This window comes from Drosophila biarmipes, chromosome 3R (genome assembly GCF_025231255.1).
Source record: "Drosophila biarmipes strain raj3 chromosome 3R, RU_DBia_V1.1, whole genome shotgun sequence".
Taxonomy (NCBI): Eukaryota; Metazoa; Arthropoda; class Insecta; order Diptera; family Drosophilidae; genus Drosophila; species Drosophila biarmipes.
Genome location: NC_066616.1, coordinates 1,260,038 through 1,548,395, shown reverse-complemented (window position 1 = coordinate 1,548,395; position 288,358 = coordinate 1,260,038). Strand labels below are relative to the sequence as shown.

At 37.2% G+C, this 288,358-nt stretch overlaps 2 protein-coding genes and 1 long non-coding RNA gene across 7 annotated transcripts; 2 read left to right on the top strand and 1 right to left on the bottom strand.

Annotated features, from left to right (window-relative positions):
• Window positions 1–68,524: 68,524 nt before the first annotated feature.
• Window positions 68,525–116,191, bottom strand: LOC108028868 (catenin alpha). The gene is made up of 12 exons (XM_044092748.2): window positions 115,935–116,191; window positions 96,484–96,860; window positions 86,988–87,305; window positions 83,969–84,172; window positions 83,231–83,915; window positions 79,810–79,961; window positions 71,034–71,106; window positions 70,204–70,271; window positions 69,965–70,146; window positions 69,121–69,361; window positions 68,937–69,053; window positions 68,525–68,883 (listed from the first exon to the last, which is right to left on the bottom strand). Exons 1-12 carry the CDS (start codon window positions 116,086–116,088, stop codon window positions 68,719–68,721), a joined length of 2,736 nt encoding a protein of 911 aa, XP_043948683.1. The 5' UTR covers window positions 116,089–116,191; the 3' UTR covers window positions 68,525–68,718.
• Window positions 116,192–120,894: 4,703 nt separating this feature from the next.
• LOC108025105 (cytochrome c oxidase subunit NDUFA4) lies at window positions 120,895–151,971 on the top strand. 2 transcript variants are annotated; one of them, XM_050888860.1, is made up of 4 exons: window positions 120,895–121,022; window positions 121,084–121,129; window positions 121,204–121,350; window positions 151,819–151,971. In XM_050888860.1, exons 2-4 carry the CDS (start codon window positions 121,088–121,090, stop codon window positions 151,879–151,881), a joined length of 252 nt encoding a protein of 83 aa, XP_050744817.1. In that variant the 5' UTR covers window positions 120,895–121,022; window positions 121,084–121,087; the 3' UTR covers window positions 151,882–151,971. The 2 variants fall into 2 exon arrangements, with proteins under 2 accessions (XP_050744817.1, XP_043948649.1); XM_044092714.2 differs by lacking the exon at window positions 151,819–151,971 and adding an exon at window positions 122,209–122,361 and having other exon boundaries at window positions 120,899–121,022.
• A 2,895-nt stretch (window positions 151,972–154,866) lies between these two features.
• LOC122818531 (uncharacterized) lies at window positions 154,867–195,638 on the top strand. Of its 4 annotated transcripts, none has more exons than XR_007764612.1 (5): window positions 154,867–154,898; window positions 177,486–177,666; window positions 183,163–183,343; window positions 189,310–189,490; window positions 195,480–195,638. It is a non-coding gene; the product is annotated as an uncharacterized LOC122818531 (long non-coding RNA). The 4 variants fall into 4 exon arrangements; XR_007764611.1 differs by lacking the exon at window positions 154,867–154,898 and adding an exon at window positions 160,157–160,188; XR_007764610.1 differs by lacking the exon at window positions 154,867–154,898 and adding an exon at window positions 165,732–165,805.
• The last annotated feature ends 92,720 nt before the right edge of the window (window positions 195,639–288,358 follow it).

Here is a 288,358-nt window from a genome sequence, read left to right as displayed (position 1 = left end):
TATAAAAAACTTCACCGAATATTCACGGCACATAACAAGATTATGTAAAAAGAATGTCCCATTTTTATGGACAGACGAATGCCAAAAAGCATTCGTTTATTTAAAAAGAACCAACCCTGCTGCAATACCCCGATGTTAGCAAAGAATTTTGCATAATCACTGACGCAAGTAAGCAAGCATGTGGAGCAGTTTTAACCCAAAACTATAACGAACTCCAACTTCCAATTGCATACGCATCGAGAGCGTTTAAAAAAGGTGAAAGCAATAAAAGTACTACATAACAGGAATTAGCAGCAATTCACTAGGCGATATTACATTTATATATGGCAAACATTTTATAATTAAAACGGATCACAGACCTTTAACATATTTATTTTCCATGGTCAAATCAACAGTTGACACGTATGCGGTTAGAATTAAGAGAATATGACTTAAAAGACATGCAAAATAAAACCCTGAAAGTCACTACCAGGTACCAAAGTAGACAGAATTTCTGCGCAGAAAATAAAAAGGTAGAATTGCCAAGGAAATCTACAGAAAAAGCTTCTCAGCCCAACGTATACAACGTCATTAATAATGACGAAGTACGTAAAGTAGTGACCTTGCATATAAAAGATATGCTATGTCTCTTTAGACATGGTAAGCCAATTATAGCAAGAATATATATTGGCGATATATATAGAAATGGAAATATTGATTTAGGTCAACTATTCCCAAGGCTTGAAAAAGAAGCCGGTATATTAAAAATAAATAAAATATACTATCTACACTACATGATGATCCAATACAGGAGGTCATACAGGCATTACAAAAACCTTGGCCAAGGTCAAAAGACATTATTACTGGAAAGGTATGACTCGTGATATAACACAGCATATACAGAAATGTCAAAAAATGCCAGAAATCAAAAATAATAAAACATAAAAAGACCCATTAACTATAACTGAAACACCAGTAAAAGCTTTTGACAGAGTTATAGTGGATACAATTGGTCCATTACCAAAGTCAGAGCAAGGAAATGAATATGCCGCCACACTTATATGTGACTTAATATTTAGCAGCTAAACCAGTCTCAAACAAAAGTGCAACAACAATAGCAAAAGCAATATTTAAATGCTTTATTCTCAGTACGGTCCATTGAAGAAGTTCATCTCGGACATGGGAACAGAATATAAGAATTCAATTATAAATGATTTGTGCAAATATTTAAAAATACAAAATACAATCGAACATTTAATGAATACATACGATCCTACATATCAGTTAATAAAACTGACTGGGACGTATGGCTTCAATATTTTGTTTATTGTTTCAACACAACCCCTTCTATGACACATAATTATCGTCCATAGGAGTTAGTATTTGGAGAGACAAGCAGTCTACCAGAATACCTTAATACCAAAAGTACTATAGAACCTATATACAACATAGATGATTATGCTAGAGAAAGTAAATATATATTAGAAGTAGCTTATAAAAGAGCAAGAAATATGCTTGACTTAAATAAACATAAAAATAAGAAATTTTATAATTCAAAAGCGAAGGGGATACTTTAATCCGTAGGAGATAAAGGTTTATTGAGAAATGAAGTAGGACTTAGCCCTATAGAATAGAAAAACACGAAGACAGAGATAATATAATTATATCCGGAAACAATAACAAGAAACAGACAGGTAATAAGGATAGAATAAAAATTTTTAATTCTTTAATTAAAAATTTACATAAAAATAAAAATAACAAAAAAATTTTTTTAAGTAAAAACACAAAGTTCTTATGAAAAAAAACATAAAGTATTTAAATTTTTATATTTTATAATAATCAAAAATATAACATAAAATAACTTCATTTAGTTACGTTATTTTTCATAAGGAGGGAGATGTACTAGGCGCACTTATCGAATTCCTACTGTACTTATATACAGCGCCAAGACATACATAATTTATATGTATGAATACACTGTGACACTTTGTTGCAGTGTTATTGTAAACATCCCAATTCAAGTGCATGTGGAACATGATCACATATATGCGCTATGAACTTAAAGTGCTGACCACACGTTTCTTCGCTGGCCGTCGCACTTTTATATACATAACAAAGAGCGCGCATAACACATTCCTTTCGCCAATATATAAAAACATATATATGTATACATACTTTAAGCATAGTCAGCATACTAGTAAGTATACTCATATTCCAAAACACCTAATACGTGATAATGCAAATATGATTATAATGTTTAAACAAGATGATTTAAATATGAGACGTATATATCGTAATCATATGTCCTATGATTCAGTTATGAAAAGTGTTGGATATGGAAAAAGAAAGATAAAAGAATGGTTTTAATAAATTTATAATTATTTCAGAATAAGTTTCGTACTGTAAGCTATATTTCCACAGTACATTATTAGATTCCAATAATAATTCCTCCACATTTGTATATATAAATATATACATGAGTCTATTTTACGCATTGAAGTCAATGCGTACATTTTAATTGCTCCATGCTTCCAATTGTTGTTTTTGTGAATCCAACTATCTGCTGCTTTTAAAAAAGTCCACACAGTGCGTAACTATACAATTGATTTCACGCATTGACGTCAATGCGTACATTTTACTTTTTCTATACCTTCACTTGTTTTTTATAGAATTTCTTTTTTGTGAATCCAACTATCTTCTGATTTTGAAGCGCTTAGCCAACGCACAAGCAGAAAATCATATTTTTGTTTGCGAATCTTTTCAACAAGATAAGTATTACGCAATTTTGTTTTTTTTTAATTTTTTGTTTATAGAAGCCACCTTGAACTGGATCACCCTTCAAGTTCTCAAGTAAATATGTGATGGGGGTGTATTTTGTATATTCCGAGTTCGAAAAATTTCCGTTGTCCAGTTTGGAGTATAACTTTTTTCAAAGACATGCTTATATTTACTTATTCGTACATGATCCCCCTCTTTAAAGTCCTTATTTGTGAATATTTTTAGATGATTGTATGATCTCATCAAAATCTGTTTTTCATTCTTAGCACTAACATTATTATAAATATTAATCAACTATTTGGATATTTAATGCCATGTATATTTTCCATTAAAACTAAACTCACGCCACATAAATTATTTTAGTGTTCTATTAAAACGTTTCACAATAGATGCTTTAAGAGTACTAAATGTTGAGTAATGTTTAATTTCATATCGTTTTATCAATTCTCAAAATTGTTTATTATAGAATTCATTTCAATTATCTGTTTGTAAAATATTTGGAACTCAACGACCAGATTTTAATATTGTTTCCATTGCTTTTGTAACTTCTTTTGAATTTTGATTTTATTGCTTCGTCCCATCCATATATAGAATAGGTATAGAATAGTGTATAGAATAGTGCCATAAATCATTAATACCCTTTACTAGAACTCTACGTCTTGGAAAATTCTTGAATGATGGCCGATGTTACTCATTTGCAATCTCTCGTTTACTCATATCTTTATTTTATTTGGTACAAATTAAAAATGAAAAATATATTTTTATATTTCATTTATATCCTATACTATCTTATTAATAGTTTTCAAGAGAAATTCAAATTTTTTAGAAATTTACCTCAATATGATTGATTTGACGTCTTAATCTAAAGATATCTTGTTTCTGTGGTTGTTTAGAAATTACATTAGATGTATGAACCTATTTTATCCATCAACATAAAATTTTGACGCAATATCATTTTCATGAATGGGGGTAGGGAATTTTTAAATCGCTTCCTCTGAGTATTTAAATGTCCATCATAATCATTGAGTATACTTTGGAATTGTCTATATATCAGAACGAATGATTGGTGGAGTTTTTTTTTAAGTTTTTGCTTTGGATTTGTTAAGATTTTCCAAATTATCGAGAAGCTTTTTTAATGTATTATAAATATACTCCGTTTGAGTTTCCACTTTTATTACTTTACTTTTTCACTCTAATACTCTTTTATTTCGTAGTTGAAATGATTTAGTTATAGTTTACTCATTTGATGTGATTTCGGTTCGTTAATTTTTTCATCTACATAAAATTTAAAAGCCAAATCATTTCCATTTATTGGTTTTGAAGAGTTTTTAATTCTTTTTTTTCTGTACATTTATGTGACCATCAGTGTCTAGATTTGTACCTGTAAGACTCTCAACTCTTGAAAAGTGAGGAAAAATCTCTATAATTTGAAAAAATTACCAAACATTTTACTATTAAACAAAATAAGTTAATGTTTTTATTTTATTTATATATTATTTTTGCTTCCCGCAATTCTTGTATTATTGAAATAAATTTAGTTCAGCTCTCGATGCCATTAAGAGTTCATTCATTACCATTATCCCATTTGCATTATCCCAATATCCCAAGTTCATTAACATTATCCTAATATGCATAATTTAAAGGTATTTTTTGTAGTCTCATATACCCACAACCAGTATATTCTTTATTTACTGAAGATGATATTCATGGTTTAATAATTGAAGAATATTTTTTAGAACAAATTCTTTTTATTTTACCATTTTGTTATTAGTTTCTTTTGTGAGCACTGTTATGAAAAATTAAAGAGTATAAGCCAGGTGATAGAGTCCATAAATCTCCACTTCCTAATTCCATTACATATTTTTTTAATTTTAAGTATACTATTACGAAACATTAAAATGTTATTCTTTTTCTTGGTCCATAACTATTATGTAAAATCTTTTCTTGTTTTAACTGATTAATGTTGATAATATACTTCACCCCGGTTTCTTTATATACACTTTCATTTAAATCTATATCTATAGGAATCTGTTGTGAAACATCGGATTTATCTATAAGAGACTGATTGAAAACATCAGATTCATCTATATGAGAGTGTTGTGAGTAAGCGTCAACATAAGCATCTCTTTCACTATCACTTTCAATTACTCCCTCCTGTACCCTTTTATTACTTTTAGGTACTCATATTATCTCTTTCTTAAACTTAGTCTTAACATTATGTGTATCATAAATATACTTTTTTTATTTAATTTTTTATTTTCAGTTTGTTCTGTAATAGGTTTAAAAGTTCCCTCCAAGTTTGATACGTTCTCACTTTTTATAACCTTCAATTCATCATATTTTTGTAGTTTTCTCTGATACTCATGTGCTACTGGGAAAAATGTAGTATAATCTAAATATTTATAGCAAAGTATTTTGATTTTAATGAAATTTTATTTTTATTTGACAAAATAAGTACCTTAATAATATTAGAAATGAATACATTTTAATCTTTATTTAATTCTAAATAGAGGTTGTTATCATTCCTTTCAATAATACAAAAAAGATAATTCTTTACATATTCAATAGTTGAATCATCTAAAGTCGAGTATCTTTCCCGCAAGTGCAGCATATACTCTTCAAGTTCAAGAGCGAGCGCGTATCCAAACCTGGTTTTCTTACGTTGAGCTCGTCGTATAGGGTAGTGCACGTAAATTCATGTAAATGTTGTTGTTGTTCTTGTAGTTGTTGTTGTTGATTTAGCTGTTTCTTCTTCTTGTTGTTGTTGCTTTAGTTGTTTGTAGCAGTTTTAATTGTTTTTCTTGTTGTTGTTTATTTTGTTTTGTTGTTAGCAGTTTGTTGTTGTTGTTTGTGAGATGATCTAGGTTGAAACTTTTAACTTGATACTTTTAGGTTGAGACTGTTTTCCGTGGTTCATAAATGTGAGTTAAAATAACTTTGGATCGAGTTTTTATACCTTTAAGTAAACTATCCCTTCCTTTTCTATCCTATTCTTGTTTTCTTTGTTATCATAATATTGGTAACTAACTATGCTGTTGTTTTCTCTTGAATCACGTTCCCACGCTTTATTTATTAATATTGCGTCAGCCTTATGTCGATCAGCTATATGCTGGTTTTGTATATCATGTACTCTACGAGCTTCATTCAATTGATTTTCCTCACGTTGTTTTAGCTTTGTTCCGGGTCCACAAAAATTTTAGCCAGGAATATACCTTTTAAATACTAAGCCTTTAAAGCCTCCACATTTGTATATATAAATATATACATGAGTCTATTTTACGCATTGAAGTCAATGCGTACATTTTAATTGATCCATGCTTCAAATTGTTGTTTTGTGAATCCAACTATCTGCTGCTTTTAAAAAAGTCTACACAGTGCGTAACTATACAGTCATCTTCTAGTTTTAGAATTTTTGGAGTTCATGTTCCGTACAAAATACTTATCTGTACATGCATGCTTTTTTAACCTAGTCAACGCACAAGCACATAATCAGTTACATTCGAATTTTAGTCTTTACATGTTTCTTCACTTTTTATATATATAAATTGTTCGTGTAAAAAAACATGATTTGATTTCACGCATTGACGTTTTACTTTTTCTTTACCTTCACTTGTTCTTTATAGAATTTCTTTTTTGTGAATCCAACTATCATCTGATTTTGAAAAGCTCAGCCGACGCACAATCATCTTTTTGTTTCAGAATCTAAGTATTAGGGAATTTTGTTTTTTTAATTTTGTTTATAGAAGCCAATATAGTAAATATGTGATGGGGGTGTATTTTGTATATTCCGAGTTCGAAAAATTTCCGTTGTCCAGTTTGGAGTATAACTTTTTTCAAAGACATGCTTATATTTACTTATTCGTACATGATCCCCCTCTTTAAAGTCCTTATTTGTGAATATTTTTAGATGATTGTATGATCTCATCAAAATCTGTTTTTCATTCTTAGCACTAACATTATTATAATTATTAATCAACTATTTGGATATTTAATGCCATGTATATTTTCCATTAAAACTAAACTCACGCCACATAAATTATTTTAGTGTTCTATTAAAACGTTTCACAATAGATGCTTTAAGAGTACTAAATGTTGAGTAATGTTTAATTTCATATCGTTTTATCAATTCTCAAAATTGTTTATTATAGAATTCATTTCAATTATCTGTTTGTAAATTATTTGGTACTCCACGACCAGATTTTAATATTGTTTCCATTGCTTTTGTAACTTCTTTTGAATTTTGATTTTATTGCTTCACCCCATCAATATTTAGAATAGGTATCTGTTACTGTTAAAAAATACCTATAAGCTTCATTCGATGAGGCATATGCCCCCATTGTAACCAAATCAGCCTGCCATAAATCATTGATACCCTTTACTAGAACTCTACGTCTTGGAAAATTCTTGAATGATGGCCGATGTTACTCATTTGCAATCTCTCGTTTACTCATATCTTTATTTTATTTGGTACAAATTGAAAATTAAAAATATATTATTATATTTCATTTATATCCTATACTATCTTATTAATAGTTTTTAAGAGAAATTCAAATTTTTTAGAAATTTACCTCAATATGATTGATTTGACGTCTTAATCTAAAGATATCTTGTTTCTGTGGTTGTTTAGAAATTACATTAGATGTATGAACCTATTTTATTCATCAACATAAAATTTTGACGCAATATCATTTTCATGAATGGGGGTAGGGAATTTTTAAATCGCTTCCTCTGAGTATTTAAATGTCCATCATAATCATTGAGTATACTTTGGAATTGTCTATATATCAAAACGAATGATTGGTGGAGTTTTTTTTTAAGTTTTTGCTTATGAATTTGTTAAGATTTTATCAAGAAGCTTTTTTAATGTATTATAAATATACTCCGTTTGAGTTTTCACTTTTATTACTTTACTTTTTAACTCCAATACTCTTTTATTTCGTAGTTGAAATGATTTAGTTATAGTTAGTTATACTCATTTGATGTGATTTCGGTTCGTTAATATTTTCATCTACATAAAATTTAAAAGCCAAATCATTTCCATTTATTGGTTTTGAAGAGTTTTTAATTCTTTTTTTTTCTGAACATTTATGTGACCATCAGTGTCTAGATTTGTACCTGTAAGACTCTCAACTCTTGAAAAGTGAGGAAAAATCTCTATAATTTGAAAAAATTACCAAACATTTTACTATTAAACAAAATAAGTTAATGTTTTTATTTTATTTATATATTATTTTTGCTTCCCGCAATTCTTGTATTATTGAAATAAATTTAGTTCAGCTCTCGATGCCATTAAGAGTTCATTCATTACCATTATCCCATTTGCATTATCCCAATATCCCAAGTTCATTAACATTATCCTAATATGCATAATTTAGAGGTATTTTTTGTAGTCTCATATACCCACAACCAGTATATTCTTTATTTACTGAAGATGATATTCATGGTTTAATAATTGAAGAATATTTTTTAGAACAAATTCTATTTATTTTACCATTTTGTTATTAGTTTCTTTTGTGAGCACTGTTATGAAAAATTAAAGAGTATAAGCCAGGTGATAGAGTCCATAAATCTCCACTTCCTAATTCCATTACATATTTTTTTAATTTTAAGTATACTATTACGAAACATTAAAATGTTATTCTTTTTCTTGGTCCATAACTATTATGTAAAATCTTTTCTTGTTTTAACTGATTAATGTTGATAATATACTTCACCCCGGTTTCTTTATATACACTTTCATTTAAATCTATATCTATAGGAATCCGATGTGAAACATCGGATTTATCTATAAGAGACTGATTGAAAACATCAGATTCATCTATATGAGAGTGATGTGAGTAAGCGTCAACATAAGCATCTCTTTCACTATCACTTTCAATTACTCCCTCCTGTACCCTTTTATTACTTTTAGGTACTCTTATTATCTCTTTCTTAAACTTAGTCTTAACATTATGTGTATCGTTAATATACTTTTTTTATTTAATTTTTTATTTTCAGTAGGTTCTGTAATATGTTTAAAAGTTCCCTACAAGTTTGATACGTTCTCACTTTTTATAACCTTCAATTCATCAAATTTTTGTAGTTTTCTCTGATACTCATGTGCTACTGGGAAAAATGTAGTATAATCTAAATATTTATAGCAAAGTATTTTGATTTTAATGAAATTTTATTTTTATTTGACAAAATAAGTACCTTAATAATATAAGAAATGAATACATTTTAATCTTTATTTAATTCTAAATAGAGGTTGTTATCATTCCTTTCAATAATACAAAAAAGATAATTCTTTACATATTCAATAGTTGAATCATCTAAAGTCGAGTATCTTTCCCGCAAGTACAGCATATACTCTTCAAGTTCAAGAGCGAGCGCGTATCCAAAGCTGGTTTTCTTACGTTGAGCTCGTCGTATAGGGTAGTGCACGTAAATTCATGTAAATGTTGTTGTTGTTCTTGTAGTTGTTGTTGTTGATTAAGCTGTTTCTTCTTCTTGTTGTTGTTGCTTTAGTTGTTTGTAGCAGTTTTAATTGTTTTTCTTGTTGTTGTTTATTTTGTTTTGTTGTTAGCAGTTTGTTGTTGTTGTTTGTGAGATGATCTAGGTTGAAACTTTTAACTTGATACTTTTAGGTTGAGACTGTTTTCCGTGGTTCATAAATGTGAGTTAAAAAAACTTTGGATCGAGTTTTTATACCTTTAAGTAAACTATCCCTTCCTTTTCTATCCTATTCTTGTTTTCTTTGTTTTCATAATATTGGTAACTAACTATGCTGTTGTTTTCTCTTGAACCACGTTCCCACGCTTTATTTATTAATATTGCGTCAGCCTTATGTCGATCAGCTATATGCTGGTTTTGTATATCATGTACTCTAGCTTCATTCAATTGATTCTCCCCACGCTGTTTTAGCTTTGTTCCGGGTCCACAAAAATTTTAGCCAGGAATATATCCTTCAAATGGAAGTGTGTTAATTATTTTGTTGATAATATCACTTCCCCATTTCAAGTTTGAACTGTGATTGCAACAACTATTATTATTTTATATATTTATTTTATATATAATGTTTAATCAAGGAACATTTCTCATCGAATGAACTACATTATAATTGTGAATATGGGTTTAGTACGTCAAAAACAAGAATTATCGAGGGTGGTGATCACTCATTTACAAATTTACTTCCACAACATAGTTCTTTATACAATAAGAGCATTGGTTGTAGGTCCCTCAAACTGTGGAAAAACAAATGTTATGCTCAGTCTTATTGAAAGTCCAAACGGGCTTAAATTTAAGAATATATATGTATTCTCAAAGAGTTTATATCAACCAAAGCTAAGAAAACTCTTCTATGATTTTTGATAATGTTGGTTGTAAAAAACAAACCAACATTCGTTCATATTTCTGTATGGGACGTCACAAAAATATAGATTCTTTTTAGCTATGTCAAACACATACTCATATTCCAAAACACCTAATACGTGATAATGCGAATATGAGACGTATATATCGTGATCATATGTCCTATGATTCAGTTATGAAAAGTGTTGGATATGGAAAAAGAAAGATAAAAGAATGGTTTTAATAAATTTATAATTATTTCAGAATAAGTTTCGTTCTGTAAGCTATATTTACACAGTTCATTCGTTAGAATCTGCTATCGTTTATCGACTTCCAGTAAAAATTGCATGACATTTTATCCATTTGTAGTGAGGTTATTGCGTTTTAAGTGTCAGTATGTTTTTGTAATCGGTGCGAAAATGAGCTTCGAACAAAGAGCCAACATTAAATTTTTTTTTAATTGGTAAAACTTTTACCGAAACGTTTCAATTGATGAAACATGTTTATAGCGATGATTGCCTATCCCGTGCACGAGGAGTTTCAATGTTTTCAAAGTGGTCGTGAGGTTGACGATGAACATGTGGGCAAATCAAAATCCGTGAAACCCGAAAATTCCATCGAAACTGTCCGTGAATTCATAAAAAACTAGCCGAAATCATCATTGAAATTAATGGAAATAGAATTGAACATCTCCAAAACATCGACTAATCGCACTTTGACCGAACATTTGGGCTTTGACTGACGTCCAAAAATTGCTCAGAATTCAACATTCGAAGGACATTATTAATGAGGAAAAAAAGACACGAACTTCCTTTACAAGATTGGGACTGGTGACGGAACGTGGTGTTTTCAATATGATCCCGAAACGAAACGCAAGAGTGCTGAATGGAAGGCGCCGGACGAGCCGAAATCCAAAATATCGCTTCTGGAGAAGCCAAACTGAAGACAATGCTGATTTATTTTTATGATTCCAAGGGTATTGTCCACAAGAATTTGTTTCCACCCGGCCAAAACGCTAATGCGGTATTCTACCTTGGAGTTTTGAAGCGTTTGGTGCGCCGTATTCGACGTGTTCGGCCCGAATATCGCGAAGATGGAAGTTGACGTTTGTTGCGATCGATCGAAGATTGTGTCCGACTATTTGACCAAAAATCACACCATCAACCACCTTCCCCTGATATGGCACCGCGCGACTTCTACCTTTTCGGAAAAATGCATTTGCCGATGAAAGAAAAGCGTTATGCAGACGTAGAAGCCAAACCGGGCAACGAGCTAAAACACTCGTTCGACATGCTTTTGCACCGTGCGAAAATTGATCTTGCAGAATAAACAATTTGTTCTGTATTTGTTTTATGTCCTGTTTAATTTTAAACTCACCTTGTACAATAAAAGAGGTGATACTTACTATCATCAGCACACTTTAAATCATAAGGTCATAGGAAGAGGATAAACACCAAAAAAGGCACACACTTACATTAAAAAATAAGTTAATTCTTAAATCACTAGGCTTCAAATTACGAGTTTAACTAAATTTATGGGGTTGAATGAATAGTTGGCAGTACGAGAAAAACCTTTTTCTGATGATAGTATATCAAAGAAAGAATATCACAGCTTTTCAACGTATCAACAATCATTTAAACCAAATGATGAGATAAGAATTACAATTCAACATCAAGTTTTATAACTACTCCCCCATAAGAGTCTCCTACATTTTCAAGGAGATATTACCCTAATTAAGGAAGGGGAAGTTGTAGAAACTCAAAATGTGGTTGGGAGGATGAGAAATAATTGCAGGGCAAACTTTTTAGATGAAATACGCTATGAAATAAATGGTGTTGAGATTGATAGAACAAGGTTTTGTTGTATTAGTTATACAATAAAAAACTTTGTTTAAATGAATAAATGTGTTATAGAATATTGTAATGTGTAATACAATCAAAATGGAAATGTATGATTTTCATTATAATTATATAAAACGTTAATACATTGAAAATGTGCAATTAAATGTTATGGATACAGATTCTTTTATATACACTATTAAAACTGAAGATTTTTATAAACATATTAAGAATGATATTGAGATGAAGATTATTCTCTTGAATTACCTAATCTCTATAATTTCCCCTAAGCCAATAAAAAAAGTTTCGAGTTTTTAAAGATGAACTCAGTGGAAGACCGATGACTGAATTTATTGGTTTAAGATAAAAAATGTATGCATCTAATATTAATGACATCCCATAAAAAACAGTGAAAAAATCTAAGGAAGATAAAAGAAGTGTAATAGTTTTAAAAAATGTAGGCTCTATGTCAATGATTAGATCTAAAAATAATCTTTTATCAATTGTTAAATGTAAAAAAGTAGTTCTCAGTCATAACGATACAAAGGTCGTTATACAAAACAATAAATTAATACATTACAATACGAACATTATAAAATAGAATAAAAATTGGAAAATAGACTTGATGAAATAAATACAAACATTTATGTTTACGAACAAAGAATAAAAGAAATATAGAATTGTCCTTATAGAAATAATTATCAAGAAATTGAAATAGAAAAATTTAGGAAAAAAAAGATGGTTGTACATTTGAAAGTTTTTATACAGACCAAGAATTCAATTTACTAAATTGGGAAAAAATTAAATGTAATCTGTAAATAAAACAATGAAATTTTTATGTTAAAAAACAAACATCGCTTTTTATTTAAAGGTTAATGATAAAATTTAAAGTAAGGTACAATTCAAACAATATTATAAAACTTAATTTTAAAGAACAAACATCGCTTTTATTTAGAGGTTAATGTTGAAATTTTTCAGATCAATATTATAACATTTTTATTTTAAAAAACAATTAAAATGTTTTCTTGGAATTATATTCAATTTGCTTACTTTCTTGTATATTTAGTGGTATAGTTTGCACATAACTATCTATACCACCCTCTAATCTATCGACTTTATTGTCATCATTACTTAAAGAAATTGATTTTATATATTCATCATTGTCCCTATCTAAATTAAAAGGTATAGTTTGCACATAGTTATTTATTCCACCTTCAACAAGAATAGTTTCCTCCTTAGTAGGTGATCTTGTGATGCATGGCTCTGGATTATCATCATCGTAAATTATCACATCGTGGTCATCAGCATCATCAACATCATGGTTATCATGCAAATCAAGAGTATCGTCTTTAACCCCTTTATTACTAAGGTTTTGAAATTCTAAAAATAAAAATATTATTTGTATATACAAATATTATTTTATATATGTATATATATTAGACTCACATTTTTGTGAATTTTCAGAAATAGTATTAACAACTTCTTTATTTATATTCTGCAAAAACAAAGATATTTCCCTACTCAATCAGATTATAATATAATATCACTGTTAGTTATTTTGAAGTCGTTAATATCGTTAATTTGTATTTGTTGTCTTTACTTATCTCAATTTCTTTTTTTTATAAATATTTTATTTAATTTCTCTTTCTCAAATATATACCATTAATTTTTTCTGCTGCTTCAGCAAATTCAAATCAAATTATTATTAATGTTGCTAGGGGGTGTTAATATTGCGTTTAGATTTTCTTTGGTGGTTGCGAGTAGTTAAATGTTTTTTATTCCTACATTTAGATTTCTTCACACTACGTTTAGCATATGATCTTATATATATCATTATAATGACATTAAACACCTACCGAAGCACTATTGTAAGTTACGGTGAAGAATCTATTTGATGTTGTTATTGCAGATGTAGTTGTTGTAGATGTTGCTGTAGTTATTTCTTCTTCCTCCTCCAGAATTTCGCTTCTCAAAATAGGTGGGTTTGCAGTTGTTGTTCTTGTTGTTATTGCTTCATCAACTGTGCTTGCAGTTGATAAGCTTTTTTCATTAATACTACTATTAATAGTATTAATTATTTCTCTAGTAGTATTAATTAGTTCCCTTTTTAAATTTTTGATCACTTTGTTCAATTTTTATATTTATGAGATCCTTAAAAATATAACTATCCTCTAGGATCTCAAATTTTAAATAAATTGTAATGATTTTTTTAATTTCGGCACACCAACGTATTATCAAATTATTTGAACTCGATAGGTTTTCAATTAAAGTCATTTCACTTGGGTGTGGTATCATTTTCACTACCGGATCAAAGTCAAAGTATAAAAAATATTATTAAATCTGACATTTCTTTTTTAGAACAACAAACGACTAAATGATCTCAAAATTGAATTAGGTGAACGAATAGATGAAAACTGAATACCTTTTAAATACTTAGCCTTTATAGCCTCCACATTTGTATATATAAATATATACATGAGTTTATTTTACGCATTGAAGTCAATGCGTACATTTTAATTGATCCATGCTTCAAATTGTTGATTTGTGAATCCAACTATCTGCTGCTCTTAAAAAAGTCTACACAGTGCGTAGTTTTAGAATTTTTGGAGTTCAAGTTCCGTACAAAATACTTATCTGTACATGCATGCTTTTTTAACCTAGTCAACGCACAAGCACATAATCAGTTACATTCGAATTTTAATCTTTACATGTTTCTTCACTTTTTATATATATAAATTGTTCGTGTAAAAAAACATGATTTGATTTCACGCATTGACGTTTTACTTTTTCTTTACCTTCACTTGTTCTTTATAGAATTTCTTTTTTGTGAATCCAACTATCATCTGATTTTGAAAAGCTCAGCCGACGCACAATCATCTTTTTGTTTCAGAATCTAAGTATTAGGGAATTTTGTTTTTTTAATTTTGTTTATAGAAGCCAATATAGTAAATATGTGATGGGGGTGTATTTTGTATATTCCGAGTTCGAAAAATTTCCGTTGTCCAGTTTGGAGTATAACTTTTTTCAAAGACATGCTTATATTTACATATTCGTACATGATCCCCCTCTTTAAAGTCCTTATTTGTGAATATTTTTAGATGATTGTATGATCTCATCAAAATCTGTTTTTCATTCTTAGTACTAACATTGTTATAAATATTAATCAACTATTTGGATATTTAAAGCCATGTATATTTTCCATTAAAACTAAACTCACGCCACATAAATTATTTTAGTGTTCTATTAAAACGTTTCACAATAGATGCCTTAACAACATTTCAACATTTAGTACTCAATGTTGAGTAATGTTTAATTTCATATCGTTTTATCAATTCTCAAAATTGTTTATTATAGAATTCATTTCAATTATCTGTTTGTAAATTATTTGGAACTCAACGACCAGATTTTAATATTGTTTCCATTGCTTTTGTAACTTCTTTTGAATTTTGATTTTATTGCTTCATCAATACCACACCATCAATATTTAGAATAGGTATCTGTTACTGTTAACAAATACCTATAAGCTTTATTCGATGAGGCATATGCCCCCATTCTAACCAAATCAGCCTGCCATAAATCATTAATACCCTTTACTATAACTCTAAGTCTTGGAAAATTCTTGAATGATGGCCGATGTTACTCATTTGCAATCTCTCGTTTACTCATATCTTTATTTTATTTGGTACAAATTGAAAATTAAAAATATATTTTTATATTTCATTTATATCCTATACTATCTTATTAATAGTTTTCAAGAGAAATTCAAATTTTTTAGAAATTTACCTCAATATGATTGATTTGACGTCTTAATCTAAAGATATCTTGTTTCTGTGGTTGTTTAGAAATTACATTAGATGTATGAACCTATTTTATCCATCAACATAAAATTTTGACGCAATATCATTTTCATGAATGGGGGTAGGGAATTTTTAAATCGCTTCCTCTGAGTATTTAAATGTCCATCATAATCATTGAGTATACTTTGGAATTGTCTATATATCAGAACGAATGATTGGTGGAGTTTTTTTTTAAGTTTTTGCTTTTGAATTTGTTAAGATTTTCCAAATTATCGAGAAGCTTTTTTAATGTATTATAAATATACTCCGTTTGAGTTTTCACTTTTATTACTTTACTTTTTAACTCTAATACTCTTTTATTTCGTAGTTGAAATGATTTAGTTATAGTTAGTTATACTCATTTGATGTGATTTCGGTTCGTTAATATTTTCATCTACATAAAATTTAAAAGCCAAATCATTTCCATTTATTGGTTTTGAAGAGCTTTTAATTCTTTTTTTTTCTGAACATTTATGTGACCATCAGTGTCTAGATTTGTACCTGTAAGACTCTCAACTCTTGAAAAGTGAGGAAAAATCTCTATAATTTGAAAAAATTACCAAACATTTTACTATTAAACAAAATAAGTTAATGTTTTTATTTTATTTATATATTATTCTTGCTTCCCGCAATTCTTGTATTATTGAAATAAATTTAGTTCAGCTCTCGATGCCATTAAGAGTTCATTCATTACCATTATCCCATTTGCATTATCCCAATATCCCAAGTTCAATAACATTATCCTAATATGCACAATTTAGAGGTATTTTTTGTAGTCTCATATACCCACAACCAGTATATTCTTTATTTACTGAAGATGATATTCATGGTTTAATAATTGAAGAATATTTTTTAGAACAAATTCTATTTATTTTACCATTTTGTTATTAGTTTCTTTTGTGAGCACTGTTATGAAAAATTAAAGAGTATAAGCCAGGTGATAGAGTCCATAAATCTCCACTTCCTAATTCCATTACATATTTTTTTAATTTTAAGTATACTATTACGAAACATTAAAATGTTATTCTTTTTCTTGGTCCATAACTATTATGTAAAATCTTTTCTTGTTTTAACTGATTAATGTTGATAATATACTTCACCCCGGTTTCTTTATATACACTTTCATTTAAATCTATATCTATAGGAATCCGATGTGAAACATCGGATTTATCTATAAGAGACTGATTGAAAACATCAGATTCATCTATATGAGAGTGTTGTGAGTAAGCGTCAACATAAGCATCTCTTTCACTATCACTTTCAATTACTCCCTCCTGTACCCTTTTATTACTTTTAGGTACTCTTATTATCTCTTTCTTAAACTTAGTCTTAACATTATGTGTATCATTAATATACTTTTTTTATTTAATTTTTTATTTTCAGTAGGTTCTGTAATAGGTTTAAAAGTTCCCTACAAGTTTGATACGTTCTCACTTTTTATAACCTTCAATTCATCAAATTTTTGTAGTTTTCTCTGATACTCATGTGCTACTGGGAAAAATTTAGTATAATCTAAATATTTATAGCAAAGTATTTTGATTTGATTGAAATTTTATTTTTATTTGACAAAATAATTACCTTAATAATATTAGAAATGAATACATTTTAATCTTTATTTAATTCTAAATAGAGGTTGTTATCATTCCTTTCAATAATACAAAAAAGATAATTCTTTACATATTCAATAGTTGAATCATCTAAAGTCGAGTATCTTTCCCGCAAGTACAGCATATACTCTTCAAGTTCAAGAGCGAGGGCGTATCCAAAGCTGGTTTTCTTACGTTGAGCTCGTCGTATAGGGTAGTGCACGTAAATTCATGTAAATGTTGTTGTTGTTCTTGTAGTTGTTGTTGTTGATTTAGCTGTTTCTTCTTCTTGTTGTTGTTGCTTTAATTGTTTGTAGCAGTTTTAATTGTTATTCTTGTTGTTGTTTTTTTGTTTTGTTGTTAGCAGTTTGTTGTTGTTGTTTGTGAGATGATCTAGGTTGAAACTTTTAACTTGATACTTTTAGGTTGAGACAGTTTTCCGTGGTTCATAAATGTGAGTTAAAATAACTTATAACTTATTTTATATATTTTTTTTATATTTAATGTTTAATCAAGGAACATTTCTCATCGATTGAACTACATTATAATTGTGAATATGCTTTTAGTACGTCAAAAACAAGAATTATCGAGGGTGGTGATCACTCATTTACAAATTTACTTCCACAACATAGTTCTTTATTGCCCAATACAATAAGAGCATTGGTTGTAGGTCCCTCAAACTGTGGAAAAACAAATGTTATGCTCAGTCTTATTGAAAGTCCAAACGGGCTTAAATTTAAGAATATATACGTTGATATAAAAAACAAACCAACATTCGTTCATATTTCTGTATGGGACGTCACAAAAATATAGATTCTTTTTAGCTATGTCAAACACATACTCATATTCCAAAACACCTAATACGTGATAATGCGAATATGAGACGTATATATCGTAATCATATGTCATATGATTCAGTTATGAAAAGTGTTGGATATGGAAAAAGAAAGATAAAAGAATAGTTTTAATAAATTTATAATTATTTCAGAATAAGTTTCGTTCTGTAAGCTATATTTCTACAGTTCATTCGTTAGAATCTGCTATCGTTTATCGACTTCCAGTAAAAATTGCATGACATTTTATCCATTTGTAGTGAGGTTATTGCGTTTTAAGTGTCAGTATGTTTTTGTAATCGGTGCGAAAATGAGCTTCGAACAAAGAGCCAACATTAAATTTTTTTTTAATTGGTAAAACTTTTACCGAAACGTTTCAATTGATGAAACATGTTTATAGCGATGATTGCCTATCCCGTGCACGAGGAGTTTCAATGTTTTCAAAGTGGTCGTGAGGTTGACGATGAACATGTGGGCAAATCAAAATCCGTGAAACCCGAAAATTCCATCGAAACTGTCCGTGAATTCATAAAAAACTAGCCGAAATCATCATTGAAATTAATGGAAATAGAATTGAACATCTCCAAAACATCGATTAATCGCACTTTGACCGAACATTTGGGCTTACAAATGGTGTGTGCACGGTTTGTTCCGCACAAATTGACTGACGTCCAAAAATTGCTCAGAATTCAACATTCGAAGGACATTATTAAAGAGGAAAAAAAGACCCGAACTTTTTTTACAAGATTGGGACTGGTGACGGAACGTGGTGTTTTCAATATGATCCCGAAACGAAACGCAAGATTGCTGAATGGAAGGCGCCGGACGAGCCGAAATCCAAAAAATCGCTCCTGGAGAAGTCAAACTGAAGACAATGCTGATTTATTTTTATAATTCCAAGGGTATTGTCCACAAGAATTTGTTTCCACCCGGCCAAAACGCTAATGCGGTATTCAACCTTGGAGTTTTGAAGCGTTTGGTGCGCCGTATTCGACGTGTTCGGCCCGAATATCGCGAAGATGGAAGTTGGCGTTTGTTGCGATCGATCGAAGATTGTGTCCGACTATTTGACCAAAAATCACACCATCAACCACTCCCCCTGATATGGCACCGCGCGACTTCTACCTTTTCGGAAAAATGCATTTGCCGATGAAAGAAAAGCGTTATGCAGACGTAGAAGCCAAACCGGGCAACGAGCTAAAACACTCGTTCGACATGCTTTTGCACCGTGCGAAAATTGATCTTGCAGAATAAACAATTTGTTCTGTATTTGTTTTATGTCCTGTTTAATTTTAAACTCACCTTGTACAATAAAAGGGTGATACTTACTATCATCAGCACACTTTAAATCATAAGGTCATAGGAAGAGGATAAACACCAAAAAAGGCACACACTTACATTAAAAAATAAGTTAATTCTTAAATCACTAGGCTTCAAATTACGAGTTTAACTAAATTTATGGGGTTGAATGAATAGTTGGCAGTACGAGAAAAACCTTTTTCTGATGATAGTATATCTAAGAAAGAATATCACAGCTTTTCAACGTATCAACAATCATTTAAACCAAATGATGAGATAAGAATTACAATTCAACATCAAGTTTTATAACTACTCCCCCATAAGAGTCTCCTACATTTTCAAGGAGATATTACCCTAATTAAGGAAGGGGAAGTGGTAGAAACTTAAAAATGGTTGGGAGGATGAGAAATAATTGCATGGCAAACTTTTTAGATGAAATACGCTATGAAATAAATGGTGTTGAGATTGATAGAACAAGGTTTTGTTGTATTAGTTATACAATAAAAAACTTTGTTTAAATGAAGAAATGTGTTATACAATATTGTAATGTGTAATACAATCAAAATTGAAATGGAAAACCTTAATACATTGAAAATGTGCAATTAAATGTTATGGATACAGATTCTTTTATATACACTATTAAAACTGAAGATTTTTATAAACATATTAAGAATGATATTGAGATGAAGATTATTCTCTTGAATTACCTAATCTCTATTATTTCCCCTAAGCCAATAAAAAAAGTTTCGATTTTTTAAAGATGAACTCAGTGGAAGACCGATGACTGAATTTATTGGTTTAAGATAAAAAATGTATGCATTTAAATCATCTAATATTAATGACATCCCATAAAAAACAGTAAAAAATCTAAGGAAGATAAAAGAAGTGTAATAGTTTTAAAAAATGTAGGCTTTATGTCAATGATTAGATCTAAAAATAATCTTTTATCAATTGTTAAATGTAAAAAAGTAGTTCTCAGTCATAACGATACAAAGGTCGTTATACAAAACAATAAATTAATACATTACAATACGAACATTATAAAATAGAAGAAAAAATTGGAAAATAGACTTGATGAAATAAATGCAAACATTTATGTTTACGAACAAAGAATAAAAGAAATAGAAAATTATCCTTATAGAAATAATTATCAAGAAATTGAAATAGAAAAATTTAGAAAAAAAAAGATGGTTGTATATTTGAAATGTTTATTTAAAGGTTAATGATAAAATTTAAAGTAAGGTACAATTCAAACAATAATATAAAACTTAATATTAAAGAACAAACATCGCTTTTATTTAGAGGTTAATGTTGAAATTTTTCAGATCAATATTATAACATTTTTATTTTAAAAAACAATTAAAATGTTTTCTTGGAATTATATTCAATTTGCTTACTTTCTTGTATATTTAGTGGTATAGTTTGCACATAACTATCTATACCACCCTCTAATCTATAGACTTTATTGTCATCATTACTTAAAGAAATTGATTTTATATATTCATCGTTGTCCCTATGTAAATTAAAAGGTATAGTTTGCACATAGTTATTTATTCCACCTTCAACAAGAATAGTTTCCTCCTTAGTAGGTGATCTTGTGATGCATTTCAGAAATAGTATTATCAACTTCTTTATTTATATTCTGCAAAAACAAAGATATTTCCCTACTCAATCAGATTATAATATAATATCACTGTTAGTTATTTTGAAGTCGTTAATATCGTTAATTTGTATTTTTTGTCTTTACTTATCTCAATTTCTTTTTTTATAAATATTTTATTTAATTTCTCTTTCTCAAATATATACCATTAATTTTTTCTGCTGCTTCAGCAAATTCAAATCAAATTATTATTAATGTTGCTAGGGGGTGTTTATATTGCGTTTAGATTTTCTTTGGTGGTTGCGAGTAGTTAAATGTTTTTTATTCCTACATTTAGATTTGTTCACACTACGTTTAGCATGTGATCTTATATATATCATAATAATGACATTTAACACCTACCCTCTTCCTAAATCCAGGTGTCCTCCTACTTTCCTTTCATTCTTAACTAATTTGTTTTTAAAATTCTTTATTATTCCTCTCTTTGTAAATTCTATTTGAGAGTTATGCATTTTTTCAGAGCTTTTTAATTTTTGAGTTGTGTTTCTTTTTATAGGAACTCGAGTAGCACTTTTAAAATCGGTATCACTATCATTGATTCCCAACAATAATTCTTGAGATGTGTTACTAATTTAAGGTGCTCGACTTACGTTTTAAAATTCTGACTCACTATTATTGATAAGCTTAAAAATTTTTTGAGATTTTTCAACTCCTATGTTATTATTATCCATTTTCTCATTTTTATAATCACTATAAAAATCAGAAAGATTGGTGGGGGGGGGGGGGGGGGTTTGGCTTGATGTTGTTATTGCAGATGTAGTTGTTGTAGATGTTGCTGTAGTTATTTCTTCTTCCTCCTCCAGAATTTCGCTTCTCAAAGTAGGTGGGTTTGCAGTTGTTGTTCTTGTTGTTATTGTTTCATCAACTGTGCTTGCAGTTGATAAGCTTTTTTCATTAATACTACTATTAATAGTATTAATTATTTCCCTAGTAGTATTAATTAGTTCCCTTTTTAAATTTTTGATCACTTTGTTCAATTTTTATATTTATGAGATCCTTAAAAATATAACTATCCTCTAGGATCTCAAATTTTAAATCAATTGTAATGATTTTTTTAATTTCGGCACACCAACGTATTATCAAATTATTTGAACTCGATAGGTTTTCAATTAAAGTCATTTCACTTGGGTGTGGTATCATTTTCACTACCGGATCAAAGTCAAAGTATAAAAAATATTATTAAATCTGGCATTTCTTTTTTAGAACAACAAACGACTAAATGATCTCAAAATTGAATTAGGTGAACGAATAGATGAAAACTGAATACCTTTTAAATACTTAGCCTTTATAGCCTCCACATTTGTATGTATAAATATATACATGAGTTTATTTTACGCATTGAAGTCAATGCGTACATTTTAATTGATCCATGCTTCAAATTGTTGATTTGTGAATCCAACTATCTGCTGCTTTTAAAAAAGTCTACACAGTGCGTAGTTTTAGAATTTTTGGAGTTCAAGTTCCGTACAAAATACTTATCTGTACATGCATGCTTTTTTAACCTAGTCAACGCACAAGCACATAATCAGTTACATTCGAATTTTAATCTTTACATGTTTCTTCACTTTTTATATATATAAATTGTTCGTGTAAACAAACATGATTTGATTTCACGCATTGACGTTTTACTTTTTCTTTACCTTCACTTGTTCTTTATAGAATTTCTTTTTTGTGAATCCAACTATCATCTGATTTTGAAAAGCTCAGCCGACGCACAATCATCTATTTGTTTCAGAATCTAAGTATTAGGGAATTTTGTTTTTTTAATTTTGTTTATAGAAGCCAATATAGTAAATATGTGATGGGGGTGTATTTTGTATATTCCGAGTTCGAAAAATTTCCGTTGTCCAGTTTGGAGTATAACTTTTTTCAAAGACATGCTTATATGTACTTATTCGTACATGATCCCCCTCTTTAAAGTCCTTATTTGTGAATATTTTTAGATGATTGTATGATCTCATCAAAATCTGTTTTTCATTCTTAGCATTAACATTGTTATAAATATTAATCAACTATTTGGATATTTAAAGCCATGTATATTTTCCATTAAAACTAAACTCACGCCACATAAATTATTTTAGTGTTCTATTAAAACGTTTCACAATAGATGCTTTAAGAGTACTAAATGTTGAGTAATATTTAATTTCATATCGTTTTATCAATTCTCAAAATTGTTTATTATAGAATTCATTTCAATTATCTGTTTGTAAATTATTTGGTACTCCACGACCAGATTTTAATATTGTTTCCATTGGTTTTGTTACTTCTTTTGAATTTTGATTTTATTGCTTCACCCCATCAATATTTAGAATAGGTATCTGTTACTGTTAACAAATACCTATAAGCTTTATTCGATGAGGCATATGCCCCCATTGTAACCAAATCAGCCTGCCATAAATCATTAATACCCTTTACTATAACTCTAAGTCTTGGAAAATTCTTGAATGATGGCCGATGTTACTCATTTGCAATCTCTCGTTTACTCATATCTTTATTTTATTTGGTACAAATTGAAAATTAAAAATATATTTTTATATTTCATTTATATCCTATACTATCTTATTAATAGTTTTCAAGAGAAATTCAAATTTTTTAGAAATTTACCTCAATATGATTGATTTGACGTCTTAATCTAAAGATATCTTGTTTCTGTGGTTGTTTAGAAATTACATTAGATGTATGAACCTATTTTATCCATCAACATAAAATTTTGACGCAATATCATTTTCATGAATGGGGGTAGGGAATTTTTAAATCGCTTCCTCTGAGTATTTAAATGTCCATCATAATCATTGAGTATACTTTGGAATTGTCTATATATCAGAACGAATGATTGGTGGAGTTTTTTTTTAAGTTTTTGCTTTTGAATTTGTTAAGATTTTCCAAATTATCGAGAAGCTTTTTTAATGTATTATAAATATACTCCGTTTGAGTTTTCACTTTTATTACTTTACTTTTTAACTCTAATACTTTTTTATTTCGTAGTTGAAATGATTTAGTTATAGTTAGTTATACTCATTTGATGTGATTTCGGTTCGTTAATATTTTCATCTACATAAAATTTAAAAGCCAAATCATTTCCATTTATTGGTTTTGAAGAGTTTTTAATTCTTTTTTTTTCTGAACATTTATGTGACCATCAGTGTCTAGATTTGTACCTGTAAGACTCTCAACTCTTGAAAAGTGAGGAAAAATCTCTATAAACTGAAAAAAATACCAAACATTTTACTATTAAACAAAATAAGTTAATGTTTTTATTTTATTTATATATTATTTTTGCTTCCCGCAATTCTTGTATTACTCTTTACTCTTTTATTTCGTAGTTGAAATGATTTAGTTATAGTTTACTCATTTGATGTGATTTCGGTTCGTTAATTTTTTCATCTACATAAAATGTAATAGCCAAATCATTTCCATTTATTGGTTTTGAAGAGTTTTTAATTCTTTTTTTGTCTAGATTTGTACCTGTAAAAATGTAATAGCCAAATCATTTCCATTTATTGGTTTTGAAGAGTTTTTAATTCTTTTTTTTCTGAACATTTATGTGACCATCAGTGTCTAGATTTGTACCTGTAAGAAAACTCTTGAAAAGTGAGGAAAAATATCTACAATTTGAAAGAATTACCAAACATTTAACTATTAAACATTTATGTGACCATCAGTGTCTAGATTTGTACCTGTAAAAATGTAATAGCCAAATCATTTCCATTTATTGGTTTTGAAGAGTTTTTAATTCTTTTTTTTCTGAACATTTATGTGACCATCAGTGTCTAGATTTGTACCTGTAAGAAAACTCTTGAAAAGTGAGGAAAAATATCTACAATTTGAAAGAATTACCAAACATTTAACTATTAAACAAAATAAGTTAATGTTTTTATTTTATTTATATATTATTTTTGCTTCCCGCAATTCTTGTATTATTGAAATAAATTTAGTTCAGCTCTCGATGCCATTAAGAGTTCATTCATTACCATTATCCCATTTGCATTATCCCATGTTACCATTTTTTATTAGTTTCCATTTTGTTATTAGTTTCTTTTGTGAGCACTGTTATGAAAAATTAAAGAGTATAAGCCAGGTGATAGAGTCCATAAATCTCCACTTCCTAATTCCATTACATATTTTTTTAATTTTAAGTATACTATTACGAAACATTAAAATGTTATTCTTTTTCTTGGTCCATAACTATTATGTAAAATCTTTTCTTGTTTTAACTGATTAATGTTGATAATATACTTCACCCCGGTTTCTTTATATACACTTTCATTTAAATCTATATCTATAGGAATCCGATGTGAAACATCGGATTTATCTATAAGAGACTGATGGAAAACATCAGATTCATCTATATGAGAGTGTTGTGAGTAAGCGTCAACATAAGCATCTCTTTCACTATCACTTTCAATTACTCCCTCCTGTACCCTTTTATTACTTTTAGGTACTCTTATTATCTCTTTCTTAAACTTAGTCTTAACATTATGTGTATCATTAATATACTTTTTTTATTTAATTTTTTATTTTCAGTAGGTTCTGTAATAGGTTTAAAAGTTCCCTACAAGTTTGATACGTTCTCACTTTTTATAACCTTCAATTCATCAAATTTTTGTAGTTTTCTCTGATACTCATGTGCTACTGGGAAAAATGTAGTATAATCTAAATATTTATAGCAAAGTATTTTGATTTTAATGAAATTTTATTTTTATTTGACAAAATAAGTACCTTAATAATATTAGAAATGAATACATTTTAATCTTTATTTAATTCTAAATAGAGGTTGTTATCATTCCTTTCAATAATACAAAAAAGATAATTCTTTACATATTCAATAGTTGAATCATCTAAAGTCGAGTATCTTTCCCGCAAGTACAGCATGTAGTCTTCAAGTTCAAGAGCGAGGGCGTATCCAAAGCTGGTTTTCTTACGTTGAGCTCGTCGTATAGGGTAGTGCACGTAAATTCATGTAAATGTAGTTGTTGTTCTTGTAGTTGTGGTTGTTGATTTAGCTGTTTCTTCTTCTTGTTGTTGTTGCTTTAGTTGTTTGTAGCAGTTTTAATTGTTTTTCTTGTTGTTTTTTTTTTTGTTTTGTTGTTAGCAGTTTGTTGTTGTTGTTTGTGAGATGATCTAGGTTGAAACTTTTAACTTGATACTTTTAGGTTGAGACTGTTTTCCGTGGTTCATAAATGTGAGTTAAAATAACTTTGGATCGAGTTTTTATACCTTTAAGTAAACTATCCCTTCCTTTTCTATCCTATTCTTGTTTTCTTTGTTTTCATAATATTGGTAACTAACTATGCTGTTGTTTTCTCTTGAACCACGTTCCCACGCTTTATTTATTAATATTGCGTCAGCCTTATGTCGATCAGCTATATGCTGGTTTTGTATATCATGTACTCTACGACCTTATTCAATTGATTTTCCCCACGCTGTTTTAGCTTTGTTCCGGGTCCATAAAAATTTTAGCCAGGAATATATGCTTCAAATGGAAGTGTGTTAATTATTTTGTTGATAATATCACTTCCCCATTTCAAGTTTGAACTGTGATTGCAACAACTATTATTATTTTATATATTTATTTTATATATAATGTTTTATCAAGGAACATTTCTCATCGAATGAACTACATTATAATTGTGAATATGCGTTTAGTACGTCAAAAACAAGAATTATCGAGGGTGGTGATCACTCATTTACAAATTTACTTCCACAACATAGTTCTTTATACAATAAGAGCATTGGTTGTAGGTCCCTCAAACTGTGGAAAAACAAATGTTATGCTCAGTCTTATTGAAAGTCCAAACGGGCTTAAATTTAAGAATATATATGTATTCTCAAAAAGTTTATATCAACCAAAGCTAAGAAAACTCTTCTATGATTTTTGATAATGTTGGTTGTATAAAAAAAACCAACATTCGTTCATATTTCTGTTTGGGACGTCACAAAAATATAGATTCTTTTTAGCTATGTCAAACACATACTCATATTCCAAAACACCTAATACGTGATAATGCGAATATGAGACGTATATATCGTAATCATATGTCCTATGATTCAGTTATGAAAAGTATTGGATATGGAAAAAGAAAGATAAAAGAATAGTTTTAATAAATTTATAATTATTTCAGAATAAGTTTCGTTCTGTAAGCTATATTTCTACAGATCATTCGTTAGAATCTGCTATCGTTTATCGACTTCCAGTAAAAATTGCATGACATTTTATCCATTGGTAGTGAGGTTATTGCGTTTTAAGTGTCAGTATGTTTTTGTAATCGGTGCGAAAATGAGCTTCGAACAAAGAGCCAACATTAAATTTTTTTTTAATTGGTAAAACTTTTACCGAAACGTTTGTTCCGCACAAATTGACTGACGTCCAACAATTGCTCAGAATTCAACATTCGAAGGACATTATTAAAGAGGAAAAAAAGACCCGAACTTCCTTTACAAGGTTGGGACTGGTGACGGAACGTGGTGTTTTCAATATGATCCCGAAACGAAACGCAAGGGTGCTGAATTGAAGGCGCCGGACGAGCCGAAATGCAAAAAATCGCTCCTGGAGAAGTCAAACTGAGGACAATGCTAATTTATTTGTATGATTCCAAGGGTATTGTCCACAAGAATTTGTTTCCACCCGGCCAAAACGTTAATGCGGTATTTTACCTTGGAGTTTTGAAGCGTTTGGTGCGCCGTATTCGACGTGTTCGGCCCGAATACCGCGAAGATGGAAGTCAGTCATAACGATACAAAACAATAAATTAATACATTACAATACAAACATTAAAAAATAGAAGAAAAAATTGGAAAATAGACTTGATGAAATAAATGCAAACATTTATGTTTACGAACAAAGAATAAAAGAAATAGAGAATTATCCTTATATAAATAATAATCCACCCGGCCAAAACGTTAATGCGGTATTCTACCTTGGAGTTTTGAAGCGTTTGGTGCGCCGTATTCGACGTGTTCGGCCCGAATACCGCGAAGATGGAAGTCAGTCATAACGATACAAAACAATAAATTAATACATTACAATACGAACATTATAAAATAGAAGAAAAAATTGGAAAATAGACTTGATGAAATAAATGCAAACATTTATGTTTACGAACAAAGAATAAAAGAAACAGAGAATTATCCTTATAGAAATAATTATCAAGAAATTGAAATATAAAAATTTAGGAAAAAAAAGATGGTTGTACATTTGAAATGTTTTATACAGAATAAGAATTTAATTTACTAAATTGGGAAAAAAATAAATGTAATCTGTAAATAAAACAATGAAATTTTTATGTTAAAAAACAAACATCGCTTTTTATTTAAAGGTTAATGATAAAATTTAAAGTAAGGTACAATTCAAACAATATTATAAAACTTAATTTTAAAGAACAAACTTCGCTTTTATTTAGAGGTTAATGTTGAAATTTTTGAGATCAATGTTATAACATTTTTATTTTAAAAAACAATTAAAATGTTTTCTTGGAATTATATTCAATTTGCTTACTTTCTTGTATATTTAGTGGTATAGTTTGCACATAACTATCTATACCACCCTCTAATCTATCGACTTTATTGTCATCATTACTTAAAGAAATTGATTTTATATATTCATCATCTATCATCATCTATCTAAATTAAAAGGTATAGTTTGCACATAGTTATTTATTCCACCTTCAACAAGAATAGTTTCCTCCTTAGTAGGTGATCTTGTGATGCATGGCTCTGGATTATCATCATCGTAAATTATCACATCGTGGTCATCAGCATCATCAACATCATGGTTATCATGCAAATCAAGAGTATCGTCTTTAACCCCTTTATTACTAAGGTTTTGAAATTCTAAAAATAAAAATATTATTTGTATATACAAATATTATTTTATATATGTATATATATTAGACTCACATTTTTGTGAATTTTCAGAAATAGTATTAACAACTTCTTTATTTATATTCTGCAAAAACAAAGATATTTCCCTACTCAATCAGATTATAATATAATATCACTGTTAGTTATTTTGAAGTCGTTAATATCGTTAATTTGTATTTGTTGTCTTTACTTATCTCAATTTCTTTTTTTTATAAATATTTTATTTAATTTCTCTTTCTCAAATATATACCATTAATTTTTTCTGCTGCTTCAGCAAATTCAAATCAAATTATTATTAATGTTGCTAGGGGGTGTTAATATTGCGTTTAGATTTTCTTTGGTGGTTGCGAGTAGTTAAATGTTTTTTATTCTACATTTAGATTTGTTCACACTACGTTTAGCATGTGATCTTATACATATCATTATATTGACATTAAACACCTACCGTAGCACTATTGTAAGTTACGGTGAAGAATCTTTTTAGCCTCCCTCTTCCTAAATCCAGGTGTCCTCCTACTTTCCTTTCATTCTTAACTAATTTGTTTTTAAAATTCTTTATTATTCCTCTCTTTGTAAATTCTATTTGAGAGTTATGCATTTTTTCAGAGCTTTTTAATTTTTGAGTTTTGTTTCTTTTTATAGGAACTCGAGTAGCACTTTTAAATTCGGTATCACCATCATTGATTCCAAACAATAATTCTTGAGATGTGTTACTAATTTAAGGTGCTCGACTTACGTTTTAAAATTCTGACTCACTATTATTGATAAGCTTAAAAAATTTTTGAGATTTTTCAACTCCTATGTTATTATTATCCATTTTCTCATTTTTATCATCACTATAAAAATCAGAAAGATTGGGGGGGGGGCTTGATGTTGTTGTTGCAGATGTAGTTGTTGTAGATGTTGCTGTAGTTATTTCTTCTTCCTCCTCCAGAATTTCGCTTCTCAAAGTAGGTGGGTTTGCAGTTGTTGTTCTTGTTGTTATTGTTTCATCAACTGTGCTTGCAGTTGATAAGCTTTTTTCATTAATACTACTATTAATAGTATTAATTATTTCCCTAGTAGTATTAATTAGTTCCCTTTTTAAATTTTTGATCACTTTGTTCAATTTTTATATTTATGAGATCCTTAAAAATATAACTATCCTCTAGGATCTCAAATTTTAAATCAATTGTAATGATTTTTTTAATTTCGGCACACCAACGTATTATCGAATTATTTGAACTCGATAGGTTTTCAATTAAAGTCATTTCACTTGGGTGTGGTATCATTTTCACTACCGGATCAAAGTCAAAGTATAAAAAATATTATTAAATCTGACATTTCTTTTTTAAATGATCTCAAAATTGAATTACGTAAACGAATAGATGAAAACTGAATACCTTTTAAATACTTAGCCGAGTCAATGCGTACATTTTAATTGATCCATGCTTCAAATTGTTGTTTTTGTGAATCCAACTATCTGCTGCTTTTAAAAAAGTCTACACAGTGCGTAACTATACAGTCATCTTTTAGTTATAGAATCTTTGGAATTCAAGTTCCGTACAAAATTCTTATCTGTACATGCAAGATATATGACACATTATTTAGGGGCTCTTACCCAATTTATAAACAACTTTGAGCCGAGAGCCAATTTCCAAATAACTCTGACAGACCCGAGATAAACCCGTGGTCAGCTATTTCTTTCAACCAGGCCTCCGAATCATTCCAACCCAGATCAATTTCACGCAGCCCAAATCAAACGGATGCTGTAAGCATCCAGTCCGCTAACGTAAACAAAAGATCCCCAAAGCGAGCACCGAGTCCGTTAACGTAAACGAAAAGGTCCCCAAAGCGGTCCCTAAAACTCCGCTTATGTAAACACCAATTTCCGGCCAAGATTGGACTTCAAATTTAATTGGCAAAAATCATCCTATTTTCCGACTCTCTTGAGACATTCTCTTTATCAATTTTTGGGGATAAATTCTCTAAACCCGAAAATTCCATCGAAACTGTCCGTGAATTCATAAAAAATCAGCCGAAATCATCATTGGCATTCATGGAAATAGAATTGAACATCTCCAAAACATCGGTTAATCGCACTTTGACCGAACATTTGGGCTTACAAATGGTGTGTGCACGATTTGTTCCGCACAAATTGACTGACGTCCAAAAATTGCTCAGAATTCAACATTCGAAGGACATTATTAAAGAGGAAAAAAAGACCCGAACTTCCTTTACAAGATTGGGACTGGTGACGGAACGTGGTGTTTTCAATATGATCCCGAAACGAAACGCAAGGGTGCTGAATTGAAGGCGCCGGACGAGCCGAAATGCAAAAAATCGCTCCTGGAGAAGTCAAACTGAGGACAATGCTAATTTATTTGTATGATTCCAAGGGTATTGTCCACAAGAATTTGTTTCCACCCGGCCAAAACGTTAATGCGGTATTTTACCTTGGAGTTTTGAAGCGTTTGGTGCGCCGTATTCGACGTGTTCGGCCCGAATACCGCGAAGATGGAAGTCAGTCATAACGATACAAAACAATAAATTAATACATTACAATACAAACATTAAAAAATAGAAGAAAAAATTGGAAAATAGACTTGATGAAATAAATGCAAACATTTATGTTTACGAACAAAGAATAAAAGAAATAGAGAATTATCCTTATATAAATAATAATCCACCCGGCCAAAACGTTAATGCGGTATTCTACCTTGGAGTTTTGAAGCGTTTGGTGCGCCGTATTCGACGTGTTCGGCCCGAATACCGCGAAGATGGAAGTCAGTCATAACGATACAAAACAATAAATTAATACATTACAATACGAACATTATAAAATAGAAGAAAAAATTGGAAAATAGACTTGATGAAATAAATGCAAACATTTATGTTTACGAACAAAGAATAAAAGAAACAGAGAATTATCCTTATAGAAATAATTATCAAGAAATTGAAATATAAAAATTTAGGAAAAAAAAGATGGTTGTACATTTGAAATGTTTTATACAGAATAAGAATTTAATTTACTAAATTGGGAAAAAAATAAATGTAATCTGTAAATAAAACAATGAAATTTTTATGTTAAAAAACAAACATCGCTTTTTATTTAAAGGTTAATGATAAAATTTCAAGTAAGGTACAATTCAAACAATATTATAAAACTTAATTTTAAAGAACAAACTTCGCTTTTATTTAGAGGTTAATGTTGAAATTTTTGAGATCAATGTTATAACATTTTTATTTTAAAAAACAATTAAAATGTTTTCTTGGAATTATATTCAATTTGCTTACTTTCTTGTATATTTAGTGGTATAGTTTGCACATAACTATCTATACCACCCTCTAATCTATCGACTTTATTGTCATCATTACTTAAAGAAATTGATTTTATATATTCATCATTGTCCCTATCTAAATTAAAAGGTATAGTTTGCACATAGTTATTTATTCCACCTTCAACAAGAATAGTTTCCTCCTTAGTAGGTGATCTTGTGATGCATGGCTCTGGATTATCATCATCGTAAATTATCACATCGTAGTCATCAGCATCATCAACATCATGGTTATCATACAAATCAAGAGTATCGTCTTTAACCCCTTTTTTACTAAGGTTTTGAAATTCTAAAAATAAAAATATTATTTGTATATACAAATATTATTTTATATATGTATATATATTAGACTCACATTTTTGTGAATTTTCAGAAATAGTATTATCAACTTCTTTATTTATATTCTGCAAAAACAAAGATATTTCCCTACTCAATCAGATTATAATATAATATCACTGTTAGTTATTTTGAAGTCGTTAATATCGGTAATTTGTATTTTATCTTTACTAATCTCAATTTCTTTTTTTTATAAATATTTTATTTAATTTCTCTTTCTCAAACATATACCATTAATTTTTTCTGCTGCTTCAGCAAATTCAAATCAAATTATTATTAATGTTGCTAGGGGGTGTTTATATTGCGTTTAGATTTTCTTTGGTGGTTGCGAGTAGTTAAATGTTTTTTATTCTACATTTAGATTTGTTCACACTACGTTTAGCATGTGATCTTATACATATCATTATAATGACATTAAACACCTACCGTAGCACTATTGTAAGTTACGGTGAAGAATCTTTTTAGCCTCCCTCTTCCTAAATCCAGGTGTCCTCCTATTTTCCTTTCATTCTTAACTAATTTGTTTTTAAAATTCTTTATTATTCCTCTCTTTGTAAATTCTATTTGAGAGTTATGCATTTTTTCAGAGCTTTTTAATTTTTGAGTTGTGTTTCTTTTTATAGGAACTCGAGTAGCACTTTTAAATTCGGTATCACTATCATTGATTCCAAACAATAATTCTTGAGATGTGTTACTAATTTTAGGTGCTCGACTTTCGTTTTAAAATTCTGACTCACTATTATTGATAAGCTTAAAAAATTTTTGAGATTTTTCAACTCCTATGTTATTATTATCCATTTTCTCATTTTTATCATCACTATAAAAATCAGAAAGATTGGGGGGGGGGCTTGATGTTGTTATGTAGTTGTTGTAGATGTTGCTGTAGTTATTTCTTCTTCCTCCTCCAGAATTTCGCTTCTCAAAGTAGGTGGGTTTGCAGTTGTTGTTCTTGTTGTTATTGTTTCATCAACTGTGCTTGCAGTTGATAAGCTTTTTTCATTAATACTACTATTAATAGTATTCCCTTTTCCCTTTTAAATTTTTGATCACTTTGTTCAATTTTTATATTTATGAGATCCTTAAAAATATAACTATCCTCTAGGATCTCAAATTTTAAATCAATTGTAATGATTTTTTTAATTTCGGCACACCAACGTATTATCGAATTATTTGAACTCGATAGGTTTTCAATTAAAGTCATTTCACTTGGGTGTGGTATCATTTTCACTACCGGATCAAAGTCAAAGTATAAAAAATATTATTAAATCTGACATTTCTTTTTTAAATGATCTCAAAATTGAATTACGTAAACGAATAGATGAAAACTGAATACCTTTTAAATACTTAGCCGAGTCAATGCGTACATTTTAATTGATCCATGCTTCAAATTGTTGTTTTTGTGAATCCAACTATCTGCTGCTTTTAAAAAAGTCTACACAGTGCGTAACTATACAGTCATCTTTTAGTTATAGAATCTTTGGAATTCAAGTTCCGTACAAAATTCTTATCTGTACATGCAAGATATATGACACATTATTTAGGGGCTCTTACCCAATTTATAAACAACTTTGAGCCGAGAGCCAATTTCCAAATAACTCTGACAGACCCGAGATAAACCCGTGGTCAGCTATTTCTTTCAACCAGGCCTCCGAATCATTCCAACCCAGATCAATTTCACGCAGCCCAAATCAAACGGATGCTGTAAGCATCCAGTCCGCTAACGTAAACAAAAGATCCCCAAAAGCGAGCACCGAGTCCGTTAACGTAAACGAAAAGGTCCCCAAAGCGGTCCCTAAAACTCCGCTTATGTAAACACCAATTTCCGGCCAAGATTGGACTTCAAATTTAATTGGCAAAAATCATCCTATTTTCCGACTCTCTTGAGACATTCTCTTTATCAATTTTTGGGGATAAATTCTCTAAACCCGAAAATTCCATCGAAACTGTCCGTGAATTCATAAAAAATCAGCCGAAATCATCATTGACATTCATGGAAATAGAATTGAACATCTCCAAAACATCGGTTAATCGCACTTTGACCGAACATTTGGGCTTACAAATGGTGTGTGCACGATTTGTTCCGCACAAATTGACTGACGTCCAAAAATTGCTCAGAATTCAACATTCGAAGGACATTATTAAAGAGGAAAAAAAGACCCGAACTTCCTTTACAAGATTGGGACTGGTGACGGAACGTGGTGTTTTCAATATGATCCCGAAACGAAACGCAAGAGTGCTGAATGGAAGGCGCCGGACGAGCCGAAATCCAAAAAATCGCTCCTGGAGAAGTCAAACTGAAGACAATGCTGATTTGTTTTTATGATTCCAAGGGTATTGTCCACAAGAATTTGATTCCACCCGGCCAAAACGTTAATGCGGTATTCTACCTTGAAGTTTTGAAGCGTTTGGTGCGCCGTATTCGACGTGTTCGGCCCGAATATCGCGAAGATGGAAGTTGGCGTTTGTTGCGATAATGCGCCGTCTCATCAATTGACGATTGTGTCCGACTATTTGACCAAAAATCACACCACAACCATTCCCCCTGATATGGCACCATGCGACTTCTACCTTTTCGGAAAAATGCATTTACCGATGAAAGAAAAGCGTTATGCAGACGTAGAAGCCATACCGGGCAACGAGCTAAAACACTAGTTCGACATGCTTTTGCACCGTGCGAAACGCTGTATTAAAGCAGAAGGAGACTGTTTTGAATAAAAAAAATTGATTTTGAAATTTGTTCTGTATTTTTTTTATGTCCCGTTAAATTTCGAATGAAAAGTTGGCAGTACGAGAAAAACCTTTCTCTGATGATAGTATATCGAAGAAAGAATATCACAGCTTTTCAACGTATCAACAATCATTTAAACCAAATGATGAGATAAGAATTACAATTCAACATCAAGTTTTATAACTACTCCCCCATAAGAGTCTCCTACATTTTCAAGGAGATATTACCCTAATTAAGGAAGGGGAAGTTGTAGAAACTCAAAATGTGGTTGGGAGGATGAGAAATAATTGCAGGGCAAACTTTTTAGATGAAATACGCTATGAAATAAATGGTGTTGAGATTGATAGAACAAGGTTTTGTTGTATTAGTTATACAATAAAAAACTTTGTTTAAATGAATAAATGTGTTATAGAATATTGTAATGTGTAATACAATCAAAATGGAAATGTATGATTTTCATTATAATTATATAAAACGTTAATACATTGAAAATGTGCAATTAAATGTTATGGATACAGATTCTTTTATATACACTATTAAAACTGAAGATTTTTATAAACATATTAAGAATGATATTGAGATGAAGATTATTCTCTTGAATTACCTAATCTCTATAATTTCCCCTAAGCCAATAAAAAAAGTATCGATTTTTTAAAGATGAACTCAGTGGAATACCGATGACTGAATTTATTGGTTTTAGATAAAAAATGTATGCATTTAAATCATCTAATATTAATGACATCTCTGAAAAAACAGTGAAAAAATCTAAGGAAGATAAAAGAAGTGTAATAGTTTTAAAAAATGTAGGCTCTATGTCAATGATTAGATCTAAAAATAATCTTTTATCAATTGTTAAATGTAAAAAAGTAGTTCTCAGTCATAACGATACAAAGGTCGTTATACAAAACAATAAATTAATACATTACAATACGAACATTATAAAATAGAAGAAAAAATTGGAAAATAGACTTGATGAAATAAATGCAAACATTTATGTTTACGAACAAAGAATAAAAGAAATAGAGAATTATCCTTATAGAAATAATTATCAAAAAATTGAAATAGAAAAATTAAGGAAAAAAAAGATGATTGTACATTTGACATGTTTTATACAGAATAAGAATTCAATTTACTAAATAAATGTAATCTTTAAATAAAACAAAGAAATTTTTATGTTAAAAAACAAACATCGCCTTTTATTTAAAGGTTAATGATAAAATTTAAAGTAAGGTACAATTCAAACAATATTATAAAACTTAATTTTAAAGAACAAACATCGCTTTTATTTAGAGGTTAATGTTGAAAATTATCAGATCAATATTATAACATTTTTATTTAAAAAAACAATTAAAATTCTTGGAATTATATTCAATTTGCTTACTTTCTTGTATATTTAGTGGTATAGTTTGCACATAACTATCTATACCACCCTCTAATCTATAGACTTTATTGTCATCATTACTTAAAGAAATTGATTTTATATATTCATCATTGCCCTTATCTAAATTAAAAGGTATAGCTTGCACATAGTTACTTATTCCACCTTCAACAAGAATAGTTTCCTCCTTAGTAGGTGATCTTGTGATGCATGGCTCTGGATTATCATCATCGCAAATGATCAAATCGTGGTCATCATCATCATGGTCGTTATACAAAACAAGAGCATCGTCTTTAACCTCTTTTTTACTAAGGTTTTTAAATTCTGAAAATAAAAATATTATGTGTATATATATTAAAATAATATTATTTTATAAATGTATTATATTCGACTCACATTTTTGTGAATTATCCGAAATAGTATTACCAACTTCCTTATTTATATGCTGCAAAAACAAACATAATTCCCTACTCAATCAGATTATAATATAATATCACCATTAGTTATTTTGGAGTCGTTAATATCGTTAATTTGTATTTTATCTTTACTAATCTCACTTTCTTTTTTTTATAAATATTGTACTTAATTTCTCTTTCTCAAATATATACCATTAATTATTTCTGCTGCTTTGATGCCAATTTCATTTATTTGCGGGGCATCGCTAAGATATCCTGGTTTTACATCTCCTATCTCTTCTCTTTTACTCACTTATATGGAAAGAAGATCAGCATATTTCGAAATTTAATATACTTTCCTTTATTTCCCTATCTCTCCATGTATTGAATGATATAAAACTTCAGCAAATTCAAATTAAATTATTCTTAATGTTGCTATGGGGGTGTTAATATTGCGTTTAGATTTTCTTGGTGGTGGCGAATAGTTAAATGTTTTTTATTGTTACATTTAGATTTGTTCACACTACGATAGCACGTGATCTTCTATATATTATTACAATGACATTAAATACCTACTATTTTATGTTACGGTGAAGAATCTATTTGGCCCCTTCCTTCCTAAATCCAGGTGTCCTCCTACTTTCCTTTTATTCTCAACTAATTTGTATTTAAAATTCTCTATTATTCCTCTCTTTGGAAATTCTATTTGAGAGTTATGCATGTTTTCAGTGCTTTTTAATTTTTGAGTTGTGTCTTTCTATACGGTCTCAAGTTGCACTTTCAAATTCGGTATCACTATCATTGATACCCAACACTAATTCTTGAGATGTGTTACTAATTTTAGGTGCTCGACTTACGTTTTAAAATTCTGCCTCACTAGCAAACCTATACCCATAAAAAATTTTTGTGATTTTTCAACTCCTATGTTATTTTAATCTATTTTATCAACATTTTTATCTTCACTATAAAAATCAGAAAGATTGGGAGGGCTTGATGTTGTTGTTACAGATCTAGTTGTTGTAGATGTAGCTGTAGTTGTTTCTTTTTCTCTTCCAAAATTTCGCTTCTCAAAGTAGATGGGTTTGCAGTTGTTGTTGTTATTGTTTCATCAACTGTGCTTGCAGTTGATAAGCGTTTTTCATTAATACTACTATTATTAGTTTTAATTATTTTCATAACGAGTTCCCCTTTTTAAATATTTGATCACTTTTCTTATTTACGAGATCCGCAAAAATATGACTATCCTCTAGGAAATTTCAAATTTTAAATCAATTTTATTGATTTTTTTTTAATTTTGGCACATTAACGTATTACCAAATTATTTGAACTCGATAGGTTTTCAATTAAAGTCATTTCACTTGGGTGTGGTATCATTTTCACTACCGGATTAAATAGTATAAGTATAAAAAATGTTATTAACGAATAGATGAACGAATAGATGAAATCTGAATACTTTTTTAAATACTTACCCATTATAACCTCCACATTTGTATATATAAATATATACATGAGTCTATTTTACGCATTGAAGGCAATGCGTACATTTTAATTAATTCATGCTTCAAATTATTGTTTTTGTGAATCCAACTATCTGCTGCTTTTAAAAAAGTCATCATCTAGAATCTTTGGAGTTCAAGTTCCGTACAAAATTCTTATCTGTTCATGCATGCTTTTTTAACCTAGTCAACGCACAAGCACATAATCAGTTACATGCAAATTTTTATCTTTACATGTTTCTTCGCAGTTTATAAATATAAATTGTGCATGTGAAAAAATATGATTGGATTTCACGCATTGGCGTCAATGCGTACATTTTACTTTTTCTATACCTTCACTTGTTTTTTATAGAATTTCTTTTTTGTGAATCCAACTATCTTCTGATTTTGAAAAGCTCAGGCAACGCACAAGCACATAATAATCTTTTTGTTTCAGAATCTTTTCAACAAGATAAGTGTTAGGGAATTTTTTTTTTCTTTTTTTATAGAAGCCACCTTGAACTGGATCACCCTTCAAGTCCTCAAATAAATATGTGGTGGGGGATGTATTTTGTATATTCCGAGTTCGAAAAATGTTCGTTTTCCAGTTTGGAGTATAACTTTTTTCAAAGACATGCTTATATTTACTCATTCGTACATGATCCCACTCTTCCCACAAAAGATGCTTTAAGAGTACTAAATGTTGAGTAATGTTTAGTTTCATATCGTTTTATCAATTCTGAAATTTGTTTATTATAGAATTCATTTCAATTATCTGTTTGTAAATTATTTGGTACTCCACGACCAGATTTTATTATTGTTTCCATTGCTTTAGTAACTTACCTTGAATTTTTGAATTTATTGTTTCACCCCATCAATATTTAGAAAAGGTATCTATTACTGTTAACAAATACCTATAAGCTTTATTCGATGAGGCATATGCCCCCATTGTAACCAAATCAGCCTGCCATAAATCATTGATACCCTTTATTATAACTCTATGTCTTGGATACTTCATGAATGATGGCCGATGTAACTCATTTATTTTATTTGGTACAAATGGTTTCTTCTCTACAGATTTAGTTTCACTTCCTAAAACTGGGGTTTGAAAATGTTATTTTCTATTTCATTTATATCCTCTACTATCTTATTAATAGTTTTGAAGAGAAATTCAAATTTTTTAGAAATTTCACTTCACTTTCACTTTTCCCTCAAAATGATTGATTCGAGGTCTTAATCTTGAATCTTGGTTGTTTGGAAATTACATTAGATGTATTCTGTACTTACTTTATCATCAACATAAATTTTGACGCGATATCATTTTCATGAATAGGGGGTAGGAAATTTTTAAATAGCTTCCTCTGCGTATTTAAATGTCTATCATATTCATTGAGTATACTTTTGAATTGTCTGTATATCAGATTGAATGGTTGGTGGGTTTTTTTTAAGTTTTGGCTTTTGAATTTGTAAAGATTTTCCAATTTATCATTATGTATATACTCCATTTAAGTTTTAATTTTTACTTTCCAACTCTAATACTCTTTTATTTCGTATTTGAAATGATTTATTTATAGTTTACTCATTTGATGTGATTTCGGTTCGTTAATTTTTTCATCTACATAAAATTTAATAGCCAAATCATTTCCATTTATTGGTTTTGAAGAGTTTTTAATTCTTTTTTTTCTGAACATTTATGTGACCATCAGTGTCTAGATTTGTACCTGTAAGACTCTCAACTCTTGAAAAGTGAGGAAAAATCTCTATAATTTGAAAAAATTACCAAACATTTTACTATTAAACAAAATAAGTTAATGTTTTTATTTTATTTATATATTATTTTTGCTTCCCGCAATTCTTGTATTATTGAAATAAATTTAGTTCAGCTCTCGATGCCATTAAGAGTTCATTCATTACCATTATCCCATTTGCATTATCCCAATATCCCAAGTTCATTAACATTATCCTAATATGCATAATTTAGAGGTATTTTTTGTAGTCTCATATACCCACAACCAGTATATTCTTTATTTACTGAAGATGATATTCATGGTTTAATAATTGAAGAATATTTTTTAGAACAAATTCTTTTTATTTTACCATTTTGTTATTAGTTTCTTTTGTGAGCACTGTTATGAAAAATTAAAGAGTATAAGCCAGGTGATAGAGTCCATAAGTCTCCACTTCCTAATTCCATTACATATTCTTTTAATTTTAAGTATACTATTACGAAACATTAAAATGTTATTCTTTTTCTTGGTCCATAACTATTATGTAAAATCTTTTCTTGTTTTAACTGATTAATGTTGATAATATACTTCACCCCGGTTTCTTTATATACACTTTCATTTAAATCTATATCTATAGGAATCTGTTGTGAAACATCGGATTTATCTATAAGAGACTGATTGAAAACATCAGATTCATCTATATGAGAGTGTTGTGAGTAAGCGTCAACATAAGCATCTCTTTCACTATCACTTTCAATTACTCCCTCCTGTACCCTTTTATTACTTTTAGGTACTCATATTATCTCTTTCTTAAACTTAGTCTTAACATTATGTGTATCATAAATATACTTTTTTTATTTAATTTTTTATTTTCAGTTTGTTCTGTAATAGGTTTAAAAGTTCCCTCCAAGTTTGATACGTTCTCACTTTTCATATTTTTGTAGTTTTCTCTGATACTCATGTGCTACTGGGAAAAATTTAGTATAATCTAAATATTTATAGCAAAGTATTTTGATTTTAATGAAATTTTATTTTTATTTGACAAAATAAGTACCTTAATAATATTAGAAATGAATACATTTTAATCTTTATTTAATTCTAAATAGAGGTTGTTATCATTCCTTTCAATAATACAAAAAAGGTAATTCTTTACATATTCAATAGTTGAATCATCTAAAGTCGAGTATCTTTCCCGCAAGTACAGCATATACTCTTCAAGTTCAAGAGCGAGCGCGTATCCAAAGCTGGTTTTCTTACGTTGAGCTCGTCGTATAGGGTAGTGCACGTAAATTCATGTAAATGTTGTTGTTGTTCTTGTAGTTTTTGTTGTTGATTTAGCTGTTTCTTCTTCTTGTTGTTGTTGCTTTAGTTGTTTGTAGCAGTTTTAATTGTTTTTCTTGTTGTTGTTTATTTTGTTTTGTTGTTAGCAGTTTGTTGTTGTTGTTTGTGAGATGATCTAGGTTGAAACTTTTAACTTGATACTTTTAGGTTGAGACTGTTTTCCGTGGTTCATAAATGTGAGTTAAAATAACTTTGGATCGAGTTTTTATACCTTTAAGTAAACTATCCCTTCCTTTTCTATCCTATTCTTGTTTTCTTTGTTTTCATAATATTGGTAACTAACTATGCCGTTGTTTTCTCTTGAACCACGTTCCCACGCTTTATTTATTAATATTGCGTCAGCCTTATGTCGATCAGCTGGTTTTGTATATCATGTACTCTACGAGCTTCATTCAATTGATTTTTCCCACGCTCACCGCGCTTCAACCTTTCTTTTAGCTTTGTTCCGGGTCCACAAAAATTTTAGCTAGGAATATATGCTTCAAATGGAAGTGTGTTAATTATTTTGTTTGAACTGTGATTGCAACAACTATTATTATTTTATATATTTATTTTATATATAATGTTTAATCAAGGAGCATTTCTCATCGAATGAACTACATTACAGTTGTGAATATGCGTTTAGTACGTCAAAAACAAGAATTATCGAGGGTGGTGATCACTCATTTACAAATTTACTTCCACAAAATAGTTCTTTATTGCCCAATACAATAAGAGCATTGGTTGTAGGTCCTTCAAACTGTGGAAAAACAAATGTTATGCTCAGTCTTATTGAAAGTCCAAACGGGCTTAAATTTAAGAATATATATGTATTCTCAAAGAGTTTATATGAACCAAAGTATGAGTATATAGAGAAACTAATTGAGCCGATAAAAGGTATGGGATATTATACATTCTCAAGTTTTACCACCCGCTATGGTTAAAGAAAACTCTACTATGATTTTTGATGATGTTGGTTGTAAAAAACAAAACAACATTCGTTTATATTTCTGTATGGACGTCACAAAAATATAGATTCTTTTTAGCTATGTCAAACACTTACTCATTACTCCAAAACACCTAATACGTGATAATGCGAATATGATTATAATGTTTAAACAAGATGATTTAAATATGAGACGTATATATCGTAATCATATGTCCTATGGTTCAGTTATGAAAATTTGTCAAAAGTGTTGGAGTAATAAATACGGATATGGAAAAAGAAAGATACAGGAAGAGTTTTAATAAATTTATAATTATTTCAGAATATAAGTTCGTTCTGTAAGCTTAATTTCCACAGTTCATTATTATATTCCAAAATGGGCAGATCATTCACTCTTACATTAAATGGTATTATTATTATTTCCCACCCATTGAACTAACGAATGGGGAATAGGAGTGTGCTAATGATGATGATCACACCACACAATCTTATTTACTTACCAGTCAACACTAGAGAAATAAGTGCACTCTCTATACACATGACTGATCAGAACGGCGAACTAATATATTTACGCGGTGAAAACTATACAATTCGTTTACATTTAAGACTAATACAATGATTATATACAAGGTGAGTTCCAAAGTAAACAGGCCCTTTTAATCAACTGGTGCGTTAGAATCTGCTATCGTTTATCGACTTTCAGTAAAAATTGCATGACATTTATATATATATTTATACATTTCTATTGGAAGTGAGATTATTGCGTTTTAAGTGTAAGTATGTTTTTGTCATCGGTGCGAAAATGAGCTTCAAGCAAAGAGCCAACATTAAATTTTTTTTTTAATTAGTAAAACTTTTACCGAAACGTTTTTTTTATGAAAAAAGTTTATGGCGATGATTGCCTATCCCGTAGCAGAGTGCACGAGTGGTCTCAAAGTTTTCAAAGTGGTCGTGAGGACATAAATGACGATGAACATGTGAGCCAATCAAAATCCGTAAAACCCGAAAATTCCATCGAAACTGTGCGTGAATTCATAAAAAATCAGCCGAAATCATCATTGAAATTCATGGAAATAGAATTGAACATCTCCAAAGCATCGATTTATCGTATTTTGACAACAGGAGTGTGTACGGATTGTTCCGCACAAATTGACTGACGTCCAAAAATTACTCAGAATTCATCATTAGAAGGACATTATTAAAGAGGAAAAAAGACCCGAACTTCCCTTACAAGATTGTGACTGGTGGCGAAACGTGGTGTTTGCAATATGATCCCGAAACGAAAGAGTGCTAAATGGAAGGCGCCGGACGAGCCGCGAAGATGGAAGTTGGCGTTTGTTGCGATAATGCGCCGTCTCATCGATCGACGATTGTGTCCGACTATTTGACCAAAAATCATAATTTAACCATCAAGCACTCCCCGGATTCACCTGATATGGCAACGTGCAACTTCACCTTTTTGGAAAAATGCATTTGCCCATGAAAGGAAAGCGTTATTCAGACGTAGAGGACAAACCGGGCACTCGTTCGACATGCTTTTGGACCGTGCGAAACGCTGTATTAAAGCAGAAGGAGACTATTTTGAATAAAATAAATTGATTTTGGGGAAAAAACAATCTGTTCAGTCTTTTTTTTTATAAGTCATATTTTACTTTGGAATTCAATTTGTACAATTTAAGAGGTGATACTTACCATCATCAGCACACTTTAAATCATAAAGTTGTAGGAAGAGGATCAACACCAAAAAAGGCACACACTTACATGATAAAATAAGTAATTTTTTAATTCACTGGGCTTTAAATTACGAGTTTGACTAAAGTTATGGGGTTGAATGAATAGTTGGCAGTTCGAGAAAAACCTTTCTTCGATGATAATATATCGAAGAAAGAATATCACAGGTATTCAACGTATCAACAATCATTTAAACCAAATGATGAGATAAGAATTACAATTCAAAATCAAGTTTTATAACTACTCCCCCATGAGAGTCTCCTAAATTTTCAAGGAGATATTACCCTAATTAAAGAAGGGGAAGTGGTAGAAACTCAAAATATGGTTGGGAGGATGTGAAAAGATTGCATGGCAAACTTTTTAGATGAAAAGCGCTATGAAATAAATGGTGTTGAGATTGATAGAACAAGGCTTTCTAGTATATATTCTACAATAAATAAAATTGAGAACGCACAAATAGTCGGAAAATATAATCTCAATATGGAAAATTCATCATGTAACACCCAGCGATACAACGAAAATGAAAATGTATGATATTATAAAAAGTGGATCCAATCTACCTGTTGCATTCCGTAATTGGGATATATATATTAATCCTAAACTAAGTAACGGAACACATCATGTTTGGAATGTTAAATTTGGAATTATATTCACGGTTAGCAGTGAACGTCCTGCGTATTATCGTAATAGACTTATCATATCAAAATGAAATGGTTAAATGGGGAACCATTGTTGTTAGGATTTCAATTGAACTTAGCAAGCCCGCTATCGAAAATGTTCAAGTATATTGCGTGCTGATACATGATCGTTTAGTTGAATATAACCCCTTAAATGGTCTATTTCAGCAGATTGTTTAACAATCAATCAATCAATCATGAGTGAAGACATTGTTCCAATTGATGCTCAAGGATTTCTTGGAAATAATAATAAATTTATTCTAAAAGAAATTGGAGTCGTATTTAAAAACGAAACAATCTTGAAATCTTATTTTATCATAAATTGAAAACAGCTACTTCATACATCATAAAATTTATTGGAACGATGGTTCACACACAACTCAAATTTTGGTATTTCACATTTTTAACAATTTCGATTTAGTCACAAAGTAACACGATTTTACTTAAATTATAAAGTGTTTTGATTTTTAACAATTCGATAAGCTTACACAAATCGATTTCAGTTGAATCACAAATTAACACGACTTTACTTTAACTTGAAATTACCGGAGGCCTACGCGACGATTTTAGATGGGTCGCTCAACGCGAATAGCTTTCTTAAACTGAACTATTTCCCACATTTCTCCTTAACACATATACTTTTTGAAAACTTTGCAAGTAACCGTTATTCTTTCAACATATAAACGTATGAGAAAAAATTTCCGAATATGATTAAATAAAAACGTATTGGACTAAATTAACCATCTAATTTTTTTTTTGTGTATATTCTGTTAGGAAACATTTAACTTAATACAAGTTGAAAGCAACATACTGTAGATATTCACGCTCACTTTCCCTTCTTATGGTCGCTAAAGAGCGGGATGTTCTCGAACTCAGAATGGTTTCACACCACAAAAGTATGCGGTCTAATATCCCTAAAAACAAAACCTTTTGACCTGAAGACAGGTTACACTAACAGATATCATATACAACCCTAAATAAATCAACAAAACGGACACGCATAAAAAAACAACTTTCCCCTCCTCCTCATCCTCCTCCTCAGCATAAGTATCGTTTTACAAATTCCTACGCATGACAAAACACCCCTCTCACACTCCTACACACTGTTTTCGGGTAAAGAAAAAACAACCACAAAATTCTACGCACTCCTACACACCCTATTCGGGTAAGCATCCACACATTTTTACGCCTGAGAAAACACCCCTCAAACATACACACCTTTTGGGGTGAGAAAAAGACAAGACAAGACATAAAAAAACACCCCACCCCACTTTCACCATTTCTATAGAGTGATCCTCACACCTTTTCTAACTTAATTAAGTGACCTTTTTATGCTAATTAGGTCATTATAGCACCTGTGCGCAACCATGAGTGACTAATTAGGGTCACCCCCACCCCCTTTTTTTACATGATTTATTACCTAGTGAGCCAGGATTCGTATTATCCTACTACTTAAACAGTTATATTATCACCGTTGAGTGCACTGGGACTGGGCACTTCTGACTTGCGTGTCGGCTCTTTCACCATGTGAGCATAAGACCTCTTCTCTGCAGCGGCGACTCTTTGACAGCCGCTACTAATACAGCTGTGACCGCTGCTCTGCAGGCGTCTCTGGCGGCGCAGCTACACTCTCACCAGCTGTACAAGACGTGTAATAGAGTTCAGATTCATTCAATAAAGAGAGCTCTAGAAGTAAACACTCTGCTGCCTGTGGTATTTTTCAAAAATACCAGGAAAACTGTAAATCTTTAGAAATATTACCTGGGTATTACGTAAGTTAAACAAATAAAAATTAAAGTAAACATCAGTTTCCCTTTGAAGCTCAATCAGTGGAGCCTTTTTCGTTTCAAATTCCCATCGAATTGCATCGGTAAGCTATTGTATTTCACAATGAAATGCGACAGTATCATCTTAAGCTTTTAATCTAAACATAAATTGAAGTTCTAAAGTTCAAGAAGAAAAGCTCCTCGTTGAGGTTCATTGGATTAGATTGAAAATAAAGGAGTGAGTCTTATTTTGTCAGAGACCGCGATCGGTTCACAAGTATTAAAAATTTCTTGTTTTAATTGTGTATTAAATATAATGGCTTAACACCCCAGTTTTAAAATAAAAAAATGCATTTTTTTAAATTATCTTCATACAACGAATTTAATTTGCACTTTTCACAACAGAGCAACAACAACGTCAGCTGGAGTTGTCCTTGTCTGTTTTGCGCGACATTCGTCAAACGCTCTCTGGAAAGCTGCTCTCATCATATTTCATCAAGATTCCAGATTTGTCAAACACTGACCGATGAGACGCTCTCATAATATTCCCGCGCGTTTAGGACCTAAAGAGTCTGGAATTAGGCTCAAAGTTTCTAAAGGCTTTTCTCAATTCTATCACTGACAATAGAAATGTCAGTCAGCATAAAAGTGGTGAAACCATTGGCTCCAGCCTTTCAAATTTTCGTCAAGGCAACCATGACCGCCAGGAACTATTCAAAAAAATCCCAAACACAAGAGGCAAATAATTGCTCAAGCTTTTGTTGTAAACAACTTTAAGCAATAAATGCCTACTTTTTGGTAGATTCAAAGCGCACGTAATGTCTGATTTTGTGTGTGATTATGTTGCAAATAAACAAGGTGTGGATACGGCCACCATAGTCTGCGATACTCTAGTCAAAAATTGTGTTGTTGTTTCAGAAGAATGCATTATTTTGAATTAGGAATACCTGAGCAACACTTTCAGACTATTTTTAGCGATGCGTTCTGACCCAATTCAATCAAAGTCAGTAGATTCATCGACAGGCCGATAGGCCGATTGTTGATGGGAATTATGCATTTGCACAATCATCATACATCGGACTGAAAAATATTCGTCTTTATGCTACTTGTTCGCAATGTAAACATCCACTGGTTTCCATATCGCTAGCTACTACCATTACTCACACATACTGGGCGCCCGCCACTCCCACATCAAAAACATCATCAGCTACATTCTTTGTTTTCTGTTTTGTCTGACGTTCATTGAACGCTCATTGGAGAGGCCGTGTCACCAGATTCTATCAAGATTACCGCTCTAAGTAAGCTTTTCATCACAATCAGAGCAACAACGACATCAGCGGAAATTGTCATTGCCTGTTTTGCATGACAATCGGCTCTAGGAGCCGCTCTCATCATATTTCATCAATATTCCCGCTCTAAGCGCGCTGTCATCGACTGCTTTGTGTGACTTTTTTCGATGGCTGCATCAACAACAACATTGCCCTTCTCTTCTCAACTTGGAGATTTAAGCTCTTTTGATGGCGACATTGGCTCCGATCTTAACAACTAGTTACTCTTTACTAAAAGTATCTAGGAAACTTCAGGAATGCGTCAATCCTAGTCTGCATGATAAATTCTATATTAGAATCACGACTTTACTGGAGGCAATTTGCGGGCCTAAAACATTGGGAACGCAAGAATAATTCGTTAAATGCGGACAAAGGCGGAGCAAGTGTATCTTGCCACTTCCCAATGCGACTTTGATCTAATAGTTTTAGTTTTAGTGATCTAAAACTGGTCTGCTCGGGTATACATTCGACATTACTAAACTGGAAAAAATCATATTTATACCATCGTCTTTATAGAATTAATATTAATGGAAAATTCTCCGATTCCTATTTGGCAACGTCTGGCCTTCCTGAGGGGACCTGGGACCTTGGCAGGAATCCTTGGATCTAGGTGTGTTTGACTTGAAATGTAGGTTCGCAGCACACTTAGATTATATCATGCCCAGGGCCTATGCCATGATCGGAATTGTGAAACGTAACGCATCACTATTCACGGATCCCTACACCAAACTTTGCATTTGTGCGATCTAAAACTAGAATATGCGGCTCTTACTTGGAATCCCTTCTCATCACCCATGGTTGTTAGACCCTGTCGCATGTACAAACAGCAATGTAGGCTTGTTCACCTACCATTTCTTGAGCTTCATAAAAGTATCCTAGCCATTTGATTCTCTCTCATTTGGTGAATGGTAATATTGACTGTCCAGAACTACTCTCGAAAGTTGGATTTCACACTCCATCTAGACAACTTCGTAATTTTTCTCGAGCTGCGGTGGACAAATTATTCCCAAAATAAGACCCTCTATAGGGATTTATATGAGTCCAACGCCCTTCCAGTTGATATGCAATTGGACTATTTCTCAAATAATTCAATTCTTAAGCATAGTTAATAAATAATAAAATAACATTTTCTTGTGGAATACGTTGTGATCTGACTTATGGTCTGTACTTTAAAATTTTCTTAGCAATAAAAATGTGTAACAACATTTTTTTTAGAGTAAAATGCAATACTTACAATAACGGATGTTAACTTCTATAAGAATAAACCTTTGAGCATAGACCTACAAATTCTGTCATGAGCTTACCGTTAAGTTCATTCTATAAAAAACGTCAACTCTTTTTAACTCTTCTGAAGTTGTTTGGATTAATTCTTTCGTCGTTTCATCAAGATCATTACGAATATCTTTTTTTTTTGGTTAATTCACTATGGTCAGTACAAACGTTACGATACCAAGCAATGCTTGTTCCGTTCGGAGCCCTAAACCGATTTGGGCAACTAAACAAAATCGCGGACTTGGAAAAGACGATATAACATTAGACAGTTTAAAGTACATGCTCACATAAAATGTTTAGAAACATTGAAATTTAGTAATTATTCACGGATAGAAACTAAATAGTTGCATAAGGGCAAATAAACCGTAAGACGCTACACAGTGCATTATAATCGTCACACAGAACATGAAAAGGATCACGGAGGGCATAATTGGATTTACAAATTGGCAGGGACAACGGACGAAAACGACGAACTGTTCTATAGGGTATATTCCAGTTGAGGGAACTAAGAAGTAAGGGAGAGTCGACATTACCATTTATAAATTTATGCAAAAACATAACTTCATGAAAATTTCTACGATGGTGATGGTTCAGGGTTAATAAGTCCATCAGGCGCATATGAATTAGGTAATACCATGGACCAACAAAGCTTGACATCATCTGCATACATTAAAGCAGTTGATAATTTTATGAAACATAGTAGATTATTAATCATCAAACCCAAAAGTAAGGGTCCCAGGTGGCTCCCCTGTGGCACTCGAAAAGTAAAATTAATTATTTTGGAAATTGTATTATTAAATCAGACCATTTGAGTTCTATCAAAAAGGTAGGAAAATATTCAGGTTGGAAGAAAAACCAAAGAGGGACATTTTATAAATAAGAAACCTATGGTTCACGGAATTAAAAGCTTAAGAGAATTTGGTATAAATCGCATGACATTGATGATGTATCAGAAAATCTCTAGCAATTAAAGATGTAAATTCAAGTAGGAAAGTAGAAGTAGAGTGACACCTAGTGAAGCCATGCCGGCAATGTGAAATAATAGACCGGCAATGATTATGCAACTGCCAGGCAATAATTTTTTCAAAAAGTTTAGAAATAACACTGAGACTAGCAATACCAAGATAATATGGGATATCGCACTTCCAAGAAGAAGAGCAAGATAGGATGAACAATTCCTGAGTATACAACTTGGTAGTCTGCAGGAACCGGTGGAAATAAGAGCTTCAGAATATTAAGACTATAAAGAACATCAGATATATAAATCAGTGCTTTTAAGAACTCTATTCAAATGAGGTAGTGGGTATGGATAATCTTTATTAATGACACTATTGCATTTCGTATATGTCGATTAAAAAATTCTGCGAATAAGTTGAAAATATCATTATCATCAGATGCTACACTATTATTGAGAAAATGAGAGGGAGGTAAGCAGTTAGATTTCCGTTGAGTATTAACGAAAAAAGAAAGCTTAGGATAACTTTTGATAAATGCAAGCATGCTCCTGGCTTTAATCAACATGGTAGTAAAGTGTTCAGAAAATTTAAGTTTAGGATCCATATGATCTCCAAGGTCATCAGCACGCGTAATCACAACCACTCAAAGTATAAGTTGAATAGTGAGGGCTGACACGAAAAAAGGGCATAAGTTTACACTTAGAACCATTTAAATTTATTTCATTATCCTTGCACTAAGTTTGAAAGGCAATGAGATCAGTTTGTAAAGCTAAACTTTGTGCAGGATCATTACATTGCAGACACAGCTTATTTTCATTTGCGTTATTAAGTACACGTGACTACGTTAAGACTAGAGGAAGATCATTTATAAATAATGTAAATAGAAGCGGGGCAAGATGACTTCCTTATGATACACCGAACGTAACTTAGAATATGGATGAAAAAGAGTTTTTAAAAAACATTTTTAGTCCTGCCATTAAAATAACTAAAGATCCACCTGTTAAAATCACCTGAAAACCCTAAAAGGTCCAATTTCCGGACTAGGATCAGGTGATTTAAAGAATCAAACGACTTACTGAAATCAGTGTAACTTACATCAGTCTGACGTTTTTTTCTAAAACCATGTATCAAATATGAAGTAAATTCCAAAAGGTTGTTTGTCGTTGATCTACGTTTTATAAGTCTGTTATGACATTATCCCCTCTTGAGAGATAATAATGTTCTCAAAGAGCTTTTGTATAACTGAAGCTTTGAATTACCTCTTACTCCCCTTTCTATAAATCGGGATAAAGAAGGATACCTTTAATCTGTAAGAAAAATCTGACGTTTTCGAAGACAAAGTAAAAAGTTTGTGATATGGTCTACACCAAGTCTTAGCGCAACATCTTAGCACACATCCAGGGAATCCGTCAGGACAAAGAGAGTAGACTGGTTTGAGCCTTTGCAATTCTAAGGGAAGTGAGCTTTCACTCATAACAGGACAAAAAATAAAGTTTAATTTAGGCGTGTCATATGGGTAAGACAGATTTGATGTTCAATGGGAGCTTGAAAAAACTGCGGAGTATAGACTTAACATTTTTAGGTTAGAAATTTTAGAATAATACCTAGAAACGCATGTATAAAAAACTGCGTTTAATACATTATAAAATATATTAAAAGCTTTAGTCATTTTAATACATAAGTACAGATTAGACCAACTCGAGCAAGCGATAAGGCTATTGATAAGTGCAAAGCTTGCTCTACGAAAACAGAGGATGCGTTCAGCTGACTTTTCAGATGTTTCATTTAATTTTGTACCCGTGTCAATAATCAGCTCCAGCGCTGAGTATTATGGGTCTTCTGGTAAAGCAATTGCAGAGGCTCTAACTATGCAGACACAATCTGGACAAACAAAGCTTAGCATACTTGAGACAGAGAATTATGAAGCAAACCATCAAGAAAACCATGCTGCCTTGAAGGTAACAATGTATTCGATGTTTCAACGGTGGGCCATGTCGCCCTGGGTATATTAAAGTCAACTAAAACTATTAACTGATCCATATTTGAAAATTTACTTGAAATAAACTGGATAGCAGACAGATGATTTGCATATATTGGGAATACGGATGAATATAGGAACATGTTATGTATATAAAAATACCCGGAAGTGATAGTATTACACAAAGAAATTTAATGTTGTTTAGTTCGTCGGACGTTATTACTTAAGGCGTTCATTCTGAATCAAGTCCAATTAAAACTCCGGCTCCACGTCAGGACAGACGATCAAGCCTGTAAGTTGTTAACTTATTTGGAAAGAACTAGGAATTTCCGGTTTCAACCATATTTCTGTTGGAGGACATACCTTTCGTTGTCCTCCAACGGATCATGGTTTTGTCAACTTACTTTGTAATCCACTTGTATTCTGATAGGAAAGCAGAAGAAAAGATTCTAGCTTTTTGAGACAGATAAAGATGAAGACTTGGATGGCTCTTCAAAGGAATTTCCAGCTTCCTTTGACTCTTTAACAAAAATGTCTGCAGACCAAAAACTGGCTGAGCACATCGTTGGAAAATGAGCACAGGGAAAATCACTTTTTTATACAAGTGTAACCAATAGGACACCATCAAATCGATAAGAGACAAAATCATAGAACAAATGAGAAGGTTGCTTAAAAAAGGTCGCACATACTTTCTTATACACCCCATCACACTCAGGAAGCCAAAAGGGGACAGTTTGAAAATATCGTGGTCAATTCTCCAACCTGTCAGTACAAAAGCGTATTCGAAAGGTAAAGGAATTGACGCTCTGTATTAATTGCTTAAACAGAGGGCATCAAATGCGCAATGGTAAGTCAAGGGGCTGTTGAATTTAAAGCATCACACCGTTTTGCAACTTGGCACTCACTTCAAAGTCGATCAGGTGCTTGGATCCCATGCCGTGCGTTGCTAGACTCGTGTTCTCAAGTTCACATTATTAGTTGCTAATCTTGGAGATGCTCGATTTGACTCTGAAGGAGTTTCCGTTTGCATTAAGTTAAAGTCGCATACTTCGGACTACTTCGCATTCCCATGCGCTCTTGTTGCTCCAGCGATTACTAACAATAAACCCAGTTTGATCGTTTAACCTGGTGGTTGGAAAATTCCCTCGAATATTCAGTTAGCCGATTCTAAATTCTATAGATCTCAGAGAATAGATCTTCTTATTGGCAGCATGTTTTTTGAGTTATTATCAGGTAGGGTCAAGCTGCGCAGCGGGAGTTGGTTGCTGCTGAAGTTCATATGAATGAATTAGTAGAAGTTGAGCGCTCTAATGAAGGCGTGGTCACAGCGACCAACAAAGAACTGGAATGCGGGGCTCATTTCAAGACCAACTCCCGTCGTTTAGACTCTGGTGAATATTCCGTACGATTACCTGCAAATATCACCTTAGATAACTGAAGTGTACCATCAAGCATATGCAGGGCTCATTTCAAGACCAACTCCCGACGTTTAGACTCTGGTGAATATTCCGTACGATTACCTGCAAATATCACCTTAGATAACTGAAGTGTACCATCAAGCATATGCAGGGTTCTCTTTTTAGAAAAGATAACGCTGACTTAAATAGTACGATATGCATTATTCACATTTGACTTGTTAACTTAGGTTTTACATAATATAGGTGTGCTATAGAACTGTCCTTTGCGAGATTCTGGCAGCGAGTGAGTACCGCGGTGCGTTGCCACTTTTCACTCACGTTGCAAGTGGGTATCGAATACAACTTAGGAATATCGAGTACAGAAAGGGAAAGATATTAGATCATGTCTCTCCAGTACCGCATCCAACACATATAGTCGGTTTCCCAATTTAAAGAACAGCGAGAGCGCAAACCAGAAGTCCAGGTCCAATATTCGGCACTATTTCGTGAATACTTGAATTTAAATGCAAATATTTTTTGACGCGTGGCTGAGACCGATAGCAATCTTCGATGTATTCTTTAGCGTGACTAACCGGACCACGAGGTGCAGCCTTTTATCCGTTTGAACGGTGGATCAATTTACGAGTGATAAGAAGAGCATTTTTCCAATCGGTTATAAGATCTGATTACAGGAGGCCAATCAACAGGCGTCTCTGCCGACATAGCTGAGCGATTGTTACCTATATTCGCCAATATAATATAATTAAAGAGGACCATTAAAAGAATCTTTGAGCGAACGATCGAGTCGCTCCTCTAGCGAACAAAACGAAAAGTGGTTGCTTAAATTAATAATCAATTCGAAACCACGAACCTGCAATCTTTATCAGGGACCAATAATACAATTTAAAAAATAAGAAGAAGACTTGTGCGAGTGACTTTACGCCCCTTACACCTCTGTGGGAAATCAAAAATAACCTGTGCAGACAGCACCGGTCCCGTCCGGCGCGCCAAGCTGGACTACGGAGAACTAAACCGACAGCGCTTCCAAGAGTGTACATGTATCTGCGATGAAAAAATGTATAATTAATTAATTGTACAGACCAGGCAGTTTTGTGAGCCATTTCCGTCTGTCTGTTCGACTGAGAACAGACAGACTTGGCATGCAGATTACTGGTCTTCCTGCGCAGCGTAGGATTGTTTTAGCGGCGTGCCAAGCCCACTCTAACGCCTACAATCCACGAAAATCTGTAGCGCCTTCGATTTTTGTGATAGAAAAAATAATTTAAACTGAATTGTATTTGTCTCATTAATACCTACCGATTGACATACAAAAAATTGTGCACGCCTACTCTAACTTTCAAAAGTGTGGGGGCCGCAGTTTCCATGCCAGAAATTATTTTTTGCTAAAATGTATTTGTCTAATCAATTCCACTCGGTTTACCAACAAAAAAATTGTTGTCACACCTATTCTAACGCTCAAAAACGGTTTAAACGCTCAAATCTGAATTACTGAAATAACCGGAAGGAATATATCTAAATCCAATAGTGATTATTCCGACGCAACGGCATTTAATATAGGTATTTCAATTTTGTTATTTGTGCGCGACAATATTCTAGTTTCTCTTACCCACAAGTTTACACTGAGAACAATTCCAGAGAGATACATAATATATTCCAGTTTTACTATTCAAACCATACATTCCTAAAATATATTTTCTAATTCCATTGTGTGTAAAATATAACCCAACTACCGTAAAAAATTTTCCATTTTTTTTTCTCAACAAGTGCATTCTTGTTTATTACGGTGTTGCAGCTGCATGTTTATATATACATAAAGTACTTCCAATACAGTCCACTTCTAAAGCCACTTCTAATACAGTCCACTCCAAGTGTTTCTCTCCTTCAATTATTCCTAAATATTTTCCTGCTTTTAAAATTAATCCTAATATTGGCAAACTTACTCCAACAAAAACGTATACAATTATTCAGGTGACAAACAAACGAGCCGATAAACACACATTACTTCACTTCACAATTACAACCACACACGCACATATTCGTTTTCTTCAGCGTTCAGAGGGGCAAGGGCTCACAATAAATGTTAGTAACAGACCAAAGAAATTACAGTCCGTAATTTCTTATAAAAAGTCTGATCACCCGAACTAATTAATATATATTGAATTTATCTGTTTATGCGCAAGCTTCCGTATTTTTACGTATTTCAATAGGTTCTTATATATTTCAATTTGTTTCTTGTTCGATTTCGTTTCCAAAGCAAAATTATAAATTATTTTCCGTCATGACACTATCAGCAAAGTCCGTCCTAACCCAATTTATAACCACAGCCACTGTGATTCCACGTTCTTTGGTTGTCGGCTCCCTCCTATCGACACAGAGAATTATTTTTGCTGGCCAACTTTTCGGGACCTTTTCACGGCGGTATACATAGGCAATGCTAGTCTAACACCAGTTGAACAATTATTCCACTTAAATTCGAAGACAAGTTACGAAGCTCACTCTCATCAATGTTGGCTTTCACTCAGCTTAAGAAAACATAACTGAGCGCTTCGAAAATAAGCGATTACATGTGAACAGTCACATGAAAACTCTGTTCAATGTGCAATCCATAGCACAGGAGGCAGAAGCTGCCTTAAAGGAACTTCAACGAACCTTTTAGGGTTGCTTAACTTCGTTACAATTTTCCGACAGTTATATTGAGAGTTGGGACCCTAGGTCCCAGGAGGTCTAGGACCAGGAGGTCTAAATGTACGACAGTGGAAGTAAGTTAGTAAGACAGTGGAAGAAAATCAGTAGTCGAGCAAAATGTAGAAAAAAAGAAGAAAACGTAGTAAAACAGAGATCAGCAGTAGAAGCGACAAGGGAGAACAGAAGCGGAGCGACCATAGAGATCAGTAGGAGGAGTCGAAGCAGATGCGACAAGGAAAAAGAAAAAAGCGCATCATTCGGAAAGTGACCGTCATCAGGGAGAGGATTTTCAGCAGCAGTTTGACAAGAAAGCCAAAAGATACATTTGGAAAATAATAATAAAATAATAATAATAATACTTAATATATATAATATATATATATATAATAAATATAATAATAACGTCAAGTGCGAATATTTTTCATCTTACATATATGACTTCACAAAACTTCCAAAGCTCACGCCCCCATTATGTGAGCAAGCCATCCAAAATAAAGTCAAATGGCTTGAGCTTGTTTTTTTTTCGAAGAAATTCCATTTCTTCCTCCAAGGCCGGTTTCCGCCTCAATTCCACTTCTTCATGCCAAAAGGGCGTCTAATCTCTGGAAGCAGTGTAGAGCAGCAGCTTATCTAGATGCCTCCATCTTGCTGGCTTGCGCTGAACTCTACTTTTCCTCTCCATCTCTTCCCTAAGTATCCGCTTTTTACAGCTTTTCTACAGCGATCAATCCACCTCCATACATTTTATATAAAGCCAATATGTACCACAATAAATGTGTATCAAAGAGGGCGATATACAGAAGTTAAATTAATAAAGTGAAAACAATTGTTATAAAAATATGTTTTAAAAGTGGAATAGACTTCAATGTTGTTCAAAAAAATGTTCTATTTGAAAAAGAAATAAAATTATTAAAAACTAAAAATGAATACCCAGAACTACTATCTAAAATCCACCAAACTTTAAGATTAGAGTATTAGCCAAATTTTGAAACAGAGCAGAGAATCTATTTATTTTAGATTTTAAATATCAGTATATGAGTAGGTACAACCTAGCTTTTTCCCGATTATTCATGGCAAAGGCACGCAAAAACAATAGCGCTGTCCACCGTAAAAAAATGATAAGTATTTACGGAAATAGACATACACCCAGTGTTAGGATACATAAATGTTCTAAAAATTATGCATACCTAATAATAAAAAAATTAAAAAACATTTTAATATGGAAAGGGAGATAGAGATATAAAAGACTCCCTTGATAAGTCTTACAAATGTATAAGCCAAAATGAGGCAATACATAAACACACAAATAATAAGCATGCAAAGATTCTTGTAGATTCTTCCAATACAGCAAGAACCCCAGTACATGAAAGTAGGGAAGCAATAAATAAAACGAATTGGTCAAAATTATCTTAATCAATGATCAAGTTGAGTACAAATCTTATAACTCTTAAGAATAGTTATAATTAAAATATATCGATACCGACAATTTTAAATACCCCTTTAACAAAAAGCTCAATAAAAAGACGTAAAAAAAAAAAAATTCCGATTCGAGCGAAGAAATTTAAATTAAAAAAAAGATCTACATGATCTTCCTCCATTTATAACAGTAACAAAAGCGGAAAAAGAAGTTATCGACTCGAATATAAGTGTGCCTGACATAAAAGTAAACACAATGGCAGTTCCAGCAGGGAATTTATAAAAGCTATATCGAATGCCATCCCGGAATTTAAGGGACAAAAGATTTGGAACAGCCTTGATGTTGGCTAATTTGACTAAAGGCAAAGAACGAGCTAACAATAAAGTGGGTGAAACATGGTCAAAATTACGAAAAAAAAGCTATAAAGAAAAAATAGCAACCCAAAAGGCATATACGAGTATAAAAGATATATCGAAAGGTACACCTTTAAAGATTTGTAACAGCTTTGAAGTTGGTTAACATGTCTAAAGGCATATTCGAAGATTTGGCTGTGAATTAAATCAAAATAAATTGCAAGACCCTATATTCGAAGCTCCTAAAAGCTTCGTACTTTGACGAAGGCCTACCAGCCGAACACGCTGACAAATTCAGTACAAAGGAAGCCATCACCACAATGGTTACAAATTGTCATCATGACCGCCTTAAAACAATTTTAGAGGCAAGCAACTTCTTAACTATGAATGAAGTACATACAATGTAGTAATGAAATGAGAGGCAACGCCAACTAAATTTTGTACACAATAAGAAGAAACAACTATCGCGGTAATAATTTAAGAAATAATTACCGCTGAAGAAGTAATAACCGATGTAATTATCAACATAATGGATGTCACCAATATAATGGTTATAACCAAAATAACGGTCGTGGCAATTATATAGAAAGCAAAAGAGGAAAAAACAATAATAAAATAAAAACAAACAGACAAAACAATATTAATGTCCGACAGGTACAAACCACGTAAAACCCTATGTTTCTGAATACAACAGCCCATTATTAATCTTCTGCGTTTAGTAATTTATCACCGCCAAATTAACCAAAAAAAGTTTATCACTACCATGAATATACGATATTCTTAACCAATTAGGTAGAGCTAAATACTTTTCATATCTAGTTCTGAAGTCAGGATTTCATTAAAAAATAAAACTCAAAAAAACGTCGAGAAATATAACGTCCTTTTCCACGAACAATGGCTCCTATCGCTTCCCAAGATTACCTTATGGTTTAAAAATAGCGCTAAATTCTTTCCAAAGAATGATGACAATTGCATTTACGGGTATCGAACATGATTAAAAATCTTTCAAACTTTTTTAATTTATACAGGAAACACAACTTTAAACTGCACCCAGAAAGGTGCACATTTTTCAGATACGAAGTGACACAAGTGTATTAACAAAGGTATTTCGCCAGACAGTAAGAGATACGATGTAATAGAAAAATACCCAACGGACGCAGACAGATCTAGAAGATTCGTTGCGTTTTGCAATTACTACAGCCGTTTTATTAAAAATTTTCCCGATTTCTCACGTCAAATTTGAATGGACAGATATGTGGCCCAGCGCATTTGAAAAAAAAATAGATTTGCCTAGACAAACTCTAAATAAAGCTTTTAAGTCCAACGTATACGAAGACATTGTAACTGATGAGGTACGAACAGAAGTAACCTTACGAATAAAAGATTGACCATGTTGACTAAAGCACGGAAAAAAGAAATATAGCAACAATTGATGTTAATGGTATGGGATTCTCAAAGGGTAATTGTGAATACTACCTAAATCCGAAAAAGGAAATGAATATGCAGTAACCCTAATCTGCGATTTAACATAATACCTTGTGGCAATACCAATTCAAAACAAAAGTGCAAAAACAGTACCAAAATACAAAATTACAATCCTTAAGTGTAGCGCTACTTTAATTGGTGACCTTATGATTAAATAATGATAAAGGCAAAGAAGCAATGAATGTGCAGTAATTCTAATCTGCGATTTAGCTAAATACCTTTTGAACCTTTGGTTCAGAGGCCTATAATTTTTTCTCAAGAATTGCAAATTCGTTAATATTTCGCAAAAGATGACACACAACAAACGTATACCAATTTTTTTCACGGCAAAAGACGACTAGGTCTCGACGTTGAAGATGTTAAGATGTTAAGCAACCTGGCTGATGACTACTAGAGGCTGCATTCCAAGCGGGTAAATATATCGTACAACCGTTGTCTTTACTTTCACTATTCGTCGATAGCTTTGGTCTGATGCAAGTTGGTGGCAGACTACAAAATTCGTCCTTGAATTACAATACGCAGCATTCTGTCAAACTGCCACGTTAGCATCCAGTTCACATGCTATTATACTGGACTTGCATCGAAAAAACTTGCATTCTGATCCCCGAGCCCTGCTGATTAACATGCGTATTCAATTTTTTCCGATAGTATCAGCTGCAATGTCAAAGTGCGTCATATGCTTCCGAGCCAAACCACAATTATTTGAACATTTAATGGCAGACCTAAGAATCGTGTAAATGCAACATCAACATACATGGTTACTGGTTTGGATTTCTGCGGGCCGTTTTGCTACAAAACCGGAGTTTAAAGCAAGGTGCGCTTTGAAAACGTTCGTCCGCGTTTTTATGTTTGGCGACGAAAGCGATTCACCTGAAACTTGTTCAGGATATTTCAATAGAAGCATTCTTGGGAGCATTGAAGCGGTTTATTATCACCAGAGGCAAACCTGTCGGGATATGATCAGATGGCTATGCTGAAGAAGTTATTCCTGCATGAAATATTCGATAGTGTGGCGTTTTATTTCCCTCGGAGGCTGCAGAAAAAAGGGCAACATTTTATTTCTATCATTCTGTTGGCCCATATTTAGTATCGTTCGATGAGTTGCGTTCACTCGCTTGCCAAATTGCTGCAATAATCAACTCATGACCTTTTTCCGGCAGATCTTAGGGTGATATTTCCCGTTTTACTCTGACGTCAAATAGCTGAACTTTAACGGTTTGGACCGCTGGCAGAGAATTGCTTATTTTTAACAGATCTTCTGCCATTTAGAATAAACTTAGTGCATAATTAATTTAAAAATTGTGCAGTTTTATTTTATATGGGCACCATCATAGGATAGCGTTAGTAAAAAATCTCACTGACCCAACAGGTAACTTTATCATATTCGGAGTTACCAGATCGATATAAATACATAAATACGTTGTACTTTTAACAATTTTTTTATTCATTCAGTAGCAATTGAAAATGAATAAATGCATGAATTCTGCCTGGGGGACCCTTTTGCATCAATTGTATACGCAGACGACACGGAGTCTCAACCTGCGTATCATCTCGTTGTCGAGTTTGTAAAAAAACTTTATCATAAAGCTCTTAATTGGAATACTTTTCACATCATCTAGCAATATATTGTCATCGCCTAATCAGCCTATAATACTTCAAAAATAGGACCATGTCTTACACGCAACGTTTCTCGAAGATGTTCGAAGTCAGTCAGGTGGCAAACTGTGTGCTAGAATTTTGATATATTCTGAGTCGCAGGGTATTATTATCCTCCGTATATTAATATAGAGGATTTGGTATGTATTTTGCATAAGGCTAAACTTTCTGGTATTAGGAATTTCGCTAAGATTTCAGTTCAGACGACTATAGGGTCTCGACTAAACTCCTTAATATAGAATGCATAATTAACCAACGACCTCAGGGTATCGTCCAAAGCATCTGCAACCAAGTATTACAATACCCCCTTTATTAAGGAGTATTTGGCTTTCGGTCATAAAAATGCTAAAGATAATAGGATACGAAAGAAAAGTCATTAATTTATATCATATAAGTGCATTCTTCGACCAGAAAGTTCTTCTAATAAATTAAGAGGTTCATTCGACGTGTCGTTTATATAATCGTTTAGAATCTCGTTAAAGTTATAATCACCATTTATCAGCAACAAAAAATTCAATAATCGCAAATTACCCTTGGTTCGAGTGGGCGATCGACTAGAGCACTTGGATCTAACACTCAGTACCAAATTCCCAATATTAATGCCTTCTTAAATGCAAGCGATGTTTGGTTATTTCATTAATTTTTTTATAATTCGGTGATTCATTACGATATTGACTATTGATTACTGCGAGCAGGAGCGTAGCATATCTGACATCGCTAATAATTTAGCCCCATCAAGTCGACAAGCAATTACAAGAATCAAGATACTGTAATGAACTGATTTTGTACGTTCTGCTCGCTACGAGATTCGTGCGGCTAGCTCAGTAGATTTATATAAACGGGACCACCCAGTAGCCCAGTGAGAAAGCACGGAATTCACGAGCTGGTAGTGGGTTTATTGAGGGTAAAATTACAGAAGGCTTGGTAATTCTGTTGGCCTTCATATCTCTTGTGGTCCTTGGTGTCTCCAACGGTTCTGATTGACTCGTTGTCCCCTTGCCTCGTTAATTTGGTGCTTCTGTACTGTAGCTCTCTGAAGATCCTTGCTCGCTGCCTGTCCCTGACGCGTTCCATTTTTCTTGTGCCCATCGATCGCACTATCGACCAGTGCCAATCGACCGCCTATCGAGGCGCCCCCTTCCCTGTTGCATGGTGATTTTGCAAATTGTTTATGCCCATGCACCTGTAGGCCGGAGTTTAGTTTTTTTTTACCCCTCAGACCGGCATTTTCACTTGTCCTTGGCACTTAGTTAGTACTCTGATCTCCCACCCGACTCCTTGTATGTGCTCATCAGCTTATTCTTTTTTGGCAGGTTGCCTTTGTTGACAATGAGTGCCCTTTCAGACTCCAGAATCTGTGTTTCCTGGTTTGGACCCCGATCCGGCCGGCGATCCCGTCTCCTCATCTCGGCATTATGCCCTTCCCCGGGATGCTTGGCCTCTTTCGGTAAAGCTCTCTTAGCTATGCCGACTTCCCCCTTCCTTCGGCAGACTGCTGCTGCCAGTCCCAATCAAATCTTTGGAGACCTTTGTTCGTTCCTTTCCGCTTTCGTTATCCTTTACGTGTTCCTTGTACTGTATATGATTGTATCGTAGTGCCTTGAAAAGAATCCTTCGAGTTTTATCTGTGTCCTTTGAGAGTCCTTGGAGCTATCCTTGGGTTCCATCCTCGGTCTCTTTTCCTCGTATCCTTTCGGCACCCTTCGAGCTATCCTTGGACCCTTTTCCTTGTGTCCTTTGGGCATCCTTGGAGTCCACCTCGGGTTATTTTCCGCCTTTGAATATCCTTGAAGTTATCCTAGGACTTCTTTCGTAGTATCCTTTGAGACTCTATGAAACTTTACTGTTGGCTTTTGTCTAACGTATCTGCTTGTAGCTGCTCGCTTGTGTTCTGTGTTTGTTGTTGTTTCAGCTCGCTCACATGGATGGACCTCTCTTTCTTAAGGCGGTAGATCCACTTCTTTCCCATTCTGCTTATGTTGCTTTCACCGCTGGGACAATCACGTTTTGGGCGCCAGATGTAACGAACTTATTTAGTTGCTTTCTGCTACGGTATTTGTGCGGCTAGCTCAGTAGATTGTGTGTGTTCGTCCCACCAAATTTATATTAACGTGACCGCCCAGTAGTTTAGTGAAAAAGCAAAGAATTCACGGGTTCGTAGTGGGTTCATTGCGGGTATAACTGCAATCGGCTTTATAATTTGCTTGTCTCGCTGTCTCCGACGGTATGGGTTGTTTCGATGCTCGCTCGCCTCGTTCACACGGTGCTCCAGTTTTGTCGCTCCCTGAAGATCCTTGACCGCTTCTTGCTCCTGACGCGCTTGGCTCGGTGACTGCTCGGCCACGATTCAGACTCGCTAGGGGTTCAGCCGTGCGGGCTTAGGGAAGCGACACCGTTCTCAGACTAGAGTGAGCAAAATGACGCGCTCTCCAGAATCACTCCTTTTGACACACGACCGCCTATCCTGTCTCATCGATCTGTCTTGCGTGGCTGTCGCGATGCTCCGCGAGCTGCTCTTGGCTGCGGGGCTCAGGGCTCGGACGAACCGTAGGCTCTTCTGGAAAACTCCATTCGAGTCCGTGCTGATCGACCGCTCTCCCTTCTGGCTCGTTGTACTCGGGCTTCAGACACGCCGCTCCGGGACTTCACTTGTCGAAACCGTAGGCTCTCCTGGACAAGTCCAACAGAAAACAGTACTAATCGACCGCTTACGCCGGGACACGTCAAAGTAGTGCTTGGGGTGAGGTATACTGGGGTTAGACAGGATTATTCCCAAGCTTACGAATTCTTGTCGCCGGCCTCCACTGCTTAAAATCTGACAGACTCTCCAAGCATAACTGCAGGACAGCGTTGACAGGAATAAGCTTTGACCTAGCCGTATGATGCCCTCTTGACCTAAGCTACCTATGTTTCAATTCAAAAATTGTTTGTCTCGACGTAGCGATCTTGCCTTTTCTAGGCTCCCACGGCGCTAATTCCGATTACTCAACTTGTTGTGGCTCCCTTGTAGTTTACTTAGTTTTATGACGGTTTACTTTGATATGTGATCTTGATAGTTTGACTCCTCGTGATCGACTGCCACCGCCCAGTGGCTTTATATAGGCCTCCGCGGACCGTTATTTCCATTTTGCCCACGGCCCTCTAAATCTCTCCGGGACCAAAGTCCATGGCTCTTGTTTGACCAACTTATCTTTCATACGCAGCTTTCAACCGATGTTCGTGCGTAATGCTGTCGTCCCGCTGGTTCCCGTAAGGGAACCGCTCTGCCGCTCTGCTGCTGAGGTATGGCACTTTCTCTCTTGGTCCAATATTCACGGCAGAGTCCAGGCGAAGTCCCGCTGTTCCCTTTTGCACACGACACTCCCGCTTTGCCCGCCAAGTCTCCACTTTCTCTTTCTCCATCCTTGGTCTCCAAACTCACTTGTTCTCCATAATTGGTCTCCAAACTCTCACGTTCTCCATCCGCTCTTCGCAGCGCCGTTCATACGCAAATCGGCCATCTGTTGCTACTACTGCTGGAATTTGTGTGGAGTTATTCAACTCCTCACTGTACAAAGAAGAAAGAACGCTATAGTCAAGGGTCTCGACTTCAGATTACTCAGCTTGAGGAAAAAAATAATAATGGATATACTCGTATAAGCAGCAAAGAACTATTCTAAAGCGCCACCTACCAGCTGTTTTGGTATATGTTATGTGGCCGCCCACATAACGGTTTTAATCGTTTTAGCCGTTTGGGGGGCGTTAGGGTGGGCGTGGCAAACATTTTTGAGGTTTTAATTAGACAAATACATTTTAGCAAAAAACATTTCTAGCTAGACAACTATGGCCACCACAGTTTTCGGCGGTTTGTGGGCGTTAGAGTGAGCGTGACAAACTTTTTTTTAAGTCAATCGATAGGTAATGATGAGACAAATACTTTTTTGCAAAAAAAAATTTCTAACATGACAATTGTGGCCAACACAGTTTTGGGCGTTTGGTGGGCATTTTTTGGGTACATTTTTTTTTTTGTACATCGATAGGTATTGATGAGACATATACATTTAAGTTAAAATTTGTTTTCTATCATAAAAACTGTGGGCGCTAATTATTTTTGCGGATTGTGAGCGTGGCCCACGCTGAAACAAACTTGCGCTGCACAGAAAGCCCAGGAATCTGCATGCCAAGTTTGGCTGTTCCAGCCTTTAAAGTTTCCAAGATCCCAGCGATCCTGATCAAAATATATATATACTATATATATACTTTATGGGGTCGGAAACTCTTCCTTTTACCTGTTACATACATTATAATTAATTTAATTACTGGGACGGACCACGTTACCGGCATCTCTGACGACATTTTAGGGTTAGGTTAGTAATTGTTGTACCCAAAAAACAAAGCTGGCGCTAGCACACCGATGTCGTCTGGATGGTCTATAATTGGAACCAAATGGCGAAAGCTTATGGTGGCAATAATCTGGCAAGCAAGAGTGCGTAAATCATCGAATCTAAGGACAAAGCTAGCGACACAATAGTACTTAACCGTCTCATGATGCTTACCGCTTTAAATGCACAGCCTTCGTTGCATAACAAATGAAAACGAATATATAGCAGTTGATTCTATTCGGGTTCGAACTTTGCTTTATTAGAAAAGGGGACGCAAAAATCTAATTCAAATTCATGAAAGTGTGTGATGAGTCATCCACCGAGAGGGTAGACTTCGGCAAGACATCCAGGATGTGTTGAAGCAGATGCGGACAAATGGACTTACTTAAATGAACGTCTAAACATCCAGGAATATCTGCTACTGCTACTACTTGTTTGAAGAAATATACAAAAGTTCGCTGCAATTTGTAGAAAGGGGCAGTTCAATGTTGCTTTTAATTTCTGTCGAAATTAATTGCGTGGCCTACAAGGGTGGTCATTGTTAGAAAATACAAAGTTACAAATTACAATTCGCTATACGTAAGCTACATTTTTATCAAGTAGTTATGATTAACATTTTTATTAATTAACTTGCATTTTCATTTAAGTGTGTTGGTGATGGATATTTACATTTTCAACTAAAAATTTGAGTTGATGGCTGCACGACTCCGTTTTAAATTTAGTCTGCTTTGATTTATTTATTTTTAAACAATTTTAAAGACGCCGCACCAAGTTGAGCCTCTCACTTCGTAATACATTTTTAACATTTCACTCGACTCGCCCAAAAGGTTATTTTTTTTCTTCCTCGCTTGACTTTTTTCGATAAAAGCTCCATACAATTTCTTTGTGTATGGCAGTTTATGAATTTGGGTGCAACCATGTTTCACAATATTTGTATGGCGATGAAGCACCGAACTGGTTCATACAATTTATTTGTGAAAATCGCCCGCTCAAAGACGAAGATCGTGGAGGCCAAAAAGTCTTGTGTCAGAGAACATTGAGGCCGTTCGAGAACTGATAATTAACGATACTGCACAATTTGACAAGCGCTAAAAAAAATGGGTCGAAAATTACAATCACGATGTTTCAAAAGAATTATACGAGGTGTGTTCAAAGTGTAAGGTGACTTTGTATTTTCAAGAAAAACTATTAATTTATTTATCAATATTAATGTTGTCCCCTTCAAAGTAATCCCCCTCAGATACAATACACTTATGCCAACGGTTTTTCCAATCCTCAAAGCACTTCCCATAAGCACTTTTCGGTATAGCCTTGAGCTCTTCCAGCGATGCAGTCTTAATCTCTTCGATCGTTGCAAATCTCCGTCTTTCATAGGTCTCTTTAGTTTTGGAAACAAGAAAAAGTCACATGGGGCCAAATCCGGTGAATATGGTGGCTGAGGCATTATTGTGGTGTTGTTTTTGGCCAAAAAATCTGTCACAAGCAAAGATGAGCCATGAATTGTTTTTCCACAATTCTGGACGTTTCTTTCGTATTGATTCTCGCAAACGTCGCATAACTTCCAGATAATACTGTTTATTGACCGTACGACCATATGGTAAGAACTCCTGATGCACCACGCCATGGTAATCGAAGAATACAGTGATCAAAACTTTGACATTTGATCGAACTTGGCGTGCTTTTTTCGGTCTCGGCTTGATTGGGCTTTGGTTTCGTCGTTGACGTCATCCAACAGCTCTTGAGAGATGCTCATGCGACGGTTCTTTTTGTCAAAAGTCAGCAATTTTGGAACAAACTTCGCTGACACACGACTCATGCCCAAAACATTTGAAAAAATTTCATGGCACGAGCCAAGCGATATACCGACATCTTCAGCAACTTCTCTGATAGTGATTCGACGATTTTCCAAAACAATTTTTTATCACTGCTTGAACGTTTTCATCAGTTGTTGACGTGCTTGGGCGTCCAGAGCGAGGCTCGTCATTGGCATATTCCCGGCCATATTTGAAGAGTTTGTAGCACTTGTAAACATTTTTTTTACTCAGAACAGTATCACCGTATGCCACTGTCAACATTTCAAGTGTTTCGGAGCACTTAATTTTATTTTTTACACAAAATTTGTTGCAAACCCTTATCCATATTTTTCGATAGCAAAAAATCGCAGAGCACGCAAAGCAACTTGTTACCTTTACGCCTCTCACAACTAAACAAAAAAGGGGATTCAATTGAAACTTGGTACAGATTTTAGGGAAGAGTGTACCAACATAACAAAACAAAAAAATCGATAATCGAAAATATGTTGCCCACGAAATTTGAAAAGTCACCTTACTTTTTGAACACACCTCGTATAGGAAAATCACATCACGAGTTAAAATCAACGAAACTTATTAATGGTAAAAGCACTTTAAATCAAATGGTCACCTGTTTTTTCGGTAAAACTGTTCCAATCAAGCACGGTAAATTAAAAACACCACACTTTGTTAGCCTTAAGACTTCGGAGAAATTCGGAAAACGAACAAGAGAAGCGGGATCATTGTCCAAAATGTCGAATTGATAGTCAACTGCCTTACAGCCCTTAGTTGCCTGCCTGGAACACAATGACCTATTTTTGTTCCAGCGCATTAAAAAAAATGAGTGGTGAACGATTTGTCGCCAGAAGACGCTGCTGAAGCGTTAAAGACCCATGATTTGATGGTGCTTCCACAATTGGTTTAAGCACACGCAATAGTGTATAAATATAGCTGAAGAATAATTTAAAAAAATCATAGGACCATTATTGATGATAATAGGCTAATAGTAAGCATAAAATGCATTATCAAAATTATGTTTTTGTATATTATTTATTTATTTATTTTTTACTGTAATTTTAGTTGTGTTTATATAAGAATGTATTTTTTGATAAAATTGGTTAAATAGCGGATACCAAACTGCTTTTGAATAAAGACAATTCCGTATAGTGAAATAAATTTCTATATTATTCCTTTCACTGTTTAAGGATATAGGAAAATATTTAAGTTAAACAGCATCAGCGGGACTTTGGAATTCAGATAATGCATGTATGGGGTTTTGAACCTTTTTTTGAGACCCCTTGCGAACTTTTGCTCTTACTTCTTCTGGTTTTTCCGGCCTGACCAAAGGTTTTTTTTCGGGAGCTTTCATTTTCCATACCACAATTGGAGACTAAAAAATTAATTTAAATTATTAAAGCTTCATGACATACGTTAAATACTTACAGACACAGTTCCTTGTCTAGTATATTTTGTGGAGGCCACATATGAGTATTTTACTGTTAATACAACCGCATTCATTAAATTTTTAGCAGCTTGAATTAACGATGTTGCGCTATCCAACTAAAATAATTATTGATGTTATTATATTTATTTTAATAGTAATATATATTTTTAAAATTATTCTTACCCCAGATACTATAAGTTCGCCACTTATATTTTGAACGTCAGCTTTTACTTTTGACGTTATTTGGATTTGATGACAATATAGGGCAATACGTTGCAAATAGGCTAATAAGTCTTTTTTTGTACTGCTTTCTGGGCATTGTTCTGCAATTTCCCTAGTAAGTTTATCTAGCTTTGTACCAGCTTCTGATATTTTTTTAGCTGCATTGATAACATCCATTGTAGTTTTTAACGGTCCTCGTCCTCTAAAATGTAGTATCAAAATAACAATACTTAGTTCACTGCATTAGCTGTGTAGATTTTGTTCTGTATACAATTAACTTAGCTTACTGTCATTATATCGAACCGAAAGCTTTATCAGATTTTGCTCATACATTGACGGTCGAGAAACCCACATTTTTCTAGCAGGGACTTTTTCTGTCCAATTAATATTCGTATATCTCCAAGTTATGGCTAGCCATTCTAAGTGATACGAATGAATAGCCTAAGTTGAGTATTAGTGAACTGGGAAAACTATAAAAACGACCTAATTTATTTTATTTACAATAAAAAAAATGCTATTTCCAAGCGCATTAGGTTTTATATATATGTTAAAACCCACCAAAGATATAATTAAAAAAAAAATTTTATTCATTCCAATGGATAGATATAGTTGTCCGATCCGGCTGGTTCCGACTTTTGGGAAAGTTTCAGCCCGCCAGCTTTAAAACTGAGAGACTAGTTTGCGTAGAAACGAATGGACAGACGGACGGACAGATAAAGGCTTTAAAGCTTAACTTATTTGGCTGAAAACTAGAGTAGGATAAAGATATTCAAAATACATGTTTTAATGCTTATAATGGTTTTACCTGGTAAAGTCGGTCATTTCCATCATAATCATGCACATATGTTTAGCCAAAAAAATAATGTCATTTCCAGTATCATCCCATTTAGCAACTTCAGAATCAAAAGTAAGTTTTTCTCTGCGAAATAACTCAACCTGCTGAGCAATTTTCTGTTTGTCCTCTTCTGTCATTTTCCTCATGGCTTCCTAAAATATAAATTTTATCTTAGAGATACCCTGGATTATTTTGGCAATATCACTTACTCGAGCAGTACATATACCGCTGATATCAGGATATTCGTCAACAGTTTGGTCCCCGGTCTGAGCACTTGCTAAAAAGAATAAAAATTACATTTTAAAATAAATGAGTATTCTTGCTTCGATAAGAGTTGGTTGGGCGGGACAATTATTTAAACAGTTAACATTCTTTAAACATGTAAGAATTTATAGCCTATAAATGATACATAAATGTAATACAAAATTTACTACGTTTTTTTTACACATTTAGGAAAAAAATTTGTAATTGTAAAAACTTGAATATATCCTAGTGAAATAAAGTTCGTAGGAATGTATGTAAGAGGTATAATAAATTATGTTCAAGTTGAACTAAACACGTCTATCTCTCTGTCCGTTCGTATGAACGCCAAGATCTTTGAAACTGTATAAGCTATCAAGTTGGGGCTTTGAATGCGGATTCTGAAGGTTGCGAGAAAGTGCAAATTTATGACACCTCAACTGATCGAGAATGAAAATTTTATTAAAAAAATTATTTTTGCAGTTATTTTTTTTTTTTTGTTTGAAAAACTTATTGCATCATAAAATGTAAGTTTTCAAGACGAGAAAAAAGTTCAAAAAAAGATTTTTACACATATTTATCCCTTTCAATAAGTACTAAATGGGCTAAGAAAAGTACTGCATCATTTAAATTAACTTTCCATTGATGCCAAGAGTTAAGAGATGTAAGTTCAAATTATGAGTATATTTAACTTTTGTTCCCTTAAAATACTTATACTGACCAGTATATAAAAACTCCAATTTTGACTTTTGTTCAAGAATTTTGTTTTTTTTTGCTCAGTAGCAAGCTTTTCACTTACATCGACTTCGAGTTTCCAACGTTAAGTCCTCAACTGGTTCAAATTCAGTATCAGTGTCAAGGTCTTCCGAGCTCTAAAATTTAAGAATTTTTTTTTTTTTTCATTATTATTATTTTAAGGAATAATAACACTTAAATAAAATGATAATTCGGGGTTGAAAGCCGTAAACTAGATTGTTAGCCAAAATGTATTCCGTGTCACTCTTTTACTAAAAGAGAGATATTTAGTTAGTGGCGTCGAGTGTAAGGCCCCTAAAAGCACTTTTAAAAGTTTGCCGATTTGTAGCGTAATCTTTTATTCGGCAAAATTGAAAAGTGTCAATATTGTAGTAAACTAAAACATATATTATCTTATTATCAACACGGAGAGGGGGACCAAATAACTTAAAAAAAAAATATTTAAAAACAAAAATTTGTTCAAAAAATATGTTTATTGACTTGAACCCTGGTGCAGAGGAAACAAGAAGTAGGAGAATAAGGATTAACGGTACCAGCGGACCAAGTGCTGGTAGCTGAACCAATCAGCGAGTATCAAATTGCAAAAGAACAACGTCAAATACTGTCAGCGACAAGGAAATATAGTCAGTCGTAAATGTCAGCAAGGAGCGCGATCGCTGCATGGAGACGTTCTGGAGGTCATTAAAGGTTACGAAGCAGTCGTATCAACGACATATCCTGCTGATATCAACGTGAAGTTAATTAATTAATTAATAATCTGCAAATCGCATAACTATAGTCCTTTATCGTTAGTGCAAAGTAAATGTATTCATAATCAGCATCACTAGACGAGTCAATCTAGCCATGTCCGTGCTTTTCTATGCAAACTAGTCTCTCAGTTTTAAAGCTATCGGGCTGAAACTTTCCAAAAAGTCGCAGGTAGTATATAAGTCAAAATCGGCAGGATCGGACAACTATATCTTATAAAAAATTTTATCTTTGGTGTTTTTTAACATATAACCTCCACCGCTTAGAAATAACATTATTTAATTATTTCTGAATTTCGAATATAATTTTATCGAAACCGGACGACTATATCATCGAGCTGTCATAGGAACGATCGGAAAATTGGTGGGAAAATAAAGAGAAATAAATTTAGCTTTGAGAATTTTTGACATATTATCTTATAATATTGGGAATATCATTTTTTATATTTTTTAGAATTTAGAATTAAAATTAATAAAAATCTAACGACTCTAACATATAACTGTCAAAGAAACGGTCAGCTAACGTTCATTATTTCTTATAACTGCAAGGGTATATTTCAGCTTGCCGAAGTTAACTTCCTTTCTTGTTTTTAACTGATTTTGATATAAATCCCCATTTTCATACATTGCTTTACAGTTTTAAAGTTTTAAATCAAATTCTATACAAATTTTATTGCAATTGGTTAATTTGTGTTTTTTAGGAGAGGAGTGCCCTTTTCGCCAAAAACATGTTAAACTGAAAAGGATGATAGACTATCTTCTTCGAATGGGCCAAGCGGCGTCCCTCACGTGCAGGCTTCACAAGCTTTGTATAATAACTCATTTTGTGGAGAAAACAACATGACCCAACTGTGCTACTGTTTGATCTAAATCGCGATCTCGCGCTCTTATTTTTTTTTTATGTTTTGTACCTTTGTGGTTTTAAATTTTTTCCCAGTGCCAAATTTACTTTGAGGTATTTTTCATATTTTATTATAATTGCTTTAAACTTATAATGGCTTTTGTCTGTTTTAAGATAAATTGTACTCATGCGTCTTCAGCCAAAGATCCATTTTTTTTTTGCTGTCTCTGCGATTCGATGATTCAAGTTTAAATGTGCAGGATTTACCGGCAGAGTTTTTATTGATCTTAATTCTGGTCTTATGTGATCATTCAAGGAAATGGTAGTTGAGATGAGCGGCTTTATGAAGCAGACTCGAGACAAACTTGAATATCTAAGAAGCTTTTAAACAACTCAATGAGGGGTTCAATACCGTCTACGCCCAGTTTAATAATAAAATATTATTAACCTAGTCTTCTAAGCCCAAAAAAGCCAGTTTAACCGGCGTTAATATGATTATGGAAACTACCTCAAATCCGAACTTGGTAGCAGCATTTTTTGTGCCGACCATACCTATAAGTACAGTATATACCGTTCCTGGTTCTCAGCCTCAGCTGTTGGGGGCGTAAGAAAATTTCAGTTGTTCCACAAAGGATGTAATTATTTGTTTCTAGATTCGCCCCAGATACGACATCTGAGGATGTTTTGGAATTTATACGTGAAAAATTCCAGTCCGAAGATATTGCAGATAACAATTTCGATATTCATACGCTCGTAGGATATCGTCTTTTAAAATATTTTCTCCGCGTAATGTTTTTAATGTTTTACTTTCTGAAAGCTTTTGGCTTAGTGATGATTTAGTAATTAAAGAATTTGTTATAAATAAATTGAGAACAAATAACAGGACCTCCACTAGGCCAATCAAAATCCGTGAAAACCGAAAATTCCATCGAAACTGTGCGTGAATTCACAAAAAATCAGCCAAAATCATCATGGAAATTCATGGAAATAGAATTGAACATCTCCAAAACATCGATTTATCGCATTTTGACCGAACATTTGGGCTTACAAAAGGTGTATGCACGGTTTGTTCCGAACAAATTGACTGACGTCCAAAAGTTGCTCAGAATTCAACATTCGAAGGACATCATGAGAGAGGCAAAAAAAAATACTTTAACCATCAACCACTTCCCGAATTTTCGTAAAATTGCATTTGCCGATGAAAGGAAAGGATTATACAGACGTAGAAGCCATTCAAAAGGCTTGAACCGGCATACTGGCGGCCATACTGGGCAATGAGCTAAAACACTAACACACTTTTGGTCCGGGCAAAACACTTTATTAAAGCAGAAGGAGACTAATTTTGATTGATTGCTGAAAAAAACTATTTAATGTCTTTTTTTTTTAAGTCCTGTTTACTTTGGAACTCACCTTGTATAATAAGCAAGCTGATAGAAAGAAGTTCGTCGATCGGATTGAACACAAGATCCCAAAGCCACTTACATTCACGTCCGGAAATGAAAATCCCGGGTACATCCACTATCTTATCCGAAATATGGCTAATTTTATTGGTCTAGATCAGTTCAACAGAATCTTCACCACCTTGACGGATAAATCGGTTAATTAATAGAGAAAAATGTCCAGAACTGCTTTCAACGTCTAAATATTGGCCCTGATACACAAGGATCAAACCAGTATCAGGATATGCAAGTGCATATTTGGCGCGATGATATTTCGCAAAGATGAAGAGAAGATTCGATGGGCAGAAGCGTTGGAAGTGGAGTTTCTGACTTATCACAAAAACCCGATAAGGTGGGTCATATTCTAAATGCTTGAAGTTTCCTTTTCCTTATACAGGTTTATCCATAGTTAATTTCATTTATCGGATAAAACCAGATGTTAGAGGGAAACATTGAGGTCATGTGCCGCAATATAAGCTCCTTAATCAAAGGGAAGGCCGATTAATTTTTTTGGAGAAACCACAAGTCAGTCAGAAACATAATCTGAAACTGTGCGCGTCTCAGGCGACAGAAGAACTCATAAAACAGAGAAAACAATTCACCCATGGGTACGGCAAAAGAATGCGGTTTACAAGAGACGCCGGACAGATACCTGATAGTGAAGTTGACGTTGAGGATCAACTAGGGATGGAACTGCCGTCAAGGAGGTCACCGATATCTACAGTGCAAGCAGCCGAGGAGTGTCTTTTAAAATGGATGCGGCTCAGCAAACGTAAATAAAATGAATTGCAGTAAATGTTTGAAAAAAAAAACTGCACGGGAGCACGCAGATGCAGCAACACAAAAAGAATGCTCTCTGTGCTCAGAACCCTGCTCACACAGAGTCGCAAGATTAGAAAATGGAGTTATACCCTCAGACTTTCTAGATTTTGTATGAAACGATGCAGATTCAGATCTAAAAGCTTACGATTCAGAGACGGAAACATGTGATATTTTAAAAACAGAAGATCGTCTGGTGATTCGTCTGGATTCTCGAAGCATAATAAAGATTAAAACATTCGATCAAAAATGAAGCAGATGTAGAGACACATAAAAGAAATTAATGCTCAAAAATCTGATCCACGTCTTTTTGTAGCTGTGCAGCTGATGGGACAACTAGTAAAGGGTCTGTTGGATTCAATTCCAAAAAGGCTTGTGAAAAAGAAATTTTATCACTCATGCCATGACGTAGGCAATGTCAAGCCTGTGAAGCAAAGGCATTATCCTGTTTCGCCCGCCATGGAGAAATTAATAACTGCTAAGGTAGATCGAATGTTGATGCTAGGAGTCAACGTGGAATTCGTAAGTGCCTGTTCATGACCTTTAGTGATTGTGCAAAAGCTAAGGAAATTTTTTTTGTGTCTGCGGTGACCGAAAAGAATACGTATCCGCTACCCCAGATTAGGGGAATTCTTAGCGGGCTGCCGAAGAGTGAATGTATAATAGTTTGGTTTTGTAGTTTTGACTTAAAAGACGCCTGCTTGCAGTTCCCACTAGATGATCAAGGGATACAACTGCACTCACTGCTCCTGGAAGACCCTGGAACCAATTCAAAGCGATGCCGTTTGGACTTTTCAATGCGACACAAATTGTTGCCACCACAGATGCGGCACGAAATTTTTGTTTTTTTGAATGATGTTTTTTTGAATGATTCACTTTTAGTTTATCTACTTTCGTACGCCATAAAAATTCTCAAAGAAGTAGCCTGCTATGTAAAACGAGCTGGTCTGCCTGCTATGGAAAATTCGGACCCAGTTTATAAGGCTAGAGCATGCGCAATAAGGCTACAACCCCCAGTTTGATTTTAGCGGGGGGAATTGTAATAGGCGCTTGTGGCTACCGCAAAGATATTTATAAAAGTGATTCGGGAAAAATGTCCCGAAAAAGTAGCTAGGCATCAGCCGTTAACCGCGGGAAATTGTATTTTTTAATGATCCTTTGAAAAGGCTAAAAGCCAGTATTTTTGAAAATCATTTTTCTTTTTGGTAACTTAAGAGACAGTCGTCCAGCTTAGGCAAATGCAAAAAGAATAAGTTGTCGAACTTTTTTGTGTTAAGGTTATAGTTTGTGCGGCATGGCAAAGTCGGTCCTTAGACCTTTAATTTTCTCCCCAAACAGATTTACAGCGAAACTCTACTGGGAGCGCTTTCATCGGGAATCGGTAGAAAGCATGTAAGTCTCTATGCCAAAACAAAAGCAAAAACACCTTAAAGTCGAAAACATAATGTTTGAGGGCCTGTTCGTCGGAAAGTATGTAACAGGTATAAGGAAGCGTTTCCGACCCCATAAAGTATATATATTCTTGATCAGGATGACTAGCCGAGTCGATCTAGCCATGTCCGTCTGTCAGTCCGTATGAACGCTGCGATCTCGGAAACTATAAGAGCTAGAACAGGCAGACTTGGCATGCGGGGGTGCCACGCCCATAATATTATTAAACTTTGACTGAATTGTGTTTGCCATTAGCAAATATACATATAAGTGTTGTTAGTCTATTTTATGTTTTAATCTCAAATTTTTGGCGTTAGCTGAAACAAAAGCAGAGCCTAAAAATGAGACCAACGGCGCTGCCAGCGCTAAGAGAGGACATATTACGCGGCTAACCTGTTATATTACTATTAAGTATGCTGTAGTAAGTAAAATAAGTAATATATATTTAAATTTATTTCGTAATGTAAATAATTATGCCTTCCGTAAGGAAACTTTTTTAAAGTTTGACAACTCAAGTCAACTTGTAGGTTTCCAAATTGTATTTTGGTTTGAAAGACCCCGATGCAAAGCAACGGCCTCCTCGTGGTGTTCCCTTAGTACTGATTTTAATATAATAATCGGGAGCTAATTCGAGCGGCGAAAAACATACATGAAGGCAGATTATTTAAAAGTTTGTTATTTGAGTAACGGGTATCTAATAGTTGAGACACTCGACTATAGAGTTCTCTCTTGTTTTAGTTTAGACTCGTCTGACGCCGCTCGGTTGCGGTGCGCTCGGTAGCTTCGGCACAGCTTTACAACAAAACTTTTTTCGTTTTCCAAAGCACAGCTGGCCGCTTAAAAGGCTTGCAATAGCTTTTCGTTTAGTCATTATTGCATTAGATGTTCCGCGTGTAGTCATAAATTAAATGTCACTTTTATTTATAGAAATTTTATGTTTCTTGTACCTCTTATATTTTAAGAAATAAATATTATAATGTACAGCAACTAAATTCGTCATATTGAACTCAGTGCTGTCCTAGGTTTTTAAGACATTTGTATAAGGGATCATAAAAAATAATAATGTTTTTTTTGAAAATGTGATCGCAGGCAGGGTGGCCCATGCAACAACAACAACAACGGTGTCTATAACATATAACTGAGGGAAGATATGTAATTTCTCCTTCCGGTTATGTGCGTGTTAATTTTACTAGAAAAGTCTGAACACATTTAATATTGTTTGGCCATTTTAAGATCCGACTATCGAAAGCACAGCTGATTTTTCCTAATAAATTACCGCCAAAAGGTCGGCAAGCAATGATCATTATAAAATTACTAAACAATACTAGACACTTAATAATACATAAATACCAATCTAACACTTAAAGAAGATCAGAAGAAGAAAGGTTGGTAACCTTGTTGAATAAAAAAGGTCTTGGAATAAAACGCGCAATTTACACATAATTACAAAAAAGTATGAAGGCGACTATTATATATACACGAAGAACTGTAACTCTACAAGTGATATATTAATAGAAATATCAATCTTGCATACCAAGACTTTAAGAAAATTAATTGGTCTGTGAGAAAGACCACGAATCGAATGGCACCTCAACTGTCAAAATCAGATGCTCTGTTCAAAAGTAATAAGCAAAACAAGGTTTTAGGATACTTCTCAACATTAAAATTGTACTTTTTTGTGAGTTTGTCCCAAAACGTTATTTTACAGACCTGAAACGAGTCCTAGACGACGTTAAACATATTAATAATATAAGAAACATTAGTTGGTGGTAACTTTTAACTTCTGACATACATAAAACTGTTGTTGCATGTTACGCTTTAGAGTTATTAATCAACAAAAAAGGCAACATCTAACACTGCCTGAGCATTGCATTTTTTTGTACTTATCCATACTATATTTTAGGGTCTTGGAATCATCCAAATTCTTATAAACAATTCCGCATAAGAAAGTTTATTTATTTAGTAGATTCTATAATATATTTTTATCACAAAATTTGATGTAACAAGAAAGAAAGTTAACTTCAACAAGCCGAAGTTTGTATACCCTTGCAGTTATAAGATATAATCAACTTTAGTAACACCATATGACATTTTTAGGGACTGTTGCTGACTTCAGTGATAAAAAAAATTATTTCATTCTTTTTTCAAGAAGCTAAAGGCAGAATTTTAGTGGATACACATTCCATTTAAGTTGAATCCTAAAAATATTCTGTTGGGAGCAGCCTTATCTTCGGGTCAGACTTTTTTTTGGAGGACAGTAGTGTATATGCATCTTACCCACGTATAGAGCTACACAAAACAGTTTATCTCGGTTCAAACAGTGCATTTTAAGTGTGCATTTAAAATCTGAAAGTGTACCTATGTACAGTTTTATATCCTCGCTTAATTCATTTTTCAATAAATTTGGAATTCTGCGCGTCGGGAAAACATCAGTAACTCAAACTTCAATACTGCCCTTACACGAGCAAAAAATTCAATACGGACGATTAGCAGAAGGAAAACGGTTACAAGTTCATTAGATGTTTCCGAAAAGTTTTTAAATCTTATATTTGCGTAGTTATTTGTTTTAAAACAAAGGCTGTGCAATTAGAATTTGTGCCCTTTAGCGTTTCATCTCTAATATATGTCGTTTAACATTCTTATTTGCCGCATTATTGCAGTCATTAACTAACGCCCGTTGCTTTCAATCATTGAGATGACATCGATGTGCTTGCTCTTGAAATCTGCTCTCGTTAAGTTGGCCAAAGTTGGCAAAAGGTTACCGTGATCCTTAGAGTAGATGGAATATCGAGAGTCGTCAAGTTGTCAAGTCAAGAGCTTTTGCCTAGCTGCTTACTGCCGAAAAGGGTCCTAAAGGCACGTATCCCCCAACACAGCAATTACTATCTAAGAGAGTCGTCGCGTATGAGAGGCAATTTTCTTATTTGTCGCTATGTTTTTGAAGCTTACACCGGCCGAGTTGTCACATTTATTCACATTTTTACTTTGATTTGCAAACAAGCGGCACGGATTTTGTCCGGTCGTCTTCGTTTGAAGTAAAAATATAAAATTAACCGTCGACTTTAAAATGGTTTAAGCTGAAGCAATTTTTATGTTCATTATGATTTTCGGTGGGTTCAATTATTTTATATTATTTATTTTTGACTATTTAAAACACGGTATTCGGTAAAATTGATATTTGAATAGTCTTTAAAAATAATACGAGTATTTTTAGGGAAGCTTAGAAACTAAATATAGAACAAAATTAAGATTTATTATTAAGCTTCTCAACAGTTAAAAATGAAAACCGATAATCTAAATTAAAATCCTTTATATTTTTGTTTTAATATACTTTAAAAGTTTAAGAACATACCAAACAGTAATCACACATTTTGTTATAAAAAAAAACGACTTATATAAAATATTGCATCTTGACGAGCTGAACTATTGTCGCACTCAAAATTAACATAAAAAATTTTTGATGTTAACTTTTACGACACAAATACGATTTTAATAATTTTAATTTTTTTGAATTCGGCACGGTTTTACAAAAATGTTACTTACTCGGTTCATTAAAACGGCTCGACGAATTTCTCGGACTCCATCGTACACCAAGCGGGAAGCATCAATAAAATCATTTTCATCGACATCTTTACTGGTGCTATTTCCAAGTGCTGCAACTGCTGCCCCCACCCGTTGATCAAATTTCATCATAACTTAAAAGAAACAAAATTAATAATGATTATTTTAAGTTTAATTAAATTTAAAATGTATCAATTGGGATGCCATCTTTGCAGAGCAACGTAGAAATTGTTTAAATAAGCGGTCGGCACAAAATACAATTACATTCAGTTTTTCACTTGCACAGCGTACTGCACATTATTAGTATGTTCTACACCCTATAAACAGAGAGGGGCATAAGGAATAGCAGCAAATTTAGTTTATAACGTTTTATCCTATTTAATTAGTACTATACAACTAAACAAATAAATAATAGGATTTTCAAGATATATTATTTCTCAAAGTATGACTTCGGTACCAAGTATATAAAGTATATAGAATTCCAGAAAAATATGTAGCATTTCGTTTCGTTTCCGACCCTATAAAGAAGGGTCCGTAAATGATTGTTTGTAAATTTTATTTTAAATATACTAATCTAAGACAACTTGGTATTTCTTTTTATATATTTAAGCTGGTTTTCAGGTGTTGATACATGCATGCTTTCGTAAATTACATGCTTTCGTAAATGTGACTATAAAAAACTCAACAACATGATTTACCAATATAATTGGGCACATTTTGAAAGAGCTGCGAAACTATTTTATTGTGTCCTAAACTTCTTTTTTGAAGGGGGTAACGTCAAACAATAAGACAAAAGACATGTATTTGTGAAAAAGGGAAATGGAGCAGCAAAGCTACACATCACGGAGCCAGCTACCGTCTATTTCAGTAGGTGTTATGTGGGCGGCAGAAAGATTTAAGCGTTTAAACTGTTTGTATGGCGTTAGAGTGGGCGTGGCACATTTTTATGAGCAGCAAAGCTATATTTTAGGGCGCCACCTACTGGCTATTTCATTAGATGTTATGTGGGCGGCAGACAGATTAAAGCGTTTAATCGTTTGTGGGCGTTAGAGTGAAACTGAAACAAACTTGCGCTGCGCAGGAAGCCCAGGAATCTGCATGCCAAGTTTGGCTGTTCTAGCTTTTAGATCGATCGGCTAGTGATCCTGATCACGCTTCCTTCACGGAAACGCTTTCTTCTGCCTGTTACATACTTTCCGACGAATCTAGTATACCCTATTACTCTAAAGGTAAAGGGTATAAAAATCCAAATTCATTTGTTAGATAATTATTTACCTCATTTAAGCGTTTCAGTTTTTTTTCTTGTGAAATTCCAATTTTATTTGAAGGTTTTAAAGTGAAACACACAATTTATTGGGAAAAAATCTGCTAATTTGTCATTGTCAGAGAAAGTTAACTTCGGCAAGCCGAAGTTTTTATACCCTTGCAGGTATAAGAAATAATCAAATTTAGTATCACCATGTGCAATTTTTAAGGATTGTTGCAAAATTATTTCATTATTTTCTTTCAGACCATTTTTAAGACATCTATGTGTTAGAGTAGTCCGATTTTTAATAAATTGAATTCGAAGAAGAAAGGAAATTAACTTCGTCAAGCCGAAGTTTGTATACCCTTGCAGTTGTAAAAAACAATCAATAATTTTATTAAATTTAATTCGGAATTCTTAAAAATATAATAATTTATATTCCCAATATTATAAGATAATAATATATATATATATATATATAATAATATATATATATATATAATAATATATATAATTTGTATCATTTTATTTCCCACCAATTATCCGATCGTTCCTCAACAGCTTTATGATACAGTCGTCCGATTTTAATAAAATTTTTTTCGAAATTCAGAAATAATTAAACAATGTTATTTCTAAGCGGCGGAGGTTATATGTTAAAAAACGCCAAAGAATGAGTTTTATTTCATGTTTTCCGACTAATTTTCCGATCGTTCCTATGGCAGCTATTTTAATAAAATTTAATTCGAAATTAAAAAAAAAAAAACGTTATTTCCAAGCGTAGGAGGATATATGTTAAAAAAACACCAATATATAGTTTTTCAATATTATTTTATCACTAATTTTCCGATTGTTCCTATGGGAGCTATAAGATATATAATAAATAGTTGTCTGTCTGTCCGTTTCTACGCAAACTAGTCTCTCAGTTTTAAAGCTATCGGGCTGAAACTTTCCCAAAAGTCTTCTTTCTATTGCAGGTAGTATATAAGTCGGAACCATCCGGATCGGACAACTATATCTTATTGCTCCCATAGGAACTATCGAGGAAAAAATTATATCTTCGGTGTTTTTTAAACATAATACCTTCTAAGCTTGGAAAAAAACATTTTTTATTTAGTTCTGATTTTCGAATTAAATTTTATCAAAATCGGACGACTATATCATATAGCTGCAATATTATAATATTCTTCAAATATGCATTCAATTAAAAAAAAAAGAAAAAAAAAGTAATACTTTACCCCCCTTAATGAATGCGTTCCTAATAATCTTTCTCCAAAGTTATACAGGCCTCCTTGGCATTCTTCTATAAAAAGTACCATACAATCCGAGGCAGTTTAATAACTTTTTAATGTCTGTACGATTAAGGCATCTACGGATCCGGAAATTCACGATTTATTTACTGAATCCAATCTACTTATAGCTCTTTTTCTTGGCCTAACCCAATCAGTTAAAGAGAGTGTTGTATGCGACTGCATTCTATCGCGCGGCGATCTCGTTAGACTCAAGTCAGTCTTCACTCAATCGTGAGCCCCTGCAGATCGAGCTGCAGTCACGGCAATTCATCAATTCCCCGTTATATTAACCCCCCCTGTTCTAATTGGTACTCCTATTCCTCGTTACTTGCTTACTTAAATAAATTTAATATATACATAAAAAAGAGCAAATTTTTTTTGTCCTGTAATTACCGAAATTTTTTTTAAAGTGATTTAGAAATATTAACGCCAACCCTATTCTGATTTTTGCTTGATTCCAGGAGTTGTGTCATTACAACATTTTAAATTTAAACTACGCAAACGTTTATGAGTTATTCTCATCAGTGCACATTGACAGTATAGAGTCCGTACAGAAACAAATTCTTCTTACTCGAGTAGATTGCTATTGATTAATTTATCTTTTTTGGTAAATTGTAGAATTATTCTTGGCCCTACTTTCATGGATAATCTTATAAAAGGCTAGATAAATTCCTGTTAAATTAACGTTATTCTAATCCTATTCTAATAAACTCTTTTGTACATTTGAGGTATTTCATGTTGTATTGATTATTTATATTTTGCAATGTTGCTATTTATAAAGGCGGTACACGTTCTTGCCATAATAATTTCTGTTCGCTTTCCGAGTTAAAATTAAGGTTGCTCTAATGAGCCCTTAGTTAATAAATACCTTGCTCTCGAAGAACTTTAACAGCTTCTAGCACTCGTCTCGTATAAATACATGGTTCATAATTATCCATTTCAGCTTCAACAACATTACAAACTCGCGAGGAACGACCTTGAATTGCCCCAGCTGTAGCGCGCAAATCCGTGGCATCACCAACTTGTAAAGCCATTACACATTTATTTACATCCTCAAGAATGTGGTTCTCAGAGACTGCCAAAAAGTCGTCGATTGTTGTTATATCATCCACTGCTTCGGTTAAAATACGAACTTGCACCTCCCAAGCCTGCCTATAAGTAGTCATATTTTCTTGAGCTACTTTTGAATTTGGCCGTACGGTCAATATAGAGGCAGCATTTATAACTTGAGGGCAAAGGCTTTCGATCTGTGCAGCAGCATATCGAACCATTTTAACACCATCTTCATTGCTTGACATGCTACATACTAGATTAGCTACTTCAACAAGTTTTTCAGCGTGCTTAGTAAATATCTCAGCCTTTTCACGAACTTTTTTTTCATTGCCCATCTTGGCAGCTTCAATTAAATCTAGCAGAGGAGTTGTAGTCTCTAAAAATGAGTCCGAAACATGATCAACAACAGCCTTTCGTAATTGCCTTCTTAGGTCCCGAGTTTTTCGACACATTTGATCAATTGCTCGAGAGAGTCCAGGGCTGTTATCTTTTTGGCTCATCTAAAAATAACCTATTTCAGTCATTTCATTATATAATACAAATTAATACTTACGTTTGACATATATTCAGAAAGCAGATCTTGTAAAGCTTGTCGAACAGCATTGCATTCAGCCACAATTCTTTCTCGTCGTTCGTCTCTAGTGCAGTCAGCATCGGCCATTAGTGCAGCTGCACTAATAATACTCTCCAAGCGTTCCTCGAGCAATTGACGTGAACGCTTCTCGCTATAAGTCGTAGGATCCATAATAATTCCCTCCTGCAGCGTAAAACAAAAAAAAATATTAAAATGAAATGACGAAATAATTTTGGCAAGCAAAAAGTCAAAATCTACACTATACATGAGTTGAATTGGTGTCAGTGTTGACTGCGGTGGTTCTTCACCTTCCAAAAACCCACTCTCCCCGTTTCGGCCACCTCTTGCTAACAATTAATAGCAGTAAAAAATTGTAAGCAAACACAAATTATCAAGCGCTCATTTAACAGCATCCCTATTTTGCGGATGCTGTTAAAGGCAATTTTAAACAAGCATACAGCCACTTTTATTATTTATTAGCCAATGAATACGAAACCAAGTTTCCAGACGCAGCACAAGTATCAGACACCCATTATTCAGCTACATGGAACCTTGTGGTAAAACAATATAACAACCCTTTACAGAAGTTCATGTACAATATGAAGGCTCTGCACGGAATCGAGCCACTGTCCAAGAAGATCACAATGGACCTCGGGATTTTGGAAAACTTGGCAAATGTATGTATCAGTAAATTCGACTACACATTGCCATTGATTTCTGTGATTGTTGGTTGGTACATCACTTACATACAAAGCTGCCTATCAGCACAGCACAGTCCCGGGAGCATTTCCTGGGCAAGAACGTGGAAATACCCACTTTCACAAAGCTGGAGGTGTTTCTTCACAATCGATTAGTCAGCATCGACCCAGTTGAGAGTAGGAAACCAGCCGTTCCAGTTAGATCTCTATCTAAACAATCGACCAACAACCGCCAGGAAACCAGACCATCAGGAAACTCTACCGTAAGTGGACACAGCTTCCACAGCACTCTGTTTGGATCCATCAGGTGCACGCTCTGCCAACAGAATCACGTTTTAAGACTGTGCCCGAACTTCCTTTCCAAGGATTGTTTCGCGCGAAAGGTTTTAGTCGACCACTCGACGGCATGCATCAATTGCCTTAGTTCGTCTCATTCCCTCAGTCAATGCAGCAGCAACCGAAACTGATCGTAATGTGGTCAAGGGAACCACACTTTGATACATTTTCCGAATGATCAACAAAGTTCCTCATTGACTCCAGGAGTATCACGACAGCATGCTTTAGGCTCTGTACAAAATGCACCATTGAAGCAACTCCTAAGCACAGTTGCCTCCCATCCAATAATACTTCCCATAATCAGTGTAGGCACAGCACCGACATCACTATTGACCTTCTTATCGGTGACCTACTTAGCGCAACTTATGCTTCCGGACATACGCAAAAGGTCGGTTGCAGAACGATTTGCACACAACACACAGCTGGGCTGGATAGTTATTGGACCAGCTGGAGCAGCCAAGACTCCTTCAATCTCCATTCGTTGTAAGATGGCAAGCCTAAACAAAATGGTACAGATATTTTTCGAATTGGATCAGGTTTCCATGGTGTAAACATTTTCAACAAACTCATATCCGTCAACCGAATGAGAAATATCTAATTCGCTTACCTATAAAGACATTGTTTGACCCCACACAGCGTTCAAGGAAAATAGCATCGCCCTGGAAAGGAACCAACAGTATGCCAGCACTATTCAAGAGTACTTTATTCTGAAGCAGAAAAAAACGGTAGGACGCAGAGAAGAGGAACACATTACGATAAACGCTTAAAGGCAACTCTCAATATCCGCGTACACCGTTCTGCATCATGATGTGATCAAATAAGACATTCTATGTCGAGCGATTCAGTTACTTGAATTACAACAGACTTCGTTTTCACTTGTGCAGATGGTTTAACGAGAAGTATATTCAAACTTGTCAACTTGTTCGGGGACAGCCAAGCGGCGATAATATCCATGCAGTCGTCAACGGTCACTTCCAAAAATTTAATTACGAACAAAGTCAGAGTGAATCTATTGGGTACCTAGCCACGAAAGCACCGATGTCGTTTTTGCAAAGAAGAGCGTAGAGTTTACGAGCGACAGAACGCAGGACGTGCCTATTTTCCTCTAAACACTACAAAGCGCCCTGGAGAAGCAATAAAAAGTACTCTGCGACAGTGCGTAACGTGTTTCAAGCACTGTCCGTCACCATCAAGACAACTGATGGGAGATTTACCAGCGCACCGTGTCAATCCGCTTAAACGGGCGTTCGAAGCAACTGGAGTTGATTACACTTCCTATAATGCGTACGTTGCAGATTTCATTTGCTTAGCGAGCAAAGCGATTCATTTGGAAGCGATCACGGGACTGTCGGCACAGCAACAAGATCAGGTTTTCTCGAGAAAAAGTGGTTGAACTAAAGTCAAAAATAAAATATTTCTTTTGCAAAGTAATTTTAAGTTAGAATCCAACCAGTCCATCTCCAACCGGACCGGCCTCAACAGATCACATGTTCTAAATATTTCCACTTTCAAGTCTTTGTATGGAATCCTTTTTGTTTTTGCTTTTACCTTTCGATTGATAAATCACTCATAACGTTGTGACTATCACAGTAGGTTTTTATTTTTTTGTGTTTTTGTTTTAGTATTCTTCGTCATTCACGATTGCCTATTGTCTCATTAACGGCATGTGGCACAATCATTTAAAAGGTGTCCTGATAGTTCAAGAAACTTTCTCAGTTTCCATTACCCTGGAAATTAGTCTCGAGTTGAGCATAGAACATAGGAATAATAACTGTATCTTTTTACCAAAGCTAAAATAAAAATATACACCGACAAAAAAGGTACTAAGGGATGGAATCGGAAAGCTCTGTATAAACATTGCTACGATAGGAACGATTTAAAGGGGAGTATAACATCGGATTGCCGATATTAGTTTCTATTGTCTGGAATACAAGTCTAAAAGTGTATCTTTTTTTTTTTCTTACGTCAAAGTCGTCCAAAGCTGCAGCCAGTTCTCCTGCTCCGCTGTAAATATCTGTCGGTTGGGATGACTTTCCTTGGGCAACGTCACTGATGGTATTCACAGCATCACAAACTTGTTTCAAAATAAAATCGCGATTTACTTTTGCTAAATCGAGTTCTGGATGGCGAACATATACTTTTGATGCGGTTAAAAGCATGGTAGAGTGTTTTTTAAGCATCGCACGAGCAGCTGCTAAATCATCCCGTAATTGGGGATCCTTAAGTTCTTGTTGACGTTTTGCTGCTTGTTTTATAAGTTCTCCAGCGTTGCGACCAAATTGCTGACAAAGAAAAAAAAGTACGTGTTTTAATAACCCATTTTAATTAATTAAATATTAAATTATTTTAATTATTTTATTATTTTAATTTAATATTAGACTACTAGACTAACTTACCTATTTTATTTTAAACAAAGGAAAACGGTATATTAGGGTGTCTCGACTATTATAAACCCGTTACTCTGCTAACGATTCAAATACACTTTCTGATAACGTATACGTAATGTATATACATACTTACTTCTGAACGTAGTTGCTGAATTAAAAAGTTTAAAGCTGAACTTGGTAATACAACATTTTTGTTGGGTTACTTAAACGCAAAAGGAAAGAGACGTTTTCAAATTTATACACGAAAAGTTCTTATCGCAAAACATTAAATTTGTATACTTAAAGTTTGTATGTGTTAGTAGGATATTTTTATACCCTTGCAGAGCGTATAATGATTTCAGTCAGAAGTTTGCAACGCAGTGAAAGAGACGTTTCTGACCCCATAAAGTATATATATTCTTGATCCGCGTCACTAGACGAGTAGATCTAGCCATGTCACGGACAGACGTCCGTCCGTTTCTACGCAAACTAGTCTTTCAGTTTTAAAGCTATCGTGCTAAAACTTTCCCAAAAGTCTTCTATCTATTGTAGGTAGTATATAAGTCGGAATCAGCCGGATCGGACAACTATATCTTATATATCTTATAGCTCCCATAGGAACAATCGGAAAATTAGTGGTAAAATAATATGAAAAACTATATCTTGGTGTTTTTTTAACATATATCCTCCTACGCTTGGAAATAACGTTTTTTTTTAGTCGGAAAACATGAAATAAAACTCATATCTTTGGCGTTTTTTAACATATAACTTTATAAGCTTAAAAATAACATTTTTTTATTAGTTCTGAATTTCGCCACCCAGGCCTATTGTGAAAAATGGCACCTTACGATCAACTGCAAGAGAACATATCGGCGACTGCCGATACAATCACATGCTATGCTTCGGTAGTGTGGGGATGGGAACCGCAAGCAGAAGCAAAAAAAGCCAGCGTCATTTAATAAACGGATCTTACCACATAGAACTCCAATTAAGCCATACACTTAGTAAACATTAACAATGCCTAAACTATAGGAAAATCCTAAAAAAAAAAAGCCACAGAAATATCATTATAAAACAACTCCTCTAGAATTGCTCCAAACGGGTCCTAAAGTGCAAGAAATCCGGCAGTACATATACCTTCGGCAGGACGGCGATGACTAGTAGCGCATTAATAAAACTAATAAATGGAAATAAGGCGCTTAAAAATATTGAAATAAAATTGTTCAGATTATTTATAAATGTTGTTAAGTTAAGGGGAGGTTCTTTTTCATTTAATCGAAAAAATCAAATATTTCTCCGAAAGAAGTTTTGAATCTGATTTATATTCACAGCATAAACGGGTCGGGAACTCATCCATATCGGGCGCACGTTTCAAAAACTTCAAACGATTTTTTCTTGAAACCATGTCTTGTCAAATTTTTTCAATTAAATATACTACTATGGGCAAAAAGTAAGGTGAATTTGTTGTAAAGCGAAAATTCTTTATTTATTCTCCTGAATCCATTTCATCCCCTTTAAAGTAATCCCCTCCCGATATCATCGAAACAGGCTAAATAGTCCATGAGCGCCCTCGTCAATGCTGCTTTTATCTCTTCAATCGACTCGAAACGCGTTCCCCAGAGTGATTTCTTGAGTTTTGGGAAATGTCAGAAGTCATACGGAGCCAAATCAGGAGAATAGGGTGGTTGCGGAACGATATTCGTCAAAATGGTCACGAAGAAAGAGTGCAGTGTGCGGCGGTGCATTATCGTGAAGCAAAACCAAAAGTTGTTGGCCCATAATTCTGGTCTTGTTGGCCAGGTGGAAAGAATTCATAGTGCACCACACCACGAAAACCGAAAACCACACCACGGAAAAAGAAAATTCTACCGCGACTTTGACGTGCTCTTTTCGGTCTGGCCTCGCCTTTAGAACGATATTTGCTTGATTGGACTGTTGTTTCAGGGTCGTAAGCATAAATCCAAGACTAATCGCCCGAGATTATGCATTTGAGCTTGTCCTGATAGTCAGAAAGCCTTGTTTCTCACACATTAACGTGATGTCTTTTTTGCATAAAATTGAGCGTTCTTTCATTTTTCTGGGACATGGTAGAATTACCAAAGGCCTTTCGCAACATCTTCAAAGTTTCTGCAGCTAAAATTCCATTCCGCAAACAAAATTTGATTGCACTTCTCTGCTCAACTAAATCAGACATTGTAAAAAACAACAAATGCACTCTTGATCCTTTGGTTAACACAAGCGTAAAAATGGTACTGATACTGACATTGACATGAAATTACCGCCAGATGTAATCATAAAAAAAAAAACTCGTCCGCCATCTTAAGACCGCGAATTTTTAATTGAAAATTAACCTTACTTTTTGGCCACAGTAGTACAGAAAAAAATACAATTAATAAACATAAAATGCACAGATGCGGTATACAGTCAGCGCCACAAAATAAGCAGCACTTTGAAGGTTTACAAATTTTTAACTGTGGTTTCCTTATATGATTGCGAATTCGGCTAAGTTTTTTGACTGATGGTATGTGAATAAAAGTGCATACCAATTTTTAGTTTAAATTTATTTTTAATATTAAAAAAATGTTTTTTGGTTTCACGACTTTTCACTATTATTAAGGAAAAATTCAAAAAAGTTATAATGAAAAAATTTAACAAAAACTATTCCCAATTGAACACCTTACTAACTATAACAAAAATTTAAATCTAGGCAATTTAACAATAGACATATTTTTTTTAATTTAGCCTTATACTTGGTAATGCCGCGTTTGGCCTTAATTACAGATTTTACCCTATTGGGCATAGAATGGTAAATGGAACACAAATATTCCTTCGTTAAATCGTGTATCAATACTTTTTCTATAATTTGTTTTAGATCCTCTATAGTTTTTAGCTTTCGCTTTTTTATTTTGGCACCCATATAGGCCAAAACATTCTCGATTGGATTAAGGTCGGGGCTGTTTCCTGGACAATCTAAGGACTTAATGACCAATTCTTCCTTCAAATTTGTTATCTTTAGATAGAAAAATGATAAATTTAACAGAATAAGTTGTTTTGATAACAATCGGACACTGAGTAACTCACAGATCGCGCTCGATGGCAAGGTGCAGAATCATCCTGAAAAATGGGTTCTTGTTTTTCTTCACTTATGGACTCAATGCTATTTTTCTGCATTGACCATCCCTAAACCATTAAAATTGATTCCGTTTTATATTTGGATATGTATCCCCATACCATAACATACTGCAAATGTTTTATTGTGGCTATGCAGCAATTTTCAGAATGGCGTTCCCGACGTCTACGGCGTACATTGAGGATTCCATCAGATCCGGTGGGATTAAATTTGGACTCATCTGAAAATAGCACTCTTGACCAATCAGAAGCAGTCTAATTTTCCTTGTCCTTGGCGATTTTTTTTCATTCGCGGATTTAAAAATGGCTTTTTTGCTCTGAAATATCTTTTGAAAACTGTTCCTGAATCTCAGATCTTATCTGCACTGCAGTTTTGAAATGATCCTGCAGGCTGGTCATCATAATAAGGCGATCTTCTCTTGACGTGGTGCATTTTTTACCTGTTCCTTCTATCCTTTTTACTTCACCTGTCTCACGATATATTTTAAAAAAGCGACGCACTGAGCTTTTATTGAAATGTGTTTCAGCCGCTATTTGCCGATTTGCCACAATTTGTTCAGCCAATAAAATAATTTTTACAGGAGTCTTTACGAAAAAATTCTACAAAAAGTAACTTACGGGAAACCCCGTAAAAAAATAATGCCCAAAGAATAAAATTTAGGGGAACCTCAGCATAGTGATGGCACACTTTCCAAATTTTTTCAAACGCGGCTTTTTTTTGAGGCGCTTACTGTATTTGGACGTTGGCCCTTTTATCAATTTGGGCAAAAAATGCGAGTTCGCGATGAAGGTACTATAACGAACTGATTTGTTTGCTTTCTGCTCGCTACGGTATTTATTCGGCTAGCTCAGTAGATTGTGTGTGTTCGTCCCACCAAATTTATATAAACGTGACCGCCCAGTAGTTCAGTGAGAAAGCACATTATTCACGGGCTCGTAGTGCGTTTTTTGCGGGTATAACTGCGGTCGGCTTTACAATATGCTTGTCTCGCTGTCTCCGACGGTATGGGTTGTCTCGATGCTCGCTCGCCTCGTTGACACGGTGCTCCAGTTTTGTCGCTCCCTGAAGATCCTCGTCCGCTGCTTGTTCCTGATGCGCTTGGCTCGGTGACTGCTCGGCCACGATTCAGACTCGCTATGGGGTCAGCCGTGTGGGCTTAGGGAAGCGACACCGTTCTCGGACTAGGGTGAACAGACTGACGAGCTCTCCAGGATCACTCCTCTCGATATCCGACCGCCTGTCCCTTGCTCTGTCCCGGATGGTCCCACGGGGGCTTCCGCTCAGATCGTGCGGACAGTCAGGAAGCTGCCTCGCTCTTCACTTCGCTTCGACGCCTTGTGTAAACCAACGTTCCACCCTAGCCTCACCCTTTCGCGTGCTGTCCGTGCCGTTCCCTGCGGGCTCGATTCTCCTTGCGTGGCTGTTGCGGTGTGGCGTCCTGCTTGCTGGTGGCGGTGTCCTGCGAACTGCTCCTGACAGGGTGGCTGTTCTGTCGCGCCCCTCCGTGACTTCTCTCCCTTCTGGCTCGTTACTGTCGGGGTTCCGTCGCGCCGCTCTAACACTTCTCTCCTTTCTGGCTCGTTACTGTCGGGGTTCTGTCGCGCCGCTCCGGCACTTCTCTCCCTTCTGGCTGATCGCTCCAGGACCTGCTCAACTCTACTTGGCGCACTGGGCTTACGCCGGGACACGCCAAAGTAGTGCTTGGGGCGAGGTACACTGGGGCTCGACAGGTTTACCCCCGAGCTCACGATTTCAAGTCGCCGGCCTTCACTTCCTTCCAAGTCTGGTAGACCCTCCAGGCGTAACGCCAGGACTTCGTTGGCAGAAATGAACGAACCGCCTTGACTTAGCCGTGTGGTGCCCCTTTAGACCTTAGCCACCTCAGTCAGTTCGGAGATTCCTTGTGATCCCAATCCCGAACATCTCGACGTGACAATCTTGCTTCTTGTAGGCTCCCACGGCGCTGCTTCCGACGACTCGCCTTGTTGTGGCTCCCTGGTAGTTTTCTTGGTTAGTATTCGTTCAAATGCTTGTTTTGACTGATTGTGCTCGACTGACCGTAATCGGCTGACTGATCTCGACTGATTGATCTCGCTGCCAGCGCCCTGCGGGTTTATATAGGACCTCTGGGAACCGTTATTCCCCTTTTGCGCACGGCCCGCCGAAACTCTCCACACCGGGTCCAAAGTCCGTGACTCGACCCTCTTGCCCTTCACGCACTACTTCCCGCCGACGTCCAGCCTGATGCTGCCGTCCCGCTGATTCCGGTGATGCATATAGCGTGCTTGTGTGCCGCTCCGCTGCCGAGATGCGGCACCTTCTCTCTCGGTCCACGTTCTTCAAACTCTCACTTTCTCCAAACTCTCACGTTCTCCGTCCTTGATCTCCAAACTCTCATGTTCTCCAAACGCTCTTCGCCGCGCCGCCACTACGCGAATTCGCCGTGTACCTGGTAGGCGGCCGGCCATCTGCTGCTGGGATCTGTGTGGAGTTATTGAACTCCTCACAATACATAAAACAAATAGATACTGGACACAAATAAAAATAAAAATCACAACTAAGAATGAAGCAAATGAGTTAAAATATTAGTTTTTAATACTGGGATAAAAGTTGAAATGCAAATTAAATGATAAAGCTTGTTATAGTTATTACATAGAACGCGAAAGGTCTCGTGCAGATAAAAATTTGATGTACATCGTGGCAAATTTAGAGGATAATCATTTCGTGTTAGTCTAACAGGAAAATTGAATGTTAGGCGGTTCAAAAGATCTGCAGAATCAATGTCACCTCTTATAAGATTTTGTATAAAAATAGTACCAAGCATTGTTCTACGATTTACAAATATAGGTAAATTAAGTTTAGGGTTCCTTCGATTAGGTCCTCATCAGAAAGAGAATCAGATTGCACATCCAAATCTTTTTCATTTGGGTTTTTGTTTTCGGCAGACGGCAACTCCAGAATACTTAATACTTCTTTGGGAAGAGATTTTTTTGTTTTTCCTCTCTCTTTCCTTTAAACAATTGCTAGATAGTAAAGGAGCCGAGGAATCTAGCGTAGTATTGATTCGACTATTTTTTGCGTGTGAGAGTCTGTCTTTTTCGTACTTTTTATAAATGTTAGATTTAAGTTTTTTTTTAGTTTTTGAAGCGCATTGGTAAACCAAAAACGCCTTTTTTGGTTTTAAAGAAACCTAGCATTCAATAAAAAAACGTATTTAACAGAGTATAGAAAAATTTAGTGGCACTTTCAATGTCTGTACAATTATAATGAGAAATCATATCGTTAAGTTAATTATAGTCACATTTACGAAAACATATCATTTTAGTTGGAGAAACTACAACGGCTCTGTAACAAACACAAGATCTAATTGAAAAAAACCTATCAGGTGCGCATTCATTAAAAAACTTATTTAACATTTTCACAGTTGGATGATATCGGTCTTCAGATACATACATACATACTGTGATTTCAGACGGGTCTAAATCAAACAAGATGTAATTGTCTACTTAAGGCATTATATATATTATATATATTATATAAAGCTTAATTGCTGTAACGATAATTCTAAAAGGCCATCCACAAAATCATGGGCGAATAAAGGCATAGCGACAAATGAGACAGTAGGAGGACACCAAGAAATATCAGGTAGATTAAAGTCGCCTAAAACAATCAAAAGGACTCTGTTAGAAAGAAGGGATAAAACAGATTTTATTGCAGACATTATAGGTGGACTATAAGAACATCTAACGAAAACAGATAAAGATTGCAAGAAAAATTTCACACTTATAAATTCAATTTCATTGGGAATATGAATGAGAGTTCTAGAGGTAACGGCAATCAGGACACCGCCCCCTACGTGAGTGGCGATCGGTCCTATAAGTATTAAAGTTATTAGACAGAACTTCAGAGTCGGATATCTCTGGTTTCAGCCAAGTTTCTATAGAAGCTAAAATATCTTCAATAGATGCAAAGGACTCAGCATAAAGCTTGGGTAGCTTCATATTTAGTCCTCTAACATTTTCATACTACAAAATTAAACCTTGTTATTTTTTGGCACAGTGGAGGTCCTGTTATTTGTTCTCAATTTATTTATAACAAATTCTTTAATTACTAAATCATCACTAAGCCAAAAGCTTTCAGAAAGTAAAACATTAAAAACATTACGCGGAGAAAATATTTTAAAAGACGATATCCTACGAGCGTATGAATATCGAAATTGTTATCTGCAATATCTTCGGACTGGAATTTTTCACGTATAAATTCCAAAACATCCTCAGATGTCGTATCTGGGGCGAATCTAGAAACAAATAATTACATCCTTTGTGGAACAACTGAAATTTTCTTACGCCCCCAGCAGCTTACTAGGCTGAGAACCAGGAACGGTATATACTGTACTTATAGGTATGGTCGGCACCAAGTTCAAGTTTTAAAAGTTGTACTCACACCATCCATGAAAACATCAGTATCCGACTGTAAGTTGAATCCGGACGCTATATCTTTATATAATAAACACAGCAAACCATCATAAGCATCAGTTCATTGAAAAACTTGCTAGATGGCCTCATGCACAAAATCAAAACGCACTTGCTTAATTACACTCACAAACTTCTAGAGTCGTATCTATACAACAGAACCTTTGCAGTAAGGTGCAACGCAACAGCATCCGACGAATACATTATCAAAGCTGGAGTCCCGCAAGGATGCGCGCTAGAGCCTACTCTGTTCCTCCTATACACAGAGGATATTCCCACGAACAAGCAGCTAACAATATCTATGTTTGCTCACGACACCGCAATTTTAAGTTGCTCTAGGTGCCCAGGCCGAGCCATAACATAGCTAGCAAACCACCTCTTAATATTAGATAGGTTGTTATCTGATTGGCGGATTAAAATAAATGAACAAAAAATAAAATAAATGAAAAAGAAACACACATAACGTTTACTCTCAACAGGCAAACATGCCCTCCACTATCATTTTATAATACGCAGATTCCCCAAGTCTACGACGAAACGTATCTCGGCGTCCACCTTGACAGACCAGCAGTCAGCCAGCAGCTTCCACTGGAATCTTAACGCTTGTTCGCCCCTGCGCCTAGTGTTGCTCCATTCTCAAGCCTATCTGGGCATATAGCTCTCAGCTATGGGGGAGCGACAGCAGCAGCAACATAGACATACAGCGCGTTTAATAGAAAATCCTGCGAACTATCACTGGGGCACCATGGTAAACTCGCAACCATAACATCCACAGGGACATAGACATTCTTACCGCAAAAGACAAAAAGAGTCCTACAATGAATGAATGCACCCCAAACGCCTCCCAAGAGGCTTGACTTGGGTTTCCAGCCGATCCCGCCTGCGACGCAACGACCTGCCAAGCCAGCAATAACTTTCGGGCGTCCTTTAGCACAATATCAGTCATATGACTGTTCGATAAATAAGTTTAAGATTTATACACATATTGTTAGTTTCCTTAGGGAGAAAATTCAATAAATAAATAACAAAGTAAAAAAAATATATATTATGCCTGGTACAAGCGTATTATAATACTGAAAAATGTGGTCGCTAAACGGTTTTTAGGGCTATGGTCCTATGTGGGCGTTGCAGTGGGCATGATACAAACTTTCGTTGCGCAGGAAGCCCAAGAATCTTCATGCCAAATTCCAAATCCCATTATAGCTCTTATATTTTCATACGGACAGACATAGCTAGATCGACTCGACTAGTGATCCAGATCAAGAAACGCTGTCTTCTACCGGTTACAAACTGTACGACAGCGAATTCTACGAGTAAGGAGTATGACAAGAAAGGACGCTATGGTCTAGTACGTAGTTATTTACTTTCCGACGAAACTGGTATACCCTCTAACTCTACGAGTAACGGATGGTCATATCTGTTAGAAAGCTATAGTCGACACTCGACTATTAGATACCGTATAATTTTATTGAAATTTTTGTCTGACTCATACCTTCATATTGTCCATAAGCTCGTCCTGACTCGATGCATTCTTTAGTTTATTTAAATCATCCTCGACAATGTGAAGCGATTTCAGTAGCAAATGAACATCCACCATGTCAGCTAAAATAAGTAAACGGGTAACAGCTGATAACAGATTTCTAGCTGCCCGCACCATATTGCCTCTCTTCAGCGAACTGCACGGATCTTCAGAAAATTCTCTGGCCGCAATGCTCATAGCATCTCCTGTTTTTTTTACTTCATCCACAGCGGTTAACATTTCTTGTGTGATATCTGGGTTCTCATACGCAATCTGTTCACCTTTTTGAATAAAATTTTCTGTTGCCTTTTCAACAGCTGCAACTAACGCACTGGCACGCTTTGATTTTCCTATAAAGAAATAATAATAACATTAAGAACATTTTATGTAATACCATTTTCCGTAACTTTGTACTCGTTTATGGAAATATTCTTAAAAGTGATAGATAAGATTCTAACACCATTTTCTGTCCATAAAATTATTAAACAATCCAAATAATTTAATAAGTTTACATTTATTTTAACTTCTTCGGACTTAACACTATTTGAACAAATATATTGTTGTTTTTTTTCGGTTATTTTTTCGCCCCTCTTCACGTGTAATATTTTTACCGCTTTGCGTTGTAGCCCCATTTTACCAATTGGCTTTACTTTTATTTTACCCATTTGTCCCCTTGCCCAAATTACAGTTCTAGTTTTGAACATTTTTGTGCTTGTTAACAACTGTCGTTATTAAAACGATTTAAATTATAATTTACAGGTAAGTAAAAGCCATAAATTACAAATTTAAGGATCACTATGAAGATATAAATAGATAATAATGTTCGTAAATATTTTCCTGTTTTTTAAAATTGGCTGTTTTCCATATTTAGATTCGTCGGAAAGTATGTAACAGGTAGAAGAAAGTTTTTCCGACCCCATAAAGTATATATATTCTTGATCAGGATCACATGCCGATTCCCTGCCTTCCTGCGCCAGGGGGGTTCAGGGGGGCGCCACACACACTCTAACGACCACAATTTGAGAAAATCGGTAGCGCCTTCAGTTATTATGATAGGATCAAAATTGTACCTGAATTGTGTTTGTGTGTGCCACGCCCACTCTAACGCCCACAAATCTACTAGGAGAAGGACACGATAATTGCCACTACCCTTATTTCTGAAAATTCCTCTCCCTTTTTACCTACGCTATTGTTTTTCATCCGAGCGTCAGTTTATTTCGCAATTTGCTTGTGGTAGATAAGTCCAGTTTTGTATAAAATTTGTGTGTTGCTTTGTTTTTTGGAATTTTTTAAATTGTTTAATACATTAAAATGTCCAACTCAACGAAGTGTGCGAATTTAGGTGAAGCTGTACGTGTATTCAAGATATTTTTACATTAACTGACGCGATTACACTGAAATAAGCATTTAAAGACTCTTCACCCAATTATAAATGGTAATTCCTTCAAATTTATTTTTATTTTAATTATAAAAAAAATTGTTTCTGTTTAGTTAAGAAATTGTTATTAAATTTCTCATTTAAACGGAGCTGGACATAAATAAAATTATTAAGCAGCATTTCCGACATGCGGTGTCTACAAGCGCTCAAAGACATTATAGATAAAATAAATGGAAAATATTGCCGAACATGTAAAAAAAAGTTTTTTATTCAAGATGACCTTGTGTTATCATCTGTTATGATAATGTTATCATCATGTTATGTCTTTGAAGGAACTTCCAGAAGTCACTTGGGCGATATCGCATTCGGATCGCGGAAGTGACTACCGTCGCGAAAATGTGTCACTTCGGCGGCACTTCTCGGAGTCACTTCGTCGACACTTTCGGAAGTATCGCCGAAGTCACTCCTGGAAGTGCCGCCGAAGACACTTCAAGAAGAGTCGCCGAAGTGACTTCCCGAAGTGTCGCCGAAGTGACTCTGAGAAGTTCCGCCGAAGTGGCACTTTTCTTCCCGACGGGAGGACGATAGTTTTCATCATCTAGAAAACACTTAGAAATGTCTTCCGCGATAGAAAATGCTTGCAGGGTCAGAAGAGCTAATGATATACAAGAAAAAATTCCAAACGTAAAGCTACAATCCATTTAACACGGTCTTACTGTCAAGCCGCTTAAAATTAAAGCCATTTAAAAAAACACGACTCTGCTGGGGCACAACGAAATAAAATAAAATGGAATGTGCAAAGAAATCCTATTTTTTATGTTTAATAAGTAGTTTAATCTTCTCCGCGCCATCTGCAGGGCAGTTCCGATTCCCAATATGCCAACATGGGCCTTGCAGGAGTTGGAGCCGGTATCGGAAAGGAGTTGTACCGCTGAAGGCGGACAGCATCCTGGCAAAGGCTGATAAAGGCTGTCCCCTAACGAACTTATTTTCTTCCCTTAAAGAAGCCAGCGCGTCCTCTAGCTCCACATTAGCTGCCAAGTGATGAAGTCGGTCTTCCACGACAAAAATAGAGGTCAGATTATACTACCGTCTTATAAAAACTGTGGCTGCCAGGTTAGAGCCACTTTTATTAGCGCAGGAGGAGAGCGCCTCTGTGTGACTATGACTTTTCCAATGTGTACTCCCCCTATCTCTTCTTAAAGCCATGGAGTCAGAATGATGTTTCACATTCAAATATTCCGGACCGTTGACCAGAAAAATGACTCTTATCTCCTAGCCAAAGACGGATTGGCATGCCTACCGGTACGGCTTGATCAGCAATGCTCGCCTTAAACTTAATAAATATCGTTACAAGCAAAGATGTTTTTAGGGTTTTTAATAATAATCATCCTGTCCCATTGCTAACGTTAATTGGGGCATCCAAATGTTACTACTTTATCTGCCACTCTCTTTCCTTGCAACCTTACACCTCATCAAATCTGCGAAAGACCAAAGCAAATCCGCCTTGTTTTGCACATAATTTTACAAAATAATATTTCGAAATTATCTCAAGAAGATTGGTGGTAGTTCCTGATACTGTTAGACTCGTCACAAAAAATAAATCAACAATTTTTTAAATATATATATATTTTTTTTTAAGTTTTTAAAGAAAATTGGTGTTCATATATGCTTTAGTTTACCTTTAATTTTTCCATATACAAAAATAGGCTGCAAAATTCTAATAAAACGTATGTGCTACATTGCCGAACATAACGTTTTTGGTTATTGGCTTAATCAAAAAAAAATTCTCTTACATGGCCAAAAGAGCTAGCCGTAAATTTTATAAATAACTTTGTACTGTATAAAATTGAAAAAAAAAATTGTTTCTCAATTTAAGGCGGTTTTAGTTTTTTAAAAAAAAGTCCGCGATTATAGTTTCTTTGCAATCTTTATCTGTTTTTGTTACATGTTCTTATATTCCACCTGGCTCTGACCGAGTAATTTATGAGCACCATCTGTCTGCAATAAAATCTGTTTTATCCCTTCTTTCTAACAGAGTCCTTTTGATTGTTTTAGGCGACTTTAATCTACCTGACACTTCTTGGTCTCCTCCTACTGTCTCATTTGTCGCTATGCCTTTATTCGCCCATGATTTTGTGGATGGCCTTTTAGAATTATCGTTACAGCAATTAAGCTTTATATAATATATATATAATGCCTTAAGTAGACAATTAGATCTTGTGTTTGATTTAGACCCGTCTGAAATCACAGTATGTATGTATATATCTGAAGACCGATATCATCCAACTATGAAAATGTTAAATACGTTTTTTAATGAATGCGCACCTGATAGGTTTTTTTCAATTGGATCTTGTGTTTGTTACAGAACCGTTGTAGGTTCTCCAACTAAAATGAGATGTTTTCGTAAATGTGACTATAATTAACTTAACGATATGATTTCTCATTATAATTGTACAGACATTGAAAGTGCCACTAAATTTTTCTATACTCTGTTAAATACGTTTTTTTATTGAATGCTAGGTTTCTTTAAAACCAAAAAAGGCGTTTTTGGTTTACCAATGCGCTTCAAAAACTAAAAAAAAACTTAAATCTAACATTTATAAAAAGTACGAAAAAGACAGACTCTCACACGCAAAAAATAGTCGAATCAATACTACGCTAGATTCCTCGGCTCCTTTACTATCTAGCAATTGTTTAAAGGAAAGAGAGAGGAAAAACAAAAAAATCTCTTCCCAAAGAAGTATTAAGTATTCTGGAGTTGCCGTCTGCCGAAAACAAAAACCCAAATGAAAATGATTTGGATGTGCAATCTGATTCTCTTTCTGATGAGGACCTAATCGAAGGAACCCTAAACTTAATTTACCTATATTTGTAAATCGTAGAACAATGCTTCGTACTACTTTTATGCAAAATCTTATAAGAGGTAACATTCATTCTGCAGAACTTTTAAACCGCCTAAGATTTAACGTTCCCGTTAGACTAACACAAAATTATTAACCTCTGAATTTGCCACGATGTACATCAAATTTTTGTCTGCACGAGCCCTTTCGCGTTATATGTAATAACAATAAGAACTTTTATAATTTAATTTGCATTTCAACTTATATCCCGATAATATTTTGACTTATTTGCTTCTTCCTTAGTCGTGCCTTTTATTTTCATTTGTCTGCCGTCTCTATTTGTTTTAGGTATCAAATTGGTAATAGGGACCGCGAGTAACAAGGACGTGCTTGGTGCCGTTTGGTCACTTGTTTTTACTGCTCGAAGTGCATCAATGTCCATCATATATACAAGGTGAGTTCCAAAGTAAACAGGATTTTTTAAATCTAGCGCCCTCTAGTGGCGCCATCTATATGCCAACTGGTGCGTTAGAATCTGCTATCGTTTATCGACTTCCAGTAAAAACTCATGACATTTCATCTATTGGAAGTGAGCTTATTGCATTTTAAGTGTCAGTATGTTTTTGTCATCGGTGCGAAAATTAGCTTCAAACAAAGAGCCAACATTAAATTTTGTTCTAAAATTGGTATAACTTTTACCGAAACCTTTCAATTAATGAAACAAGTTAATGCGATGATTGCCAATCCCGCAGCAAAGTGCATGAGTGGTTTCAAAGTTTTCAAAGTGGTCATGAGGACATAAATAACGATGAACATGTAGGCCAATCAAAATCCGTGAAACCCGAAAATTCCATCGAAACTGTGCGTGAATTCACAAAAAATCAGCCAAAATCATCATGGAAATTCATGGAAATAGAATTGAACATCTCCAAAACATCGATTTATCGCATTTTGACCGAACATTTGGGCTTACAAAAGGTGTATGCACGGTTTGTTCCGCACAAATTGACTGACGTCCAAAAGTTGCTCAGAATTCAACATTCGAAGGACACTATGAGAGAGGCAAAAAAAAATACTTTAACCATCAAGTGTGTTCCGTCTCTATTTGTTTTATGTATGTATCTTCCTCGCGAACTCACATTTATTGCCCAAATTAAAAAAAGGGCACCGCGCGTAACAAGCACGTACTAGGTGTCGTTGGGCCACTTGTTTGTACTGTTCGAAGTGGTATTTAAAATTATTTATTATGCGTATTAAATCTTTTTTTTTGCTGTTTGGCCCCCACTGAGAGGACAAATTAAAGCTTAGTGGAAATGTAATCAACCGGAAACCGTAGTGTCACAGAAATTAAAGAGAATCATATTTAAATGATTGGTTTTGTTTTCCTAATGTAATTATCTTTCATTCGTGAATTAGTTATAAAAATGTTATCAATGTTACGCAAAATGTTAGGTAAATGGTTTGTGATGAGAAATCCTTATTTATTCTTTTAAATCAATTTAAGTCCCTTTACAATTATCTTTTTTTTCTATAAAATTAAGTGCGGTCGGAGTCGAATCAGGCGAATACGGCGGATGCAGAACGATATGCGAAAAATTGTATTTTTTCGTCCTTTCGCCCTCCAAAGTGCGGCAATCTACCGTTATTCCTTCGCGAACGGTAGGCCGGCGCTTTCTAGTCTCTCCGTGTCGCTCTGTAGCCTCTGTCCGCTCTCCAAACTTTCTTGCTCCGTATTTAGCAACTGGCCGGCCTCCGTACAGTTAATCTTCAATTTTATTTGTGTAGAGTTATTAAATACTCACAATTGTATGACAATTTGAAGGCTAGTACCACAGCTGCAGCACGAACTTTTAGTACGGCAGGAAAGATAATTAAAACCGACAATGCGCGACTAATTAAAAAAAGTAAACCAATTGTGTTTATTAAAAAAAACTTCTATATGCACTTGGTCTTAGACAAAATGTACAAAATGTGCTTCCATTCCCCTTTTATTTCTTTATTTTTTTGCTGTCAGTTAACGCATTAATGCCTTTGTGCTTGTGTCATACGCATGGTTGTTGAAAACCCACATTTGATCTGTCAGATGTAACCGTACAACACGGTACAGGGGTGACCATCTAGCGTTTGCTTTTTGAACTATCGATAATTTTTACTTTAAAATTTCGAATGTCAGATATTTAGTAGAATGTTTGCGGTTTACAAAATGATTAAGTTGACGCCCGAAGAAAATTGGGAACTTTCTCTCAAAGTGGAAAAAATAAAGCGTCTTCCAGGCAATTTGTGAATAGTTTTGTTAAGCATGTGCGGAAGACTGGAACGTTGATGTATAGAAAAACACGTTTACGTGCTCGTCCAGTTCGGTTGGTCGAAAATATCGCTGCGGTGGCAGAAATTGACACTTTCCGTAGACGTCAACTTGGCACCGTGTTTAAGAGTTGGACATTTCGCGCAATTCCCTGCAACGGATTTTAACCAAAGACCTCCGTCTAAGGCCATATAAGATTCAGATGGTTCAGCAGCTTAGGCCGCATGACCATCCAATGCATATTCGGTTCGCGGAATGGGCTGCGGAGCTCTTTGTCGAAGATGACCATTTTTACCGAAAAATCGTGTCTTCTGATGAGACCCAAAAATTTTGAAAAATATATACTCGTCGTTTTTTTATAGCGATTTTAAAACGCAAATCTTTTGTAAGCCACCCGTTGGGTGCAAAAATCTTGAGCTTTTCTCAATAGAAATTCAATGATTTTGTGGTAATTAGTAAATAAAAAAATAAAAAGTAAATACATAACAGGGCAAATACATAATACCTTTAAATTCATTTTGAACAAATGTATGAAACATTAATAAAAACAGACCAATTTTGAAAAAAAAAATATTTTTCACTGCCAATTTAGAATCTTGAAAACGTAATCGATTTTTCGCTTAACACGACTTTGCTTTGCGCAAAAGTGCACGGACACTGGGGAGTTGCGGCAAGACGCGGAGCTGCCCGCCACCACTTGAGGATCGCGCACTCATGCGATGTCGTCGGGGAAAATGTACTGTAATCGATACATTCGATTTCATAATCGACATCATCCTTTTTTTTTTGAGTTTTCTAATTGTCAATTGGAATTCTATGAGAATTGTACACGCTCGCTCTGTTTTCGACACAAAATTGATCTCCCGACGATTGTCGATAACAGCCGAAAGATTCCAAGAATATATGCCCACAAGCCGCCCAAAACTGTGGTGGCCACAGTTCTCATGCTAGAAACAACTTTTTTGCTAAAATGTATGTCTGATCAATACTTATCGATTGACGTAAACAAAAAATTGGCCACGCTCACTCTACAGCCCACAAACCTTTTAATCTCTTAAAACTTTCTGCCGCCCAAATAACATATACCGAAATAGCCGGTAGACCGCGCTTTACAATATCACTTTGCTGCTTAGATATCTACATATCCTTTTTGCTCCTTAAAGCTGAGTAACGGGTATCTCATACTCGAGGCACTCGACTATAGCGATCTTCCTTGTTTACTTTGAAAAATTTCGATAGTACATGATTGTTTTTTTACAACCATTGATTGTCCCATAATTCCCTGTCTTTTTGCAACAACCAGTAAAAACTTCTTTCGAGGTACTTTAACCCCATTAAATATTGTCTTTTGGTATCCTTAAGAAGTAATATAAAAAAAAGTAAAAAAAAATATTTTTACTTTCTACATATTTGTCAGATGCCTTAGATTTCATTTTTAGCTTCTTCACATTTTTCGTATTATCTAATACCAATAAGGCCAACATTATTTCCCTTATTCTATCAGAACAATCAAAGAAAAGAAAGAAACTTTTACATAACCTTTTTTGTTTTCACATTAAATTATTTTTTATGAAAAACTATCAATTTAAATGCCTCTACGGAAATTGGCTAGCGCATTAAAAAAATAGTTTTAGGACGCATTTTTACACCCTTGCAGAGAGTATAATGATTTCAGTCAGAAGTTTGCAGCGCACTGAAGGAAACGTTTCCGACCCCATAAAGTATATATATTCTTGATCAGCGACTCTAGACATGTCGACGATCGGGTTGAAACTTTCCCAAAAGTCTTCTTTCTATTGCAGGTAGTATATAAGTCGGAACCAGCCGGAAATTAAATTTTATCAAAATCGGAAGACTATATCATATAGCTGTCATAGAAACGATCGGAAAATCGGTGGGAAAATAATATAAAACAAATTATAGCTTTGGTGCTTTTTGATAGCTATCATTGGAACAATCGGGAAGTTAGTGGGAAAATAATATGAAAAAATTATTTACTAAAGTTGATTATTTCTTATAGCTGAAAGGGTACACAAACTTCTGCTTGCCGAAGTTAACTTCCTTTCTTGTTTTTACTAATATCGAAGTGCATACACATTTTCAAAGGCAAAATTAGATCTAATTATATTTTGTTAGGAATGTAAAAAAAAAAACCCGAAGATTGTCAATGGTCGTGTTTTTGCAATCGTTTTTTTTGGTACTGTTCTCTTGACAAACAAATAAAAAAGACAAAAGAGAACATGCAAGGAAGCGTAAATTGCCGCCGACGCCAAAGATAAACCACAACCAAATCGGCACGATGTGAATGACATTTCTTGTCAGTTGCATTTTAAATTTTGTAAAGTTAAGTTCATTCCATGGTTCTTAAAATTATGCCCTATACCACCATATTATTTTTTCACAGATAAGTTAAGTTATCTGTTTATATTTTTATGGGCCCCTTTCCCCGACGCATTGGTCCATACTATTGTACTCTGCTGTAATCTATATAAGCTAGTGTTTTACAAAATAAAGATCAGGTTTGAAATATCAACTCAGCAAATGTGAATTTCTTTCCTTCGAGCTAACCTTTGTAGTCATCCCCCACCAGTGGTAAGAGGCTCAGAGTTGTAGCTGGCACCTTAAAGTCTGATTTGTTGCGAGCGCATGATCAGCTACAGGCTGCAAAAATAAAATAAAATAAAAAACTTGCATCTTCCCCCATTAGTGGTAAGAGACCAAGTAAGGTAAAAAACATTGGAAAAACCTTTTTTTTTGTTTTTTAAAAATCTAAAAAAAAAACAAGGCCCACAAACAACACCGAAGCAGTAACAGGAACAACAAACACATCGAAGCAACAAGAACAACAAAAGACATCAAGGCGGCAATCTACTCATTTAATATCCCATTTATATACACATACATACATACAGTGATGGAAAAAATAATAGAAACGAATTTTCACTTTGGGTTTAAATACGTATTTTTAATAAGGAACGTTGTAATGAGTGGAATTTTTGATTTTTCTTTAATATATATACATCTATCTTACATACTAGAAAACAAAAATTCATTTAACTTCATTGATTTAGCTAAAAAATTTAACTAAAGTTAAATTTTACGTTTTTGACCTGGAAATAAAAATAGAAACGAAATGACTAATCTTTATCCAAATTGACTAGATTAGCAAAATTTACCATGAAATGTTTTTAGTTTATTGTGTTGCGTTACCACTGTTTTTTAACACTGCAGCCCACCTACGAGGCATAGACTCCACCAAATTGGAGCATATTGTTGGCTCAATGGAGTACCACTCTTTCTGAACTTTCTCTCACAAATGCTCCTTATTTTTTGGTTGAAAACCACTTAAGCGTTTCTTTAGAATGCCCCAAAAATGCTCAATGGGGTTTAAGTCGGGTGACTGAGCTGGCCAATCCATAACGTGGACTTTATTGTCCTGGAACCAATTTTTCGCCAGCTTCGATGTGTGTTTGGGATCATTATCCTGCATAAATTCCCACTTTAAAGGCATTTCATCTTCGGCATATGGTAACATAACCTTCTTCAATATGTTTACATAGTCTGTAGCACACATATTGCCTTGTATCCAATAAAGTGGACCAAACCCTGACGCAGAGAAACATCCCCATAGCATTATATTGCCACCTCCGAGTTTAATAGTCTTTATGGTGTATTTGGGATCGAATGCTGTGTTTTTTGGGCGTCTTACATGGGGTCTACCAGATCCAAACAAATCAATTTTTGTTTCATCGGACCAAAGGACATTTTTCCAGTTCTGGCGGGTCTGGTGGTTTTTGGCAAAGCAGAGTCGCCTTTCTGTATGCCTCTTGCTCATAAAAGGAACTCTCCTTGCTGAATGCGCTTTTAAACAGTGCTCAATCAGTCTGTTGCGAATGGTGCGACTCGTTACGGATGCGTTCATGTAGTTTTTAAGATCCTTCGAATGGCTCCTTTTTCGACTTCCTCTCTACTATAGTGCAATGTGTTCCACGACCCATTTTGACGCTTTTAACAATATTAAATGATAAATTGAACAAAAAATTGCTATAACAACACTCCTTATAATAAAAATACTGAAAACAATACCTTTTATTTGAATTTAAACGAAGAATAACCACAGATTTCGACCAAATACAACCGTGTTTCTATTATTTTTTCCAACCCAAACACGAGGTCTTCTGATAAATTTCCATGAATAGGAAAAATTGCAAACGAAAAGCGTTCAAAAAGGAGATTGTGATTAAGTACCGTTATCAATGTTACCAACCCAATGGGTTTCATAAATATTCCTTAAGGTAGAACTTAAAAAAAGCCTTAAAGTGTAATAGTTATATTCGTTTCTATAATTTTTTCCATCACTGTATATATATTATATACATATTTTTTTATATAATTATTTTATACATACATTTTTTAAATCATGTCCGAAACAATTTTAAAGTTCGTAGAGGCTCAGGCAAGCCTAACAAAAGAGGTTAGAGAGATTGAGGCTGGTCAATTAACCAGTGACGCAATCCTCAAACTTGATAACATAAAAACAAAATTCACATTGAAACTCTTAAAAATACATATAGCAACATGAAAGCTATGTCTGGAACCCTAGTAGAAGCAAAGAAAACTGAAAAAGACCCAGAAAAATTGGCAGAGGTGTTCGACAAAAATGTCGAACAATTAAGGGATTACGAGTATTTGGAGGAAACCCATCAGGAGCTCAGTCAGGCTAGCTGGGAAATTTGCAGCCTTAGAGCTAAGAATATTGAATTTTTACGGAGTAGGAATTTGTATGGAGTAGAATAAAGGAGTTCTAAAAAATCGATGAGAATAATTTATCTTTGCTTCCGAAGCAAAAACGGAAGGCAATAGTGGGCTTATGGTAAAGGAAAAGGCTCCTTTTCTGGAGAAGAAAAAGAGTGGGACTTATTTTCGGAATTATTTAAAAAAAAAATAATTTTTAATAGAGATGATCTGGGCACATCTCTAAAATTTAATTACTTAAATACCGCTCTGAAAGGCGAAGCAAGGAGAATGGTCGCTTACTTGCTAATAGGCGCTCCCGAAAATTATAATTCCGCTTGGGAACTATTAACCAAGAGATATTCTCTGATCAGCTGAATCGGTTGATCAATTTTCCCAAGCTAGACAACGATTCAGCAAAACAAGTTAACTGTTTATTGACTCAATAAATTAATCGATTCATTTAATGAATGACAAAGGCAAGTTTAAATGAAGATGTTGATGTGATTTTTGCGCACATCGTCATTCGAAAATTTAATAAAGAAGCGTTACAGTTATATGATACGTAATGGACTTTTTAAAACAACGTTATAGTTATCTTGCCTCTTCAAATGGTAAGGAAAAGAAGCGTTTAAAAAAATTGTTAGCACTAACAGAGGTGTTTAACAATTTTTTTAAACGCTTCTTTTGTCTTCTGTCTATTTTGTAAAATGGTTGGCCACTTCGTGACAAATTGCTATAAATTTAAGGGAATGTGTAAAGAGGGGAATTTATAAAAAAGCGCTTGTGCAATAGATTCTTTAAGCATTCTTCATTTAAAAAGTGCATTTCTGAATATTTATGTTCAGTTTGCAAAAAAAAAACCACATCATACGCTCCATATCCCAACATAAAAAAGGGAGAAAGTAAACACTTGTGTCACAAAAGAACAAGCTTTTCTAGCCACAGCCCTAATTAAAGTAAAGTCAAAAAACGGTGGCTATGAAAGACTGAGAGCATTAATTGATAGTAGGTAGCAGTGCACTATTATATCGGAAGAAGCTGCACAAATATTACATTTAACAAGGAAAAAGAGTATCACAGAGTATTAGTGGAGTGTCACACACTAGTATCTTAAAGCATAAAGTGAATTTAAGTATAAAACTGCGCGATAATAAAAAAGATTCTGTTGACATGGAATCCATCATTCTTCCAAAACTAATGAAAGCTTTGCCAAATCAAACATAAAATATTGATAATCTAAGTGGACGAAATATACATTGGCGGACCCACACTTTAATAAACCAAGTAGGGTAGATCTTATTATAGGAGTGGATTTATATCCCCATATATTTAAGACGGAGTAGTTAAAATAAACGGACTACTTGGCCAAAATACGGAATTCGGATGGATTGTATCCGGGTGCACCAAATCAAAAGGTGAAAAATTAATTGTGGCTACTACTGTGGAAGTAGAAAACTTAGATCGGTTTTGGGAAATGGAAAATGAAAATAATTATATTGAGGAAGAAATTTGTAAAAAACATTTCTTAGAGACCACTAAAATAGATAAAAATGGGAGATATGTGGTCAAAACTCCATTTAATAATGAAAAAGAATTAGGAGACTCCAAAGAGCAAGCTAAAGCGCGATTTTATAATTTGAAAAGAAAATTAAAGAAAAACATAAAACTTAAAGAAAATAATATTAAATTCATGCATGAATATATTAACTTGGGCAATATGATTGAGTCCAAGAAAGTAAAATACTATTTACCCCATCAAGGGGTTGTAAGAGAATCAAGCCTTACAACAAAATTAAGGGTAGTTTTCGATGCCTCAGCGAAAACTACAAACAATGACATTATGTGGGTTGGACCAAGAGTCCAAAAAGATATACTTGATATCATGTCAAATGGCGAAAATGGCCATTTGTAATATCGGCGGACATTGAGAAAATGTACCGGCAAATAATCATTGATGAAGAAGATCAACAATATTTGCACATTATTTTGAGAGATTTAACAAATAAAAAATTAAAAGATTATAAATAAACAACCGTTACATATGGAACAGCATCAGCACCCTATTTGGCCACAAGAGTGCTTGCTGAAATTTCAAATAGATGCGAAAATCTATCGATTAAGCAAATAATCAAAAATGATTTTTATATGTATGACCTAATGACAGGGGCTAATTCCATAATAGAAGCCAGAGATCACGTTGAACATATAGCCTTTGAATTAGAAAAGGGTGGTCTCAACTTAAGAAAATGGATTTCGAATGTCTCAAAAATTATGAAAGCTTTGGAAAGCAAAGAAGAAAATAAAATATTAGAACTTTAGGGCCTCAATGGGAACCAATTAAGGATGAATTTAAATTCATTTTTAATTGTGAACACGGCGCTAATATTGATAAACGAACCGTTTTATCTACATTAGCAAAAATGTATGACCCCCTAGGCTGGTTGTCTCCAGTAACCATAGTAGGAAAATTATTTATGCAAAAGCTATGGTTGACAGAGCAAAAATGGGATCAGAACTTGTCAGATCCAGATGCCAACGAATAAAAAGGTATTAGAATCCCCAGGTGGGTTAAATCCCAGGAAGATATGCCAGTACAAATTCATGGATTCTCTGATGCGTCCGAAAAAGCACACACAGTCGTAGTATATGCTAAAGTAGGACCCTCCGCTATGATTATAGCTAGCAAGAGCAAGGTTAATCCAAAGAAAAATAGAAAAACCATCCCTAAATTAGAGCTATGTGCTGCACATCTTCTGTCAAAACTAATAGGTAGAGTTAGGACAGCAATTGGAGGGGAATCAAATGCATAAGGATGGAGTGTTTCAACGATCAAAAATGGGAATAATAAAGACAAAATTATTCGACGACGAACTGACGAAATAAGAACATTTATGAATATTGATTGGAGACACGTTATATCAGAAGACAATCCAGCAGACGTAGCGTCAAGGGGAATAACACCAGAAAATTTTCTATAATGTGCAATTTGGTGGAACGGACCTCTATGGTTGCCCAAATCAGAAAAATACTGGCCGAAAGAGGAATTGTCAGTACCGCCGTAACAGGAAAATCAGGACAGTTAATACTAATACTAATAGAAAGATACTCCTGTTTGCTAAAATTACAAAGAATTATTGCATATACCTTAAGATTTATTGAAGATAAGTTAAAAAAGAAATCGTGTCCCACATATTTGATAGTGAGTGAATTAAAATTGGCAAGAATTTTAAAAATAAAACAGAAACAGAAAAGTCAATTTAGCTCAGAAATAAATTGCTTAAGGCACCAACAGGATATTGGAACAAAATATTAGGATTAAATCCATTTTTAGATAAAGATGGATTAATAAGAGTTGGAGGTAGATTACAGAACTCCAGCGCAGAATTTTCTGTAAAACATCCCTTAATTTTAGAGAAGTGTCATTTAACCTTATTAATAATCAGAAATGCACATAGGGAAACATTGCCCGGCGGAATTAACCTTATGCGATATTATATTCAAAGAAAATTTTGGATTTTCGGATTAAGGAACAGCCTAAAGCAATACCTTAAACAATGTGTTAAATAATGTCCAGAAAATTGGATGCAGATCTGCAGAAGGCACTCAACGAAAATATTAAAATTATCCCAACATTATAAAGCGAACAAATTGAATGGCATTTTATTCCCCCGGCAGGAATTATTATATACAACTAATACTGACATTGACGATTTTTAAGTTTTGACACCAGGTCACTTCCTGATAGGAAGGCCCACCACATTAGGACCTATTGAAACCATTTCCGAGGAAAGAATTGGAAACTTAGATAGATGCAAATTAGTTTAGAAAATGAAAAGAGAATTTTGGGTTAAATGGAAGAATGATTAATTAAACAATCTTCAACAAAGAAATAAATGGAATGGAATGCCAAACATTAATAAGGTCAAATTGTGTTACTTAAAAATGAAAATTGTCATCCCGCTAGATGGCCCTTGGGAAAAGTAGAGGAAATACATAAGGGAAAAGTCGTCCGAGTCAGAGTAGTTTACAAAAGTTTGTCCTCAAACTGGAATTGAGGCTTAAGAGAGCGAATCACCTTTCTCGGACAAGCAGACTAAGGGTACGCGCAGAAGCCCTAGAATCCATAAGCTTGGATTAATGGCGATAATTTTAAGGCTAATTTTATTTGGCCAGGTGTCTAATGCAAGTGCACCTACGCAAGGACAACAAAAGTGGTCAATCAAGAAATTACACGAGACTAATTCCATTTACTTAGATCCAATGGGAGACGTCGAAGTCATAACCTCATCTTGGGATCTAATTGTATATATTACAACATGGATCTATATTTCGACAGTATAAGAAAGGGAAAACTGTTGAATGGAAAAATGAGGGTGGTGTGTGGCAAGCTTCATGGGTATGAAGATCAATGTAATACTGTTCTTGATAATACTCCACGACAGATTACAGATTTGGAAGAGGACAATAAACTGTTTATGACTCAGGATAGGAAAAGATATAGCCGAGCTCCATTCAAGTTTATGGGCTCTCTCTATCACATACTTTTTGGTATAATCGACGCTGAAGATAGGGATAACTTAGAGGGTAACATGAAGAACCCCTTAGATAACCAGCAAAATACTGCACAATTGGTTAAAAAGCAAACCTCTGTAGTAGAATCAACAATAAATATCTTGAAAAGAACTACGGATGATATAAACTCAAATTATCGAAGTATGAATACGCGAATAAAAAACATAACAGAAGTTTTGAAAGAAAGTTACTATGTCTATAAAGAGTCAATTATGTTCTTTATGGTAACAAAACAGTTAACCTCTTTAATTGAAGAACGTGAAAATATTCAAGCAGGTGCAATAAGATTACTCATAGATATAAACCATGGTAGATTGAATCCAAATATTTTAAAGCCTATGCAGTTGAAAAGGAAATTTTCAGAATTAAGGATGCATTCCTAGAAACCTTAGTACTACCAGGTAAAAGAACAGAAACGGAGTTTAAGGAAATTTACACATTATTAACAGCTTAATGTCAAAATTCCCTTATTTGCTAGACACCAATCCCATCTTTTTAGAGGATTTCCTATGCCAGTCAATTTTGAAATAGACTCCTATCATATAATGTCGGAAGCTATTTTAAATAGGTGTACAAAATGGAAAGCTAATAACGTAATATGTGAAGGTAATTGGCCATGGAGTAGCGCTAATGACAATACTTGCGAAATAACTCCCTTTAAAACAAATAGTGCCTCTAATTGTATTTATAAAAAAACGAGTCAGATCAATTCTTATTGGGTTGATTTGCAAAAGAAGGGTAGTTGGCTATTTAGGGTTCCAGAAATAACTAAAGCTAAAATACAATTTAATAATTTACCGCAAGAATTAATAGACCTGCCCGAGCAAGGAAAATTAACGATTGTATCTGGTTGCACTATAAGAACAGACGACAAAATATTAATAGCTCATCATAGTATTCAGTCAGAAGCTTAAGAGCCAATATCGGTTTCTTATGTATGTAATATAAGTAAGATTCCAAGTGTTGTTTGGAATCCATTAACATTACAGATTATTGACCATAACAAAGAATTAGCTAAACTAAAAAATGAATTAAAAGAAATAAGGGAAATCACTATGAATTAAAAGGACTGAATTTTCATCACATGTCAGGTCATGCGGCATTAATCCTAGGTTTAATAAATTAAGTGATTTTAGTTCTTTATATAATAAGACGAATAAATGTATCAAGACGAATGCAGGCCATAATTCCTCCTTGCAGAATGTTCACACATGAACATGGCATTGTTTGTTATATTTATTTGCCTTACACTGTTAGTTTAGAAACCAAAATATCAGTGCATGAGTTCAAATGCTATTAACCGCCCCTTTCCCCGACGCATTGGTCCATACTATTGTACTCTGCTGTAATCTATATAAGCTAGTACTTTACAAAATAAATATCAACTCAGTGAATGTGGATTTCTTTCTTTTGGGATTGAACATCTTTACAAAATATGTACAAAGTCAAGACTTATTTTAAGATTGACATCATAGAGGAATAAAAAAATGCGTCAAAATGTTTTTTTGCAATAACAAATCCAAAAAATATGCTTTGGAATCGCTTGGATCTGAAAATAATGCTTTCCGTGAACAATAGAGCACAACATAACAATTACTTTAATTTCAGGATTATTTTTCGGGTGTGTTATATCCAAAAAAGTGTGAAAAACTTGAAATTCATCTTTGACGTCTAATTCCGAAGAATAGTTTCGTTTGCAAAAATGATGTTTGATTTCTGAAAACATTGTTTAAATGTTGTACTTAAATATGCAAATAAAATAATTGATCTGATATTAAGCGTATCGTATAAAAATCATGAAAATATCCCTTTTTTGGCGAATTATCCATTAAAAGTACACGGTGATTAAGCTCTCATTGATGATATTTAAAATGATTCAGTACCGAAAAATCAATGAACGGTACTGCAAGCTACCTAGAAGAACACACACAGCACATAACCGGAGTAATTTCCTGTTTTTAATTTTAGTTTAGTATCTTATAACTTCAATGTCGAAGACACCTCCAAAAAACGGCTTACCCTAATAAAGTAATCTTTTTTTTTTTTTGAAATAATGAAACTACTTCCTTTTATAAAAAGGGTAGTTATGTTTATTCCTACCACCTTTTCTTAACGATTTTTTTGTAATAACTAAGCAATATACGACTAAGGACACAGCAATAAAGCGGATTTAACAAACGAAATCAGTTGTTTTAACAAATAGTCTTTTGTTCCAGCAACAAAGGCTTGTTATACCCTTGCAGAGGGTATTTTGCAACGCAGTAAAGGAGACGTTTCCGACCCGATAATGTATCTATATTCTTGATCAGCATCACCAGACGAGACTGATTCGTCCGTCTGCCCATGTGTCCGTCCGTTTCTACGCCAACTAGTCTCAGTATTAAGACTATAGGTCTGAAACCTCCCCAATAGGGGACAACTATATCTTAGCTTCCATATTAAAAATCGGAAAACAATTTTTTTAATTATATCTTAGGTGTTTTTCAACAAATAAAATTCCCACGCTTGGAAAAAACATTTTTAATTAGTTTTGAATTTCGAATTTAATTTTATCAAAATCGGTAGACTTTTTCATATAGATGCATTTCGAGAATCAGACAACTGTAACATACACTTTCAAAGAAATGGTCAACAAAATAATAAAATTTAAAAAAAAAAAAAAATTTAAAAAAAAAAAATTCTTTGCTGTTTTTAATTATTTCTTACAGATGCGGTCAAAATAATAGTAATGACGTTCGTGCAGAGAGTTTTTGTCATTATTTACTATATTTATTCCCCCATCAAGTAACTGTAATTATCTGCAAATTATCTGTAATTTTTTGCTAGAGAATTATTTTTGCCTACATCGGGCGTGGTAAACACTGTACTGCCAAGAGGCGAGATCTGAATAAAAATGAATTTCTCCTGGCTGCTCTTCTACAATGGTTAGCAATACTTTTGCAAAGGACTTGGAGCTCTACTCCTGTAAAGGATGCCAAAACTTGGTTGACTCCTTGCATATGCGCTGTGCAGCTGATATCGCAAAGAAAGGATTCGCAACAAAATATTAAAATAAAACATAAATATAGATCCATTATATACATTTCATAATTCAACCATTTAAACGTTTCACCTCTACTAATTTGAACAAATAATTTTTTGTATAAATTCATTTTTAATTCTTTTTTAATCTTATGAACTATCCTGAGTTGTTGTTTATTATTATTAAGTAAGTTAAGTTTAAATGAAAAGTTAAAAAAAAAAAATGTAAAATAATTTCTAGAGCTATTTTTTGGGGTTACTAAAAAGCCTCCGTGAGCACTTATATTATTTGAACCGCAGATGTATAACTGCAAGGGTATACAAACTTCGGTTACCCAAAGAAAACTTCCTTTCTTGTTTTTCTTTCAGTAAACCATTTTTTTAGGTATAAATCATAAAAACTTGTTACATTTTGTAAAATGTACATGTATTAATGGAGGAATAACCGACTTGAAGTTCAAGACGCTAAGTGCGCCAGCACTTAAGTGCGGCCGTACATTTGTTATTCGATAGATCTTGTACATATTGCAAACATTATTAATTAAATTAATTATTTTAAAATTTGTACCTTTCTTCTTCTTGCTCGGACCTTTGGTATTTACAAGAGTTGTAACTTGTAGTACAAGAGGCTCTAGAGTTTTTTCAACTGACATTGTACGAATTTCCAAATTTTTCGGATCCCATTTCAGAGCAATCTGTCCAAAATCGGTTAGCGTTCCCATCTTATCCAAAAATTTATTAAACACCACTTGGTTTTAAAATAATTATTCGCTGATTCGCTAACGAAAATGGGACGACGCCTTTTTCGATGAGCGATGAGAAAATTTTTTATAAAAAATTTGGAATGAAGAGAAGGCAGCAATCAAATGTATTCATAATAGCATTATCCCACTATGCACATCTCTGAAGAACATTAAAATTTATGGCAGATGTGAAATTTGTGTTCCCACATATCATCCACCATCTAATGGCAATTTTTCACAACGAGAAAAACAGCGAGTTAACTATTAGAGTGACCGAGAGGGAAATAGGCGTCTAAGGCTTTTCAGCAGGTCTGTTTTTAGCGTGGTACTAAAATAAGGTAAAGATATACCGCAAAAAATTCGTGATTAAGCGAGTGAATTTTAAGGGACTCCGTTAGCCCCAGCCAAAAGAAGAAGAAATTTAATATTTGGCTGGCAGAAGCAATGTGGAAATTCAATTTTACAGTTGAAGGAAACCCCAAGCAACCAAGGCCCTCAGGAGGTCAAGTCAGGTGAAAAAGGACACTTAGCCCAAGCAAATTATTGTTGGACTTGACCAACCGGAACCAATATCACAGAAGGGTTAATCCGCAGAACATTGGAAGTTCTGAAATTAATCCAATCAAGAAGCCCAGTATAAGGAACATAAAAAGAGGGTCTTCGCTCCCTACATGGACATCCTGCCGGGCGTGGTCATGCAAAGAAAATAAATTCTGGCTGGACTCTACCACGACCAGCTATTAAACAGCTAGAGACTTCTTCAGGGAGGAGAAAATGGGGCCGCTTCCTAGGAACAGCCACAATATCAGCGGTACAACTTCCTCACAGCCCATGTTAGCATATTGGGAAGCCGAATTGCTGTGCAGATAGAACGAACAAGAAAGCGAAGCATCCGAGGCACTAAAAGGAAGCCTTTAACTTCTTTTGACGTAAGTAAAAAATTACTTTGAACATTTCATTTATTATTAATTCTGTGTGCACTAGCTAATTCATCTTTTATACATTGCCTTAATTTTTCGTGGCCAAACAGTAAGACCATAATAAACGGATTGTGGTAAACTTTGCAATTTTCCGGTACGCAATAGGCTTACGCAACCCAATAGGCAATGTGGTTGTGTTTCCAATGGAATCCGCGTTGGCAATAGCCTTTTTGTGGTATTGTACTATGCGCCCTAAAGTAAACAATATATGCAAGTAGACAATAGTTATTATTATTTTTTAACCATTTAGCAACAGCAAAAGCAATATGATTATCCAATGATTTGGCTGGGCGAATCACAAGGCCTGGTGGCTGCCTTTGTCGTGTCTTTTCTACGCTGCCCCGACTTCTCTGCTAGCGTCGACAGCGGTACAAAGTTTTAGGCACAAAAAAAACAAAAAAGCTTTTTTTCGTCTGCCATATCACCACGAACCTACTGTAGAACTAAAGGGTATAAAAACGCTTAATTTTTAAGTCTGCAAGTTTGTTTCTGCGGGGTACCACGACTACATTTTTTATGTATAATGTATTTGAAATGTATTTTAAATGTGTGGCCACCACAGGTTTCTTGATAGAAAAATGTTTGTACTAAAATTTGTCTTACAATACCTATTGATAATCGTAAAAGAAAATTTTGCCACGCCCCCTAAAAAGCCCACAAATAAATCTGTCTGCCTCTCACATAACATATACTGAAATAGCCGGTAGGTGGCACTGTACAATATCGCTTTGCTGCTTGTATATCTCCACTTCCCTTCTGCTCTTAATCTGAGAAACAGCACTCGTTCTTCCTAATTTTTTATAGCGTTTGTTGGATGATCGCACAATAAGACCCATCCACAAAGATCGGCATTAAATGACTATAAAAGAAAAGAACGTGCATATTGATTTGTTATTAAAAATATATGCAAAATGTGGACGACTATGGATAAATATAAAAATATTAACATTTTTGTCACAAAGGTTGATATAAAAACTTATTTTTGCTGTGGGTGCGATTGTCACTATATTCCCTTCAGTTTAGGTTTTACTTGTGAATCACCTTGTCAAAACCGAATGAAGAACAAGTGATGGCCCATATAGAAAATTGTATGTGCGCTTTTTCACAAGATAAAATTCAAATTAACCTTTTTTGAAGTTCCTTCGGATTTCACTTCACTCGTTTGTTGTATAGCCTCTCACGACCAAGTAAAATTAAATTGTATAATTTAAGTATTTTATTATTGTTAATCTAGTTTTTTTCCGGGCTTCGGAATCCCTGGTCAACGCTCCTAAAAAACAAGGGCATCTGTTAAAAAAAAAATGTGTTTTACTTGTATACTTTTATATTTACCTTTTTGAACTATCTAAAACCCTTGGCGGGATTTTTGTTGGCACAACACATTTCATCCTTCAACCCTCGGGACACGGAACCAGAATTGTCTAGGTTATGTTGTAAAACCTACAACAAATCTCAAAAGGGAATGTATTTTAAATGTGAATCATCGCACTTAAGGCAGCAATTACCTGACTTTATTTATTTCAAAAAATAAATAATTAAAATGCTTCTTCTCTTTTCATAGCCCAAACAACATGCACCAGTATTTCTTCTCCTTTTGGTTTCTTCTTGAACATATCGAGAGATGCGAAAAAAACAAGGACCGACGCATTCTGACTTTCCGAGCGCCGAGAGTAGGTAAATTATAAGACACAGAAAAAGAGGGAAATCTCGGATCATTTGCCCCTCTTTTTTGCACGATCGATCTGCTAGCGTCGACAGCGGCATTGAATTTAATCTGAACTGAAGGGATGGTGCTTTGTGGGTATTGGGGTTTCACATGCATTAAAAACTCAGTTGTTTTTAAACGGATGGACTCTATGGGATGAGGAGATGACTCAAAGATTTACGTTTTGGTCAGTTTCCAAGTCTTGCCAAAAAGTAAATAAATATAGTATGTAAGGTGGAATTTTTTTAAATGCGCAGAAAAAAAAATTAAATCAAAATGTCACCAAAACTTGCTTCTGAGAAATGTGAGACCGCACACACAAATCGGTATTTTAGAGGTATGCAAGGGTATAATGATTTAAGTGGGAAGCTTGCAATGCAGTGAAGGAGTCGTTTCCGATCCCATAAAGTATATATATTCTTGATCAGCATCCCTAGACGAGTCGATATAGCCATGTCCGTCTATCCATCCTTTCCTACGCAAACTAGTTTCTCAGTTTTAAAGCTAGCCAGAAACTTTTCAAAAGTCTTATTGTTTTGCAGGTAGTATATAAGTCGGAACCGGCCGGATCGGACAACTTTATCTTATATCTCCCATAGGAATAATCGCATTTTTTTTTTTAATAAAATATTTGGTGTTTTTTTAAATAAAACCTCCTATGCTTCGAAATACAATTTTTAATTAGTTCTGAATTGTGAATCAACTTTTATCAAAATCAGACGACTATATCTTTTTGCTTCCATATGAACGATCTGAAAATTGGTGAGAAAATAATATGAAATAATAATACCTTTGGTGTTTCCTAACATATAACCTTCTACGCTTGGAAATAAGATTTTTTAATGAGTATTGAATTTCGAATTTTATTTTATCAAAATCGAACTGTATATATAGCTGCCAGAAGAACGATCAAAAAATTGTTGGAAAATAATATCACAAAATTATATATTTTGTTTTTTTTTTTTTAACTTATAACCTCTTAAGCTTGGAAATAACATTTTTAATGAGTTCTGAATTTTGAATTAAACTGTATCAAAAACTATGTCATAAAGCTGTCATAAAAACGATCGAAAAGTTGGTGGGTAAATAATATCAAACAAATTATAGATTCGGATTTTTTGACACATTATCTTAAAATATTTTTTATAATTTTAAGATTTCCGAATTTTATAAAGAATAGAAATTGGACCACTCTAACATATAGCGGTCAAAGAAACGGACAGAGGAATAAAGAATTCTTTTTTTCTTATCATTGATGCTAGCAACAATCTTTAAAAATGTACCAAGGTGTTGTTAATGTTGATTATATCTTATAACTGCAAAAGTACATAAACTTTGGCTTGCCAAAGAGCTTAGGCGATTTTTGTACATAGCGTTTAATTTTTTTTTTAAAGATTACATTTTTCAAAAAAGCGTCGGTTTACATAAAGTGTAATAAATATCTAAAGAAGTCGAATGAAATTCTCTAGGGGGACTGTTTAGCCACAAATTTCTTATGGAAATAAAAAAACTCTTTTACCGTTTGCTTAGATAATTCTGTAAGTAAACAAGAATTGCTTAAAATTAAAAACTATATATCACCGTTTAAAGGGCAATTTTTTGAGGACATTAACAGCATTTTTAGTCAAGCTAACATTTTATTTTAACTTAAATACTATAGAAGTCACCGAATTCAAGACGGTAAATTTCACTTTGTATCGTTTCAGGGGAAAATGGAGAGTTAGAAGCAAATAAGGTGTTCAATTTTAGTTATCTCTCTCGCACAACCTCAGCTGATTAAAGTTTATAACATTTTTGAGGCGTCACTGTCTGCCCACAATGGTTCGAATTATTTTTTCATCACGCTTGCCAGAACAAAAATCTTATCAGTGGTAAATTTGCTAATATTAATATAGAAGTGTCATTCGGAATCATTCCACATGTTGAACCTGGATTTAGTTTTCCGTTTTATTTTCGCTTCGGATGCCGAATGTTGCTTAAGCCAAATAGCTGTTCTCTTCAGCGATTCTCTGTGTGAACAAGAATCCGTTTTAAATTGCAAGCAATTTTATGCGAGAGTGTACGAGTATATTACTGAATTTTGTGCCGACTAGTGTGACAAGGCTATTACAGGCACGCACTCTGTGGGACTTATGAAGCACTTCTGAATCTACTAAACCTATCGAATCACTTAGTACTTGTCGTTTTTATAACAAATTTCATCACACTGATAACTGTAAAAAAATTAGGTAATTGTCTATTCAAATTTTTAATTTGAAAATAATTACATAATTTCATCGACCAATAAAGGAAAATGCAAGGACTTGGACTACAAAGCTTAAAAAAAAACCCAGCAGTAAGCAAAAAATACATATTTCGTCTTCAATATGTAATTGTTACATAACCGTAATTTTACACTTAAATTTAAAGTTAATTCCGCTTTACGTGTGTGTTGGAGCGGGAGCTATAGGGGCCGTCTACTATATGGCTCGGCTCGCTACTCGGAACCCAGATGTCACTTGGAACCGCTCATCAAATCCCGAGCCATGGCAAGAATATAAAGACAAACAATATAAGGTAAATTTTTATTTTTTAGAGTAGCCTTGGTTATCTTGTTAGTCAAGTATGAGGGGCCAGCAATATTGTTTTACATTTATTTGTCGTATATAAGTATGACTTATACCTTCTTTAGCACTCAACTAATTTTCTAGTAATAATTAATTTTAACCCTTTTCAATTTAAGCGTCTGTTTACAACTCCAACAAAATTTAACCTTGACTTAAAATTAAGAACAATTAATTTTCAAATTTTTTTTTCCATTTTTAGTAGAAAACTACATAATTTATTTAACGCAATTTCTGATTCTCTACGTTTTTCATGGTATAAACTTAGTAAAGTTTTGCACCAATTAACATGTATAACTGTATTACAATAATTATAAACTATAAACGCTAAGTTTTATACCACTATCTCCTTAAATTTCCGAGTTGTGAGCTTTAATTGACCCTTGTCTATAACCGCTTTGCTGAGATGGATTATTGGATTGTTAAGCTCTTCTTCAGGCTCAACAATGCGACAAAAACCAAAAGAAGCAATAATGATTTCTAACCTTCAATAAAACACGTAGGATAACAAGAGAATAGACTAATAAAAATATTAATTTTTAACTGTGTACATTTTTTAAGAAACCCAATTATATTTTCATTAAATTTAAATCCAAAATGTATTTAAAAACTTAATATTTCGCCCTCTGTTTTTAAAGTTATTCTAACGCAAAGCGATTTCAAGGCAACCACAAATAAAAAAATGACAATAAAATAAAAGGCGTCCTAACTTACATACCCTTCCCCCATATAATTTAAACATTTTTGAACTTGTGCGCAATGTACATATACATACATATATAGAAATATTATCACTTTTTCTTCGTTTCAGTTTTACTCGCCAGTGAGGGATTATACAAAAACTAAGAGTGCTGCACCAAACTTTGATGAATAAATTACGCTTATTGGGTTACTGTAATTAGAGTACAGAAAATGTAGTTTCAAATTGCTTCAGAATATTAAAAAACACCTACATTGCGTTAAACGACCATTTGATTGGATAACCTTTCTTTGTAAGAGGGTTTTTTTCTAAGACTATTTAAGTTTAAGATAAGCTCTTACTCTAACCAATTGCAAATCTAGCATACACTTACATTATTCGCTGTGAAAATCTCTACAATTGAAAATTTCCAGCTTATTAGAAGACGTGGTAGATTTTCGCAATTCTTATAAAAATTCGAGGACAAATTATTATACCCGTTACTTGTAAAGTAAAAGGGTATACTAGATTCGTCGGAAATGTATGTAACAGGTAGAAGGAATATATTCTTGTCGATCTAGCCATCTCCGTCTGTCTGTATGAACGCTGAAATCTCGGAAGCTGTAAAATCTAGAACAGAAGTTTGTTTCAGCGGGGTGCCAGCCCACAATCCTCGAAAATCTGTAGCGCCTACAGTTTTTAGGATAGAACAAAAATTTTAACTGAAATGTATTTGTCCATTTTCCACGCCCACTCTAACGCCTACAAACCGCCCAAAACTGTGGTGGTCACAGAAAATTTTGTTTGCTAAAATGTATCTGTCTCGTCAATACCTATCGATTGACCTAGAAAATGTTGCCACGCCCACCCTAACATCCACAAACGATTTAAACACTTAAATCTGTCTGCCAACCAAATAATATATACTGAAATATCCGGTAGGTGGCGCCTTGCACTATCGCTTTGCTGCTTATATATCTCAATTTCGAGATCAATTTCAATATCTTCCTAAAGCTAAGTAACGGGTATCTGGGAGGCACTTGTTTTTCTTTTAAGGGCTTTGACTACTTGTAGATCACGTCCTTGGAATGTCGGAAATGGTGCTTAATAATTTTATTTATGACCAGCTTTGATGACATAAGAACTAGTTCTGAATTTCGAATTAAATTTTATCAAATCGGACGACTATATTATATAGCTGCCATAGGAACGACCGGAAAACTGGTGGGAAAGTAATATGAAACAAATTAAATCTTCAGTGTTTTTTTGACAAGAATTTTGGATTAAATTTTCTAAAACCAAATAGTTATTAAAAAAACGATCAGAAAAATAATTAAATATGTATTTTTATTTTTTTTTTTTTTTTTTTTTTTAAACAGTTTTGTTTTTTAGATTTTAATCGTGTTTTCTTCTACTCTGAGATATAGAATATGTTAGACGATGATGTTCAGAATGACGACTATAAAATGTTGCTGAAAAATGTGGTGTCAGGTTTCGAATAACATGGAACCGGTGTACAGGTGGTTGAATTGTAAGAAGGGCTATACTTCTTCTTCCTGTTTTATATTACGGGAATAACCAAACAAAGGTTGCCAGGAAGCTAGATAACAGGTAATAAGGCAGTTTTTACACAATCCTTAAATTAGGTAATCAACTCGGTTTACCTGATGTACCTTGAAATTGTCCCTAAAAGTTTTCCGCCATCCAAAAGGTTATATCCACCAAAAAATATAAGGTAAAAGGGAAAAAAATGTGTTACAAAATAATAAAAAGTCATTGCAACGAAGACGTGAACGGTTGCTTAACCTTGGTAGACGTCTCGCCGTGTGGTCACTTCTTTGTCTGGTAGAATGTTTAATTCGCGATGTATTTTTTCGTTGCGAACGTACTACGGTGCCCCGGTGATTGTTGTCAAGATCTTCGACTGAAACCGCTGGACTATGCTATGCTATTGCTGGCATTCCCCCATAACTGGGCGCCGTACATCCATATACCGTACCAAGTTATATAGCAGGCTAAGGGGAGACCGAGCGTTAATAAGCCAACGAAGGCTGCTGGCTTTAAGCTTTAAATGTGTTTTTTTGGTTTAAATGTGTCGGCACTATGTGCGTCTTCTGTCGAGGTGTACTCCTAGATATGTCACTTCGTTTGCTTGCGGGAGTACAGTGTTGTTTAACGTAAGCAGCGGACAGTTTTGCTAGTTCAGGGTGATCGTAACTTGCTTGCATTTTTGTTGGTTCACTTTAATTCTTGATCTTGACAGACTATCAAATGCTTGTGAGACATCTAAAAATAAGGCAGTACAGTTCTCTAGCTTTTCGTTCTGAATTTGTGATGTTATCCGTTTGACCTGCTCAATTGTTCCGTACTTTTCACAAATCCCAAATTGATGTGATAGGATTCCTTCCTGGAGTCTTGTGTGTTTATCCGAGCCAATACGCATTTTTCAAAGTTTAGATAAGCATGAAAGTAGGCTTATAGGGTTATTGGGCTTGGAATTGCCACTCCCGACGTAAGCGTCGTTTTTCGAGGACGAGCTGTTCGATTTGTAGATTTGTCTTCTTTTAATTGCAGTGTGCATTTATATCTTGAGGTGTTGAAGCTCGAGCTCCAGTGAATTAACAAAGCTGGGTAGGTCGGTTTTATCGCTGAGCTAAGGACTTAGCTCAATGTGTGAGCTAATATACTTCTTGTGCTTAACTCAACTGGTTTTTTGTGAAGTCAATTTTAGTGATTGTTACAATGTTTCTGGTTGTCGGAGTAGTCGCACAGTTTTTTGGGTCTGCTGGCAGGTATGTTATATATATTATTACAGAAGAAATATAGTCGAGCTTGATCTTGGCTTTGATAATTGAATTTTAGAGCTGCTTTCCTTTGGAGTTACGAAACGAGATCCCCAGTGTGTGTGCTTGGTATTGTAGTCTCCTGCTGCTGTGAAGTGGGCTCCTAATGAGTTGAAAAACTGCATAAGCTAAGCACGTAGAAATCCGTAGGAAAGTCATTATTTGGATTGTTGTGACACCAGCATTTGAATCAATAAATTTTGATTTCGCGTTATATCTTTCATAGTTGTTCGCACAAGCGACAAAAATTCAAAGTTGATTTTTGCCTACTCCGCCGATTGATGCTACTAAGCCGGTTCTTGGTATGCAGATTGCAGAATTGAACTTTTTGAGGCAGCAGTAGCCAATCCTGATTTTAAAGCGATTCTAAAATTATTTTCAGAGTTCATTTGAACTTTTTGTCGTAGTTATCCTTGCCAATAAGCTTAATAATTTTGATAACAATAACATTGGAACTTTTTTCTCGTATATAAATAGAGACTTTGGCTTCCTTTTCTCGACGTCAGTAGATTCGGCCGCCTCAACCTCATAGGCGTGTGCCAAGATTTTAAATCGGTTCATGGGCGTTTCTATTGCAGCTAGGGTAACATAGCCAAAGGTTATTTGACGTTGAGAGTTCAGGGGACCGGCATTTGGATGCCGGCAGAATATGTTCATAGTTTTTGTTCTCTTTTTTTCGGACAGCGCAGCGGCAGACGCAGAATAAACATAAAAAACATTTACCAGAATTCCGACCAATTCATAATCTCAAGAGCAGCACCTCCAGGCTGGCTTAGACGAAGCCGATCCCAATGTGCTCAAAATCCGCAAGTAATTTAAAGGTGCAAGTAATTTGAAGGTGGCAGAAGATGCTCGATCGCCAAATTCCACCGCTCGCTCTCAGAGAAGAAGATGTGAAAGAATTCGAGCCAGCTAACGATTAAGAAACACTGCCAATCGCACGACCTGGAAAGCCATCGACAAAAATCGAGAACCAGAGCGCGATAGGGACGCTGTAGCGCGCGCAATATTCAGGTCGCATTCCATGAAGCGACGACGAGAGCAGTCGCAAAACACGGTTAATCATGTTATTTAGAGATCGATTGAGGGAAATGGAGTACCCAAAAGAGCGCGCGACGCTGCAGCGCACGCAACCATGAGAGCGACGACGACAGCAAGTGCAAAATACTGCTGACCATGTTACCTGGAGATTAGTCAAGGCAAATCAAGCGCGCACCAGACGCAGCTGCTGATAAGATCCAGGTTCACTTAAAAATAAAATTCCAATATTTCCATAGTTTCATGACGGAAACTATTCGACTCGCTCGGATCATTCAAGCTGAGCCATTCTTGGATAACACGAGCTATACAGAAAGCACAACACTTCTGTTGACAGTGATTGGCTCAATCAAATGGGAGCCGAAAAAGAGATACCTTTCATTGTAGATAAATTTGGACGAGAAGTTGTAAAAGAACTACATCGTCAACTATCTCGTTCTCAATCAAATGAAGAGCAAGAAGGAGATTTAAATCCCGGAGGTCATGAAACCTGGCTTTTATGCGTTTAGGCGATTTGGTTAATCATTTTTTATTGTTAAACTGGGCACAGACGGTATTGAACCCCTCATTGAGTTGCCTAAAAGCACCTGAGATATTTAGAAGGCTGTTTCGAGTCTGCTTCATAAAGCCGCTCACCTCAACCAACAATTCCTTGCAGGACCTACATGACCACATAAGACCAGAGCTAAGATCAATATAATCTTTTACTCTGCCGGTGATTCCTGCACATTTGACGCGCATCATCGAATCGCAGAGCTAGCAAAAAATAAGGGGGCTTTAAGTTGAAGACGAAAGTGTACAGTTTTTCTTAGAACAGACAAGGGCCATTAAAAGAGAACAAAAAGAAAAATTAAATGAAATAACATATCGAAAATACCTCAAAGTGAGCACGAGAGAAAAAATATTCTATCGACTGAGCGTGGCTTGTGCGACACTAACAACTTTCAGCACGAACACATACAATGTAAATCAAGCGAGACAGATAGAGAGTTACAGAAATAGCACCGAAAAAGTCTACCAGAAATTCAGCAGGTTCATAGAGAGCAGGTTACAGTTATAAAATAGAGCGAGGGAGATTGAGAGGGAGTAAAGGTGCAAGTTTAGAGAGCGTACGTTACACAAACAAAGCAAAGAGATTAAACAAATCTAATAGAAATGTTAAAATAACTATTAACACGTACCCGGTTACTGGGAGATCTATTTAAAATTACTAGCGCAATTGTTAGGCCAATCTTTGTAAATAAATACACACAGAACACTCGCACAAAATCACTGAAAAAGACAAAAACTCGGAGCTAAATCGAAATAGAATCACCATAAGATTTTGTTTTGTTAAATATAAAATTTCGAAGGACATGCAACATGTTCCTTCCTTTCGGAACGATGAATAAAACAGTTTTTCGGAAACTTGGATGCGGATGCCAAAAATTATAGAGGTATTTCTAAATTGTCGGCAATTTGAACGTATTATTACTTCTTATTTGCAACATTTATGTTCCTGGCTTATTCACCGTATTAGTATGGTTTTGTTAAGCGAAGATCGACCACCACCAACCTTCTTAAATTGACATCTATTGTAATAAATGGATTTAAGAAAAATACAGGCTGGCATTGTGTATATGACTACATACCCTTCCCCCATATAATTTAAACATTTTTGAACTTGTGCGCAATGTACATATACATACAAGTAAATATAAATTGATTGGTAGTTAATGTAATGGTGGTTAGTTATTCCTCGCTGCAGTCGATGATGCTGCAGACGCCGGAGGTATTTGTGAGATGATTTCCCCTTGCGGTTGCAGGGGGGGTGTTGCCACTCCTTATAGGCAGTGGTTGAGTTCCCTGGCGGTTGCCGGGGGGGATCCTTCCTGTAACAGGAGTTATGATGGGAGCACTTGCCCCGTTGTCACGGCCCTTGAGGCGCGGTGACCAATTCAACAAATGAATTTACAAATTAACGGCAGTGCCGGAGATTGGTTTTATGCTCTTTATTGTATGAGACTCTGACACAAACTGAAACTTAAAGCTAACAAAAAGTATTTCATAGCGGCCACGCAAATGTGCAGTGCTTGCCGCTATGCATGGGCTTCCGGCCAGACGCTATGTCAGCAGTTTGGCCAGAGCGAACTCTTAAATAATCGGACATTGCCGCTGCTTGGTTAACTTCAGTTAACTACTCCCCCCTCAGGAATGAGGCCGCCCTCGGCCGACCCTATTTGGGCAATCATCTCCTTCAGCTGGGCCGCGGTTTTTCGGGCCTGAGTGACTCGCCGATAGGTCAAGCCGATGCAAATTAGAGCGCAGCATATTGCTCCCGCTATGAACACCAACTGATGTAGTCGCTGGTGATTAATTTCCTTCCCGAACTCTTTGATGTGCTCCAGATTACGTTCACTCAGTCGGTGAAGGTATGGAAGGCTAAGAACGTTACGTTCCATGGTGATGTTCAGGGAAGGAGAGCTGGCCACTCCTGGAGCCCTCTTCTGGGCCGTGTCATGATTGACCAATCGGGTTTCATTGACCATGGCACTCTTTTCAAACGTGATGAGATATGTGCCTTTTATATGGGCACAGGTGCCATTGTCCACACACACGTGAGCCGAGCGATCATTCACAATTACTATTCCTTCATCAACATAAGTGATGGGATGTAAATCGCTTTGCTGGGTCTCGCAATGCGCCGTGCCTCCAGCGTGAAGCTCTTGGGCGCATGATCTTCTGCGAGCCAATCGGCAAAATGTAGCTCCTGATGTCGGGGAGCACTTTTCCACGGTGTGGATCTCACTGTTGCATTCGGCAATGACGTTATCCTCCAGCCTGAGCATGGTGTCGTGATGTGACACTGGGAAAACGGTAATCTTGCTGCAGGCCGACTTTATCTTTGGAAACTTAATAATAAAATGTAATATGTTATCGGACTGTAAGATCTTAACGGACGATACGGACAAAACATCCCTAATCGCGGTCTCGGTGGGCTCTTCCATCCACACACCTTCCAAGTCTGCATGATCTAGGATGCTGGGGCTAACAATATTAACTTTGGCAAGTGCCACTGCTAGCATCAAACCCTGTAGCTCCATTGCTATCATCCTATTTCGAGTTAAAAGCATCTCGAATAGGTGCCCAGTATCAATTTGGGACTTTTTTGCCGACCTCAGAAGTTGGTTGACGGTAGCGGAAATTTTATTAATTTGAATTTGTACTTTGTTGTTAATATTAATCTGCCTATTGTTTGCATTTGTTAATTGGAATTGATTAAATTTAATTTTTTCAAAATCTTCTGCGTCCGGCGTTCCTGCCACCACCTTTAGCGCAGTCCCTAAGAAGTCTAAACTTCTTGCCACTCTATGATGGACGCTCAAAGAGTCGAGCATGTCGCGTAAGTGGGCGACGTCAACAACCAAGAGTTTCTGCATGTGGGATTGCGGGAACATGACGGTCATCCCATTAGTTTCTTCGATGACGCGCCTATATTCCGAGAGATTTGCCGAGTGCTTTATAAAGGCAAATTCCTCCCATATCAGGATTCGCCCATCAACGATGGGGATATATTTGGCTTTGGAATAGTCCGTGACGCGTGCCGAAGTTGTGGCCAAAAGGAGAATCAGGGATATGGTTGAAAACCTGTAATTTTGATGTGTTATGAATTTTGTTGAAGTTGGGTAGCCCACCATCAAAGCATGATTAAAATAATAAAGGGTGCAAACTTATGCCTAGTGGCTAGAAAAAAGATAAAGAAAAGTTTGATTATCAGGCGGGCGATAACATGGTCGCGCTCGGCCTACCTAAGGTTGTCTTTGTGGACCACCCTCCCTTTAATGAGGACTGTGGTCCCCATGTCCGCTTCAACGGTTTTCTCTTCACATAATGGTGAGAGTTTGTTGCCTAGGCGTCTGTTGGACTTCACTAGGACTTTCTCGCCAACCTCGAATACTCTATTTTGGCGGGAAGCGTTTTCTCTGTCCCGGAGCTTGTCTTGGGCGAGTTTAATTTTATCTTGAATTCCATATTGTGGCTCACCTGATTGTGCCTGAACCACGTCAGCCGGTCTCTTGTCGATGACCGAGTGGATGGACTTGTTATATCTGGCCGTGGCCAAAAGTATCAGCTCTACGGTATCGCTGATGCCTTTATCGATTTTAAGACATCTAGCCAGCTCTACCAAAGTGCTGTGGAAACGCTCCACCTGTCCATTGGAGACACTGTGTAGGGGCGGAGCATTTGAGATGCTAACGCCGAAATGGTTTTCCAGCATGGTCACGATGGTGTGCGAGTTCAACGATGGTTCGTTGTCGCAATATACGACCTTGGCCTTAGGGAACATATTCATCAGCTGTAGTAATGCTGGTTTGAGATCTTCTATGGTCCTAGAGGGAATTGGTTGGACTACCGCAAATTTCGAGAATTTGTCGATGCATGTAAGGAAATATTTTTTATCCGTGGAGAAGATGTCTATGTGCAGCATTTCTCCTACTTGAGATGGGATTGGGGTTTCGCCAAGCTCTTGTTTCTTCGGATGCCTGTCGTATTTTGCCTTGGCGCAAGTCTTGCATGAAATGACTATTTCGTTCGCTAGCTTGGCCATTTTCGGGAAGTAGTACTCGGAGAGTACCTGCTTCACGTTTTCTTGGGCAGATCTGTGAGCTCTGTTGTGCTCGACAGTAAGAATTTCTCGCCTTTCATTGACTGCAAAAATGTCCGTTACTCGGTTTTTGCAGTGCCAGAATCTTGTGGCAGGGAATTGTCGGATTAGTTTGTCCTGTATCACTGCGAGCGTATGCAGATCGCAATGAATGGCGTTTACGCCTTTAGGAACTATTATGGTTGCGAGCTCTTCCAGCAATGACTCCTCGTGAGTGAAGTCAATAATATGCCGTCTCTTGTTTCCAAAGAGAACGAAGTTCCGCTTTGACGGAGAGCGTGCTTCCTCCAGAATTATCTGGTTTTGAAAGCAATTGAGGGGCTTGTCCGTGGATTGAATTGTGTGGGTAAGCGACAGCTCACTGTGAATTGTGGCCGCGCTTGAGAATGCCTCTTCTTCTTCTACAACGTTGAGTTGTTGCCTCGAGAGGGCATCTGCAACTAGGTTGGCCTTGCCAGGCATGTAATGGACTTTGGCACCACACTCATCGATGCGTTCTTTCCATCTTTTAATTTTTGTATTCGGATTGGAATCCGATACCGCGTAGGTCAGCGGTAGGTGGTCAGTGTAGATGTTTAAATCTTTGACCCCATAAAGGTAGTGGCGCAGGTTCTCTAGCGCCCAAATTATAGCTAACAGCTCCCTTTCGTTGGTAGCGTAGTTAACTTCTCTGTCCTTTAAGGTCCTAGAGATCATAGTGATGGGGCGTCCCTCTTGTGAAAGCACCGCGCCAATGCCATATGCTGAGGCATCTGTCGTTAGATCAAACGCCTTTTTATAGTCGGGGTATCTGAGGATGACATCCTCAGAGGCCAGGATGCTACGTAGCTTTTCAAAAGCTTGCCGTTGCTGCTCGGTAAATTGTACCTGGATGCTTCTGGATCTGTGTCTGCTGACATTTCCGAGCTCCCCTTTTATAATGCTCGAAATGGGCTTAGCTATTGATGCAAAATCTTTAATAAAGCATCTATAAATGCCAGCCAAGCCCATGAACGATCTTACTTCGAAAACGTTTTTGGGCTCAGGGAATTCTTTAATGGCCCTGACCTTTTCTGGGTCTGTCGTGGTCCCCTCGTTGGTGACTACAAACCCCAAAAATTTTACGCTTTTTTTGAAGAAGACCGATTTTTCCGCCGACACTCTCATGTTAGCGTCGTGTAGGCTCTTTAGAACCCAGTCCACGTGTTGTATGTGGGCGTTTTCGTCCTCTGAGAAGACGATGACATCATCGACATAGACGTAGCAAAATTTGCCAATCTGTTCTCGCAGTACGTCGTCGATGGTTCTTTGGAAGATGCTGGCAGCATTTCTTAACCCGAATGGCAGTCGACGGAACTCGTATTTTCCCCCGTTTACGGAAAAGGAAGTTTTCTCACGGTCACGTTCTGCCAGAATAATTTGGTGGTAGCCGGCCTTTAAATCGAGCGTTGTAAAGTATTTGGCTTTGCCTAAATTCCCTAGTATCATAGGGATAATTGGCATAGGGTAGCGATCCGGTATTGTCCTCTCGTTCAATTTTCGAAAGTCTAATACTAGCCGCATTTTACGGTTTCCAGCCTCGTCGGTGCCCTTTTTGTCTACTACCCATATTGGGTTATTGTAGGGGGATCTCGACTTCTGGATTATGCCGTTTTTTAGAAGGTCTTGGATTTCGCCATTGACGAAATCTGCCGCTCCCATCGGATACGGATAGGGTCTGGCATAAATGGGCTCCTCATCAACCGTCCTGATGGTGGCTACCACAGATGTGTTGTAAGGTAACGCCTCATTTGGGCTTGCGAAGGCGTTTTTCCTGTCGCTTAGCATTTTTGAAAATGCTTTTCTGACCAAAGGTGGTGCGCTAGAGCAGTCCACCTCAGTGAAATTTACGTTGGGACATGATTGGAACTCTAGCTTTTCCGTCTCGGTGCCCCATCTGAGGTGCCCGGAAGCTAGGTTAAGTGATGCCCCTGCTTGTTTTAGCAGGTCAAGTCCGATGATGGCATCAAAGGAGGACAAATCTGGTAGAATGAAGAACGTAGCCTTCAAGTTAAACATGGAAACAAAGCATTTTTTCGTTATTGTGGTGACGCCATGGATGGAATGTACTGAGAATGGCGAATCTACTGGGCGGACGCCTTTCAACCCCTCGTATGGACGGATGAAATTTTTTGACGCGCCCGTGTCTATTAAAAGCTTCATTTCTACACCTGCTACTCTTCGTCTGATGACGGGTAGCAGGGACTTTCCTCTAAAAAATTTATGACGTCCGAATCGTAATCATTAATAGCGTCGTCGTCAATTTCCTGGGCCGCGCTTGAAGCTGCGGCGGCATATTTGTTCCCAGCATCGCTCGCGCTCTGCGCGACGTGATTAACCCTCTGCCTTTTGTGTGGGGCAGATCGATCGGACTCAGCCGGCTTCCTGTTTTGGTACGCCGGGGCCTGGGATGGCCGAAGCATTTTGGACAGCGATGGGTCGATGTCCATGGGTTCAGGAGCGCCTCCACTGTATGGGGCGGAGTGTACTTGCGCCTTGTGTTGTTTGACGTAGTACGGATTTTTTCCAGCATTTGTTTGTGCATTTGTCTGCGCAGAGGCCTGTCGGTACTCTTGCGCTTTCGGGTGCTGTTTCCTATCTTTATCCTCTTGGCTTTTGGCGAAAGAAGCCGCGAAGGAGTATCTTTCGTGGTTGGATTCCACTTCTTGTGCCAAAGCGAGAGCTGAAGGAATATCTTTCGGTTTTGCCGAGAAAAGGACATCCGTGAGGCTGCGCTTAAGACCCGAGATAAATACTCGGAGTGCGTCATCCCGGAATTTGTCACACAAAACTTTTGCCGCCGAGGCTTCGTACGACATGGTAGCTTTGTTGGTGAGCAAGGTGAGTTTTCTCTCGACCTCGTCGTAGTATTGGAGAAGGGTCATATTTCCCTGCCTAAGAGTACCCATTTCCTGCTCGATAACGTGCATCTGCCGCTTATCATTGTACGTAAAATCGAGTCGATTTATAATCGCGTCGAAATTTAGTACAGTGCCAAACGAAGACAGTACGGCATCGGCAGGGCCCCTTATTTTATTCCTAATAATAATAACCGCCTGATAATGGCGCGAGCTATGTTCGTAATTTCTGAAAATGTAATATGCGGCTACTGCCGCTTGTCTCCAGGAGACGTATGCTTCCTGTGCTCCCGAAAATTCGGGGAGGGACTTGACGGCGTCTATGGGCTCGTCACACTTGATGTCGTTCCTAATTTCTATAGGCTCATATTTTTTTATTTGGGGAGCCTCCGCTTGGGCGGGAGCGATTTGTCTTTCGTTGACCAGTTCGGTCAGACGGTGTATAGCCAGGCGCATTTCGTTTTCTCTGCGCTGGTGTTCGATATTGGCTTCTTGAACAGCATGTTGAACGGCCGCCTGTATGGTGGCCGTCATCTGTTCCATGCTGAAAGCCATGTTCGCGAGTATGGGAGCGCTAGCGTTAACGCTTTTAGGGGTGGAAGATCTGGCCGGCCCTTCGGTCTCCGACTCAGAATCGCTAGAGAGTTGTCTTATGTTTCTATATTGTTGAAACGGATTGCTCATGTGGAGCTGCGGCTATAAAGTCGCCCGAAAGAAAAAATATTTATGTATGAATTATGTGCCGATGGAGGCGATTGGAATGGTTAAGGGGCCGCGGGGGCTGAGCTACCGCTTCAGTTATGTGAGCGGGCTCGTCAAGTCGCGCTACTGCTGTGTCAAGTAGCGGTAAGGCGAGGGGTGCGCGGGGACTGAGCCGCCGCTTATGCAAACAGAGAAAAAAACAACAAAAACAACAAAGTGCCACACTGCATGCGCGGCCGTATCGTGTTCTCGAAAGTGGAGTGGGGAAACAAAACGGAAAAGAAAAATAAATAACCAAAACTGCGCGGCTAATACCAAGAATTCTTGTGTAACAAAAAAGACATATAAAAGCTGAATTAAATACACGCGATTATATGAATTATTTCCGATTGAAATTTAAAATTTTTTGCCAGCGATTTTTTGGTTTTGGTTAGGAATTTTTATTCCGCACTTTTTGTGTTATGTAGAAATATTCATTTATTTATTCACAAAAATAGAAATGCAAACAATATTGGGACAATAATTGGTTTAGATATTTTATAATAGGTAAACAATGTTAATGCCAAACCGTCAGCCAACTAACAAAGATTATTTAAAAAAATTTTTTTTTTTTTTTTAAATTTTATGGGGCTGCAGTTTTTTTGTTAGCGTAAGGCACAATATTTTACTATTCTTGCCCTTCTTTCTTTTTTTTTATACACACAAAAAAAAATTCATGCAGACATAGAAAAATGGTGTAAATAAAAGTGCTCACTTACATGGTTCTTTTACGATGGGCGCCAGTAAATATAAATTGATTGGTAGTTAATGTAATGGTGGTTAGTTATTCCTCGCTGCAGTCGATGATGCTGCAGACGCCGGAGGTATTTGTGAGATGATTTCCCCTTGCGGTTGCAGGGGGGGTGTTGCCACTCCTTATAGGCAGTGGTTGAGTTCCCTGGCGGTTGCCGGGGGGGATCCTTCCTGTAACAGGAGTTATGATGGGAGCACTTGCCCCGTTGTCACGGCCCTTGAGGCGCGGTGACCAATTCAACAAATGAATTTACAAATTAACGGCAGTGCCGGAGATTGGTTTTATGCTCTTTATTGTATGAGACTCTGACACAAACTGAAACTTAAAGCTAACAAAAAGTATTTCATAGCGGCCACGCAAATGTGCAGTGCTTGCCGCTATGCATGGGCTTCCGGCCAGACGCTATGTCAGCAGTTTGGCCAGAGCGAACTCTTAAATAATCGGACATTGCCGCTGCTTGGTTAACTTCAGTTAACTTACATATATAGAAATATTAATATTAATTATCACTTTTTCTTCGTTTCAGTTTTACTCGCCAGTGAGGGATTATACAAAAACTAAGAGTGCTGCACCAAACTTTGATGAATAAATTACGTTTATTGGGTTACTGAAATTAGAGTACAGAAAATGTAGTTTCAAATTGCTTCAGAATATTAAAATACACCTACATTGCGTTAAACAACCATTTGATTGGATAACCTTTCTTTGTAAGAGGGTTTTTTTCTAAGACTATTTAAGTTTAAGATAAGCTCTTACTCTAACCAATTGCAAATCTAGCATACACTTACATTATTCGCTGTGCAAATCTCTACAATTGAAAATTTTCAGCTTATTAGAAGACGTGGTAGATTTTCGCAATTCTTATAAAAATTCGAAATTATTATACCCGTTACTTGTATAGTAAAAGGGTATACTAGATTCGTCGGAAAGTATGTAACAGGTAGAAGGAAACATTACTGACCTCATATTAGGCATATATTCTTGTCGATCTAGCCATCTCCGTCTGTACGTCTGTCTGTATGAACGCTGAAATCTCGGAAGCTGTAAAATCTAGAACAGAAGTTTGTTTCAGCGGGGTGCCAGCCCACAATCCTCGAAAATCTGTAGCGCCTACAGTTTTTAGGATAGAACAAAAATTTTAACTGAAATGTATTTGTCCATTTTCCACGCCCACTCTAACGCCTACAAACCGCCCAAAACTGTGGTGGTCACAGAAAATTTTGTTTGCTAAAATGTATCTGTCTCGTCAATACCTATCGATTGACCTAGAAAATGTTGCCACGCCCACCCTAACATCCACAAACGATTTAAACACTTAAATCTGTCTGCCAACCAAATAATATATACTGAAATATCCGGTAGGTGGCGCCTTGCACTATCGCTTTGCTGCTTATATATCTCAATTTCGATTTATCTTCCTAAAGCTAAGTAACGGGTATCTGGGAGGCACTTGTTTTTCTTTTAAGGGCTTTGACTACTTGTAGATCACGTCCTTGGAATGTCGGAAATGGTGCTTAATAATTTTATTTATGACCAGCTTTGATGACATAAGAACTAGTTCTGAATTTCGAATTAAATTTTATCAAATCGGACGACTATATTATATAGCTGCCATAGGAACGACCGGAAAACTGGTGGGAAAGTAATATGAAACAAATTAAATCTTCAGTGTTTTTTTGACAAGAATTTTGGATTAAATTTTCTAAAACCAAATAGTTATTAAAAAAACGATCAGAAAAATAAGTAAATATTTATTTTTAAAACAATTTTGTTTTGTAGATTTTAATCGTGTTTTCTTCTACTCTGAGATATAGAAAATGTTAGTCGATGATGTTCAGAATGACGACTATAAAATGTGGCTGAAAAATGTGGTGTCAGGTTTCGAATAACATGGAACCGGTGTACAGGTGGTTGAATTGTAAGAAGGGCTATACTTCTTCTTCCTGTTTTATATTACGGGAATAACCAAACAAAGGTTGCCAGGAAGCTAGATAACAGGTAATAAGGCAGTTTTTACACAATCCTTAAATTAGGTAATCAACTCGGTTTACCTGATGTACCTTGAAATTGTCCCTAAAAGTTTTCCGCCATCCAAAAGGTTATATCCACCAAAAAATATAAGGTAAAAGGCAAAAAATGTGTTACAAAATAATAAAAAGTCATTGCAACGAAGACGTGAACGGTTGCTTAACCTTGGTAGACGTCTCGCCGTGTGGACACTTCATTGACTGGTAGAATGTTTAATTCGCGATGTATTTTTTCGTTGCGAACGTACTACGGTGCCCCGGTGATTGTTGTCAAGATCTTCGACTGAAACCGCTGGACTATGCTATGCTATTGCTGGCATTCCCCCATAACTGGGAGCCGTACATCCATATACCGTACCAAGTAATATAGCAGGCTAAGGGGAGACCGAGCGTTAATAAGCCAACGAAGGCTGCTGGCTTTTAGCTTTAAATGTGTTTTTTTTGGTTTAAATGTGTCGGCACTATGTGCGTCTTCTGTCGAGGTGTACTCCTAGATATGTCACTTCGTTTGCTTGCGGGAGTACAGTGTTGTTTAACGTAAGCAGCGGACAGTTTTGCTAGTTCAGGGTGATCGTAACTTGCTTGCATTTTTGTTGGTTCACTTTAATTCTTGATCTTGACAGACTATCAAATGCTTGTGAGACATCTAAACATAAGGCAGTACAGTTCTCTAGCTTTTCGTTCCGAATTTGTGATGTTATCCGTTTGACCTGCTCAATTGTTCCGTACTTTTCACAAATCCCAAATTGATGTGATAGGATTCCTTCCTGGAGTCTTAGTTATGTGTTTATCCGAGCCAATACGCATTTTTCAAAGTTTAGATAAGCATGAAAGTATGCTTATAGGGTTATTCGGCTTTTTTATCATTGTTATAGCTGACTTTTTCCTTCTCTTTGGATAGTGGCCAAGTTTTGCGATGGCGTTTAAAAGGATGGATATGGGAGCTCAATGATCATTTTTGAAGTTATGTGGTCACAGCCCGAAAATTTTTTCGGATTTAGTTGATTTTTGATGATGTTAACGATTTCGTTTGGGCGAAACTCAATTGGCTCATTTTGAGAGCCACAGATGGCGATCTGTGGAATTGCCACTCCCGACGTAAGCGTCGTTTTTCGAGGACGAGCTGTTCGATTTGTAGATTTGTCTTCTTTTGATTGCAGTGTGCATTTATATCTTGAGGTGTTGAAGCTCGAGCTCCAGTGAATTAACAAAGCTGGATAGGTCGGATTTATCGCTGAGCTAAGGACTTAGCTCAATGTGTGAGCTAATATACTTCTTGTGCTTAACTCAACTGGTTTTTTGTGAAGTCAATTTTAGTGATTGTTACAATGTTTCTGGTTGTCGGAGTAGTCGCACAGTTTTTTGGGTCTGCTGGCAGGTATGTTATATGTTGCCAGAAGAAATATAGTCGAGCTTGATCTTGGCTTTGATAATTGAATTTTAGAGCTGCTTTCCTTTGGAGTTACGAAACGAGATCCCCAGTGTGTGTGCTTGGTATTGTAGTCTCCTGCTGCTGTGAAGTGGGCTCCTAATGAGTTGAAAAACTGCATAAGCTAAGCACGTAGATATCCGTAGGAAAGTCATTATTTGGATTGTTGTGACACCAGCATTTGAATCAATAAATTTTGATTTCGCGTTATATCTTTCATAGTTGTTCGCACAAGCGACAAAAATTCAAAGTTGATTTTTGCCTACTCCGGCGATTGATGCTACTAAGCCGGTTCTTGGTATGCAGATTGCAGAATTGAACTTTTTGAGGCAGCAGTAGCCAATCCTGATTTTAAAGCGATTCTAAAATTATTTTCAGAGTTCATTTGAACTTTTTGTCGAAGTTATCCTTGCCAATAAGCTTAATAATTTTGATAACAATAACATTGGAACTTTTTTCTCGTATATAAATAGAGACTTTGGCTTCCTTTTCTCGACGTCCGTAGATTCGGCCGCCTCAACCTCATAGGCGTGTGCCAAGATTTTAAATCGGTTCATGGGCGTTTCTATTGCAGCTAGGCTAGCATAGCCAAGGGTTATTTGGCGTTGAGAGTTCAGGGGACTCAGCATTCTTTTGATTTGGATGCCGGCAGAATATGTTTATAGTTTTTGTTTTCTTTTTTTCGGACAGCGCAGCGGCAGACGCAGAATAAACATAAAAAACATTTACCAGAATTCCGACCAATTCATAATCTCAAGAGCAGCACCTCCAGGCTGGCTTAGACGAAGCCGATCCCAATGTGCTCAAAATCCGCAAGTAATTTAAAGGTGCAAGTAATTTGAAGGTGGCAGAAGATGCTCGATCGCCAAATTCCACCGCTCGCTCTCAGAGAAGAAGATGTGAAAGAATTCGAGCCAGCTAACGATTAAGAAACACTGCCAATCGCACAGCCTGGAAAGCCATCGACAAAAATCGAGAACCAGAGCGCGATAGGGACGCTGTAGCGCGCGCAATATTCAGGTCGCATTCCATGAAGCGACGACGAGAGCAGTCGCAAAACACGGCTAATCATGTTATTTAGAGATCGATCGAGGGAAATCGAGGACCCAAAAGAGCGCGCGACGCTGCAGCGCACGCAACCCCCAGGTCGAATTCGTAAGAGCGACGACGACAGCAAGTGCAAAATACTGCTGACCATGTTACCTGGAGATTAGTCAAGGCAAATCAAGCGCGCACCAGACGCAGCTGCTGATAAGATCCAGGTTCACTTAAAAATAAAATTCCAATATTTCCATAGTTTCATGACGGAAACTATTCGACTCGCTCGGATCATTCAAGCTGAGCCATTCTTGGATAACACGAGCTATACAGAAAGCACAACACTTCTGTTGACAGTGATTGGCTCAATCAAATGGGAGCCGAAAAAGAGATACCTTTCATTGTAGATAAATTTGGACGAGAAGTTGTAAAAGAACTACATCGTCAACTATCTCGTTCTCAATCAAATGAAGAGCAAGAAGGAGATTTAAATCCCGGAGGTCATGAAACCTGGCTTTTATGCGTTTAGGCGACTTGGTTAATCATTTTTTATTGTTAAACTGGGCACAGACGGTATTGAACCCCTCATTGAGTTGCCTAAAAGCACCTGAGATATTTAGTAGGCTGTTTCGAGTCTGCTTCATAAAGCCGCTCACCTCAACCAACAATTCCTTGCAGGACCTACATGACCACATAAGACCAGAGCTAAGATCAATATAATCTTTTACTCTGCCGGTGATTCCTGCACATTTGACGCGCATCATCGAATCGCAGAGCTAGCAAAAAATAAGGGGGCCTTAAGTTGAAGACGAAAGTGTACAGTTTTTCTTAGAACAGACAAGGGCCATTAAAAGAAAACAAAAAGAAAAATTAAATGAAATAACATATCGAAAATACCTCAAAGTGAGCACGAGAGAAAAAATATTCTATCGACTGAGCGTGGCTTGTGCGACACTAACAACTTTCAGCACGAACACATACAATGTAAATCAAGCGAGACAGATAGAGAGTTACAGAAATAGCACCGAAAAAGTCTACCAGAAATTCAGCAGGTTCATAGAGAGCAGGTTACAGTTATAAAATAGAGCGAGGGAGATTGAGAGGGAGTAAAGGTGCAAGTTTAGAGAGCGTACGTTACACAAACAAAGCAAAGAGATTAAACAAATCTAATAGAAATGTTAAAATAACTATTAACACGTACCCGGTTACTGGGAGATCTATTTAAAATTACTAGCGCAATTGTTAGGCCAATCTTTGTAAATAAATACACACAGAACACTCGCACAAAATCACTGAAAAAGACCAAAACTCGGAGCTAAATCGAAATAGAATCACCATAATGATTTTGTTTTGTTAAATATAAAACTTTCCAAACTTTGATGAATAAATTACGCTTATTGGGTTACTGAAATTAGAGTACAGAAAATGTAGTTTCAAATTGCTTCAGAATATTAAAATACACCTACATTGCGTTAAACAACCATTTGATTGGATAACCTTTCTTTGTAAGAGGGTTTTTTTCTAAGACTATTTAAGTTTAAGATAAGCTCTTACTCTAACCAATTGCAAATCTAGCATACACTTACATTATTCGCTGTGCAAATCTCTACAATTGAAAATTTCCAGCTTATTAGAAGACGTGGTAGATTTTCGCAATTCTTATAAAAATTCGAGGACAAATTAATATACCCGTTACTTGTATAGTAAAAGGGTATACTAGATTCGTCGGAAATGTATGTAACAGGTAGAAGGAATATATTCTTGTCGATCTAGCCATCTCCGTCTGTCTGTATGAACGCTGAAATCTCGGAAGCTGTAAAATCTAGAACAGAAGTTTGTTTCAGCGGGGTGCCAGCCCACAATCCTCGAAAATCTGTAGCGCCTACAGTTTTTAGGATAGAACAAAAATTTTAACTGAAATGTATTTGTCCATTTTCCACGCCCACTCTAACGCCTACAAACCGCCCAAAACTGTGGTGGTCACAGAAAATTTTGTTTGCTAAAATGTATCTGTCTCGTCAATACCTATCGATTGACCTAGAAAATGTTGCCATGCCCACCCTAACATCCACAAACGATTTAAACACTTAAATCTGTCTGCCATCCAAATAATATATACTGAAATATCCGGTAGGTAGCGCCTTGCACTATCGCTTTGCTGCTTATATATCTCAATTTCGATTTATCTTCCTTAAGCTAAGTACTCGGTAATGGGAGGCACTTGTTTTTCTTTTAAGGGCTTTGACTCCTTGTAGATCACGTCCTTGGAATGTCGGAAATGGTGCTTAATAATTTTATTTATGACCAGCTTTGATGACATAAGAACTAGTTCTGAATTTCGAATTAAATTTTATCAAAATCGGACGACAATATTATATAGCTGCCATAGGAACGACCGGAAAACTGGTGGGAAAATAATATGAAACAAATTAAATCTTCAGTGTTTTTTTGACAAGAATTTTGGATTCAATTTACTAAAACCAAATAGTTATTAAAAAAACGATCAGAAAAATAATTAAATATTTATTTTTAAAACAATTTTGTTTTGTAGATTTTAATCGTGTTTTCTTCTACTCTGAGATATAGAATATGTTAGTCGATGATGTTCAGAATGACGACTATAAAATGTTGCTGAAAAATGTGGTGTCAGGTTTCGAATAACATGGAACCGGTGTACAGGTGGTTGAATTGTAAGAAGGGCTATACTTCTTCTTCCTGTTTTATATTACGGTTTACCTGATGTACCTTGAAATTATATCCACCAGAAAATATAAGGTAAAAGGGAAAAAATGTGTTACATAATAATAAAAAGTCATTGCAACGAAGACGTGAACGGTTGCTTAACCTTGGTAGACGTCTCGCCGTGTGGTCACTTCTTTGTCTGGTAGAATGTTTAATTCGCGATGTATTTTTTCGTTGCGAACGTACTACGGTGCCCCGGTGATTGTTGTCAAGATCTTCGACTGAAACCGCTGGACTATGCTATGCTATTGCTGGCATTCCCCCATAACTGGGAGCCGTACATCCATATACCGTACCAAGTTATATAGCAGGCTAAGGGGAGACCGAGCGTTAATAAGCCAACGAAGGCTGCTGGCTTTAAGCTTTAAATGTGTTTTTTTTGGTTTAAATGTGTCGGCACTATGTGCGTCTTCTGTCGAGGTGTACTCCTAGATATGTCACTTCGTTTGCTTGCGGGAGTACAGTGTTGTTTAACGTAAGCAGCGGACAGTTTTGCTAGTTCAGGGTGATCGTAACTTGCTTGCATTTTTGTTGGTTCACTTTAATTCTTGATCTTGACAGACTATCAAATGCTTGTGAGACATCTAAAAATAAGGCAGTACAGTTCTCTAGCTTTTCGTTCTGAATTTGTGATGTTATCCGTTTGACCTGCTCAATTGTTCCGTACTTTTCACAAATCCCAAATTGATGTGATAGGATTCCTTCCTGGAGTCTTGTGTGTTTATCCGAGCCAATACGCATTTTTCAAAGTTTAGATAAGCATGAAAGTAGGCTTATAGGGTTATTCGGCTTTTTTTATCATTGTTATAGCTGACTTTTTCCTTATCTTTGGATAGTGGCCAAGTTTTGCGATGGCGTTTGAAAGGATGGATATGGGAGCTCAATGATCATTTTTGAAGTTATGTGGTCACAGCCCGAAAATTTTTTCGGATTCAGTTGATTTTTGATGATGTTAACGATTTCGTTTGGGCGAAACTCAATTGGCTCATTTTGAGAGCCACAGATGGCGATCTGTGGAATTGCCACTCCCGACGTAAGCGTCGTTTTTCGAGGACGAGCTGTTCGATTTGTAGATTTGTCTTCTTTTGATTGCAGTGTGCATTTATATCTTGAGGTGTTGAAGCTCGAGCTCCAGTGAATTAACAAAGCTGGGTAGGTCGGATTTATCGCTAGGCTAAGGACTTAGCTCAATGTGTGAGCTAATATACTTCTTGTGCTTAACTCAACTGGTTTTTTGTGAAGTCAATTTTAGTGATTGTTACAATGTTCCTGGTTGTCGGAGTAGTCGCACAGTTTTTTGGGTCTGCTGGCAGGTATGTTATATATATTATTACAGAAGAAATATAGTCGAGCTTGATCTTGGCTTTGATAATTGAATTTTAGAGCTGCTTTCCTTTGGAGTTACGAAACGAGATCCCCAGTGTGTGTGCTTGGTATTGTAGTCTCCTGCTGCTGTGAAGTGGGCTCCTAATGAGTTGAAAAACTGCATAAGCTGAGCACGTAGAAATCCGTAGGAAAGTCATTATTTGGATTGTTGTGACACCAGCATTTGAATCAATAAATTTTGATTTCGCGTTATATCTTTCATAGTTGTTCGCACAAGCGACAAAAATTCAAAGTTGATTTTTGCCTACTCCGCCGATTGATGCTACTAAGCCGGTTCTTGGTATGCAGATTGCAGAATTGAACTTTTTGAGGCAGCAGTAGCCAATCCTGATTTTAAAGCGATTCTAAAATTATTTTCAGAGTTCATTTGAACTTTTTGTCGTAGTTATCCTTGCCAATAAGCTTAATAATTTTGATAACAATAACATTGGAACTTTTTTCTCGTATATAAATAGAGACTTTGCCTTCCTTTTCTCGACGTCAGTAGATTCGGCCGCCTCAACCTCATAGGCGTGTGCCAAGATTTTAAATCGGTTCATGGGCGTTTCTATTGCAGCTAGGCTAACATAGCCAAAGGTTATTTGACGTTGAGAGTTCAGGGGACCGGCATTTGGATGCCGGCAGAATATGTTCATAGTTTTTGTTCTCTTTTTTTCGGACAGCGCAGCGGCAGACGCAGAATAAACATAAAAAACATTTACCAGAATTCCGACCAATTCATAATCTCAAGAGCAGCACCTCCAGGCTGGCTTAGACGAAGCCGATCCCAATGTGCTCAAAATCCGCAAGTAATTTAAAGGTGCAAGTAATTTGAAGGTGGCAGAAGATGCTCGATCGCCAAATTCCACCGCTCGCTCCCAGAGAAGAAGATGTGAAAGAATTCGAGCCAGCTAACGATTAAGAAACACTGCCAATCGCACAACCTGGAAAGCCATCGACAAAAATCGAGAACCAGAGCGCGATAGGGACGCTGTAGCGCGCGCAATATTCAGGTCGCATTCCATGAAGCGACGACGAGAGCAGTCGCAAAACACGACTAATCATGTTATTTAGAGATCGATCGAGGGAAATCGAGGACCCAAAAGAGCGCGCGACGCTGCAGCGCACGCAACCCCCAGGTCGAATTCGTAAGAGCGACGACGACAGCAAGTGCAAAATACTGCTGACCATGTTACCTGGAGATTAGTCAAGGCAAATCAAGCGCGCACCAGACGCAGCTGCTGATAAGATCCAGGTTCACTTAAAAATAAAATTCCAATATTTCCATAGTTTCATGACGGAAACTATTCGACTCGCTCGGATCATTCAAGCTGAGCCATTCTTGGATAACACGAGCTATACAGAAAGCACAACACTTCTGTTGACAGTGATTAGCTCAATCAAATGGGAGCCGAAAAAGAGATACCTTTCATTGTAGATAAATTTGGACGAGAAGTTGTAAAAGAACTACATCGTCAACTATCTCGTTCTCAATCAAATGAAGAGCAAGAAGGAGATTTAAATCCCGGAGGTCATGAAACCTGGCTTTTATGCGTTTAGGCGACTTGGTTAATCATTTTTTATTGTTAAACTGGGCACAGACGGTATTGAACCCCTCATTGAGTTGCCTAAAAGCACCTGAGATATTTAGTAGGCTGTTTCGAGTCTGCTTCATAAAGCCGCTCACCTCAACCAACAATTCCTTGCAGGACCTACATGACCACATAAGACCAGAGCTAAGATCAATATAATCTTTTACTCTGCCGGTGATTCCTGCACATTTGACGCGCATCATCGAATCGCAGAGCTAGCAAAAAATAAGGGGGCCTTAAGTTGAAGACGAAAGTGTACAGTTTTTCTTAGAACAGACAAGGGCCATTAAAAGAAAACAAAAAGAAAAATTAAATGAAATAACATATTGAAAATACCTCAAAGTGAGCACGAGAGAAAAAATATTCTATCGACTGAGCGTGGCTTGTGCGACACTAACAACTTTCAGCACGAACACATACAATGTAAATCAAGCGAGACAGATAGAGAGTTACAGAAATAGCACCGAAAAAGTCTACCAGAAATTCAGCAGGTTCATAGAGAGCAGGTTACAGTTATAAAATAGAGCGAGGGAGATTGAGAGGGAGTAAAGGTGCAAGTTTAGAGAGCGTACGTTACACAAACAAAGCAAAGAGATTAAACAAATCTAATAGAAATGTTAAAATAACTATTAACACGTACCCGGTTACTGGGAGATCTATTTAAAATTACTAGCGCAATTGTTAGGCCAATCTTTGTAAATAAATACACACAGAACACTCGCACAAAATCACTGAAAAATACAAAAACTCGGAGCTAAATCGAAATAGAATCACCTTAATGATTTTGTTTTGTTAAATATAAAATTTCGAAGGACTGGAATTTTTCATGTTAGTAACATGTTCCTTCCTTTCGGAACGATGAATAAAACAGTTTTTCGGAAACTTGGATGCGGATGCCAAAAATTATAGAGGTATTTCTAAATTGTCGGCAATTTGAACGTATTATTACTTCTTATTTGCAACATTTATGTTCCTGGCTTATTCACCGTATCAGTATGGTTTTGTTAAGCGAAGATCGACCACCACAAACCTTTTTAAATTGACATCTATTGTAATAAATGGATTTAAGAAAAATACAGGCTGGCATTGTGTATATGACTACATACCCTTCCCCCATATAATTTAAACATTTTTGAACTTGTGCGCAATGTACATATACATACATATATAGAAATATTAATATTAATTATCACTTTTTCTTCGTTTCAGTTTTACTCGCCAGTTAGGGATTATACAAATTTTTTTGTATTGTATTTCAAATTGCTTCAGAATATTAAAAAACACCTACATTGCGTTAAACAACCATTTGATTGGATAACCTTTCTTTGTAAGAGGGTTTTTTCTAAGACTATTCAAGTTTAAGATAAGCTCTTACTCTAACCAATTGCAAATCTAGCATACACTTACATTATTCGCTGTGCAAATCTCTACAATTGAAAATTTCCAGCTTATTAGAAGACGTGGTAGATTTTCGCAATTCTTATAAAAATTCGAGGACAAATTATTATACCCGTTACTTGTATAGTAAAAGGGTATACTAGATTCGTCGGAAAGTATGTAACAGGTAGAAGGAATATATTCTTGTCGATCTAGCCATCTCCGTCTGTCTGTATGAACGCTGAAATCTCGGAAGCTGTAAAATCTAGAACAGAAGTTTGTTTCAGCGGGGTGCCAGCCCACAATCCTCGAAAATCTGTAGCGCCTACAGTTTTTAGGATAGAACAAAAATGTTAACTGAAATGTATTTGTCCATTTTCCACGCCCACTCTAACGCCTACAAACCGCCCAAAACTGTGGTGGTCACAGAAAATTTTGTTTGCTAAAATGTATCTGTCTCGTCAATACCTATCGATTGACCTAGAAAATGTTGCCACGCCCACCCTAACATCCACAAACGATGTAAACACTTAAATCTGTCTGCCAACCAAATATTATATACTGAAATATCCGGTAGGTGGCTCCTTGCACTATCGCTTTGCTGCTTATATATCTCAATTTCGATTTATCTTCCTTAAGCTAAGTAATGGGTATCTGGGAGGCACTTGTTTTTCTTTTAAGGGCTTTGACTACTTGTAGATCACGTCCTTGGAATGTCGGAAATGGTGCTTAATAATTTTATTTATGACCAGCTTTGATGACATAAGAACTTGTTCTGAATTTCGAATTAAATTTTATCAAAATCGGACGACTATATTATATAGCTGCCACAGGAACGACCGGAAAACTAGTGGGAAAATAATATGAAACAAATTAAATCTTCAGTGTTTTTTTGACAAGAATTTTGGATTCAATTTACTAAAACCAAATAGTTATTAAAAAAAACGATCAGAAAAATAATTAAATATTTATTTTTAAAACAATTTTGTTTTGTAGATTTTAATCGTGTTTCCTTCTACTCTGAGATATAGAATATGTTAGACGATGATGTTCAGAATGACGACTATAAAATGTTGCTGAAAAATGTGGTGTCAGGTTTCGAATAACATGGAACCGGTGTACAGGTGGTTGAATTGTAAGAAGGGCTATACTTCTTCTTCCTGTTTTATATTACGGGAATAACCAAACAAAGGTTGCCAGGAAGCTAGATAACAGGTAATAAGGCAGTTTTTACACAATCCTTAAATTAGGTAATCAACTCGGTTTACCTGATGTACCTTGAAATTGTCCCTAAAAGTTTTCCGCCATCCAAAAGGTTATATCCACCAAAAAATATAAGGTAAAAGGCTGCTGGCTTTAAGCTTTAAATGTGTTTTTTTTGGTTTAAATGTGTCGGCACTATGTGCGTCTTCTGTCGAGGTGTACTCCTAGATATGTCACTTCGTTTGCTTGCGGGAGTACAGTGTTGTTTAACGTAAGCAGCGGACAGTTTTGCTAGTTCAGGGTGATCGTAACTTGCTTGCATTTTTGTTGGTTCACTTTAATTCTTGATCTTGACAGACTATCAAATGCTTGTGAGACATCTAAAAATAAGGCAGTACAGTTCTCTAGCTTTTCGTTCTGAATTTGTGATGTTATCCGTTTGACCTGCTCAATTGTTCCGTACTTTTCACAAATCCCAAATTGATGTGATAGGATTCCTTCCTGGAGTCTTGTGTGTTTATCCGAGCCAATACGCATTTTTCAAAGTTTAGATAAGCATGAAAGTAGGCTTATAGGGTTATTGGGCTTGGAATTGCCACTCCCGACGTAAGCGTCGTTTTTCGAGGACGAGCTGTTCGATTTGTAGATTTGTCTTCTTTTGATTGCAGTGTGCATTTATATCTTGAGGTGTTGAAGCTCGAGCTCCAGTGAATTAACAAAGCTGGGTAGGTCGGTTTTATCGCTGAGCTAAGGACTTAGCTCAATGTGTGAGCTAATATACTTCTTGTGCTTAACTGAACTGGTTTTTTGTGAAGTCAATTTTAGTGATTGTTACAATGTTTCTGGTTGTCGGAGTAGTCGCACAGTTTTTTGGGTCTGCTGGCAGGTATGTTATATGTTGCCAGAAGAAATATAGTCGAGCTTGATCTTGGCTTTGATAATTGAATTTTAGAGCTGCTTTCCTTTGGAGTTACGAAACGAGATCCCCAGTGTGTGTGCTTGGTATTGTAGTCTCCTGCTGCTGTGAAGTGGGCTCCTAATGAGTTGAAAAACTGCATAAGCTAAGCACGTAGATATCCGTAGGAAAGTCATTATTTGGATTGTTGTGACACCAGCATTTGAATCAATAAATTTTGATTTCGCGTTATATCTTTCATAGTTGTTCGCACAAGCGACAAAAATTCAAAGTTGATTTTTGCCTACTCCGCCGATTGATGCTACTAAGCCGGTTCTTGGTATGCAGATTGCAGAATTGAACTTTTTGAGGCAGCAGTAGCCAATCCTGATTTTAAAGCGATTCTAAAATTATTTTCAGAGTTCATTTGAACTTTTTGTCGTAGTTATCCTTGCCAATAAGCTTAATAATTTTGATAACAATAACATTGGAACTTTTTTCTCGTATATAAATAGAGACTTTGGCTTCCTTTTCTAGACGTCAGTAGATTCGGCCGCCTCAAGCTCATAGGCGTGTGCCAAGATTTTAAATCGGTTCATGGGCGTTTCTATTGCAGCTAGGCTAACATAGCCAAGGGTTATTTGACGTTGAGAGTTCAGGGGACCGGCATTTGGATGCCGGCAGAATATGTTCAAAGTTTTTGTTCTCTTTTTTTCGGACAGCGCAGCGGCAGACGCAGAATAAACATAAAAAACATTTACCAGAATTCCGACCAATTCATAATCTCAAGAGCAGCACCTCCAGGCTGGCTTAGACGAAGCCGATCCCAATGTGCTCAAAATCCGCAAGTAATTTAAAGGTGCAAGTAATTTGAAGGTGGCAGAAGATGCTCGATCGCCAAATTCCACCGCTCGCTCTCAGAGAAGAAGATGTGAAAGAATTCGAGCCAGCTAACGATTAAGAAACACTGCCAATCGCACGACCTGGAAAGCCATCGACAAAAATCGAGAACCAGAGCGCGATAGGGACGCTGTAGCGCGCGCAATATTCAGGTCGCATTCCATGAAGCGACGACGAGAGCAGTCGCAAAACACGGCTAATCATGTTATTTAGAGATCGATCGAGGGAAATCGAGGACCAAAAAGAGCACGCGACGCTGCAGCGCACGCAACCCGCAGGTCGAATTCGTAAGAGCGACGACGACAGCAAGTGCAAAATACTCCTGACCATGTTACCTGGAGATTGGTCAAGGCAAATCAAGTGCACACGAGACGCCGCTGCTGATAAGATCACTAGGAACAACCTCATTGCTAGGACACAGGAGTAAATGACCAATACACAGCATCATAGGACCACAAGACTTTAGCGAAGACTTCGCGAACAACAAGTTCAGGAAATGGCTGACAAGCGACTTCTCACATATAGGTCGGATTCACAAAATCGACAGGCGGAATCTTCAATACAGCAAAACTTTTGGAGAATGGACGAGAGGATCAACGGTAAAGCCAGCGACGGACGGTCGAGGTACGGGGAAGGAACCATATCTATGTTACATTAAGGACGGACTAAGTTTTGTACGTGCTGTGAAAAAACGTGGTTTCCATCTGAGGTACCTAATACTGTAAGCGTGCTTCTGCGCACCTTTGATTCGACCCATTTAATCCAGGTTCACTTAAAAATAGTTTCATGACGGAAACTATTCGACTCGCTCGGATCATTCAAGCTGAGCCATTCTTGGATAACACGAGCTATACAGAAAGCACAACACTTCCGTTGACGGTGATTGGCTCAATCAAATGGGAGCCGAAAAAGAGATACCTTTCATTGTAGATAAATTTGGACGAGAAGTTGTAAAAGAACTACATCGTCAACTATCTCGTTCTCAATCAAATGAAGAGCAAGAAGGAGATTTAAATCCCGGAGGTCATGAAACCTGGCTTTTATGCGTTTAGGCGACTTGGTTAATCATTTTTTATTGTTAAACTGGGCACAGACGGTATTGAACCCCTCATTGAGTTGCCTAAAAGCACCTGAGATATTTAGTAGGCTGTTTCGAGTCTGCTTCATAAAGCCGCTCACCTCAACCAACAATTCCTTGCAGGACCTACATGACCACATAAGACCAGAGCTAAGATCAATATAATCTTTTACTCTGCCGGTGATTCCTGCACATTTGACGCGCATCATCGAATCGCAGAGCTAGCAAAAAATAAGGGGGCCTTAAGTTGAAGACGAAAGTGTACAGTTTTTCTTAGAACAGACAAGGGCCATTAAAAGAAAACAAAAAGAAAAATTAAATGAAATAACATATCGAAAATACCTCAAAGTGAGCACGAGAGAAAAAATATTCTATCGACTGAGCGTGGCTTGTGCGACACTAACAACTTTCAGCACGAACACATACAATGTAAATCAAGCGAGACAGATAGAGAGTTACAGAAATAGCACCGAAAAAGTCTACCAGAAATTCAGCAGGTTCATAGAGAGCAGGTTACAGTTATAAAATAGAGCGAGGGAGATTGAGAGGGAGTAAAGGTGCAAGTTTAGAGAGCGTACGTTACACAAACAAAGCAAAGAGATTAAACAAATCTAATAGAAATGTTAAAATAACTATTAACACGTACCCGGTTACTGGGAGATCTATTTAAAATTACTAGCGCAATTGTTAGGCCAATCTTTGTAAATAAATACACACAGAACACTCGCACAAAATCACTGAAAAAGACAAAAACTCGGAGCTAAATCGAAATAGAATCACCATAAGATTTTGTTTTGTTAAATATAAAATTTCGAAGGACATGCAACATGTTCCTTCCTTTCGGAACGATGAATAAAACAGTTTTTCGGAAACTTGGATGCGGATGCCAAAAATTATAGAGGTATTTCTAAATTGTCGGCAATTTGAACGTATTATTACTTCTTATTTACAACATTTATGTTCCTGGCTTATTCACCGTATCAGCATGGTTTTGTTAAGCAAAGATCGACCACCACCAACCTTCTTAAATTGACATCTATTGTAATAAATGGATTTAAGAAAACTACAGGCTGGCATTGTGTATATGGCTACATACCCTTCCCCCATATAATTTAAACATTTTTGAACTTGTGCGCAATGTACATATACATACATATATAGAAATATTAATATTAATTATCACTTTTTCTTCGTTTCAGTTTTACTCGCCAGTGAGGGATTATACAAAAACTAAGACTGCTGCACCAAATTTTGATGAATAAATTACGCTTATTGGGTTACTGTAATTAGAGTACAGAAAATGTAGTTTCAAATTGCTTCAGAATATTAAAAAACACCTACATTGCGTTAAACGACCATTTGATTGGATAACCTTTCTTTGTAAGAGGGTTTTTTTCTAAGACTATTTAAGTTTAAGATAAGCTCTTACTCTAACCAATTGCAAATCTAGCATACACTTACATTATTCGCTGTGCAAATCTCTACAATTGAAAATTTCCAGCTTATTAGAAGACGTGGTAGATTTTCGCAATTCTTATAAAAATTCGAGGACAAATTATTATACCCGTTACTTGTATAGTAAAAGGGTATACTAGATTCGTCGGAAAGTATGTAACAGGTAGAAGGAATATATTCTTGTCGATCTAGCCATCTCCGTCTGTCTGTATGAACGCTGAAATCTCGGAAGCTGTAAAATCTAGAACAGAAGTTTGTTTCAGCGGGGTGCCAGCCCACAATCCTCGAAAATCTGTAGCGCCTACAGTTTTTAGGATAGAACAAAAATGTTAACTGAAATGTATTTGTCCACTTTCCACGCCCACTCTAACGCCTACAAACCGCCCAAAACTGTGGTGGTCACAGAAAATTTTGTTTGCTAAAATGTATCTGTCTCGTCAATACCTATCGATTGACCTAGAAAATGTTGCCACGCCCACCCTAACATCCACAAACGATGTAAACACTTAAATCTGTCTGCCAACCAAATAATATATACTGAAATATCCGGTAGGTGGCGCCTTGCACTATCGCTTTGCTGCTTATATATCTCAATTTCGATTTATCTTCCTTAAGCTAAGTAATGGGTATCTGGGAGGCACTTGTTTTTCTTTTAAGGGCTTTGACTACTTGTAGATCACGTCCTTGGAATGTCGGAAATGGTGCTTAATAATTTTATTTATGACCAGCTTTGATGACATAAGAACTAGTTCTGAATTTCGAATTAAATTTTATCAAATCGGACGACTATATTATATAGCTGCCATAGGAACGACCGGAAAACTGGTGGGAAAATAATATGAAACAAATTAAATCTTCAGTGTTTTTTTGACAAGAATTTTGGATTAAATTTTCTAAAACCAAATAGTTATTAAAAAAACGATCAGAAAAATAATTAAATATTTATTTTTAAAACAATTTTGTTTTGTAGATTTTAATCGTGTTTTCTTCTACTCTGAGATATAGAATATGTTAGACGATGATGTTCAGAATGACGACTATAAAATGTTGCTGAAAAATGTGGTGTCAGGTTTCGAATAACATGGAACCGGTGTACAGGTGGTTGAATTGTAAGAAGGGCTATACTTCTTCTTCCTGTTTTATATTACGGGAATAACCAAACAAAGGTTGCCAGGAAGCTAGATAACAGGTAATAAGGCAGTTTTTACACAATCCTTAAATTAGGTAATCAACTCGGTTTACCTGATGTACCTTGAAATTGTCCCTAAAAGTTTTCCGCCATCCAAAAGGTTATATCCACCAAAAAATATAAGGTAAAAGGGAAAAAATGTGTTACAAAATAATAAAAAGTCATTGCAACGAAGACGTGAACGGTTGCTTAACCTTGGTAGACGTCTCGCCGTGTGGTCACTTCTTTGTCTGGTAGAATGTTTAATTCGCGATGTATTTTTTCGTTGCGAACGTACTACGGTGCCCCGGTGATTGTTGTCAAGATCTTCGACTGAAACCGCTGGACTATGCTATGCTATTGCTGGCATTCCCCCATAACTGGGAGCCGTACATCCATATACCGTACCAAGTTATATAGCAGGCTAAGGGGAGACCGAGCGTTAATAAGCCAACGAAGGCTGCTGGCTTTTAGCTTTAAATGTGTTTTTTTTGGTTTAAATGTGTCGGCACTATGTGCGTCTTCTGTCGAGGTGTACTCCTAGATATGTCACTTCGTTTGCTTGCGGGAGTACAGTGTTGTTTAACGTAAGCAGCGGACAGTTTTGCTAGTTCAGGCTGATCGTAACTTGCTTGCATTTTTGTTGGTTCACTTTAATTCTTGATCTTGACAGACTATCAAATGCTTGTGAGACATCTAAAAATAAGGCAGTACAGTTCTCTAGCTTTTCGTTCTGAATTTGTGATGTTATCCGTTTGACCTGCTCAATTGTTCCGTACTTTTCACAAATCCCAAATTGATGTGATAGGATTCCTTCCTGGAGTCTTGTGTGTTTATCCGAGCCAATACGCATTTTTCAAAGTTTAGATAAGCATGAAAGTAGGCTTATAGGGTTATTGGGCTTGGAATTGCCACTCCCGACGTAAGCGTCGTTTTTCGAGGACGAGCTGTTCGATTTGTAGATTTGTCTTCTTTTGATTGCAGTGTGCATTTATATCTTGAGGTGTTGAAGCTCGAGCTCCAGTGAATTAACAAAGCTGGGTAGGTCGGTTTTATCGCTGAGCTAAGGACTTAGCTCAATGTGTGAGCTAATATACTTCTTGTGCTTAACTCAACTGGTTTTTTGTGAAGTCAATTTTAGTGATTGTTACAATGTTTCTGGTTGTCGGAGTAGTCGCACAGTTTTTTGGGTCTGCTGGCAGGTATGTTATATGTTGCCAGAAGAAATATAGTCGAGCTTGATCTTGGCTTTGATAATTGAATTTTAGAGCTGCTTTCCTTTGGAGTTACGAAACGAGATCCCCAGTGTGTGTGCTTGGTATTGTAGTCTCCTGCTGCTGTGAAGTGGGCTCCTAATGAGTTGAAAAACTGCATAAGCAGCATATAATTTAAACATTTTTGAACTTGTGCGCAATGTACATATACATACATATATAGAAATATTAATATTAATTATCACTTTTTCTTCGTTTCAGTTTTACTCGCCAGTGAGGGATTATACAAAAACTAAGAGTGCTGCACCAAACTTTGATGAATAAATTACTCTTATTGGGTTACTGTAATTATAGTACAGAAAATGTGGTTTCAAATTGCTTCAGAATATTAAAAAACACCTACATTGCGTTAAACGACCATTTGATTGGATAACCTTTCTTTGTAAGAGGGTTTTTTTCTAAGACTATTTAAGTTTAAGATAAGCTCTTACTCTAACCAATTGCAAATCTAGCATACACTTACATTATTCGCTGTGCAAATCTCTACAATTGAAAATTTCCAGCTTATTAGAAAACGTGGTAGATTTTCGCAATTCTTATAAAAATTCGAGGACAAATTATTATACCCGTTACTTGTATAGTAAAAGGGTATACTAGATTCGTCGGAAAGTATGTAACAGGTAGAAGGAATATATTCTTGTCGATCTAGCCATCTCCGTCTGTCTGTATGAACGCTGAAATCTCGGAAGCTGTAAAATCTAGAACAGAAGTTTGTTTCAGCGGGGTGCCAGCCCACAATCCTCGAAAATCTGTAGCGCCTACAGTTTTTAGGATAGAACAAAAATGTTAACTGAAATGTATTTGTCCATTTTCCACGCCCACTCTAACGCCTACAAACCGCCCAAAACTGTGGTGGTCACAGAAAATTTTGTTTGCTAAAATGTATCTGTCTCGTCAATACCTATCGATTGACCTAGAAAATGTTGCCACGCCCACCCTAACATCCACAAACGATGTAAACACTTAAATCTGTCTGCCAACCAAATAATATATACTGAAATATCCGGTAGGTGGCGCCTTGCACTATCGCTTTGCTGCTTATATATCTCAATTTCGATTTATCTTCCTTAAGCTAAGTAATGGGTATCTGGGAGGCACTTGTTTTTCTTTTAAGGGCTTTGACTACTTGTAGATCACGTCCTTGGAATGTCGGAAATGGTGCTTAATAATTTTATTTATGACCAGCTTTGATGACATAAGAACTTGTTCTGAATTTCGAATTAAATTTTATCAAAATCGGACGACTATATTATATAGCTGCCACAGGAACGACCGGAAAACTGGTGGGAAAATAATATGAAACAAATTAAATCTTCAGTGTTTTTTTGACAAGAATTTTGGATTAAATTTTCTAAAACCAAATAGTTATTAAAAAAACGATCAGAAAAATAATTAAATATTTATTTTTAAAACAATTTTGTTTTGTAGATTTTAATCGTGTTTCCTTCTACTCTGAGATATAGAATATGTTAGACGATGATGTTCAGAATGACGACTATAAAATGTTGCTGAAAAATGTGGTGTCAGGTTTCGAATAACATGGAACCGGTGTACAGGTGGTTGAATTGTAAGAAGGGCTATACTTCTTCTTCCTGTTTTATATTACGGGAATAACCAAACAAAGGTTGCCAGGAAGCTAGATAACAGGTAATAAGGCAGTTTTTACACAATCCTTAAATTAGGTAATCAACTCGGTTTACCTGATGTACCTTGAAATTGTCCCTAAAAGTTTTCCGCCATCCAAAAGGTTATATCCACCAAAAAATATAAGGTAAAAGGCTGCTGGCTTTAAGCTTTAAATGTGTTTTTTTTGGTTTAAATGTGTCGGCACTATGTGCGTCTTCTGTCGAGGTGTACTCCTAGATATGTCACTTCGTTTGCTTGCGGGAGTACAGTGTTGTTTAACGTAAGCAGCGGACAGTTTTGCTAGTTCAGGGTGATCGTAACTTGCTTGCATTTTTGTTGGTTCACTTTAATTCTTGATCTTGACAGACTATCAAATGCTTGTGAGACATCTAAAAATAAGGCAGTACAGTTCTCTAGCTTTTCGTTCTGAATTTGTGATGTTATCCGTTTGACCTGCTCAATTGTTCCGTACTTTTCACAAATCCCAAATTGATGTGATAGGATTCCTTCCTGGAGTCTTGTGTGTTTATCCGAGCCAATACGCATTTTTCAAAGTTTAGATAAGCATGAAAGTAGGCTTATAGGGTTATTCGGCTTTTTTATCATTGTTATAGCTGACTTTTTCCTTATCTTTGGATAGTGGCCAAGTTTTGCGATGGCGTTTGAAAGGATGGATATGGGAGCTCAATGATCATTTTTGAAGTTATGTGGTCACAGCCCGACAATTTTTTCGGATTCAGTTGATTTTTGATGATGTTAACGATTTCGTTTGGGCGAAACTCAATTGGCTCATTTGGAGAGCCACAGATGGCGATCTGTGGAATTGCCACTCCCGACGTAAGCGTCGTTTTTCGAGGACGAGCTGTTCGATTTGTAGATTTGTCTTCTTTTGATTGCAGTGTGCATTTATATCTTGAGGTGTTGAAGCTCGAGCTCCAGTGAATTAACAAAGCTGGGTAGGTCGGATTTATCGCTGAGCTAAGGACTTAGCTCAATGTGTGAGCTAATATACTTCTTGTGCTTAACTCAACTGGTTTTTTGTGAAGTCAATTTTAGTGATTGTTACAATGTTTCTGGTTGTCGGAGTAGTCGCACAGTTTTTTGGGTCTGCTGGCAGGTATGTTATATATATTATTACAGAAGAAATATAGTCGAGCTTGATCTTGGCTTTGATAATTGAATTTTAGAGCTGCTTTCCTTTGGAGTTACGAAACGAGATCCCCAGTGTGTGTGCTTGGTATTGTAGTCTCCTGCTGCTGTGAAGTGGGCTCCTAATGAGTTGAAAAACTGCATAAGCTAAGCACGTAGATATCCGTAGGAAAGTCATTATTTGGATTGTTGTGACACCAGCATTTGAATCAATAAATTTTGATTTCGCGTTATATCTTTCATAGTTGTTCGCACAAGCGACAAAAATTCAAAGTTGATTTTTGCCTACTCCGCCGATTGATGCTACTAAGCCGGTTCTTGGTATGCAGATTGCAGAATTGAACTTTTTGAGGCAGCAGTAGCCAATCCTGATTTTAAAGCGATTCTAAAATTATTTTCAGAGTTCATTTGAACTTTTTGTCGTAGTTATCCTTGCCAATAAGCTTAATAATTTTGATAACAATAACATTGGAACTTTTTTCTCGTATATAAATAGAGACTTTGGCTTCCTTTTCTCGACGTCAGTAGATTCGGCCGCCTCAACCTCATAGGCGTGTGCCAAGATTTTAAATCGGTTCATGGGCGTTTCTATTGCAGCTAGGCTAACATAGCCAAAGGTTATTTGACGTTGAGAGTTCAGGGGACCGGCATTTGGATGCCGGCAGAATATGTTCATAGTTTTTGTTCTCTTTTTTTCGGACAGCGCAGCGGCAGACGCAGAATAAACATAAAAAACATTTACCAGAATTCCGACCAATTCATAATCTCAAGAGCAGCACCTCCAGGCTGGCTTAGACGAAGCCGATCCCAATGTGCTCAAAATCCGCAAGTAATTTAAAGGTGCAAGTAATTTGAAGGTGGCAGAAGATGCTCGATCGCCAAATTCCACCGCTCGCTCTCAGAGAAGAAGATGTGAAAGAATTCGAGCCAGCTAACGATTAAGAAACACTGCCAATCGCACGACCTGGAAAGCCATCGACAAAAATCGAGAACCAGAGCGCGATAGGGACGCTGTAGCGCGCGCAATATTCAGGTCGCATTCCATGAAGCGACGACGAGAGCAGTCGCAAAACACGGTTAATCATGTTATTTAGAGATCGATTGAGGGAAATCGAGTACCCAAAAGAGCGCGCGACGCTGCAGCGCACGCAACCATGAGAGCGACGACGACAGCAAGTGCAAAATACTGCTGACCATGTTACCTGGAGATTAGTCAAGGCAAATCAAGCGCGCACCAGACGCAGCTGCTGATAAGATCCAGGTTCACTTAAAAATAAAATTCCAATATTTCCATAGTTTCATGACGGAAACTATTCGACTCGCTCGGATCATTCAAGCTGAGCCATTCTTGGATAACACGAGCTATACAGAAAGCACAACACTTCTGTTGAGAGTGATTGGCTCAATCAAATGGGAGCCGAAAAAGAGATACCTTTCATTGTAGATAAATTTGGACGAGAAGTTGTAAAAGAACTACATCGTCAACTATCTCGTTCTCAATCAAATGAAGAGCAAGAAGGAGATTTAAATCCCGGAGGTCATGAAACCTGGCTTTTATGCGTTTAGGCGACTTGGTTAATCATTTTTTATTGTTAAACTGGGCACAGACGGTATTGAACCCCTCATTGAGTTGCCTAAAAGCACCTGAGATATTTAGTAGGCTGTTTCGAGTCTGCTTCATAAAGCCGCTCACCTCAACCAACAATTCCTTGCAGGACCTACATGACCACATAAGACCAGAGCTAAGATCAATATAATCTTTTACTCTGCCGGTGATTCCTGCACATTTGACGCGCATCATCGAATCGCAGAGCTAGCAAAAAATAAGGGGGCCTTAAGTTGAAGACGAAAGTGTACAGTTTTTCTTAGAACAGACAAGGGCCATTAGAAGAAAACAAAAAGAAAAATTAAATGAAATAACATATCGAAAATACCTCAAAGTGAGCACGAGAGAAAAAAGACAGATAGAGAGTTACAGAAATAGCACCGAAAAAGTCTACCAGAAATTCAGCAGGTTCATAGAGAGCAGGTTACAGTTATAAAATAGAGCGAGGGAGATTGAGAGGGAGTAAAGGTGCAAGTTTAGAGAGCGTACGTTACACAAACAAAGCAAAGAGATTAAACAAATCTAATAGAAATGTTAAAATAACTATTAACACGTACCCGGTTACTGGGAGATCTATTTAAAATTACTAGCGCAATTGTTAGGCCAATCTTTGTAAATAAATACACACAGAACACTCGCACAAAATCACTGAAAAAGACAAAAACTCGGAGCTAAATCGAAATAGAATCACCATAAGATTTTGTTTTGTTAAATATAAAATTTCGAAGGACATGCAACATGTTCCTTCCTTTCGGAACGATGAATAAAACAGTTTTTCGGAAACTTGGATGCGGATGCCAAAAATTATAGAGGTATTTCTAAATTGTCGGCAATTTGAACGTATTATTACTTCTTATTTACAACATTTATGTTCCTGGCTTATTCACCGTATCAGCATGGTTTTGTTAAGCGAAGATCGACCACCACCAACCTTCTTAAATTGACATCTATTGTAATAAATGGATTTAAGAAAACTACAGGCTGGCATTGTGTATATGACTACATACCCTTCCCCCATATAATTTAAACATTTTTGAACTTGTGCGCAATGTACATATACATACATATATAGAAATATTAATATTAATTATCACTTTTTCTTCGTTTCAGTTTTACTCGCCAGTGAGGGATTATACAAAAACTAAGAGTGCTGCACCAAACTTTGATGAATAAATTACTCTTATTGGGTTACTGTAATTATAGTACAGAAAATGTGGTTTCAAATTGCTTCAGAATATTAAAAAACACCTACATTGCGTTAAACGACCATTTGATTGGATAACCTTTCTTTGTAAGAGGGTTTTTTTCTAAGACTATTTAAGTTTAAGATAAGCTCTTACTCTAACCAATTGCAAATCTAGCATACACTTACATTATTCGCTGTGCAAATCTCTACAATTGAAAATTTCCAGCTTATTAGAAGACGTGGTAGATTTTCGCAATTCTTATAAAAATTCGAGGACGAATACTAGATTCGTCGGAAAGTATGTAACAGGTAGAAGGAATATATTCTTGTCGATCTAGCCATCTCCGTCTGTCTGTATGAACGCTGAAATCTCGGAAGCTGTAAAATCTAGAACAGAAGTTTGTTTCAGCGGGGTGCCAGCCCACAATCCTCGAAAATCTGTAGCGCCTACAGTTTTTAGGATAGAACAAAAATTTTAACTGAAATGTATTTGTCCATTTTCCACGCCCACTCTTACGCCTACAAACCGCCCAAAACTGTGGTGGTCACAGAAAATTTTGTTTGCTAAAATGTATCTGTCTCGTCAATACCTATCGATTGACCTAGAAAATGTTGCCACGCCCACCCTAACATCCACAAACGATGTAAACACTTAAATCTGTCTGCCAACCAAATAATATATACTGAAATATCCGGTAGGTGGCGCCTTGCACTATCGCTTTGCTGCTTATATATCTCAATTTCGATTTATCTTCCTTAAGCTAAGTAATGGGTATCTGGGAGGCACTTGTTTTTCTTTTAAGGGCTTTGACTACTTGTAGATCACGTCCTTGGAATGTCGGAAATGGTGCTTAATAATTTTATTTATGACCAGCTTTGATGACATAAGAACTTGTTCTGAATTTCGAATTAAATTTTATCAAAATCGGACGACTATATTATATAGCTGCCACAGGAACGACCGGAAAACTGGTGGGAAAATAATATGAAACAAATTAAATCTTCAGTGTTTTTTTGACAAGAATTTTGGATTAAATTTTCTAAAACCAAATAGTTATTAAAAAAACGATCAGAAAAATAATTAAATATTTATTTTTAAAACAATTTTGTTTTGTAGATTTTAATCGTGTTTTCTTCTACTCTGAGATATAGAATATGTTAGACGATGATGTTCAGAATGACGACTATAAAATGTTGCTGAAAAATGTGGTGTCAGGTTTCGAATAACATGGAACCGGTGTACAGGTGGTTGAATTGTAAGAAGGGCTATACTTCTTCTTCCTGTTTTATATTACGGGAATAACCAAACAAAGGTTGCCAGGAAGCTAGATAACAGGTAATAAGGCAGTTTTTACACAATCCTTAAATTAGGTAATCAACTCGGTTTACCTGATGTACCTTGAAATTGTCCCTAAAAGTTTTCCGCCATCCAAAAGGTTATATCCACCAAAAAATATAAGGTAAAAGGGAAAAAATGTGTTACAAAATAATAAAAAGTCATTGCAACGAAGACGTGAACGGTTGCTTAACCTTGGTAGACGTCTCGCCGTGTGGTCACTTCTTTGTCTGGTAGAATGTTTAATTCGCGATGTATTTTTTCGTTGCGAACGTACTACGGTGCCCCGGTGATTGTTGTCAAGATCTTCGACTGAAACCGCTGGACTATGCTATGCTACTGCTGGCATTCCCCCATAACTGGGAGCCGTACATCCATATACCGTACCAAGTTATATAGCAGGCTAAGGGGAGACCGAGCGTTAATAAGCCAACGAAGGCTGCTGGCTTTTAGCTTTAAATGTGTTTTTTTTTTGGTTTAAATGTGTCGGCACTATGTGCGTCTGTGTCACTTCGTTTGCTTGCGGGAGTAGAGTGTTGTTTAACGTAAGCAGCGGACAGTATTGCTAGTTCAGGGTGATCGTAACTTGCTTGCATTTTTGTTGGTTCACTTTAATTCTTGATCTTGACAGACTATCAAATGCTTGTGAGACATCTAAAAATAAGGCAGTACAGTTCTCTAGCTTTTCGTTCTGAATTTGTGATGTTATCCGTTTGACCTGCTCAATTGTTCCGTACTTTTCACAAATCCCAAATTGATGTGATAGGATTCCTTCCTGGAGTCTTGTGTGTTTATCCGAGCCAATACGCATTTTTCAAAGTTTAGATAAGCATGAAAGTAGGCTTATAGGGTTATTCGGCTTTTTTATCATTGTTATAGCTGACTTTTTCCTTCTCTTTGGATAGTGGCCAAGTTTTGCGATGGCGTTTGAAAGGATGGATATGGGAGCTCAATGATCATTTTTGAAGTTATGTGGTCACAGCCCGACAATTTTTTTCGGATTCAGTTGATTTTTGATGATGTTAACGATTTCGTTTGGGCGAAACTCAATTGGCTCATTTTGAGAGCCACAGATGGCGATCTGTGGAATTGCCACTCCCGACGTAAGCGTCGTTTTTCGAGGACGAGCTGTTCGATTTGTAGATTTGTCTTCTTTAGATTGCAGTGTGCATTTATATCTTGAGGTGTTGAAGCTCGAGCTCCAGTGAATTAACAAAGCTGGGTAGGTCGGATTTATCGCTGAGATAAGGACTTAGCTCAATGTGTGAGCTAATATACTTCTTGTGCTTAACTCAACTGGTTTTTTGTGAAGTCAATTTTAGTGATTGTTACAATGTTTCTGGTTGTCGGAGTAGTCGCACAGTTTTTTGGGTCTGCTGGCAGGTATGTTATATGTTGCCAGAAGAAATATAGTCGAGCTTGATCTTGGCTTTGATAATTGAATTTTAGAGCTGCTTTCCTTTGGAGTTACGAAACGAGATCCCCAGTGTGTGTGCTTGGTATTGTAGTCTCCTGCTGCTGTGAAGTGGGCTCCTAATGAGTTGAAAAACTGCATAAGCTAAGCACGTAGATATCCGTAGGAAAGTCATTATTTGGATTGTTGTGACACCAGCATTTGAATCAATAAATTTTGATTTCGCGTTATATCTTTCATAGTTGTTCGCACACGCGACAAAAATTGATGCTACTAAGCCGGTTCTTGGTATGCAGATTGCAGAATTGAACTTTTTGAGGCAGCAGTAGCCAATCCTGATTTTAAAGCGATTCTAAAATTGTTTTCAAAGTTCATTTGAACTTTTTGTCGAAGTTATCCTTGCCAATAAGCTTAATAATTTTGATAGCAATAACATTGGAACTTTTTTCTCGTATATAAATAGAGACTTTGGCTTCCTTTTCTCGACGTCAGTAGATTCGGCCGCCTCAACCTCATAGGCGTGTGCCAAGATTTTAAATCGGTTCATGGGCGTTTCTATTGCAGCTAGGCTAGCATAGCCAAGGGTTATTTGGCGTTGAGAGTTCAGGGGACTCAGCATTCTTTTGATTTGGATGCCGGCAGAATATGTTCTTAGGTTTTGTTCTCTTTTTTTCGGACCGCGCAGCGGCAGACGCAGAATAAACATAAAAAACATTTACCAGAATTCCGACCAATTCATAATCTCAAGAGCAGCACCTCCAGGCTGGCTTAGACGAAGCCGATCCCAATGTGCTCAAAATCCGCAAGTAATTTAAAGGTGCAAGTAATTTGAAGGTGGCAGAAGATGCTCGATCGCCAAATTCCACCGCTCGCTCTCAGAGAAGAAGATGTGAAAGAATTCGAGCCAGCTAACGATTAAGAAACACTGCCAATCGACAAAAATCGAGAGCCAGAGCGCGATAGGGACGCTGTAGCGCGCGCAATATTCAGGTCGCATTCCATGAAGCGACGACGAGAGCAGTCGCAAAACACGGTTAATCATGTTATTTAGAGATCGATTGAGGGAAATCGAGTACCCAAAAGAGCGCGCGACGCTGCAGCGCACGCAACCATGAGAGCGACGACGACAGCAAGTGCAAAATACTGCTGACCATGTTACCTGGAGATTAGTCAAGGCAAATCAAGCGCGCACCAGACGCAGCTGCTGATAAGATCCAGGTTCACTTAAAAATAAAATTCCAATATTTCCATAGTTTCATGACGGAAACTATTCGACTCGCTCGGATCATTCAAGCTGAGCCATTCTTGGATAACACGAGCTATACAGAAAGCACAACACTTCCGTTGACGGTGATTGGCTCAATCGAATGGGAGCCGAAAAAGAGATACCTTTCATTGTAGATAAATTTGGACGAGAAGTTGTAAAAGAACTACATCGTCAACTATCTCGTTCTCAATCAAATGAACAGCAAGAAGGAGATTTAAATCCCGGAGGTCGTGAAACCTGGCTTTTATGCGTTTAGGCGACTCGGTTAATTATTTTTTATTGTTAAACTGGGCACAGACGGTATTGCACCCCTCATTGAGTTGCCTAAAAGCACCTGAGATATTTAGTAGGCTGTCTCGAGTCTGCTTCATAAAGCCGCTCATCTCAACCAACAATTCCTTGCAGGACCTACATGACCACATAAGACTAGAGCTAAGATCAATATAATCTTTTACTCTGCCGGTGATTCCTGCACATTTGACACGCATCATTGAATCGCAGAGCTAGCAAAAAATAAAGGGGCCTTAAGTTGAAGACGAAAGTGTACAGTTTTCTTAGAACAGACAAGGGCCATTATAAGAAAACAAAAAGAAAAATTAAATGAAATAAAATATCGAAAATACCTCAAAGTATATTTGGCACTGGGATCAAATTCAAAAATCACAAAGACACAAAACACAAAAAAGTAAAAGCGCGAGATCGCGAAAATTAAGCGAACGTAAGAGAGCACGAGAGAACAAATTTCTATCGACTGAGCGTGGCTTGTGCGACACTAACAGCTTTCAGCACGAACAAATACAATGTAAATCAAGCGAGACAGATAGAGAGTTACAGAAATAGCACCGAAAAAGTCTACCAGAAATTCAGCAGGTTCATAGAGAGCAGGTTACAGTTATAAAATAGAGCGAGGGAGATTGAGAGGGAGTAAAGGTGCAAGTTTAGAGAGCGTACGTCGTGTAACAAAGCAAAGAGATTAAACAAATCTAATAGAAATGTAAAAATAACTATTAACACGTACCCGGTTACTGGGAGATCTATTTAAAGTTACTAGCGCAATTGTTAGGCCAATCTTTATAAATAAATACACACAGAACACTCGCACAAAATCACTGAAAAAGACAAAAACTCGGAGCTAAATCGAAATAGAATCACCTTAATGATTTTGTTTTGTTAAATATAAAATTTCGAAGGACTGGAATTTTTCATGTTAGTAACATGTTCCTTCCTTTCGGAACGATGAATAAAACAGTTTTTCGGAAACTTGGATGCGGATGCCAAAAATTATAGAGGTATTTCTAAATTGTCGGCAATTTGAACGTATTATTACTTCTTATTTGCAACATTTATGTTCCTGGCTTATTCACCGTATCAGTATGGTTTTGTTAAGCGAAGATCGACCACCACAAACCTTCTTAAATTGACATCTATTGTAATAAATGGATTTAAGAAAAATACAGGCTGGCATTGTGTATATGACTACATACCCTTCCCCCATATAATTTAAACATTTTTGAACTTGTGCGCAATGTACATATACATACATATATAGAAATATTAATATTAATTATCACTTTTTCTTCGTTTCAGTTTTACTCGCCAGTGAGGGATTATACAAATTTTTTTGTATTGTATTTCAAATTGCTTCAGAATATTAAAAAACACCTACATTGCGTTAAACAACCATTTGATTGGATAACCTTTCTTTGTAAGAGGGTTTTTTCTAAGACTATTCAAGTTTAAGATAAGCTCTTACTCTAACCAATTGCAAATCTAGCATACACTTACATTATTCGCTGTGCAAATCTCTACAATTGAAAATTTCCAGCTTATTAGAAGACGTGGTAGATTTTCGCAATTCTTATAAAAATTCGAGGACAAATTATTATACCCGTTACTTGTATAGTAAAAGGGTATACTAGATTCGTCGGAAAGTATGCAACAGGTAGAAGGAAACATTACTGACCTCATATTAGGCATATATTCTTGTCGATCTAGCCATCTCCGTCTGTACGTCTGTCTGTATGAACGCTGAAATCTCGGAAGCTGTAAAATCTAGAACAGAAGTTTGTTTCAGCGGGGTGCCAGCCCACAATCCTCGAAAATCTGTAGCGCCTACAGTTTTTAGGATAGAACAAAAATTTTAACTGAAATGTATTTGTCCATTTTCCACGCCCACTCTAACGCCTACAAACCGCCCAAAACTGTGGTGGTCACAGAAAATTTTGTTTGCTAAAATGTATCTGTCTCGTCAATACCTATCGATTGACCTAGAAAATGTTGCCACGCCCACCCTAACATCCACAAACGATGTAAACACTTAAATCTGTCTGCCAACCAAATAATATATACTGAAATATCCGGTAGGTGGCGCCTTGCACTATCGCTTTGCTGCTTATATATCTCAATTTCGATTTATTTTCCTTAAGCTAAGTAATGGGTATCTGGGAGGCACTTGTTTTTCTTTTAAGGGCTTTGACTACTTGTAGATCACGTCCTTGGAATGTCGGAAATGGTGCTTAATAATTTTATTTATGACCAGCTTTGATGACATAAGAACTTGTTCTGAATTTCGAATTAAATTTTATCAAAATCGGACGACTATATTATATAGCTGCCACAGGAACGACCGGAAAACTGGTGGGAAAATAATATGAAACAAATTAAATCTTCAGTGTTTTTTTGACAAGAATTTTGGATTCAATTTACTAAAACCAAATAGTTATTAAAAAAAACGATCAGAAAAATAATTAAATATTTATTTTTAAAACAATTTTGTTTTGTAGATTTTAATCGTGTTTTCTTCTACTCTGAGATATAGAATATGTTAGACGATGATGTTCAGAATGACGACTATAAAATGTTGCTGAAAAATGTGGTGTCAGGTTTCGAATAACATGGAACCGGTGTACAGGTGGTTGAATTGTAAGAAGGGCTATACTTCTTCTTCCTGTTTTATATTACGGGAATAACCAAACAAAGGTTGCCAGGAAGCTAGATAACAGGTAATAAGGCAGTTTTTACACAATCCTTAAATTAGGTAATCAACTCGGTTTACCTGATGTACCTTGAAATTGTCCTAAAAGTTTTCCGCCATCCAAAAGGTTATATCCACCAAAAAATATAAGGTAAAAGGGAAAAAATGTGTTACAAAATAATAAAAAGTCATTGCAACGAAGACGTGAACGGTTGCTTAACCTTGGTAGACGTCTCGCCGTGTGGTCACTTCTTTGACTGGTAGAATGTTTAATTCGCGATGTATTTTTTCGTTGCGATTTTACGGTGCCCCGGTGATTGTTGTCAAGATCTTCGACTGAAACCGCTGGACTATGCTATGCTACTGCTGGCATTCCCCCATAACTGGGAGCCGTACATCCATATACCGTACCAAGTTATATAGCAGGCTAAGGGGAGACCGAGCGTTAATAAGCCAACGAAGGCTGCTGGCTTTTAGCTTTAAATGTGTTTTTTTTTTGGTTTAAATGTGTCGGCACTATGTGCGTCTGTGTCACTTCGTTTGCTTGCGGGAGTAGAGTGTTGTTTAACGTAAGCAGCGGACAGTATTGCTAATTCAGGGTGATCGTAACTTGCTTGCATTTTTGTTGGTTCACTTTAATTCTTGATCTTGACAGACTATCAAATGCTTGTGAGACATCTAAAAATAAGGCAGTACAGTTCTCTAGCTTTTCGTTCTGAATTTGTGATGTTATCCGTTTGACCTGCTCAATTGTTCCGTACTTTTCACAAATCCCAAATTGATGTGATAGGATTCCTTCCTGGAGTCTTGTGTGTTTATCCGAGCCAATACGCATTTTTCAAAGTTTAGATAAGCATGAAAGTAGGCTTATAGGGTTATTCGGCTTTTTTATCATTGTTATAGCTGACTTTTTCCTTCTCTTTGGATAGTGGCCAAGTTTTGCGATGGCGTTTGAAAGGATGGATATGGGAGCTCAATGATCATTTTTGAAGTTATGTGGTCACAGCCCGACAATTTTTTTCGGATTCAGTTGATTTTTGATGATGTTAACGATTTCGTTTGGGCGAAACTCAATTGGCTCATTTTGAGAGCCACAGATGGCGATCTGTGGAATTGCCACTCCCGACGTAAGCGTCGTTTTTCGAGGACGAGCTGTTCGATTTGTAGATTTGTCTTCTTTAGATTGCAGTGTGCATTTATATCTTGAGGTGTTGACGAGCTCCAGTGAATTAACAAAGCTGGGTAGGTCGGATTTATCGCTGAGATAAGGACTTAGCTCAATGTGTGAGCTAATATACTTCTTGTGCTTAACTCAACTGGTTTTTTTGTGAAGTCAATTTTAGTGATTGTTACAATGTTTCTGGTTGTCGGAGTAGTCGCACAGTTTTTTGGGTCTGCTGGCAGGTATGTTATATGTTGCCAGAAGAAATATAGTCGAGCTTGATCTTGGCTTTGATAATTGAATTTTAGAGCTGCTTTCCTTTGGAGTTACGAAACGAGATCCCCAGTGTGTGTGCTTGGTATTGTAGTCTCCTGCTGCTGTGAAGTGGGCTCCTAATGAGTTGAAAAACTGCATAAGCTAAGCACGTAGATATCCGTAGGAAAGTCATTATTTGGATTGTTGTGACACCAGCATTTGAATCAATAAATTTTGATTTCGCGTTATATCTTTCATAGTTGTTCGCACACGCGACAAAAATTGATGCTACTAAGCCGGTTCTTGGTATGCAGATTGCAGAATTGAACTTTTTGAGGCAGCAGTAGCCAATCCTGATTTTAAAGCGATTCTAAAATTGTTTTCAAAGTTCATTTGAACTTTTTGTCGAAGTTATCCTTGCCAATAAGCTTAATAATTTTGATAGCAATAACATTGGAACTTTTTTCTCGTATATAAATAGAGACTTTGGCTTCCTTTTCTCGACGTCAGTAGATTCGGCCGCCTCAACCTCATAGGCGTGTGCCAAGATTTTAAATCGGTTCATGGGCGTTTCTATTGCAGCTAGGCTAGCATAGCCAAGGGTTATTTGGCGTTGAGAGTTCAGGGGACTCAGCATTCTTTTGATTTGGATGCCGGCAGAATATGTTCTTAGGTTTTGTTCTCTTTTTTTCGGACCGCGCAGCGGCAGACGCAGAATAAACATAAAAAACATTTACCAGAATTCCGACCAATTCATAATCTCAAGAGCAGCACCTCCAGGCTGGCTTAGACGAAGCCGATCCCAATGTGCTCAAAATCCGCAAGTAATTTAAAGGTGCAAGTAATTTGAAGGTGGCAGAAGATGCTCGATCGCCAAATTCCACCGCTCGCTCTCAGAGAAGAAGATGTGAAAGAATTCGAGCCAGCTAACGATTAAGAAACACTGCCAATCGACAAAAATCGAGAGCCAGAGCGCGATAGGGACGCTGTAGCGCGCGCAATATTCAGGTCGCATTCCATGAAGCGACGACGAGAGCAGTCGCAAAACACGGTTAATCATGTTATTTAGAGATCGATTGAGGGAAATCGAGTACCCAAAAGAGCGCGCGACGCTGCAGCGCACGCAACCATGAGAGCAACGACGACAGCAAGTGCAAAATACTGCTGACCATGTTACCTGGAGATTAGTCAAGGCAAATCAAGCGCGCACCAGACGCAGCTGCTGATAAGATCCAGGTTCACTTAAAAATAAAATTCCAATATTTCCATAGTTTCATGACGGAAACTATTCGACTCGCTCGGATCATTCAAGCTGAGCCATTCTTGGATAACACGAGCTATACAGAAAGCACAACACTTCCGTTGACGGTGATTGGCTCAATCAAATGGGAGCCGAAAAAGAGATACCTTTCATTGTAGATAAATTTGGACGAGAAGTTGTAAAAGAACTACATCGTCAACTATCTCGTTCTCAATCAAATGAACAGCAAGAAGGAGATTTAAATCCCGGAGGTCGTGAAACCTGGCTTTTATGCGTTTAGGCGACTCGGTTAATTATTTTTTATTGTTAAACTGGGCACAGACGGTATTGCACCCCTCATTGAGTTGCCTAAAAGCACCTGAGATATTTAGTAGACTGTCTCGAGTCTGCTTCATAAAGCCGCTCATCTCAACCAACAATTCCTTGCAGGACCTACATGACCACATAAGACCAGAGCTAAGATCAATATAATCTTTTACTCTGCCGGTGATTCCTGCACATTTGACACGCATCATTGAATCGCAGAGCTAGCAAAAAATAAAGGGGCCTTAAGTTGAAGACGAAAGTGTACAGTTTTCTTAGAACAGACAAGGGCCATTATAAGAAAACAAAAAGAAAAAATAAATGAAATAAAATATCGAAAATACCTCAAAGTATATTTGGCACTGGGATCAAATTCAAAAATCACAAAGACACAAAACACAAAAAAGTAAAAGCGCGAGATCGCGAAAATTAAGCGAACGTAAGAGAGCACGAGAGAACAAATTTCTATCGACTGAGCGTGGCTTGTGCGACACTAACAGCTTTCAGCACGAACAAATACAATGTAAATCAAGCGAGACAGATAGAGAGTTACAGAAATAGCACCGAAAAAGTCTACCAGAAATTCAGCAGGTTCATAGAGAGCAGGTTACAGTTATAAAATAGAGCGAGGGAGATTGAGAGGGAGTAAAGGTGCAAGTTTAGAGAGCGTACGTTACACAAACAAAGCAAAGAGATTAAATAAATCTAATAGAAATGTAAAAATAACTATTAACACGTACCCGGTTACTGGGAGATCTATTTAAAGTTACTAGCGCAATTGTTAGGCCAATCTTTATAAATAAATACACACAGAACACTCGCACAAAATCACTGAAAAAGACAAAAACTCGGAGCTAAATCGAAATAGAATCACCTTAATGATTTTGTTTTGTTAAATATAAAATTTCGAAGGACTGGAATTTTTCATGTTAGTAACATGTTCCTTCCTTTCGGAACGATGAATAAAACAGTTTTTCGGAAACTTGGATGCGGATGCCAAAAATTATAGAGGTATTTCTAAATTGTCGGCAATTTGAACGTATTATTACTTCTTATTTGCAACATTTATGTTCCTGGCTTATTCACCGTATCAGTATGGTTTTGTTAAGCGAAGATCGACCACCACAAACCTTCTTAAATTGACATCTATTGTAATAAATGGATTTAAGAAAAATACAGGCTGGCATTGTGTATATGACTACATACCCTTCCCCCATATAATTTAAACATTTTTGAACTTGTGCGCAATGTACATATACATACATATATAGAAATATTAATATTAATTATCACTTTTTCTTCGTTTCAGTTTTACTCGCCAGTTAGGGATTATACAAATTTTTTTGTATTGTATTTCAAATTGCTTCAGAATATTAAAAAACACCTACATTGCGTTAAACAACCATTTGATTGGATAACCTTTCTTTGTAAGAGGGTTTTTTCTAAGACTATTCAAGTTTAAGATAAGCTCTTACTCTAACCAATTGCAAATCTAGCATACACTTACATTATTCGCTGTGCAAATCTCTACAATTGAAAATTTCCAGCTTATTAGAAGACGTGGTAGATTTTCGCAATTCTTATAAAAATTCGAGGACAAATTATTATACCCGTTACTTGTATAGTAAAAGGGTATACTAGATTCGTCGGAAAGTATGCAACAGGTAGAAGGAAACATTACTGACCTCATATTAGGCATATATTCTTGTCGATCTAGCCATCTCCGTCTGTACGTCTGTCTGTATGAACGCTGAAATCTCGGAAGCTGTAAAATCTAGAACAGAAGTTTGTTTCAGCGGGGTGCCAGCCCACAATCCTCGAAAATCTGTAGCGCCTACAGTTTTTAGGATAGAACAAAAATTTTAACTGAAATGTATTTGTCCATTTTCCACGCCCACTCTAACGCCTACAAACCGCCCAAAACTGTGGTGGTCACAGAAAATTTTGTTTGCTAAAATGCATCTGTCTCGTCAATACCTATCGATTGACCTAGAAAATGTTGCCACGCCCACCCTAACATCCACAAACGATTTAAACACTTAAATCTGTCTGCCAACCAAATAATATATACTGAAATATCCGGTAGGTGGCGCCTTGCACTATCGCTTTGCTGCTTATATATCTCAATTTCGATTTATCTTCCTAAAGCTAAGTAATGGGTATCTGGGAGGCAATTGTTTTTCTTTTAAGGGCTTTGACTACTTGTAGATCACGTCCTTGGAATATCGGAAATGGTGCTTAATAATTTTATTTATGACCAGCTTTGATGACATAAGAACTAGTTCTGAATTTCGAATTAAATTTTATCAAATCGGACGACTATATTATATAGCTGCCATAGGAACGACCGGAAAACTGGTGGGAAAGTAATATGAAACAAATTAAATCTTCAGTTTTTTTTTGACAAGAATTTTGGATTAAATTTTCTAAAACCAAATAGTTATTAAAAAAACGATCAGAAAAATAATTAAATATTTATTTTTAAAACAATTTTGTTTTGTAGATTTTAATCGTGTTTTCTTCTACTCTGATATGTTAGACGATGATGTTCAGAATGACGACTACAAAATGTTGCTGAAAAATGTGGTGTCAGGTTTCGAATAACATGGAACCGGTGTACAGGTGGTTGAATTGTAAGAAGGGCTATACTTCTTCTTCCTGTTTTATATTACGGGAATAACCAAACAAAGGTTGCCAGGAAGCTAGATAACAGGTAATAAGGCAGTTTTTACACAATCCTTAAATTAGGTAATCAACTCGGTTTACCTGATGTACCTTGAAATTGTCCCTAAAAGTTTTCCGCCATCCAAAAGGTTATATCCACCAAAAAATATAAGGTAAAAGGGGAAAAATGTGTTACAAAATAATAAAAAGTCATTGCAACGAAGACGTGAACGGTTGCTTAACATTGGTAGACGTCTCGCCGTGTGGTCACTTCTTTGACTGGTAGAATGTTTAATTCGCGATGTATTTTTTCGTTGCGAACGTACTACGGTGCCCCGGTGATTGTTGTCAAGATCTTCGACTGAAACCGCTGGACTATGCTATGCTACTGCTGGCATTTCCCCATAACTGGGAGCCGTACATCCATATACCGTACCAAGTTATATAGCAGGCTAAGGGGAGACCGAGCGTTAATAAGCCAACGAAGGCTGCTGGCTTTTAGCTTTAAATGTGTTTTTTTTGGTTTAAATGTGTCGGCACTATGTGCGTCTTCTGTCGAGGTGTACTCCTAGATATGTCACTTCGTTTGCTTGCGGGAGTAGAGTGTTGTTTAACGTAAGCAGCGGACAGTATTGCTAGTTCAGGGTGATCGTAACTTGCTTGCATTTTTGTTGGTTCACTTTAATTCTTGATCTTGACAGACTATCAAATGCTTGTGAGACATCTAAAAATAAGGCAGTACAGTTCTCTAGCTTTTCGTTCCGAATTTGTGATGTTATCCGTTTGACCTGCTCAATTGTTCCGTACTTTTCACAAATCCCAAATTGATGTGATAGGATTCCTTCCTGAAGTCTTAGTTATGTGTTTATCCGAGCCAATACTCATTTTTCAAAGTTTAGATAAGCATGAAAATAGGCTTATAGGGTTATTCGGCTTTTTTTTATCATTGTTATAGCTGACTTTTTCCTTCTCTTTGGATAGTGGCCAAGTTTTGCGATGGCGTTTGAAAGGATGGATATGGGAGCTCAATGATCATTTTGGAAGTTATGTGGTTACAGCCCGACAATTTTTTCGGATTCAGTTGATTTTTGATGATGTTAACGATTTCGTTTGGGCGAAACTCAATTGGCTCATTTTGAGAGCCACAGATGGCGATCTGTGGAACTGCCACTCCCGACGTAAGCGTCGTTTTTCGAGGACAAGCTGTTCGATTTGTAGATTTGTCTTCTTTTGATTGCAGGGTGCATTTATATCTTGAGGTGTTGAAGCTCGAGCTCCAGTGAATTAACAAAGATGGGTAAGTCGGATTTATCGCTGAGATAAGGACTTAGCTCAATGTGTGAGCTTATATACTTTTTGTGCTTAACTCAACTGGTTTTCTGTGAAGTCAATTTTAGTGATTGTTACAATGTTTCTGGTTGTCGGAGTAGAATAAAAAGGACTGGCGAGTGATCAGATGAATGATCCGAAGAGCTCTTATCAGAGTTTTAAAAAGTGTTTATGGTAGTCGCACAGTTTTTGGGTCTGCTGGCAGGTATGTTGTTGTGCCAGAAGAAATATAGTCGAGCTTGATCTTGGCTTTGATAATTGAATTTTAGAGCTACTTTCCTTTGGAGTTACGAAACGAGATCCCCAGTGTGTGTGATTGGTATTGTAGTCTCCTGCTGCTGCGAAGTGGGCTCCTAATGAGTTGAAAAACTGCATAAGCTAAGCACGTAGATATCCGTAGGAAAGTCATTATTTGGATTGTTGTGACACCAGCATTTGAATCAATAAATTTTGATTTCGCGTTATATCTTTCATAGTTGTTCGCACAAGCGACAAAAATTGATGCTACTAAGCCGGTTCTTGGTATGCAGATTGCAGAATTGAACTTTTTGAGGCAGCAGTAGCCAATCCTGATTTTAAAGCGATTCTAAAATTATTTTCAGAGTTCATTTGAACTTTTTGTCGAAGTTATCCTTGCCAATAAGCTTAATAATTTTGATAACAATAACATTGGAACTTTTTTCTCGTATATAAATAGAGACTTTGGCTTCCTTTTCTCGACGTCAGTAGATTCGGCCGCCTCAACCTCATAGGCGTGTGCCAAGATTTTAAATCGGTTCATGGGCGTTTCTATTGCAGCTAGGCTAGCATAGCCAAGGGTTATTTGGCGTTGAGAGTTCAGGGGACTCAGCATTCTTTTGATTTGGATGCCGGCAGAATATGTTCATAGGTTTTGTTCTCTTTTTTTCGGACAGCGCAGCGGCAGACGCAGAATAAACATAAAAAACATTTACCAGAATTCCGACCAATTCATAATCTCAAGAGCAGCACCTCCAGGCTGGCTTAGACGAAGCCGATCCCAATGTGCTCAAAATCCGCAAGTAATTTAAAGGTGCAAGTAATTTGAAGGTGGCAGAAGATGCTCGATCGCCAAATTCCACCGCTCGCTCTTAGAGAAAAAGATGTGAAAGAATTCGAGCCAGCTAACGATTAAGAAACACTGCCAATCGACAAAAATCGAGAACCAGAGCGCGATAGGGACGCTGTAGCGCGCGCAATATTCAGGTCGCATTCCATGAAGCGACGACGAGAGCAGTCGCAAAACACGGCTAATCATGTTATTTAGAGATCGATCGAGGGAAATCGAGGACCAAAAAGAGCACGCGACGCTGCAGCGCACGCAACCCCCAGGTCGAATTCGTAAGAGCGACGACGACAGCAAGTGCAAAATACTCCTGACCATGTTACCTGGAGATTGGTCAAGGCAAATCAAGCGCACACGAGACGCCGCTGCTGATAAGATCACTAGGAACAACCTCATTGCTAGGACACAGGAGTAAATGACCAATACACAGCATCATAGGACCACAAGACTTTAGCGAAGACTTCGCGAACAACAAGTTCAGGAAATGGCTGACAAGCGACTTCTCACATATAGGTCGGATTCACAAAATCGACAGGCGGAATCTTCAATACAGCAAAACTTTTGGAGAATGGACGAGAGGATCAACGGTAAAGCCAGCGACGGACGGTCGAGGTACGGGGAAGGAACCATATCTATGTTACATTAAGGACCGACTAAGTTTTGTACGTGCTGTGAAAAAACGTGGTTTCCATCTGAGGTACCTAATACTGTAAGCGTGCTTCTGCGCACCTTTGATTCGACCCATTTAATACAGGTTCACTTAAAAATAAAATTCGAATATTTCCATAGTTTCATGACGGAAACTATTCGACTCGCTCGGATCATTCAAGCTGAGCCATTCTTGGATAACACGAGCTATACAGAAAGCACAACACTTCCGTTGACGGTGATTGGCTCAATCAAATGGGAGCCGAAAAAGAGATACCTTTCATTGTAGATAAATTTGGACGAGAAGTTGTAAAAGAACTACATCGTCAACTATCTCGTTCTCAATCAAATGAACAGCAAGAAGGAGATTTAAATCCCGGAGGTCGTGAAACCTGGCTTTTATGCGTTTAGGCGACTCGGTTAATTATTTTTTATTGTTAAACTGGGCACAGACGGTATTGCACCCCTCATTGAGTTGCCTAAAAGCACCTGAGATATTTAGTAGGCTGTCTCGAGTCTGCTTCATAAAGCCGCTCATCTCAACCAACAATTCCTTGCAGGACCTACATGACCACATAAGACCAGAGCTAAGATCAATATAATCTTTTACTCTGCCGGTGATTCCTGCACATTTGACACGCATCATTGAATCGCAGAGCTAGCAAAAAATAAAGGGGCCTTAAGTTGAAGACGAAAGTGTAAAGTTTTCTTAGAACAGATAAGGGCCATTAAAAGAAAACAAAAAGAAAAATTAAATGAAATAAAATATCGAAAATACCTCAAAGTAAATTTGGCACTGGGATCAAATTCAAAAATCACAAAGGCACAAAACACAAAAAAGTAAAAGCGCGAGATCGCGAAAATTAAGCGAACGTAAGAGAGCACGAGAGAAAAAATTTCTATCGACTGAGCGTGGCTTGTGCGACACTAACAACTTTCAGCACGAACACATACAATGTAAATCAAGCGAGACAGATAGAGAGTTACAGAAATAGCACCGAAAAAGTCTACCAGAAATTCAGCAGGTTCATAGAGAGCAGGTTACAGTTATAAAATAGAGCGAGGGAGATTGAGAGGGAGTAAAGGTGCAAGTTTAGAGAGCGTACGTTACACAAACAAAGCAAAGAGATTAAACAAATCTAATAGAAATGTTAAAATAACTATTAACACGTACCCGGTTACTGGGAGATCTATTTAAAATTACTAGCGCAATTGTTAGGCCAATCTTTATAAATAAATACACACAGAACACTCGCACAAAATCACTGAAAAAGACAAAAACTCGGAGCTAAATCGAAATAGAATCACCTTAATGATTTTGTTTTGTTAAATATAAAATTTCGAAGGACTGGAATTTTTCATGTTATGCAACATGTTCCTTTCTTTCGGAACGATGAATAAAACAGTTTTTCGGAAACTTGGATGCGGATGCCAAAAATTATAGAGGTATTTCTAAATTGTCGGCAATTTGAACGTATTATGGCTTATTCACCGTATCAGTATGGTTTTGCTAAGCGAAGATCGACCACCACCAACCTTCTTAAATTGTAATAAATGGATTTAAGAAAAATACAGGCTGGCATTGTGTATATGACTACATACCCTTCCCCCATATAATTTAAACATTTTTGAACTTGTGCGCAATGTACATATACATACATATATAGAAATATTAATATTAATTATCACTTTTTCTTCGTTTCAGTTTTACTCGCCAGTGAGGGATTATACAAAAACTAAGAGTGCTGCACCAAACTTTGATGAATAAATTACGCTTATTGGGTTACTGTAATTAGAGTACAGAATACGTAGTTTCAAATTGCTTCAGAATATTAAAAAACACCTACATTGCGTTAAACAACCATTTGATTGGATAACCTTTCTTTGTAAGAGGGTTTTTTTCTAAGACTATTTAAGTTTAAGATAAGCTCTTACTCTAACCAATTGCAAATATAGCATACACTTACATTATTCGCTGTGCAAATCTCTACAATTGAAAATTTCCAGCTTATTAGAAGACGTGGTAGATTTTCGCAATTCTTATAAAAATTCGAGGACAAATTATTATACCCGTTACTTGTATAGTAAAAGGGTATACTAGATTCGTCGGAAAGTATGCAACAGGTAGAAGGAAACATTACTGACCTCATATTAGGCATATATTCTTGTCGATCTAGCCATCTCCGTCTGTACGTCTGTCTGTATGAACGCTGAAATCTCGGAAGCTGTAAAATCTAGAACAGAAGTTTGTTTCAGCGGGGTGCCAGCCCACAATCCTCGAAAATCTGTAGCGCCTACAGTTTTTAGGATAGAACAGAAATTTTAACTGAAATGTATTTGTCCATTTTCCACGCCCACTCTAATGCCTACAAACCGCCCAAAACTGTGGTGGTCACAGAAAATTTTGTTTGCTAAAATGTATCTGTCTCGTCAATACCTATCGATTGACCTAGAAAATGTTGCCACGCCCACCCTAACATCCACAAACGATGTAAACACTTAAATCTGCCTGCCAACCAAATAATATATACTGAAATATCCGGTAGGTGGCGCCTTGCACTATCGCTTTGCTGCTTATATATCTCAATTTCGATTTATCTTCCTTAAGCTAAGTAATGGGTATTTGGGAGGCACCTGTTTTTCTTTTAAGGGCTTTGACTACTTGTAGATCACGTCCTTGGAATGTCGGAAATGGTGCTTAATAATTTTATTTATGACCAACTCGGTTTACCTGATGTACCTTGAAATTGTCCCTAAAAGTTTTCCGCCATCCAAAAGGTTATATCCACCAAAAAATATAAGGTAAAAGGGAAAAAATGTGTTACAAAATAATAAAAAGTCATTGCAACGAAGACGTGAACGGTTGCTTAACCTTGGTAGACGTCTCGCCGTGTGGTCACTTCTTTGACTGGTAGAATGTTTAATTCGCGATGTATTTTTTCGTTGCGAACGTACTACGGTGCCCCGGTGATTGTTGTCAAGATCTTCGACTGAAACCGCTGGACTATGCTATGCTACTGCTGGCATTCCCCCATAACTGGGAGCCGTACATCCATATACCGTACCAAGTTATATAGCAGGCTAAGGGGAGACCGAGCGTTAATAAGCCAACGAAGGCTGCTGGCTTTTAGCTTTAAATGTGTTTTTTTTGGTTTAAATGTGTCGGCACTATGTGCGTCTTCTGTCGAGGTGTACTCCTAGATATGTCACTTCGTTTGCTTGCGGGAGTACAGTGTTGTTTAACGTAAGCAGCGGACAGTTTTGCTAGTTCAGGGTGATCGTAACTTGCTTGCATTTTTGTTGGTTCTTGATCTTGACAGACTATCAAATGCTTGTGAGACATCTAAAAATAAGGCAGTACAGTTCTCTAGCTTTTCGTTCAGAATTTGTGATGTTATCCGTTTGACCTGCTCAATTGTTCCGTACTTTTCACAAATCCCAAATTGATGTGATAGGATTCCTTCCTGAAGTCTTAGTTATGTGTTTATCCGAGCCAATACGCATTTTTCAAAGTTTAGATAAGCATGAAAGTAGGCTTATAGGGTTATTCGGCTTTTTTTTATCATTGCTATAGCAGACTTTTTCCTTCTCTTTGGATAGTGGCCAAGTTTTGCGATGGCGTTTGAAAGGATGGATATGGGAGCTCAATGATCATTTTTGAAGTTATGTGGTTACAGCCCGAAAATTTTTTCGGATTCAGTTGATTTTTGATGATGTTAACGATTTCGTTTGGGCGAAACTCAATTGGCTCATTTTGAGAGCCACAGATGGCGATCTGTGGAACTGCCACTCCCGACGTAAGCGTCGTTTTTCGAGGACAAGCTGTTCGATTTGTAGATTTGTCTTCTTTTGATTGCAGGGTGCATTTATATCTTGAGGTGTTGAAGCTCGAGCTCCAGTGAATTAACAAAGCTGGGTAGGTCGGATTTATCGCTGAGATAAGGACTTAGCTCAATGTGTGAGCTTATATACTTCTTGTGCTTAACTCAACTGGTTTTTTGTGAAGTCAATTTTAGTGATTGTTACAATGTTTCTGGTTGTCGGAGTAGAATAAAAAGGACTGGCGAGTGATCAGATGAATGATCCGAAGAGCTCTTATCAGAGTTTTAAAAAGTGTTTATGGTAGTCGCACAGTTTTTGGGTCTGCTGGCAGGTATGTTGTTGTGCCAGAAGAAATATAGTCGAGCTTGATTTTGGCTTTGATAATTGAATTTTAGAGCTACTTTCCTTTGGAGTTACGAAACGAGATCCCCAGTGTGTGTGATTGGTATTGTAGTCTCCTGCTGCTGCGAAGTGGGCTCCTAATGAGTTGAAAAACTGCATAAGCTAAGCACGTAGATATCCGTAGGAAAGTCATTATTTGGATTGTTGTGACACCAGCATTTGAATCAATAAATTTTGATTTCGCGTTATATCTTTCATAGTTGTTCGCACAAGCGACAAAAATTGATGCTACTAAGCCGGTTCTTGGTATGCAGATTGCAGAATTGAACTTTTTGAGGCAGCAGTAGCCAATCCTGATTTTAAAGCGATTCTAAAATTGATTTCAAAGTTCATTTGAACTTTTTGTCGAAGTTATCCTTGCCAATAAGCTTAATAATTTTGATAGCAATAACATTGGAACTTTTTTCTCGTATATAAATAGAGACTTTGGCTTCCTTTTCTCGACGTCAGTAGATTCAGCCGCCTCAACCTCATAGGCGTGTGCCAAGATTTTAAATCGGTTCATGGGCGTTTCTATTGCAGATAGGCTAGCATAGCCAAGGGTTATTTGGCGTTGAGAGTTCAGGGGACTCAGCATTCTTTTGATTTGGATGCCGGCAGAATATGTTCTTAGGTTTTGTTCTCTTTTTTTCGGACAGCGCAGCGGCAGACGCAGAATAAACATAAAAAACATTTACCAGAATTCCGACAAATTCATAATCTCAAGAGCAGCACCTCCAGGCTGGCTTAGACGAAGCCGATCCCAATGTGCTCAAAATCCGCAAGTAATTTAAAGGTGCAAGTAATTTGAAGGTGGCAGAAGATGCTCGATCGCCAAATTCCACCGCTCGCTCTCAGAGAAGAAGATGTGAAAGAATTCGAGCCAGCTAACGATTAAGAAACACTGCCAATCGACAAAAATCGAGAACCAGAGCGCGATAGGGACGCTGTAGCGCGCGCAATATTCAGGTCGCATTCCATGAAGCGACGACGAGAGCAGTCGCAAAACACGGCTAATCATGTTATTTAGAGATCGATCGAGGGAAATCGAGGACCAAAAAGAGCACGCGACGCTGCAGCGCACGCAACCCCCAGGTCGAATTCGTAAGAGCGACGACGACAGCAAGTGCAAAATACTCCTGACCATGTTACCTGGAGATTGGTCACGGCAAATCAAGCGCACACGAGACGCCGCTGCTGATAAGATCACTAGGAACAACCTCATTGCTAGGACACAGGAGTAAATGACCAATACACAGCATCATAGGACCACAAGACTTTAGCGAAGACTTCGCGAACAACAAGTTCAGGAAATGGCTGACAAGCGACTTCTCACATATAGGTCGGATTCACAAAATCGACAGGCGGAATCTTCAATACAGCAAAACTTTTGGAGAATGGACGAGAGGATCAACGGTAAAGCCAGCGACGGACGGTCGAGGTACGGGGAAGGAACCATATCTATGTTACATTAAGGACCGACTAAGTTTTGTACGTGCTGTGAAAAAACGTGGTTTCCATCTGAGGTACCTAATACTGTAAGCGTGCTTCTGCGCACCTTTGATTCGACCCATTTAATCCAGGTTCACTTAAAAATAGTTTCATGACGGAAACTATTCGACTCGCTCGGATCATTCAAGCTGAGCCATTCTTGGATAACACGAGCTATACAGAAAGCACAACACTTCCGTTGACGGTGATTGGCTCAATCAAATGGGAGCCGAAAAAGAGATACCTTTCATTGTAGATAAATTTGGACGAGAAGTTGTAAAAGAACTACATCGTCAACTATCTCGTTCTCAATCAAATGAACAGCAAGAAGGAGATTTAAATCCCGGAGGTCGTGAAACCTGGCTTTTATGCGTTTAGGAGACTCGGTTAATTATTTTTTATTGTTAAACTGGGCACAGACGGTATTGCACCCCTCATTGAGTTGCCTAAAAGCACCTGAGATATTTAGTAGGCTGTCTCGAGTCTGCTTCATAAAGCCGCTCATCTCAACCAACAATTCCTTGCAGGACCTACATGACCACATAAGACCAGAGCTAAGATCAATATAATCTTTTACTCTGCCGGTGATTCCTGCACATTTGACACGCATCATCGAATCGCAGAGCTAGCAAAAAATAAAGGGGCCTTAAGTTGAAGACGAAAGTGTACAGTTTTCTTAGAACAGACAAGGGCCATTATAAGAAAACAAAAAGAAAAATTAAATGAAATAAAATATTGAAAATACCTCAAAGTAAATTTGGCACTGGGATCAAATTCAAAAATCACAAAGGCACAAAACACAAAAAAGTAAAAGCGCGAGATCGCGAAAATTAAGCGAACGTAAGAGAGCACGAGAGAAAAAATTTCTATCGACTGAGCGTGGCTTGTGCGACACTAACAACTTTCAGCACGAACACATACAATGTAAATCAAGCGACACAGATAGAGAGTTACAGAAATAGCACCGAAAAAGTCTACCAGAAATTCAGCAGGTTCATAGAGAGCAGGTTACAGTTATAAAATAGAGCGAGGGAGATTGAGAGGGAGTAAAGGTGCAAGTTTAGAGAGCGTACGTTACACAAACAAAGCAAAGAGATTAAACAAATCTAATAGAAATGTTAAAATAACTATTAACACGTACCCGGTTACTGGGAGATCTATTTAAAATTACTAGCGCAATTGTTAGGCCAATCTTTATAAATAAACACTCGCACAAAATCACTGAAAAAGACAAAAACTCGGAGCTAAATCGAAATAGAATCACCTTAATGATTTTGTTTTGTTAAATATAAAATTTCGAAGGACTGGAATTTTTCATGTTATGCAACATGTTCCTTCCTTTCGGAACGATGAATAAAACAGTTTTTCGGAAACTTGGATGCGGATGCCAAAAATTATAGAGGTATTTCTAAATTGTCGGCAATTTGAACGTATTATTACTTCTTATTTGCAACATTTATGTTCCTGGCTTATTCACCGTATCAGCATGGTTTTGTTAAGCGAAGATCGACCACCACCAACCTTCTTAAATTGACAAATGGATTTAAGAAAAATACAGGCTGGCATTGTGTATATGACTACATACCCTTCCCCCATATAATTTAAACATTTTTGAACTTGTGCGCAATGTACATATACATACATATATAGAAATATTAATATTAATTATCACTTTTTCTTCGTTTCAGTTTTACTCGCCAGTGAGGGATTATACAAAAACTAAGAGGGCTGCACCAAACTTTGATGAATAAATTACGCTTATTGGGTTACTGTAATTAGAGTACAGAAAATGTAGTTTCAAATTGCTTCAGAATATTAAAAAACACCTACATTGCGTTAAACAACCATTTGATTGGATAACCTTTCTTTGTAAGAGGGTTTTTTCTAAGACTATTCAAGTTTAAGATAAGCTCTTACTCTAACCAATTGCAAATCTAGCATACACTTACATTATTCGCTGTGCAAATCTCTACAATTGAAGACGTGGTAGATTTTCGCAATTCTTATAAAAATTCGACGACAAATTATTATACCCGTTACTTGTATAGTAAAAGGGTATACTAGATTCGTCGGAAAGTATGTAACAGGTAGAAGGAATATATTCTTGTCGATCTAGCCATCTCCGTCTGTCTGTATGAACGCTGAAATCTCGGAAGCTGTAAAATCTAGAACAGAAGTTTGTTTCAGCGGGGTGCCAGCCCACAATCCTCGAAAATCTGTAGCGCCTACAGTTTTTAGGATAGAACAAAAATTTTAACTGAAATGTATTTGTCCATTTTCCACGCCCACTCTAACGCCTACAAACCGCCCAAAACTGTGGTGGTCACAGAAAATTTTGTTTGCTAAAATGTATCTGTCTCGTCAATACCTACCGATTGACCTAGAAAATGTTGCCACGCTCACCCTAACATCCACAAACGATTTAAACACTTAAATCTGTCTGCCAACCAAATAATATATACTGAAATATCCGGTAGGTGGCGCCTTGCACTATCGCTTTGCTGCTTATATATCTCAATTTCGATTTATCTTGCTAAAGCTAAGTAATGGGTATCTGGGAGGCACCTGTTTTTCTTTTAAGGGCTTTGACTACTTGTAGATCACGTCCTTGGAATGTCGGAAATGGTGCTTAATAATTTTATTTATGACCAGCTTTGATGACATAAGAACTAGTTCTGAATTTCGAATTAAATTTTATCAAAATCGGACGACTATATTATATAGCTGCCATAGGAACGACCGGAAAACTGGTGGGAAAATAATATGAAACAAATTAAATCTTCAGTGTCTTTTTGACAAGAATTTCGGATTCAATTTACTAAAACCAAATAGTTATTAAAAAAAAACGATCAGAAAAATAATTAAATATTTATTTTTAGAACTATTTTGTTTTGTAGATGTTAATCGTGTTTTCTTTTACTCTGAGATATAGAATATGTTAGACGATGATGTTCAGAATGACGACTATAAAATGTTGCTGAAAAATGTGGTGTCAGGTTTCGAGTAACATGGAACCGGTGTACAGGTGGTTGAATTGTAAGAAGGGCTATACTTCTTCTTCCTCTTTTATATTACGGGAATAACCAAACAAAGGTTGCCAGGAAGCTAGATAACAGGTAATAAGGCAGTTTTTACACAATCCTTAAATTAGGTAATCAACTCGGTTTACCTGATGTACCTTGAAATTGTCCCTGAAAGTTTCCCGCCATCCAAAAGGTTATATCCACCAAAAAATATAAGGTAAAAGGGAAAAAATGTGTTACAAAATAATAAAAAGTCATTGCAACGAAGACGTGAACGGTTGCTTAACCTTGGTTGACGTCTCGCCGTGTGGTCACTTCTTTGACTGGTAGAATGTTTAATTCGCGATGTATTTTTTCGTTGCGATTTTACGGTGCCCCGGTGATTGTTGTCAAGATCTTCGACTGAAACCGCTGGACTATGCTATGCTACTGCTGGCATTCCCCCATAACTGGGAGCCGTACATCCATATACCGTACCAAGCTATATAGCAGGCTAAGGGGAGACCGAGCGTTAATAAGCCAACGAAGGCTGCTGGCTTTTAGCTTTAAATGTGTTTTTTTTTGGTTTAAATGTGTCGGCACTATGTGCGTCTTCTGTCGAGGTGTACTCCTAGATATGTCACTTCGTTTGCTTGCGGGAGTAGAGTGTTGTTTAACGTAAGCAGCGGACAGTATTGCTAGTTCAGGGTGATCGTAACTTGCTTGCATTTTTGTTGGTTCATTTTAATTCTTGATCTTGACAGACTATCAAATGCTTGTGAGACATCTAAAAATAAGGCAGTACAGTTCTCTAGCTCTCTTGTGATTTCTGAACTCTTGTGAGTTCTCTTGTGATGTTATCCGTTTGACCTGTTCAATTGTTACGTACTTTTCACAAATCCCAAATTGATGTGATAGGATTCTTTCCTGAAGTCTTAGTTATGTGTTTATCCGAGCCAATACGCATTTTTCAAAGTTTAGATAAGCATGAAAATAGGCTTATAGGGTTATTCGGCTTTTTTTTATCATTGTTATAGCTGACTTTTTCCTTCTCTTTGGATAGTGGCCAAGTTTTGCGATGGCGTTTGAAAGGATGGATATGGGAGCTCAATGATCATTTTGGAAGTTATGTGGTTACAGCCCGACAGTTTTTTCGGATTCAGTTGATTTTTGATGATGTTAACGATTTCGTTTGGGCGAAACTCAATTGGCTCATTTTGAGAGCCACAGATGGCGATCTGTGGAACTGCCACTCCCGACGTAAGCGTCGTTTTTCGAGGACGAGCTGTTCGATTTGTAGATTTGTCTTCTTTTGATTGCAGTGTGCATTTATATCTTGAGGTGTTGAAGCTCGAGCTCCAGTGAATTAACAAAGCTGGGTAGGTCGGATTTATCGCTGAGCTAAGGACTTAGCTCAATGTGTGAGCTAATATACTTCTTGTGCTTAACTCAACTGGTTTTTTGTGAAATCAATTTTAGTGATTGTTACAATGTTTCTGGTTGTCGGAGTAGAATAAAAAGGACTGGCGAGTGATCAGATGAATGATCCGAAGAGCTCTTATCAGAGTTTTAAAAAGTGTTTATGGTAGTCGCACAGTTTTTGGGTCTGCTGGCAGGTATGTTGTTGTGCCAGAAGAAATATAGTCGAGCTTGATTTTGGCTTTGATAATTGAATTTTAGAGCTACTTTCCTTTGGAGTTACGAAACGAGATCCCCAGTGTGTGTGATTGGTATTGTAGTCTCCTGCTGCTGTGAATGAGTTGAAAAACTGCATAAGCTAAGCACGTAGATATCCGTAGGAAAGTCATTATTTGGATTGTTGTGACACCAGCATTTGAATCAATAAATTTTGATTTCGCGTTATATCTTTCATAGTTGTTCGCACACGCGACAAAAATTGATGCTACTAAGCCGGTTCTTGGTATGCAGATTGCAGAATTGAACTTTTTGAGGCAGCAGTAGCCAATCCTGATTTTAAAGCGATTCTAAAATTGATTTCAAAGTTCATTTGAACTTTTTGTCGAAGTTATCCTTGCCAATAAGCTTAATAATTTTGATAGCAATAACATTGGAACTTTTTTCTCGTATATAAATAGAGACTTTGGCTTCCTTTTCTCGACGTCAGTAGATTCAGCCGCCTCAACCTCATAGGCGTGTGCCAAGATTTTAAATCGGTTCATGGGCGTTTCTATTGCAGATAGGCTAGCATAGCCAAGGGTTATTTGGCGTTGAGAGTTCAGGGGACTCAGCATTCTTTTGATTTGGATGCCGGCAGAATATGTTCTTAGGTTTTGTTCTCTTTTTTTCGGACAGCGCAGCGGCAGACGCAGAATAAACATAAAAAACATTTACCAGAATTCCGACAAATTCATAATCTCAAGAGCAGCACCTCCAGGCTGGCTTAGACGAAGCCGATCCCAATGTGCTCAAAATCCGCAAGTAATTTAAAGGTGCAAGTAATTTGAAGGTGGCAGAAGATGCTCGATCGCCAAATTCCACCGCTCGCTCTCAGAGAAGAAGATGTGAAAGAATTCGAGCCAGCTAACGATTAAGAAACACTGCCAATCGACAAAAATCGAGAACCAGAGCGCGATAGGGACGCTGTAGCGCGCGCAATATTCAGGTCGCATTCCATGAAGCGACGACGAGAGCAGTCGCAAAACACGGCTAATCATGTTATTTAGAGATCGATCGAGGGAAATCGAGGACCAAAAAGAGCACGCGACGCTGCAGCGCACGCAACCCCCAGGTCGAATTCGTAAGAGCGACGACGACAGCAAGTGCAAAATACTCCTGACCATGTTACCTGGAGATTGGTCACGGCAAATCAAGCGCACACGAGACGCCGCTGCTGATAAGATCACTAGGAACAACCTCATTGCTAGGACACAGGAGTAAATGACCAATACACAGCATCATAGGACCACAAGACTTTAGCGAAGACTTCGCGAACAACAAGTTCAGGAAATGGCTGACAAGCGACTTCTCACATATAGGTCGGATTCACAAAATCGACAGGCGGAATCTTCAATACAGCAAAACTTTTGGAGAATGGACGAGAGGATCAACGGTAAAGCCAGCGACGGACGGTCGAGGTACGGGGAAGGAACCATATCTATGTTACATTAAGGACCGACTAAGTTTTGTACGTGCTGTGAAAAAACGTGGTTTCCATCTGAGGTACCTAATACTGTAAGCGTGCTTCTGCGCACCTTTGATTCGACCCATTTAATCCAGGTTCACTTAAAAATAGTTTCATGACGGAAACTATTCGACTCGCTCGGATCATTCAAGCTGAGCCATTCTTGGATAACACGAGCTATACAGAAAGCACAACACTTCCGTTGACGGTGATTGGCTCAATCAAATGGGAGCCGAAAAAGAGATACCTTTCATTGTAGATAAATTTGGACGAGAAGTTGTAAAAGAACTACATCGTCAACTATCTCGTTCTCAATCAAATGAACAGCAAGAAGGAGATTTAAATCCCGGAGGTCGTGAAACCTGGCTTTTATGCGTTTAGGAGACTCGGTTAATTATTTTTTATTGTTAAACTGGGCACAGACGGTATTGCACCCCTCATTGAGTTGCCTAAAAGCACCTGAGATATTTAGTAGGCTGTCTCGAGTCTGCTTCATAAAGCCGCTCATCTCAACCAACAATTCCTTGCAGGACCTACATGACCACATAAGACCAGAGCTAAGATCAATATAATCTTTTACTCTGCCGGTGATTCCTGCACATTTGACACGCATCATCGAATCGCAGAGCTAGCAAAAAATAAAGGGGCCTTAAGTTGAAGACGAAAGTGTACAGTTTTCTTAGAACAGACAAGGGCCATTATAAGAAAACAAAAAGAAAAATTAAATGAAATAAAATATTGAAAATACCTCAAAGTAAATTTGGCACTGGGATCAAATTCAAAAATCACAAAGGCACAAAACACAAAAAAGTAAAAGCGCGAGATCGCGAAAATTAAGCGAACGTAAGAGAGCACGAGAGAAAAAATTTCTATCGACTGAGCGTGGCTTGTGCGACACTAACAACTTTCAGCACGAACACATACAATGTAAATCAAGCGACACAGATAGAGAGTTACAGAAATAGCACCGAAAAAGTCTACCAGAAATTCAGCAGGTTCATAGAGAGCAGGTTACAGTTATAAAATAGAGCGAGGGAGATTGAGAGGGAGTAAAGGTGCAAGTTTAGAGAGCGTACGTTACACAAACAAAGCAAAGAGATTAAACAAATCTAATAGAAATGTTAAAATAACTATTAACACGTACCCGGTTACTGGGAGATCTATTTAAAATTACTAGCGCAATTGTTAGGCCAATCTTTATAAATAAACACTCGCACAAAATCACTGAAAAAGACAAAAACTCGGAGCTAAATCGAAATAGAATCACCTTAATGATTTTGTTTTGTTAAATATAAAATTTCGAAGGACTGGAATTTTTCATGTTATGCAACATGTTCCTTCCTTTCGGAACGATGAATAAAACAGTTTTTCGGAAACTTGGATGCGGATGCCAAAAATTATAGAGGTATTTCTAAATTGTCGGCAATTTGAACGTATTATTACTTCTTATTTGCAACATTTATGTTCCTGGCTTATTCACCGTATCAGCATGGTTTTGTTAAGCGAAGATCGACCACCACCAACCTTCTTAAATTGACAAATGGATTTAAGAAAAATACAGGCTGGCATTGTGTATATGACTACATACCCTTCCCCCATATAATTTAAACATTTTTGAACTTGTGCGCAATGTACATATACATACATATATAGAAATATTAATATTAATTATCACTTTTTCTTCGTTTCAGTTTTACTCGCCAGTGAGGGATTATACAAAAACTAAGAGGGCTGCACCAAACTTTGATGAATAAATTACGCTTATTGGGTTACTGTAATTAGAGTACAGAAAATGTAGTTTCAAATTGCTTCAGAATATTAAAAAACACCTACATTGCGTTAAACAACCATTTGATTGGATAACCTTTCTTTGTAAGAGGGTTTTTTCTAAGACTATTCAAGTTTAAGATAAGCTCTTACTCTAACCAATTGCAAATCTAGCATACACTTACATTATTCGCTGTGCAAATCTCTACAATTGAAGACGTGGTAGATTTTCGCAATTCTTATAAAAATTCGACGACAAATTATTATACCCGTTACTTGTATAGTAAAAGGGTATACTAGATTCGTCGGAAAGTATGTAACAGGTAGAAGGAATATATTCTTGTCGATCTAGCCATCTCCGTCTGTCTGTATGAACGCTGAAATCTCGGAAGCTGTAAAATCTAGAACAGAAGTTTGTTTCAGCGGGGTGCCAGCCCACAATCCTCGAAAATCTGTAGCGCCTACAGTTTTTAGGATAGAACAAAAATTTTAACTGAAATGTATTTGTCCATTTTCCACGCCCACTCTAACGCCTACAAACCGCCCAAAACTGTGGTGGTCACAGAAAATTTTGTTTGCTAAAATGTATCTGTCTCGTCAATACCTACCGATTGACCTAGAAAATGTTGCCACGCTCACCCTAACATCCACAAACGATTTAAACACTTAAATCTGTCTGCCAACCAAATAATATATACTGAAATATCCGGTAGGTGGCGCCTTGCACTATCGCTTTGCTGCTTATATATCTCAATTTCGATTTATCTTGCTAAAGCTAAGTAATGGGTATCTGGGAGGCACCTGTTTTTCTTTTAAGGGCTTTGACTACTTGTAGATCACGTCCTTGGAATGTCGGAAATGGTGCTTAATAATTTTATTTATGACCAGCTTTGATGACATAAGAACTAGTTCTGAATTTCGAATTAAATTTTATCAAAATCGGACGACTATATTATATAGCTGCCATAGGAACGACCGGAAAACTGGTGGGAAAATAATATGAAACAAATTAAATCTTCAGTGTCCTTTTGACAAGAATTTCGGATTCAATTTACTAAAACCAAATAGTTATTAAAAAAAACGATCAGAAAAATAATTAAATATTTATTTTTAGAACTATTTTGTTTTGTAGATGTTAATCGTGTTTTCTTTTACTCTGAGATATAGAATATGTTAGACGATGATGTTCAGAATGACGACTATAAAATGTTGCTGAAAAATGTGGTGTCAGGTTTCGAGTAACATGGAACCGGTGTACAGGTGGTTGAATTGTAAGAAGGGCTATACTTCTTCTTCCTCTTTTATGTTACGGGAATAACCAAACAAAGGTTGCCAGGAAGCTAGATAACAGGTAATAAGGCAGTTTTTACACAATCCTTAAATTAGGTAATCAACTCGGTTTACCTGATGTACCTTGAAATTGTCCCTGAAAGTTTCCCGCCATCCAAAAGGTTATATCCACCAAAAAATATAAGGTAAAAGGGAAAAAATGTGTTACAAAATAATAAAAAGTCATTGCAACGAAGACGTGAACGGTTGCTTAACCTTGGTTGACGTCTCGCCGTGTGGTCACTTCTTTGACTGGTAGAATGTTTAATTCGCGATGTATTTTTTCGTTGCGATTTTACGGTGCCCCGGTGATTGTTGTCAAGATCTTCGACTGAAACCGCTGGACTATGCTATGCTACTGCTGGCATTCCCCCATAACTGGGAGCCGTACATCCATATACCGTACCAAGCTATATAGCAGGCTAAGGGGAGACCGAGCGTTAATAAGCCAACGAAGGCTGCTGGCTTTTAGCTTTAAATGTGTTTTTTTTTGGTTTAAATGTGTCGGCACTATGTGCGTCTTCTGTCGAGGTGTACTCCTAGATATGTCACTTCGTTTGCTTGCGGGAGTAGAGTGTTGTTTAACGTAAGCAGCGGACAGTATTGCTAGTTCAGGGTGATCGTAACTTGCTTGCATTTTTGTTGGTTCATTTTAATTCTTGATCTTGACAGACTATCAAATGCTTGTGAGACATCTAAAAATAAGGCAGTACAGTTCTCTAGCTCTCTTGTGATTTCTGAACTCTAGTGAGTTCTCTTGTGATGTTATCCGTTTGACCTGTTCAATTGTTACGTACTTTTCACAAATCCCAAATTGATGTGATAGGATTCTTTCCTGAAGTCTTAGTTATGTGTTTATCCGAGCCAATACGCATTTTTCAAAGTTTAGATAAGCATGAAAATAGGCTTATAGGGTTATTCGGCTTTTTTTTTATCATTGTTATAGCTGACTTTTTCCTTCTCTTTGGATAGTGGCCAAGTTTTGCGATGGCGTTTGAAAGGATGGATATGGGAGCTCAATGATCATTTTGGAAGTTATGTGGTTACAGCCCGACAGTTTTTTCGGATTCAGTTGATTTTTGATGATGTTAACGATTTCGTTTGGGCGAAACTCAATTGGCTCATTTTGAGAGCCACAGATGGCGATCTGTGGAACTGCCACTCCCGACGTAAGCGTCGTTTTTCGAGGACGAGCTGTTCGATTTGTAGATTTGTCTTCTTTTGATTGCAGTGTGCATTTATATCTTGAGGTGTTGAAGCTCGAGCTCCAGTGAATTAACAAAGCTGGGTAGGTCGGATTTATCGCTGAGCTAAGGACTTAGCTCAATGTGTGAGCTAATATACTTCTTGTGCTTAACTCAACTGGTTTTTTGTGAAATCAATTTTAGTGATTGTTACAATGTTTCTGGTTGTCGGAGTAGAATAAAAAGGACTGGCGAGTGATCAGATGAATGATCCGAAGAGCTCTTATCAGAGTTTTAAAAAGTGTTTATGGTAGTCGCACAGTTTTTGGGTCTGCTGGCAGGTATGTTGTTGTGCCAGAAGAAATATAGTCGAGCTTGATTTTGGCTTTGATAATTGAATTTTAGAGCTACTTTCCTTTGGAGTTACGAAACGAGATCCCCAGTGTGTGTGATTGGTATTGTAGTCTCCTGCTGCTGTGAATGAGTTGAAAAACTGCATAAGCTAAGCACGTAGATATCCGTAGGAAAGTCATTATTTGGATTGTTGTGACACCAGCATTTGAATCAATAAATTTTGATTTCGCGTTATATCTTTCATAGTTGTTCGCACACGCGACAAAAATTGATGCTACTAAGCCGGTTCTTGGTATGCAGATTGCAGAATTGAACTTTTTGAGGCAGCAGTAGCCAATCCTGATTTTAAAGCGATTCTAAAATTGATTTCAAAGTTCATTTGAACTTTTTGTCGAAGTTATCCTTGCCAATAAGCTTAATAATTTTGATAGCAATAACATTGGAACTTTTTTCTCGTATATAAATAGAGACTTTGGCTTCCTTTTCTCGACGTCAGTAGATTCAGCCGCCTCAACCTCATAGGCGTGTGCCAAGATTTTAAATCGGTTCATGGGCGTTTCTATTGCAGATAGGCTAGCATAGCCAAGGGTTATTTGGCGTTGAGAGTTCAGGGGACTCAGCATTCTTTTGATTTGGATGCCGGCAGAATATGTTCTTAGGTTTTGTTCTCTTTTTTTCGGACCGCGCAGCGGCAGACGCAGAATAAACATAAAAAACATTTACCAGAATTCCGACCAATTCATAATCTCAAGAGCAGCACCTCCAGGCTGGCTTAGACGAAGCCGATCCCAATGTGCTCAAAATCCGCAAGTAATTTAAAGGTGCAAGTAATTTGAAGGTGGCAGAAGATGCTCGATCGCCAAATTCCACCGCTCGCTCTCAGAGAAGAAGATGTGAAAGAATTCGAGCCAGCTAACGATTAAGAAACACTGCCAATCGACAAAAATCGAGAGCCAGAGCGCGATAGGGACGCTGTAGCGCGCGCAATATTCAGGTCGCATTCCATGAAGCGACGACGAGAGCAGTCGCAAAACACGGCTAATCATGTTATTTAGAGATCGATCGAGGGAAATCGAGGACCAAAAAGAGCACGCGACGCTGCAGCGCACGCAACCCGCAGGTCGAATTCGTAAGAGCGACGACGACAGCAAGTGCAAAATACTCCTGACCATGTTACCTGGAGATTGGTCAAGGCAAATCAAGTGCACACGAGACGCCGCTGCTGATAAGATCACTAGGAACAACCTCATTGCTAGGACACAGGAGTAAATGACCAATACACAGCATCATAGGACCACAAGACTTTAGCGAAGACTTCGCGAACAACAAGTTCAGGAAATGGCTGACAAGCGACTTCTCACATATAGGTCGGATTCACAAAATCGACAGGCGGAATCTTCAATACAGCAAAACTTTTGGAGAATGGACGAGAGGATCAACGGTAAAGCCAGCGACGGACGGTCGAGGTACGGGGAAGGAACCATATCTATGTTACATTAAGGACGGACTAAGTTTTGTACGTGCTGTGAAAAAACCTGGTTTCCATCTGAGGTACCTAATACTGTAAGCGTGCTTCTGCGCACCTTTGATTCGACCCATTTAATCCAGGTTCACTTAAAAATAGTTTCATGACGGAAACTATTCGACTCGCTCGGATCATTCAAGCTGAGCCATTCTTGGATAACACGAGCTATACAGAAAGCACAACACTTCCGTTGACGGTGATTGGCTCAATCAAATGGGAGCCGAAAAAGAGATACCTTTCATTGTAGATAAATTTGGACGAGAAGTTGTAAAAGAACTACATCGTCAACTATCTCGTTCTCAATCAAATGAACAGCAAGAAGGAGATTTAAATCCCGGAGGTCGTGAAACCTGGCTTTTATGCGTTTAGGAGACTCGGTTAATTATTTTTTATTGTTAAACTGGGCACAGACGGTATTGCACCCCTCATTGAGTTGCCTAAAAGCACCTGAGATATTTAGTAGGCTGTCTCGAGTCTGCTTCATAAAGCCGCTCATCTCAACCAACAATTCCTTGCAGGACCTACATGACCACATAAGACCAGAGCTAAGATCAATATAATCTTTTACTCTGCCGGTGATTCCTGCACATTTGACACGCATCATCGAATCGCAGAGCTAGCAAAAAATAAAGGGGCCTTAAGTTGAAGACGAAAGTGTACAGTTTTCTTAGAACAGACAAGGGCCATTATAAGAAAACAAAAAGAAAAATTAAATGAAATAAAATATTGAAAATACCTCAAAGTAAATTTGGCACTGGGATCAAATTCAAAAATCACAAAGGCACAAAACACAAAAAAGTAAAAGCGCGAGATCGCGAAAATTAAGCGAACGTAAGTGAGCACGAGAGAAAAAATTTCTATCGACTGAGCGTGGCTTGTGCGACACTAACAACTTTCAGCACGAACACATACAATGTAAATCAAGCGACACAGATAGAGAGTTACAGAAATAGCACCGACAAAGTCTACCAGAAATTCAGCAGGTTCATAGAGAGCAGGTTACAGTTATAAAATAGAGCGAGGGAGATTGAGAGGGAGTAAAGGTGCAAGTTTAGAGAGCGTACGTTACACAAACAAAGCAAAGAGATTAAACAAACCTAATAGAAATGTTAAAATAACTATTAACACGTACCCGGTTACTGGGAGATCTATTTAAAATTACTAGCGCAATTGTTAGGCCAATCTTTATAAATAAATACACACAGAACACTTGCACAAAATCACTGAAAAAGACAAAAACTCGGAGCTAAATCGAAATAGAATCACCTTAATGATTTTGTTTTGTTAAATATAAAATTTCGAAGGACTGGAATTTTTCATGTTATGCAACATGTTCCTTCCTTTCGGAACGATGAATAAAACAGTTTTTCGGAAACTTGGATGCGGATGCCAAAAATTATAGAGGTATTTCTAAATTGTCGGCAATTTGAACGTATTATTACTTCTTATTTGCAATATTTATGTTCCTGGCTTATTCACCGTATCAGCATGGTTTTGTTAAGCGAAGATCGACCACCACCAACCTTCTTAAATTGACATCTATTGTAATAAATGGATTTAAGAAAAATACAGGCTGGCATTGTGTATATGACTACATACCCTTCCCCCATATAATTTAAACATTTTTGAACTTGTGCGCAATGTACATATACATACATATATAGAAATATTAATATTAATTATCACTTTTTCTTCGTTTCAGTTTTACTCGCCAGTGAGGGATTATACAAAAACTAAGACTGCTGCACCAAATTTTGATGAATAAATTACGCTTATTGGGTTACTGTAATTAGAGTACAGAAAATGTAGTTTCAAATTGCTTCAGAATATTAAAAAACACCTACATTGCGTTAAACAACCATTTGATTGGATAACCTTTCTTTGTAAGAGGGTTTTTTCTAAGACTATTTAAGTTTAAGATAAGCTCTTACTCTAACCAGTTGCAAATCTAGCATACACTTACATTATTCGCTGTGCAAATCTCTACAATTGAAGACGTGGTAGATTTTCGCAATTCTTATAAAAATTCGAGGACAAATTATTATACCCGTTACTTGTATAGTAAAAGGGTATACTAGATTCGTCGGAAAGTATGTAACAGGTAGATGGAATATATTCTTGTCGATCTAGCCATCTCCGTCTGTCTGTATGAACGCTGAAATCTCGGAAGCTGTAAAATCTAGAACAGAAGTTTGTTTCAGCGGGGTGCCAGCCCACAATCCTCGAAAATCTGTAGCGCCTACAGTTTTTAGGATAGAACAAAAATTTTAACTGAAATGTATTTGTCCATTTTCCACGCCCACTCTAACGCCTACAAACCGCCCAAAACTGTGGTGGTCACAGAAAATTTTGTTTGCTAAAATGTATCTGTCTCGTCAATACCTACCGATTGACCTAGAAAATGTTGCCACGCTCACCCTAACATCCACAAACGGTTAACACTTAAATCTGTCTGCCAACCAAATAATATATACTGAAATATCCGGTAGGTGGCGCCTTGCACTATCGCTTTGCTGCTTATATATCTCAATTTCGATTTATCTTGCTAAAGCTAAGTAATGGGTATCTGGGAGGCACCTGTTTTTCTTTTAAGGGCTTTGACTACTTGTAGATCACGTCCTTGGAATGTCGGAAATGGTGCTTAATAATTTTATTTATGACCAGCTTTGATGACATAAGAACTAGTTCTGAATTTCGAATTAAATTTTATCAAAATCGGACGACTATATTATATAGCTGCCATAGGAACGACCGGAAAACTGGTGGGAAAATAATATGAAACAAATTAAATCTTCAGTGTTTTTTTGACAAGAATTTTGGATTCAATTTACTAAAACAATAGTTATTAAAAAAACGATCAGAAAAATAATTAAATATTTATTTTTAAAACAATTTTGTTTTGTAGATTTTAATCGTGTTTTCTTCTACTCTGAGATATAGAATATGTTAGACGATGATGTTCAGAATGACGACTATAAAATGTTGCTGAAAAATGTGGTGTCAGGTTTCGAATAACATGGAACCGGTGTACAGGTGGTTGAATTGTAAGAAGGGCTATACTTCTTCTTCCTCTTTTATATTACGGGAATAACCAAACAAAGGTTGCCAGGAAGCTAGATAACAGGTAATAAGGCAGTTTTTACACAATCCTTAAATTAGGTAATCAACTCGGTTTACCTGATGTACCTTGAAATTGTCCCTAAAAGTTTTCCGCCATCCAAAAGGTTATATCCACCAAAAAATATAAGGTAAAAGGGAAAAAATGTGTTACAAAATAATAAAAAGTCATTGCAACGAAGACGTGAACGGTTGCTTAACCTTGGTAGACGTCTCGCCGTGTGGTCACTTCTTTGTCTGGTAGAATGTTTAATTCGCGATGTATTTTTTCGTTGCGAACGTACTACGGTGCCCCGGTGATTGTTGTCAAGATCTTCGACTGAAACCGCTGGACTATGCTATGCTACTGCTGGCATTCCCCCATAACTGGGAGCCGTACATCCATATACCGTACCAAGTTATATAGCAGGCTAAGGGGAGACCAAGCGTTAATAAGCCAACGAAGGCTGCTGGCTTTTAGCTTTAAATGTGTTTTTTTTTTTGTTTAAATGTGTCGGCACTATGTGCGTCTTCTGTCGAGGTGTACTCCTAGATATGTCACTTCGTTTGCTTGCGGGAGTACAGTGTTGTTTAACGTAAGCAGCGGACAGTTTTGCTAGTTCAGGGTGATCGTAACTTGCTTGCATTTTTATTGGTTCTTGATCTTGACAGACTATCAAATGCTTGTGAGACATCTAAAAATAGGGCAGTACAGTTCTGTAGCTTTTCGTTCCGAATTTGTGATGTTATCCGTTTGACCTGCTCAATTGTTCCGTACTTTTCACAAATCCCAAATTGATGTGATAGGATTCCTTCCTGGAGTCTTAGTTATGTGTTTATCCGAGCCAATACGCATTTTTCAAAGTTTAGATAAGCATGAAAGTATGCTTATAGGGTTATTCGGCTTTTTTATCATTGTTATAGCTGACTTTTTCCTTCTCTTTGGATAGTGGCCAAGTTTTGCGATGGCGTTTGAAAGGATGGATATGGGAGCTCAATTATCATTTTTGAAGTTATGTGGCCACAGCCCGAAAATTTTTTCGGATTCAGTTGATTTTTGATGATGTTAACGATTACGTTTGGGCGAAACTCAATTGGCTCATTTTGAGAGCCACAGATGGCGATCTGTGGAATTGCCACTCCCGACGTAAGCGTCGTTTTTCGAGGACGAGCTGTTCGATTTGTAGATTTGTCTTCTTTTGATTGCAGTGTGCATTTATGTCTTGAGGTGTTGAAGCTCGAGCTCCAGTGAATTAACAAAGCTGGGTAGGTCGGATTTATCGCTGAGATAAGGACTTAGCTCAATGTGTGAGCTAATATACTTCTTGTGCTTAACTCAACTGGTTTTTTGTGAAGTGAATTTTAGTGATTGTTACAATGTTTCTGGTTGTCGGAGTAGTCGCACAGTTTTTTGGGTCTGCTGGCAGGTATGTTGTATGTTGCCAGAAGAAATATAGTCGAGCTTGATCTTGGCTTTGATAATTGAATTTTAGAGCTGCTTTCCTTTGGAGTTACGAAACGAGATCCCCAGTGTGTGTGCTTGGTATTGTAGTCTCCTGCTGCTGTGAAGTGGGCTCCTAATGAGTTGAAAAACTGCATAAGCTAAGCACGTAGATATCCGTAGGAAAGTCATTATTTGGATTGTTGTGACACCAGCATTTGAATCAATAAATTTTGATTTCGCGTTATATCTTTCATAGTTGTTCGCACAAGCGACAAAAATTCAAAGTTGATTTTTGCCTACTCCGGCGATTGATGCTACTAAGCCGGTTCTTGGTATGCAGATTGCAGAATTGAACTTTTTGAGGCAGCAAAACGTGGTTTCCATCTGAGGTAAGTGGTTTATACATTCTTCATTTCTTCTAAATACCCCAGCCTTAGTGTAATAATGCCTTTTATTTATGTAGAAAGTTTCCGAGTCCGTTCGGCAAATCAATATCAATTTTGCAGCCCATGTCTTCAAGGCGTTAGGTCATTTTTCTCTTAATGGTTTTGATATCCAAAGATTACAGAATGCCTTAAAAACTTGACTTGTCTTGAGGAGCACCTTATATCTCCTCGAATTCCTTTCATGCGCATTATATCCCTTGGATATAAAAAGCAATGCGGTATAAGCTGTAGTCAATGTTGAAATTTCAGTACCTAATACTGTAAGCGTGCTTCTGCGCACCTTTGATTCGACCCATTTAATCCAGGTTCACTTAAAAATAAAATTCGAATATTTCCATAGTTTCGTGACGGAAACTATTCCACTCGCTCGGATCATTCAAGCTGAGCCATTCTTGGATAACACGAGCTATACAGAAAGCACAATACTTCCGTTGACGGTGATTGGCTCAATCAAATGGGAGCCGAAAAAGAGATACCTTTCATCGTAGATAAATTTGGTCGAGAAGTTGTAAAAGAACTACATCGTCAACTATCTCGTTCTCAATCAAATGAACAGCAAGAAGGAGATTTAAATCCCGGAGGTCGTGAAACCTGGCTTTTATGCGTTTAGGCGACTCGGTTAATTATTTTTTATCTATGTTACATTAAGGACGGACTAAGTTTTGTACGTGCTGTGAAAAAACTGTAAGCGTGCTTCTGCGCACCTTTGATTCGACTCATTTAATCCAGGTTCACTTAAAAATAAAATTCGAATATTTCCATAGTTTCATGACGGAAACTATTCGACTCGCTCGGATCATTCAAGCTGAGCCATTCTTGGATAACACGAGCTATACAGAAAGCACAACACTTCCGTTGACGGTGATTGGCTCAATCAAATGGGAGCCGAAAAAGAGATACCTTTCATTGTAGATAAATTTGGACGAGAAGTTGTAAAAGAACTACATCGTCAACTATCTCGTTCTCAATCAAATGAACAGCAAGAAGGAGATTTGAATCCCGGAGGTCGTGAAACCTGGCTTTTATGCGTTTTGGCGACTCGGTTAATTATTTTTTATTGTGAAACTGGGCACAGACGGTATTGCACCCCTCATTGAGTTGCCTAAAAGCACCTGAGATATTTAGTAGGCTGTCTCGAGTCTGCTTCATAAAGCCGCTCATCTCAACCAACAATTCCTTGCAGGACTTACATGACCACATAAGACCAGAGCTAAGATCAATATAATCTTTTACTCTGCCGGTGATTCCTGCACATTTGACGCGCATCATCGAATCGCAGAGCTAGCAAAAAATAAAGGGGCCTTAAGTTGAAGACGAAAGTGTACAGTTTTTCTTAGAACAGACATTGGCCATTAAAAGAAAACAAAAAGAAAAATTAAATGTAATAACATATCGAAAATACCTCAAAGTAAATTTGGCACTGGGATCAAATTCAAAAATCACAAAGGCACAAAACACAAAAAAGTAAAAGCGCGAGATCGCGAAAATTAAGCGAACGTAAGAGAGCACGAGAGAAAAAATTTCTATCGACTGAGCGTGGCTTGTGCGACACTAACAACTTTCAGCACGAACATAAACAATGTAAATCAAGCGAGACAGATAGAGAGTTACAGAAATAGCACCGACAAAGTCTACCAGAAATTCAGCAGGTTCATAGAGAGCAGGTTACAGTTATAAAATAGAGCGAGGGAGATTGAGAGGGAGTAAAGGTGCAAGTTTAGAGAGCGTACGTTACACAAACAAAGCAAAGAGATTAAACAAATCTAATAGAAATGTTAAAATAACTATTAACACGTACCCGGTTACTGGGAGATCTATTTAAAATTACTAGCGCAATTGTTAGGCCAAACTTTATAAATAAATACACACAGAACACTCGCACAAAATCACTGAAAAAGACAAAAACTCGGAGCTAAATCGAAATAGAATCCCCATAATGATTTTGTTTTGTTAAATATAAAATTCCGAAGGACATGCAACATGTTCCTTCCTTTCGGAACGATGAATAAAACAGTTTTTCGGAAACTTGGATGCGGATGCCAAAAATTATAGAGGTATTTCTAAAGTGTCGGCAATTCCTAAAGCATTTGAACGTATTATTACTTCTTATTTGCAACATTTATGTTCCTGGCTTATTCGCCGTATCAGCATGGTTTTGTTAAGCGAAGATTGACCGCCACCAACCTTCTTGAATTGACATCTATTGTAATAAATGGATTTAAGAAATATACAGGCTGACATTGTGTATATTGACTCCGTTAACCACTCTCTTTTTTTATTTAAATTAAATCAGGTTTGGTTTCCTGGTAATCTACCCCACTTCGCCGTATATATTCAGTTTATAAAGCGTTGGTCAAAAGAATTTGATGACCCTTATACGACCAAATTATTATTTACCTCCCTTGTCCGTTCTATTTTGGAATATTGTTCGTCGGTTTGGAGTCCACAATATCAAGTGCACATCGACCGAATTGAGTCAGTACAAAAAAATTTCTTTTATTTGCCCTGCGTAACTGTGCAACTGTGATCGAAACGTAAGGCTAACTTCTTACAAGAGTAGATTACAATTGCTTAATTCACCTAAACTTATAAGAGGTGACATTGATTCTGATCTTTTAAGCCGCCTAACATTCAACGTTCCTGTTAGACTAACACGAAATTATTCTCCTCTAAATTTGCCACGATGTACATCAAATTTTTGTCTGCACGAGCCCTTTCGTGTTCTATGTAATAACTATAAAAAAACTTTATCATTTAATTCGCATTTAAACTTCTTTTCCAGTGTTAAAAACTAATATTTTAACTCATTTGCTTCATTTTTAGTTCTGCTTTTATTTTCATTTGTGTCCCGTATTTATTTGTTTTATGAATGTATCTTCCTCGCGAACTCGCCCAAATTGATAATAGGGCCCCGCGCGTAACAAGCCCGTGCTTGTTGTCGTTGGGCCACTTGTTTGTACTGTTCGAAGTGCATCAACGTCCATCATATATCTTTTTTAATTTTGATTGAAAAACTTAATAAATCTTTAAAATATAATTTTTTAAGCTTCCGTTTCTTTGTTTTTTTTGGAAATATTATTTTTAATACACATTTCACAACTTTTGCAGATTAACTCTACTCATATATCAGAATTTTGTGCCCCGTCATAATTGCTGTTTTTACAGGGTGGTCCATAAAAAGGAATTTACCTTACTAATACTGCGAAAAGTTAGTGTAAACCCATTAAATGTAATTATTCTTCATAGACTTATCTATTGATTTTTTTTATATGTATAAATTCTTAAATTATTATTATTAATACCGAGTCAATTTTTTAATGATTATTGCTGACTTCAGTGATAATAAACAAATTTAATATTATTAAAAATATAAAAAATTATATTCGCAGTATTATAAGATTATATTTCAAAAAGCCCAAAAGCTAAAATTTGTTTCATATTATTTTCCCACCAATTTTTCGATCGTTCCCATGACAGCTATATGATTTAGTCGTCCGATTTTGATAAAATTCAAAATTCAAAACGAATTAAAAAATATTATTTTCAAGCGTAGGGGTTATATGTTTTGCTACACCATAGTTTTCTTTTTTTAAATTTTTTCCTCGATAGTTCCTATGGGAGCTATAAGATATAGTTGTCCGATCCGGGTGGTTCTGACTTATATATTACCTGCAATAGAAAAAAGACTTTTGGGAAAGTTTCAGACCGATAGCTTCAAAACTGAGAGAAACGGACGTAGAAACGGACGGACAGACGGACCGATAGACGGACGGACAGACGGGCACTGCTAGATCGTCTCGGCTAGTGACCCTGATCAAGAATATATATACTTTATGGGGTCGGTAACGTGACCTTCACTGCGTTGCAAACTTCTGACTGAAATCATAACACCCTCTGCAAGGATATAAAAACACAAAAAATAACAATAACGTTTTTTGTTCAAAATGCAAAAATTCGGACAGTTTAAAAAGCAAGCATAACAAAGAGAGAAATCCGTGAAACAATTTAACTTTTTTCTAATTTGAAGTTTCAAATACTTAGACCAACTTACACGTTGCCAGTCAAATCCGCTGTTAACTCCCACGCCTTAGTGGATGCACTTTGCAGTGTGAACATATTTACGGAAATCGGAACTCTGAAGCCAAGGACTGACGATGCTTGGATGAAAGCCAGCAGTCATTTGCTAGGAAACATCGGCGCTAGGGCCTCAAATGTATATGCCCGAGATAATAGAAATGATATGTAGCATTTCGGATGCAAATACCACTGTCAGTAACATCCAGAGTTCCAGATAATCGAACCATACTTTATTTGAATCAGCAGTTGAATGAATATGATAAATAATGTGGGTCAGAAAATAGATTTGCGCTAGTTGGACGGATACTATAGCCAAGTCCGTGTGTGAAAAAATTCCACTTCCTAGTGCATATAATTTTAAAAAGCCCAAAATTTCGGACAAAGTGGACAAAATGTGGCTTAAAATTGAAGATTATCGTAACAAGTGCAGTTCAATATTAGAAGGTCATTGCCATGTTAAACCCGACGAGCAGTGCTGTATCTCGATATTCGTTTCGGTATCAGACAATAGATGAATTTCACCCTATAAGAAATGAGGTATTGAAATCGGAGAAGAATTAATTTTAAGAAAGCGGCAATATGGAGAATGGAAGCTACTAAGAAAATGAAAGATGATGACTTAGAGCCATGCTACTTACTGAATCTGCCAACTCTTCGAAAACTTCGTGAAAGGCAACCAACCGGCACCTGGGCATCACAAAGGATCATGATCCAATTTCAAGTTTATACCTCAAAAATGATGAGGGTGAATTGGCTGTATGCATCCTTGACATTGGGTTGGACGAATTTTACTGTATTTACTGAACTGGAGCACATTTTAAACTTACATATTCAGCATAAAAAACATTAAAAAATTCTTTCGACGCTACTGCGCATTTTAAAACTGAATGGTGATTCAAGTTGTGTATTTTTGTATCAAATTGTGATGGAGGGATACGAAAGCATGATTCCAGTGTTCCAAATGCAGTCGGCAAAACAAGATACTGCCAGCATACAATTTTGGCTAAGCAGATTTATTATTAAATCGGGATAATTTCCATTGGAGGTCGTGTCGGATTTTTCCCTGGCTCTTTTTAATGTAATCAGTTTGGCCTTTAATGAATGCCGCCCAAACACATGTATTTCCAAATGTTTTCGAACGCTTTCATCGGACGAATAGATGGAAGTGCCGCAATGCGTTATTCGGCTTGACATCGCCCACCTGATAAAAATGATCTACAGTTGAAAAGTTTTTAAAGGAAAATAGCCGAAAGTGAAGGATGCATTGGGGTAGCAACGACATGTAATCTTGTGGAATTCATAAAAGTAATGCCCATAGTAGCACTGAGCGAATCCTCCAAGTTACACAAATGTATCTCCTCACCCGAATATCACACGTTTTCTGCGGACCTGAGGAAAATGACGAAAAGGATTTTTTGCTGGAGGAATCGGAGGACTATTAAAAACTTTGCCGAAGATGAAGCGTCCAAGTGCACTCCTGCAAACGGCTGGCTAAACCCATAATATTTGCCCGAATTTATGTCACCTTTATTAAAATTGTGCCGTTCTTTGTTCTATGGACTAATGTGATGACGTACAAATTTGACTCACGATTTCGGCTCCTCCTGCGGATAAATTTGTGGTGCAACATATTCGTTGCATCGAAGCTGTCGGGAAATCGAAAAGCGCATAAAAGAGAATATATCTAAGAAAGGCGATGGAGCATATGTCTGATCAAAGCGACGTGGAATATTTTTTAAAAGTAAAAAAATTGTACGGTGAAAAACATCACAAAAAAAAAAAAAATATCAGAGAAGATGATACAAATTAAGGCATTTAGTAGTTAGACAGCGCGGACTATGGCACAATTAGCATATTAATGGACGCATACCCCCTCATTAGCATATGCCTTAATCGAATTAAAACAATCCATAAATTGACCTCTTGCGTCATTATGAGCAAGAGGTGTTGTTGTGTACGTGAGAAAGGACCCACACTCTCCACACCCCCGATGACAGTTTGAACCATGTATCCCTTTTCCTCATTATGAGCATTAATAATCAATAGGTGTTGCTATGCACATGAGAAAGGTCGCACACCCAAAGTATCCAAAGCAAGTTAATAAATCTCCAATATTTTCAAACCTAAAATTTTTGTTTCCGCCTCAGAAAGCTTAATTGGAAAATTATTAAAGATTCTCTCCATTCCACAAAACGGTCAGAAAGATATCAGTCAGAGCCACAGACCCGAAAAGGTCCACAAAGGGACACACGCATGTCTGTAGGCGCGCATGCTCATTAACATGATAACAGGTGTTGAAATCGAGTTCGCTCCCCGCAAGTATCGGACATTTCTCAGTCAAGGAAATATTTTTCGTATTCCTTACCAGTTATATTAACTCTAAATAAAAAGTAATAACATTAACAATAATACATTTAATTATCTATCTATGGTATATTCACAACAAGCTTTTGCTATACTCGTATATTGATATTAATTTTCTGGCTCCGTTCCACCGAATTGCAAGAAAAGGCAGTCACACGTGTTCAGTGCTTATTGAGGATTTCAAAAGTACAGTGATCACCATAGTTCGTAATCGAACAATATCTTCTTACCTGTTAAAAATATTCCTACTATGTACTACTTCTTCTAACCAATCTTCTTCTTTTTTCTTTAACTTTGTGTCACCTTTATCGATTTGATGGTGTCCTATTGTCGTATCAATCGAAACAATTTGGCAGTCTTGCCCCAATTCGGAGTTAACATATAAATCCTAACTCCGGAATGCGATTGGTATGAATTTTCGGCTCATACTCTAATTTCCAATTTAAAAGTTTGTTTTTTTCTGGTTTGTCCAAAAGTTTTATAAAGCCTTTAGCCATTCCCCAAAATTTTTTTTTGGTACGGCACTTACGGCAAGTCTTATTCAGGCCTACGATGAGGTTGGACGAAAGTTAACCCTCGTGACAAACAAAATCGCGAAGGCTGGTAGGAAGAACTATGATAATTCTGATAGACACTGGGGCGGCAAATAAAACACATAGTGCCAGTCGACCACCCATACACTGTGAGTACCAAACATGGCTCCAGTAAAATAAAAAACAAATGCTTACTGCATATACTTGGCCTAAAGGCCCCCTTCTTTTTGCTAGGTACCCTTAGTACGTTGATGCTATTATAGGTTTCGATTTGGTAACGCAGACGTGAGCGGCATTAGACTTACGCATCGGCGAATTCAGGTACGGGAACGTAACCGAACAGCTCAAATTCTTCGACTGCCCTAACGCGAACTTTTACAAATGGCGATGAAATAGTATTCCCAAATTCTGTGAAAGCAGAATGATTTTTAAGAGGAGTAAAGTGTATTCGAACTCTAACGAGGCGCTTCCTTTTAATACCTTGGTCATTGCTCGGATTCGTACGGTAAGTAACGAATCCGTTTATTCTAATCTATACCCGTTTCCCATGGGAGCGGCTCAATTCGTTAATAATAAATAAATCAAACAGCTTATAAAGAACGGTATTATTCGCCCTTCTAGGTTGCCATTCAACAATCCCAACATGGGTTGTTGACTAAAAGGCTCCGCTGCCGACGACAAAAAGAAAAAACGACTGGTGATCGATTTCAGGAAACTGAATGAACGGACCATTGCACAGTGGACCAAAAATAAAAAATGTACGGTTTGAATTTTGCATTTTTTTGTCCCGCACTAAGTTATCAATAAACTACCATTTTAATATCGATTATTTGTTTTGATATGCTTTTCACATTCGCGAAGAAAATAGCTGGTAAAGTGAGAGCACAAAACAAGCCAATCAGTATTAGAAACAACACAAATATAAAAGTTTAAAAAAAGTGATCAAACTAAAATGTATATGTGTATTATTTGAAGGTATTCACATTGTTTTTGTGTAATTTTCATTTGATTTTCATTGTTTATGTGTGTTCTAACAACACATGTGTATTAACCCTAATTATTAGCTTCTAACCTAAAAGAACATCAATATTCAGAAAAGGTAAAAGTTGTTTTGCCAACGCCGCCCTCCAATGAAATTAATCAATATTTAATAATTTTTAGTTATGAAAATCAGCTGGTTCAATTTGCTACACATAATGTAATCGTTCGTAGAATATCTCCGTCTCGTCCAAGATTTTTATGATATTGTGTTTGTTTCGTTGCGTTCGTTATCTTTTCTTTCGTTGCGCCTGCATTTGTCCTTTTCGCGAGTATAGATCTTTTTATTATTCGTATTGACTTTGTTATTTATAATTTGGTATTTTTATACGCTATAGGAACATGTCATCAGTGCCAGATTTCGCGCAATTACCTTTTGGATGTTTGGTGCTCTAGCAAGGGCTCAAACGCTCTTCAATGAACTTGAATCTTAAATCGAAAGCCGCGGCTAAACATTCGATCATGATGAAGCAACAACTTTACTCAAATATACTTTCAAAAGAATTTTTTCGTTTTATACCAAATGTTGCCGGAATTTGCTGCTGAAGTAGAGCTTTAGAACCTCTTAAACCATACAGCTAAACGAACTACAGGCTGAAGTTATTGAGGAGTTCAATGCGGATTCAATAAATGATCTGACATTAATTGGAAAATGGAGATTTGATGGCAGCTCGGGACATAGCGAATATAAACAGCAAGTCGAGAATAATAATTTGGAGGACGCGAATTTATTTGTTACATCCTATGTCCCACTGCAAATGCTTGCAAAATCCGAAAAAATTATTTGAAAGAATCCTCGCCAATAATCCACACGATTCTTTCGATCTATAAGACTTCCATTTAAAAATAATCCGCTAAAGTCTCAATGGAGGAATATGAATATTTCATAGCTAAAATACTTAACCTATTACCAACCCAATATAAACTAAATGATATAGTTATTAGTGTTACTTATTTGCTGCAGCTGACTATGGTCGATGGTTAAGTTTGTAACGCACTTTCCCAATCGTCGCCAGCCAAATGTTATTTGTGTAATGCCAAACCAACCGAAATGAATAAAAAAATCTGTTTAGAAAGAACAGTTCATAAAGATCGGTATGAATTTGGATTATCTCCGCTGCATGCATATATTCGTTTTTTTGAGTACTTCGTACACATGGCTTATAGACTTAAAGGGAAAGAAAAAATGCAGCAGCGAAAAATTCTTATTCAAAAAAAATTTCGTAAAAAAATGGGACACATTGTAGACAAACCAAAAGTTGGAGGATGTGGATCCCCAAACGATAGAAAAACAGCCAGAGAGTTTTTAAAAACCGTAAATTGTCTGTCACTTGATAGATAAATGAACAACTAACTAAACAATACTCGTGGTACTATCTCCCAGCCACAGCTCATAAAATATTGATTCACGGGCCTGACATAATTAAGAACGTTTTAGTTTCAATTGATGAACTTTCGGAAGAAGCAGCTGAGTCAAAAAATAAAGGCATAAAACGATTAGAAGCCAGCACACACGAAAAGTTTCCCGTATTCTTACAAATACAGACTTATTTAATATGTTATTATTAAGTTCTGACCCTTACATATTCAGTTCGCATTAACATGTTCTTTTTACACTTTACACTTGAATTAATTTTTTTTTTATACCTTTGCAGAGGGTATAATGATTTCAGTCAGAAGTTTGAAGGAGACATTTCCGACTTCATAAAGTATATATATTCTTGATCAGCGAGTTGATCTAGCCATGTCCGTCTGTCCGTCCGTCTGTGCGACCGTCTGTCCGTCTGTTCGTTATATATATCTTATATATCTATATCTAATAGCTCCCATAGGAACTATCGGGGAAAAAATTAACAAAAAATTATATCTTTCGTGTTTTTAACATACAGCTTTCTAAGCATGGATATAACATTTTTAAATTAGTTCTGAAATGTGAGTTAAATTTTATCAAAATCGGACGACTATATCATATTGCTGTCATAGGAACGATCGGATAATAAGGAAAAAATTATAGCTTTGGGGCTACTTGACATATTATCTTATAATATTGGGAATATACATTTTTATATTTTTAAGAATTTCGAATTCAATTTATTAAAATTCTTGTTTTTTTTTTATAACTGCAAGGGTATACAAACTTCGGATTGCCGAAGTTAACTTCCTTTCTTGTTTTTAATATACCTTATTTATTGTTTAATTAAAATGAAGTATTTAATAAATTTATCTCGGCAATAACTAAAAAAAGTGTTGCATTCTTTTAGGGGTCCGCTTTGATTTAGTTTTTAATATTGGCGAAGAAATGGAGGATATATACGGTCAAATATTTTTAATATAACATTAATATGTCGCTATCTAGCTACAACAAAATTGCAAGCCGATATCTCTATTGGCCGCGTTCTCCATACACGACCATTCACTGTGCATTGCTGATCTTTACCCTATGTCAAGAATTACAATTATTCCAGCAAACTTAGAAAAGGCAAAATTTTTCACTTCCCTAGACCTAAAGTCGGGGTACCACCAGATTTATCTGGTCGAGTGCAAGCGGAAAAAGTCTTTCTGCATGAACGGAAGATAATATGAGTTCTGTCATCTATAATTTCGGCTAAAAAATGCAGGAAGCATTTTCCAAAGGGCGATTGACAATGTGTTACGCGAAGAGGTCAATAAATACTGTTTTGTTTATGTAGATGACGTGATAATCTTTTCCGAAACGCTGCTGACCATGTAAGACACATTGACACAGTTCTTAAATGCCAGTGTGAAGCCAACATGCGAGTGACACAAGAAAAATCCAAATTCTTTAAACAGAAAGTTTAATTTTAAGGTTTTATAGTCACAGCAGACGGAACCAAAAAAGTCCCTGAAAAGGTAAAAACCATAAAGGAATGCACTAAACCAAAAAACTTGTTAAACCTTAGACCTATCCTAGGATTGCCTAGTTATTACTGAAGCCTTGTCAAAGACTTTGCTTCTATAGACCACTTACGTCCATACTCAAGGGAGGGAATGGCTCGGTGAGCAAACAGATGTCAAAAAAGGTTGCGGTCGAAATAAATGACGGCTAACGCTGCGCGTTTGAGCACCTATGAAATATTTTGTCATCAGAATAGGTCAAATTAAGGTATCCAGATCTTAAAAAGCCTTACGACTTGACTACCGACGCTTCAGCAAGTGGTATCGGTGCCGTCCTATCCCAAAATGGACGGCTAATCACTATGATATCTCGCACATTAAAAGACTGTGACTATGCTACAACAAAAGGGAATTGTTGGCTTTTGTTTGGGCTATAGGAAAATTACAAATTACCTGAAAGGCTCCAAAAAAATCCGAATTTTCCAAGACCATCAACCTCTCACGCAATGCAAAAGTGTTCTATAAGCCAGGAGAGGAAAATTTTGAGGCTGATGCCTTGTCCCGACAAAATGAACCCCGATCCGACGTTGCCACCGTGCAGAGCGAAGTCTCCTTGACCTACACGGTCGAATACACCGACAAACCCTTAAACTGCTTCAGGAATCAAATAATTCTGGAAGAAGCAAGACAGCCTTCACGGCGAAATTTTATAATTTTCGAAAGCAAAAAAAATCATTTATAACCTGTGTTAACAAAGTTCGCCGTACTTTAAACATTGCCTTCTAGGGTCATAGAAGACGTGCGTAGACCCATCATACAACTCGTAAACATTTTTCCTAAAAACAAAACCATGTACTGCGACAACGAGGCTTCATTCAACTCGGAGACCATAAATTTACTGCTGAAAAATCAGAATGGCATAGAAATCGTTAACGCACCAATGGGCAAGTGGAACGATTTCAGAGCACCGTAACGGAAATAGCAAGGTGTATGAAAATTGACACCGTCGAGGTCGTCATGAGATCCAACCAAAAGATGCAAAGCACTCAGCCCTCATGCTGAGCTCAGCAAACGAACCTAGATAGGTGCAAACCAAAACAACAAAAGCAACAACAAAAGGTTAGGGAATAAACTAACCGAAGAGCGCCGTCTCTTCTCATTAGAGGGAGACTGTCCATAAGGACAATCTCAAATAAGACCCTTTTTAATCTTTATATCGGTTAACAAACACCGTACACTTACATATATTTACACTATAAGACGGTATTCTTAGTTTTAACCTTTCGCTTTCTTACTGACAGAGTCAAATAACAGGCAGATAATCATCAAACCGCAAACGCAGGATAAAAAAAATAAGCTCAAAGATACTGTTAATAAAATCATTAAAGCAAAACAAAACAATATAGTTGACACTTCACAGTTATACGATGTTCTTATAACCAGAAATATAATATTAATAACCAAGATTCAAAATTTAGTGCTAACAGTCACACTCGCTAAAGCCAATATTATAAACCCGTTTTTTTTTTTAACAACGATGATTTTAAGTCTGTATTGGTAAATGACCCCACACAGGTACTGAAACGAACCGATTTTGTTTACTTTCTGCTCGTTACGAGATTTGAGCGGCTAGCTCTGTAGATTGTGTGGGTTCGTCCCACCAAATTTATTTAAACGTGACAGCCCAGTAGTTCAGTGGGAAAGCACAGAATTCACGGGTTCGTAGTGGGTTTATTGCGGGTATAACTACAGAATGCTTTATATTTTGCTTCTCCTCGGTGTCTCCGACGGTTCTGGTTGTCTCGATGTCCTCTCGCCTCGTTGACGCGGTGTTCCAGTTTCGTAGATCCCTGAGGATCCTTGTTTGCTGCTTGTCCCTGACGCGCTGACTCGTTGACTGCTTGGCAACGATTCAGACTCGCTCTGGAATCAGCCGTGCGGGCTTAGGGAAGCGCCACCGTTCTCAGACTAGGGTGAACAGAGTGACGCGCTCTCCAGAATCGCTCCTCTTGAAACACGACCGCCTGTCCTTGCTCTGTCTCCGATGGTCCGACTGGGGTTACTGCTCAGATCGTCCGGACAGTCAAGGCGAAACGCCAGGAAGCTGCCACGCTCTTCACTTCGCTTCTATGTTCCACCCTAGCCTCACCCTCTCGCTTACTGTCCGTGCCGTTCCTACGGGCTCGATCTTCCTTGCGTGGCCGTTACGGTGTGGTGTCCTGCGAACTGCTCCTGACTGGGTGGCTGTACATAGCGTGACTTCTGGTGTTGGCTTCTCGGGCATACGCCGATCCGGGACTTCTCTCCCTTCTGGCTCGTTACTCTCGGGTTTCGGTCGGGCCGCTCAGGGATTTCACAAATTGGAACCGTAGGCTCTCCTTCTTGGCCTCAGCCACCTGTGTCTTAGTTCGGAGATTCCTTGTAATCCCAATCCCGAACGTCTCAACGTAGCGATCTTGCTCCTTGTGGGCTCCCACGGCACTGCTTCCGACGACTCGCCCTGTTGTGGCTCCCTTGCAGTTTACTTGGTTGGTTTTCTGTTTACTTGGTATCTGATCTGACTCCTCGTGATCGACTGGTTGTGATCGACTGATCGTGATCCACTGCCCTGCTGCCAGCGCCCTGCCGGCTTATATAGGGCCTTCGGGAACCGTTATTTCCCTATTGCGCACGGTCCGCCGAAACTCTTCATACCGGGTCCAAAGTCCATGGCTCCTGTTTGACCCTCATGTCCTTCATTCGCTGCTTCCCACCGCCGTCCTGCCTGATATTGCCGTCCCGCTGGTTCCCAAGTTCACGGCCGCGTCCAAAGTCCGGCGGCGTCCCGTTACTTCCTTTTGCACACGGGACTCTAGCTCTGCCCGCCAAGCCTCCGCTCTTTCTTTCTCTATCCTTGGTCTCCAAAATCTTTTGGTCTCCACTCCCACTTCTCGAAGCTCTCACGTTCGCCAACTCTCACGTTGTCCAACCCTGATCTCCAAACTCTCGCGTTCTCGTTGCTCCCTCGACGCTTTTAACTTCTAGAGTTTCTACAGCGCTGGTCGTCCTCCGCATAGCAAGTTAAAATCTCCCGCGCCGATCCTCCATCTGTTCCCACAGGGAACCGATACTAATCGGCTATCAATACCCAGAGGGCTCACGATATCGATATTGCAGGTGCGGCCTTGCCACTTTCTCGCCGCGATATTCATTATCACCGATATTTTGCTTGTGCCCATCGATCGGACTATCGTCCAGTGCCAGTCGACCGTATATCGAGGCGCCCCCTTCCATGTCGTATAATGATTTTGCAAATTGTTTATGCCCGTACACCTGTCGGTCGGAGTTTATTTTTTTCTTCCTTTTTTTTTACCCCTCAGACCGGCATTTTCACTTGTCCTTGGCACTTAGTTAGTACTCTGATCTCCCGATCCGGCCGGCGTTCCCGTCTCCTCATCTGGGCATTATGCCCTTCCCCGGTATGCTTGGCCTCTTTCGGTAAAGCTCTCTTAGCTGTGCCGACTTCCCCCTTCCTTCGGCAGACTGCTGCTGCCAGTCTCAATCAAAGTTTTGGAGACCTTGGTTCGTTCCACTTTCGTTATCCTTGACGTGTTCCTTGTACTTCTATAATCATATACATTGTATCGTAGTGCCTTTTAGAGAATCCTTCAAGTTTTATCTCTGTCCTTTGAGACTCCTTGGAGCTATCCTTGGGTTCCTTCCTTCGTATCCCTGAGAATTCTTAGAATTATCCTCGGGCTCTTTCCCTTGTGTCCTTTGGGCACCCTTGGAGCTATTCTTGGACCCTTTTCCTCGTGTCCTTTGGGTATCCTTGGAGCTATCCTTGAACCCTTTTCCTCGTGTCCTTTGGGCATCCTTGGAGTCCTCAGGTTATTTTACGCCGTGTCCTTCGAAGATCCTTGAAGTTATCCTCGGACTCCTTTCGTCGTATCCTTTGAGACTCTTTGAAACTTTACTGTTGCCTTTTGTCTAACGTATCTGCTTGTAGCTGCTCGCTTGTGTTCTGTGTTTGTTGTTGTTTCAGCCCGCTCACATGGATGGTCCTGCTCGGCCACGATTCAGACTCGCTATGAGGTCAGCCGTGCGGGCTTGGGGAAACATCACCGTTCTCAGACTAGGATGAACAGACTAACGAGTTCTCCAGGATCACTCCTCTCGACACACGATCGCCTTTCCCTTGCCCTGTCCCGGATGGTCCCACGGGGGTTTCCGCTCAAAATTGACAGTCAAGGCAAGACGCCAGGAAGCTGCCTCGTTCTTCACTTTGCTTCTTCGTTCTTTGGACCTCAGCCACCTCAGCCAGTTCGGAGATTCCTTGTAATCCCAATACCGAATGTCTCGACATGACAATCTCGCTTCTTGTAGGCTCCCACGGCGCTGCTTCCGACGACTCGCCTTGTTGTGGCTCCCTCGTAGTTTGCTTCGACTCTTCGACTGACCGTAGTCGACTGATTGTGCTCGACTGATCGTAATCGACTGACCGTAATCGACTGACTGCCCTCGACTGACCGTAATCGACTGACTGATCGTAATCGACTGACCGTCATCGACTGAACCCGATGCCAGCGCCCTGCGGGCTTATATAGGGCCTCCGGGAACCGTTATTCCGTTATGCGCACGTCCCGCCGAAACTCTCCACACCGGGTCCAAAGTTTATGGCTCCAGTTTGATCCACTTGTCCTTCATGCGCTGCTTCCCGCCGATGTCCAGCCTATTGCTGCCGTCCCGCTGATTCCCGTGATGCATATACTTGTGTGCCGCTCCGCTGCCGAGATGTGTCACCTTCTCTCTCCGTCCAAAGTTCACGTCCGCGTTCAAAGTCCGGCGGCGTTCCGTTACTCCCTTTTGCACACGGCACTCTCGCTCCGCCCGCAAAGTCTCCGCTCTCTCTTTCTCCATTCTTGGTCTCCAATCTCTCTTGATCTCCAAACCCTATTGCTCTCCAAATTCTCTTGCTCTCCAAACTGCCTTGTCTCCAAACTCTCTCTCTCACGTTCATCAACTCTCACGTTCTCCGTCTATGATCTCCAAACTCTCATGTTCTCCAACCGCTCTTCGCCGCGCAGCCACTACGCGAATTCGCCGCGTACCTGGTGAGCGGCCGGCCATCTGCTGCTGGGATTTGTGTGGAGTTATTCAACTCCTCAGGATACCCTTTGAGAATCCTAGGAGTGATCCTTGCAGACTTTTTGTGCCGCTCCGTTGCCGAGATGTGTCACCTTCTCTCTCCGTCCAAAGTTCACGTCCGCGTTCAAAGTCCGGCGGCGTTCCGTTACTCCCTTTTGCACACGGCACTCTCGCTCCGCCCGCAAAGTCTCCGCTCTCTCTTTCTCCATTCTTGGTCTCCAATCTCTCTTGATCTCCAAACCCTATTGCTCTCCAAATTCTCTTGCTCTCCAAACTGCCTTGTCTCCAAACTCTCTCTCTCACGTTCATCAACTCTCACATTCTCCGTCTATGATCTCCAAACTCTCATGTTCTCCAACCGCTCTTCGCCGCGCAGCCACTACGCGAATTCGCCGCGTACCTGGAGAGCGGCCGGCCATCTGCTGCTGGGATTTGTGTGGAGTTATTCAACTCCTCAGGATACCCTTTGAGAATCCTAGGAGTGATCCTTGCAGACTTTTTGGATTTATCCTTGGGCTCCTTCTTCCGTGCCCTTTATCCTTTGGGATCTTTGGAGTTATCCTTGGGGTCTTTCCTCTGTATCTTTTGAGTTTCCTTGGAGTTCTCCTCGGGCTCCTTTTCGCCGGGTCCTTTGGGATCCTTGGTGCTAACCTTGGACTCCTTCCCTTTGTGTCCTTGAGGCATCCTTGGAGCTGTCCTTGGACTCCTTTCTTAGTGTCCTTTGAGCATCCTTGGGGCTTTACTGTTGCTTTTCGTCTATTGTATCTGCTTGTTGCTGCCCGCTTGTGTTGAATGTTTGTTGTTGTTTCAGCTCGCTCACGTGGATGATCCTTTCTTTCTTTGTATTCAAGTGTCTTATTTTGCAGATTACGTTTGACGCCAAATCCATGACTTGGAAAGCTCCGTCGTATCTTGGGGCCGACTTCGCTACAAACCCCTCGGCCGTCTTTGACAAATGATGTGTCCTACCTGGCCAACTGCCGGTGAGTCGTGGTTCTCTTTCAGCACCGTTTCTCGTATAGCTTTGGGGACGCACATCTTCCACGTCGCGACATCCTCACTGCCTGCTCTGTGTAGTATGTTCCTGTACAAGATGCCTCCCTCCATCACGTAGTCCGCGTACTATTGCGGCTGGGTCCTAATCTTTCCGCGCATGACCTGAATCCAGCTGCATGCTGAGGAGGCAGCCGATGTCTCCTTGATCCCTCGCAGCGTTACTGGTAGTGGCTGTCTTGATAAACGCGTCTGCGACAACATTGAGTATCGTAGTGCCTTGTCGAGAATGCTTCGAGTTTTATCTGTGTCCTTTGAGAGTCCTTGGAGCTATCTTTGGGTTCCTTCCTTCGTGTCCCTGAGCATCCTTGGAATTGTCCTCGGGCTTTTTCCCTCGTGTCCTTTGGGCATCCTTGGAGCTATCCTTGGACCCTTTTCCTCGTGTCCTTTGGGTATCCTTGGAGCTATCCTTGGACCCTTTTCCTCGTGTCTTTTGGGCATCCTTGGAGTCCTCCTCGGGTTATTTTACGCGGTGTCCGTCGAAGATCCTTGAAGCCCGCTCACATGGATGGTCCTCTCTCTCTTAAGGCGGTAGATCCCCTTCTTTCCCATTCTTTTTATGTAGCTTTCACCGCTGGGACAATCACGTTTTCGGCGCCAGATGTAACGAACTGTTTTGTTTGCTTTCTGCTCGCTACGGTACTCGTGCGGCTAGCTTAGTAGATTGTGTGTGTTCGTCCCACCAAATTTATATAAACGTGACCGCCCAGTAGTTCAGTGAGAAAGCACAGGATTCACGGATTGTTCGTAGTGGGTTTATTGCGGGTATAAGTACAGTCGGCTTTATAATTTGCTTGTCTCGCTGTCTCCGATGGTATGGGTTGTCTCGGTGTTCGCTCGCCTCGTTGACACGGTGCTCCAGTTTTCTCGCTCCCTGAAGATCCTTGTCCGCTGCTTGTTCCTGACGCGTTTGGCTCGGTGACTGCTCGGCCACGATTCAGACTCGCTATGAGGTCAGCCGTGCGGGCTTAGGGAAATCCTTCCGAGGGCAGCCACGTTGTTCGCCAGCTCCTTGCTTACAGAGCTCGGTGTTGCCCCGGTGTCCATCGTGGCCTTGTACGTGCCTTTCTCAATCGTCACCGCTTCGGACAACTGCTGCTCCTCCTCGATTAGCTAGCCCGTTAGTTCTCTCTGCGGCTGAGGTCGCTGGGCATTTCCCGACTGCTGGCAGCACTCGACGCTCCTGACACCTACCCTCCCACACACCCAGCAGAACAACAGGCGTTAGAGTCGACATCCTCGTGCCTAGTGGCCGTGGCCGCCGCACCTTCGGCAGGCCTCATGGGGATCTGCAATGTGTGTCGTTCCCCGCGGCCTCTGCGTTGTGTTTGGTGGTTTTCATACAGTGTTCGCTGGTTGCATTTGTTGCTGCTGTGGTGTCGTTCATTGGCCTCCTCGTGGTACTCCAGTTCTTCGTACTCATCGGCTAATAGCATCAACGTGTCCAGGTCCGGCACTTTGTACTTTAGGAAGATCCTTAAGCTTGGTGTGCAGTTTTCCTTGATGATCTTTAAGGTGTCTCTCGCAGAATAGTTTAGTGGCCTTGTCATCTGCATGTCGATCATGCAGCTCTTAAATGACTCACTGAAACCCTGCTTCTATTGCCTGACTTGATCCGAGAGCCTTGTGAAGAAATCCCTCGCCAGAAAGTAGATGGATGCTCTTATTAAATTCTCTCCAGGTTTTCCATTGCTTGTTGTCTAGGTCTAAACCGTAGGTGTTGGCGGACCATTCAACTTGTTCCAGGAACTCAAACGGTTTCTCCGCGATCCCTGCGTAATCCGACTGGCTGTGTCTAGAGGTCAGCACTGTTGTCTTCCTGTCCTGGCTTGTCTCTCTTCTTTGGGCCTCCCTTTGCAAGTGGTCGACGGTCAGGCTTGCCACTAGGTAATCCCCTTCAGACTCGCTCTGGAATCAGCCGTGCGGGGAAGCGCCACCGTTCTCAGACTAGGGTGAACAGAGTGACGCGCTCTCCAGGATCGCTCCTCTTGAAACACGACCGCCTGTCCTTGCTCTGTCTCCGATGGTCCCACTGGGGTTACTGCTCAGATCGTCCGGACAGTCAAGGCGAAACGCCAGGAAGCTGCCACGCTCTTCACTTCGCTTCTATGTTCCACCCTAGCCTAACCCTCTCGCTTACTGTCCGTGCCGTTCCTACGGGCTCGATTCTCCTTGCGTGGCCGTTACGGTGTGGTGTCCTGCGAACTGCTCCTGACTGGGTGGCTGTACATAGCGTGACTTCTGGTGTTGGCTTCTCGGGCATACGCCGATCCGGGACTTCTCTCCCTTCTGGCTCGTTACTCTCGGGGTTCGGTCGGGCCGCTCCGGGATTCCACAAATCGGAACCGTAGGCTCTCCTTCTTGGCCTCAGCCACCTGTGTCTTAGTTCGGAGATTCCTTGTAATCCCAATCCCGAACGTCTCAACGTAGCGATCTTGCTCCTTGTGGGCTCCCACAGGCACAACTTCCGACGACTCGCCCTGTTGTGGCTCCCTTGCAGTTTACTTGGTTGGTTTTCTGTTTACTTGGTATCTGATCTGACTCCTCGTGATCGACTGATCGTGATCCACTGCCCTGCTGCCAGCGCCCTGCCGGCTTATATAGGGCCTTCGGGAACCGTTATTTCCCTATTGCGCACGGTCCGCCGATACTCTTCATACCGGGTCCAAAGTTCATGGCTCCTGTTTGACCCTCATGTCCTTCATTCGCTGCTTCCCACCGCCGACCTGCCTGATATTGCCGTCCCGCTGGTTCCCAAGTTCACGGCCGCGTCCAAAGTCCGGCGGCGTCCCGTTACTTCCTTTTGCACACGGGACTCTAGCTCTGCCCGCCAAGCCTCCGCTCTTTCTTTCTCTATCCTTGGTCTCCAAAATCTCTTGGTCTCCACTCCCACTTTTCGAAACTCTCACGTTCTCCAACTCTCACGTTGTCCAACCCTGATCTCCAAACTCTCGCGTTCTCGTTGCTCCCTCGACGCTTTTAACTTCTAGAGTTTCTACAGCGCTGGTCGTCCTCCGCATAGCAAGTTAAAATCTCCCGCGCCGATCCTCCATCTGTTCCCACTGGGCACCGATACTAATCGGCTATCAATACCCAGAGGGCTCACGATATCGATATTGCAGGTGCGGCCTTGCCACTTTCTCGCCGCGATATTCATTATCACCGATATTTTGCTTGTGCCCATCGATCGGACTATCGTCCAGTGCCAATCGACCGTATATCGAGGCGCCCCCTTCCCTGTCGTATGATGATTTTGCAAATTGTTTATGCCCGTACACCTGTCGGTCGGAGTTTATTTTTTTCTTCCTTTTTTTTACCCCTCAGCCCGGCATTTTCACTTGTCCTTGGCACTTAGTTAGTACTCTGATCTCCCGATCCGGCCGGCGTTCCCGTCTCCTCATCTGGGCATTATGCCCTTCCCCGGTATGCTTGGCCTCTTTCGGTAAAGCTCTCTTAGCTGTGCCGACTTCCCCCTTCCTTCGGCAGACTGCTGCTGCCAGTCTCAATCAAATTTTTGGAGACCTTGGTCCTTTGAGAGTCCTTGGATCTATCCTTGGGTTCCTTCCTTCGTATCCCTGAGAATTCCTGGAATTATCCTCGTGCTCTTTCCCTTGTGTCCTTTGGGCACCCTTGGAGCTATTCTTGAACCCTTTTCCTCGTGTCCTTTGGGTATCCTTGGAGCTCTCCTTGGACCCGTTTCCTCGTGTCCTTTGGGCATCCTTGGAGTTCTCGGGTTATTTTACGCCGTGTCCTTCGAAGATCCTTGAAGTTATCCTCGGACTCCTTTCGTCGTATCCTTTGAGACTCTTTGAAACTTTACTGTTGCCTTTTGTCTAACGTATCTGCTTGTAGATGCTCGCTTGTGTTCTGTGTTTGTTGTTGTTTCAGCCCGCTCACTTGGATGGTCCTGCTCGGCCACGATTCAGACTCGCTATGAGGTCAGCCGTGCGGGCTTGGGGAAACGTCACCGTTCTCAGACTAGGAGGAACAGACTAACGAGTTCTCCAGGATCACTTCTCTCGACACACGATCGCCTTTCCCTTGCCCTGTCCCGGATGGTCCCACGGGGGTTTCCGCTCAAAATTGACAGTCAAGGCAAGACGCCAGGAAGCTGCCTCGTTCTTCACTTTGCTCCTTCGCCTTGTGTAAACGAACGTTCCACCCTAGCCTCACCCTTTCGCGTTCTCTCCGTGCCGTTCCTGCGGGCTCGATTCTCCTTGCGTGGCTGTTGCGGTGTGGTGTCCTGCTTGCTGGTGGCGGCGCCCTGCGAACTGCTCCTGACGTGGTGGCTATGCGTAGCGTGACTTCTGTGTTGGGTTTGCAGGCATACGCCGATCCGGGACTTCTCTCCCTTCTGGCTCGTTACTCTCGGGGTTCGGTCGGGCCGCTCCGGGATTTCACAAATCGGAACCGTAGGCTCTCCTTCTTGGCCTCAGCCATCTGTGTCTTAGTTCGGAGATTCCTTGTAATCCCAATCCCGAACGTCTCAACGTAGCGATCTTGCTCCTTGTGGGCCCCCCTAGGCACAACTTCCGACGACTCGCCCTGTTGTGGCTCCCTTGCAGTTTACTTGGTTGGTTTTCTGTTTACTTGGTATCTGATCTGACTCCTCGTGATCGACTGGTTGTGATCGACTGATCGTGATCCACTGCCCTGCTGCCAGCGCCCTGCCGGCTTATATAGGGCCTTCGGGAACCGTTATTTCCCTATTGCGCATGGTCCGCCGAAACTCTTCATACCGGGTCCAACCCTGATCTCCAAACTCTCGCGTTCTCGTTGCTCCCTCGACGCTTTTAACTTCTAGAGTTTCTACAGCGCTGGTCGTCCTCCGCATAGCAAGTTAAAATCTCCCGCGCCGATCCTCCATCTGTTCCCACTGGGCACCGATACTAATCGGCTATCAATACCCAGAGGGCTCACGATATCGATATTGCAGGTGCGGCCTTGCCACTTTCTCGCCGCGATATTCATTATCACCGATATTTTGCTTGTGCCCATCGATCGGACTATCGTCCAGTGCCAATCGACCGTATATCGAGGCGCCCCCTTCCCTGTCGTATGATGATTTTGCAAATTGTTTATGCCCGTACACCTGTCGGTCGGAGTTTATTTTTTTCTTCCTTTTTTTTACCCCTCAGCCCGGCATTTTCACTTGTCCTTGGCACTTAGTTAGTACTCTGATCTCCCGATCTGGCCGGCGATCCCGTCTCCTCATCTGGGCATTATGCCCTTCCCCGGTATGCTTGGCCTCTTTTGGTAAAGCTCTCTTAGCTGTGCCGACTTCCCCCTTCCTTCGGCAGACTGCTGCTGCCAGTCTCAAACAAATTTTCGGAGACCTTGGTTCGTTCCGCTTTCGTTATCCCTGACGTGTTCCTTGTACTTCTATAATGTAATCATATACATTGTATCGTAGTGCCTTTTAGAGAATCCTTCAAGTTTTATCTGTGTCCTTTGAGAGTCCTTGGAGCTATCCTTGGGTTCCTTCCTTCGTATCCCTGAGCATTCTTGGAATTATCCTCGGGCTCTTTCCCTTGTGTCCTTTGGGCACCCTTGGAGCTATTATTGGACCCTTTTCCTCGTGTCCTTTGGGTATCCTTGGAGCTATCCTTGGACCCTTTTCCTCGTGTCCTTTGGGCATCCTTGGAGTTCTCGGGTTATTTTACGCCGTGTCCTTCGAAGATCCTTGAAGTTATCCTCGGACTCCTTTCGTCGTATCCTTTGAGACTCTTTGAAACTTTACTGTTGCCTTTTGTCTAACGTATCTGCTTGTAGCTGCTCGCTTGTGTTCTGTGTTTGTTGTTGTTTCAGCCCGTTCACATGGATGGTCCTGCTCGGCCACGATTCAGACTCGCTATGAGGTCAGCCGTGCGGGCTTAGGAAAACGTCACCGTTCTCAGACTAGGATGAACAGACTAGCGAGTTCTCCAGGATCACTCCTCTCGACACACGATCGCCTTTCCCTTGCCCTGTCCCGGATGGTCCCACGGGGGTTTCCGCTCAAAATTGACAGTCAAGGCAAGACGCCAGGAAGCTGCCTCGTTCTTCACTTTGCTTCTTCGTTCTTTGGACCTCAGCCACCTCAGCCAGTTCGGAGATTCCTTGTAATCCCAATACCGAATGTCTCGACGTGACAATCTCGCTTCTTGTAGGCTCCCACGGCGCTGCTTCCGACGACTCGCCTTGTTGTGGCTCCCTCGTAGTTTGCTTCGACTCTTCGACTGACCGTAGTCGACTGATTGTGCTCGACTGATCGTAATCGACTGACCGTAATCGACTGACTGCCCTCGACTGACCGTAATCCACTGACTGATCGTAATCGACTGACCGTCATCGACTGAACCCGCTGCCAGCGCCCTGCGGGCTTATATAGGGCCTCCGGGAACCGTTATTCCTTTATGCGCACGTCCAGCCGAAACTCTCCACACCGGGTCCAAAGTCCATGGCTCCAGTTTGATCCACTTGTCCTTCATGCGCTGCTTCCCGCCGATGTCCAGCCTATTGCTGCCGTCCCGCTGATTCCCGTGATGCATTTGACATACTTGTGTGCCGCTCCGCTGCCGAGATGTGTCACCTTCTCTCTCCGTCCAAAGTTCACGTCCGCGTCCAAAGTCCGGCGGCGTTCCGTTACTCCCTTTTGCACACGGCACTCTCGCTCCGCCCGCAAAGTCTCCGCTCTCTCTTTCTCCATTCTTGGTCTCCAATCTCTCTTGAAATCCAAACCCTCTTGCTCTCCAAATTCTCTTGCTCTCCAAACTGCCTTGTCTCCAAACTCTCTCTCTCTCACGTTCATCAACTCTCACGTTCTCCGTCCATGATCTCCAAACTCTCACGTTCTCCAACCGCTCTTCGCCGCGCAGCCACTACGCGAATTCGCCGCGTACCTGGTGAGCGGCCGGCCATCTGCTGCTGGGATTTGTGTGGAGTTATTCAACTCCTCACGATACCCTTTGAGAATCCTAGGAGTGATCCTTGCAGTCTTTCCTCATTATCCTTTATCCTTTGAGCATTTTTGGAGTTATCTTTGGGCTCCTTCTTCCGTGCCCTTTATCCTTTGGGATCTTTGGAGTTATCATTGGGGTCTTTCCTCAGTATCTTTTGAGTTTCCTTGGAGTTCTCCTCGGGCTCCTTTTCGCCGGGTCCTTTGGGATCATTGGTGCTAACCTTGGACTCCTTCCCTTCGTGTCATTGAGGCATCCTTGGAGCTGTCCTTGGACTCCTTTCTTAGTGTCCTTTGAGCATCCTTCGGGCTTTACTATTGCTTTTCGTCTATTGTATCTGCTTGTTGCTGCCCGCTTGTGTTGAATGTTTGTTGTTGTTTCAGCTCGCTCACGTGGATGATCCTTTCTTTCTTTGTATTCAAGTGTCTTATTTTGCAGATTACTGTTGACGCCAAATCCATGACTTGGAAAGCTCCGTCGTATCTTGGGGCCGACTTCGCTACAAACCCCTCGGCCGTCTTTGACAAATGATGTGTCCTACCTGGCCAACTGCCGGTGAGTCGTGGTTCTCTTTCAGCACCGTTTCTCGTATAGCTTTGGGGACGCACATCTTCCACGTCGCGACATCCTCACTGCCTGCTCTGTGTAGTATGTTCCTGTACAAGATGCCTCCCTCCATCACGTAGTCCGGGTACTATTGCGGCTGGGTCCTAATCTTTCCGCGCATGACCTGAATCCAGCTGCATGCTGAGGAGGCAGCGTTACTAGTAGTGGCTGTCTTGATAAACGCGTCTGCGACAACATTGAGTATCGTAGTGCCTTGTCGAGAATCCTTCGAGTTTTATCTGTGTCCTTTGAGAGTCCTTGGAGCTATCTTTGGGTTCCTCCCTTCGTATCCCTGAGCATCCTTGGAATTGTCCTCGGGCTTTTTCCCTTGTGTCCTTTGGGCACCCTTGGAGCTATCCTTGGACCCTTTTCCTCGTATCCTTTGGGTATCCTTGGAGCTATCCTTGGACCCTTTTTCTCGTGTCCTTTGGGCATCCTTGGAGTCTTCCTCGGGTTATTTTACGCGGTGTCCTTCGAAGATCCTTGAAGTTATTCTCGGACTCCTTTCGTCGTATCCTTTGAGACTCTTTGAAACTTTACTGTTGCCTTTTGTCTAACGTATCTGCTTGTAGATGCTCGCTTGTGTTCTGTGTTTGTTGTTGTTTCTTCCTCATGTCCTTTGGGCATCCTTGGAGTCCTTCTCGGGTTATTTTACGCGGTGTCCTTCGAAGATCCTTGAAGTTATTCTCGGACTCCTTTCGTCGTATCCTTTGAGACTCTTTGAAACTTTACTGTTGCCTTTTGTCTAACGTATCTGCTTGTAGATGCTCGCTTGTGTTCTGTGTTTGTTGTTGTTTTAGCCCGCTCACATGGATGGTCCTCTCATTCTTAAGGCGGTAGATCCCCTTCTTTCCCATTCTTTTTATGTAGCTTTCACCGCTGGGACAATCACGTTTTCGGCGCCAGATGTAACGAACTGTTTTGTTTGCTTTGTGCTCGCTACGGTACTCGTGCGGCTAGCTTAGTAGATTGTGTGTGTTCGTCCCACCAAATTTATATAAACGTGACCGCCCAGTAGTTCAGTGAGAAAGCACAGGATTCACGGATTGTTCGTATTGGGTTTATTGCAGGTATAACTACAGTCGGCTTTATAATTTGCTTGTCTCGCTGTCTCCGATGGTATGGGTTGTCTCGGTGTTCGCTCGCCTCGTTGACACGGTGCTCCAGTTTTCTCGCTCCCTGAAGAACCTTGTCCGCTGCTTGTTCCTGACGCGTTTGGCTCGGTGACTGCTCGGCCACGATTCAGACTCGCTATGAGGTCAGCCGTGCGGGCTTAGGGAAATCCTTCCGAGGGCAGCCAGGTTGTTCGCCAGCTCCTTGCTTACAGAGCTCGGTGTTGCCCCGGTGTCCATCGTGGCCTTGTACGTGCCTCCCTCAATCGTCACCGCTTCGGACAACTGCTGTTCCTCCTCGATTAGCTAGCCCGTTAGTTCTCTCTGCGGCTGAGGTCGCTGGGCATTTCCCGACTGCTGGCAGCACTCGACGCTCCTGACACCTACCCTCCCGCACACCCAGCAGAACAACAGGCGTTGGAGTCGAAAGGACTCATGGGGATCTGCAATGTGTGTCTTTCCCCGCGGCCTCTGCGTTGTGTTTGGAGGTCTTTATACAGTGTTCGCTGGTTGCATTTGTTGCTGCTGTGGTGTCGTTCATTGGCCTCCTCGTGGTACTCCAGTTCTTCAACGTGTCCAGGTCCGGCACTTTGTACTTTAGGAAGATCCTTAAGCTTGGTGTGCAGTTTTCCTTGATGATCTTTAAGGTGTCTCTCGTAGAATAGTTTAGTGGCCTTGTCATCTGCATGTCGATCATGCAGTTCTTAAATGACTCACTGAAACCCTGCTTCTATTGCCTGACTTGATCCGAGAGCCTTGTGAAGAAATCCCTCGCCAGAAAGTAGATGGATGCTCTTATTAAATTCTCTCCAGGTTTTCCATTGCTTGTTGTCTAGGTCTAAACCGTAGGTGTTGGCGGACCATTCAACTTGTTCCAGGAACTCAAACGCGGTCTTATTTAACGACCCCTGCGTAATCCGACTAGCTGGGTCTAGGGGTCAGCACTGTTGTCTTCCTGTCCTGGCTTGTCTCTCTTCTTTGGGCCTCCCTTTGCAAGTAGTCGACGGTCAGACTTGCCACTAGGTTATCCCCTTCAGCTTTCGTTATCGTGATGCTCGGGCCGGATCTGTCGTAGTACATAGCTTCCAGCTCGGCCCAGGTGTCGGCAAGTTGTGGGCCGTTCTCAGTCACGAAGTAATACTCCGAAAATGCCTTCCTCATGTCTTCTAATCTGCCGTCCAGGGCGAAGTCTTGGGCGAAGTCCTCCTTCTTAAGGCGGTAGATCCACTTCTTTCCCATTCTGTTTATGTTCCTTTCACCGCTGGGACAATCACGTTTTGGGCTTACTTTTGTTTACTTCCTCTCGTCTCGTTGACGCGGTGTTCCAGTTTCGTAGCTCCCTGAGGATCCTTGTTCGCTGCTTGTCCTTGACGCTTTGACTCGGTGACTGTTTGGCAACGATTCAGACTCGCTATGGGGTCAGCCGTGCGGGCTTAGGGAAGCCTCACCATTCTCAGACTAGGGTGAACAGAGTGACTCCAGGATCACTTCTCTAGAAACACGACCGCCTGTCCCCTGCTCTGTCCCGGACGGTCCCACTGGGGTTACTGCTCAGATCGTGCGGACAGTCAAGGCGAAACGCTTTGTGTAAACGGACGTTCCACCCTAGCCTCACCCTCTCGCTTACTGTCCGTACCGTTCCTACGGGCCCGATCTTCCTTGCGTCGCACAGGGCGCACGCCGGGACACGCCAAAGTAGTGCTTGGGGAAAGGTACACTGAGTTTAGACAGGCTTACCCCCGAGCCCACGATTTCTTGTCGCCGGCCTTCACTGCTCAAATTCTGGCAGACCCTTCAGGCGTAACGCCTGGACTAAACAGATCTCCTTGACTTAGCCGTGTAATGCCCTTTGGACCTCAGCCACCTCTGCTCAGAGATTCCTTGTAATCCCAATCCCGAACGTCTCGACGTAGCGATATTGCTTCTTGTAGGCACCCACGGCGTTGCTTTCGTTGCCCTGCTGTGGTTCCATTGTAGTTTACTTGGTTGATTTTCTGTTCACTTGATATCTGATCGACTGCTTGTCTCAACTCTTTGACTCGACTCCTCTTGATCGACTGATTGTGATCGACTGATCGTGATCCACTGCCCTGCTGCCAGCGCCCTGCGGGTTTATTCAGGGCCTCCGGGAACCGTTATTTCCCTTTTGCGCACGGGCCATCTGCTGCTGGGATTTGTGTGGAGTTCTTAAACTCCTCACAGTACCTATCATAAGTCTATTAGAGGCATTTAATATTAAAGTCTTTCAGTCCGATTATATCATCCACTTGCTGATCGCATATCCTAAAATTTAAATTACATGTAAAAAGGTCACAATCTTTCCCGTATAGCACCAACACTCTATACCTTAATTACAGGACAACGTAGTAGCCGAATGCAACAATGATGTCGTAGCAATCACTGAATGAGCACTAACAACTTATACATCCTTCTGCAAGCTGGCAACCCACGATACTAGCGCTCGAGGCCTACATTCGGGGAGTATAGCACAATGCGAAACGCAGGCCAGCTAAATAAGCCCCATTACGATTGTTGACGACGGAATACGGGCCACGTATTGCGGGCCACGTTTAGCCAGTGTACAGCTATAAGAATTAGTTTGATTTTATATGAATACAGACGGCATAGCTCACACAAGTCAATTCCAGCGAAAGTTGTTTAATTATTGAATTGGTTATCGAGACACAGAAACGGCGACTTCATCACCCACTCCATACGGACAGCGGCTAGGGACGGCGACAAGACAATTACCTTCCCCGTTATATTATTTGGATAGCAATGGGTGGTTTGCTTAATGGGACTTAACTTATCGGTACGTATATACTAATGACTGGACTTATATTTTAATTTTTGAGATAATCAATACAAATACCGCCACTCCAACTTAATTCAAGCACAATAAAAAAATTATAAATTTTCAATTCATCATTCTAATTTTTCTAATATTTTCAACTGTGTAAGGCTAGCTGTCGATTATAGACCTGTAATTTTTTTAGTGACTTAGTGATGAAATTTTTCATGTTATTTTAAAACCTGATATTATGAATCGAAATTGTTTATCAGTAGAATAAAACTACTTATACCAATATTCGTACAGGTTCGTTACATTGTTTGACAGCAACAGTTTTACAGAATATAAGTAAAAAATTAGAAATAGAAAAGAGTAAGCAATTAGAAATATATTACCAGACCCCAACAACAACAATATTGAAATACGTTCCTATATTAGGCTTTTGATATTATAGAAACATGTTCTAATGGTAATGTGGGATGGATGAAATTAATGTTTTAATGTTCAACTAGCAAAATCTGCATGCGAAACGAAGACCGGAGATGCAGGAGTCAAAAAATTAATTACAAGCTTTCATATATATTATTTACTATGAATATGAGACGCATGTCTCTTTTATGACGGGCAAGTTTTAATAGCAAGTCGATTATTTGAAAGTGAGGCTTAGGGGTTGGTCTCTTGTGCCTCCCTATTATTGGTCACATGTTTATGGATCAATGGCGCAAAGAAGTTATTCGTCCTTGTTTAATTGATAAGGATTCTGGAATGAAATGGGTAAGCCATCTGAGGAAGATATTAAATGTCTCGTAATTAAGTCTAAACCATCAAATTACGGGTTAAATACAAACAAGACTCGCACGCGTTGAAATTCACAGACAAAGTTTTTACTTCACATCGAACGTCATCTAGTAGACACGAACTTTGATCATTCTTAACAATAGTAACAGTTAGTACCATTAACAGATACAGTACAGATACTGAGGAGTAATAACTGTACCAAGTCCAATCATCACACGAATTCACTGCTCGTTTACTTTTCCTCGATTTGCATTAATGCTCGATTCGGACCTCAAAAATGGACTGCCTGATCTCTAGTTCAATGATCAATAATCAAACCTCGGCTTAAGAGAATTTATCCCCAAAAATTGATGAAGAGAATGGCTCAAGGGAGTCGGAAAATAGGATGATGCAATTTGCCAATTAAATTTAAAGTCCAATCTTGGCCGGAAATTGGTGTTTACATTAGCTGAGTTTTAGGCACCGCTTTGGGGATTTTTTTGTTTACGTTAACGGACTCGGGGCTCGCTTTGGGGATCTTTTGTTTACGTTAGCGGACTGCACGTTTACAGCATCCGTTCGATTTGGGCTGCGTGAAATTGATCTGGGTGGGAATGATTCGAAGGCCTGGTTGAAAGAAATAGCTGACCACGGATTTATCTCGGGTCTGTCAGAGTTATTTGGAAATAGGCTCTCGGCTCAAAGTTGTTTATAAATTGGGTAAGAGCCCCTAAATTATGTGTCATATAATTTGCACATATATTGAATAATTACTGTATCAAGAGTACTTGAAGCAAACACACTGTAACACTTTGTTAAAGTGCTTTCATAAACAAAGGACCGGTCAAAAACCTAAGTGGCCGAAACATGAGTCGATCGGCGCGCTCACAGAAAGTGCAAGTGTCAGCATTCTGTTGCACACGCCGGCCGCTCAGCCAAACTCAAGTACATATAATATCCTCGCGCTCCAGCTAAAGAGAGCATAATTAAATACACTAATATATATGATATACATAGCCGTCTCTCTTCCGTCCAACTGTAGGCAGCGCAGCTACGAGATTTAGGCTTATTTAGAACCTAAGGAGAATTGTAAAATCAGACACAACATCAGACACACAAGACGTTGGTAGCGGCACTAATGCTGCTACAGCCTTCTGAATAAAGACCTAAAAAGGAAACTACAAAAACTGAGTGTTCTCATTACAACATGGCGACCGTGACAGGACTCAGGATGTAAACTTGAAGAACATCAAGGACATCGAAGGACCGCAAGAGAAAAAACCAGAAGAAGGACGGAAACACAAAAATTATAGCAGCAGACAACGAAAAATAAAAATCGCAGTGAGTAGAGTGTGATGTGTGCTAAACGCAGTGGTGTGGTAAAAAGATTAAAAGCCAGAAGGGCTGAATTACTGAAGCTACTAAATAGCGGAAGTAAATTAGATTGGAAGAATTCGGTAAAATTACATGCCGAACTTGAACATATAAAAAATTTATTAAGTGAAAGAAAAAATCAAATCACAACCACTACCCTGCAATTAAAGGAGAGAGAGTTGTGAAAGCAGAGAGAGTTTCCAAAGTTTTCAGCAAAAACCCGAAGGAACAGCTGGCTATCAGGCCTGAAGCATCTCGACACATACATTGACGTCAGCTGATGGCCAGGAGGTCGCGGACGGTATCCTTTTGCGATAAGATACCCCTGACTGGGAAACTTTTTAACGTATCCCTAAAAAAATACTAAATAATTGTTCGCCCAAAATTAAAGTTGATAACTTATAGAAAAAACTGAACTTTCGGAAATTTTTTGTTCGCTACTTGGCTAATGGGTGTACAAATTAGGCAATTTGGGAACGAAAACAAAATGGCGGCGATTGTATTGCTATCCTCTTCTATCGAATTGTGGCAATTCGTTAAAAGACTACAACAAGATGCTACACATTCAAATGGCAGCATGGGTATTGTTGTCATCTTCTAACGAAATGTGCAAGCAATGCGCCAATCGCAGCGCCCTAGCACCATACTCTTGCATTGTTATCTTCTTCTAACGAATGGTGTTAGCAATAACCCAATCGGAGCGTCCGAGCTATGTTGGAACGGCAGCGAACCTATAGCTCCTATCTAATGAATTGTTATATTAAGGCAAGTCATATATGTATATATAAATATATGTATATATATATACATATATATTTATATATACATATTTATATATATTTATATATATATATGTATATATATATATATATATATATATATATAGTGTGCGGATTTAATTGCCAATCGATTGGGAATTTATTATTGAACCTTTTGCGTTAAGATACCCCTGACTGGGACACTTTTTAACGTATCCTTAAAAAATACTAAATAATTGTTCGCCCAAAATTGAAGTTGATAGCTTATGGAAAAAAACAGAACTTTCGGAAATTTTTTGTTCGCTACTTGGCTAATTTGTATACCCAATTAGGCAATTTGGGAACGAAAACAAAATGGCGGCGATTGTATTGCTATCCTCTTCTATCGAATTGTGGCAGAGTTGTGAAAGCAGAGAGTGCGGTCGCGTTTTTAATTCGCTCCGTCTATTTTCCAAAGTTTTCAGCAAAAACCCGAAGGAACAGCCGGCTATCCGGCCTGTAGCATCTGGACACATACCTTGACGTCAGCTGGTGGCCAGGAGGTCGTGACGGCATCCAGGAACAACCCGGGAATTTATTCCCAACAGGTTTGGCGGCCAGGCAGGGACCGGTCGTTGGCGAGGGAGGGGAGGCATCTTTTTCTTTTTCCTCTTCCTTATCTCCACTCGTTGTTTGTTTAGTTGTTGCCAAATTTTTCACTCGCGCTTTTTGTTCGTAAACACTAAATCAGTGGTGAAAAGCGCTTGCGCGACCAGTTGATCGTAGTGTGCGAAAGGGGCTGTCCAAACAAGCTTCGGACAGGGTGCAGGCCAAGCACATAAGTGCGTGCCGTAGCACGTAGGAACACCTTGGGCCGTATTTTCTCGCGGGAAATTATAAAAAAAAACTTCTAAACCTTATCACTAAGATTTTTTCCTTTTATATTAAATAATTGATCAAAGTCCGATCACTGCGGGCAAAGTCCCAAATTTTAGTGCAGTACCGGTGAATTCCCCAGGCGGGATATGGTGGGTAGGGGACCGGGGGCAGAACCCCCTGGAGCTAGCCTAGGAGTTGGACTGGTGGTGGCAAGCAAAGGACTGGCGGCGCCGGCTAATGCGGACGGATTCCACACGCCACTGTCCAGTTTACCCGACTGGGCCAACATGGGAGCTGACCCATTCAAAAAAAGCAATGTGATGCCGAGATCGCCAGAAAAAAGGGCGGAGAGCATCGGCAAGCAGCCTGGCACCCCCCCCAATAGTAGAGAAAGGCAGCCCAAAAGCTGCTGATGAAGAGCAAGGGGATGTGCTGAAACAGCTTACTGACCTTGTATCGAAGGCCAGGGAGCTGAAGAAGCTAATGGACGGAAAGCGCTCCATCACAAACCCTATGCGGGACATAGTCGATGAAATCGACTATCTTCAGAGAGAAGTTCTGTCGGCTGTGCAAGGCATACTCGAAGAACAGGAAAGAGCTAAATTGACCGCTAAAAAAACCTGCGCAGAAGTGCTCGCGAGCGGCGATAGCAAGCGACCCAGGGGACATGAAACTGGGAAAACGCTAGCCATGCCAGCAAAAAGGCGATGCATAAGGCGCCGGCAAGCGAAGCTAGCCAAGGGGGAAATTGGGGCAAACATGCTGCGACCGAGAGCACCAGTAAGCCCCAAAAACCCCCACAGGAGTGGAAAAAATTAGAACAGAAGGCGAGGAAGCCCAAGGTACGTCCGCCACGAAATGACGCGATAGTTATTGCAACATCTGGGGGGTCCTACGCGGACATCCTTAAAAAGGTAAATGCAGATCCGCAGCTGGAAGACCTAGGTCAAGCTGTACAGGCCGTCAGGCGAACACCAAAGGGGGAGCTGCTAATCCTCCTAAACAAGGTCTCTGACCCAAAAATCGCAGAGCTTCAGAGCAAAATGAAAGCGGTCCTGGGCAGCAATGTTGACGTCAGAGCGCTGACTGAGACAACGCTGATCGAGGTGAAGGACATCGACGAGACCACGGACAAAACGGATGTCATATGTGCGGTTAAGTCACAGTTTGATGTGGAACTGCCAGAATCTGCGGTGGTAGGACTACGGGCGGCGTACGGGGGCACCCAAACCGCCACACTAAGAGTTATGCCCGACATAGGGAGGCGTCTCATGGAAAAGGGAAAACTCAGGTTGAGATGGACCTGGTGCAGAATCCGGTCCAAGATAACACCCAAAAGGTGTTTTAACTGTATGGAATTCAACCATATAGCAGGAAACTGCAGATCCCAGGAGGACTGCTCTAAATGCTGCTACAACTGCGGAGCGAAGGAGCACCAAGCCAGAGGCTGCAAAGCAAAGGCCTGCTGTATGCTCTGCAAGCGCAAAAAGGAGAAGGACTGTGACCACCCAACAATGAGTGGAAAATGTCCGTACAGGAGGGCTTTGCAAGGGCTAAGGGGCTAATGAAGATTCTTCAGATCAACCTAAACCACTGCGAGGTTGCCCAATCTTTGCTGGAGCAAAATGTCATCGAGCAAAACGTAGACATGGCACTCATAAGCGAGCAATATAGAAATAAAAACTCCGGTGAATGGCTAGCAAATAGTAGCAAAAAATCGGCAATATGGAGCTGCGGAAACCCAAGGCGCCAGATTAGCAGGAAAAAAAAAGCGGAAATGACTTCGCCAGGGCCCATGTGAATGATATAGCTTTCTATAGCTGGTACCTGCCGCCAAGCCTTAGCCTCCCCCAGGCAATAAATGTGCTTGAAGAGATAGCAGAAGACGCCCGGGAAAATCACTTTGCCGTATTTGAGGGGGTCTTCAACGCCTGGGCTACGGAGTGGGGCTCCCCCCGAACAAATGCGATGGGAAGGGCGCTACTGGAGAGCTTCGCCGCACTTGAGCTAGTACTGCTGAACTCTGGAACAAAACCGACTTTTTCTAGAGCCGGGACAAGTTCCATCATTGACCTTACATATGTGAGCGCTGGACTGGCTTCGGGCTCCAGCTGGGAGGTTAGTGACGCCTATATGGGTAGTGATCATGCGGCAATAATTTGCACGATTAAGTCCACAAATTGCCCACCACGCGTTCCAAAGACCGTGGTAGGGTACAAAGTAGAAATGCTAGACGTGGAGATGGTGCAGATGTTGTTCGAGGACCTCTCTACAAACGGATCAGCAGACGAAAGGGCAAACCGCATCGCAGATTACACCAAGGTAGCCTGTGATGCATCTATGCAGAGGAAGGGGAAACTCCCATCAAGGAAAAGACCGGCATACTGGTAAAACCAATCCAATGCGGAAGCCAGGAAAGAATGCCATAGAGCAAGACGCGCATACCAACGAGCAAGAGGAAGACTCGAATTTAGGGCACTTCAGATATATTACAGGGAAAAAAGACGATCCCTGGAAAAACTTATAAAAGAAAGCAAACGGAGGTGTTTTAATAATATATGCGAAGAAAAAGACTCCAACCCTTGGGGCTTCGCATATAAACTCGTCACAAAACAGCTTCGGGCATTTAGTAGACCGTCGCCGACATGCCCAGTCTTCCTAAAAAGGGTAGTAGAAACACTATTCCCTGAGCAAGAGGGTATGGCGCGTATAGCACAGATCGTAGACACGAGAAGCATTAAGCTCACAAGTCTCGAGGAAGTCCTTGAGGTTCTTAAGACAATAAAGGACGATAAGGCACTGGGACCTGATGGAATCCCGAATAAAGTATTAAAAATAGCCATAAAAGCAAACACAAAACAGTATGTTGACATGTATAATGCATGCCTAACAGAAGGTGTGTTCCCTAGTCGCTGGAAAACTCAGCGCTTGATACTCATACCAAAGGGGGACAAGGCAGCGGAGGAGCTTTCCTCGTATAGGCCACTCTGTATTCTGGATACAGTGGGCAAAATTCTTGAAAGAATTATCCACTCCCGGCTAGAAAGTGCCCTTGTCGGAACCAAGATGCAGTACGGTTTTCGAAAGGGACTATCTACAATCGATGCCATTGGTTAACTGTGTGAGATCGCAGACAAAGCCATTGAGGGAAAAAGGTGGTTGTACGGCACTAAGCAGTATTGCATAGCGGCAACATTGGATGTTAAAAAGGCATTCAACTCCGCTAGCTGGCACAACACACGAAATGCACTAAGCAAAGTTAATGTCCCAGTGTACATACAGCAAGTAAAAGCGAGCTACTTCGAAGGTCGCCTGCTCCTGTACGAAACAGAATCAGGGCAATCGACTCACAGGGTCACCGGGGGAGTCCCCCAAGGATCAGTCCTAGGCCCTTTGTTGTGGAATGTCATGTACAACGAGATCCTTAGGATCACGATGCCCGAAGGGGCACGACTCATTGGTTTCGCGGATGACGTAGTAGTAGTAGTTACGGCCAAGAAACTCCCAGACGCGGAAAAAATCTGCAATGAATCTGGGAAACGAGCAAGCGCATGGCTCGACTCTAAGGGTCTCGCCTCGGCAGCTCATAAAACCGAAGCAGTCCTGATAAGTAGCAGGCAGAAAGTGGAAACGGCCACTATTAAAATTGGAGAAGCCACCATAAAATCTCGCCCAAGCTTAAAATACTTGGGGGTCATGATCGACCACCGGCTTTCTTTCAAAGAGCATATAGCGTACGCAAGTGGTAAGGCAGGCAGAACCGCGGCAGCAATTTCGCGAATTATGGCGAACACTCGTGGACCAAGGCAACCAGAACGTAGATTACTGGTTAGCGTTGTCACATCGACGCTGATGTACGCTGCTCCCATATGGGCCCGAGCCACAAAAAATGGGAGTTATCTACAGAGACTGTGTGCCCTGAGGGTTTGCTGTGCGTTCCGCACGGTATCCCATGACGCGGCACTAGTTATTTCAGGAGTAATACCGATGGACCTGCTAGCAGTGGGGTCAGTGGGTATCCACGCAGGTAGGACAGGGGTCGAAACTGTCGAATCCCTACGAAAAAGGTGCAGACAACTCACCATTGCAAAGCGGCAGGAGAGGTGGGCAAACAGCAGCAAAGGACGATGGACGCATAAGCTTATCCCAGAACTGCAGAGATGGCTGGGAAGGAAGCATGGACATGTGGACTTTTACTTAACGCAACTGCTGACAGGACATGGATGCTTTAAATACTACTTGAATAGGTTTAAGCATGAACGTTATCCCCACTGCCCACTCTGTGAGTCGGATAATGAAGACGCAGAGCACGTATTTTTTGTCTGTCCGAGATTTGAAAATGAACGTCGAGATCTGAGCATAAGGGTTGGGAGGACGCCAGCCGTTTGTAACCGGGTGGAAATTATGCTTGAATCAGAAGTAAATTGGTCCGCTGTATGTAACATGGCCACAATAATTCTTAAAAAATGCGCATCGCAGAAAGGCTGCGAAATTCCAATAGGATAGTATCATAGAGAGCCCTTAGGGCATTCCCCCCGGCGAAGTAATACCTAACGGCAGTACCGCCGGGGAAGCGGGGAGGGGGTGGAGTTTTTACTGGGTTAGAGTCCCAGACTTCGGTAAGCTAGCACAGCTCCGAGTTGGCTTTCGATGCTTTAAACCACCACTATGCAGCCAGCATCGGCCACGTCGTGCCAATTAAGCGAGACCAAGGAGAAGTAAACCGACAGCGCTACCAAGGGCGCAAAATTTTTTTTCCTTGCACTGCGTTGCAAAAATTTTTTTAATTGCACTGCGATGCATATTTTTTGTCATTTATTTCATAAAAACCAATGTTAAAATTGAGCGACATAAAAGTTGCTCGATTAGAGTATGTCCTGAAAACCATACACAAAATAGGCAGGAAATTATATGTCAAACATAATAATAATTGGTCAAAAAAAAAAACAAAGTCAAATCAAAAATTGTTCATATAAAACTAGCTGTTAATGAATAACATTAACAAAATTAATTCAAAAATCTAAAGTATTTGACAGACCAAAAAATGTAGTAACCCAAAAAAACAAAAAAAAAATAGAAAGATAGATTCCACTGCAAAAGTTATTATTAATAACATTGACTTAGAATTAATCCATACTTTGTTTATAATAATTGTTGTCATAATGTGCGCAAATTGTTTTTATAAACTTTATAAATTGCATAATAAATGTCTTAAGAAAAAATATATCAGCCAGGCAAATGATCTGGTCAAAATTAAAAGAAAAAAAATTGTTATTGGCACAAACAACATTAATATAAAAATATTGCTTTTATCAAATAAAAAAAAAAAATTGAAGAGAATGGAATTAAAAAAAACAAATAAAATACTAATAAATTAATTAAAAATGGCTACTCTAAAAGCAATTAGAGACACATATGATAGGGATATACATTTTAAAGAAAGAATTTTGCAATTAGTTGCACCAACTTCAGTAAGCATTTATGAATAAGAAAATTTATATATTGAAACATTTAATTTAGATGCCTCTCCTCTAATTCATTGCACAAGCACCCAAAAGGGAATTGTCCTATCCACCATTTCAGGGGTAAAAGTTAGATCAGTAGTAGACAAACACCCAATACTAGGTAGAAAGATAGTAATGATGGTCTTTAAGAAATAATTAATATCCATAATATAATGGAATGGAATGAATTATATAAACAGATAAATAACATAAAAGTTGCCTTTAATACATCATATAAGTCACTTACTCAAAACAGGCCAATTCAAAAAATACCATTAAAAAACATGTAGAAATTCTGGTAAAATGCTTTAATGAAGCACGAATATTAATATATGGCCAGAGGGAAAAATTAAATCAAGATCATTGGTCCCAAGTATCCAATTAAACAAAAGTTGAAGTTGGACATATCACTACCGACTATACTTAACACTTCCCTAGCAATTGAAACTGGTGATGAACCGGAATCAACAAAACAAACTGATATTGACCAAATAGAATAGGAAGACCTTACAGAAACAAATCCTAAAATAGAAGAGCAAGATTTAAATAATCTTACTATTCCAGCTGTTTTAATGTCAGATCTGGATAGTTCTACAGATTCTGATGATAGTTCAAGTATATAAGAAAGCTTAATAGGAAGTAATATAACAATGGCAAAATCCAATATTGATTTTATTAATACAGCATCCAAGCTTATACCAGTTTTCGATGGTAAAGCTGAAAACTTAACAAGTTTTATTGATGCATTACAAATAATAGAATCAATAAAAGGCAAGCACGAATAATTAGCAGTTTCCATAATAAAAACAAAGCTGAAAGGTGTCGCCAGAAATCTAATCGGAAATGAAACAACAACAATTGAAGTGATTTCCAGATTAAAAAGCAACGTCAAAGGCGAAACTGTAAAAGTGTTGTCAGCAAAACTGATGAACCTACAGCAACGCAGTAAAACTGCCAACAAATATACACAAGAGGTTGAGCAGATGACAAAATCTTTAATAGTTGCATATATAACAGATGGCTTACCCCTAGAGTTAGCCAGAAGTTATTCCACTCAGCATGCAGTCAAAGCAATGACTAAAAATTGTACAATCGTTAAGGTAAAACCTATCATGCAAGCTGGCACATTTAGTACTATGAACGAAGCCGTTTCAAATTTGTTGCACTGAAGCAACTGGACAGTCAAACACCGTCCTATATTTTAAGAATTATCCACAGCGCGGCTGTGGAAACGGACGTGGAAATTATAGAGGTAATTTTCGTGGCAATCACATTAACTACAACCACAATAACTACAACAACAATAACAATTACGACAATAACAATAGAGGACGAGGCCAATATAGAGGAAACTATGGAGGCGGTGGTAACTCGAACCGCGGCCACAATGGCAATAACCAAAGCAATGTAAGAATGACCCAAAATAATAACCAATTCCAAAGGTTTAGTTTCTATAAAAATATGGACAACTAAATAGATAATTCCACACGATTTTCATATTCTAAATTCACATTTCCCAATTCCATGCGATGGAATAATAGGCATCGACTTTATTAAAAAATACAACTGCCGATTAGACTTCAAGCCATCTTAAGATTGGAATTTAAAATTTCCAATTATTGTACCAATAGCTGGCAAGTTTTGGCAATAATTCAATACTTCTGCCAGTAAGATCCCAAGTTATTCGGAAATTGAACTTAATTCAAAAGAAGACAGTGTATTAATTCCAAATCAGGAAATTCGGCATGGTATTTACGTTGCAAATACCATAGCAACATCCAATAATGCCTTCATAAGACTATTAAACACAACAAATACCGACCAAGTAGTCAGTACAGATAACCTAACATATGAATCACTTTCGAACTACGATGTAGTCAACACAAATTCAGACAATAGAAAAAAATCCGTACTATCAAAACTATCAAAACACTTCCCTCCACAGTTCAAGGCACAGCTTTCTGGCTTATGCACCCAGTTTAGCGATATATTCTGATTGGAAACCGAATCAATAACTACAAATAATTTTTATAAACAGAAACTGAGATTAAAAGATGATGAGCCGGTCTATATAAAGAACTATCGAAGCCCACACAGTCTGGTGAACGAAATAGAAAAGCAAGTAGAAAAATTAATCTCTGACGGGATTGTCGAAACGTCAGTATCCGAATATAATAGCCCATTGTTACTTGTACTTAAGAAATCATCCCCCGGGTCAAATGTAAAGAAATGGCGATTAGTAATTGACTACCGCCAGATTAATAAAAAATACTATCAGATAAATTCCCATTACCTAGAATAAAATTATTTTCATGCCTTGACTTAATGTCAGGATTTCATCAAATTGAACTCGAAAAAAGTTCAACGTCATTTTCAACGAGCAAGGGCTCGTATCGCTTCACGAGATTACCTTTCGGATTAAAAATAGCGCCTAATTCATTCCAAAGAATGATGACTATTGCATTCTCTGGATTAAAACCTTCACAAGCATTCCTTTATATGGATGACTTAATAGTTATATGTTGTTCCGAGAAACATATACTTAAAAACTTAACAGACGTTTTTGAGAAATGCAGGAAATACAATCTAAAGCTACAACCAGAAAAATGTTCATTTTTTATGCATGAAGTGACCTTTCTCGGTCATAAATGCAGAGATAAAGGAATACTTCCAAACGACAAGAAATATGACGTCATTATGAATTACCCAATTATTATAGACGTTTCATAAAACATTTCGCCGAATATTCACGGCGCATAACAAGATTATGTAAAAAGAATGTACCTTTCGAATGGACAGATGAATGCCAAAACGCATTCCAATATTTAAAAACAAAACTAATGGAACCTACTTTGCTACAATATCCCGATTTTAGCAAAGAATTTTGAATAATTACTGATGCAAGTAAACAAGCGTGTGGAGCGGTTTCAACTCAAAACCATAACGGACTCCAACTTCCCATTGCATATGTATCAAGAGCTTTCACTAAAGGTGAAAGTAACAAATGTACTACTGAACAGGAATTAGCTGCAATTCATTGGTCGATATTACATTTCAGACCATATATATATGGAAAGCATTTCTTAATAAGAACAGACAATAGGCCTTTAATATACCTTTTCTCAATGACCAATTCCAGTTCTAAACTGAAACGTATGAGGCTCGAACTAGAAGAATACGACGTTACAGTCGAATATTTAAAGGGAAAAGACAATTATGTAGCTGAGGCGTTATCAAGAATAACCATTAAAGATCTACAAAACATTACTGGAAATATAAAGAAAGTCACTACTAGATATCAAAATAGACAGAAATTCCGAGCGGAAAAAAATAAATAGAGTTGCCAACGCAATCTATAGAGAAAGCTTCTATGCCCAACGAAGTGTATGAAGTCATAAACAATGACGAAGTACGTAAAGTAGTGACCTTGCATGTAAATAACAAAATGTGTTTATTTAAGCACGGAAAGAAAATTACAGCAAGATATGATGTTAGCGATTTGTATCTTAATGGAATCATTGACTTAGGTCAATTCTTTCAAAGGCTTGAAAAGCAGGCCGGTATTCACAAAGTCAGCCAACTCAAACATGTTTCAATTGATAATTTTAAAATTATGGGCAATTGCCCATATGTTGAAATCATTGAGAGTAGCGCTACTCAACCCGGTGACCCTTATAGAAAAACAAAACGAGAAAGAAGCAATACTGTCTAAATTACATGATGACCCAATACAAGGAGGTCATACTGGCATTAAAAAACCTTGGGCAAGGTCAAAAGACATTATTTTTGGAAAGGTATGACTCGAGATATTACTGAATACATACGAAAATGTCAGAAATGCCAGAAAGCTAAAATAACTAAGCACAATAAGACTCCATTAATAATAACTGATACGCCTATAAATGCTTTCGACAGAGTGATAGAGGACACTATAGGTCCATTACCAAAATCAGAAAATGGCAATGAGAATAGCACTCTAATATGTGACCTAACTAAATATTTAGTTGCCATACCAGTTCCAAATAAAAACGCGAACACTGTCGCAAAAGCAATTTTTGAATCATTTATTCTGAAGTACGGTCCAATGAAGACGTTCATTACGGACATGGGTACCGAATATAAGAATTCAATTATAGATGATCTGAATAGAACGAAGTCACAGAACTTTCAATGAATACATACGCTCATATATAACGTTTGATAAAACTGATTGGGACGTATGACTTCAATATTTCGTTTTTTGTTTCAACACGACCCCTTCAATGGCACATAATTATTGCCCGTACGAGCTAGTATTTGGTAAAACAAATAATTTACCAAAACAATTTAATAGTATAGAAATTATAGAGCCCATATATAATATAGATGACTATGCTAAGGAAAGTAAATATAGATATGTATAGATATTCTACTTTCAGCATACAAAAGAGCTAGAGTAAAGATAAAAGAAAATAAGAAATAATAAGAAATAGAAATAGATTAAAAACGTTTACTTCATATGTGTATTTAGCATGGCCATGCTTTAGAAATACTTCTTCTTTAAATACGAATATCATTCCCAATTCCAGTCTCTTTGTATCTAAACAAAACCAAAAAAAAAAGAAAATTAAAAATAAATAAATAAATAAATAAAAAATAAATAAATTATAAAGTCAAATATACTAATAAAATAACTTCATAATATTACGTTATTTTTCAAAAGGAGGGAGATGTAGTATGCACATATATTGAATAACTTCTGTACCAAGAGTGCTTGAAGCAAACACAATGTAACACTTTGTTGCAGTGATTTCATAAACAAAGGCCCGGTCAAAAACCTAAATGGCCGAAACATGAGTCGATCGGCGCGCTCAGAGAAAGTGCAAGTGTCAGCATTCTGTTGGACACGCCGGCCGCTCAGCCAAACTCAAGTACATATAATACCCTCGCGCTCCAGCTAAAGAAAGCATAATTAAACAAACTAATATATATATTATATATATATAAACAATAGCCGTCTGTCTGCCGTCCAACTGTAGGCAGAACCTAAGAACCTAAGGAGAATTGTAAAATCAGACACAACTTGACGTTGGTAGCGGCACTAATGCTGATCCAGCCTTCTGAATAAAGACCTAAAAAGGAAACTACAAAAACTGAGTGTTCTCATTACAACACTATATACAAATTTCTTATGAGTTGTGTAAAAATATTTTGACTAGGTAAGAAGGTATTGTTGCGTTAGAGAGACATTTGAAGAAGAGTCAATACTTGATACTACATCGAATTTCAGTTTACAAAATTAACCACTCATATATTAAAATCTAGAAAAACATAAAAAATCATGTTCACAATACCAAAATAATTGAATAAATTTAGTATTGTGCTACAAAATAAACGTCAGTTTTTTTCCCCCGTTTTAATTACAGGTATACTTGTGCGTTGTCGCGCGGTGTTTTCAACCCCTTTATGGGACGTGCCAGAGATAGGAAGTCAGTCTTGTGAGTATATTACTTGACCGATTTCTTTATAATCCTTTTGTGGAAAGGTGAGAATCTTTGACAATTAAAACGTTCTGGGGCCCAAAAAAATATTTGGACTTTTATTTTTTTTGGATATTAATTGCTCATAATGACGCAAGAGGTCACGAGATGAATACTGTTAAATGGGGATGTGGGTGAGGAGCCATTAGGTAAATTAGTTAATTTATGGATTATGGTAATTCTCCCAGCACCCGCATATGATAATGAGAGGGGCGGTGGCGATTAAAGTACTAATTGGGCAAGACTACGCGTTTTCTAACTAGTGCATATCTCAGTCAATCGCTGTGGAAACAAACAAACATGAAGATAAGGAATTACCAGAAGAAAAGAAAACAAAAAAGGAAGTTAACCTCGGCAAGCCGAATTTTGTATAACCTTGCAATTATAAGAAATAATCAACGTTAGTTAATTCCTATGGGAGCCGTTAAGTGATTCAAAAAACATTTTTTATTTGATTTGTACTTCGGTTTTTAAAATTGTTCGAAAAACAAAAATTGGCATATTTGCTAAAGTTCGGACATTTTCAAAATGCTAAAGGGTGGACAAGCGATAACTTGCGGTAGACAACGGATTTCATGAAATAAGAAAGGAAGTTAAATTCGGCGAGCCGAAGTTTGTATATCTATGCAGTTATAAATAATAATCAAAAATTTTATTAAATTGAATTGAATGTAAGATAATATGTCAAAAAGCCTCAAAACTATAATTTTTTTCATATTATTTCCCACCAATTTCCGATCCTTCCTATGACAGCTATATGATATAGTCGTCCGATTTTAATAATATTTAATTCAAAATTAAGAACTAATTAACAAAATTTATTTTCAAGCTTATAAGGTTATATGTTAAAAAAACACCAAATATATAATTTTTATTTCATGATTTCCTACTTATTTTCCGATTGTTCCTATGGCAGCTATATGATATAGTCGTCCGATTTTGATAAAATTTAATTCAAAATTCAAAACTAAATAAAAAATGTTATTTCCAAGCGAAGGAGGTTATAAGTTAAAAAACACCGAAGATATAATTTTTCTTTATTATTTTACCACTAATTTTTCGATTGTTCCTATGGGAGCTATATGATATAGTCATCCGATTTTGATAAAATTTAATTCGAAATTCAGAACTAGTTTAAAAATGATTTATCCAAGCTTAGGAAGGTATATGTTAAAAAACACCAAAAATATAATTTTTTTAAAAAATTTTTTATATAAGATATAGTTGCCCGATCCGGCTGCTTGCGACTTATTACTACCTGCAATAGAAGGAAGACTTTTGGTAAAGTTTCAGCCCGATAGCTTCAAAACTGAGAGACTAGTTTGCGCAGAAACGGACGGGCAGTCGGACAGACGGACATGGCTAGATTGACTCGTCTTGTGACGCTGATCAAGAATATATATACTTTATGGGGTCTCCTTCACTGAGTTGCAAACTTCTACCCTCTGCAAGGGTATAAAAAATGTTGAAAATTTCGACTTTTTGTTTTTTTGAAATGTGGGGAAAAATTCTTAATTGGCATAATTGCTAAAGCTCGGACTTTTTCTAAAGGGTGGAAAAACGATAACTTTTGGTGGACGAACGATTCAACAAAAACAAATTTTGAAAAATTAAACCCTTATATTTTTTGAATTGTGGAAAAAATTTAAAATTATCTTAAGGGTGGTTCCACGAAGAAAATGTAGATAAAACGAAGTTTGTTTTTTTGAAATGTGGTGAAAACTTAAAATCTAAAGTTTTCAGTTTTTCAAAATTTTAACGGGATTACAATCGATAACTAGCGGTGGTCAACTATTCCATAAACAAAAATCTCTTAAATTCAAATTTTTGTTTTTTATTTTTTAATGTGTAAAAAAATGTTAAATTTGTATATTTCACAAATATGGAGTACAGAAAGGGAAAGACATAAGCTCAGAAGGTGAGACCACTTTCCTTCACTACCACATCCCACAATGGGCTGTTTTATATGTCCCATCACCTTCTCCTACCCTTTCCTTTCAATTTCAATCCGGTTCTATACTAGGTGCGTTTAATAGCTACCAAATGATTAACGTGGAACATCTTCTCTACCTTTCTTTTAGCAACAACAGCTTTCTAGTTCTCCGCTTGGATACTCTTGAATGTTCTCCATTGCTTTCTTCCTCAGCTTGTCGCTTTCATCGTCTAACTCCGCTATCAAACCGTAGTGTATCAAAAACTTAAGTTGGACATCTCCTGGAATACGCATAACCCCACGTTAATAGATGGCAAAGATGGCAAAACTTTTGTGCTCCTCGGCTCTGTTTTGTTTATGATCTGCTTTACCTTCCTTACAGTCTTATACCAGTAACCTGGCTTAGTTCGGAGACCATTGGAACAAATATTTTATGCATGCGTTCTACTTGTCCGTTTCCCCCAGACACTCCTGTAGCAATCAGCAAATGTTGGATCTTCTCCCTATGGGATAAAACTTCAGCTATACGATCTGACGCTGTCCTGTACGGATTTCCAAGTAAACAGCCTGGAGCTCCAAACAACTGACGACTTCATCCCTGACATTCGAGTAGATTGCAATTACACATATTTAAAGAAGGCATTTCTTATCGAAATCTTGTGGATACATTGCCCATCTAGACACTCTGAGCGGAGTCTCTTTCTTCTTCATGGTCTTGATAAAAGCGTTACAGTCCGTGACAATATTAAACGTCTTTCCTAGAATGTATACCCGCCACTTTATCAAGGATCCAATGACTGCAAGAACTTCTATTTCATAGGAATGATAATTTTCCTCACGCGGGTTGGTTTTACGGTTCATGTAGAAAACTGGGTGCCACAGGTTATCACCGGAATCTCGAACTTGGATCCATCGATAAGGATTTCTGTATCCAGCGAATGATTTAAAAGCTTCAGTACTGATCTCCTGATCAACGCCTCTTTTAGCTTTTGAAATGCTGCTAGTTGTTTGTCTTGAAACTAAAATTTTACTTCTTTGCGCAACATGTCGGACAACAGCTTGGCAACTACGGCATATCCTTCCACAATCCTACGAAAGTACGACGTCAATCATAAGAATCTTTGTACACCTTCCTTATCGCGCAGAATCGGAAAATCAGCTACTGCTCGAGTTTTTTCATGCCCTGGCTTAATGGTACCGCTTTCTACTACATGACACCTACTCCAATTTATGCGCAAGTCATTTTCTTGTGCCATTTCCAAAACTCGCTTCAATTTCTGCACGCCCTCGTCAAGATAACATCGTCCATGTATATGACCGCATCCTCGTTCTAAATCAGATCACGAAAGAGTGTCATGATAAACCCGTTAAACACTGCTGGAGAGTTCGTTATACCGAATGGTACAAACACGAACTCATATTGACTTCTCTGAGTTACGAACGATGTATACTTTAGGGATTCTGGCGAAACAGGCACATGAAAAAAACCATTGGTTAAGTCTAGCGTTGTAAAAACTTTTCCACCCTGTTGCTTTTTGATCACACAATCCATTTGAGCTTTTGGGAAGTTATCTCTGAAAATCTTTTTATTTAACTTGCGATATTCGCAACACAAGCGCTTCTTCCCCTTATTCTTATCTACAAGAATCACTGGCGAGGCGAATTCGGTTGTACTAGGCTTGATACTCCCTTCCTCTAGCAATTCTTGAAACTTATCATCTACAATTTTCTGATCAAAATAAGCAAAACGCCTCGAATGTTAAAAAATAAGGGACTCGTCACTTGTCAACAGGATCTTCATCTCAAGTGGGGAAATGTGCTTTCTTTTGGGCTTATAATAGTCGATCAATGACACAACTTCTGAAGCTTCTAAAGATGCTCCAAATCTACTGCCGGAACTGTCATATACTCGTTTGAGCTGATCATACACAGACTATATTAGTTGCACACAAGAACTTTGTCTTATGTCAACGCTGTCTAACACGAAACTAGACTGACATGTCAATTCCGTCGATAAGAACATGTGTTTTGAAGCAACCGAATGTTGAACTTGACTTTCACCTAGGCCTAGCTTCAAAAAAACACGCCTATATATCAAACACAGTTTAACACCTGTGTCCACAAGTCCCTTGAATTCTGAATTCATGCAAGTCACAGATTTCAGCTCCATACTCGACGAAACGGATTTACGCGATGGGTTTGAAACGACTTTATCATCCTGAACGTCATTGGTAGCTCTCTCTGTTTTGACCTTTGCTTATGCCTTATCATTACCACACCAGATCCAAGTACAGTTTAATCGTCAATAAGTTTCGAGTATAAAGTTTTTCTTTAGTATATATATTAAAAAGAACAGGACTCAGAAAACTTTCTTTGCATATATGTTTGTATACAACTATTTTAACTAATTTAAATATGAAGCCTATATTTGCACTATCAAAATTATCTCATTTGACAAAGCAAAAAAATACATATTGCGTCGAATGCTTTACTTATATAAAATACAGCAACCACAAAATACATTTATTTTGTTGTAAGTTTTGTTCTATAACTTATAACGTCATTAACACATTCCTTAAAACGTTAGATCTATCAGATAACATGTGATTAAAACTAATACTAAGAAGACAAATCGGTCTATTGTTCGATACAATCGGGGCCCAAAATTGTATTCTGTACTGAAAGTACTTATATTTTTCGCCAATAATCAGGGATAGTCGCACTAATTATTTGGAAGACTTGATCTAAGAAGAGATACAAAATCATCACAATTAAAAAGACTAAAAATTTTAAAAAATGTTGCTTGAGCGCAATTCGAGGTATTTGAACGTTTTGTTTCAAGAACTTTTAAGCGGTTTCACTTGTTTATACATTTATAATTGTAAGTAAGATAGGAAACTGCAAGAATGAACTGATCAGCTTGCGGGTCAGTATGCAGCCGACTTAGTTACACATTGAGTCAACCATTGACTATACTATGCTGATCAGCATTTTCATAACCAGCGGGCGATACTGAGCGCCTGGCTCTATCCCCAACTTGGCTTCTGCTTGATTTTTTGGGTGCTAGTTATGTTAAGCTACCTATACGAACATTCTCCCCCAATTGAGAGGTATCCTTCATGAAGGGGTAAAGCCTGTCAGCCCTTGATAGAAGAAATTTTTAATCGTCAATAAGCTTTATTAAATAAAAATAGATTTTCCATTCTGGTGGAGCCCGAAACAGATTCTGAACAATTAGCCCCAAGAAAACTTAAACCACTACCTATCTTTATTCGGGAGAAGATCTCGAATGCCCTAGTCAACAAAATAGTTGAGCTAGTCGGAAAAGATAACTTTCATGTTATTCAGCTTATGAAAAGGGAATATAAGCAAAACTAAACTGCAAACCAAAACTAAAGACGATTTCCGTGTTAGTGTCAAACGATGCCAAATACTTAAACGATGCCAAAAAGAATTACTACACGTACCAGCTAAAAAGCCGCAAAGGCTTGCAAGTTGTGCTTAAGGTAATAGAATCCTATGTGACCCCCTCTGAAATAACAGACGCTTTAAAAGAAAACGGTTATTTCGCAACAAATGTTATAAAAATTATGAACAAAAACAAGAAGCTGCAACCACTATTTAAGGTAGAGCAATGCACCCAAGCTACAAGTTGCTGCATCATGGTGTAACAGTAGAAGAGCCGCACAAACGGAACGGCCAGTGCAATGCACAAATTGCCAGGTATACGGACCCACCAGGGCTTACTGCACCCTCAGGTCAGTATGTGTAGCTTGTGGAAATTGCCACGGATCCGAACCCTGCCCTGCCAACAAGGAAGACTCTCTCACTAAAAAGTGTGTAAACTGCCAAGGAAACCACACAGCAAGCTACAGAGGCTGTCCAGTCTACAAGGAGATGAAAAGTCGGATGCAACGAGCGACAACGGCACGCTCCCAGAACACCGAAAGTCTTCTTCGCGAAAGCAGCCAGGTAATCATTTGGCTCTTCTTACGCCAGTGCTCCACGATTAGACACAGCTCACATAGAGCCATACAGCCAAAAAGGTAACAAGGGAACTATGATGATTACTTTGCAACAAAATATGATGGAATTTATGTCCTTCATAAAAACCACCATGCAAACCCTTATGCAAACTTTCACCCACCAGCACCAAGCATTCCTTGTGGAGGGACCACCCAAAGTGCACCGGCCGAAACAGTAATTCCCATAAGAGACTCTTCGTGCAGCTGGACCAGAAGCGAAAAAGACAGAACTTGTACATTTGGTCCAACCCTGTTTCCCATTCTGTTTCAACCAAAAGAAGTTGCAAAAGTCATCAGCGAAACCAAAAAAGACCCCAGGCGGTGATCTAATAACTACCAAAATGCTAATTAAACTCCCAACCTGTGCAACTGAGGTCATTTGTAAACTCTTTAACGGGAATCAGCGAAACCAAAAAAGACCCCAGGCGGTGATCTAATAACTACCAAAATGCTAATTAAACTCCCAACCTGTGCAACTGAGGTCATTTGTAAACTCTTTAACGGGATTGCACGACTTCGCTACTTCCCGGCACATCAATTTGGCTTTAAACAGAATAACAACAGAGCATTCGAATATCGAGAATACTGCAAGGCGCTATTCCTTGACGTTGCACAGGCTTTTGATCTAGTCTGGCTTGATGGCCTTATGCATAAAATCAGAACTATTCTGGCGGAAAGCCCTCAAAGGATACTTGAATCGTACCTTTACAACAGAGAATTCGCCGTGAGATGCAAAACTACAAGATCCGACGATTACACTATAGAGGCTGGAGTTCCCCAAGGTAGCGCCCTTGGCCCAATTCTATTTCTCCTTTACACCGCAGACATTCCCACGAACGACCGGCTAACTACTTCTACATTCGCAGACGATAGGCGATCAATAGCCTGGTGCCGTGTTTTGGTGGTTTTTGGGTTACAAGCTTTAAAGCGTTTTTCCCTCAACTCACGTAAACTTCAAAACTACTGCACTGATCTTTTTGAAATTTTAAACACTATTTCTGAATATATTTTACAAGGTAACGCTGTCGAGTTTTTGTTTTTTGTTTCTAATTTTCATTTTAAAATTACAAATTAGCCGTTAGTTAGAATTAAAAAAAATCTCGACAACATTAACTGGGACTAACTATTATATAACGATCCAGCACCGATTTATGAGGGCATCGTAATTCAACTTTCTTTCAAGACAAGTCCGGAAAAGTTCTACCATTGCAATATTCTTGAATATTTCTTTGTAAAAATTATTTGGCCGTATCTGTCAAAACGTTCTTTGCTTTACAGGGGAGAGAGCCTTGTAGAATATGCAGATTCTGGATGGCTGAGTATGGTTTACTAATTCCAAAAATAAATTGTGAAACCGGTGCCAATCTAGACGATGGACGTACAGGCGATGCGGTCACTGCGCTGAGGTTAAGCTAAGGGAGTTTGGCTTCTAGTTGAGATAATGTATTAGGAGGCCTATTCCCAGAGAAAGGAAGTAGAACCGCGGAGTGATTGCGTTGATAACTGCGTAAACTATTCTTAAAATGGTACATGTTTATTTACCCCTTAGAATTTGGAGGTTTATGAAGTAAGATATATTCTAGAGTACGTCAGTGGAGTAGGTGATTTTTGATGCTTGATATGTTGGGTGGTGGTCATGTTGAGCAACCTTTGGTACTTTTCTATCAGCTGTTCCCAATATTTCATAAGAGTTTATTCATTGTTTTGCAAAATATTTAATATTTTATAGAAACAATGTTCTTAGTTGTACTACCCAGTTGTACAGAAGAGTTGGGATATGAATTTCCAAAAAATATAAAATGGAGTTAATATTAAAAATTCAAATTATTATTAAGAAATTATTACTATTTATTATTTTTGTTTTGATTTCGGACCAATTAAAACTGTAGTTTATTCTATTTTTTAAAAATAAATCAATAGCAAATGAGTAGTTGGAATTTATTGCAAAAGTTTACGAACCACTATGAAACAGAAAAAATGAATTTCGTTGCCCGATCCGCCTGCTTCCGACTTGTAGACTACCTGCAATAGAAAGAAGACTTTTGGAAAAGTTTCAGCCCGAAGCTTTAAAAATTAAAGACTAGTTTGCGTAGAAACGGACAGACAGACTGACAGACAGACGGTCAGACGGACATGACTAGATCGACTCGTCTAGTGACGCTAATCAACAATATATATACTCTTTGGTGTCGAAAAAGTTTCCATCACGGCGTTGCATTGTGTGTTTCTAACATTTTTTCTTGTGTATATTTTAAAATTTTGAGGAATATTATCGTGCTCTATTTTATTGTATGGTACGTCAAAGGGTTTTTGGTTCGTTGATGAATGAATGCTCTGATTATATTCTTGAGCGGAATAGTCAGTTAAATTAAATTCTTCTTTAATGCATTGAGCTAATTCTTTTAATGTAGAATGTGCCCTTTCAACTTGACCTATTGAGGTACTGTGCCTCGGGTCTGCGTAATGTAAAGTTAAACCGCACCTTTGTGCAAAAGATTTAAATTGGGCCGAGGTAAAGCTCGGTTCACTATCGGTCATTATTACTTTGGCTTGTGGAAATTGTTGAAGTAATTCCATTACTTTGTTTTCGATATTTAATTTATTTTGGATTTCTTTTACTACTAGAAATTTTGAATAGGCGTCAATGCAAGTTATGAAAGTGAGTCTTTGCGCGTAATATATGTCAATGTGTAAATTTTCTCCTTGGGATTACTTGGGATTGGATGTCGGTTATATTTGTTTTCATTGCAAATTTTACAATTTTTTATATATTTTTTTAGTTTTGTGAGTAAGTTTGGCGAAAAATACAATCTATTGATTTGATTATAATTTCCATCAAGTCCCCTGTGTGCTCTACAATGTGTTTCTTCGATTATAAGTGCTCTGTCTTCAGAATTTTCCACATCTTGGACAAATATTCTTGTATACAAAAATTTATTCAAAAAAATTTTTTTAAGTGTTTTTTGAATTCTATAAAAGTCCTCTAAGGTACAATGAATACCTACTGTTATATTAGGAGTAATGTATTCTCTTGAGATTGATATCAAACTTTCGGTAGTGTCAAATATATTAATATATATTGTATACCTCCCCGTTGCAATTAGCAATTGTTGCTTAAACTGGTTTAAGGGTTTTCGGGTTTCTTGTATAACATTCTCAAAACTATTCTCTGCTGAATGCTGAGTGTTTTGATCTGAGACCAATTCGTTACTTTCTGTTATGTTGTTAATCTGAATCCTCGGTAAGACGTCTGCAACTACATTAGTTTTACCTGGTTTATAAATGGCTTTTGGAGTGAAACTTTCGATGAAGGAATACCAGCGTTTCATTTCAATTCCAATCACTCCGTACAAGTAATTTCTTAGATTTTTAACAGCCCATACTATAGCTAAAAGTTCTTTCTTATTAGTTGCATAAACTTGTTTTGTTTTAGATAAGGTTTTTGAAATAAAAGTAATCGGTTTATCTTCTTGAGATAAAACTGCAACAATTGCGACGTCCGAAGCGTAGGTGGTCAGGGCAAATTTTTGAACTAATTCTACTTGAGCAATGAGATTTTCTTTCAGCTCGTTAAAACCTTTAATAGCTGGGTTATCCAGCTGAATTAACATTTTTGTTGACAATCTTTTTGAAATTTTTCCATTATGACCGCCAAGGTATTTTGTTAGGGATTTTGCCATAAAGGCGTAGTTTAAGCTTTAGGAAACTTCTTAGTTCCCGAATATTTTTTGGAAGCGGATATTTAGTAATGGTGTCAATTTTTTCTGGGTCTGTCTTAATGACGTTATAAGACACGATGTATCCTAAAAAACTGGTTTCGCGTTTAAAAAACTTTGATTTTTCCAAAGAGATTTTCATGTTTGCATTCCATATATTTATAATTTTGTTTAAGTCTTCATAGTGTTGTTCAATCGAATTTGAGAATATTATAATGTCGTCCATGTAGACATGGCATGTTTTCCCTATTTGTTCTCTTAGGATGTCATCCATTGCTCGCTGAAAAATTCTTGGTGCATTTGTTAATCCGAATGGTATTCTTAAAAATGTGTATTTTCCATTATTTATTGAAAAATATGTTTTTTTCGACATTAGATTCTTTCATTAATATCTGATGAAAACCTGATTCTAAGTCTATTGTTGAAAAATATCTTGCTTTCCCCAAATTGGATAGAATTACTGATGGGTCTTGCATTGGGACCTGTCAGGTATAGTACTTTCATTTAATTTTTTATAATCAATAACGAGTCTTAATTTACGGATTCCATCTTGATTTTCTCCTTTCTTTGGTGAAACTGGTGAATTGTAAGACTTCGGCTAGGCCTTATAATTTCTTCTGATAACATTCTACTGATTTCGCTATTCACAAAGTCGGTGATACGGATATTGTTTCCCGTATATTGGCCTGTTGTCAATAAGATTTATTTTCCCATTTATGTCTGTTCTAAAAGGAATTTGCATATTTATCTTTGAATGTTCTTTTTCAATATAGGAAACTATTTTTTCCTTTAGTCCTTCTAATTGATCTGTACCCATATTATTTGTTTGTTGTTTGTCGGATACCTCAACGACGGCGGGCTTGAAATTTTTATTTATTCGATTTTTGAGGATATTTTCTTCGTCGGCACTCATGGGATTTTTAATTCCCAAGATATTTGTATTTTTGTTGACGGATATTTCTACGTCGGCGTTCTCAGGTCTTTAGTTCCCAAGATATTTGTATTTTTGTTGACGGATATTTCTACGTCGGCGTTCTCAGGCTTTTTAGTTCGCAAGCCTTTCTCACTATTTTCCATAAATAATGAATCTGTGTCTTCTCTACTTTTCTCTTAAAAATATTTTTTTATAATAAATTCTTTTAACGGAAGAATATTATTTTTTTCTTCAATAAAACTTATTTCATCATTTCATTATTCATATTTCATTATCGTAATATTTTAACTTTTCTGTTTTTCCCTTTATATTCCAAAATTCCATTTGCTGTAATTATTTTAGCTCCAATTTTTTTTAGTAAATTGAATCCAATTAGAAGATCAGATTCTAATCCTTTTATTTCATAAAATAAATGTCGTGTTTCAAATATAATTATAATATGGTAATACCTAATAATTGAATATTTATGAACTTTAGTTACCTTTTTTTTTTATTTTCGAAAATTCCCTTTTTTATATAACAAGCAGTGGCTCCTGTATCTATCGGGGTCTCGTCTAAAAAATGATCTTCATTAATATTATTCGATCTAGTTACTTTATTCGCTGGCTGATTTACAGTTCCCTCTGGTTCCCTTTTTTGAGCTTGAGTTTGCTCTCTATTTTGATTTGGGAGATAATAATTTGAACGATTATTATTTTGATAATAATTATTATTATATCTTCCTTGATTATTATTTGCCTGCCAATTGTTATTTCTTCCTTGATTATTATTTGCCTGCCAGTTATTATTCGGCTGCCGATGGTTATTAGGTTTATTCTGGAGTTAGATCGTTGGATCAACATCTATTGGCTCGACATCTTGTTGCTTCTGAGTGATATTTTTTTCCAAAAATGTCCCTTTTGTGACCAGTTATAACTTTGGTTATTACCCCAATGATTGCCCGTTTTATTATTTTTATTATTTTGTCGTACTTGATCAAATCGTAAGTTGTTTCCCTGATATTTATTTTCATTTTTAAACCCATTAAAGCTGTTCGCAAATTGAGCACGGAAATTGTTTGACTCTAATTCCTGGACCTTTGCCAAAGCGTTGGGCATCTAGTGGATTTAATAAGAAAAGAGTTTCTGAGATAGATCCATTTAATCCGGATATAAATATTCGTAGAGCGTTGCCCCTTATTGTTTTGTTTGTTTCTTTGGTTATTTTATTGTTTATTAGTAAAGTCATTTTTTTATTTACTTCGTTATAGTATTCAGTAACTGTCATTCGTCCCTGCCTGAGAATACTTAGTTCCGACTGTAGAATATGTATTGGTCGTTTATCGTTATATATAAAATCCAATCTAGATAAGATTGCTTGAAAATTTAAAACGGTGCCATGATTGGTAAGAGCATCATGGGCAGCTCCCATAATTTTATTTCGTAAAATTGTTAAAGCAATAAAGTATTGCTCGCTTTGAATTTTATAAAGAAACATAGCAGTTTCTGCAGCTTCCGTCCAACCTACATATTGTGTTGGTTCCCCGGTGAACTTCGGTAAAGATTTTACCATTTCAAGCGTTGTATCGCCCTTTATAGTTGGGTCGATTGTTTGTATTTTATAATCCTCCACAGTGGATACATCTGTGGCTAATCTACCTCCTAAACCTTCTATTTTCCTGCTCACTTCATTCAACTGAACATTTATTAATCTATTAATTAATTCCATTGTTAGGCTGCCAGTTATGGCTACACTTCCTGCAGAGAAATTTGGTGTTGGACCTCCGGTTGCCATTTTTAATTTTAATTCACCAAAGCTATTTATTAAATCTAATTGTTTTTCGATGATATTCGATGATAATTCGCAAATCTAACTTATTATTTTTATCAATTATATTATTTTTCTCAATTCCCTGAACTTAAATTAAAATTTTAAATTTTGTATTATTTTAAGCTTTTTTTGTTTGGTTTTTGTGTTAATAATTTATCATTCGGTCCACCGTTAATATACTTCCGGGTTTTAAATGGATTTAATTAATTAATTTTCATTTAATTTTTGAACAACGATCACTGTCACAATGTTAGGTGTCGTCGGTTTGTAATGGATTTTTTGATTTTTCCACTAAAAATGTTGGGTTATTGGCCGCGCGAGTTCCGTTTATGTTTAACTTATTTTTTATTAAATAATTATTTGGAACTTTTTAATGACGCGGCCCCACGTTGGGCGCCAGTTAATTGCCAGCCGGAAAAATTAAATAAATTAAATTAATTTTTTATTTTTAAGTATATTTTGGTGAAAGACCTTTATCGAAAATTATTAACACAATTATTTTTATTCACTTCTCATACTTCTTTATGATTATCAGCCGATCGCGGTCTCGATCAAATTCGGACTCCCTACTCTAATCATGTACCAAATCCAATAAACCTCGGCCAGGAGGTTTTCTTTTTTAACTTTTAGAACTTCAATTTATGTTTAGATTAAAAGCTTGAGATGAAACTGTCGCATCTTATGGTGAAATTCAATTACGCTGACCGATGCAATTTGGCGGACAATTGGAACGCAAATGGCGCAATTGATTGTGCTTCGAACGGAAGCTGATGTTTTCTTTAATTTTGATATGTTTAACTTAGCTGGGAAGCCAAGATCGGACCTCAAAGCCAAAGGCAAAAACCAAGGCAAATGCAGTGATTGAAATTTGTTTATAAAAGCCATAAGTGGCCTGGTTTCAGGGGTTGGATAACTTGAACGCTGCTTGCAGACATGATGAGGGTAAATTAATAGCAATTTCAGCTGTTCTGAGACAGACAAGCTAAGAGCTGCCCTGCCACGCAATGGTGACAATTGGATTGGATTCGATCAAACAGATCGATTCTGAAGGGTCAGCTGACTCTGACACGGTCAAATAGCAGGTTTCCCATTATTTGAGACATTAATCACGACTTATATTGGAAAAAGTGCTTTCATCGTCGAATAACTGCATTGCAATCATATATTGCATTAATCAACCAAATTGTCTGTTTAAGCAAGCAGACAAGGGCACGAGAGAACTATCCGTTATTTTTCGTAATTATACGTTGGTTTAGAGACAGTTGAAAACTACACGGCTCTTCTCTTTAGTATCAATATCAGAATGTATATATATTTTTTTTTAATAAACTGTATTATTGTATGTTAGTCCGCACCTCAGCCCGGAAATATTTGTGTGTTTTATGAGTGTGAAAAACAAGAACAACCCCGAGCGCAGTTCCCTTTAAAATTGTTCTGGTTGGATGTGCGAGTTCGGTCGCTTGGGTTGTGTTATTGGAAACTCGAGATCGGGGCGATTTGCTTTCTACCTACGCCAAAAGTCAGTGTCATTGTTTTTGTAAATCTTTACGGTTCGCGAGCACCGAACATCTGCCACGACTTGCTAGCACCTCCGAAAAAAGATAACGGTTCGAGCAGTGTGAGCAAATTGAGCCGAGGCGTGCCCATATCTGATATATTTATATTATATATATATGCTAAAAATGCTAACAAGTAGTTTTTCTGTGCACTACTCGAGAGAGTGTTGTCGCACAACCCGCCTGTTCAGCAATAGATGCAGTTCTAGCAGAATTGTTACGTGGGCATATTAGTGCCAGAGTCCTGAAAAGGACTTGGGCCGAGGGAGAGGCGTCCGATGTTCAAGCACCATTTTTGCCGGCGTAAGCATCTCTCCTCTCCAACATAACGAGAATAATTATTTAAAGTGCCTGGAAAAAAAATATAAGAGCGTAAAGTTCGTCAGTCGTCAGTCTACACTGCCCCACAAGCTTAGCTGTCGCTTGATCGCAAGACGATCGGGCTGTGTTTCAGCCACATTCCCTCCCCTTCACGTATTCGTGTGCCAATCGATTGTCGCAGGCCGCGCAATACGATCCCCTATTGTCAAGGTTGTCCGTCAAATGTTACGTCATTGTTCTTGACCTACTCCACTTCCTACATCAGCACACCCCCATTGTTAAAATTCTAGTTCACCATGGTTTTAAATTCGTTTTTCACATAATAAATATATTGATTATTATATGCATGTCGGCATATGCCGTGGATAAGCAATATAATGTTGGCTAGTCATAAGTAATAATTCTACTTGACAATTATTTTTATTAGCAGAGAGTAACGAATTTACCACCCATAAGGTGCGCACATCAGCAAAACGCTGACCATTCACGACTGCATTCTTATTCTTATTAATTCTTGGTCTTAACTAGGAATATATTGACATTGCCCAAAATTATGTTCTTGTCTAGACGAGAGAAAACAATCATTGTCGGAACTGTTGATATTATGATTGGTTTTTAAGTCCTATTACAATGAATGAGTGGTGAAAATTCTAGACTGAATTTCTCAATATATAATTTCTCTAAATCATCTACAGTTATGGGTAGGGATGTTTTTGATAGCAAATTTTGATATATACACATATATAGATATATTCATAAAAACGGAAACTTCGTTCCGACACACTTACCCCCCTTTTATTTAATCCTGGGCGATGAGATCTCGACGCTCTGGATCCTGGGTTTTGGAAGATGCTAAAATTGGTTTATATATGTATATATGTGCGATACTTGATAGCAGCTCACAAAAACATAACACGAAAATTACGTTACACACAAAAAAAAATAGCACTATAGTGTATTAATATGTATATAAGTATGCATCGTACGGGAGTTCCACAGCGGCACACGTCAGTTTTAATGGTTGAGCTGATCAGTGCAGCTCCAATTTCTTGCACTTGTATTGAAAAAAATGCATGCACTTACTGTTTGTTGACCATTGTTGTTGGCAATTCACTGTTATTTGTTATTAATTGCCACTTATTTCGCCCTTTATTGGTTTATTGTTTTTTTTCTTATTTCTTTATAAGCACTTTTTCCTCGACTGCTTTTTCCTTCTTAGGCTCCGATGTGGGTCACTACTTTCTCCATGGCATGGTGCTGGTCGCGGCGTCGCTGAATGGAACGTCTGTACATCTTGACGACCTTAAGGAGCACTATTATCAGGAATAGACCAACTATAACTTCATGGTCTTGTTTACATCCTGGATATCATCCTTGTGGTCAACGATTTCCACTGTGTTGATGACATTGGCGGTGCTGCCGTCGACTTTGGACGTCTTACTGCCCATCTTTGGGGGTTCTTATTGCCTCCGGTTTTTTTTTTTTTTGCACCCTTCTTCCTCCGGGGTTGGAATGTGGTCTTCCTTCGGGATAAGGGTGTTCTCTAGGAAAGGATTTAGGCCTCCTTTGGAACACTAGTTTTTTTCCAGTAGAGATCTTCGCTTCGGGGGGCGTTACTTCTAGACCGGAGCCAGAGCAGATCAGAAAAAATTCTGTCTTATTTCTACATTTGGCTGGCGTCTTTTATATCGAGCTAGAGCTTTCGCTAGCCCTCCCATATTGGATGAATTAACTAGGTGTTCCCACCTAGGAATAATGTTTCACTATTTCGTTTATCTGAGAAGTTACTGGCCGGTTGTTGTCGCCACCTGCCGGAATACGAATGGCAATTTCTTCTGCTTTTACTAGCCGGAGTCAGGCTAGTCACATGCGCCCCTCCTTCTGGCTCAAGATTTATTGTTTGTTTCTTTATGTGAATCTTCTTTAAACGGAGGGCGTACGTAACAGAATACTATGTAGGGCTATGAACGGCTAGCTGCCGGTCGCCATCCCGAGGTAGTAGGGAAGGTTTGGGCGGCAGTACCGATACGGTTCGCCCCCGAGAATGGAGCGATAACCACATCTGTGGTATATCCAGAGCGTAGTATTGTGTCGTATTGTGCTGGGGACAAACGTGGTTTTTACCTCTTGATTTTCCAAAGTACTCTAAGTGTAATTGAAAGTATTAACAACGTTCCAAATATGAGAACAAGACATATTTTAACGGCTACTCCGCAGGTATTGTTAGCTGTTGTGTTCCTTGCATTAAAAATAAATATGTGGTAGTCGTCTGGTCCTACAATCAACTCTCTCTCTTCCTTTAATGACTATGGAATCGCAATTTGATTTTCCTTAGTACTTTAAATAGTTCTTCTTCTTGCAAATGTACATTTCTCTAAATATTATCAATACTTATTGCTACGAATTTGGGAATAATTAAAAAAAGTGTTTTATTTATGGCTACCGGTATGACACGATAAAGATGATATTCCCATGCTTCTAATACCGGTGTTCCTATACTATATTGTATGTCTGTTTCATTAATTTGCGTCTGTATTGTTAAGAGTATATATATGTGCTCAATAGATAAGATTTCATGATTTTGATTACTCAAGAATTTCTCAATTTTATTCAACTCTGTTCTTGATATACTAAACTTCGGAATAATGTAGAGCTTTGCTAATAATAAGCATTCTGCTATGCTGTTTAAATAATCTGCTAACCTATTGATATTGTAACTTATTCGGTTCTAAAGTTGTTAGATGTTTTTTTCTTAATGAAAGTTCCTTTGTTCAGCTGCCTTCCCTGTCTCTTCTCTTTATCTGGTGCGTTCTCGGCGTCTATGTTTTCTGATACTATTTTGATAACACTTCTTAATCCATCAAAAATTCCTATCTTAATTATTTTTCTTGGTGTAAGTGCTTCTAACCTTTCCCTTACTTGCTTTGACAAATTCTCCTGAAAACCTTCGTTCTCTACGGTCGGTGCCCTTTCCATCTGGTCTTTGTTAAAATGATAACGACATGGTTAAATACCTTTGACTCTTCAATGACTCTTGCTCCTGAAATTTATTAAAACAGTAATTACTATTTCCGAATTCTGTACCTTAATTTAGACTTGTGAAATTTTCGCTTCCTCTTTGTCCTTCAAATAACTCCCATGTCTTGCTCAATTTCATGTGCTGTGAACCTAGGTGTTAGCTTTTTTCTTTTATTTGCCTTCTGATAAACGATTTCCCCTTCCTGCATCTCCAGTGGTTCTCTTTCTTTGTTTAAATTATCTGTTCTCCTTTGCTTTACCTCATCTAGTTAAAATATAAGATTTAATACCGAGAAAGAAGTTGATTTATCAGATTTATCATGATCCTGGCGGATTGGGATAAATACGAAACACTCACAAATAACTTAAACACTAGTATACCAATAGCACCCAACACCATCAAAAAAGCTAGTAAAATAAATAAAATAAGTTTACGGAGTGCCTCCAAAAGCCCCCAAGGCCCCTAAGCAGAACGTACCGTGTTTAAATAGAAAACTAGAATCCCTAAAACAAAAAAAAAACATAGCTTGGAGAACGTTCAACAGAAATATGAGCACCTTGTAAACTTTATACGAATTGACGCACTGTATAGAATGAAATTACAACCTCTTAAAAGGAAAGCATAAACATATTAACATCCAGCATCAGCCCAGACTTACATAAGGCAATCTCCATTCATTGTATCAAATCACACCCTTACAGATCCGAGGGATATAGCCAACGCTTTTTCCAAGCATTGGTCACTCCGTTCAGATGACAGCAATTTCTCGACTCTTTTTCTACAAGCTAAAAATGATATAGTAAACAGATCCCATAAATTACCACATAGAAGTGCAGAATTCATGGAACAACCCATAAACTTCATTGAACTTTCTGCAGCCTTAAATAGCCTTAAGGAAAGCACACCAGTGTACGAAAAAATCAATTACTCAATGATCAAGCACTCCTCAAAATCTTTGAAAAATAGGATAATAATCCTATTCAGCACCATTCACACATACCACAAACATACAAAGTCAGCACAAAATTCCCAATCCACAAGTCCGGAAAAGACAGAACATTAATCGAATCCTAGCGGCCTATATCGCTCAGTGCATGCAAATTAAATAATTGCTTAATGAATTTTTTAAAAAACTATTTTATTATTTTTTTATTGATAATTCTTATTTACTAGGTTACATAATTTTAATTAGTACCGAACTTAATTTTCACTGCTCGCGATAATCAAGTTGTCGACAGATCCATTCGGACTCAAAAACGGACTGTCTGACTTTGGTTCAATAATCCATAATCAAACCTTGGCTTAAGAGAGTTATCACAAAAATCAGATTAAGTGAATCATCCAAGAGAGTCGAAAAATAGGATGATGAAAATTGTCAATTAAATTTGAAATTGCAATTTTGCAGAATTTAAATTCTGCCGATGTTTACGTAAGCGGACTTGGGGCTCCCTTTTCGGGGCTCTGGTGTTTACAATATCGGCTTGGATGTTTACAGAATCCGTTTAAAGTGGAGAGTGTGAAACTGATCTGTGTGGGAATCGATTGGAGACTTTGTTTAAAGAATGGAAAAAAGCTTTTGGCTCAAAGTTGTTTATAAATTGGGCAAGGGCCCCTAAATAATCTGTCATATAACTCCCCCCATTCTAAATTGAATCGTCCCGTCATTGGAACTGATGGGTATAATGAATGTAGCTGATTAGTCAATTCGACAATGATATTTCCCTCTACAGTATTTTCATTGTCGGGGATATTAGTTTCTGGTTGTATTTCAAGTTGAATTTGCCGTGGTTTGAATATTAAGAATTTTCTGTATTTAATTAAAAGCATTGTAATTAAATATAAAAATGCGATTATGATCAATATTAGTGTAATTGGTATTTGAGTTTGTTTAATTTGAATAAAAGGATTTAATAGGTTATTATTATCGAATAAGAGTTCCGAATCATTGGATATAATATATTCGGAGATTAAGAAGTCAGTATATTTTCGTGCAGTGATGTATTTCAATATCTTATTGTCTACATTAGTGCAGTATTTATTATTAATTTTTGTGGTGCCATTAAAGGTTATTAAATAGAACCCATCTAAATGAGTGTCATTAACTGTATTAACTCCGTTTAAAAAATGGACATCTATATTTTTATTTTTTTCTCTTATTTTATCACATAAAGATTTTTCTCCATTTAGTAATCTGGTAAAACAAGAATCTTCTGGGTTTAATGTGCAATAGTTGTTGAATAATTCCGTCTTAAAATTAGACATTACATAAAACTTATTTTTACATTTTGCGACATGATTATTGATTAACAATTTTCCATCATTGTGCGAAATGAATCTTGAGTTGTAAACTTCACAACGATTAATAATTATAGGGTATTTAATATATATAATAATAAGATCTTGGTGCAAAGCGATTTGAAATTCTGATATATCCAATAGATCAGTAATAATAATAGGTTTTTGTTCATGTTTATAAATTTCCTGTGTGTCATAATTGTTTATAATTTTTGTGTTGAAAACATATATTTTTGCTAATGTAATTGTGTACATTAAATTCATAAGATCGTAAGTCAGCAAACGAAGGCGGTATTTTCTGAGTGGAATTTCTTGATCTTTAAAGGCGGTTTTAAAGTTGTCAGATAGAGTTTTTATTTCGTTAAATATTTTTTAATTAATAACGAATTGATCGTTATTGTTTTTTATCAAATCATTAATTTTGTTATGAAATCATCATGATCTGGTATTCCTGCTATCCATTTCCAGATTGTGCCTAATTCATTAATGCTCCTTTTTTACCTAGTGGGTACCATTTGAGAAATAAGTGTTTTAATAAATTTTAAATCGTTTGATATTTTTCATTGTGAATTCTGAACGTTATGGCTGTTTAAAAATTCTGTTTCAAGAGATTATTACTCTTTATAAAAACTTAAATTAGTTATATGAAATAAATCCGCGTATGATTCATAAATGAGGAATTCGTTGGTATCCTTGTAAAGAAAGAAATCATGGTAATCCATAATTTCGGATTTGGTTGAAGTTACCAGCATAATAAGTACATTATTGAATTCATTGTGTGGAATTTAAGATAAGTTACTACCTGTTTTTATATTTAGAGTTGAGCTTATTTCTTTCCCGGGGTTTCTTTTCGTAAATTGCTTCTCCTATGTGTGCTTGGTTTAACAATTAAGGAATTTTATCGTGTTTGATTTTATTAAATAATATATCATACGGTCGTTGACTGGATATAGAGTGAATTGATAAGTTGTATTTCTGTGCTGCTCTAATTACTATTTCGGAATAATCAACTAAGTTGAGTTCATCTTTAATGCAACGACTAATTTCTGTTAAAGTAGAGTGTGCCCTTTCAATTTGTCCGTTGGATGTCCTATGTCGGGGAACTGCATAAAATAAAGATATCCCATTTCTTTGTGCAAAAGATTTAAATTGGGATGAAGAAAAACTTGGTTCGTTATCTATCATCAAGGTTTTGGCTAATGGGAATTGTTGCAGAATATCTGAAATTTTTTTTTCTATATTTAACTTATTTGGGATTTCTTTTACGACTAAAAATTTTGAATATGAATCTATACAAGTGATGAATATATGATTTGGGTCGTAATAAATGTCAATATGCAAACTTTCACCTTCTCTCTCCGGAATAGGTGCTTGAGCGATAGGAATTTGCATGTCTGTTATATTTGTTCTGATTTCAGATTGTGCAATGCTTAACAAACTCCTTTAGTTTTTGACATAAGTTAGGCCAATAATATAGCCAGTTAATTTGTTTATAATTTTCTGTTATTATACGAGATTTGTCTTCAGCGTTTTCTACGTCTTGGACAAAATAAAATAAGATTATGTTTTAGTGCCTTTTGAATTATATAAAAGTCTTCTAAGATACAATGAGTTTTCATTATTATATTAGGTGGAATGTATTCCTTTAAAGAGTTATAAAATTTTCATACTCTTAAATTGTCATACTCTATTTCATGTCTAGTATTTCCTAGTATTTTCGACTCATGTATTGCATACCTCCTTGTTGCTATTAGCAATTGTTGCTTAAACTTAAAACGGAAAAATAGGCAATTCATTCGTTGAAACTCATATTGAAAATACGGATACGAACTGATTTGCAAGCTCTATTTATTAAACTTGTATTATATGTGTACCAAGGAAGTCAATAACTTTTTCAGTGCCTATTGAAGAAGTCATTAGGATTTATAACAGATATAAAAATAATAATGAGCTTTTAGTACCAGCAAAGTGATGTATTAAAATTACATTTTTTTTTAGTTTGTTAAAATTGGAGTTTAAAGATGAGCTTCGAACCGCCAGCCGGGGTGGAACAATCGATGGTGGGACTAATCGATACTTAGTCTAGGCGCATTAAATACTAGGTAGTCGAAAATGCTAAAAAGACCCATAAAATAGGAAAAGAAACAAAAGTAACACGTTCAAGCTCTTACTCTTGGCTCCGGGTTTCGATCGAGGTGGACACGCGTGCGTCGAAGCTTTCAAGCGAGGATACACGTGGAAATGGCTCGTGGAGGAAAAACCGTAGAGACGGTGCAGTAAATCAGATATAATGAAATAAAAAAAGAAAAAATACGAATGATCCTGGCATTAATTATTTTATATATCTCCCCTCTACTCTTTCACGCGGAAACTGTAATCGGTGATCGGCATCCGACTCGGGCAAAGCAGCAAAAAAACAAGGAAGAACACTTTAGTCGAGTGTGTCGACTATCAGATACGAGTTACATAGCTTAAGAAAGCAAAAGGGAAATGGAGATATATAAGCAGTAAAGTGATTTTTTAGGGCGCCACCTACCGGCTATTTCAGTATATGTTAAATGGGCGGCAGATTTAAGCGTTTTAACCGTTTGTGGGCGTTAGAGTGGGCGTGGCCCTTGTCAGTCGATAGGTATTGATGAGATAAATACTTTTCAGTTACAATTTTGTTTCTATCATAAAAACTGTAGGCGCTACAGATTTTCGTGGATTGTGGGCGTTTGAGTGGGCGTGGCGCTACGTTGCGCTGCGCAGGAAGCCCAGGAATCTGCATGCCAAGTTTGACTGATTTAACTCTTATAGATTCCGAGATCTCAGCGTTCATACGGACAGACGGACATGGCTAGATCGACTCGGCTAATGATCCTGATCAAGAATATATATATTTTATGGGGTCGGAAACGCTTATATCCTTCCATATTCGCGAAACCCAGAAGCTAGTGAAAACGTTATATATTTTTAAACTCGTGTAACGCAGTAGTAAGTTGAAAGGATACATCTTTTTATACTTGCGTAACCCAGTAGTTAGTGGAAAGGCCAGATCCTTAAATATTTGTTCTATCCGATAGTTAGTGGAAAGGATAAATCCTTCCGCAGCAGAATAAAAGGAGGAAACCCGCCTATCCCAAAGGAATATGGTAAAAGTTCGTAAGGAGTTCGATGATGTGTATTGAGAAGTTGATTTACTAAGATCGCGGGCGCCGAAAAGACGAACTGGCCGCGCTGGCTCTAGAATACCTTGGCGTTCGCCACGCTGGTGAACATAGGGTCGTTTCCCGGGACAGTATGAACACGCAATTGCAGAATCACAACAGTTTTCGGACACCAAGCTTTAAAAGGCAAAGCAAAGGCGTTGGACTAACAAATTCGTTGGACGCCTGAACTAGCCGGTTATATACCCAATCGATGGACGGCACCTCGGTATCCGGGAGACTTGCTACGCAACGGGGATCCCATTCTGGCTTACCTCAAAATACCTTGGGTCCATCGTTGGAGGGCAATGGCATTACGGATCCGCCGTGACTGGACCCCCGGTAATAAGTCTTCGTCATCTTTTATCCAAGCGTATGCAAAAATTGAACTTACGATTTAAATCTGTTACCCTTGATCCGTTAGCCTTTATCGCTGTGTTTGAAGGCAAGATAGCGACTTCCGGAGTCGACCGCAAAGAAGTTTCTCGTGCCGTATCCGAAATCTTTGAAGGTCAGGCAGTACGTTGTTTCCGCACGAGTCATCTACAGACCGCCTCTTGGGGAAACGAAATTTTCAAATCTTTTTTGCCCGCTATTTTGAGTGGCTAAAAGGCGAGATCAGAGCCCACGTCCAAGGCGTAGAAGAATCTTTAAAAAGCTGCTTAGTGGATTTGAGAACGAAAATACAACAGGCAGGATAAACCGTAGAGGAAGAGGTCTACCGAGTTTATGGTGCAGGAATTGTATATGCGACACCTTGAGAGTAAACACAGATGGCAACCGGATACGAAAGCATAAAGCGACGGAGTCGAGTCGCACTATGGCTCCTAGAAAAAGGGACGTCACGAGTGAGGTCTTGAACCTCGCAAAGGTCGGATTTGCACGTATGGCAGCCAGACCTATGGAAATCATTACTACGATAGCGCTGGCCGCTACAGCCAACTTGGAGGTAAAAGACATATGGCGAACCAAGGTGGAATTAGCTTCCAGGCGAATAGTGACACCGTTGCTGGTTATGCCTACCATGTTGGATCGCGTCATATTAGGCATGGACTTCTTGGCCGCAATTGGGACTCGGTAACAGTGCGGAGGGACGGTGCCTACAGTAACATAAGGTCCTTCGGCGGAAGACGACCTGCTACGGTCGGGTGAACCAGTTCCGACAGCATAAACGACGACGAGATCACCGCAAGAAAACCCCATCAACAACAGGTCACACACCAGACGACAGTCCTTGGAGTACAAAACGTGCATCAAGTAATCAAAACGCATGTAAACGAATTACTCCGGGAAGACGCTATCGAACCGTCACGAAGTAGTTAAGTAAAGAAGAAGACCGGCGAATGGCGTATGTGGGCTAATTATCGTCAATTGAACACTCACTCAGTGCCTGACGCATATCACGTCCCAAGGATCGGCCACATCTTAGAAAAAATAATAACAAGCAATATTTATTTTCACACTGGGCTTAAAACATGACTGACCGATGGCCGTGAATGCCGCCAATTCATGGCCTTCAACGCGCCGGGTACCATTGTTCCAGTGAAACGTGATGCCTGTCGGGCTTCACTCAGCCAGTGAAGCATTCCAACGCGCCCTGGGATCAGAAGACGAGCTCGGGAGTGCTGTAGCACGACACGCGTACAACTCAGGGAACGTCACCAACATCTACGACGACCAAGGATTGGAAGGACCCCATCTATCAAGTCCATCACATGAAGTCCTAGACTCGGCGAGTCACGACAGTCTTACCAACTGACATCACCCCCTCAAACATGTTGAATCGTTTGCAGTGCGTGGAATTTTCTGTCTGGAGCTCGGACACTCTAGCGAAGACTACCCTAGTAAAATGTGTAGAGTGTGTGAATACCATCCCTACTCTAAAACTCCCCGACAGCTCCATTCTGGCTTCAAAGTGTGCTGAAGATCTGCGAGGCAATTACCAAAAACCCGTGTTCACTAAAGGTTAATAGGACTCTTTAGCACAGTGTCTCATTGACTTATAAACCTTTTCGTACAGGCTCCTGAACCCAACTTAGAATTGTACCTCGGCTAGAGAACATCCTCACAATTGAAAAGACGTTTGAGTTGCATCAACAATTATAAGCAATTAATATTTAATTAGCTTAGAGAAGAGTGATAGAAATCGGTCGAAAGGAGAACGAATTATATCAATCCATTCCTTATATACTTTAAAAATACAAGTCGCGCGTTTGAAATCCCAACAATTCGAAGCGCCAGCCGCTAAAGCCGTACGATCTTTCATCGTCAAATCCCATCTTTTGCGTGGCAATGAGAAAATTATAACCAATATTTAGCTTCATATCGTCATGTTAGAATAGTTCTCAAAACGGAATCGCGAAGGCACCTAGTAACGATTCCATTCCATTGAAATGCAGTAGAGCTCCCAAGCAGGGGCAGCAAAACAAGCCTAGTTACAACAAAACGGAATGTAACTTTAACGGTTCAGATGACTATTTCATTCAAAGTTGTACTTTCTTCGAAACCATATCGGTAGAAGCTCGGTTTAACTTCGTAAAGAGTGCACATTGTTGCATCAATTCTCTACGCAGGGGAAATGGAGTCTCAACATGCCAATCACCTCGTGGTCTATTTTGTACAAAAGCTCATCAGACAGTTTTACAGCGGTATGCCACGATTTCTCAAATATTCTAGTATTCTATTTTTGGCGCCTCCTGACAATAAAGTCAATGAATGCCTCGCTAAGTCAACCTATACCTCAATAGATAATCACGTCTGACTCTCAAAAGACCTCGTCGTGTATCGAAGTCAGGCAGGAGACAAACTGGGCAATACCTTACTTCTCAACACGTTAATGAAAAATGGAAAAATTTAGCCTGACGGTCGATAGCCAAAGAAAACCGTCAAAACAAAATTCAACAAGCGTTTGGGCCCTACGGACCGGATTAAATCCTTACATACATATCAAATAAGGAGAACACCGCGGTAGGTCAGGCAAGTCAATAATAATCCATGACAAAAGACAATAATTTCCGAAAAATTAACAACAACAGGATCAACAGACTTAGTATGGCTGCCAGATCCTTATTTGGACAATTAAATACCCAGGAGGGCTTCTCATTCGCCGATGCCCTTGCATCAGTCTAATCTGTGAAACGTTCAGCCGATCCAAGTACAATCACAAAGCACTATGGAAGCTATGATGGTCATGATGCAACAAAGTAAGGTGGAATTCATGTCGTTTATGAAAGCGACCAGGCAAAACATTGGTTAAAAACCAGAGTGCTATAGCTGCTTGCAGGTAAGCAATCTAAATATGCGATGGCAAATTTACAAATAACAATGTGGAACGCCAATGGCGTTCACCTTGACAGCCGACTAACCTAGAGAGGACACATCGAACGCAAGAAAGTACTCATAAAATTAAAAGCCTGCAGCTTCCATAGAAAATATAATGATCGTTCGACCCTGCGTCGAAATGCAAGGTCCTGCACTACAATTCTACTCTCAAGCTCACCTTACCTCTATACCAGTCATATGATTGTTAATTAGGCTTAGATTTTTTACACTTTTTGCTCGTATACAAAGGGAAAAGCATTTGAGCGACACTCGATAGGTATTAAAGAGACAAATATGTGTTAGATGTCTAGGTTAAACAAGGTTATGGAGTCAATGAGGCTATTGACTAGAAGTAGAATCTTAATAAAGGCTCAACTCCGAAATTGTCGGCAAACTTACAACTGCGGAGCAGAGAAAGTAAGTAGTAAGGATGGAGGAACAGGTAGTAGGCCAGAAAGAGACGATTGATTTGTCGGGAGGAATAAAGCAATCCGATGTCACACGGTCGATGCACGTGTATGAGGGAAGCGCAGAGAAACTTAAAGAATTCATTTTAAATGCGGAGATATTCTTTTGATGATTATGTGACCAGACCAGACTCCCATATAGCTTCTAGTATTGAGGCAACTAAAAACCAAGATTCCGAGAAAGGCAGATGATGTTCTAATGAAATCGAATATTGTCTAAAATGAAACGAAATCAAACAGTTGTTAATCACCTACTTTGCGGCCAAAAGATTAGAACAGGTCTCTTAGAAAGAGTTGAATTAATTAGAAAATAAAAAGTTGTCAGAAGAAGCATTCTACGACGTGATTTCCGCCACGCATGGCGTACGAAATAGCTATTCGTGAAAGAGAAAAATATCTGAAACCAAGGGAAGTGAATAGATTTAATAACCCCTCTAACTAATAGAGGCAGGGTATACAATAATCATTATAAGAGAGGCAATACTGGCTCTAACGAGCAGTAAAGGCAACAAGGAACGCTGGGCTTAAATGCCTTAGGGACGAGGCAAGTGGCAGTAGTTCACACTTCAATAGTCAAGCAAATAAGCCAAAACAAAAGGGCGAAATGCTCTTCGTTGACTTAGAAAAATACAAATCAATGGCAGTCTGGACATTCGTGGAAGTAACAAAGTAATACAAGGAAGGATGACCAGTAACACCATTGATGAAGAGTATTACTGTCCATGACGTTTTTGCGTGGCTCGATCTGGTTTACGTAGCTGTTGTAAGTTGGTGGCTGGCTTGCTGCTGACAAGGTCCGGGACAGTAGGCTCTCCTGGAAAACTCCACTCGAGACCTTAGTGATTGAGCGCTATTTCCTCTGGCTGATCGCGCCAGGCTCGGACCTGTTCCACTTCACGTACTGTGCTTACGCGGGGACTCGCCAAAGTAGTGCTCCTCGTGATCGACTGATTCAGCTGCCAGCCGTTATTTCCTTTTAACGCACGGCCCGCTCTCTTCATTCCGTGTCCAGTTTGGCTGCAGTTTCACCCACTTGACCTTCATGCGCAGCTTCCAACCAAAGTTCTGTCTAACGCTGCCTTCTCGCTAGTTCCCGTGATGCATGTGGCACGCCTGTGCCGCTGCCGAGTTTCAGCACTTCCTATCCTGGTCCAAAGATCACAGCAGAGTCCAAGAGACAGGCGGAATCCCGCTTTTCCTTTTTTGCACGCGGCTAACTAGCTCTGCCCGCCAATTCTTCTTCTTCAGTCTCCAAGGTGGTCCAATAAATACTTAACCTCACAAACAAAAAACAATTTTGGAAAAGTGGCGATTTTTTTCTCAACATAATCTCCTTTCAGCTTGCTACACTTGACCCCGCGGTGCTCCAACTTCTTTAACCCGTTTGAAAATTACGTATTCTCGAGGTCGACAAGGAGCACTTTTTTGCAGACCTCGAGAATACGTACGTGGCACCGAGGACCTCTGACCTTCGACGCAAATTTCTATCCAGCGAGTGTCTTTTTCAAGTTTGGAAAAAAAATAAGTCACACCAAGCCAAATCTGAAGAATATGGTGAATAGCGTAGGGATAGTCTTCGCCTTCTTCGGAGCAGGTTCGCTTTGTGAAGTCCACTGTTTCGAATGTTCCTTGGTCTCTGGTGTGTACCAGTGGATCCATTTTGCGTCGACGTTCAGGAACGACGCAGAAACTGCTTCAGATTGCGCTTAAACAGCGTCAAACCCTGCTCTGAAGTGGTCTCACGGTTGCGTGTTGTCAGGAGTCACAAACGCGGCACCCATCGCGCCGACAGCTTTCTCATGCAGGATATGACCTACGCGGTCTTTTGACATGCTTACCATCTCAGCTATCTTGCGTGTCTTAAATCGGCGGTCTGCCAAAACGAGATGGTGGACTTTTTCGGGGCACCGAAATCTCTGATTTCGCTGCGCGATTTCCCTTCCAATAACAAGAATCGATTCACGGACCGATATTGCTCTTTCTCCATTTCTTTCTCCATTTTTCTAAAATCCGCGAACACTTCCGATTCCACACGCAGTCAAACTACGAGTCCGATTCGGCTGAAATTTCGACAATAGCTGTTTTCGAGAATGTACTACACGATAGCAAATTTCTCTTGCGTTAGTGAGGCCATCAAGCGGTCAGGACTAGTACTGATCGAACTGCCCTCGTATATTTAGAGTAGGCATCGTTCCTGGTTCTGAGCGTAGTGAGGTTCAGACTGCTGCTGGGGGCGTAAGAAACAACTTGTGTTTTTTACAGAGCCGTTGTAGTTTCTCCAACTTAAATGAAGTGGTTTCGGAATTGTAACTATAATAAACTTAACGATATGATTTTTCATTATAATTCCACAGACTTGTACAAATAGACATTAAAAATTGGCAATGAACTGTTCTATAAAGTTTTTAATACTTTATTTAATGAATGCGTTCTTGAAAGGCTTCCTTAAAAGCTCAGAAGACCTCCTTGGCTTGCCAATGCACTTCAAATAATTAAAAAGCTTAAATCAGCAAGTTTATTTCAGAGGGGTGCCACGCCCACTCTAACGCCTACTATCAGCGATAATCTGTAGCGCCTACAGTTTTATTGATAGAAACAAAATTTTAACTGAAATGTGTTTGTCTCATCAAAACCTATCGACTGACATAAAAAAATGTGCCACCCTCACTCATTCGCCGGTTTAAACGCTTAAAACTGTCTGCAGCCCATATAACTTCGTCTGAAATAGCGGGTAGGTGGCGCCCTTAAAATTGTATTAATTTATATTGTATAATATAAATATCTCCATTACTCTTTTGCTTCCTTAAGCTGAGTAACGGGTATCTGATAGTCGAGGCACTCGACTATAGCGTTCTTACTTGTTTTGCTCGCTAATATCACCGTGTCACAATGGTTTTGTTAGGCAAAGATCGACCATAACCAACCTTCTTGATTTGTCATCTATTGTAATAAATGGATTAAAAAAAAGAAAATTAACGTTATGTATACCGATTTCAAATTAGATCAGGTTGGGTTTCTAGGTAATTTATTGGCTTTCATATTAAGCTATTTGAATGGTAGGACTCATAGGGTTATATTCAAGAATGCTGTTTCCAAATTGAATGGATATGGAGTGCCTCAGGTCATTTGAGCCCTTTGCTGTTCGCTGTTTTTTTTGCTTATTACGGAAATTGCTTCTATCATAACACATTCTCGTGTAGTAATGTCTGCTGATGATGTTTATCATATAATAATATAGTTTTCATGGATGGATCGAAAATAACTTTTTAAATCTGAATTGCCTTAAATTGTACGTCTTGACTTAGGGGTATCCTACGATTATTAGTTATTTTCTTCAAAATACGCCACTCGGCCGTATATAATCAGTTAGCGATTTAGGTGTTCTTCTGAACCCAAAACTTAAATTTGACTGCCACATAATGTCCACTGTCAACAAAGCCATCAGTGTTTTTGGGCTTATTAAACGTTGGTCAAAAGAATTAGATGATCCTTATAAAAAAAATTATTGATTAACTTCCTTGCCCATCCTATTTTGGAATACTGTTCATCGGTTTGGAGTCCACAATACATTTATTTATTTATTTGTATACTGTAGGCTTGCTTGTAAAAACTAAGCTACAGTATGGATGACAGCCATAGCTGCTGGGTCTTTTGGCTGGTTATATACTCAAATATTTCTTATTACTTTTATAAGGTTCAACACTTAACAATTAGATTAAAATTAACAAATAACACTTAATTAGAAAACATAGAATTCTTAATCTTAAGCTTGAAATTAGTTTTACATTATCATTCATTTATAATGTTGGCCTTTTTAAGAAAATGTAAGAAGGATAAGTATGTTTTCAGGATTTTGAATAGTTAGGAAAGGGATAAGACCGGAGTTTAAGGTTTTCGGTTTAATATTGTGGAGGGATGGTCATTTATTCAAGGGATGCTTAATTGGTATGTCGGTGCCATTGCAAAATTTGCATTGATTTGATGGCGGTTAACTAATCTCTTTGCATGGGTCAGTCTAGTGTTCCCAAGACGTAACTGTTTAAGCTTGGTTGTTCAATTTTGGGTAGTTTAGTAAAGATAGGGTTTCTTGTGTAGTGGGCAATGTTAGGAAGACTGACATTCGTTGTTTGATACCATGTGATGTGGAGCAAAATTGAGCAGTTTTGATTTTAAATATCTATTTTGGATAGTTTGGTAGAGATATGGTTTTTGTGTAGTAGGCAATGTTAGGATGACTGACACTCGTTTTTTGATAACATATAGAGGTTTTATTAATCAGATGTTTGTTGAAGCTATTAGGAGGGAGATTTTAGCTGCTTTAGCATGTTCATCGGCAAATTCATATAAGCTTTCCCTACATGGCTTGGTACCCAAAGAAGTTTTATTTCAGGGAAGTTTTTTGAATGCCTTCAACTACTGACACGGAATCAGTGCAAATTCAGGTTTTCCCCCTAATTTTTAGACTTATCTCGATTGCGTCCGGGAATGCTTTAGCTTCCGCTGAGTACACTGAAGAGTAGCACACCAATATTTTTATATAGCGATCCGTCCGTGTATATAAGGTTAAAGGGTTTTATTTTGTGTTTAGTTTCTAAAAATTCTTTTAAAAATATTACATATGGGGCGGTTTATTTTATTTTGTTAAGGTGTGTGTCTATTGCTTCACGTTTATTGAGCTATGGGGGATTGGTCTTAGGTAGTTTTTTACCGGGGTAATTGTTAGATGTAGATTGGAGCAGATGTTGATGCAGTCTTGCAGTACTGAGTTTTTATTTTTTTTATTTTGTTTGTTAATAATTTTGTTTACTATGGGGTAAAGGGGGGTGTCTTGGCAGTGTACTATTGCATTCCAAAGTTTGGTTTCTAGGGGGAATACATTCGCTTTCTAGCGCTAAGCGGAGAGCTGTGTTAATGCATTTTTTAATTGGCCTTAACGTAGACTTTGGGGTATGTCCGTACATTGGTAAAGAACAATAAATTTTTTATATCAATTAACTGTTTAATATTTGGACTAGTGTGTGTGGATGACTATTGTATTTATGTGCTTTTTTTTTTGAATTGTTAATGTGAGAGTTCCATCTAAACTTTGAGTTTAAGATTTGGCCTATAATAGGTATTTTTTTCGATGTTTTTATCGGACATATGCTTTATTTCTATTTTACTATGGCATTTTGTTTTGTTTATTTTCCTACATCTCCTACATCTTTAGAGATTGAGCAACAATTGGATTTTACGGATTTGCTTATTTTTAGGTCAATAAGAATGTTAAAGTCATCTGAAAGGCAGTGAATTTAAGATGTCTAGGGCTTTCTGTTGAGTCTGCCAGGCTTTTGAAAGCTTTTAGGAATACAATTACAAATAACAATGATGATGATAATGCCGTTGTGGAGATTTTGAATAGTTGAATGTGTCTGGTTCGTGAGTACTCTAATTTTACTGTTTCCTTTAATTGAACCATTATTGTGTGCAATCTTATTATTTCGAATGCCTTTTTAAAATCTAGTGCAACTGTGGAAACATGTTGTTTTTCGGAGAGGTCTCTGTTGACCAAAGCGTCTACAAGTTGGTGACTATCGAGCAATTTGTTTATTGTAACAAACCACCATAGTCTTTTGGGGATTATTTTATCTAATATTTCAGATATGCAAGTTATATGACACATTACTTAGGGGCCCTTGCCCAATTTTTAAACAACTTTGAGCCAAGAGCTTTTTTCCATTCTTTAAACAAAGCCTCCAATCGATTCCCACCCAGATCAGTGTTACACTCTCCGCTTCAAACGGATTCTGTATACATCCAAACCGATATTGTAAACACCAGAGCCCCGAAAAGGGAGCCCCAAGTCCGCTAACGTAAACATCGATTTCCGGCAGAATTTCAATTCTGCAAAATTGCAAGTTCAAATTTATTTTTCGACTCTCTTGGATGATTCTCTTAATCTGATTTTTGTGATAACTCTCTTAAGCCGAGGTTTGATTATGGATTATTGAACCAAAGTCTGGCAGTCCGTTTTTGAATCCGAATTGATCGGTCGACAACTTGAATATCGCGAACAGTGAAAATTTAGTTCGGTACTAATAAAAATTGTGTAAACTAGTAAATAAGAATTATCAATAAAAAAATTATTTTTTTTTTTAAAATTCACTAAGCAATAGTTTAATTGACGCCCAACATGGTGCGGTACTATTTAATAATAATAAGATTTAAAACAAAACAGTTTTCGAAAACAAAAAGGGGATACGCGCCGCTCAAAAACCCAACCGATGACATAATAAAAAGTGTTACATCTTGAAAATAGCTAAAGGAGGAAAACAATAAATACAATAATCCACCTTTGTTTACAACAATCCTTTAATTAGTGACCGTAACGAAAAGCACACTTCTTAAAAAAACTATTACTCTCAAAAACAAATATTAAACAAAAAAATATTTAAAAATCAAACGGATAAATAAAAAATTTTAATGAAAAATCAAATACAAATTCAACAAAACAAGGAAGAGCCACACAGAAATAAATTGAAGGAAAAGCTGAAGGCCATCCCTCGCTTTAAGAAGACCCCAAACAGGATCATCAGGCAAAAAGAAGACATCCCATATCCAAGGAAATTAAGAAGAATAATTAGTGAGCTGTTAAATTATAGTTTTTTATATATTAGAATTTAGTTCAAAAAAAGAAATTTTAAATAAAGACAAACAAGGTGGAAGGGTTAATCAACGACTTAAAAAAAAATCCAACCATGACGCCACCCTTACCTGCAGTGGCTTCTAGGAGCCAGATGGTTAATGTAATTTATGTTTTAATAGCACAAATAGTTAATAACAAATTAAGTCCTTAGAGGAATGAAATCGCGAGTTTAAAGATATAACTAAATCACAATATAAAGAAGGTTGAGGAATTCAGGGTGGAAGCTGTTGATCCAAACGTAAGGTGCGATACTTTTTATAAAATCATTAAGTCGGTTCGAGATTATAAAGGCGAAGAAGATAGTTATGTTAGCTGGAGAGAATCGGCGGAAATAGCAATGGTACAATACAAATGGGGAAGTGAAAAATACTTTAATTTTTTACTTTAAAATTACAGGCATTGCCAATGATGCTTTAACTCATAATGGAACCGTATTGAATTTTGACGCCATACTGGCAAGACTAGATTTTGTTTTTAGTGACAAGCGACCTATACATATTTTAGAACAGGACTTAAGTGTATTAAGTCAGGGGATATTATCGATTATGGAATTTTATAACTTGGTAAATAAAAAATTAACTCTCTTGACTAACAAAACCATTATGACACATGGGAGGAATAAGCCGACAAAAATTAAAGTATGGGATACAAAAATCCTGAATGCGCTGTCGTAGAAGTATCCGACAACCAAAAAACTAACAGAATTCATCCTCAAATCAAAGAAAAGATTTGGAGAACAAAATATTAAATATTATTAAAAAAAAAACATTCCAAAGTAAATATGCAGATTCCGTTTAGGACTGACATACGCGGTGAAAGAAATACCGAAAACGATAGGGCTATTTATAGTAAGCAATACCCCTATGCTCTATCAGCCTCAGATTTTGTTAATTCTGAAATCGCCCGAATGCTTAAAGAAGAAATTAAAAGGCCAAACAGAAGTCCTTTAATTCCCCAGTATCAATCATACCAAAAAAGGGTTTTAACGAAGATGGAATTCCCAAACTTAGACTAGTAACAGATTATAAGAAACTTAACGAAAACACCATACCGGATAAATATCCAATGCAGGATCCTTCTGTAGTTTTGTCAAACCTCGGAAAGGCTTAATACTTTTCCACAATTGATTTGGAATCAGGATTCCACCAAATTCTCATTGATGAAACAGATATTCAATAAACCGTAAAATATCCAATCCCTAAAAATATTCGAGAGCTTAAAAGCTTCCTAGGCCTTACTGGATATTACAGAAAATTTGTTCAAAATTACGCCAAAATTGCTAAACCATTAACGAAATATTAAGAAGGCCAAAATGGCAAAGTATCAATAAAGCCATCCCGCAAAACTACAGTTGGATCAGCCAGCTGTAAGAGCTTTCAACGAGCTCAAAAATATTTAAATCTCAAAGTACTCTAACCACCGATGCGTCAGATTTGGCTATTGGTGCGGTTCTTTCTCAGTGTAGGGGTGTGAAATTATTAGGAAAAGATTCTTGTAATTTTTTAAAATATAAAATAGCGCCACTGGTTCCGCAACCTGGTGGCAACCACACATCCTAGAAAATACTAAACGATAATTTCGTATTTTCTAACACTATTTGTCAGAGGGCTTGGACCCGGCATTTGCGTTTTTCCTTGGGCCCGGCAATTCCTGAAAAGCTGAGGGCCATCCCTCGTTTTAAGAAGTCCCCAAACAGGATCATCAGGCAAAAAGGAGACTTCCCATATCCAAGGAAACCAAAAAGAGAAATTAGTGGGCTGTTTAATTATAGTTTAATATATATTAGAATTTAGTTCAAAAAAATGTAAATAAAACAAACAAGGTGGAAGAGTTAATCAACGACTTTGGAAAAATTCTAACCATGACTCCACCCTTACCTGCAGTGGCTTCTAGCAGCCAGATGGTTAATGTAAGCGATTTAATAGCACAAATAGTTAATAACGAATTAAGTCCTTACAGGAATGAAATCGCGAGTTTAAAGATATAACTAAATCACAATATAAAGAAGGTTGAGGAATTCAGGGTGGAAGCTGTTGATCCAAACGTAAGGTGCGATACTTTTTATAAAATCATTAAGTCGGTTCGAGAATATAAAGGCGAAGAAGATAGTTATGTTAGCTAGAGAGAATCGGCGGAAATAGCAATGGTACAATACAAATGGGGAAGTGAAAAATACTTTTCGGCACTATCTATTCTTCGAAATAAAATTACAGGCATTGCCAATGATGCTTTAACTCATAATGGAACCGTATTGAATTTTGACGCCATACTGGCAAGATTAGATTTTGTTTTTAGTGACAAGCGACCTATACATATTTTAGAACAGGACTTAAGTGTATTAAGTCAGGGGATATTATCGATTATGGAATTTTATAACTTGGTAAATAAAAAAATTAACTCTCTTGATTAACAAAACCATTATGACACATGGAAGGAATAAGCCAATTACATCTGAACCTAATGAAAAACATAGAAAGACAGCCCTACGAGCGTTCATAACTTGCCTTAACGGCCATATCTCAGATGTAATATTTACAATGAATCCACCCGATTTACCGAACGCAATGGTAATAGTACAAGAACTTTTTTATATCATCAATTTTATATCATCACAACGCAAGACTAATGAGTCAAACTTATATGGGCAACAAAACTTAAATAACAACCCCAGACAATATAACAATAATAATAATAATCAAAAATATACTAATAACTTAAGGTTTAATCAAGTAAATAATCCAAACAGAAATAATTTGAACAATTTTAATCAAAATAGAAGCAATACCTGCAATCAGGGAAGATTTAATAATGACCAACAAAATCAGTGGAACTATTTTAGACAACAAAGTAAGCCAGAGCCAATGGATGTTGATAAATCAATTCAGATGCCAAATAGACCCCATACCATTAATAATCAGGGATATAATAACTATCAAAATAAATGGAATCAAACTAAAAGAAAGCATTCACCAGGAGCATCCTTAAAATAAAAGAGTACAAACAGGAACTATTAACCAACCGGCTAACAAGACTATGAGGTAGAACAACATTGAAGAGGACCATTTTTTAGGGCAATCTCAGGTGTAGGAATACCTTACATAATAAGACAGGATAATAAAATAAATAAAAAATTAAAGATATCAATTGATACAGGGGCAACTTCTTGTTATATTAAAACAGGAACAAAAATGAACTACCAATATATTAAAGAGTATCCACAGTGAATGGATATTCAATAATTAAGTTTTATCATATGATAACTATTTTCGATACGCGGTATACTTTTTATGAAATAGATGGGCTAGACTCAGATTTACTTGTCGGCTACAACCTATTGAAAAAAATCGGAGCTGTAATTGATAAAGCAAAACGGGTATTAAGGTATAATGGAAAGGAGGAAAAATTAAATTACGATAACGGTAATATTTTAAACCAACATTCGTTGACAGAAGAAAACACCATTCTTCCGTTAAAAAATTCATAATAAATAAATACTTTGATCAAAAGCCTCAAATCAGATCCGAATCTGAAGAGGGAAATCAAAGTGATTTTAGTTTGGGAAACATAAATCCTGAACACGCCGTCGTTGAATTATCCGACAAAAATAAAAGTTTGGGATTCAAAAATCCTGAACGCGCCGTCGTAGAAGTATCCGACAACCAAAAAATTAACAATATACAGAATTCATCCTCATATCAAAGAAAAGATTTGGAGGACAAACTATTTAATATTATTAATAAAGAACATTCCAAAATAAATATGCAGATTACTTTTAGGACTGACATACGCGGTGAAAGAAATACCGAAAACGATAGGGCTATTTATAGTAAGCAATACCCCTATGCTCTATCAGCCTCAGATTTTGTTAATTCTGAAATCGCCAGAATGCTTAAAGAAGAAATTATAAGGCCAAGCAGTAGCCCTTATAATTTTCCAGTATTAGTCGTACCAAAAAAGGGTTTTAACGAAGATGGAATTCCCATACTTAGACTAGTAACAGATTATAAGAAACTTAACGAAAACACCATACCGGATAGATATCCAATGCAGGATCCTTCTGTAGTTTTGTCAAACCTCGGAAAGGCTTAATACTTTTCCACAATTGATTTGGAATCAGGATTCCACCAAATTCTCATTGATGAAACAGATTTTCAATAAACCGTAAAATATCCAATCCCTAAAAATATTCGAGAGCTTAAAAGCTTCCTAGGCCTTACTGGATATTACAGAAAATTCGTTCAAAATTACGCCAAAATTGCTAAACCATTAACGAAATATTTAGAAGGCCAAAATGGCAAAGTATCAATAAAGCCATCCCGCAAAACTACAGTTGGATGAGCCAGCTGTAAGAGCTTTCAACGAGCTCAAAAATATTTAAATCTCAAAGTACTCTAACCACCGATGCGTCAGATTTGGCTATTGGTGCGGTTCTTTCTCAGTGTAGGGGTGTGAAATTATTAGGAAAAGATTCTTGTAATTTTTTAAAATATAAAATAGCGCTACTGGTTCCGCAACCTGGTGGCAACCACACATCCTAGAAAATACTAAACGATAATTTCGTATTTTCTAACACTATTTGTCAGAGGGCTTGGACCCGGCATTTGCGTTTTTCCTTGGACCCGGCAATTCCTGAAAAGCTGAGGGCCATCCCTCGTTTTAAGAAGTCCCCAAACAGGATCATCAGGCAAAAAGGAGACTTACCATATCCAAGGAAACCAAAAAGAGAAATTAGTGGGCTGTTTAATTATAGTTTAATATATATTAGAATTTAGTTCAAAAAAATGTAAATAAAACAAACAAGGTGGAAGAGTTAATCAACGACTTTGGAAAAATTCTAACCATGACTCCACCCTTACCTGCAGTGGCTTCTAGCAGCCAGATGGTTAATGTAAGCGATTTAATAGCACAAATAGTTAATAACGAATTAAGTCCTTACAGGAATGAAATCGCGAGTTTAAAGATATAACTAAATCACAATATAAAGAAGGTTGAGGAATTCAGGGTGGAAGCTGTTGATCCAAACGTAAGGTGCGATACTTTTTATAAAATCATTAAGTCGGTTCGAGAATATAAAGGCGAAGAAGATAGTTATGTTAGCTGGAGAGAATCGGCGGAAATAGCAATGGTACAATACAAATGGGGAAGTGAAAAATACTTTTCGGCACTATCTATTCTTCGAAATAAAATTACAGGCATTGCCAATGATGCTTTAACTCATAATGGAACCGTATTGAATTTTGACGCCATACTGGCAAGATTAGATTTTGTTTTTAGTGACAAGCGACCTATACATATTTTAGAACAGGACTTAAGTGTATTAAGTCAGGGGATATTATCGATTATGGAATTTTATAACTTGGTAAATAAAAAAATTAACTCTCTTGATTAACAAAACCATTATGACACATGGAAGGAATAAACCAATTACATCTGAACCTAATGAAAAACATAGAAAGACAGCCCTACGAGCGTTCATAACTTGCCTTAACGGCCATATCTCAGATGTAATATTTACAATGAATCCACCCGATTTACCGAACGCAATGGTAATAGTACAAGAACTTTTTTATATCATCAATTTTATATCATCACAACGCAAGACTAATGAGTCAAACTTATATGGGCAACAAAACTTAAATAACAACCCCAGACAATATAACAATAATAATAATAATCAAAAATATACTAATAACTTAAGGTTTAATCAAGTAAATAATCCAAACAGAAATAATTTGAACAATTTTAATCAAAATAGAAGCAATACCTGCAATCAGGGAAGATTTAATAATGACCAACAAAATCAGTGGAACTATTTTAGACAACAAAGTAAGCCAGAGCCAATGGATGTTGATAAATCAATTCAGATGCCAAATAGACCCCATACCATTAATAATCAGGGATATAATAACTATCAAAATAAATGGAATCAAACTAAAAGAAAGCATTCACCAGGAGCATCCTTAAAATAAAAGAGTACAAACAGGAACTATTAACCAACCGGCTAACAAGACTATGAGGTAGAACAACATTGAAGAGGACCATTTTTTAGGGCAATCTCAGGTGTAGGAATACCTTACATAATAAGACAGGATAATAAAATAAATAAAAAATTAAAGATATCAATTGATACAGGGGCAACTTCTTGTTATATTAAAACAGGAACAAAAATGAACTACCAATATATTAAAGAGTATCCACAGTGAATGGATATTCAATAATTAAGTTTTATCATATGATAACTATTTTCGATACGCGGTATACTTTTTATGAAATAGATGGGCTAGACTCAGATTTACTTGTCGGCTACAACCTATTGAAAAAAATCGGAGCTGTAATTGATAAAGCAAAACGGGTATTAAGGTATAATGGAAAGGAGGAAAAATTAAATTACGATAACGGTAATATTTTAAACCAACATTCGTTGACAGAAGAAAACACCATTCTTCCGTTAAAAAATTCATAATAAATAAATACTTTGATCAAAAGCCTCAAATCAGATCCGAATATGAAGAGGGAAATCAAAGTGATTTTAGTTTGGGAAACATAAATCCTGAACACGCCGTCGTTGAATTATCCGACAAAAATAAAAGTTTGGGATTCAAAAATCCTGAACGCGCCGTCGTAGAAGTATCCGACAACCAAAAAATTAACAATATACAGAATTCATCCTCATATCAAAGAAAAGATTTGGAGGACAAACTATTAAATATTATTAATAAAGAACATTCCAAAATAAATACTTTTAGGACTGACATACGCGGTGAAATAAATACCGAAAACAATAGGGCTATTTATAGTAAGTAATACCCTTATGCTCTATCAGCCTCAGATTTTGTTAATTCTGAAATCGCCCGAATGCTTAAAGAAGAAATTAAAAGGCCAAACAGTAGTCCTTATAATTCCCCAGTATCAATCATACCAAAAAAGGGTTTTAACGAAGATGGAACTCCCAAACTTAGACTAGCAATAGATTATAAGAAACTTAACGAAAACACCATACCGGATAGATATCCAATGCAGGATCCTTCCGTAATTTTGTCAAACCTCGGGAAGGCCTAATACTTTTCCACAATTGATTTGGAATCAGGATTCCACCAAACTCTCATGAATGAAACAGATATTCAAAAAACCTCATTCTCAAACAAAAATGGAAAATACGAATTCCTGAGAATGCCATGTGGGTTAACAAACGCCCCTAGAATATTCCAAAGAGCGATGGAAGATATTTTGAGAGAACAAGTTGGAAAAACGTGTCATGTCTATATGGATGACATTATTATTTTCTCAAAAATAATTGAACAGCATTATAAAGATTTAATTGTTAACATTTTGCTGAACGCAATCATGCAAATTTCGATTGAAAAATCAAAGTTCTTTAAATTGGAAACAAACATTCTCAGTTACATTGTTTCTCACAATGTGATCAAAACCGATCCCGAAAAAATTTCCACAATCTTAAAATATCTAATCCCTAAAAATATTCGAGAGCTTAGAAGATTCCTACGCCTTACTAGATACTACAGAAAATTTGTTCAAAATTACGCCAAAATTGCTAAACCATTAACGAAATATTTAGAAGGCCAAAATGGCAAAGTATCAATAAAGGCATCCCGCAAAACTACAGTTGGATGAGCCAGCTGTAAGAGCTTTCAACGAGCTCAAAAATATTTAAATCTCAAAGTAGAGTTAGTTCAACCCGATTATAATAAAAAATTTACTCTAACCACCGATGCGTCAGATTTGGCTATTGGTGCGGTTCTTTCTCAGTGTAGGGGTGTGAAATTATTAGGAAAAGATTCTTGTAATTTTTTAAAATATAAGTTGTAAGACGTAAGGAAAACTTAAGGTAAATAAAAGTAAACCCAGCCTTGACCAGTTAGTTGTTATGTTTGCAGTTCCTAGATTGATACACGTGTTGTTCGCCATATTCTCCTGACCAGTTGCGAGTAACCTAACCCCGGACTGATGGTTAGCCATCGACACGTCCAACACGAGCGTATCGCGGATAAGCAGACACCCTGCACTCTTGCTTTAGCTGTTGAATCTGCAGCCTCGCAGCTAAGGATTCACCCCCCATCTCGGCAGCCGATCTGACTGTTGCATCGCTTTTGTAGTTTTTAGAATAGATTTAAATTTTATAGAAATTAAGCTTATTACACGGGTACAGTATGTATATTTGGCCTTAGATTGACTGTTAACTAATAATATTTTGTAGTTCACTCAGCATACACATATCCTCGTTTACACACACCGTCCACAGGCCTGTCGACTGCACTGGAAACAGACATAAAGTATTCATGTTGTAAGTACGGCATAGCCGACCGTTTGTTAACATCAATCTGAGCCAAGTAATATAATTATAGAAAAACTATAGATTCAAGTTTCGACACCCGTACTATTTTGATAAAGATTACCTTATTTCTTTTTAAAACTTAATTGTTAACGTAAATTTTTGAATGAAGAAGATAAGTGAAGTCATTTGTACCCATTAGATGGTTAATCTGCCATGGGCAAGCAAACGTTAAGAAAATCATAAGCATCTGCCATGGGCAAGCTAACGTTAAGCAAATCATAAGCATCTGCCAAGGGCAAGCTAACGTTAAGAAAATCATGAGCAGCCGCCATGGGCAACTTATCTTTAATTGAACTTTGGTACATATTTGAGAATGAAGTATAAAATGAAATAAATTTGATTGCGAATTGGGACACCTGAAGTAACTATGCATCATTAATAAGGGCATTGGCCACATACGCAAAGCGAGCCTGTGCAAGGTTGGGTGGGTTTTGAAGAGAAATTAAATGACATCTGCAATTCCTCACACTTAGTATAAAATTAGATTCGTTGAGCTTTGGTTTAGTTTGTCAATAGTTCCCTACTCTGTCTACTATTTAAGTTTATGTGACGGCGCGGTTCTCTAGGTAGAAAAACCCCACTCCCATTTTCCCTGAGCACAACCGACCCTGTAGGCAGAGTACGCTGCCAGATAGCCGCACACATTGCCGTGCTCGTTACATCAGGAAGGAAAACCTATTACTTTTATATCAAAAACTCTCACAAAAACTGAACAAGTATATTCTACTAATAAGAAGGAACTTTTAGCTATAGTTTGGGCTTTTAAAAATTTACGAACTTATTTAGATGGAGTTAACAACATTGAAATCTACACAGATCATCAACCTCTTTCCTTTTCAATTTCTTAAAAGAACCCTAATATCGAAATGAAAAGATAGTATTCTTTCATTGAAAGTTATTCTCCAAAAATAATTTATAAGTCAGGAGCAACAAATGTTGTTGCAGATGCATTATCTAGGGTACAAATTAATAACTTAACAGATAGTATCGAGTCGATCTCAGATCAAAACACTCAGCATTCAGCAGAGAGTAGTTTTGAGAATGTTTTACCGAAAACCCTTAAACCAGTTTAAGCAACAATTGCTAATAGCAATACATGAGTCGATGATTAACGTGTTCGGAAATACCAGACATATAATAGAGTATGACACTCCCGAAAATGTAATAACTCTCTTAAAGGAATACATTCCACCTAATATAACAATTGAATTCATTGTAGCTTAGAAGGCCTTTATATAATTAAAAAACCACTTAAGGATAATTTTATAAATACATTTTTATTTACTAGAATATTTGTCCACGACGTAGAAAACGCTGAAGACAGATCGCTTATAATAACAGAAACGCTTTGTTGAGCACACAGATTAACCGGCTATATTATTGACCTAACTTATATCAAAAACTAAAGGAGTTTGTTAAGAATTGCACAATCTGCAATCAGAACAAATATAACAGACATCCAGAGCAAATTCCTATCGGTCAAGCACCTATTCCGTATAGAGAAGGTGAAAGTTTGCATATTGACATTTATTACGCCCAAAATCTTATATTCATCACTTGTATAGATTCATATTCAAAATTTTTAGTCGTAAAGAAATCCCAAATAAATTAAATATAGAAAGCAAAGTTTCAGAGATTCTACAACAATTCCTATTAGCCAAAAAAGTTTTTCTTCATACCAATTTAAATCTTTTGCCCAAAGAAATGGGATATCTTTATTTTATGCAGTTCCCCGACATAGTACTTCCAACGGACAAATTGAAAGGGCACACTCTACTTTAACAGAAATTGCACGTTGCATTAAAGATGAACTCACATTAGTTGATTATTCCGAAATAGTAATTAGAGCAGCACGACCGTATGATATAATATTTAAAAAAATCAAACACGATAAAAGTCCCCAATTGTTAAAGCAAGCAGGATAAAATGTTACATTTTCATAACAAAGACGGAAAACAAAAGGACCATCATGTAGGAGAACTAATTTACGAAAAGAAACCCCGGGAAAGAAATAAGCTTAACTCTAGATATAAAAAACAGGTAGTTAACGAAAATCATCCTAATAAAGTTATTAATAAAAACAGAAACCGTACGATTCAGAAAGATAATATTAAATTTTAAACAAATTTATTTATCTTAAATTTTACACAATGAATTCAATAATGTACTTTTTATTGCTGGTAGCTTCAACCAAATCCGAAATTATGGATTACACAAACCATGATTTCTTTCTTACGCGGATTTATTTCATATAACCAATTTAAGTTTTTATAAAGATATTATTACTCTTGAAACAGAATTTTTAAACAGCCATAACGTTCAGAATTCACAATGGGAAATATCAAACGATTTAAAAATTAATAAAAAACTTATTTCTCAAATGATACCCACTAGGTCAAAAAGGAGCATTAATGAATAAGGCACAACCTGGAAATGGATAGCAGGAACACCAGATCATGATGATTTCATAACAGTTCAATAACGATCAATTCGTTATTAATTCAAAAATATTTAATGAAATAAAAACTCTATCTGACAACCTTAAAACCGCCTTTAACCGCCTTTGTTTGCTGACTTACGATCTTATGAATTTAATGGACACAATTACATTAGCAAAAATAGATGTTTTCAACACAAAAATTCTAAACAATGATGACATAACTGAAAATTTATAAACATGAACAAAAACCTGTTATTATTACTGATCTATTGGATATATCAGAATTTCAAATCGCTTTGCACCAAGATCTTATTATTATATATATTAAATACCCTATAATTATTAATCGTTGTGAAGTTTACAACTCAAGATCCATTTCGCACAATGATGGAAAATTGTTAATCAATAATCATGTCGCAAAATGTAAAAATAAGTTTTATGTAATGTCTAATTTTAAGACGAAATTATTCAACAACTATTGCACATTAAACCCAGAAGATTCTTGTTTTACCAGATTACTAAATGGAGAAAAATCTTTATGTGATAAAATAAGAGAAAAAAATAAAAATGTAGATGTAATTCAAGAAGGAGCCATTTTTTAAACGGAGTTAATACAGTTAATGACACTCATTCAGATGGGTTCTATTTAATAACCTTTAATGGCACCACAAAAATTAATAATAAATACTGCACTAATGTAGACAATAAGATATTGAAATACATCACTGCACGAAAATATACTGACTTCTTAATATCCGAATATATTATATCCAATGATTCGGAACTCTTATTCGATAATAATAACCTATTAAATCCTTTTATTCAAATTAAACAAACTCAAATACCAATTACACTAATATTGATCATAATCGCATTTTTATATTTAATTACAATGCTTTTAATTAAATACAGAAAATTCTTAATATTCAAACCACGGCAAATTCAACTTGAAATACAACCAAAAACTAATATCCCCGACAATGAAAATACTGTAGAGGGAAATATCATTGTCGAATTGACTAATCAGCTACATTCATTATACCCATCAGTTCCAATGAATCGGGACGATTTATAAACCACTTTGAGCCAAAAACTTTTTTCCATTCTTTAAACAAAGTCTCCAACCGATTCCCACACAGATCAGTTTCACACTCTACACTTCAAACGGATTCTGTAAACATCCAAGCCGATATTGTAAACACCATAGCCCCGAAAAGGAAGCCTCAAGTCCGCTTACGTAAACATCGGCAGAATTTAAATTCTGCAAAATTGCAATTTCAAATTTAATTGACAATTTTCATCATCCTATTTTTCGACTCTCTTGGATGATTCACTTAATCTGATTTTTGTGATAACTCTCTTAAGCCAAGGTTTGATTATGGATTATTGAACCAAAGTCAGACAGTCCGTTTTTGAGTCCGAATGGATCGGTCGACAACTTGATTATCGCGAGCAGTGAAAATTAAGTTCGGTACTAATTAAAATTATGTAACCTAGTAAATAAGAATTATCAATAAAAAAATAATAAAATAGTTTTTTAAAAAATTCATTAAGCAATTATTTAATTTGCATGCACTGAGCGATATAGGCCGCTAGGATTCGATTAATGTTTTGTCTTTTCCGGACTTGTGGATTGGGAATTTTGTGCTGACTTTGTATGTTTGTGGTATGTGTGAATGCTGCTGAATAGGATTATTATCCTATTTTTCAAAGATTTTGAGGAGTGCTTAATCATTGAGTAATAGATTTTTTCGTACACTGGTGTGCTTTCCTTAAGGCTATTCAAGGCTGCAGAAAGTTCAATGAAGTTTATGGGTTGTTCCATGAATTCTGCACTTCTATGTGGTAACTTATGGGATCTGTTTACTATATCATTTTTAGCTTGTAGAAAAAGAGTCGAGAAATTGCTGTCATCTGAACGGAGTGACCAATGCTTGGAAAAAGCGTTGGCTATATCCCTCGGATCTGTAAGGGTGTGATTTGATACAATGAAAAACCATTGATTTATTTATCAATATTAATGTTGTCCCCTTCAAAGTAATCCCCCTCAGATACAATACAACAGTTTTTCCAATCCTCAAAGCACTTTCCATAAGCACTTTTCGATAGCCTTGAGCTCTTCCAGCGATGCAGTCTTTATCTCTTCAATCGTTGCAAATCTCCGTCCTTTCATAGGTCTTTTTAGTTTTGGGAACACGAAAAAGTCACATGGGGCCAAGTCCGGTGAATATGGTGGCTGAGGCATTAT

Excerpts from the sequence above, each read along its gene's own strand:
- LOC108028868 (XM_044092748.2), bottom strand. The coding sequence starts at position 116,088 with ATGGGAACGCTAACCGATTTTGGACAGATTGCTCTGAAATGGGATCCG. Across the intron at positions 69,054-69,120 it reads GCGAACTTATAGTATCTGGG|TTGGATAGCGCAACATCGTT; the intron begins GTAAGAATAATT and ends TAATTATTTTAG. Across the intron at positions 68,884-68,936 it reads CTAGACAAGGAACTGTGTCT|TCTCCAATTGTGGTATGGAA; the intron begins GTAAGTATTTAA and ends TTAATTTTTTAG.
- LOC108025105 (XM_050888860.1), top strand. The coding sequence starts at position 121,088 with ATGCAAGGACTTGGACTACAAAGCTTAAAAAAAAACCCAGCA. Across the intron at positions 121,130-121,203 it reads GCTTAAAAAAAAACCCAGCA|TTAATTCCGCTTTACGTGTG; the intron begins GTAAGCAAAAAA and ends TTAAATTTAAAG. Across the intron at positions 121,351-151,818 it reads ATAAAGACAAACAATATAAG|TTTTACTCGCCAGTGAGGGA; the intron begins GTAAATTTTTAT and ends TCTTCGTTTCAG.